Below are 208871 nucleotides of genomic sequence, written 5' to 3' on the forward strand. Positions count from 1 at the left end.
TTGCACCACAAACCTTCTCTTCTAGTAGCCGTGAAGCATTTTTATAATGGCAGCAGGCATGTACCCTAAAGCAATTGGGGAAGGAAGTACAGCAACTTCTCTGAAATCATGGGTGCCATAGAACAGCTTTCCCCCTCCAAATACTGAAATAGAGCTCCGCTCGTCTGCAGTTAGGCTTGCTGTGGGAGCTCTAGTCGAAAGACGCTGAAGAGACTATGATTTCTCACCTCTGCCTTGAAATAACCACTTCATAGAATGAACTCTGGAGGAAAAAAAATTGAATGAGATTCTAAACAGATAATAATAACAATAGACTTTACTCCCTACCCCTGACGCACAAAGTGCCAGGAAGCAATCCAGAGATGCACAATCTTTGAGTATTTAATTCTGCAGTTATTTATTATTTTGAGTTTAACTTTGTTTCTTTAATACTGTAATCTGCCTTGGATCCTTTAGGAGAAAGGGGCATATAAATATTTTAAATACATACATACATACATACATACATACATACATACATACATACATACATACATACATACATACATACATACATACATACATACATACATACATACATACATACATACATACATACATACATACATACATACATACATACATACATACATAGTATTTCAGGCCTGTATCAATTTCGCACCCATTACATCTGTCAGTTTTGGAGGGCAGAGGAAAATTTCCTCAGTGGGCATTAGAGTTAAATAGGAAAGGACTCAGTCAATGGCAAAGTGTGGATGCCCACATATTCTAGGCACTTTCCTCTTCTCAAGAACACCTGTTGAGAAAGGTAGCCCAAGAAGTGAGATCCTTATTCTGAGAGGGCAGCATGAATCAGGTGTGTAGACCCTGAGCTGTCAAGTTACCTTCCACCTTTGTGAACAGAAATAAACCAGAATATATAACTGAACGCTGGCCTGTGAAGGCTAAATTGTCCTTGTAAGATGGAGAGAGGCAATTTATAGGCCCCCTAGGTGTTGGTGTTCATCTCCCACCATTCCTGCCTAGAGCTGATAAAGGTCAGGAGGGGAACAGCATCTGGGGGTCCATGAGATGCCCCTATTGTATACGAGAAAAGACCCCCTTGTTCTGTCCCTTTGTTCTGCTCTCTGTATCCTGCCATTGCTTTCACAAACAGGACATCATTATTTGTACTGAGCAGTTCTTCACGAAGGAAACAAGTCACCCCCACCGGTGACTGAATTTTATTGCTTTGGGTCAGTGGCCTTTGAATAGAAAAAGCAGGCATTAAAAATGTACCAGAAATTTAAAATACGGAGAATCAAACATTGACCAATTTAAATAAGGTTATGTAGGATAAACCAAGTACCAATCTACAATTGTCCTGTGAACAGCCAGAAGTGATCTCACCCCATATCTTTTTTTTCCATCTTGACAGCAGAAACAAAGAGAGCTGAACCCCGAGTCACACATGTGTCCATGTCTACCAGCAAGTAGGACACTGCATCTGACAGAACCTGGGCACAAATCTTTGGGAGCAGATGCCGGGAGCAGAACAGTTGTGTGCCCTGGGCTTTACTTTAGAATAGCCTTTTCCAGCTGGGTGCCCTCCAGATATCTTAAACTACAACTCCATGGATACCTGACTATTGCATTAGCTGCATGAGTCTTGAAATCCCAACCCTGTGGCAGACCCAGTTTGGGGAAGGTTACTCTGGAAAAAATAAAAGGCATGCAATGGAACTAGCAGAAAACTAACTTGGAATAGCAATTGCCATCAAATAGTTGGAAAAGCAAATAAACTGGAGAGCCAGATTCTTTGTCTGAAAGAAGGGGAAGCTCCTGTTCCTAATCACTTCCAAACTGACTCATCTTAAGAAAATGATGCACAGTTTATATTTTATAATAGCAGAGGAGTATGCCAGCCAATAGGAATGCTCTCTATCAATTATAACTTGTACTACTTAACCAAATTCTGGGAAGGAGTCGATTCCTGCCCCCCCAGTTCCACACTGGCAAAAGTTTTAAGCATGCTGCTGATAGCCAAATCCTATAGCCATTGACCTGAACATAAGGGTGTGTGAATGCCGTCTGATCCAATCTGTATCCAAATAGATGTCATATGAAACATGACCAACCTGCCCTAAAATGATTTGGAGGTGGTCTAAACTGGTTTGTTCTCTCAGGCTTCTACAGATAGTGATATGTATTTGAATGTTTTCAAATCTGGAGGGGGGAAAAGAATCCTAAGACAATGGAAAACAAAGGGTAGTGATGTGGGACGTGGGGGAGGGGTGGCTTTATGCAGTACTATCAACTTTGGGAATGTGGTGGACCTTCAGTTTGTAGGCAAAAGTCCCACCAGCTCCTTTCCTTCCTTCCACCTCCTGGGAGACGTGCTCAGGAAAAATGTTTTGGGAGTGTGAAGGATGTTGCTTTACTGCCCCAGTCAGTAACCTGGCTTGGCCAAGTGTGTTACCTTGAACCTATCTAATTAAGTCAGTCTGTCATCCCCCACATCAGTGGTTCCCAACTTTGAATCCCCAGATGTTCTTGGACTAAAACTCCCAGAAGCCTTCACCACTAGCTGTGCTGGCCATGGTTTCTGGGAGTCATAGTCCAAGAACATCTGGGGACCTAAAGCTGGGAACCATTGTCCTATATTCATTGCACACACTCAATCCCAACTGTAATTGGGTCTCAGTGGGATGACCTAAAAGGAAAAGGAAACAAATTCTGAATCTAGACCATAGATAGTCCGAGAAGTGATTAGCTGCCTGCTCCTTGGCACGCCTGGATGCAAAACAGCTGCTCAGTTAGGTGGCTGGGGATTAAGGAAGAGTCCAGTGAGATTGATCGGAGCCCGTCCCGGTCCTCAACGATTGAAGTTCACAGGAGAGTTCTGGGGTTTTATTTGGGGTTTCAACTGTCAGTCTGGCACTTCCTTCATTTGCTGCAGCAAAAGGTACTGTGTATTTTTGTTGAAATTGCAGCATTTCTAAGTCCAAAAATGCCGGAGCAAACATTGGTGATTTCATGACCAGGGGCTTCTTGAGCTGCCTTTTATCAGTTCTGTACAATTATTACTGCTTAATCTCATCTGGATGCTTCCCCCAAAGCAGTGTATACCTGTTCTTGAAGGTAAAGACCAACCTAAATTTTACATTGCCCTGTTTTTGCTGCTACCAAAGTAGTTTTCTTTTTTTTAGAAGGAGTAACCATTAACACATCAATTTGAATCAGAAACATGGTGTTGGAATGGTAAGCTATGCTCCTTCCCAAGCCACAATCCACACACATGGAGCTGCAGAAATTCAGACAACTGAAACAAATCTTCCTTTTCATGGTTCATAGCAATTTCGGGGGAAGAGAAGGTTTATAAACTCCCCTCCTATAGTTCTCCCCTTAATTTGCTTTCACAGGGAAAACATTTGTGTTGGGAACTCCAAATGTGAAGCCCCCAATAGCTTGAAGTCCCCATTTAATACAGCATGAGGCGGCATGTCTTTGGTGCTTTAAAGAAAGCAGAAGTGCCGTGTGTGCTTGTGGTTACATGCAGGAGGACTCAACACTTCATTGTATCCCCTCCTTAACAGATTGGCCTTATCGTCTAAGCTTGTCCAATTCTCTTGCTTAACTGGGCAAAAGGTAACACTGTTAACATCCATCCCAAATGAATTACTTGGGCCTTGCAATTTTTCCAGGATGTAATTCAAACTGAAAGAATAGCTCGACTAAGGATGTGCTTTCTCCAGTTTTCAATGATGGAAGTGCGTGTACGTGCCATCAAATTTGAACTGACTGCCATCAACTCTAATGGGGCTTTTACAGTAAGTGAGATATTTAAAGGCTAGGAGTGGTTTCATCAGTGCAACATCCCCTCTGTGAAGTCCCATGACTGAGCGGGATTTGAACGCAGGTCTCCTGAATCCTAGTTCATTGCTTTATCAACTACACCATGGAATTTTAACACATTCCAGATATCAGATGATTCATAGCCTTCTGTTGAAGATGAACAGAAATGGGTCCTACTGAACCGCACAGAATAACAGATCCACAAGAAGAGATCAGGTGTGTTTGCATAGCATGTCTAGACACAGCCCTCTCTCCTCAATCCCAGGTTCCAGCTCTTACTAGCAGCTTCACAGTAGGAAATGAGAGAGCATAGAAGAAAAGGCCACCTGTACACGCATGATAGACTTCCTGCTGTCAGTGATATCCTTTGGAAATAGTCTGTATTCTCACCTAGGGACATTGCCACTGCACATGTAGCTCCAGGCTAGAAATGCAGGCAAGAAGCATGGTTCTGTATATATACACTGTAAAGTAACATCTATTGAGAGATTATTTCTTAACAGAGGAAGGGAACAGAGTCTTACATCAAACGTTACCATCTGCAGAAATCAACCCTGGTTAAATCAGGATTACCTTCACTATAGTGTAATTGCTAAGTAGCTCTAATTTGCTTTGTGTTTCATTCCAAATATCTTTATATAGGAGCTAATTTCAAATGTAGATTCTTTATATAGCCAAGCCAACAACTATCCACACACAACAGGTAGGTATCAGAAGGCTTGGGAAAAACTCAGCACTGCCAAAATATACAAGAGTATTTTTGATGAGTGCATGACTAGTTGGCCGGAACACTAAACAGAGGCACTCTACACTAGAACATTTTATCCAGTTGTATCTATTGTTCAATAACATGATTATTTTCACTCACTCTAGGTTTCTTATTTTGTGACACTGGCAGAGCTATGCCATCCTAGATTCCTAAATATCCGTTTTGATTTGATGTATAGGCATGGCTATCATATGGTAGCTGTATGTTCTAAATGGGACTTGTTCACTGGAACAAAGTAATTCTTCAGTTCATATATAAGTTAAATGGCCAGAACTGGTTGGGTACATTCTGAGGCTGATCTCTGGCAGCTTTTCTTGTTTTGTTTTAAGCTCTTTGGAACACTCTGCACGTTACAGCATGCCATGGCTCTGCCTTATCACTGCTCTACTTTTAGGATGTATAATCTTCCTGGGTGACAAGAGAGGTGTGGGAGAGGAAAGTCATTTGAACAAAGAAGGAAAACACCAATTTGCAGCTCCATTTATATATTTATATGTATACCCATATTCTAGCCTCCCGGTCCATTTATGGAGATTTCATTTCTGTTATGGATGTTCAATCGGACTAAAATTTAAATATTAATTGAAGTCACCAGTTGTTGCATGTACAGTATATTTGAAGTGGGGGCTGATTACCATGGCATCCTTTCTTATGTTCCTCCATAAATGAATCCTGCAAACAATTTCCAGTGAAAATGCAAAATAATACCCAAAGTCTATTTTGATTTCATTGAAGTGCTTTTCTCAGTTTTAGAACTGAGCGCTCTTACTGATTTCAATCCATTTACGGGTTGATTCTGCTCCACTTCTGGCATTCAGAGCAGAGTAGGTTTATTTGTAGATTACTGCCCAGAGGAAGAGGACCAGTGGGATTTGCATAAATAAAAGGCAAGCAGTGTGATGCCCTCCAGATGTTTTAGACTGTAACTTCCATTAGTCCCAGCTGGCACAGCTGGGACTGATGGGCACTATAGTGAAAAATATCTGAAAAGCACCAAGTTGCCTACTCCGGCTTAAATCAATCACTACTCTTCAGTCACGGTTTTCCAATTGTTACATATGGAAGAAATGCCGAATCTAAGTGTTTGTTGAAATCAAACTCACATCTGGAAGTATTTCCATTACTTGCATTGCTTAGTGTGAAATGCCTCCAGAGAGACACACATTAGAGGGGCTTCACTAGTGAGCAGTTTCTCTGTTTTGGTAACCTCCTTCCAGATACAGCAAGAGAAAAAGATGAGTGAATAGGAGCCAACGAATCTTTTCAACAAAGAGTTCAGATTCTGCAATATATTGCAATAATATCCAATAAATTAACATGACCACCTGCTTTTACCCCAACTTAGTTTCCAGATCACTGTTTATCTCGTGAACATGGATCCAAAATCTTCATTTTTAATATGGATTTTTAAAAAATCAGATCCAGATCCAGATTTCAGAGATGGTGAAGTGGGTAGAGGAAACTTCAGGGCAACATAAAGAGGGAAAGGGTTCAGCACTCCCTCCCCCTACTTCACAGAATCCAGAGGTTCACTTTGGGAGATGCTCTGCCATAGGAAAGCAGTCAGACTAATGTAGCTACAGCTGGTATGTAATGTGTAGTTTGGTCTTAAAATGAGAATGTAACTTTTGTGTTGTTGGCTCTGAAACAATCAAGAAATTATCCACACCTGAATAAACAGGAGGCACTTAATTTCCTTTCTCTAAAGAGAAAGCCTTAGAACATTCCTGGAATCCTAGGTGTATTGCTAAATCTTAGCAGATGTTGCTCATAGAATCATAGAATAGTGAAGTTGGAAGGTACCTATAAAGCCATCAAGTCCAACCTCCTGCTCTATGTAGAAATACAAATCAAAGGATATCTGCCAGGTGGTTGTCTAGGTTTCTCTTGAATACCTCCATTGTTTGAGCACTCACTATCTCTCAAGGTAATTGTTTCCACTGTCATACTGCTCAAGCAGTTAGGACGTTTTTCCTGATATTCACCCAAAATCTGGCTTCCTGTAACTTGAGCTCATTGTTGCATTTCCTGCACTCTGAGATGATTGAGAACAGATCCTGCCCCTCCTCTGTATGACAGCCTTTCAGGTATTTGAAAAATATTATCATATCACTCCTTTGTCTTTTTTCCACCCAAGGCAAACCATGCCCAATTCTTTCATCTTTCCTCATAGGGCTTAGTTTCCAGCCCCCTGATCATCCTTGTTGCCCTCCTCTGAACTTGTTTCAAATTGTCAGCATCCTTCTTGATGTGTGGTTTCCAGAACTGGATACAATACTCAAGGCGAATCCTAACCAGCGCTGAATGGAGGTGAACTAGCACATTGTAGGGTTGGGAAACTATATTTCTGTTAATGAAGTCAAAAATAGCATTCGCCCTTTTTGGAGCCACATCACATTGTTGGCTCATATTCCGCTTGTGATCTATGACAATTCCAAGATCCTTCTTGCTTGTAGTATTGGTGAGCCAGGTATCCCCCATCTTGTAACTGCAATTGGTTTCTTTTTCCAAAGTGAAGTACTTTGCACTTATCCCTGTTGAATTTCATTCTGTTGTTTTCAGCTCAGTGCTCCAGCTTATCAAGATCATTTTGAATTTTGTTTCTGTCTTCCAGGGTATTAGCTATTCCACCCAGTTTTCTAGGTGCCTGCATAGTGACTGTTTCATACTTTGCCACATCAACAGCTTTAATAGGGCAAGATTAAAGCTACATAGAGCAGGATCCAGCCATTTTAATTTCCATCAGTTAAACAGAAATGTAAAATATCTAGATGCCATGCTCTGAATGGTACTGAGAGCCCATGTAAAGCAGCACATGGATAGAATATATGGGACAGCCTCAAGTGAGCAATTTGCTCCCACTCCGGGGATCCATTGAGGCCTTTTAAATCTCATGATGAATATTGCTCCTGCCATCTTCCTGACGCCCTGCAGATGTGTTGGGCTGCAAGCCAGTCTATTTATTTAGTACATAGTTTGCAGAGCTATACAAGAAGGAAGACAGTTGATGTGGAAGTTTATCCTAAGATCTTGATTGAATAGGGAAACTAGTTTGCGGATAGATGCAGGGTTACGAATCAGATTTTCACCACTATGGTCTATATCCCAACCCCCACCACAGATTGGTGGTATCCCACTGGAATGAGGCAAAGGGAGAAATAACGGCATATAAGGGCATTCCTTGCCCCTTCTTGATTGATCAGCTCCAACTGACCTTTCCTTTTTCACTCTCTAACTGCTGCCATATCCTCAGAACTGGACTCTGCTGAAAGTCCAGTTCTATCAGCCCCTCTCCCAAACTGTTTTCATTCCACATAATCATAATGGGAAAAATTGGTGTTTGTTTTTCTTTTCCCTCCTCATCCCTTTTTTGTCTAGTGTTACGTCTTTTAAACTATAAGCCTGAGGACAGGGCCTCGCTTCCTTTAATGGGACATAGGGTTGCGAGTCTTTTTGTCTAAAGAGCAAGGGTATACATTATTTAAATAAGTAGTAATGAAACCAATATGTTAATTAAGGTGGAAATCTGGTATATATTGCGAGTCGGCTGTACTGAATTCACCAGGACTTTTGAGTAAACTTAGGTAAGGATTGTAACATACGCAAATGACAAAACAGTATGAAAAAGCACAGATGTTGAATCCATTGAAAATTCTCTAATTGCTTTGACAGACTTGCTTGTCATCATTAAGAAAGTTACCATCAGATTGTTTTTATGGTATAAATGGCTACTCAACAAGTTTAGAATAGGTGTGCTTTGGCCCTTTCTTCAATATTTATTTTCAGTTAAGGTTTCAGCTCTTGGAACAAAGTAATTCTTCAGTTCATATATAAGTTAAATAGGGTATAGTGCTGGTATGCTGCTTAGAGTGCTGGACTAGGGAAAGCCTGGTCCAAACCTCTGCTTAGTCAGAAAACCCACTGGATGACCGTAGGCTAATATTACTTCTCAGTTTAGCCTACCTCACAGGGTCAGTGTGAGAATAACATAAGGAAGAGCAGAGTTATACTAGTTACTTGGGAGTTCTTTGGAGAAAAAGCAGGCGAATAAAATTTAAAAAGTGTTCTCCCTTGACTTCCTTAAACATACTTTGTATGGGAAATGATTGACATTGTGCCATATATCTAGTACTGTATCCATTTTGTTTTATAACATTTGTGGATAAGAGTGATGTCATTGTGAAGGAGGGCATATACACACCAGAAACCTCAGGAAGAAACAGATTACATGCTTGCTGGGTTCACGGAACAAGTTTGAAATGGATGTACAGCTCAAGTTCACCTTTAACTAATGAACAGGTTCTCACATTAAGCCTGTCACAAGTGAAATAAATTGAGAGTCACTTGGAATGCTACTCTTTTGGTAAAACGCACAGCAAGACAGTGTGATGGGTGCTTCCTTTAATATAATACCTTTCATTAAATGTCAAAGGACGCTTACCACATTAGAATAAATCAATGACAGAAAAGCAAGAGCAAAGTCTGAGAGACAGATTTACATTTCTCATTGCTGCTAATCTTAAAAGGCATAAATGGGTCCCATAAAGGAGCGACACCAGCCTGGGAAAAACTATTCCCTGTGGGATTAATCAGGAAAGAATAGCCTGGATGTTTCAGAAAGTCATGAAACAGAGTTCTCTGCATAATTGTGTTGGATGCGAAGTCAAAATGAGGCAAGAATCTGCCCTAAAAGAAATGACTTCAGTTCTGATGCTATGTTTCAAACGTAGGCATTAATCATATATAAAGAAACCAGAAGTGGCAGATTGGCACATAACATATGTCTGTAAAAACCAGAACAAATCAGCATCCCAATCTATCTACTTTGAGAACTACAGCTATTTCTCAGTTTAATCAGTAGATCAATGCTTACCCAGTTTCCTCGAAAATAAGACCTAACCTGAAAATAGTATGGTTTTTCAGGATGCTCGTAATATAAGCTCCATCCCAAAAATAAGCCCTATTTAAGTGAAACCCCGCCCTCCACCATTGTGCAGCAACCAGAAGATGACATGACTGTATTTGAATAAATTTAGATTGTACATGAAAAAAAATAAATTTAGATTGTACATGAAAAAAAAAATAAAACATCCCCTGAAAATAAGCCCTACTGCATTTTTTGAGCAAAAATTAATATAAGACCCTGTCTTATTTTCGGGGAAACACGGTAGCAACACGTAGCTGTCCAGATATTATCCCATCATCCCTCTCCATTGCTTTTGCTGGGTAGGGAATGATAGAAACTGCAGAAAAACAACATTGGGAAAATCACAAGTTGCCACTGCAGAAGTAGAGAAATTACTAAAAAAAAAAATTCCACATCTGATCAATGGGGTTGAAAGACACAGATCTTGGTTTTTAGGCCATTTTATATCCAATATGTTACTGCAAAGGAGAGTGAAGCAAAAATGTTATATATAGTCTTTCCTTCTAAAAAGGTCAAGGCAACCCCAACTAAGGATCCTAAGTCTTACCAGGCTCCTATTGGCAGGGCAGGCAAGAAGAACGAACCTGTCTCCATGGCTCTCCATTACTTTGCTGGTGTTTTTAATTTTGTTGCTGTTGTTAATATTATGCTTTTTAAAACTATCTCCATTCTGCTGTGAGACCAAAATAAATTAGATCAACCACCAGTGAGGTATATTGGAGAGCTGGGAAGGTTCTGGATACTGTTCATCCATGATTTCCCCTGTTCTATCCCCCAGTTCCACCTATGTTTTCCCTCTCTCAGGATTTGAGTTGAAACACACAGAAAGGCCAACAGGATGGAATGCAAAGAGGGATCTAAGACTGGATCTCCTACTCCAAGGTCAGAATTCTGTCTCCAGCTTTGAAAGATTTTCAGTCTCTCCTATAGCCCCCGGAACACTTTCTGAGAGATCATATGATTGTAGTCTGAATATGACTACACACTGTCTAGTTGTACATTAGCTTACATGTCCATCCATTCTGTAAACATATCCCTGTCAGGGTTTAAGCAAGTATCATAGTGGCCAAAATCCTGTAGCTTAGTATGGTAATTGCATTAGAGAAGCTCCACTGAATCAATGGGGATTTGGTGAATTAACTCTTCCATAAGTCCCATTCATTCAAATGGGCTTACTCTATCTGAGACTTATTTTAGTATATTTAGAACACACCCATTTGAATCAATGGGCCTTACAAAAGAGTTGACTCACCAAATCCCTGTTGATTCAATAGGCCTGTTTTAGTGTGATTTACTTTGCTAAGCAACAGCATTTTGGTCATCATATTTAAATTTAAATTATCAGTTAAAGCAAATTGCTAACTAGAAATAACTTAACCAATTGGCAAATGTAGTTAATATAAATTAATTGGTTACATCTTGTTGTTCTAATATTGCTATCGCCAGTTAAAACAAATCTCTATTAGGATCAGTTGAGTCCTCAAACTTACTTACACTTATGCAGGGTTTTCTTCCTTTGAAGCCCAATCAATAGTGTTCAGCACACCAAAACCCCAGCAAGCTACTAGTCACAAACCCTGAGCAGAAAACTGCACATTCTTCTTGAGCATAATTTCTAAGGCAGTTGACAGCAAGGGAGAAATGGTTCTACCCCACCGCATACTATCCTCCCCATCTAATATCTCCATCTTTTGTAGCAAAAAAGCCCCTCCACCCATTTTATTCCATAGTGGGAAATGGTCATTTTTGTGGAGGTGGCAGCAGCCTTTTGTCCTGGTTTTGAAACAGAAAAGGCACAAACAGAAAAGGAAAAGCAATTGGGTGAGAGGAAGGAAAAAGTAAACTAAGGGGGGAAATCCACTTTCATTCTCCTTGCTCTGATTTTTTTTTCAAATTGTGTTCCTATTGGTTTCCACAAGTGGGAAATCACTGCAGCTGTCTGTCTAGATAAACAATGATTGTTTCACTGGAGACAGCAGGGGCAGAGGCAGAAAGCTGTGGATGTGTTTGATATCTCCTACCTTTCCCTCATTTTGACCAAACTCTGGGAGGCGGTGGAAGACAGGAGGGCCTGGCGTGCTCTGGTCCATGGGGTCATGAAGAGTTGGACACAACTTAATGACTAAACAACAACAACCTTTCCCTCGTGACTGCTCTGCCACTCCTAAGAGCCTTTCTAAAGGAGATACTCCTGGAGTGGACTCTGTTAGAAATGAGGCATTTTCTATGTTCAGAAAAAAATAAAATAAAAATCTAGCCATTCTACTGTTTATCTATTTTTTGCACAGAGTTCCAACAGCAGAAGCTGCTTCTGATGTGACAAGGTACTGACTGGCAGTTTCCACAAGAACCACGTCTTTTCTTTGCCTCTTTTAAGATATATTTTTTTAAATTTCCAGAGTGACTTAGTACTAAACTGCTGCAGTGCTGACTTTGGAAAGCATTAAAAAATAGCTTGAAGGCAAAAGGTGCTTGGTTGTGAGGAACTGACACCCCAACGAGTTCCATTTTGTATCATATTGGGCAATCATTTATAGCAGAAAGCAGAGAAAAGCAAAGCCAGCCAGTAAGAGACAAAATAAACTACACCTCCCTGATGACAATTTCCCCTGGAGAGAGATAAGGCTTCCCTGTGCTTAGCTTTGTGTTGTGTAGCCACCAGTTTTTACTTTGATTTCATCTGTGCCAAATCAGACACACAATGGGCTAAATGGCCAGTGTAGTTCTCCCCTTAGGCAGTGTTTCTAACTTTAAAAATTCTTCTAGCACTTAGTTAGAAACAGTCCATTTTTACATTGTGTGCAAGTATCAAAAAGAACAGTGACCAGTCTCTAAGTCAAAATAAACTACGAGAGAAAGTTGATGTGATGCTTTGCTGGCAGATTTCTGCCTCCAGCCTCCCTACGTGCTTAATGCATTTTAAGAGAAAGAAACCAAGAGAAGGCAAGCGAGGGGCATCTTTTTGATTTGTAACTGAAAATGCATCTAAGACCAGCACAAAGGTCAGAGTCAGGAGCTCTAGGTACATAGAACCAGTGTGGTGTAGTTGTCAGAGTCCTGGACGAGGATTTGGATGAACCAGGTTCAAATCCCTACTGAGCCATGACACTCACTAGGTGACTTTGGGCCAGCCTCTTTGTCTCAGCCCGACCCCACCTCCCAAGGTTCCTTAGAGGAAGGGAGGAGGAGGAGGACAGCTGTGTGCACTGCTCTGAGAAAAGCCAGCATATAAGCATAAATGATAAAAATAACAAAACAATAGTCTGTCGTGGCAGTAGTTGTCATTCACCCTCATTATCCACCCAATTTACCTTGAAAACACTGCCATGGACCTTTATCACAAAAACAGCACTTCTCTCGCACATGGTAATATTCGAAGACAGCCACGCATGGCGATGTTTCTAAGCAAGAGAAGACAGGACAGCAACCAAAATCACAAATTCCACAGAATGCTTATTTATCCTGGAACGCAGTCTTTTTAAAAAGATTTTTCTCTCAAGTTGGCTTATAATATAAACTCATCAGCCACCAAATAATTAGGGGAAATCAGAAAATCAGAGCACGGACCACTTTGCAAAAAAAATGTAACACTTTTATTTAAATATAGTTATGCCAGTGACTCACGTCTGCCATGCAAGAAGTATATGCCCCAGCTCAAAGACTTTTTTTTTCCAGCTACAGTATTTTTAACTTGGTTTGTTCCAAAGTGTGAAGTGCTTGTTGACACTTCTGTGAAGGGTGTGAAATAAATGTAAGTACTCATTGAACTATTTGAATGGAACTACCCAAGAGTAAAATATTTGAGACCTTTGAGACAAAAGAATTTGACTAAGAGATACTGTAACACATATACTATATTAAAGGTGCTTAGAGATTGGATTAAGTGAAAACGAGGATAGTAGAAGTGACAGTGGGTTATTATTATAACACTGCTAGTGCAAAGGTAATTAAGCAATGAGGCAACTGAAAATATCCTTTCCATACATTCAGGCCATTGTTCCAGGCCTAATATTGTTTCCTTCCCAACCTTAATATGTGATGGCAAAATGTCATGTTCTGTTCCTTGAAACCAGTCATGCAAGTTCTTCAGTCCCACACCGAGTGTACATTACACATTCCAATGAAAGCAAGCTGAAGACATTTGGCTGCCTGAGGCAGAACAGCCAATGCCCCAGCCCCACAAGTCAAAGCCCTGGCACAGAATTGGCTTTAAAGGAAACATTTCAAGCCAGCAGACAGAGCAAACAAAACACTCCTCATGGCGCTTCCTGTCTGACCTTCCCAGAGGGCCAAAGAGATGGGCAACCTAATTCAAAGAACCAAGGGAAGGGGCAGGATAAATATTTGCTATAAAGTACAGTACATCTGATGATATGGGATGCGTGAGATTATGATTATTCCCTATTCCTTTCGTCTAATTTTTAGTATGTTCATCTGGACTGTTCGGCCCGATCCTAATTATCAGAGGTCGAGCCTGCAGAATGGTTGGCTGTGGGCACTGCTGTTAGTATTACAGCCACCTCCTGTATTCACTACCTGAGACAACTCTTCGACTTTACCTGACAGTCGGGCCAGTCCTAACTCTCACGAGCATACGTATTTATTAAAGGTAAAGGTAAAGGTTCCCCTTGACAATCCTTTGTCCAGTCGTGTTTGACTCTAGGGGGCGGTACTCATCCCCGTTTCCAAGCCATAGAGCCAGCATTTTTGTCCGAAGACAATTTTCCGTAGTCACATGGCCAGTATGACTTAGACACGGAATGCTGTAACCTTCCCACCAAGGTGATCCTTATTTATCTACTTGCATTTTGCATGCTTTCGAACCGCTAGGTTGGCAGGAGCTGGGACAAGCGACGGGAGCTCACTCTGTCGCATGGATTCGATCTTACGACTGCTGGTCTTCTAACCCGGCAGCACAGGCTTCTGCAGTTTAGCCCACAGTGCCACCACGTCCCTATTACGTATTTATTAATCAACATTTATTTGCCTTATGGATCTGGAGTTAGAAGAGCAGCATTCCTTACTCGCCTTCCCTCCAGACACTGACCAAAGAGCTCCTGAATTGCAACACGCTTGCTGTGCTATGTGCCTTCGGACAAAATGCCCTGGATCTGGACAGGGAATTAAATAAACTGGCCAAGTGTGTCATCCTAAATAATTTGGGAATGGGGAGCAAAGTCTGTTATTGATACCTGTGGATTATTGACCTGTCTATTGTTTTTACATTATGGGCAACACAGTCCACCCACTACCTACTATGACTAGTGCTGAACATGAGCAATTAAAGAAATACCAAGCTTAGGATGGGGAGGGGCAAGGACTGGATCTTATGATAGATCTTGTCTGCTAACCTTTTTAAAGGGCTCCTTTCAATGGTGAGAGAGGGAATGGTCCAGTGTCTCAACTTCACACACTGCGGCAGGGGCGGTCAATCTTCAGAAGTCAAGGAGCAACACATGTCCATTCCTGACATTGGAGATCCACATCTGCTCCCATGATCCCCCACCTAATTTTATTTTCTTTAAAACAAAAAGAGCTTTTTTTCCTGAAACAATCTCTTTTTTGCCCTCTAGTGGCCAAAATGGGTTTTTTTCTTTTCTTTTTTTTACAGTTCCAGCTGATGGGGCAAGCAGGAGTGCCCAATACATGGCAAAATTGACTCTAGACAACCTAAATGATATAAGGGGGCTTTTTGAGGCTGTTTGTTTTTTAAAAGTTAAACATTTTCTGGGGGTGCTGGGGGGCCCTACATTTTAAGGCACCAAATGACCAGTTACAAAACAAAAGCTAGCTAATTTCCACAGGCAGTTGGAGGCAGTCTTGTGTTAAAGCAAGCAAACAATCTTTCCTCTCCAGGATGCGTTTCTTCCAGATAGAAAACTATTGTCTCACCTAGTGGGCCCTCAAGGATAGCAACCAGAGACCAAAGGGAGGCTGGCTCATCTTTGGCCCGGAGGCTTCCAGTTGCTGGACCACATGACATACAACAGAGCTTGTAAATTTCACATGTTACAGCTCTCAGAATTCTCCCATTCAGCATGATCAGTGGCTATGCTACTGTAGCTGGTGGAGCCTGAAAGTGGTACTCTTCCCCCATCCTCCATCCCACCCCACCCCAATTGCTGAAACATATCAATAAGAGTCAATCGTTGGGAGACATTTTTTTTCAAAATTTGCATAAGAACCCCTACAGTCTCTCAGATAAGATTTTCATCCATACTGTTGACACTTGTTAATTTTTAAAGAGAGAGATTCGAGGGCTGGCCACAGGAATGGGGGAATCCGCATGATCCTCCAAACGGGACTATCAAAACTCAGGCTATACTCTTTAATCATGGAAGGCCCCACCCAGCTTGTTCATGGCTTTAAGCAGATTTTTGTCTCTGCTTCCAGGAGTATTTCTACTAAGTCATAAATTACTGAAATCAGTGGACTATAAGGTGCTTGCCAATTCTACAAATGGTATGGATTTGTCACTGGCAGGGAGGGTCCTGGGCAACTAGCTGTATCATCTCCGCTGAACCATTCTTAATGCATTTTGTTCCTACCTAAAGTTGCATGCATACAAGGTTAAAAGTTCTGTGCTGCTGATTAATACCTTATGTTGAATATTTATTTTCCTAGAAAATCTGTGTGAGTTCATCATCCTGAGGATCATGACTTCCTTCTCTAATAGGCTGATGATTAAATCTAAAGGAGTATCACAGAGAAGGCATAGTATCAGCTTTCGTTGTTATTGGGAGAGGCTGTTGGGAATCATAACACAACTACATATAATATGTATTGTATTATTATTACCTATTACAGTGCCTGATGTTAGGTTGTTTCTTTTATGTGTTATTCCATTTGATTCATTTTTATTTTTATTCATTATAAATTGACATCTTATACAAAAATGCCTTGGAGAACTTTAATTTTCATTTGTTCTCCACATTAGCAAAGGGAACATAAAACATATAGGAACATAGTCGTGGATATAACACATTTTAATATACTTTTTTGTTAAAATGGTTCATGAGGAAAGCAAGAGGCAACATGAACCAGGGCAGTAATATTTAGGTGGGCTTACTAGGAAATAATAATTGTGTGTCATCAAGTCCTACTTATGGCAACCCTCCCCAGGGCTTTCCACATGCAGAGAGAATACTCAGAAATGGTTTACCATTCATGTCTTCTGGGGGCGCTCCGGAACTGTTCAGCTTCCTTTTTTAAATTATCCTTTCTATTTTAAACTAGGAATAGAGTAAAGGGTACAAGGGGTAAAAAGGGATAAAAGGGGGGGGGGGAGAGAAGAACATAACGTATACTGTCATCAAATCTTGTTGTTTGCATTACAATGTCTAGTCAACTTTTTGCCTTTTTATAGTTTGATTGACCTTCTAGATTTCTACTTACAGTTACATCTTAGTTTAGTTCTATGTTCATCCAGTTCTATCTACTGATTCAAACCATTTGTATAATAAATCCCATCATTTTGTTGCCTTTTGTATTGGACAGTCTCTCAAGACTTCCAATAAAATGTCCATCTCTGCTACTTCCCTAATCTTCTCCAAGAGCAACTCTTGCTTTGGTATCACCAGTTTCTTCCATTTCTTAGCATAGAGAATTCTGGGTGCTGTGACTATGTGTACAACCAGGTAACTCTTTGTCTTATCCATGTTATCAGGTATAATGTTCAATAAAAACAATTCTGGGTTTAACAGAGTATTACACAGCATGATTTTTTCTAACAAAGTATATACTGCTATCCAGTACTGCTTCTCCTCTCAACAAGTCTATCACATGTGGTAAAATCTTCCCTCTTGTGCTTTACGCTTCCAACAAACATTTGACACTTCTGCATAGATCTTTGATAGGGTTTTTTTGTTTCTTTTTTGGAGTCATATACTGTATCACCTATAGAACATCTTATATATGTTTTCCCTAAAATTTACCAGTTTTGTGAGCTTTATATTATTTTTCCATATTTGCGATCAATGTCAATATCATGTCCTATATTTTGTGCCCACCTAATCATACATCCTTTTACAATCTCCTACTGCATTTTAGTTTCAAGCAGATAATCATACATTTTCATAATTACTTTCTCATTTGAGCCCAACAAAAGTTTATCGGATATCATTGGTTCTGTGCTCTAGACTACCAGTCTAAATATATATTTTGCACCTCTAATTATTTTAGACCTTAATTCAAAATCCTTTTTAAATAAATCTTGATATTTTAATAATTTAGATTCTATCATAGGATTAGGTTGTGTAAAGGCCTATATAGGTTGGTATTTTTTGGTATATCTGCTGTGTATTACTTTTCCAAGTCCATAATAGGGTTCTTCTTATCATGTAAGTATTGAAACTTCTATGTTCTCTATCTTTTTATATCATTAAAAAGCATGCCATCCAAACTGCAGATCATGTCCTTTTAAGTTAAGTAGCCTATCATTATGTAGGGTTATCCATTCCTTTATCCCAACTAATACACAGGGTCTATAATGTAGCATCCAATCTGGGAGACCAAGACTGTGCAGCTTCCTTCAGGGCTACATAGGTGGGCTCTTCTCTCAGGAGACACAGTGGGGAATCAAGCTCCCAACCTTTGGCTCTGCGGCCAGAGAGCTAAACCACTGAGCTATCCAGCCAGCCCTTACTACAGAAAACAATCTGTCAAGTGCTATGGGGTTTACTTCTGAGTAGGCATGTTTGAGAGCCAGAGTGGTGTGGGTGATGGAGTAGGTGAGTTGGGCTCAGTCATGGACCTGCGCTGAAGAGTGGCACTAATAAAAACCACTCTTTAATATCTCACAGACATTGAAAACAAAATTCTAAATAAAAATGTTTCAAATTGCACTTGGAAAGGGTCTTGTCTGTGAGGATTTTATGGCGCTTTAGTTCTCTTCTGTTATTTGTATAAACTTTTCTTCAGTACCACCCTCATAAAAGAAAAGCTTCCCACCGGTGGCCAGCTTGTGATTAGTGGTATCCAACTTTCCCTCTAATTTCCATCCACACTGCTTGGAAGCCTTGCCCATCTGTGTGCAGGGTTTCATCCAAAACCTGGAAGTAGACCAGCATCAACACTGACTGTTGCTGAGTGCCGCTGAGGGAGCTCTGCACACATTCATGGGCAGACATCTCAGAGAGAACATTGGTGGTGTCCCTTCCCTTCCCTGATGTAGGCCACCAGTTTGGGACTGTCTGTGTCTTACACTCTTAGCATTTGCTGTGTAGTTCCTTTTAAACAATGAGATATTTTTGGCACTGAATTCCACCCTCTCTTACTTGACGAATTTGTTTTTCCATACAAGATTCAAGCTACTGCTGCTATGCCTGATTTTCTGGTAGTAACTAGGTATAGCTATTTTTCTATTATCATTTCTCTATTGGCTATTCTATAATAAGAGTTCAGTTCGCCCATTTTTCTTCAAGTAGTTTGTTTCTATGGGTGCAGCCAGTTCAGAAGCATCTCTTATTCCAAAATATTCCGGATATTCATTAATCTTCCACTTTCAACTGAAGAGATAGCTTCCATTTCAAGGTAACAGACAATATCTTCTAGTTTTTGTCACTTCAAATTCTTTAGTTAGACAGCATAAGACTTCCTCACAATCAGAGTCATCTTCATCAAGCAGGACCAAATCATCAGCATGTGTCAATATGTAGGTCTATATGTCTTCTCCATATCATACGTAAAAATATTTATTGCCTTTGCTTTGCATGAAGCCTTGTTTGATTATCTGTTTCTGTTTCTCAATGTCTGCTCTTGCCACTTGCTTCAGGCAAGAGATACACGTGGCTTGTCTCCTGATTTTTCAAACGAAGAAGGCTGCTGCATGTAGATATCTTTCTTGATTTCTCTCTATATAAGGCTATATTGACATTTAAAGGTTGACATTTAGTCAGTCAGTCAGTGAGTGAGTATAATTTGTAGGCTGCCTTTTTCCCAGCAAGGGGGGGGCCAAGGCAGCTCACAACATTAAAATAGGTAAAACATAAACCACAATACAATACAGATTAAAAAGCAATTAAACCACACTACTAACTAAAAATTCATTAAATAATTTAAAAACATTCCAAACTACACAAACAAATTTTAAAAAGCAAAAGACTAGCATCCATTGACTCAGTCATAGTTATTAAAAGTTATTAAAAGCTTGCCTGAAAAGGTTGGTCTGCAATTGTTGGTGGAAGTCCAGTTGCCATGACTCAACTCCAGAAAACCTCACCTGGATAACTGGAGAATTTTCACAGGTATGTTGGTGGAAGGATAGAATGGAGGGGACTAACCTATATATATACAGGATGGACACAAAAGCATCAAAGTATTCAGCCAGTGAGGCTGTGAGAAATCCCATTTTCTGTCCATCAGTCATTTAGACTTAAATTATCAAACACTGTTAGTAGAGCAGAAATGTGCTTTTCACAATCTTCCTATTAAGACAGAACCTTACAAACTGTCTAATAAAGATTGCTTCTGATTTAGAGCTAGAAAAACCATAAGATATCTCAAGTGCTGTTTCTGTTTTTTGTCTTTTTAAGCAATCATGCATTTTCAAAGCTCTGAGGTTAAATTGCAGCCTGTTTCCACTGACAGCAAGGACCTGTCTACATTTCTCGAAAAACTCCACAGTGTGCAGTGTTTTAATTTTAGTTGACTTAAATCACATGATTTTAGTAGTTTCCTGCATTCCTATTCAGTAATTGAAATTCATTTCTTCTTCTGTCAGTGTTCCAATTTCAGAGGCTACATACTTTCAGCTTGTGCTTTTAAATTGGGTATGCATGGAGAGACTCCCTTTTAAAATTAGCTGTAAGGTTCATAATGGATTTAAGTTGATGAAGAAAACAGAGTGCTAAAATAAATGGTCCTCTAGTGGCCATTTATTTTAACTCACTTCCTAAGAAAATAAAATGAGTCAGGGGAAAAATACACACTTTGGAATTCATTGTGTGAATATGAAACTCAGCCCAATTTTTGACACAGGGCAAATCCCAAGTGTTTAGGCTGTATGACCAGACTCTAATTCAGAGAAATTAATTCTGGCATATTTCCCCAGAAAGCCTTGCTGTGATCTAGGGCCATTTTTTTTACTTTCACTCTTCCTGAGCAACTTTGGTCAGAAATCTCAGGAAAGGAACAACTCTTTCTTTTCTGCCAGTTATGAGGTGTTTTTGGTTAAAATGATGGAGCAGCAGGAGGAGAGAAATAAAAATTACAAGCACTTTAAAAACAACAAAGCCTAAAAAAAATACTTGGTAGCTATCTGGCTAGTTCTGTGGTCACTGGACACTAGTTATTGATCACTGTTCGTAGTTGAGGCTTTTGGAGGCTGCTGGGCCCATAACCTCTTGATAGAGTGTGAAAGTTTGGCCAGAAAAAGGTTTAACTGCACAACAGAAAACAGTAATCTACAGAGTAGAATTAGATTCAAGTGTCCCCAGAACAGACCACCCTTTTTGGTTCTCACCAACTGGAACTTAACAGTCTCACTCTGAGACATTGGTAAGAGAATAAAATGTTCCATTTAATCAGTTTTGAACAGATCAAAAACAGTATATTATAGTGCGGAGAAATGACTGGTTACATCAGGCTTGTCCAGCCTGTGGCCCGGGTCAGCTCATAATGCAGCCCAGTGCAATTTTTTATTTTTAAAGAAATTCCAAAGTTTCAAGTTACACTGCTGGCACTTGCGGCCGGAATGCGGCTGGGGCACGTCACAACGGTAGAGGGGGAGAGAGGGAAGGAGGGAAGGAAGGAAGGAGTGGGAGGGGAGGGGACAGGGGGACTGCGTGACTGCATTGCACCATCCCCATCAATAGGTGGACCCCCTCTCGGCCCCATAAAGCTGCTGGAGTTGAACCTGGCAGCCTCTGCTGTCTGAGATCGCAGCTGACGGTAAGCGCGCTTGGAGCGGGGCTGTAGAGGATGGCTAGGGCTGTCCCCTCCATGCGGCCCAAACCAAATGTATGTGCGGCCCAAACCAAATTTTCATCTTCTAATGTGGCCCAGGGAAGGTGAAAGGTTGGACACCCCTGGGTTACATGAACAGGCCTTAACTGACTCATAGCTACATTAGTAACTCTAACTGAATACTGACTGAAAAAAGAGCGGGGGAAAAGACTTTAAGCAGAGAAGTGTGGCTGTCTTTACAATCAGAGGTAGAGAAAGAACAATTGGTCACTGCTGGATTGAGAGTCACCCCAGCCAAACCTCTTGAAGGCAACATATGAAGGTTGCCAAAACTCCAACAAAAGCTTCCCTAAAGAGAGCCATTCAGACTCAGTTCTATCCAACCTGAACTAAATCAACTGCTATCAAAAGCTGGACAGGATGGAAGAAATAAAAGATTGTGCTGAGATAGTTTTCCAGGACAATATCTTTGTCAGGTTATTATGGAAGCATTCCCCAATTGGCTGTCCTCTAGATGTGTTAGAACACAACTGCCATCACTCCTTGCTGAGTAGGGATATGAGCTGTAGTCCAGTATAGAGGAGACTAGGCTGAAGAAGGCTGCATTTATAGCATAAACAATATTCCCTAGACTTTATTTCTCTATTCTTCTTTTTTTCCTTTCCCTTTCCTTCCCTTTCCCTTCCCTTCCCAATTGGATTTGTACTGTTGTTTGTCAAAACTTTAATTCTGCAAAAGGCACCCTGGCCTTTGAAGTCCCTCACTAGGCAGCAATTTCACTTCAGTTGGCACACTTCAACAAAGGGAGATCACCCTCTGGTGTGAAAGCAACAATAGCCCAGTGGCAGCCCACTGGAACTAAGAGAACTGTCTGGGATGCCCAAAAGTCCAGAATCAAAATAATTTTAAAACCATTGTTAACTGGCAGCAAAGAGAAGTGGACATGTGTGCCAATATTTCAGATCCCCTGCACTAGCAAAATCATCTGTTGTCTAAAATAGAGTTATCATTATAGTTATCTCCCAAGATCCAAAAAACAGTTGGGTGCCATTATGATTTCAAAGATTTTTTGTATTACGTACCCATTCTCAGAAGTAACTCAATTAGTTCCTTTTAATTATTTTTTAACATTGGAATGTTACATATTGCTGGCTTGTGATAAAAAGGACACCCTTCGACCTTGTTGTCACCTCAACACCAACAGTAGAGAAAAATAAGTAAATGAGACAATTTTTGAACCTTTCCTATTTTTCCACCACTGTTTAGGGATACCTTCCTTTATAATTTTAAAGGTCACTAAAAACACACTACAAAAGAAATGGAGTTATCCCTTATAAAATTGTGATGCAAGGTGGTTACACATTCATTATTGGGAAAAGGAGCTAATTGCATTAGCTACTTGTAACTATTTTGTTCCGAGCTCTGTCCTTATTTTCTGTCGTCCATCTTTAATTATTAAGTGCATTACACACGTTCCAGAACTCATACCTCCAGATCCTGTTGGCCCAGAAAGTGGGAAACAAGCCATTCCCTACCCAAAGCATGGCTTACCTTTGTGCCCTCTACCTCAGTGCTGCTTTCCTCCAAATGGGGTTACAATATAGGAAGGAAGGTATTGCTGGGGTGGGGTAAGTTCCAGGGAAGTCCATGGAGAGCTCACCACCTTCTCCCTTTGCACTTCCTTTTGCTCTAAAATTAGATACATTCACTGGCCATGCTGCCATTTTATAGGTGAACTGGGCAGAATCTATGTTGAACTAAATAGGCATGGTGTCTCCCCTGGGAATTCAGATAATACTAATCATTACGACTGAAATCCAGATATACTTTTGCACATTTGTTTCATCTTCATCAGTTCCAGAACCACACACTCAGCTGTCTCATTAAAGTTTCTATGCTCTGTTTCCAGTTTTTGGAAGCATGGGTTGGTTATACTTTCCAAACCAATGCTTTGTGTTCCAAAATCAAATCTTTACATTGGATGTGCCAAAATATAGGATTGCCGTTTAGAAAAGCCCCCCTGACCGTATATGTTTCTTAAGGAGGCGGAAAGAGGGAAATCATTCTTCGCTTATCCTTCTTTTTCCATTTGTAGCTGCACATGTGGTGAACATCTGTATAAGTTGTAAACTTTTGTTTTTGTATCTCTCGTTGACTGGGGTATATGGAAGCACGATTTTGCAATAAGGAGACTTGATGTAAAAAAATTATTTACATATACATATACTGTAAATATCAGTATTGACCAAATAAAACCATTGGAGCTTAGGTTCTACTGCCATTTCACTTCATCAGTACACTTCTTTAGCAGGCCCCTTTGCAACAAGGTATAAAATCATAAATCCTAGCAGTACATGTTAAAAATACATTTTTGTCTAGTATCTGACATCTCATCTGATTCCACTAGAAAAGTGGGCCAGCTCTCAAGAAGAGACTGGACGCTTTGGAGCCTTCCTCACTCCCCTTTTATTTTTTGGCACAGAGTATCTTAACTAAATATGAGTTAATAAGGTACCTTGGCATATTATGCTTACGATCATTTCAATCCAGTGGAAGTAGTTTAGGCACATTTTTGAATGAGGACCAGAGCAAGAGAGGATCTGGCCAATTTCTCTCCTTTAAGAATAGGAAATTTTGTTTCAAACCGTTCGCTCTATTTTAAAGAACCAGTAATCTCACATACAGATTTCAGCCTTAGATATAAGAACTGACTAGATCCAGGTAAGTGCGTATAGGAACTCCATTCTTTCAAAGGCAAAATAATAAATCTAGCTTAATTATACACACATGCACATAGACACAAATGGCTTTGATTCCCCAAAATCAATTCTATTGGATTTGTATAAGCAACTCACAGGTTTCCAGTCATGTCGTGTGTGTGTTTAGTCGTTTAGTCGTGTCCGACTCTTCGTGACCCCATGGACCAGAGCACGCCAGGCCCTCCTGTCTTCTACTGCCTCCTGGAGTTGTGTCAGGTTCATGTTGGTTGCTTCGCAGACACTGTCCAGTCATGTCAATGCATGTTTATTGTATATTTTTACCCCATCCCATTGGGGTTTATGACCATACTTGATACAATGTTCAGCCAGTCCAGGTTTTCCAGGCTGTTGTAATATAACGTACAGTATTGCAAATGTTCAGATATTCTGTCTGTTACAGATCTTCCAGTCTGGCCGATGTAAGCTTGATCACAGCAACCTGGTACTCGATAAATGCTCGGGGCTCTGAGTCCTCGAGGATCTTTAACTGGACAGACCATTTGTTTGATTTTGTTAATAGGACGGAAAACAGGTTTGAAATGAAGCTTATGAGCCAAGGGCAAAGCTCAGTCACTGATCACATGCTCTGCATCAAAAGGTCCCAAATTTAATTTCCATTAATCCTAGGTTTGACTGCAAATAGTCCCCATCTGAAACTCTGGGCAGCCACTGGTAGTCAAGGTAATAGACCTTGCTGGGCTGGATGGGCCAATGTTCTGAGTCAGGATACGGAGATAACGACTTGTAAAATCCTCTTGAAAATTATAGACAATTTTAATTAGTTGCTACTTTGTTTACTGTCATATTAATCAGGAATTCTTATAAGGAGATCCTACTTGTTTTTACCTTTATTAAGCTTTGTTCTCTGATGTTGGCTATTGAAGACAAACCATGGGGGAAAATGTGGCTCTTTAAAAGCAAAGAAACCTGTGTTTGCTCCACAACACACCCATGCATTCAGCAGTTAATAGCTCTCCTGAAATGTAGCCGTGTTCCACTAATGCAGTCCTTGTCATTTATTTAATCCACTGTTGATGGATTGTAGAAATATCATATTTCTCCTGACTAAGGATTATTCTCTTCACTGGCATTCCTTTTATCAGAGCCAGGTCCTGCAAAAAAGGATCAGCTTTCCTTCCAACAATCCTGATCCACAGACACTTTGGTGCAGGTGGGATAGAAGATGTCTTTGCTGAGACTGCAGAACTGCTGAAATGACTTATAAGAGCCATATTCTTCACTTGCTCTATTTGTCCAAATATGGTAGAGTTAGACAGACTGTTGTATGACTGTATACACTGGGGATGGGCCTTTTGTCTTTTGAGAATGGCCCAAAACATGAAAGATGCTCTCTTTTTTGTGTTTCATGCTCTTTTGTCAATTGCCAAAAGAGAGCCTCTTAAAGATGAATGATTTCTGCTTACATAAGAGCCGTTCATGAAAGTTTTGTTTCTTTTGTGTACCCTTTTTTGTGTAACCTTTCTTTCACCCCTTATCTGTTAAATGGCCTGAGAAATAATTAATCCAATAGTGTCACGAGGACTGCTATCAGCAACCAGTCATTGCATCAGAGGAGTGGGGATTTTGAATCTGTAAACGTGCCTGGACTGATTTACTTGCCAGGCAAACACCTGAATTGTGCTCTCCTGGAGAAAAGGTGGGCACTTCAGGCTGCCTCCTTGTCTAACAGGAAACTAGACATATGCTTTTGGATCATATGCCTAACCTTCTTGCCTAACCTTCTTCCAGGTGAGCATAATGTAGCATCTGTCCATTAGATGAAATTTTCAGGATTCTGGGATTTGGAGTAAAACAACAAAATGAATGCACATATCAAGTTGAAACCCAGTGAAGAGTGGTTTCTGCTTCAGTTGTTCATTATAGGACTGGGAAGCATCTGATGCCCTCCATCTTTGATTTTGTTGCCTGCTTTCTGTGCCTTCATTTTGGATCCTACTTTCCTTTAATTTTGTGGGGGGGCATTTGAGGAGGGAGAGAGATTCATTTCTTTAGATAATTTTTGCTGCCACTAGGCAGCCTACCTGTGCCAATGTGTCTCCTTGGAATTATTTTTTAAATCCTCCCTCCATTTCCTGGAGTACAGTTTTCCCTCTTCCTATTCTCTTGGTTCCTCCTTGGTTCCTGATTATACTGGCAAAAGAACTGGAATTTGCATTGCACTTAGCTGCAGTTGTAGCAATGTTTAAAAAGTTGATCACAGTGGATCTCGGGTCTCCTCCATTCCCCCCAGACTCATGTTATTCTCTTTGGAAGCATGTCATTTAACCTCCTCCTCCTGGTGGGGTTGCTTATTTTAGTTCAGGACTTGAGTCACAGTGTAATGCCTCAGATTGCCCTATGTGCCCTCCTCTCATGCCATAAATTGCTCCATGCCTGATGACCCTCCACCACCCTGATCGTTTTTCCCCCTATCCCCTTGCTCGCCCTCCCAGCCTGATCCTCCCCTGCCAGCACACTCACTTGGCTCCCAAGAGGATAGTGTTTGGGGACAGAGCCAGGCACCCTTCATTTCTGTGATGTTTTTCAATGGGTACAAATGGAAGCAGCCAAACTTTCTAAAGCTTTGCCCTCTCCCTCTCTCCCTCAGGTCGCCACAGCAGTTGGGGTGAGTGGCCATCCAGTGTGAGGGCAGCGTGGGCAAACCTCAAATGAAATGAGGTTTTAAAAGCTAGTGTACCCCCCCCCTCAACCAAGCTGCAAGACAGCTTTTACAAATATTAAAAGTCTTGCCTAGAGAGGACACACATTCAGCGGTGTAAAAATGCAACACCTTAACTACTATCTCAAGGAGACCCAGACAATGATTCATACACCATATGGCATGTCACATGACTTTCAAATTGCAGCAAAAAACCTCTATGCATAGGGATGGGTTAATCAGTAATGTGGATACGTCCTTGGACTATTTTTGCTGCTGCCTGCGGACTCGGAGAAGAGGAGAGAAGGCATCAAGTGACAAGGGAAGACAATCATCCTCGTATTTCTTGTAGTTTTGGTAATGGAGAGAGGATGTGACTGTATTTTTTTGCCTTGAATTGCCTGCTTTTCTTTCTTTCTTTCTTGAAAGGCAGCTGTGTTTTTATTTTAAATGTTGCTATTTTTTCCATGTTTGTGCGTGTATGAGTGGGTCTTCTCTTTCCCCCCCTGATTTTCTAAAAAATTGTCATTTAGTTAATTTATTGTGCCTTTATTCTTTAATCAGAGTTGCACTCATAGGCTCTTTCCTCACACACACCCCAAACATTCACAGGTACTATGCCTTGCATTGTAAACCCAAACATACCTAGGTGTCCTGCATATGCCATTCAGCTGGATCAAGGCCTTGCAAGACAGGGACTGGTAGAATTAAGGAAGAGGACCGCTCCATCATGAAGCAGCTGCCTCGTGCAATTGATGTGGGACATCACAAAAGAGCAGCCAGAGTCATTTTCACTAACAGGGAGTTCTCTGCTTGAGAGGCTAGAATAATGCAGCCAGGTTTGAATATTACACACCCTGTCTTGGAGAATTGGAATATGGCACCATCCTCAAACAACAAAATATATTCTGTCAGACCTCTTAGAGAAGACTGGAAAGAACATGGGAGTTTGCCAATATGGTCAGACTATTTGTCCACCAAGCCCATCGAGTGTGCCACTGACCTTTCTTACTGAAATGAGCTCTCCAGGGTCTCAGATGAGAGCACTTTCCCAGCACATAATGTACTGGTTGATGTTTTTAACATGTGATGGCAGGTATTAACATAGTGACATAGGGAGCACAGGGAAATATATCACATATTCGACATTTGTGGAGCAGTCTGGCATGATCTATTCCCCCGGCGATCACATGATGCATGGGGAATTGACCTCCATCCTGAACCAGATCTGTGCCCAGGCTGGACCTTCTTGGTCCAGTAGCAGAACTATTGTTTTTTAGGGTCAAGCTGGGGTGATTCCTCAGCAGACAGAAGGGTTGCTTAAAGGCAGATCGCTCCTTGCAAAGCGATCCTTTCCAGTGCAATGAGCTGTTTGCCTTTCTGATCATCTGGTCGCACCTTATTTCATCCTTCCATTGCCCAAGGTGCTCTTAGACCACACATATAATAAAGTCTTAAATGTGTTTGAGAGCATTGGTATAACTTGTGTAATACCTTAAAGGTGGGGCCAAACATGCATTTATGATCCCTCCCCCACCCCATGAATATATAAAAAAGGACTATCATTAACTAGATCTAGTTACCGTACTTTTCAACATTAACTCTAGTGTGACTCATTTTTAGTATTAACAAAACCAAGATTCATATGTCAGATGATCTCATCTGGAATCCATTAACAGTAAAAGTTTAAAGCTCTTTTTTTTGAAACTGTACTATTCTGAGTGTGCCATGCCTGTCCCTCTCTTACATTTGTTTTAAAACAGAGTGCTTGCATTGTTTGAAAAAGTAATATTTCTTTTATGGGTAAACAAAAGCCATTCTCTTAGAAAAAGGAGAATGAGTAAGTGGATGGACCATTGAGAATAATTTATATTGCTAAACTGGAACATCTAGCAACCACTTCAGAAAAAGGTCAGATGCTTTCCCAAGTTTTCCTGGAAATTCCTGGCACCACTGAGCAGATGACTGAGCCTGAGGACATAACTAGAAGAGTCACTATTGGAGTCATCCATATTTTTGAGTCAAAATACCTGGAGTGGTGATGTCATAATTTAATATAGCAGGTTTTCTTTTCTTAATCTAAAAATCACATAGGCAAATCCTTTCAAAGAAGGAAAAAGATTAGAGAATCCTATTTTGGAGTTTTTGCAGCCTCACCTGCTGCCTTTAGTAGATTTGGCTGGGAGAGCCCTTTCTGGGCTGAAGCGGCTGTCAATCGATCTAGCACTAACCAATTGTTCCTTCCTGCCTCTGATTTCAAAAAGAGCCCCGCCTCTCTGCCGAGAGCTTTTTCCCTCTCCTGTTGGAAGCAATGAGTCTGTTCACCTGTAAGTAAAGCAAACGGTTTCCATTCTTTCTACCGTTAATGTCTCAGAGTGAATTATTGAGACTGTTAAGTGCCAGTTAATGAGAAAGAGGGGTGGAGTGCTCTGGAGAACTGGTAGATATTCTGCATTTTGAAATACTGCACTTTGGCTGCACAGCTAGAGGAATTTAATCAAAGTTTAAAACTCTGCAACATCCCAGACTGTCAAATCAAAAGGATACAGAACATTTTGAGTTAGCTGGTTAACATTGCTAATGTTTTGGAACAATTTCTCAGTTGCAGCAAGGGTGGATTTTCAAGAGTACACATTATAAGAATGGGATGTGTTCCAGAATGTTAATACATAATAAGTGCAGCACCAAATGCAGAACTAGGTTTTAACACTCCATAGGAATAGTTTGAGCTCATATTGGTATTGTTGTTGACCTTGGGGGTCATGACTGGTGCTAGCTGGATTAAGGCCTTTCAGGGTCCTGAACAAGAGTATCACTAGGTTAGTTGTGAGGCTAATTTAGGTTAATTAGGTCACAGGTGTCAAAAGCAAGGCCCGCGGGCCAAATCCGGTCCCCCAGACCTCGACTGATGGCCCGTGGAGCTGCCGCCAGCCTTGCAGCCTCCCCCCCTTTTCTTTTCAATGAATTTACTCCGTGCCTGCACGGAGTAAATTCATTGAAAAAATGGCTCAAGTTAACAAGGCTACGTCCTCCTTCCGATTGGCTGTGGCGCTGTCACTCCTTTCCTCTCCCTCCGCCCCCCCGCTCCCCCTCCCTCCCTCCCTCCCGTGCCTGTTCCTCGCTCGCTCTCGGCCTGAGGCGAGAGCCGTTCCCAAGGCCGTGCGAGGAGGGGGCTCCGCGCCGCCTCTGTCACCCCGAGGGGAAGGGAAGGGAAGGGGAGCGGTGGGAGTTCCTGGCCGGGCTCCGAGGCGGAGGGAGGAGATGCTGGGGGGACGCAGGAGGCAGCGGCCAGCGCGGCCCTGAGGAGAGGGAGAGAAGAGGGAACGCAGAGCGATGCGCCAGCCCGGTTGGGTAACGTTGGAGGCGGCCGTTCAACCCAGCCGCGGAGAGAAGGGAGGGAGGGCGGGAGGGCTGGCTGGTTGCTCGCTTCCCTTCCCTTCCCTTCCCTGACGTTCCGTTCTCTCTCTTGCTCGATTGGAATGCCTGAGGATTTGAAAGGACCGAAGAAGGCTTTTTTTTGCGAGATCCAAGCAGAGTTGCATATACTAAATAACTCTCTCTCTCTCTCTCTCTCTCTCTCTCACACACACACACACACACACACACACACAGACAGACCCCGGCACTTTCCCTTCCTTCACACACACATACGCATTCTCTTCCTTCCTGTAACTCTCTCTGTCTCTCTCTCTCTCTTTCTCTCTCACACACACAGAACCCGGCATTTTCTCTTCCTTCACACACACACACACACACACACACACACTTTCTCTTCCTTCCTTTTCCCACCAAGCCGGATGGGGTCCTTGCAAGGCCATCAGTACAGATACAACCGGCCCTTTGATGGGGACCAAACTGCTGATGCGGCCCCCGATGAATTTGAGTTTGACACCCCTGAATTAGGTGAATTGTGTGGAAGCAGGAAGAGGTGATTTCCATCAAGACCACAGTAACTGCAAATCCTTATAACCCTGAAGCTGGGAGGGCAATAAAACCGTTTCCCCTGCAATTAGCTATAGAAAGAATTATCCTTTTCTAGTGCTTATTGAAAGGATGGCGATTTCCACCTGGGGAACACTGACAATGGACATTTATTTAAATATGGTTACATATCTGCCAGAGATTTCCCTGTCAAACATGGGGAGGTTGTGGAGTAGGCAGGAAAGCTGTTGCATGTGTTCCCTAGCTTTCTTTACAGATTCTTTAAGAGCCTCGTGGCACAGTGGTTAAACCGCTGTATTGCAGCTAAAACTGTGCTCACGACCTGGGGTTCAAATCCCAGGTAGCCGGCTCAAGGTTGACTCAGCCTTCTATCCTTCCGAGGTCGGTAAAATGAGTACCCAGCTCGTTGGGAGGGGGCAATGTGTAGCCTGTATAATTAAATTATAAACCGCCCAGAGAGTGCTTGAAGCGCTATGGGGCGGTATATAAGCAGCACGCTTTTTATGCTTTGCTTTATATGAACAAAGTATGCCTTCATGGGGCTTACATCTCTTTCTTATGTAGGAACCCATGGTGCCCGTTCTTCTTAGATAACTATGGCCTGAAGAAGATAATAGTACCTGCAGAGCCAGAATTACTTGGTAAGTTCATAATGCCATGATTGCCTAACTAAACAAGCACGCCAGTTTTAAATGGAAAAGCATCTGGGTTATCAGCTACACTAATGGTCTCTACATACAGCATGATGAATGTCCAGGACTGTGGCCAGAAGACAGAAGTGGAGAAGTGTCATCAGTATAAAAGACACAGGCAGAAGTTGCTTTGAAACCATAATTGTTCCAGAAAAGAAATAAAGTAGATTTCAAAGGACAAGGAAGAAATGATTTTGCTTATTGCCATTAGGTAAGAGGATTACTATACGTATCTATTCATGAATGCAGCTATTCATTTTGCTAATATGATAGCAGTAGAATGCATCAGGTTGATACCTACATAGTCAGTTTGTTTGTGTTCATTATAATCCAAATTCATGATCACAAAATGGTGCCTTTCTCTAAGCAGTCTCAGGTATTAAGTTTCAAATGTTCTCTGAAAGAAACCAGCATATGAGCTCCATAAACAACATATGGTATTTCATTACTTTAATATAGCAACATACAGTAAATGCAGTCCAGCTTAAGTTAATTTCATTCTAATGAACAGGAAACGTAATAGTTCGGTCTCTTGTGGCTTGATTCTGCATGGGTAAATCAGACCATACGGCCCTGCAGATATACCACTCAACCTACTTAACCAGGCAGAAGTGGTCCATAGTACAGATGACTATTCCCGTCCCCCTCCAAAAGGGCCCTCAAGAAATCATAGATCAGGAAAGTATTTGTCAATTGGCCTGTCACTGAACTATTCATGAATGTAATGTGCAATATCATGTCTGTCAATCTCCTCCTCATCAGTAGTTGTCCAAGATAAGATAAAAGTATGTCCAAGAGAATACTTGGGGATACCATACAGGTCTGTGGTCCTTATAGCTGAAACAGAGTAAAACAAAACAAACTGATGTTCGTAGATACAAATATGTCGTTTTCATGGATTTCATGGGAAAAGGAGGAAATCAAGTGGCAACGTTTAGCGCAACTGTATACATTGCACACAATGTAGAATGAGGCACTCTAGTCTACTGAGAAACAGCCCAATGGAATCAATGGCATTTGGAAGAAAACAATCCACACTTTTTAAAGGAAGGAAGACATTCTGGTAGTAATAATGCACACACACCCCCGTGTATATACATGCATGTGTTTCTGTTTGTGGGTAGATGCGCCATACATGCAGAAGCAAGAGGTCATGAAGAATTATAACATGTGCAGAAACATGTTGTGTTGTGATGTTGTTTTATAAAAGGCTTTTTTTAAATAAAGAAATACCCAAAGAAGAAAAAGAATTTGGTTTAGTGGATAATAGCTGTAGAAACTGATCCACCACACTGTTTTGTGTTGTCTGCAAGTTAAGCAATTGCAATAGGGATGAAGCATGTTGACGGCTAAAATCTATTGGTTAATTATGCCATCATAAGTACAATTACATAAACTGCAGCAATGAATTGCTGCTAGTTGGTAAGTCACTGGTAAGTCAGTACAAGAGATACAGGCAGCAACTAATTAATTAGCAGCAATTTACTGCAAAAAATTATGTCATAGCACTTACTAGCATAACTAACCAATAAGATTCTGGCCATTGATAAGCTTCATCAATACTACAATCACTTAACATGAGAAAGATCCATAGCTTTATTAAACCCTGTCCTGCAGAATACAGTGGTGCCTCGCATAGCGACGTTAATCCGTTCCAGATTAATCGTCACTATGTGAAAACATAGCTAAACGGAACAGAAAAAGCCATAGGAACGCATTAAACTTTGTTTAATGCATTCCTATGGAGGATAAACTCACCGTTCAGCGATGTTCCTCCATAGGGGCGGCCATTTTCGGTGCCTCTAAAGTGAGACAGCACAGCGGGTCGCCATTTTGGAACCGCCGACCAGCTGACCGAAAATGGGGCCTTTGGCATTTTCCCCCAGCTGAGTGGCGGGAGCTTCAAAGCCCCGCCGCTCAGCTGGGGGAAAATGTCGGCAGTCGGCGGTGGCTTTTGATGGACCCCAAAGCCACCGCCGACCGCCGACATTTGCCTTCCAAGCTCTCAAAGGGCTTCCCCCACACACATTGGAGAAAGCCCTTTGAGATCTCGGAAGGCTCTCGGCGGCGGCGGGGACAGGGTAGGGGGTGTCCGGATGGCTTCCAGGCGAAGCACTGGAAGCCATTCGGAACCCCCCTGCCCCCGCCACCGCCGCTTGGAGCCGCCCCGCGCCTGGCCAGCGCGTCCGAGAGGCGGTGGAGAAGCCTTCCCCCGAGGCCTCTCGGATGCGCTGGCCGCGAAAATGCTGGCCAGCGTGACCGAGCGGTGGCGGCGGAGCCTTCCCCCTCCTCCCGCCTCTGCCCGATCCACCCCTCACCCTCATCTCCGCCGCCGCCGCTGGGTTTCGGAAGCCGCTTCCAAAGCCCAGCAGCGGCGGCGGAGAAGGGGGTGAAGGGTAGGGAGGAGGGCAGCCGGGATCCGCCCCCCGGCCAGCTTCCCCTTCCATGGTCGGACTCTCAGGAGTCCGGCCATGGCTGGGGTAACCGGCCGGGGGGCGGATCCAAGCCCCTACCGCCGCCACCGCTGCTTGGAACCGCCCCCTGGCCAGTTCCCCTTGCATGGTCGGATCCGACCATGCAAGGGGAACCGGCCGGGGAGGCGGATCCTAGCCCCGGATGCCTGAAAGGCATCCGGACCCCTGCCGCCGCTGCCGCCGCTTGGATCCGCATCGTGGCCAGCTACCCCATTCATGGTCGGACTCCTGAGAGTCCGACCATGGCGGGGGTAGCCGGCCGTGGGGCGGATCCAAGCGGCAGCAGCGGCGGCAGGGGTCCGGATGCCTTTCAGGCATCTGAAGGGGAATCCCGGCGGTGGCCTCGGAAGGACCCTTCGGAAGGGTCCTTCCGAGGCTACCGCCGGCATTTTCCCCCAGCTGAGCGGCAGGGCTCCCACTCAGCTTGGGGAAAATGCCCCCTCCAAAGGGGAATCCCGGCGGTGGCCTTGGAACGACCTTTCGGAAGGGTCCTTCCGAGGCTACCACCGGCATTTTCCCCCAGCTGAGCAGCGGGGCTCCCGCTCAGCTAGGGGAAAATGCCCCCTCCGAAGGGGAATCCCGGCGGTGGCCTTGGAACGACCCTTCAGAAGGGTCCTTCCGAGGCTACTGCCATCATTTCCCCCCAGCTAAGCAGCAGGAGCGGTCCTTTGGAGGCTCCTGCCGCACAGCTGGGGAAAAATGGGGCCTATGGGGAAAACATCGCAAAGCAATTTTTCCCCATAGGCAACATCGCAAAGCGATGGCAAAAGCAATTGCTTTTTTGCCATCGCTATGCGGATTCATCGTTAACCGGGGCACTCATTAAACGAGGCACCACTGTACAGCTGTACAGCCACTGGACCAAGATCTACCGTTTATAGAACTTGGAGATTGAATCTCTACATTTACTCTACATTTAGTAGAGTAACCCCATTGCAATCAATGGGAGAAGTTATGCTAGTCACAGCTAACTGAACTCCAATTCATTTCAAAGGGTCTGTTCCAAGAGTGACTGCATCTGGAATAGGACCATTGACTTGCGGCTGCTTTGGACATCAGAGGCCAAATTCGGAAGAAGATTCTCAAAAGACATGACTGATTTGGGCATACAAAAAGACATGAAACATACCAATACCCAAAGAATGCTGAACATATGTACATATTAGTAACGTATGAGATTATAATATCAACTTGATAACATGACAATAGGCACATGGATTATTGGAATTATATAAAATATGCTTAGCTCTAGGTGACTAAGTATGCTCCATCCACTTTGAATTAGTATTATCTTACCTGCTTAGTAAGATACTCAATTAATATCTTAGCACGTTTTTCCATCTATATTTCAATGATCCAGGCTCTAGATGAATAGCATAGTATATTCATACTTGGAAGGCATTCACCTGTGAAAAGGTGTAGGAAGCAAACACAAAATGAATGGTACACCTTTTGTTACTCATTGAGAAAGAAAAGCTGTCTAGAACAATTTGTCCTTTAATGGCTGTTTTAGCTCAAAAGAGACCCTGAAGTGAAGAATAAACAAACTGTCAGAGGAACAGCGAGAAAGTCTCTTAAGATCAAGGTTAAGGTTCATTGGTACAACTGCTCTGAGGCAAAACATTACCACATCTTGGAATCATCTTGGCATATTGATGAATGCAAAGGTACAGATGTAGTGGCTTTTCTTGTTGATAGTTCTGCATGCCTTAAACATATCACTATGTTTTTAAAATATCTATATGATTACGATTCCAAGAGAAAAGGTAATATTTTATAGAAATGAAGGCTGAGTCTCTGCAGGAGAATTCAACCAAGGTTGAAAAACTGGAACAAAAAAACTATCAAAAGTACTGGTACTGCTTTAATGTGGTTTTTCTCACAAATGTGTACTCACATCTCTTATATGGTTTAACTCAAATTATTGCCATTCAGTATTTGAAAGCTAGCATACTGAAATATCACAGATCTCAAAACGTCTTTTCTTTTTAACCTGTTGTCTAATGAGAGATTCTCCTTTACATACAGTCATTCTCCACTACTGGATCCTTTCATGAAAAAAGCCACTCTGAAATGTTAGGTGGAACATCTTAACCTTAGCTTGTATAGGAAAATATAGTTGTGGTTAAAAAAGAATGACCATCTTTTTGCACAAAGAGTGTATCTGATTTCATTTATTAATGTTTAGCTTGATACTTAGTGTGGTGTAGTGGCTACAGTGAGGAACTAAGACTCAGTGTGAAGGACAAAAGGCTAGTGTGCCGTCCTCGGCAGAGGATAGACAAGAGGAGACATTCAGATGTATAGAGGGGGAGCTCATAAAGATAGAGGAAGATGAAGGGAAGGGGGAAAGGCGATAGAGATATGCTTAGCGGAAGACAAGGAGGGAGACAAAGGGGAGGAGCAAGATCTGATATTATGGGAGGAGGTTATAAAGGAGGGAGGAGATGCATGAGAATTTAGAGTGGAAACGGACACAAAAGAGAGAAACAGGAGAGATGGTGCAAATAGATGGTGTGGACAAACCAGCTAGCAAGGTCTGAGATCTGTTGAGAGAATTTCCAAATCTCAAAACGGGAGGAGGATTGCTACCAGACCTTGCCTCTCCCAGAGGTGATGGGAGGGTGGTGAAGCCAGTAGAATGGATGGTCGTGGTTTACCCCGCAATCAAAGTGGAGGGAGGAAGGTGATCCGTCCCAGTCCCTCCTGCAACAACCCACCCCAAGAGGGGGATTGGGTGAGGCACCCGTGCTGTGGGACGGTGTGTGCTGTGAGGAGTACCCCAATGAGACCAATGACCGACCGCAAGCGCTTTGGTCCAGCCCCAATGTGAGGAGTGAAATATTTGCACCAGAGTCAAAGATACTGAGTTATAAAATGATTCCGGAATTAAGCTGTTTTGATCTGTTTAATCTTGTTAACCCAGAAGCTGATGAGAATAAAGTTGTTGAACAGTTCAAACCGCTTCCGTCTCTCATTCCCGCCAAAATGAAGGAACCGTCACCAATTTTAGAAGAACCCAATCACACTCAGCAAACTAGTGTTCAGTTCCCCTGCTCTGCTATGGAAACTCACGTGTGTGTGTGTGTGTGTGTGTGTGTGTGTGTGTGTGTGTGTGTGTGTGTGTGTGTGTGTGTGTAAGTGGTAAAACCACTCTTTAAATACCTCATTTACCTTGAAAACCCTATTAGAGTCTGTATAAGTCAGTTCTGATTTGTCAGCACATAACAACAGGCCCTGTTTTAGCGTGTTTGCACTGTAAACTTTCATGTCAACTTCACGCAGAAGAATATCCATGCCAACGTTTTGGTGTATCGATCATTTAATTTAACTTAATTTCAAACCTCACATTTTACAATTCTACTTCCCCCCCCAAAAAATCCTATTTACTTACTCTTTTGTTTATTTAAAATATTTTAACCCTACCTTTCTCCTTGAAAAGGACCCAAGGCAGCTGACATCATTAACAAGACAATATTTAAAAGCTAGCAACAATAGAGATACAAATATTTTAAAAGACTTAAACAAATATGGTTTGAAAAGTGGTACATAAAATCAATGCTAAAACACATTTAGAAGCAACAAGACACAACAATTAATTTTAAAAAGCCCTCTCCAACAGTAGCCAATAAGCCTACCTGAAAAGAAAGGTCTTTGTCTGCCTGCAGAAAGAGATCAAATATGGGGCCAGCCTGGCCTCCCATGGGAGGGAGCTACAGAGTCTGGAAGCAGCAACAGAGAAAATCCTCTCCCTTGTCTCAATGAAACACACTTGTGAGGACAGTGGAATTGGAAGAAGGGCCTCCCTTGATGATCTTATATGTCTTATATGTCTAGAACAGTAGTTCCCAAACTTGGGTCCCTAGATGTTCCTGGACTACAACTCCCAGAAATCCAGGCCAGCACAGACAGTGATGAAGGCTTCTGGGAGTTTTAGTCCAAGAACATCTGTTGACCCAATGTTGGGAACCACTGGTCTAGAACATGGAACTCTCATGAAATACCTAAAACAATGGCACAATTCAGATACAGTTTGGTGTCACTTGAATGAACAGCAGCAAGCCTTGAGCTTGTACGCATCAAGTCTCTTCTTTGGCACAGCCATAAGAAAGAGGTTGGAAGCTTTGAATTAATCAGAATTTCTGTTATATAGTGCCTCAGACTACTGACTAAAGTATAGTTTGTTGAAACAAGATAAAATCAGAAAACATAGTTTCATCCTGGCTTGTTTCGAGAAATCCTAGTTTATTCTTTTTCTGTAAGCATAGCTAGTTGGGTCCTAGCTGTACTCCCTCTGGAAGAATAATTAGCCTTGGGCAAGTTACAGAGTTCCATAGTGCTCCAGAGAAGGGAGTGGTAAACCTTTTCTGAGTAGAGAGGCACATAAACACCAGTTTAGTGCAGTTCATTTAGTGGCTACACAGCTGATCCACAGTTTGGCACCCCACCCAGCCCCCTCCAGTGGGCACCCACTTGGAAGCAGTACCCCAGCTTCCCTGCCCTGCCTCCTCTGTGTGCTGCCCCTGAGGGGGCGCCTGCTGGAGGGGGCAGGGCACCAAACCAAGGATCAGCTTTGCAGCCAATTAACGAATCACACAAAACTACTAAACCGGTGGTTCGTGCCCATCTTTATTTCTGAGTACTCTGTGCACAGAAAACCTTGAAAGGGGTTGCGATACATTGTAATCCACTGGATCATGTGTTGTTGTTAATAGTTTAGCATAGATAGGTAGGGACAGGAGATGGATATTTCTAGTTTCTTCCTTGTGATGTGCACCATGAGGAGGAGAGACAAACGGGGAGTATTTGGCCCCAGCTCTAACTCATGCAGTGTTAAGTCATAGTATACAGTATAGTGCTGAACTACAACTTAGCACAGAAATAGGCAATGCCTGGGGCTGAATCTAATATATCAGGGTTCACAGCAGATCCTGCTACTTTTTTAAAGCAAAGTACATGCTTCTATTCCTGTAGCATTCTTTTAGACGCAGAATTGTTCTTCTGCTTCTAAATAACATGCATATGACATCATCTCAAAATGGATGGGCCCAAGAGCATTTTGGCTCTCTCACGGGCCTTGGCACACTGCTCCCACACAACTGAACATTTCTAATCAAAAATGATAACGTATACTCTGAAGCCAGTTATATACTTACAATTCCGGTTACAGTTATTTAGGAAATACCTTTTATCGGTCTAAAACAAGACGTGGGGGGCTATATTTAAATGGCAAAGCCTCCTCCAAACCTTCTGAGCGCATGGTTTACTATTTGGGGATCAATATGGGGGCGTGGTGGCGCTGCGGGTTAAACCGCAGAAGCCTCTGTGCTGCAAGGTCAGAAGACCAGCAGTCGTAAGATCGAATCCACGTGACGGAGTGAATTCCAATTGCTTGTCCCAGCTCCTGCCAACCTAGCAGTTCGAAAGCACGCAAATGCAAGTAGATAAATAGGCACCACCATGGTGGGAAGGTAATGGCATTCCATGTCTAGTTGCACTGGCCACATGACCACGGAAACTGTCTACAGACAAAACGCTGGCTCTACAGCTTGGAAACGGGGATGAGCGCCGCGCCCTAGAGTTGGACAGGACTGGACTAAATGTCAAGGGGAACATTTACCTTTACCTATGGGGGCACTTATGATGTCTGCACTGGAGAGTACACTTGGGAGGACGCCAGGGTGCATTTTGGCCGCCATTTTAGAAGGAACAGAGCTTTTAATCAACATTGACGTGGAAACAAATTTGATGTTGGTGGCATCAGGTTCTAGAAGAGGGCACAAAAATAGTGGGAAGTGATTGTGTCATCAAGGCTGGATACTGCACACCCCTGGTTTAGCATTATGTTTGAACAGAGTCAGTTAGATCTAAAGATATTTAATTTCCACTGTGATCGCCTCCATGCATTTAGCTCTGTCCAAACCTGTAAAGCATACTAGAAACAGAATTTTTAGAAAGGCAACAGCTGTGCTGATTTATCTTAAAACCCAATGGGCAGAACTTTTGGATAACCTTATGGATGCTGGCAGGGATCTATCAAATTATTTCAGTGGAGCAGAAAGGATTTGGGTAATGTTTACAATGGCTTAGCCTGTTGTCTGTGTAGCATCTCCGCTGCACTTAGGCACAGCTCTCCTGCTCAGAAGGGCCACTCCAGGTGCTCATCCTTTGTTTGTCTGGAATTGCCTGCTTCCATCACAGCACAGGGGGAAAGCTGCACAGACAGGGGCTAATAGAGGGCGCACAGATCACAGACAGGTGGGACCGCTGACAATTTGGTCGAAGTGAGATGCATTTGCAGTGGAGAGATTTCTGTTATCAAACTCAACTATATATATTTAAAAAACCTTCCTGTTTGCTCACAAAGCTATGGTAGTACCCTGTCACCGATAAGGAACCCTTTGAGCTCATGCTCTCTCAAGGCTTGGTTATCACAGACAGATTTATTCCCGGAACAGGGAAAAGAAAGTTTGTTTGAAGCAGTAAGTTATGCTGAAACTATATCTCTCCTTCAAATTAAGAAAATTCACACTATTATCTCAACTTCTCTCAAAACATTCTTATTTATTTCTCAATAGCATTTCTATGTTGCCCTTCTCCCGTAAAGGAACTCGAGAGAATAATAATGTTACTTTCAGGAGCTAATGAAAATAAACTGGCACATCTCTTTCTTTGCAAAATCAGTTTCCAGAACCAGAAGCTGGGACTGAGTTTAGGAAAACGATATTGAGCTGTGTGATAATAAAGAAGACACTGCCTCAGCCCGCCTGCTGAATGGAGATATTGAATTATCCTTATTGAAAAGGAATTAAAGTTAAAACCATAATAAATCATTCAATTAAAAGTAATTAGAATGATATAGAAATAATAATCTGGGGGGAGGATTAAAAACCTGTAAAAACACACTCGGCCTGCGAAAGGTTAGTGGCAGAACATCTGTTTGATCTTCAAGGGGCAGCAGTGAGTTCAGTGCTTGGCATCTTCAGTTTAAATGACCAGGTATGTATGTAACAACCCAGAGTTCTGCCCCATTGATCTTTGCCAGTCCTTCATTTAAAATCTCTTATGGTGTAAGACTAACAAAGAGGGCTTAACATGCTTTCATTCATTCAGGATCGCCATTCTGCATGTGGACTGGGGAAGTGTCCTCCTTATTATCCCATACCTAGATATCTTTTTTTTTTCATAATCAACTCCTGGTTCCAGAAATTGAATTTGGAAAGGAAATGATGTACTAGTTTATTTTAATTAGCTTCTGAGAGGAAGATCGTTATCCCCTTGTTAGGAAAGTAACAAATTGCAGATTCGCTGAACTCTTTGTGTGAGTAGAGCCTTTAGTTTGGTCATTGTTAAGCTGTTTTAATAATCTCCAGGCTTTTTAAACTTTTTGTTGACCTCTTTATTTCTTCTATGAGCTTTAGCTCCCTGATAATCAGTGATTATTAAGAGTATTGTATGTATTTGGCTTCAAGTTGTTTAGAACTTCAAACGCAGGCATCCAGTCCCTTGACCTGGACTCAGAAGCACACAGTGTGAATGCAAGTCCATGTATATATGACATCATACTCTACTAACAATACCTGGGCGTCATTCTGTTTTCCTGCCACTTGAAATTTATTGTTTGTTTGTTTGTTGGATTTCTATCCTGCCCATCTAGACCAAAGGTCTACTCTGGGTGGTTATGGGTGGATACTTTGGTGCTTTGTATCAGAAGACAAAACTACTTACTCTACAATCATATCTTAACTACCAACATGAACATGCAGCATTCTGAAAAGCGGTTTTATAATGACTTAACCAAGACAATTTGCCTTTTTTAATTCTTCAACTTAGTTCTCATTTGAAAGTCAAAGTGCATGAAATCTAGTCATATGCTGACCTCTGCTGGAAGAAAAGCGGAATTTGCAAGATAGGCATAATTAGCCCATTTACTTGTAGGACAAACCTCTGTAAAGTCTGAATAATTAAATGACCTGGACTATAACTAATGGGCAATAAATGTCAAAATAGAAAATAACATACAGGCAACAAGCAACCATTCAAGAACAGAAGGACAAAACAATGGATGACTTTTTTAAGGAAAGTACTCTAGAGAAAAGCATTAATTAAGAAAACTATTGATACAATATGAATTAGAACACTCCTCAAGACAGCAATACATAAATAGTAATTAAACACCCAGAGTAGCAGTATTTATTATATAGTTGCACTATATACCTGAAAATTAACATTAATGTATGTTATTCTCTGTTTGAAAACCTAAACCAACACATGCTCATGCAAGACTTAAGTATTTGCAGAACAGCTAATCTTGTACAAAACTATTTTATATAGTTATTTCAGGTGTCCTGCTTATTTAAGTAGAATTCTAGAGGTGAGATTTTAATATTCCACTTTGCTTAACATTCTCTGTCATTAAAGCATCCTTCATTTCTCATTCTTTGTAGGAAATAATTAAGAAATAAATAATTTGCAACATTGATTAGGATAATTACTGGAAAATGTGTATCATGGAAGATTATGAATCAAAATCCAGAAACATTAAGATCAGCTTTCAACTATGTTAGCCAGAATCCCATTACATATTTATGCTGACATAACTGCATCAGCATGAATTTCACTGGTCAATTGCCACAATTAAGAAATCAATGTTAATTTTTCTGGTCACACTACAAATCATATGACTGTTTTGTAAGGAGAATTACCTGCACTGACTTCTTAGCTAATGGCAATTCACCTCTGAAATTTATGCTATTGGTGTTACATCGGCACATGTAACTAACAGAATTCTCACCACTGCCCAGTTTACCAATTTTTCACAGTTCAGCTTTGAAACAATTTTGCAATGCAACATTCATTTATAAGAAGGCTGCCATCTTCACAGAACTGGTGAGTGATATCCACTAGTTGTAGCAAACTACATATCCTCTGTAGCAGAACATAAGAACTCATTAAAGTCATCAGCTGCCTCAGCCTCTTGGCAAGTGCTGTACTGATGCTAATTATTACAATCACCTGGACTTTCAGGCAAAAATCTAACACTATTTCAGAGGCACGGTTACAATATTTTGCTTTATGTATTTAAAGGGCCTTTACAGAGACCTTGGGAAAGATAAGGTAAGATGGATTTATTGCTTGAAATGGTTGATATTATGCAACATGCAGTAAGAACTGGTGTATGCTTTTTATGATGGAAAACATTACAGAGATTTATTTTTCAGTTGAGGAAGCTTGATTTATGTGTAGAAACTTCATCATAAAATAAATGGAAGCTATGAGTCTCTTGGCTAGGGGACTATCCGTGTTATGCAATACAGCACAATAATTAAACAAATGTTTTCAACTACAGTAGTTTTTAGGTTTGTCACCCCCATTCTTGTCTGAGGAAGTAGACTTGTCCATGAAAGCTCACATTAAAATGTAACAGTTAATCTTTAAGGTGCTACAATGTTTTTGTCTTCTTTATATGTATAATATTTGTTTTTGCCTGTTATGCTAGCAGCCTAACACAGCTACCTCTTCTAAAACTTTATTGCTGATTATGCTACTGTGACTTTGCTTATATGCATAAATTGCATATAAGCATAAATTATATGCATAAATTATATGCATAAATTGCTGATTATGCTACTGTGACTTTGTTATATGCATAAGTTCCACAAAGATAGTTCCCTCAGCTTTGAAGTGTAACCAAAAAAGTGAAACTTTCATTTTCTAATTTTTCTGGTTATTGTACCTCAGCATTTGTAAGGCGTAGCACTTATGATGCCTTAAACCCAAGCCTAATATACTTTGAAAATTTGTGCCGAGTAAACTAACTACCTAGGTTATCAACATTTCAGGAGATCTTTGTAATTTAACATTATGTTTCCTGAGTGTTTTCCCCCTGCTCACCTTGACTTTGTGACGACAAATCTCATTTGAGGATTCACCCCACACTAGAGATCTATAGGAACTGTATTTCTTTGGTGCCTGACTGTTAATCTGGTCGTGTTAGGAAGCCGCCTTAATAAATCATATTTTCTGTCCCATGAAACACACTCGTTCTTGTCTCTGAGTAGGAGTAACTCTCACATGTCTCTGACAGACATGCCCACTTACTTGAGAATAATTCAATCTAGTTGAATTAATCTCAACGTTGTAAGTATGTGCATAAATGACAACTGCACAACCTGTTAATAGCATAGATATGACCCAACAGCTTGTTAATTCCCAACCAGTTGTTCATCAGAGCTTTACAACTCCCACATGTTCACTATTCTTACGGTAGTGAATTCTTTGGGATTCTAAGAATCTGTGCTTGCCACTTTGTGGAAGAAAGCTGTTATCTCCATGTCTTCATCTGTGCATTTCCTGAAAAGGTATTTTGCTCAATCACTTTCTGAAACGAAGTGTGTGTCCAGTTTTATTGCAATTTGTGTGTGTTTTTTTAAATAAATCTATTAGATAGATGGAAGAAACTATTACATATCTAGGGAAAAGTGGAATATATTTGGCATCTGCTTGATGTTATTGTTCTCTAACCTCCATCTCGAAGTTCAGCATCCAAAGAAGGAAAGCTTTTCTACTCTACCTTTTCCAAAACCCTCAAGATATTCAGCAATATCTACTACTGGTATAATAGGAAGTGAAGACTTGGACTCAACCTATATCTAACTAGAAATGAGCGGAGACATAATCATTTTATTATTTTGAAAGAGGGAGGGACTACTTTGAAATAGCGGGGAAGTAAGTGTGGGCAGGTGTTGCAATTGTGAAATTATACATTGCTCATATGATTAAAGCTCACAAAAATGGGGTGAAATTTCTGGTGTGTTCTGCTGCCGAATTTTGCCTGTCCTGTACAGATAAATTACTGTTGCAGGAATACTCAGCTCCATTTCACAATTTTCTCTTTCTCTATCACTTGCTTTAGAAGAAGGGAGCAAATGGTTTGTACTTCAACAGTTGCAAAAAGCTGTTTGGTTAAAGTTTAGATTATCGCACAAAGTTAACTTTTTCTCCCTTTTCATGAGTTGAGGAGGCTGCTATGATGTACCAGACTAGGGTGTTCATGGTGCCTACTTGCTTAGTGACATAGAAATCGTGTTGTGTCTTGTTTTAGAAAATCTGTGACAACTGTTGTTAGTAAAAACAACCATTTCCCGAACAAAGAATAATTTGAGTAATATCACAAATAGTAAGAGTAATCAATTGTTTCTGTAGAAAAAAAATAAAAGGAGGGATAGGATTGTTTATACAAGAATGAGCAGCACTGAAGTCAATGGAATTTATTTATGAGTAGGTAAGATGGGTAAATTGATTTCCAGGTTATCCATTCACTCTGTTTTATGCCTTTGGGCTCTGAACTGGAGAAAGACACTCTGGTGACTTCAGTCTATGAAGCTGTTCAGCTTGCATGAGATAACTCTAGGCTGTATTACAAGTGCTCAAGCGAACTGCCTCTGTCTACTTTTGAGATACTTCCATCATGTTCTATAATTCAATTGTTGTTGTTTAGTCATGTCCGACTCTTTGTGACCCCATGGACAAGAGCAGGCCAGGCCCTCCTGTCTTCCACTGCCTCCCAGAGTTGGGTCAAATTCATATTTGATGAATTTGCTTCGATGACACTGTCCAACCATCTCAACCTCTGCCGTCCCCTTCTCCTCTTGCCCTCACACTTTCCCAACATCAGGGGCTTTTCCAGGGAGTCTTCTCTTCTCATGAGATGGCCAAAGTATTGGAGCCTCAGCTTCAGGATCTGTGCTTCCAGTGAGCACTCAGGGTTGAGAACTCCAAGGCCAACTTACCTGTTGTTCCTTTTATCTCTTGATTCCCTACTTTAGCATTCCAGTCCCCGATAATGAGAAGAACATTTTTCTTTGGTGTCAGTTCTAGAAGGTGTTGGAAGTCTTCATAGAATTGATCAATTTCAACCTCTTCAGCATCGGTGGTTGGTGCATAAACTTGGATTACTGTGATGTTGAAAGGTCTGCTTTGGATTCGTATTGAAATTATTCTATCATTTTTGAGATTGTATCCCAATACAGCTTTTCCCACTCTTTTGTGGGCTGCTCCATTTCTTCTACGGGATTCTTGCCCACGATAGTAGATATAGTAATCATCTGCATTGAATTTGCCCATTCCTGTCCATTTTAGTTCAGTGACACCCAGGATGTCAATGTTTATTCTTGCCATCTCCTGTTTGACCACATCCAGCTTCCCAAGGTTCATAGATCTTACATTCCAGGTTCCTACGTAGTATTTTTCTTCGCAGCATTCAACTTTCCTTTCACTTCCAAGCACATCCACAGCTGAGTGTCCTTTCGGCTTTGGCCCAACCACTTCATCAGCTCTGGAGCTACTTGTACTTGTCCTCCGCTCTTCCTCAGTAGCATGTTGGACGCCTTCTGACCTGAGGGGCCCATCTTCCAGCGTCATATCTTTGAGCCTTTTGTTTCTGATCATGGGGCGTTCTTGGCAAAGATACTGGAGTGGCATTGCCATTTCCTACTCCAGGTGGATTGCATTTAGTCGGAACTCTCCACTATGTCCTGTCCATCTTGGGTGTCCCTGCACGGCATAGCCCATAGCTTCTCTGAATTACTCAAGCCCCTTTGCCACGACAAGGCAGCAATCTGTGAAGGGGGTATAATTTGATTACTGAATATCAAAATAGGCTCATTATTTCTGCTACACGTACAGATTTCCAAGAATTAGACCACTGAACTACAGAATGTAGCAGCTTTATGTTCTTCTGAACTACAGAAACACCATAATTCTATGTCATAACCTTTTAAAAGCAGAGCAAAACTTTTGAAGCCTGTGCTGAGTTTGATAGTTGGGCTAGCTTGGAGGTTTAGGGAAAAAGAAATTATGTGCTGACATAAAGATGTATTTTCTTAGCAAGAGACTTAACGGTTGTTCAAATGGTCTTTACTTTTTGACTGAATACAAGCAGATTACTGTATCTGGACATTTCTAGAGATGATGGACATCTAGCAAGTATTCTGCAGTACCTGGAGTAACAAACATTGTTCCCTTTTAATCAAATGATATGAAGGTCTCAGGACCTTCTTTGTGTACAGTATTAAGTGTGTCATACCTCCTTATTGCAATTGCTGTTAAAGACTGTTTTAGCCTATATTTCCTCCAGTGCTTTAGTACCTTAATTAACAGTTGCTTTGAATTAAATTCTGTTAAGTTCCTTAGAACCTCTTAATCCTCATTTAATTACCAGCTCAATTTTTCCTCATGCTACTTTGTTTCCTTACTGTACCTACTAAGTGATTGGCTCAGGGTAGGCTTTAAATCCATATCCAAATGAGTGATAGTGTTAATTTACTGACAAAAAACTCAGTTTTGTGAAGAGCCAAAGCTGCTTTCAACTGGAATGTCCTGTAGTCTTTATATCCAATAAAACAATGAAAATCAAGTTTTTTCCCCAATGCTTTAGGCATTTGTTAAAGACAATACAAAGCTTAAAGAGAAGATGCAGATTCCAAAATATTGATTATGTGCTGTGAAGATCTGCTTTAACTATCTACTGGTCTGTGGCAAATGTGTATCTGAACACAATATGAAAAAATATAGGCGAAATCAGGATTGTATAAGTTGAAAAACAAACATTATAAGGTGGTATGTGAAGATTTGTTTGCAGTGTGTGGCCCCCTTCAAATGTGCCAGGGCCCCTCAGGGGTCATATAAGTCACAATTGAGAATGGCTCTTCTAAATTTGCAAAAGCCCTATGAAGAGGCCTAGGAAGAAACAATTTTATAATTTTCAATGCAGAGCAACATTGAGAATAACTGTTGATCACCCATGCTCTTAAATCCAAAAGCACTTTCATTTTCTTTTCACATCCAAAATACCTTTTCATACCTTTATGCTTTAAAACACTTGCATGCAGACTCACTAAATCTGAGGAAGATGTCTTCATTTGTATAACTATCCCTAGCACATGGAATAGTGGCTCTAATAGAATACAGTATTTAGAAAATACAGAGCTGAAGATCTTGTGCTAAATGAGGGGTAAAATTAGCAGTATGATGGGGTGGGTTAGAAAGCTATATAACCAGTGGAACTGCTGGTGCAATTGTAAGCCATGAAGACAGAAATTAATAGATTCTGGAAGGAACGGGAATGGCTCTGAGGAGGAAGGACAAGAGGGTTATCCAAAGGATTTTAGTTCCTAGTTGTTTAGCGAAACTTGAAAGAATTCTGTGAATAGTGAAAATTACCCTTGGATTTTTGGCTTTGGTCCCAAATCCATTTTGTTCCTAAGAATGTGCCAGCAAATATGGAATACAAAACAAAAGCTCAGATATTGGAGAACTCCATACAGTATACATTCTAATCCCTAAAAAAGGAGATGCCAGGGAGTGCAGTAACTGTTGGACCATTGCTTTAATTTCTCATGCAAGCAAAGGGATGCTCTATGTGTTGCAACAAACACTTTCACCTTATATAGAGCAAGAAATGCCTGATGTTCAAGCTGGATTCTGGAAAAGAAGAGGCACTTGAAATCATATTGCAAATATCCAGTGGCTACTGGAGAGTGTCAAAGATTTCAGAAGAAGATCCATGTATGCTTTATAGGCAAAGCCCTTGATTGTGTAGTTCATGAGAAACTATGGGTTGTTCTGACAGAAATGGTTGTGTCTCAACAATGGCTGTGCCTCAGCATTTGATTGTCCTGATGCATAACTTGTATTGTGGACAAGAAGCTACCATTAGGAGAGAATATGGAGAGACAGAATGGATTCCTATAGGCAAAGATGCATTTTATCCCTTTAAGTGTTCAATCTGTACACAGAATATCATAGAGAAAGCCAGACTAGATTCAGACAAAAGAGGCATAAAGCTGATATAAGAAACATCAATAATTTAAGATATGCAGATGAGCACCATCTTACTGGCACAAAGCAGCAATGATTTGAAACTACTTTTAGTGGGGGTGAAAAGTGCCAAAGCAGGACTACAGTTGAATGCTAAGAAGATGAAAACCATGACTACAAAAGAACTACTCAAGTTTAACACTGACAATGAAGAAATTGAAGTAGAGATTTTGTATACCTTAGTTGAATCATCAGTCCAGATGGAGACTGCAGCCAAGAAATCAGAAGACTGAGACTGAAGGCAGCAGGAAAAGAGGAAGGCCAAATATAAGATCGACTGACTCTCTAAAGAAAGCCACAGGGTAGAGGACAGGACATTTTGGAGATTGCTCATTCATAGGGTCACCATTAGAGATGGGATTATTCATATATGAATACCCCTGCACAGGTGGAGATAATGAGGATCCGGCCCCCTGGGGCCAGACCGTCCAACTCACTGTTCTGCTGCCGCCACAGGCTCTGTGCTCCCTTCCTATCACTCCAGAGCTCATGGTGCATTAGCCACTCTTCAACCTGGCAGAGAGGCTCGTCATCCCGCCTCCTGCCAGGAGTGGCTAATCCACCATGAGATCTGGAGTGATAGGAAGGGAGCACAGAGCCTGTGGCAGCAGCAGAACAGTGAGTTGGACGGTCTGGCCCCACCTGAGGGGGTAGGCTATTCGTATACGAACACGAATGCCTCCATCTCTAGTTTACCACAGGTCGGAGGTGACTTGATGGCACATAACAATTCTCAAGTTGCTTTAGGTATTTTTGAGATTTAGGTTAAGCAGAAGTTGCAAAATAAATGGATGGAAATTCAAATAAATGAGTCTGAGCCATCTATTTTTCATAGTGATTATGAAGAGACTGAACAGAGGCTACGCTGTTGTTCGGATTCTGGAATCACCCATATTTCTTCTCAAAAACATTGAGACGGACAGCTTTGTCTCTCATGCTTCTGCTGAGAGTGCCCAACAGAATTCATAGGCTTTGTGCTCATTCAGGATTGTTGGTTAACTGCTTGCTCAATACCTCCAGTTCCCTTGGAGTCAGACTTGACAGCTCACAACGGTGCCTGTTTCTGTGCATGTAGGTATGGGTCAGGGACAAAGTGAGAAAGTGAGACTGGTCTCACAAGACAAACTATGCTTCAGCTTATGTGGAACCCAGAAGACAGACTCAAAAAGCACTTTAACCATGGTTAGCAGAACATTTTCTAAACTAGATGAGATGCTCAGCTTTCACTTAGAAACAGAACTGCCTTAGTGGTAAAATATACTCTTTTTTTATCCTAAAGTGTGTTTCTCCCACATTTGTATCTTGCAAATTAACAAGCTTTGTTTTGTGATCATCACTGAGAAATAAACACAGACTTAATTTACAAGTCTGATTTCTAAGTCATGCAATGCTAAGGGAATTCCATCACTGAAGGGAAAACATGATACTGTACCAGTTTCTAAATGCAAGCTGACGGTCTCGTTTAACTTGACTCTAGGTATGAACTTTTTCTCTGGCTAACAATACAAGAAAGGAGAAGGGGAATCTGGGCCAGGAAAAGTGGACTTCAAACCAGAACAGAGAATTGCTCCAGCCAATAGTCGTGAGTATTGATGACAAAAGCCAGTCAAACACTGAGTTAAATTACAAAGCATGATGGATGCTCATACAACACCAGTACGAAGGATGCCCAAGCAGAAGGAATGAACACTGACTGTTTGGGTTCCTAAGTGATTATAATATATCAGTTACAGTACACACAATTCTGCAGCTCAGGAACTGGTCCCAGGAATGGAACACAATAAAGAAAGCAAAAGTTTCATGTAGCTGGTATGTAGGGATATCCTGTATGCAATACCGGAGGCAATATATATAGCCAGTTCATTAATAGGCATTGGCAATTGTGATCAGGTTCATTTGAAACTCTGTGCAGCGTGCTTCATTTTTGGCGGGAAATAAAGTCGGAGACATATTAACTGAACTCATATTCTTGTCTTTATTTTTTTCACATCTTTCAACTGTAGTTCCAATCGGGTCAAAACAAAATAACTCTGGCAACAAGGCGTAACTAGGGGACGTAAACACGCATCCAAAGTCCAATGTATTTATTGGGGTGCTCTGCCAAACCATTCCTGATCAGTGGGCTTCCAAAGGGACCCGGCTCCTCACCGCACAAATTGTTCCACAGCATGGGTGCCTCACCCAGTCTCCCTCCTTCAGGGGTGTATTGTATCTGGAGTCTGGTCTAATCACTTTCCTTCCTCTCCCTTGCCCGTGCAGAAACACAATGACAGTCCACTCTTGGGTTTCTATCATTGACTCTCCCTCAACTTTAGTTTCAGGGTCCGGTAGCAGTCCACCCACTCTCAGATTTGGGAAATCTCTCAACAAGTCATGCGCTTTTTAATATTCAGCCTCTCTCTTTCTCTCTTCCTCTTTCTTTCTTTATCTCCTTTCCCAGATCTGCCAACCATCATTCTCCTTGTACATTTATACCTTCCTCCCAGACTGACAGCTCTTGCTCCTCCCCTTTTTCCTTTCCACCCTCCTCCACCAGACAAATTTCAACCTTCCCTCTTTTCTCTTCTAGCACAATCTCTTTTTCCTCAGATGCATTCACATCATGGCTCTCCTTCTCCTCTATCACAGCTTCTATTATTAAGGACGGCTCACTTTCACTCACACCTCCTTCACAGTAATTTTATCTTCTTTTGGTCTCATTCTCTGCTAAAGATATTCCAGTTCGCAGCCATCACTACCTTTTGTAACAGCATTGTTTAATTCTGCATGGTGTATACTGGTACAGTGGTGCCTCGCAAGACGAATTTAATCCATTCCGCGGTTAATGTCGTTTTGCAAAAAATTTGTCTTGTGAAACGCGTTTTCTCATAGGAATGCATTGAAATCTAATGAATGTGTTCCTATGGGCAAAAAAAAGTCAGAACAAAGTCACATTTGGTTTACAAAGGGTTTGTTAAGTGCTCTTTAAAGCCATACATATTGTGCAGATGATTTCAAAAATTTCAGTAAAAAACATGAGGCTGGAACAAAAAATGGAAAACATTTGTCTTGCGAAGCACAGCCATAGGAAAATTCATCTTGCAAGTCATCAACCTCATGGCCAAAACCATTCGTCTTGCAAGTTTTTCATCCCACAAGGCATTCGTCTTGCAAGGCACCACTGTAGTTCATTTTGTTTGTCTTGACTCTTTTACCGTTCAGCTTCATGGGATGTTCACCTCAGGTTGTAGTGTTACAAGAAAAAGAGACTTCTCCATGAAAATTATAAACTTGCTCTATGTTTGTAATTTTATACAGTACGTCCCATCCTACCTTGCTCACAATTTCCCTAAGCTAAAAGGTACTTAACAGGGAGATTATTCCCAACTTTTGATCATTTTGGTTGCCCTTTCCTGTACCTCCGTTGTCTTCATAATATCTTTCAAGGCAAGTTACCAGAACTGTATACTATGTTCCATGTGTGATTAAATCACAGATTCATATAAAGGGATTATTATACGAGTAGTTTGATCTCCTTTCCTAATGATCCCAATATAGAACTTGATTTTTTCCACAGCTGCTACCTAGTGGACTATCCATCAAAATCCAAAGATCTTTTTTTCTGAACACATACCACTAACCTAGACTACATCATGTGAAAGTAAGAGTTGGCGTGTGTGTGTGTGTTTTCCCAATTTGCCTCACTGTATACTTGCTTACTTTGAACTGTGTGTTCCATTTCAATGGCTCTTTTGCCCAGTTTGGCCGGATCTTTTTGGAACCCTTCATAAGCCCCATTCTCCGTTTAAAGAGAAATATAAGAAACAGTATTTCTTGTGAGGAATAAATGTCTCTGAGAAGAGTAAATTCGTGAAGTTCTTGCCTCAACTGGGCTTATTAAACCAGCCTGGAATAAAAGATTCTATGACAGTTGGAAAGACAGTTAAGAGATCTGGAAGAATAGTGTGAAATCTGCTACTTGAAATGAAATCTGCTAAAGGTGTGTGTGTGTTTTTGTGTGTGTGTGAAATGCTTATATATTGCTTGCCTGTTAGAGGGGTTGCTTCTCCTGATATGTACCTTTATTCTAATTTTGCCTTTTACATTTGGAAAACAGTTGATTTCACTGGCAAAAAAATCCTAATACATAGTTACACCTATGGAAGGCAAGTATCATAATTTACCGCAGCTTCGTGATGGTAATTAACAATTTCCTGCTTGGGTTTTTCAGTGTAAGCTAACCCATCAGATTGGCACATGCCCAAAAATCCAAGCAGGGACTTTTTAGCTGCCAGCAATAAGCTACTGTGAATTACATAGTTTCACTGCCACAGGCACAAGTACACAATAGGATTTTGGTCACTTTTAAATTATTGTTTGGCTAGGGACAGCCATAGATTTTTAAAAGAATGTTATGCTGTGTAGCATGGTAAATTGTATCTTTTTCTACTGCTTTCTACCTTCTTCAAGCTATTCCTTCTCTGGAGTACAGGATAAACCATGAATCAAAAGGCCTTTTGCAATTTTTTTTTCTTTACAGATCCTCTGAAGACATTGACCTCCAAAGCATTGGAAATGTACTAGGGGGAAAGATGACTGCCCCAAGTCAACAGCATATGACAATCGTCAATCCGCCCCCTCCGAAGTACATAAATACCCAAGGAACTGGCTGCTTAACAAATCAGCTTCAGTATTTGCAAAAGGTGGTCATGAAAGCCATGTGGAGGCATAACTTTTCCTGGCCATTTCATCAGCCTGTAGATGCTGCAGGTTTAAAGCTTCCAGTAAGAGCTAACTTGTTTTCCTTGTACATAAATCTTTAACAAAAGAAGTAGAAAAGCAAAAATGTATTAGAATTTGAAATTCATCTTTGAGAAGGAAACACTGTACTATTATTTTCTTCAGACCCGCAGTTGGTAAAGACAATAGTACTTGAGTACAAAAACTGTCAAATCATACAGATATAAATCAAACAAGCATGCAGCCAAAACAACCTTGGGGCATTCCATTAGAGTACAGTCAACTCTGGTAATTCAAGTATATTGGCCTCATCAATAGGAATTTTTCATACCCTATAATTTGTTCCTTATTTATGAAGTATTCCTTTTAAATCAGATGTGCACAACCTATTCACCATGTTGCTGCAGAGTCAGCTGGTATACAGGAAAGATCAGCGTTATTAACCAAGGTTGGAGAGGAACTTTCCTTACTGCAGAGGTGGGAAACAAAGTATTATTTCCAATTTATTTTCAGATAGTGCTCTAAAGACATTTAATTTTTAAATATTGTGCTCCTTAAATGTTTTTAAAGGTAAATAGTGGGGTGTTTATACTGGAGAACTTGGAAATTACAGTTCTTGTTTAGTTGTTAAGTCGTGTCCAACTCTTCGTGATCCCATGGACCAGAGCATGCCAGGCCCTCCCGTCTTCCACTGCCTCCCGGAGTTTGGTCAAATTCATGTTGGTAGCTTCAGTAACACTGTCCAACCATCTCGTCCTCTGTCGTCCCCTTCTCCTCTTGGCTTCACACTTTCCCAACATCAGGGTCTTTTCCAAGGATTCTTCTCTTCTCATGAGATGGCCAAAGTATTGGAGCTTCAGCTTCTGGATCTGTCCTTCCAATGAGCACTCAGGGTTGATTTCCTTCAGGATGGATAAGTTTGTTCTCTTTGCACTCCAGGGGACTCTCAAGAGTCTCCTCCAATACCACAATTCAAAAGCATCACTTCTTCGGCAGTCAGCCTTCTTTATGGTCCAGCTCTCATGTCCGTACATCGCTACTGGAAAAACCATAGCTTTGACTATGCGGACCTTTGTCCGCAAGGTGATGTCTCTGCTTTTTAAGATGCTGTCTAGGTTTGTCATCGCTTTCCTCCCAAGAAGCAGGGGTCTTTTAATTTCATGGCTCCTGTCACCATCTGCAGTGATCATGGAGCCCAAGAAAGTAAAATCTGTCACTGCCTACATATCTTCCCCTTCTATTTGCCAGGAGGTGATGGGACCAGTGGTCATCTTAGTTTTTTGATGTTGAGCTTCAGACCATTCTTTTTTTTACGCTCCCCTCTTTCACCCTCATTATGAGGTTCTTTAATTCCTCCTCACTTTCTGCCATCAGAGTGGTATCATCTGCATAACTGAGGTTGTTGATACTTCTTCCAGCAATCTTAATTCCGGTTTGGGATTCATCCATTCCTGCCTTTCGCATGATGTATTCTGCATATAAGTTAAATAAGCAGGGATACAATATACAGTCTTGTTGTACTCCTTTCCCAATTTTGAACCAATCAGTTGTTCCATATCCAGTTCTGACTGTTGCTTCCTGTCCCACTGATAGATTTCTTAGGAGATAGATAAGGTGGTCAGGCACTCCCATTTCTTTAGGGATTTGTCATAGTTTTCTGTGGTCCACACAGTCAACGTCTTTTGCGTAGTCAATGAACCAGAAGTAGATATTTTTCTGGAAGTCTCTGGCTTTCTCCATAATCCAGCGCATGTTAGCAATTTGTTTTCTAGTTCCTCTGCCCCTTCAAAATCCAGCTTGTAATTTTGGGAATTCTCGGTCCACATACTGCTGAAGCCCACCTTGTAGGATTTTGAGCATAACCTTGCTAGCGTATGAAATGAGTGCAATTATGCGGTAGTTGGAGCATTCTTTGGCACTGCCCTTCTTTGGGATTGGGATGTAGACTGATCTTTTGCAATCCTCTGTCAACTGCTGAGTTTTCCAAACTTGCTGGCATATTGAGTTTAGCACCTTAACAGCCTCATCTTTTAAGATTTTAAATAGTTCAACTGAAATGCCATCACTTCCACTGGCCTTGTTGTAAGGCCCACTTGACTTCACTCTCCAGGATGTCTGGCTCAAGGTCAGCAACCTCACTATCTGGGTTGTCCGGGACATCCAGATATTTCTGGCATAATTCCTCTGTGTATTCTTGCTACCTTGATGTCTTCTGCTTCTGTTATGTCCCTAACATTTTTGTCTTTTATCATGTCGATCTTTGCGCAAAATGTTCCTTTAATATTTCCAATTTTTTTGAACAGATCTCTGGTTTTTCCCTTTCTATTATTTTTCTCTATTTCTTTGCACTGTTCATTTAAGAAGGCCCTCTTGTCTCTCCTTGCTATTCTTTGGAGGTCTGCATTCCATTTTCTGTAACTTTCCCTATCTCCCTTGCAGTTTGTTTCTCTTCTCTCCTATTAGTAAGGCCTCATTGGACAGCCACTTTGCTTTCTTGCATTTCCTTTTCTTTGGGATGGTTTTTGTTCCTGCCTCCTGTACAATGCTACGAGCCTCCACACATAGTTCTTCAGGCACTCTATCCACCAAATCGAGTTCCTTAAATCTGTTCTTCACTTCCACTGTGTATTCCTAAATGATTTGGCTTAGATTATACTTCAGTAGCCCAGTGGTTTTCCTACTTTCTTCAGTTTAAGCTTGAATTTTGCTATAAGAAGCTGATGATCAGAGCCACAGTCGGCTCCAGATCTTGTTTTTGCTGACTGTATAGAGCATCTTTGGCTGCAGAGAATCTAATTAATCTGATTTCGGTATTACCCATCTGGTGATGTCCATGTGTAGAGTCGCCTCTTTTGTTGTTGGAAAAGAGTGTGATGACCAGCTTGTTCTCTTGACAAAACTCTATTAGCCTATTCCCTGCTTTGTTTTGAACTCTAAGGCCAAATTTACCTGTTGTTCCTTTTATCTACTTTAGCATTCCAATCCCCTAGAATGAGAAGAACATCTTTCTTTGGTGTCAGTTCTAGAAGGTGTTGTAAGTCTTCATAAAATTTGTCAGTTTCAGTCTCCTCAGCATTGGTGGTTGGTGCATAAACCTGGATTACTGTGATGTTGAAAGGTCTGCCTTGGATTCTTATTGAAATCATTCAATCATTTTTGAGATTATATCCCATTACAACTTTTCCCACTCTTTTGTTGACTATGAGGGCTACTCCATTCCTTCTACAGGATTCTTGCCCATAATAATAGATATGATAATCATCTGAATTGAATTCACCCATTCCTGTCCATTTTAGTTTACTGACACCCAGGATATCAATGTTTATTCTTGCCATCTCCTGTTTGACCACATCCAGCTTCTCAGGGTTCATAGATGTTACATTCTAGGTTCCTATGTAGTATTTTTCTTCGCAGCATTGGACTTTCCTTTCACTTCCATGCATGTCCGCAGCTGAGCATCCCTTCGACTTTAACCCAGCCACTTCATTAGCTCTGGAGCTACTTGTCCTTGTCCTCCACTCTTCCTCAGTAGCATGTTGCATGCCTTCCGAACTGAGGGGATCATCTTCCAGCATCATGTCTTTTAGCCTTTTGTTTCTGTCCATGGAGTGTTTTTGGCAAAGATACTGGAGTGGTTTGCCAGTTCCTGCTCCAGGTGGATTGCGTTTAGTCAGAACTCTCCACTATTATAAATTACAGTAGATCAATGGATATCTGGTTTTTAAAGCTGTACTTCGCTCACCAGTCTTTGCACAGGTGCTGACTTCTGAGTAGGTGTGCCTAGAATTGGGTAAAGTTTTGTATGTTTATAGAGAAAATGCTATGTGTGCATGTATGCAAACATGTAATAGTCCACTGAGTGACAACCCAAGTTGTAGAAGATCCTTTAAGATGAAAAGAACCAACAGGAGTTCGTCAGGCACCTGTATTCACCCAACACAGTTATTAATAATACTGTTATCTTTAACTTCTAGTAGTACCAATTTAAATTGTTAAAACTGATAAAATATTAAAAATGTGTCCCTCACAATTAATTAAGTTGTGGTTGAAAGAGCTTCCAACATAGTGAAAGACTGCTGTCTGTTAGTAATTGGCATTAGCACTAATTCAGGCCATCTTCTCCTGACTCTTCCTGAGCTATAATATGCATGCTTAGTCTGCAGGGCTTTCTCCTCAAAAAGCATTCTAGGGCTTTGCTCTCTTCTGTGAAGGCTAAGCCCCTCAGACATATTTCTATTTTTCTTGACAAACTCAAATGGTCAGTTTGTCTAAAAGTGCTTTCAAAGTGACTGTCGCCTTGCATTTCTGGTGTTGAATTTCAAGAGAAACTGTCACTTGAGGTTAATATTAGAGGTCATTCACTCAGTGTACTTTTAAAAATGGGAGCCACCCTTGGGCCAGTTCTGCCTCTTCACATTTCTGAGGCAGACACTTAAAATGTATTTCACTCTCATGTAATAATATTGTACTATCAATCTTGGCTTGTCAATTATGGCCAACTTTCGTGCATGTATGTTTATATGACAGCTACGCAAAAGTCACACAACCCCGAGAGGAAGTTGTTCCCTCCATGCACCTTTCCATTTCCAGCCCACATTCTGTACGAATAGCTTAGATAAACATCTGCTTCTAGAAAAACACATAGAGAAGAGCTTATCTTCAGAGGGTGATTATACCCAACCGCAAGTGAGTTGATCTAGCTCCTGCACTTGCTCTTCTACAAATGCATTGTGAATTGTGATTTACAAGAACATACGATAATTGCAGTATGATATGTAAAATGTGTGCCAAAAAAATCAAATGCTATTTAAAAATAATCTTTTATTGCATTAAAATGCTATCGTACTGGATGGTTTATTATGATGGAAAGTAATGTAAGACTTTCCTGGAGCTCTCATGTTCCTTTCCCCTCTTCTGCGCAGATTTTGCTTCCATTTTAGATTAATGATAGCTCGTTATTAATATGAACATGGTAAAATAGTGGTTAACCACAGCCAGAGAGGAAATATGTTTATTTTCTCCATTGCCCATGTTGGCTGGCATATTCTGGGAGCACATGACTCACTCAGAGACACTCAGAGAACTTCTTGGTTGAATGGGGATTGAACGGAAGTCTCCTTAGTCCTAAATTGGCATTCTAGGCATTACTCCATTGGCTTATCTGAGAGCTTGTTGGATCCTAAATTTCAGACAATCCCTTATTTTTTGGCCACTATGCTGCACTTCTTCCTCTACTTTCTCCTGCACAAAGCTGCCAGTATCGTAAATGAAGTAGAGATCAGTAACACCTTGGTTAGTTTATTCTTTATGTTGAAGATTTCATTCAATGCAATGCCATTTTTAATATGAAAAAATCTTCCCTCTCTTCCTAAAATAAAATATGAGGTATCGAAGACCTAGGCTTGCAAATTATGCTCTTTGAGTTCACAGTACTCTCATTGTTGGTTCTCTCTCTTTCCTATCTTTCTTTCTTTAAAAAAAACAGGATTATTATAATATTATTAAAAAGCCCATGGACTTGACCACAATTCAGAAACGCCTGGAACACAACTATTACACATGTGCAGCTGAATGTATCGAAAATTTTCAAACAATGTTTGCGAATTGCTATTTGTATAATAAGGTACGTATGATAGTCAAATTTACAATCATTTAAACATATTTACAATTATTTGTTTAAGTTACTTGGGGCTCTTTAACATCATTAAAGCATTAGTCATCACGACAGAACAGAAAGAGTGGGTACTGGTCTGAATGTATTTCTTCTTGCTGAAATCCTTGAATTCAGCTAAATAGACATGAAGAGCTCTCCTGATAATTCTGCTTTCTGGTTATTGTTCCGCACCACCTCATTCATTATTAAATTATTTCATTTTCCAGTTGTAACAGACGGTATCACTGCACCTGTATAACCATTCACCAAGACAATCTGAGCATTTTTAATAGGAAAAAAAATGAAACAGATCATTTCAATGCCTGGTCTCATGTAGGTAGGAGTGAATTGCATACGGGTGAGTGAGAGTATCCTGTCATGGATTTAGGGGTGCTCTAAAGTGTCTTAGTGAACCTTTACAGCCCAAGACCTCTGTTTATAAAGACTTCCCCAGATTTTAGCTGGGAAGTCTCCCCCCCCCCCCATGTTCCCCTAAGGAATATGATTTTGGCTTGATTTTTTCGAGGTATATCCTGAGAATTATCCAAATGAAAGACTATATCTCTTCCCCTTGGCAAGCCAAGGGGAGGGGACTACTCTTATCTTTCTAACTTGGCAGTGCTGGACAACAGTGGCCCTTCCAGGTGAGGCTTATTCTTTTTTATCTTCCTGAAATTATCCTGCCTCAAATAAAGATTTCTATGGTGGTAGGTATGCTCAGATGCCATCCATTGGCACCCATGCTGTATTTTCCCATTGCCCTTTTAGTCCCTTGTTCTCTGACAACATAAAGTTACATTAAAGAAGGAAAGGCAGAATAATTACACCATCTTGTGATGGCCCTTGTATCTGAAAGTGCCCTAACTCTAAAACACGGAGGACAAACTTGCCCTCTTTTTTTTTGCAACAAATCTTATGATCGGCTTCTAAACAACAACATGCTCCCCCTAGACCTCTACTGGTAATTTTGTTCCCCTAGCCTGCTTTGGAACTTAAAAGAAACCCCTAATAGGTGGGGGTGGGAAAGATTTGTTTTTAAAATGCATTGCAAACCGTATCACTGATGCCTCTAGAGAGCACAATTTGTGGTTTTGGAACATTCTTCTGGTATATTGAGGGCGGGTTGTTGGGGAGGATCCACCATTCCAAGGTCTGAAAGAAGGGGGAATTGCCCCTGGATCTTTGCATGTTAGCTCTCCCCAAGGTTGCTATGTGTGTATCTAAATGAACCTTCAGTTACTGAAACAACACTAGTCTCTGTTGAATGAATGCTAAGGAACCGCCAAACGCCATGTTGTAGCCACAGGCCTTGGCAAAAATACAAGCACATTCAAAAGTGCACAATACAAGGGTCATGTTTCAAATACAATTGACAGAAATTCTTTTGTCTGAAAAAAAAAAGCTGAAAATAAGAGCTAAGGTCAAAGGAAGGAAAAGGCAAGAAATGAAGAACAAATGAAAATAGTAAAATAATCAAATCAGGAAATTACTATAACAATGAAAAAGAATCTCTTGTCTGAATCCTCAAAGCAGCCAGAGAGGGGAGAGAGATTTCTAAAGAAACTAATTCTAGGTAAAATGCTAATAATAGTATTAGTAATGATAATGATGATGATCTGCATCGCTGGAGTCCACAGCCAGTGAGATCAAAGGTGCAGAGGGGTATAATAATAACAGAGGAAATAAATTGGTGTGTAGTTGACATGAAATATTTAGTGTATGCACAAACAAACCTTTAAGGGTTGGGCAATGATAAATGACAGTGAAATTATTTCTTGTAAATCACCTAGAAATAGAGTTGGTGCTTTACAGCTAAAAGGAACATTTTCCTTTGCGCACAGGCTTGTTGCCAAATCTCGCACTGCAGACAGTTTAGTAACATGTTGCTCTGATGCAGAAAGTGATTGCCATGTTTTTCTTGCAGCCTGGTGACGACGTTGTTTTCATGGCTCAGGAGCTAGAAAAAGTCTTTATGCAGAAACTTGCACAGATGCCCCCAGAAGAGAAAATAATTGTTACCTCTCAAAGAGAAAGAAAATGGAAAAATTCAGACGGTAAGAAAATACTTGACCAACAATACCTGAGTAGAATGTAGCACATTCCATAAAATGCTGCATGGAGAATCTTTCCAATGCTAAATGCCTAAAACAGAATATATAGATTTCAACTGTTCACACTTTACTATTGATTTCAAGATTTATTTGTTTTTACAGAAATGTTGAAGGACAAAATTATATTATAGTTTTCAAGTCAGAACACTTGCATTAGATCAATAAAGAAATCATACACTTGAGATTATGTAGATGCTCTGTTTGCTTCTCTAGGTGATGAAGTTTCTCATAATGATTTTTGTAATATCTAAAATAGATTTAGTCTACTACTAAGAAATTATGCTCTCCTGAGCAATCCAAATTTGCAATGTGACAAAAAGATGGAATTCTTCAAATTTTTGAAAACAGATTGTGCACCTATAGAAGAATAGTCAATATTAAATGAAAAATACCACTAAATCTATCCGCTGCTTAGGATATAAGAGACAATATAATTGTCTATGAGCTTGTGTACACAGGGCAATTGGACCAGGTTGGATTTCACTAAACAGGATCACCAGAAGGTCCAATATATCATTTTGTGTGATTCTCATGACCTCAAGTGACCCTATTTGGTCCCCAACAGTCTGCTGTCTATATGCCAATATCATAAAGTGGCTTAAGGGGAAAAACATTTAAGTGTGTATTAGAGCAGCAAATACACACCATATCACTTTAAAAACAGCATTAGGTATGTGTACTACAAGTTAGGTATGTTCCTCAGGTATGTGTATTAAATATAGCTACCTAATAGACCTACCTGATTTGTAATGCACATACCTAATCCTGTTTTTAAAGAAATGCAGCACATAATCCCTTCATGGATTGCTGCCTTGTCGTGGTAAAGGGGCTTGAGTAACTCAGATAAGATATCGGCTATGCTGTGCAGGGACACCCAAGACGGACAGATCATAGTGGAGAGTTCTGACTAAACGCGATCAACCTGGAGTAGGACTTGGCAAGCAACTCCAGTATCTTTGCCAAGAATACCCCATGAACAGAAACAAAAGGCTAAAAGATATAACGCTGGAAGATGGGCCCCTCAGGTTGGAAGGTGTCAAACATGCTACTGAGGAAGAGCGGAGGACAAGGACAAGTAGCTCCAGAGCTGATGAAGTGGTTAGGCCAAGGCGGAAAGGACGCTCAGCTGTGGACGTGCCTGGAAGTGAAAGGAAAGTCCAATGCTGCGAAGAAAAATACTGCATAGGAACCTGGAATGTAAGATCTATGAACCTTGGGAAGCTGGATGTGGTCAAACAGGAGATGACAAGAATAAACATTGACATCCTGGGCATCAGTGAACTAAAATGGACAGGAATGGGCGAATTCAATTCAGATGATTATCATATCTACTATTGTGGGCAAGAATCCTGTAGAATGAATGCAGTGGCCCTCATAGTCAAAAAAAGAGTGGGAAAAGCTGTAATGGGATATAATCTCAAAAATGATAGAATGATTTCTGTCTATACAATCAGCAAAAACAAGACCTGGAGCTGATTATGGCTCTGATCATCAGCTTCTCATAGCAAAATTCAAGCTTAAACTGAAGAGAGTAGGAAAAACCACTGGGCTAGTCAGTATAATCTAAACCAAATCCCTTAGGAATACACAGTGGATGTGAAGAACAGATTTCAGGAACTCGATTTGGTGGACAGAATGCCTGAAGAACGTTGTATAGATGCTCATAACATTGTACAGGAGGCAGCAACAAAAACCATCCCAAAGAAAAGGAAATGCAAGAAAGCAAAGTGGCTGTCCAACGAGGCCTTACAAATAGCAGAGAAGAGAAGGAAACAAACTGCAAGGGAGATAGGAGAAATTAAAGAAAATGGAATGCAGACTTCCAAAGAATAGCAAGGAGAGACAAGAGGGCCTTCTTAAATGAACAATGCAAAGAAATAGAGGAAAATAATCGAAAAGGAAAAACCAGAGACCTGTTCAAGAAAATTGGAGATATTGAAGCAGCGATCAGGGAACAGGGGTAAATTACCCCAAATGGGGTAAAAATGAAAATCCTAGGGTAATGAGCAGAGCACTACCCCCCCACCCCCTGCAGCCGAACTTCAAACTGTAAGCCACCTATCCCTGCTACCTTCCTTGGTTGCAGCACTTGTAAACCGGTTCTTTTAGAGATCAGAAATAAGGCAGCTTCATTGTTTATGGCTGTAGAACAGCCCCGGGCAGTCAATCCAGCTTGTGAATGACTACTTCCACCAGAGATGGAAAGCTCCAATTAAGGCGGGAAGGAAGGTGTGTGTGTGTGTGAGAGAGAGACAGGTGCCTTCATCAGCTTGTTTAAACGTATGTAGAAAATTGAAGGAGGGAGGGTGTGTGTGTGCATGTATGAGAGAGAGAGAGAGAGAGAGAGACTGACTCAAAACTGAAAAAAGGAACTGATGCAAGGAGGAGGGAAAGCTTTAATTGAGGCTGGAAGGACTGGTGGCTTCATCAAGCTTGTTTAAATGTAATGAGAGGAAATGGACATACTGAACTGAATCAACTAATTGTTGAAAATTGAGGGAGGAAGGATTTGTGTGTGTGTGTGTGTGTGTGTGTGTGTGTGTGAGAGAGAGAGAGAGAGAGAGAGAGAGAGAGAGAGAGAGAGAAACACAGACAAACTTGACTCTTTCATAAACCATGAAAAAAGGAACCTTCCAGGGAGGAGCTTCGTCGTGGTGAAGCCAGCAGCAGCTGGGAATAGCTCCCAGGGAAGCTGGAACTGATTCGGCCTAGATTCCCCTAGAAATGGGGGAGATTGAAGGGGAGGTCAGGAGAGACCTTTCTGTAGCAGTTGGTGAGCCACAGAAGGTAGAAGATTGGGCAGCAACTCGATTTTTCTCCCTTCTGGAAATTCACAGTAAACTATGGCAAGTCCTTAAAGAAATGGGAATGCCTGACTACCTTATCTATCTCCTAAGAAAACCTATACACGGGACAGGAAGCAACAGTTAGAACTGGATATGGAATAACTGATTGGTTCAAAATTGGGAAAGGAGTACGACAAGGCTGGATATTGTCTCCCTGCTTATTTAACTTGTATGCAGAATACATCATGCGAAAGGCCAGACTGGATGAATCCCAAGCCAGAATGTGGATTGCTTGAAGAAGTATCAACAACCTCCGATATGCAGATGATACCACTCTGATGGCAGAAAGTGAGGGGGAATTAAAGAACTTCTTGATGAGGGTGAAAGAGGAGAGTGCAAAAAATGGTCTGAAGCTCAACATCAAAAACAAAAACAAAAACTAAGATCATGGCCCCATCACCTTCTGACAAATAGAAGGGGAAGATACTGAGGCAGTGAGCAATTTTACCTTCTTGGGCTCCATGATCACTGTAGATGGTGACAGCAGCCATGAAATTAAAAGATGCCTGCTTCTTGGGAGGAAAGCGATGACAAACCTAGAAGGCATATTAAAAAGCAGGGACACCATCTTGCTGACAAAGGTCTGCATAGTCAAAGCTATGGTTTTTCTAGTACCGATGTATGGAAGTGAGAGCTGGACCATAAAGAAGGCTGACTGCCGAAGAATTGATGCTTTTGAATTGTGGTGCAGGAAGGAGACTCTTGAGAGTCCCCTGGACTGCAAGGAGATCAAACCTATCCATTCTGAAGGAAGTTAACCCTGAATGCTCACTGAGGAACAAATCCTGAAGCTGAGTCTCCAATACTTTGGCCACCTCATGAGAAGAGAAGACTCCCTGGAAAAGGCCCTGATGTTGGGAAAGTGTGAAGCCAAGAGGAGAAGGGGACGACAGAGGACGAGATGGATGGACAGTGTCATTGAAGCTACCAACATGAATTTGACCAAACTCTGGGAGGCTGTAGAAGCTTTGGCGTGCTCTTGTCCATCGGGTCACAAAGAGTCGGACACAACTAAACGACTAAACATCTAAACATCAAATAGCACATATTCACTGCTCTAATACACAACATTTTTTCACTTCCTCAGTCACTTTACAGAGCTGGAGAAGTGGTTAATATGCCAATAGTGTGAAGTGGCTCTCTTCATGGTATTGCCAAATTAAAAGAGGAAGACTTGCTTTGGTTCATTTCCAGCAATCACATGCACTGGAAATGGAATAAAACAGAGCAATCCTAGCAGTACCAAAAAAAGTAGAAGACCCTGACAGAGGCCAGAAAGGTGTAGGCAGGAATACTCTGGAGGTGGGCTGGTTTTCTCCAGCAAAGACATTGTCTGATTGCCATGTTTAGAAGCAAACCAGCCCATCCCTGCAGCAGACCAAACAGCAGGTTAAACCCCTATGTATTCTGCCTTTGTGAATGCTGCTTATTATGTAGCCAGAACAGGGTGTGAACACAAGTGCACCCGTGGGGGCGTCAACAATCTCAGGAAACCCAAGATTTGCAGAAGTATTGAGAGAGAGATTCAGAAATGGAATTCTGCCTGAAAAATTGGTCCCTGACTAAAATAGTTCAGAACAGATTAAGTATGTTCCATGGCCATTGAATTATATCAGTCTATTGACAAGGAAAACTGGGTGGGAAGTGAAAACAGAAGAGAGTTACCTGGGTGAGATCATGGATAGTTGGCTAGAATCCTTGACCAAGAGCATTCCACACTACAGGACTTTGTTGTCTCTGTTCCTTTTACCAAGGATATCAACCCTTCGGAATGTCGTCTTTGGAAAAACCATTGTCCCTAGTTCTCTTTTGGGCGCAGTGAAGAAGTGTTTCAACCTTTGTCACTATGCTCACACATGTACTAATGTTCTTTATAGTTCAGCCCCTTTTGAAGATCTCTAGTACTGCTCTGTTTTGGGCTGGAGGCTTCATGTAACCTCCACAGATATAGAGCATGTTCAAGTAAACTCTTGTTCACATATTCCATCCCTTTAGGACTTGGATAGTAACTTTCTATTACAGGCAAAACTAGATTCACTATGGGATTAAAATTTCAAAACATGATAACTGCTGTGATAGTTTATGTGCCATATGTAAGAAGTCAGTAAAGGATAAGCTGTTGCTAAATAAATTGATATACCTTGGAGCAGATGGAGACTAGCCTTCCTTAATAAGGTTCCTCAGTCAGAGATGTTAAATGTAAATGGATATGTCATTATCGGAGACTACAGAAACAAGTCTTGTGCTAGGTTGAGGAGTTGTAGACTGTGATAGCTATATATGTCTTTCATGTTACAACAGTTGTGATTCACTAGTTAGTCCTAGTACTGATCGTTAGATTAGAAACAAGATACAGCCAGTGATAAAGACAATCAGACTACAGCAGTAGACATGCTGGCAAAGAAACTGAAAGTACAAGGGGAACAACCAGCACTTAGGTTTTTGGAACACAATTAGAAGATGTTCACTAATCCATTTTAATTCATTTCTCAAGTCACTGAGCAAGCTGATACCGGAAGCAAGCTGGTTAAGCGACGCCAGCGATCAAAACCAACTAGGAAAGTTAGGCAGTTACAGATGAGGACAATTCGACATCAGCATGACCCAGAGCCTTCGCCTGTGACTCAAGCATCAAACATAACTCCAGCAACTGAAACAATAACAAAAGTAAGTAGCATCTGAATGGAGCAGCTCCTAAACAGGTGGACATTAGTTTTGGCAATGACTTTTATGCTATTAGACAACTCACAATATAAGACAATTAGCACATAAGGCTAAATTGTGGTTGACCATTATGACAGTGAGATGGAATAAGACTTCAGCTTATGCACATGCCCTTCTCGCCTGCTGCTTTTTCTTCCAGCACAGTTGAAAGAAATAGATTGGAAGTGTCTGTTTCTGTTGTACATTAACCATCGTTAATCTGTCATCTGATCCCAATGAACTGTAATTAATTGTACTTGCCAGAGCAATGAGGGTACTGATTAAGACGAAGAATACTTCCAACTTGTTGTTTGCTGGAAAATTTCTTGAAATAATGTTTGTTGTGGGTTTTTTGGGCTCTTTGGCCGTGTTCTGAAGGTTGTTCTTCCTAACGTTTTGCCAGTCTCTGTGGCCGGCATCTTCAGAGGATAGCACTCTGTGCTCTGGTGTAATTGGCTTTGGGAGTGCAGTATTTATGGCTGTAGGATAGGCTTTTGTCTTTTTCTGTAGATGGGTGATTAGTGTGTATTGTTGTGCTAAGGAGAAGAGATTATCTGTTCCTGTGGTTGATGGATGTCATTAGCTGGTCTTTTGTGTGTAGTGATCCCCTGTCCTTGTGGCTGGGTAGAGTTCGTTGACCTTTTGCACACTATTTTTGAGAGCTGGGAGCCAAGTTTTGTTGAGTTTCACACTTTCCTCTTTTTTGTTGAAGTTTTGCTGGTGCTTGTGGATTTCAATGGCTTCCCTGTGCAGTCTGACGTAATGACTGCTGGCATTGTCCAGTATTTCAGTATTTTGGAATAGAGTTTCACGTCCAGTTTGTGTCAGGGCATGTTCAGCTACTGCAGATTTTTCTGGTTGTTTTAGTCTGCAATGTCTCCCATGTTCTTTGATTCTGGTGTGGATGCTTCGTTTTGTGCTTCCAATATATACCTGGCCACAACTGCAAGGTATCCGGTATACTCCTGCAGTGGTGAGGGGGTCCCTTCTGTCCTTTGCTGACCGTAACATTTGTTGTATTTTTGTGGTGGGCTTGAATACTATTTGTAGGCTGTGTTTTTTCAAAAGTTTCCCCATGCGGTCCGTGACCCCTTTGATATATGGCAGAAATACTTTATTTGTGGGTGGCTGTTTTTCTTCTTCAGTTCGGTGTTGTTTTCTTGGTTTGATGGCTCTTGTGATTTCATTTTTGGAGTAGCCATTTGCCTATAGGGCCCAATTCAGATGGTTGAGTTCAGTGCTAAGAAACTGAGCTTCACAGTTTGGATTTGCACGGTCTACCAGTGTTTTGATTATGCCTCTTTCTTACTGTGAGTGGTGGGTGTTCTTCCTAACGTTTCGCCATAAGGTTATTATCTTCAGTGCAATCTATTTTATCTTTCACTTGAGCAATCCTATTTATTCTGTGAGAAGGGCCCACACAAGTCTTTAGATCATCAGTTTATTTAAGATTGTTTACCCATGAGTAAGGAGGCGACAGCAGCAGGCTCAAGGCAGTGGTACCGGCATGAGGGGAAAATATTGGTTAGGAAGAGAGACGGGCAATAACCTCCCTTTTTCTTGTGTTTCTTCTCGGGATTCTGCTGGGGCTGCATTGCCTTGTGGGGGCAGAGCTCATGGGGTCAACATAGCCCCCTTCCCCACCTTTTCTTGCAGCCTTCATTCAGTGAAGTGCAGTGACTATCCTTTTGTTGTTGTTGTTAAATCAAGTAAGAGGCATATCTGAAGAGCAGTGCATCAACCGAGCATGGTATTAGAATTGTGCTGCATCAGTTAGGGAAATATTTTCAAAAATAAGATGAAAACAGAGGAAAGGGTTTCTTCCATCCTCCCTTTTAGTGTAACAACTTATCTATTACATCAAAGGATTGTCGCCTCTGATAATACCCACCTACAGCTCCATTTGGGGGCAAACAGGCTACACAACAGAATAATTAGGAGCACTTAGAATCATGCCCCCCCCAAAAAAACAGAAGCCCCTGGCCCTGTACCAGAAAGGAGAGGGGTGGCTCTTAAAGGGGCAAGATGGGTCTGTCTAAGTAAAAATATGTGCCAATCAAGCATTTTGGTTCAAATCAAACTGCATCAACAGCAGTCCAGATACTGATATATGTACCTGTCTGGAGGGGTCCTAAGTGGGTATAGGACACAAATGGGCTTTGAAAGATTGCAGGCCAGTGTCTAAAAATCTCAGAAAGTATCTCATTCTGTGGAATGTGAAAAGTACTGGTTCCATAAAGATACCTCAGGTCCATCTGAACCATAGTTAGATTAAAGGTTGCTGTTTTGTTCCAAAGGTTTCTAAAACAAATGTTGCAATTCCCTACTTTATTGAAACCTGTGCTTCTCTGTTGGAAAAGGGTGTGAAAAGGAAGGCCGACACTACGACTGCAAACATCCCAGCAAGCAGTGAATCCTCTCCAGCACCCAATGAACCCAAAATTGCAAAGACCTCCTCCAGAGAAGAGTGTGAAGAATCCCTGTTGAAAAGAGGCCCACCAGGCTCCTGGCAATCACTGGAACCCATAAAAAACGTAAAGCTAACAGAACCACTAAAATACTGTAACGAGATCCTTACAGAAATGTTTTCAAAACAGCATGCTTCATATGCTTGGCCTTTTTATGAAGCAGTAGATGTTACAACCTTGGGACTTGAAGATTATCATGATATTATTAAATGTCCTATGGATCTTGGAACTATTAAAGTAAGTGGCTTGGGCATAGAAAATATAGTTCATCTCCTATCAAACCCTCTGATACACCTGTCCCCGCTCACATTTCTCTATTCTCCCAGTCTTGTACATTGATTGTACCTTCTCTGTAGGACCCATCATGAGATTTCTTTGTTCTGCTACTAGTCTGATGAACTGTGCAATTATTATAACACAGTACAGAACAGTAAACAAATCCACCATGCAAGTAGGTAGACAGGGTGTTAAAGTGATTCTCTGAACCACCCAGATTGGAGACTACATCTTAAAAAGTGGGCTATATTATAAGACCTCAGAATGTAAAACAACAACAAAAGCTACTAAAAACACACCAGCTCATTGATTATAGATGTATTAAGGCATGGTTTGCCTTGCTGAAAATTCTCTTACTTATTGTCAGTTTCAGCAAAGTCAAGAAATGAAGTTTTTTCCATGACCCTCACATTTAAGGCTCTTAGGTGCGCTGCACGTTTTTCTTATTTCCTGTTCTGTGCAAAAGCCAACAGATCCTTGCACACAGGAAAGTAAATGTCAGTAAGAAGTCTGGATTACTCCTTCTTCCCAAAATGCTAGCAATTTACCTGCAGGTTCTTTATTTGTTTGCATTCAAACAAATAACATCCCATAGCTTAGGAAAGTCACCTTTTGGACTATAACCTCCAGAAAACCCCAGCATATGTGGGTTCCTTTTTTGCCCCCCCCCCAAAAAAAAAATAAATTCTCTGAACTCTACCAGGAATTGAGATATTGTGGTATTGTAGATGAGAGGGTATGGGTGAATCATAATGGGTTTTGATAGCCGATGCCTGTTGGAGAAACAAGTAGATTTTGTAGGTCTTTTCAAAGAAGATATGTGCTAGTTACACACAATTAGGCAAGATACAGATCTGTAATGGATAAATAAGATGTACTTCATGAAACAAGTATTGTTGTGGAAAAGCATTAGAACTTAAAATACAGGCAGGTTTATGGGCCAATAATAAGTTAAACCTCTGATCTTAGAATAATTACATGCATAGTATTTAAATGGTTGGTCTTGGTTGCACCGCATCAAATGTGAATCCCAGAATTCTTATTTCCTTCTCTGATTCACAGAAGAAAATGGAAAACTATGAATATAAAGACACGCAAGAGTTTGCTGCTGATGTTAGGCTAATGTTTATGAACTGCTATAGATACAACTCTCCAGACCAGGAGGTCGTGACAATGGCAAGGAAACTTCAGGTAAATGGGTAGTTGACAGTAAAATATGCATTTAAAAACATAATAGTAGTTCTACTGAGTCTGACCAAAGGCCTACCTAATCCAGCATTCTGGTCAGTCATGAATGTAATAGCATCCTCATCCTCCCTGAAATCCTAGTAAGGGTACAGTGACTTGATGCAGCATATGGTCTTGTGTCCATGTTCTACAGCTGCTAAGTATGGCTGAAAGAACCGATGGCCCTTCAGATGCTGCTGGCCTGCAACTCCCATCAGCTCTCGTCACCACAATTAATGGGAAGGGCAGATGACAGGAGTCACGGGCTAACAAAATCTAGCAGGCCACACATTTCCCATCCCTGTTCTAAAGTAAACTCACCTTTTAAACATGGATAATTTTTAAAAGCCACCTCACTTTCTTCTCTTAAGGATGTATTTGAGATGCAGTTTGCCAAAATTCCAGATGAGCCAGCTTCACATAGGCCTCTGCTGCCCTCGACTACAAGGACCACGGTGTCTACTTCCAGCGAAAGCAGCAGTGAGGCTTCCTCTGAGGACTCAGAAGAAGAAAGGGCAAGACGTCTCGCAGAGCTCCAGGATCAAGTAAGTGGCAGTGTTCATGTTCTTACCAAACTCTTGAGTGCTGTTGTTGTGGTAGGAGTCAAGTGGTGTGTGAGAGAGAAGTGCTACTGCCCCCTCCCTGAATGTTTTAAAGGGGAGCTAATGGTGCTTCTCTTTCTTTCTTAGCTGCAAAGATGCTATTAAGCACACAGAGAGATTTCCACCATCCATTATTCTAGATAGTTTATCACAAACAAAGATTAAACAATTAATATTAGATAAAAAGACCAATGAAACCACAAGTACAGGCTATGTATGCATACTAGAATTCTTTCCTTCTCTTTTCTGCTTAACCAATGTAATGTCTTAGATCTACCCAATGAGTAAGGAAATAGTGTGTTCTCTACAATCTTTGTTAGCTGATGCTGATGGAAAAGCAAGTCTTCTGTAGCTAGCTAGCTTGCTTGTCAATTAGAGCAGTTGCTTTATTTTATTGGCTACAATCCATAACTTGGTGTTGGAAACTGGCTTATGACTGCACACCGTGATGAATTAACTGTCAAGAGTGTGAATGGAGGCAGGTCTACCACAGTTAACCACAAAGAGAAGTTCTGTTGCTTTGATTTCAAATTAGGCACCTGCATGGATAGAACTGAGATGGAAATGCTTCAGTATTTTAAACATTATGTTACTCACAAATAAGGTGCTATCAAGTTGCTTACCTTCCTAAAATAAATAAATCAATAGATGTAGAAAAAGATCTGCATCACTCTCCCTTTTAGACAAAAATGCTAGTTTTTTTTTCATATTTTATTTTAGTTAAATCTTTGGTAGAGTCATAGAACTCAACTTAAAAAATGCATGCAAATATTTTGTATTGACCAGTAGATTTCCTTGTTTGTTTGTTTGTTTGTTTGTTTGTAATAGCTTAAAGCTGTTCATCAGCAATTGCAAGCTTTGGCTAAAACAGCCTTACCCAGACTGAAAAAGAAGAAGAAAGGGAGATCTAAGAAGGAGAAAAGGAGTAGCAAAGTCAAAAACAAGTCTGGGAATCAAAAGAAGAGAAGGATGAAGCAAATGAAGAAGCTGACGAAGAAAATGTCTTTGAACATGTAAGATTGCTTGTGTGTGTGAAATGGTGCTCAAAGCTCTTGGCACTGTGATTAACTCATTTTTAGTTTTTCTTTTGCAGTCGTTCAAAGAAAATCAAGCAGCAAGAGGAGGCAGCATACCAGTCTGAAAATGATGATAATGCCAAGCCTATGAGTTATGATGAAAAGAGGCAGTTAAGTCTGGACATAAATAAGCTCCCTGGAGAAAAACTTGGCAGAGTGGTCTGTATTATTCAGTCAAGGGAACCTTCACTGAGACACTCAAATCCCGATGAAATAGAAATAGACTTTGAAACTCTAAAAGCATCAACTTTAAGGGAACTGGAGAAATATGTAATGACTTGTTTGAGAAAAAGGCCCAAGAAATATTATGGTGTGTATGTATGTAATGTACACAAAAACGCATTGATCTTTTTCTAAAGGATTTCTTGGGTTATCCGGCTCCTCATATTTTATTTTTCATTCCTCTCCCATGTGCAGTGAAAAAATCAACAGAAGAACTTAATTTTGAGAAGAAACAAGAATTAGAAAGGAGACTGGTAGATGTCAATGGACAGCTCAACTCTCAAAAGCAAAGTGCTACATGTACGTGAATGCTATATGTTGAAATACAGACTGCAAACTAATTGCATGGAGTTCTTATAAAGAGAATAGATGCTGCAATCATATTTGTAAACTTCTCCAGTAACAGGATTGACTGAAAAGAAAATAGGGACAAGAGTTTCACATTTGCAGGACTTTCAGTCTCAGAAGTCACCTAAAATCTTCCAGGCAGACTTTTGAGGCAGGAAGAGAAGAAAGAAGGCAAAAGAAAGGTCTTTTTATTGCCATGATCTGTTTCACTACATGTGTTTTTGTTGGCACACAGAAGGGAACACCACCTGAGTCACACACTGCTGGTGGGAGGTCACTTCACTGTTTCACGGGAAAGGTAATTTCTCTACTTATTAGATTTAATAGGGTGGTTAAAGGTTCCCCATGACAATTTTTGTCCAGTCGTGTTCGACTCTAGGGGGCGGTGCTCATCCCCATTTCCAAGCCATAGAGCCAGCGTTTGTCCAAAGACAATCTTCTGTGGTCACATGGCCAGTGCGACTTAGACACGAAACGCTGTTACCTTCCCACCGAAGTGGTCCCTATTTATCTACTTGCATTTGCATGCTTTCGAACCGCTAGGTTGGCGGGAGCTGGGACAAGCGACGGGCGCTCACTCCGTCGCGTGGATTCGATCTTACGACTGCTTGGTCTTCTGACCCTGCAGCACAGGCTTCTGTGGTTTAGCCCACAGCGCCACCACGTCCCTATATTTAATAGGGTGAGCCTCTCAATAAATTCCCATGAGCAGCGAGGTGACTCCTAGCAAGCAGTACAACTGAGAGGCATTCCCTCCTCCTTCCCAGCCAGAACACTTGTAGTGAATCAGACAATGTCAGCAGGAAGACCTTCTTTGACTTCTTCTTAGAATGATTTTTTTAAAAAAAAATCATCCTCAACAAGGAACATGGAAATAGGAGAAATGTACTTTCTGGCAACTCAAACAAAAGGGCCAGTTATGGCACTGCTTGTTTTCTCTTCCCCACTCCTAAGACAAATGTTTATTCAGTTTTCCTCCATGTCCTACAGCTGAAAGTTATCCGATACCAAAAACGATTGGAGGGCCAAGCCGGCTAAGTGAAAGCAGTAGTAGTACCAGCAGTAGCACTTCTTCTGATTCTGAGAGTATCAGCAATGATTCCAGCTCCTCTGACAGCAGCGACTCTGAATCAGGTTTGGGTGGCCCTCCTCCTCTCCTCCCTGTCTCCTTTTTCCATTTGTTAATAACCGTCTTCAGTGAACAGAGCTGGCAAACCTGTTACACTGAGACTTCTTCCAGGTCTGTCTGTCTGTCTGTCTCTCTCTCTCTCTCTTGTTATTTTGCTTGGAGAGCTAAGCCAATGCTAATGATTTCTAGGTGAACTTCATTTCCATTTCCCACCTCTGGTTTTTGCTACCAGCAATAAATTAATTGCTGCCAAAAAAACACATGAAATGCGGGTGAGGTGGCATCTTTTGCAGCAAAAGTAATCTTAAGCATCTTTATTGCAGCAAAAGTAAACACATACACATATAGCAAGAGGACTAAAAAAGTACATTGCATGAAAGATACCAAATCTGGTTGTGCAGCAGTGGCCTTGAAGAGAGAACTACAGAGTACTGGGAGCTGAGCATTTAATCACTTACAGTGCTACCAGTTTCATACACTTGACTTTTTTCTACTCTGTGCAACATCTTAAACTATCCCCGGACTTGTTAATATGAAATCTGCCCAGTGAATGCCTGACCTCCATTTGACAAGGCACCATAAGCTTCAAACAGGAAAATCTAAAGGCCAACCCCTTACAGAAAAGGGAAAGGACAGCCCAAAATTCATAGCTGAACTTCATGTTTGCAATAGTGGAGGATGTTGTTACTACACAGCAAAGAAAATGTGAATTAACTTTCATTCTGTTGCTGTGAAGTCACACCCAGACGTTCTGTTCTCTTTGATATAAGTGGCCACACAGGCAAAGAAGCAAGAGCCCTCTAATTACAGTTCTGCTCCGGTTCCATTGAAGCTACTATAGGTGGTGTGGTTCAAAGGAACTGCCTCTGAGAAGGCTTTTCCTTCCCCAATTACCAATTTTCTTATCTTGCCAACTGGGGAGCTACTTAAACTATAAAACAAATAAATAAATAGCTCTGCTGACTCAGGAGAAGCTGTAAAAAAAGAAAGAAAAGACGTGTCTTAGGAGAGAGGCTTTGCAGAGAAAGCTCCTAGCTCATGAGGTAAGAGAGAAGGTTCTTTGCCAAAGCAACACTCTCTTTGTGTGTGTTTGTGTGTTCGATTGGTCTTTCCTGTCTACACTGGTCCTGTCTACCATCTATATTAATGTATGGGCTAATCTTTTTAAAGAGATAGGTGTATGAATTATGGGCCATAACCTTAATGGCAGAGATGACAAGTACCAGTCATGTGTTTCTGACTGTGTTGTTTCTTGAGGTCAGAAAGGGCTTTAAACAGAAGAATAGAAAAGATGTATGAAGGACTAACTGCAGATACCACAAACAGTGCATTCGTTTGGAGAGCAGCATTTATGTCCATGATATAAACATCTCAGTTTCTCCATCTTTCCACAGAGATATGCTTAAAACAAAATGGAAATAGGAAAAAGGATTTAGTTTGGAGACAGCAACTCAAGGTAATTTCTCCTCATTCGAAGCGGTAATTTCACAATTTTGCTCCCATTTTGCTTTTTCTATATTGTCCCCTACCTAATTTCATCTTAGGGCAGGGTGATGGAGGGGCAAGGAGCAACCACCCAAAAAATGGTGGAGAACTTTTGGAAATTATCTGGCAAAGTGGTCTTCTATTTCTAAGCAAATCAGGGAAGGAAACCAGAATGTGTTGTAGGTAATTTGAGAACTTTTGGTCCATGTCTTGTTGCCATTCTTGAGGGTCCAGCATCTTTCCCGGGCCTTTCCAATGCAACATTTTCATACACTTATTGGTGATACATTTTATCTCTACTGCAGTTGCTTATATTGCAGCTGCTCCCCTGTAAGTCCTACAGTAGGCATGAGGGCGGGCAGCTGTGTGTGGGGGGGTAAAATTAATGTCGTTTAGTAACTTGCAGTCAATTTCTCCATGAAAGAGACTTCAACTTCTCATTTGAGGGCCTTTAGAATGTCATTTGGTTATATTTCTGAACTTTCCATACCATTGCAAGATAGCCAACGGTGCTGCATTTCCTCATTCTGTAGCCTTCTTGGCTGCCCACACATCTTGATCTAAAAACAAACAAACAAAAAATAGCTTTGTGGGAGGAACTACCATATGACACCTTCCCCTGAGGCCCTGGGCCTTAATTGCAGTACAGGAAGCAGGGAAGGATGCTGGCTGTCACAGAGATGATTGTTCAATTATAGAGAACCACTCATGTTCCTCTGCTACCTTATGAAAGCGTGAGTATTCTGAATCTTGCCCATGAACATTCCTCCAAAATTATGCATCCTTTAAAATTTAGTTTCTATCAGATTGAAGGGGTAGGTTTGAAATACAGACTTTAATATGATGAATTGAAAAATGTGTCTAGAAAATGTCAATGGCCTTTTAAATTTATTTTCCCATCAGCTGCCATTGCTTCGCCCCAGGATGTCTTGCACGATTGTTCCCCGAATTCGGGCCCTTTCACCTGCGAATGTGCCGTCTCAAACATCGCCAGAAACAAGGTTCCAACAGCAGACACTGCAACATCCCCAACATTTGCAGCAGAGCCTTCTTAAACACCAAGAGCAAAGCATCCTCTCTCCTGCAGGTAAACTTTGCGCAGAAAATGGAGTGGCTCATTAGTAGGATTCTCTCAGTTGGCCCAACTACATTGTTAAAGATGCGCTGTAATACCAATAAAGAAAAATGAGTGGGAAGGTGGAAATAATATATAATGACTAAATCCTTTTACTCACATGCTCCAACGTAAGTCAAATGGTGTACAGTATATCTCAGTGGTGAATTGATGCTAGTTACACAGTCACCATTTTTATTTTTTATTATGCACTCTAAGGGTTCAACTACACAATATGGGAAATGCTAATTCACTTGCATTCACTTGCTGTGAAGTTGCAGCAGGAAATTCAGGTCTGTATGATTCAGGTGGCCACTAGAGATGGGGGCTTTATATTCATATATGAATACAAAGCCTGTGGGCATAGGTGGTCAGCTTGATAAACACCCATCCCCAGGACCTGCAGGACCACTCACCGCATAGTGTGTGTGGCCAGCATCATCTTTTGCATCCCAATTGTGGGAGTAGCTCAGCTGCTGCCCCCCTGCCTCCCTGCTCACCAAGCTGAACAGAAAGACTTGTCCTCTCACTCCTTTGCTGAAGTGGCTGGGCAAGCAGGGAGGCAGAGCTGTGGCGATTGGGGTGCAGAAAATGGTGTTCATCAAACCGACCATCTGTGCCAGCAGGCTTTGTATTCATATATGAATATGAAGCCCCTATCTCTTGTGGCCACACACACAAGCCTCTTTTTTCTTATTTGCTTGCAGTTTGCCATATAGCCCTGTAGGTGGCACTGTTAGAAAAAAACTGCCTTACAAGCAATAAAAAGGCTTCCTACTTCAGTTTCCTCATATAGATTTCTTTCAAAAAACATTTTATTAGTTTTTCAGTCTATCTACATTCAATTCGTGCTTGTTAAACATCATATTACACGGGCTACTTATAATTATTTGTTTTTTTGCATCTTGGTGTCTTAGTTGTCTTTTCAAAATCTATACATTTTTAAACACCATTAAGATGGCGGTTCTACCTGTCATTCCGAAGGTCTATAAACAACCCTTAATGATCAAAGCGACCATCACCATATTGGATCTTCTGCATTTCCTTTGCATTTCATTTCTCCACCCCACCCCATTCCCTTATCTTATTCACAGAGGCTGTATCTGGACTAAAGTCCACAAAATGGACGTCAAATAAAACTTTATTTTTTTAGGTGCTGCAAAACACCTTTGTTTTTTGCCATAACAAACAGGTACATTAATTTGCCACTGGACCATGTGCATAATCCTAAGAAATGCATTTTCAAAATTCTAAGCAAGATTCCAGCCAGAATTATTTCAGAGGAAGTGTATTTTTCCCTCCTTTGACTGTTTGTTCAGCTGACATTTTTTTGTATACTAACTGTTATTTGGGTGATATATAAAGAGGCAGTGGCATTCTTCTGTGTTCCCCACCCTTTGCAGATATAGTGGCTATTGTGTCTCCTCTGCATTGCACTCCAGTTCAAGAAGCAACTCCAGGTGGCTTAGTGACAGCCCACTCTTCTATTATCCTGTCTCCTCATACACTTTCAGAGGTGAATATCATCAATTACATTCTGTGATGGGGCAACTGTTTCACTTATCAACTGGTTTTATCACACAATTTAAAACTTGTTAACTTCAGTGGTTTGCATTCATGGAAGACTATTGGTTAATGTATTTTATATTCCCTGTTTCCATGGCTGAAAATTACTTCAGTCCAAAGGTTCCCTTCTTCCAACATGAGGGACTTCCTCTGAAGAAAAAAGGAACTCTTTGGATCCAGCCTATTGTCTCTCCACTCCGTTTGGTATTAATAACTACGGTAATCAAGTTTGACATAATTAAGAAAAAGCATTAAATTCTTACAGGTTCCACTTATCTGGAAGTTGAGTCATGGCAACTGGACTTCTTTCTTATTAGCTTGAAACATTTTGCTACTCATCCAAGTAGCTTCTTCAGTCTGAAGAGAGTTGGTTGACTGAAGAAGCTTCTTGGCTGAGTAGCGAAACATTTCAACCTAATAAGAAAGAAATCCAGTTGCCATGACTCAACTTCCAGATAACTGGGCAGTTTACAATTTAATTATGCAAGGTACACATTGCCTCCCCAGAAAGCTAGGCACTCAATTTATTGACCTTGGAAGGATGGAAGGCTGAATTAACCTCTAGTTGGCTACTTGGAATTAAACCCGGGTTATGAGCAGATTTTGGGCAGCAGTACTACAGTTTAACCACTGTGCTGTGAGAGAATGTTAACTCTCCAAAATCTCCCAGGATTTTTGGGAGAACAAGGTAAAAGCAGAGCTTATTTTGAAGAGGCTACATATCCTAGAGTATTTGAGCCAAAATGGCCATTGAGATTTGTAATAAAATGAAGCAGTTTTTCTGAACTCTGGAAGAAAACCACTTAATATCTTAAAACTCAATTTTGCAGAAACTGATGTAACAAACAGCTTTACGCAGTGTTAAAGATGTTTCAGACTTCATCTTTTTTCCGTGACAAAGTTGGTAGTTTGTTTTTTCTGTATAGTGGGTAAAACATATAATAAGAAATGGACTAAAGTACAAAGTAGTAGACAGTTCTGGCTGGCAAAACCACCATGGGGCAAGTAGCTGTGCAAGGCTCTTGAATTCTTTTTTCCTTAAAACTTCAAATTGTTCTACAGGTGTCATGTTCCTCCTCCTCAAATATCCCACTGAGTGATACCAAATAAACTGGGAAAACATTATTACATCAGGCACAACCACCTCCTCTCTGTACTAAAACTTCTTCGGGAACTACTGAAGCAAAACCTATTAATCAAGAGCAAAGTACACATTCTGGTAATAATAATATTCATGGAACTGGTGTACATACCTAATGTTTGTGAACATTCTAGCCCACATAAAAGGATACAAAAGGTACTCTGTTTCTGCTGGTTTATCCAAGTAAAATTTCACACAATCTGTAGGGTAAGCAATTTATTGTGGGAAGCAGAACTGTCATTTTTCATTTAAATTGCTGTTTAACAGGGGGGAAAGGGTCATGGTAGCATTGCAAGTTAAACCGCAGAAGCCTCTGTGCTGCAACGTCGGAAGGCCAGCAGTCATAAGATCGAATCTATGTGATGGAGTGAGCTCCTGTCGTTTGTCCCAGCTCCTGCCAACCTAGCAGTTCAAAGGCATGTAAAAATGCAAGTAGGTAAATAGGTACCACCATGGAGGGAAGGTCATGGCGTTGCGTGTCTAGTTGTGTTGGCCACGTGACCACAGAAACTGTCTATGGACAAACGGTGGCTTTATGGCTTGGAAACGGGGAAGAGCACCGCACCCTAGAGTCGGACATGACCGGACTAAATGTCAAGAGGAACCTTTACCTTTACCCTTAACAGGGAAAACAAGTTGTAATCCAAAATTGATTTAAATGAATTATAGGTTTGCTATTGAATTCATGGAATGTGGATTACTCAAAGAAACCAACCCCAACCGTATGAAAATATATAGTGAAAACAAATTGTTATCCTTTAGATTTAATCTGAATCTTCATTGATTTTAACCTAAAGATTCAGTTTCCAGAGTGCTATATGAATCCTTGTATGGATTAATTGTACCTGGCTTTGAGACAGTAGCAAGGCAATGAAACACACAGATTCCAAATAATTGTCTACAAAATTAGGCAGAGGCGTCTTTCCTCCCTAGCTAGCTTTATAGAAAGTTGTTTGGAATCAGTGTTATTTCATTGAAAAAATAGGACCTACTATATATTTTTGGTTTCACCAAGATATACTTTATTCACAAGCTGTCAAAAACATCCAACTCACCTGAATGGTGACATACACTACAGAATCCATATGCATGATATATTTAAAAGTAGGCAGCTAGGCCTATATATACAGTATATAGTACGTACCTAATGCCAGGCATTTGCAGGAGTGTGAGAAAGCTGAAGATGAATAGGGTGTTGTTAATCCTCAGCACCTGCAACTGCAGCCTGGAACATCCCTACATTCAGTGCCTCCTTAGCTGAAGTGTGAAGAAGAGTTTTAAGTAGTTTTGGCTGAAGTGAGCCAGAACTTCCCAGTTATTCACTTAATTCTGTTTCTGGCAAAGTTTCAGTTGTTTTCCTAACCCTGTACTGTGTTTAGCCCTGTAAACACTGGAGAGGAAGCAACAAAAAGCTCCCTTTGTGCACGAGAATTCTGCATTATCCAATACAGTACATACAACATATGCTTTCCCAGAAAGGTTTTGAGAAGCAGTGTTTTCTTGGAGCTTCTCAAAGTGTGCCAAACCTAAATCTGTCTCTGGCTACAAATTCGGACCAATGGCTTGCCTTGGGAAAGTGACCACAAGCAAGTTTTTTTTAAGCAGCCATGATGCATATAAGGGTGAGGAAAGGCTACCTTAGATATAGTGTTTAATTATTTAGCTCTAACAGCTCTACAAACAACCACTGGTGTTAACTACTGAAACAAATTGTTGATCCAAAAATGTATCTGATGAATAGAATTTTTTGAAAAGAATTGTGAAGGAGGAGCATGCAGCTTCTTTTTTTAAAGATTTTTTTTTATTTTGGCAGCATAGAAGGCTTTGCCATGCTTACAACAGAAGTAATTCATGATTTAAAACATTCCAGAAATTATGGTATCTGAATAATTTTTTTTTAAAAAAATGATATAACTGCTCAGGGCGTATAACCTGTAACTATCCTGGACCTACGACCTGGTGGAACTGAAGTGGGAAGATATGTCATGAATTGGATTAACTGGGGGCTGACATATTTATTCAGAGAAGGTGGAAGCAGACATTGTGGAAAACTTTACCCCAAATGCAAAGTTATTTAGTAACAGGCTCCTCTCCCTCCTCTAAGGAACTTGGGAAAGAGCATCAGAGGAGAAAAAATGGGCCCTATTAAAATGGGAGGAGGGAGCAGGAAATGAGTAATGGAAAATGTGTATCTCCTACACTCAAGCAGGCTTCTGAAAATAGAAAACTGTATCCACATGGGGAGTTTTTTCCCTTCTGCTCACTTGAAAATTGTGAAAAGTAAACAAGGGACAAATAAAACCTTCCTAAGATTGAAAAGTAGAAACAATCCAGGCTAATAAGAGGGGCTGTGTTTAAAAAAAAATCAGGTACAATGTTTTATCTTTAAAAAAAAATTATTTAACAAAAATGTTTACTACTCTGCACTCCCCCCCAAACATACACACACAACCCACTACCTTGTTGTTGGTTCTATTTACATTCCAGAACTAGAGAGTAGCTTTCCAGATGGCCCGGGTGAGCAACATATGACAGATTCTGCACATGCCAGTGTTCCAGCAAGCTGTTCTGGTAACTGTGAGAGGGGGAAAAAAAGAGCTATGAAACCTCAGATTCCTTTAGCAAAGGTAATAACGTGATGCCTTCCAGGATGGTTTTTCTATGACATGTTGCTGTCTAAAAGCAGAGAACCTTTTGTAGTCAGATTTGCAAAAGCTATATGAGTTTCTCTAACAAATGGCAGTATGTGTAGATGGCTAAGATGAATAAAGATAGCTGTTTTCATTGACATGCTTTGAATTAGTCCATAGTTACTGTCTGTAAAATGCATGTTCCACCTATCAACAGTAATGTGCATGAAAAGTGACATAGCCGTCAATCATTCAAGCAATGTGAGTATGTGATTATCGCAGTGGAATGACTCATTGTTACATACTCAAAATTGCCAAACTAATTAATCTAACTTTTGTGATATAAAAAGAGATATCCAGCAAACATCCCTTAGGACAAACTAACAATTATTTCAACACAAACCATTGACTAAACGTTTAGCAAGAAATGGGAAGGTAATAGAATGCTATAATGCAAAGGGTTCGTATGGGTGATGGATTTCACAGCCACAAAGGTTGGGATACACTATAATCAAATCCATTTGATCATAGTGTTTGTGCTTAAATTGGAAAGAAATATATAAATACTGTGTTTCCCCGAAAATAAGACAGGGTCTTACATTAATTTTTGCTCCAAAAAACACATTAGGACTTATTTTCAGGGGATGTTTTATTTTACAGTCATGTCATCTTCTGGTTGCTGCACAATGCTGCACAATAGTGGAGGGCAGGGTTTCACTTAACTAGGGCTTATTTGGGTGCTAGGGCTTATATTATGAGCATCCTGAAAAACCATTCTAGGGCTTATTTTCAGGTTAGGGGTTATTTTAGGGGAAACAGGGTATGTACATGAACTAATTGCTCTGAATTAGACAATAGTCTTGTAGCCCATCATGAACAGTTTAGAATGATACAGTCCATGGAGTTTATTTGTATGAATAGAATCACCAGAGGAAGAGGCTATGTGTGGTAGACACCTGTTTTCTGAGAATGGACTGTCCCTGTTCAGTTTATCCAACATAAAATGTAGAGTGATATAGCTTCCTTTGTTTATTATTTATTTGTTTCATACGTATCATGCCTTTCCTTAAGTGAGCTCAAGGCCACCTACCTGGTTCTCCTCCTCTCCAATTTATCCTCACAGCAACCCTGTGAGGTAGGTCAGGCTGACAGAGTGCCACTGGCCCAAGCTCACCTAATGAGTTTCATCTCTGAGTGTGGATTTGAACCCAGGTGTCCAGTACCGTAACCACTGTACCATACTTGCATTATATGTCCATTCTTATGCAAAGAGGAGGCAAGAAGAGATGTCTTGAAGACAGGCAACATCTGCAAAGAGCCTCTGTTTCAGGGGGTACACCCTAATTGTATACTTTTTAAAAAAATCATGGGGTGGAGGATGGGAGATGACCTCATTGTGTCCCAGTTTGTAGAGAATGGCAGGATATAAATCAAATAAATTAATTAATGTACGTGAACTATGATGGCTAAGAGCTGTCACTACCTCAGTGACAGAGCTTAAAAGTAACCCATTACTTTGGAAACATTACTTTTCGAATATGAAGTAGAATAATCTTTTTTGGGGCCATGGCTATAATTTATGACTTTTTCAATGGGATGAAAATGTGTATTTCTCTGTTGCTCATTACTTCTCTGAGTAGCTCCCTGCATCCTTCTGTCTGCAGCTGAGGCTGTTCTCAAAACAAGCTCTTAACCATGGATGGTAGTGCTAGGCCAATACTGTATGGGTCCTTCCCACTGAAGCTGTTCCTTTCTCTCCTGAGCCAGCTGGATGAGCCACTAGTGCCGTCACTGATGTCTCTAGTGCCTAATCTGAGCTAGCATGGGCCTCCAATGGCAAAGCTCCACAAGATGGTTTGGATGCACTTGTGAGGGTCCTGGCAAGTGGAATATGGGTGTTCCCCCACCATAGCTCCTCTCTGGAGCAAAGCTGACCCATTCCCCTTTCCAGGGGTCTTGAAAGAGTTTAAGGGCTTGTTGTTCCCAAAGGTGCAAAAGACTGTGTCTGGCTCCTCCTACACTTCTGGCCACCCTTCTGATCCCTGGCGAGATGGCATCATGATAACAACTTTAAAAAATATATATTCTACCTACTCTTTGGTATTGTAAAAATTCATTTTCATCTGCTTCTGTTTAGAACCAAACAGTGTCTTTGTTTTAAAATTGCAGGACATAAAAGTAAAGCATGCAGATTCCTGGACAAGTTTAGGTAAAATGATACGTGCTCCAGTCATTATCAAATCCTCCAGTGAAAGCTTCAGGCAGTTTCAAAAAGCAGCACTGGAAAAAGAAGAAAGTAAATGGACAAAGGAACGAAAAAGGGAATTGGAACAAGCTGAGAAGAAACTGAAAAACCTCCCTCAGGAAAAAGAGGGGTTTGTATTAAATTGAAAGAGTGCATTTTACATGTCTGTTTCACTAAAAGCATATTGAGAGATTTCTAACAGATGTTTTCTGATTGTGTGATGCTGATTCTTACTTGAGGAGAAATAATGAATGCCAACAGCAAGTCATCCTATTGGTAAAATAACAACAGTTGTTGAATATCCTTTTCAAGATTATCCTTTTTTTTCCTTTCATGTATCTGTATTTCTACTACACCAGTGCAATGGGACTGATTAGGAACAAACATGCCATTTTATAGTAAGGCTGCAACTGTCTCTTTGCTAATGAAATATAAAATAATACAAAATATTATACTTTCCAAACTGCCCATAGATATAGCCATGTGATATCATTTCTGGAAAAAATAACTAAATCCCCAGAATTTGGGGAACCCAAATGTTTTAATCCAGTAATGTTTTAATCTCTGCTTATAAAATTTAAGGCACAGTTTGTTCTACACTTAAAGACATGTGTGTGTTAGGACAAATAGGCCCAACCTGTGATTTTTACATTACCAGCTTCACAAGTGAACAGAGATGATGTGCAAGGACATTAGTAATAATCATTAGCAGTAAGTTACACTTGCTTTCCACCCAGGGGAAAACAACACGTGTAAACATTGAGGAAGAAGCTAAGGACCTAAGCACATGTCACATTAATCATACTTTCTTTTAAAAGGATGCTTATCACTAACACTTTTGAAGAACACCCACAGGGCTTCTAATCCATTTCCACACCAGACGGTGCCCTGCACTGCTTCTCTCCATCTCATCTTCAGTAGCATTATGGTGTGAACTACGTATGTTCCATTTAGAGATCTGAGATCAGTTGAGCAATAATATACTGAATTGGTTAGGAGAACAATGAGGAAGCCCCTCCTTGCAAAGTAAAATAGCCCATTCATTGATTTGTTTAAATGATTTAGGTATAAATATTATCCAGCACCTCACCCCAGTGGTATTTTGTATTGCTTTACAGAGTCCTCAATTGGTCGTATATCAGGGTTGGATCACAGTGAAAGCAATTCTAAGATTTTTGCATTTATTTAAGCTGTCCTGAGAGGTACTTCAAGGTATCCTTTCAGAATTACTGCCTATGTGTGGGTGGTAGTAGATGGGTGAAGGAATTGATGCTTCATGTCACCCTTCTGTTCCGAAGGCATAGAATGATAGATGCAATCAGTATTCTCGTTCTTTAAAGACACATTTCATTTCATTGTGGCACATTTGTGAATCACAGTTTAGCGATCACATTTATTCATTCAAATAAGAAATCTGCCTATTTGAACCCAGAAAGATATGAGACCTACTGCGTTTTTTTTAAAGAAACAATAACAAAATACATTTGAGATGCATCGCAGTAAAAACTAACTGTTCACCTGCAAAAGGAGAGACACCAAATGTTGTTGCGGACCGTACCCTGGCAAGAAAAATGGAGCAAGAACGCCGGAGGAGGGAAGCAGTAAGTAACTAAAACTTAAAACAGTTTTAGTCACCAAACACAATGCAACAGCTGAGGATCTGTTCCAGTAGCTTATTTGTATTATGAATTAAGTAAATGGGCTTAAATTATCTAAAGAGACTAAGGTGAATAAAAATGAGCATGAAAAATATATGTCACATTAGTGACATACTATAAGTATGCCAAGTGTGAGGAAATGCACATTATAATGATTTGGTCATAGGACACATTTAATTAGAAATTTCTGATGGGGAAGTTAAACATTTCGTAACTGTAGTTTCATCCATAGTCATAATGATTCTCTTCAGCATATACAATTAGAAGATGAACTGCCATCTTAACTCAGAACCAACCAACCAGACGTTAAGGGAAATATTCCCCTACTTATCAGCCTGTTTCTCCTTTGGTAATAAATTGTCAGATATGTGTGCTTTAGCAATCGGATTTTCAAATTAAACAGGTGTTCACCTTTCAGTGAACATCCACAATACAAAGCATACCTAATATATTATATGTATGGATGAAGTCATATGCTATGAGAGGCATTTTTCACCATCTGGGGGAGTACCTCTCTTAAAAGAAATCTGCCATCTAGCTTGGTCTTGGAAGTAACTGTCTACAGGATTGCAACTAACATGTCTGTCTCCAATTCTGATGTTTTTTAATACAGCAGGCAGGCATCATTGATATTAATTTTCAAAGTGACATTATGGCAACTTTTGAAGACACCCTACAGTGAGAGGAATAGTAGAGGGTGACGCTTGATTGAAGTTCTTTAAACAGTGACAATGGATTGCAGAAACTACTGCCAGACTCCTGACGCTACTTGGAACACTTTTGTTCAAATGGAATATCACTGTAATACTTTGAAGCATCACTGACTACTACTACTACAATACGTTCCCTTTTATAAAATGTGTTTATGAAATTAAAACTGGTAAAAGCATGTGTAAACATTTTGATGTAAAAACATAACTGGTCAGTTGCTAATCCTGTATGAAGTTTTTTTTCTGAGCAAAATCACAGTGGGCTGCAATACCTGTTCAACATTCATACAGGGGGAATTCCCAACTGTGGAAGCCACTGTCGTGATCTGTCCAAGGTGCAGGTGATGTGGGATTTTTGCACGTATGTATATAGATATTGAATCCAATAGGGACCACAGTAAATAACATCAATAACTACCAAACCCCTTAACTTTCTGTTGGAAAGAATGCCTTGTTTTGTTATACATCACAAAATAAGCAAAAGTACAAGTATTGCTTTGGGAAATTAAAATGTGGTATTTAAATATATTTGAGACATACATAAGGACAGGGGATTTTTTTCTGTTATTCAAACTACTGAAAATAACTGACATCTTGAGTCTATGCATATGTAGGTGCACTGTCATTATATCACATATATGCGTGCAATAATTTTAACAAACAGGTTTGTCTGTTACAATTTGTTCTTATTTGCTTTCTGACTAATGTATTTAAGTAGCAGTAGCTACCTAAAATGCTTTTTAGTTCTCTTGGCACTGGTAATTTGAAAAGAAAAATTTTGGTACCTCATAGTTTTTCTGCTAGTAAAAAAAAACCCCAATTAATATGTATTAATTTCTTATTTTAGTGTGTTTTATTTTTATACAGAAATATTTTTGAACATACTGTATATTTCTGATGCCAATCTGTCTTTATATTTTGCAGCTCTTGTGTAATAAAAGGAGTTGTCATTTAGGAGCATAATGATTTTGAAGTTTCAACAACATTTTGCTGCTATCAAGAAAAATGTATATCCAGCCACATATTTGTTTAAATATGTCTATAATGTTTTAATAGTATAGTTTAGATTAGAGATGATGAATCTGTTCTCCTTTGGATGTTGGACTGTAACTCTCTTCAGTCGTAGCAGCACAGGCAGTGGAGAAGGTTGATAGAAATTGCAGCTCACTCAAAATCTGGAGGACTGCGCGCATACATGCATGCACACATGCACATACGTACGCACAAGTTTATATTCTTCATTCGTCTGTAAACCACTTGCAGGACACAGTATTCATACATGACCAAATACACTTTCATGGGGGCTTCTCAAGTCTTCAGCTTCCAGTGGCAGTACCTTCCATCCATGAACAATCTCAAAGAGTAGGAAATCATTTAGGATATCTATCCTCAACATTCAGAACTGGTGCTGCCAAAGGAGACGTTTCTCATCTCCTTCATTTTCATAACAACCTTCAAAGACAGGGGACATGTTTTATCTGAAGGACAAACAAGATGCATCTGGTCAACATGTGAATAATTTGTTCTGAAGTAACACAGAAAGTTGTCTTTTAATAAAGAAAACTAAACATATGAAGGAATGCCTCAATCTCCCCTTTCTTTCACTGAACTCTGCTGGGCTGGGGAGCAAGCCCAGTTCACTATCAGAATTAGGCTGACAGGAAATGGAGAGTGCTAAACTACCTGTTTAGGCGTGCTGTTGGACCATCCCTACCATTAGGCAGAGTGAAACAGTCATCTCAGGCAGCTAATTATGGGTGCCATGAAAAGGCAGCAAATTCTTAGTTATGTACGTACAATTATGTTTGTTTACATACTTTGTTATTATTGAGCAGAGGTGGAAAGTGGTGCTCTAGGGATTTTACTGAGACACATGAGACCATTAATCTTTCAGTGCAGTTTGACTGGATGCGTAGCAGCATTTCCCAATTCGCACTCTGCCTCAGGCAAGAGTAACCTAAAATTTAAGGCAAAGACTGTGGTGGAAAAATGATATGGATTTCACGCTGCCAACAAGAGTCCCGGCTATAGTTACTTTCCCTTTTCTAAAGCTGGCTTCTCCTTAGGTGCAAAGAGGCACATATGTGTTTCTCCAGGCAGCTCTTTCTTTGTAATCTTGGAATGGTCTACTAATTTCTTCTTCCTGACAGGAACTTATATCAGATAAATATTTGCTACCTTCTCTTCTACCACAAAGATAAAAACCAAAATGCTCAAATTTTAAACAGGTGGTCTGTTCTGAGGGAGGGAGAAAATGAGTGTGGCTGTTGCTAGGCAACCACTGACATTGCACTAGTGCAGCCAAATTTTGAGGCAAGGCGAGGGATGCTGGCGGTTGCCCAGGGACACCTGTGTCTCTTCCTACACCCACCCACCCACCTGGTGGCCCATCATTATCAATGTGTGCCTTTCTTTTTTAGCTTTCAGACATAGAAAGGTTATCTGCCCAAATCCAGGATCTTGAACACATGTGGTAGAGGGGTTAAAATAGGACTAAGGAGACCTGGGTTTCCTACCCTTCTGAGGAATTAAACTCAGTCGGTGAACTTGAACCAGTCACAATCTCTCAAATTGACCTACCTGACAGGTTTGTTAATTAGGCTAATGTGGGAGAAAGAACTGGAAGGTAGACTGCCTTGATCTCACTGGAGGAAATGTGGGATATAAATGTTAAATAAACAAACAAACAAACAAACAAACAAACAAACAAACAAACAAATAAATAAATAAATAAAGCAGCCCACTTGCTTCCAACCCATAGCCACAGTGTGGAATATCCGCTGTATTTATGCTCTGTCTTTCTCTCGATACAGAGACCTGAGGTAACTTGTGATTTTTTAAAGGAAATATTATAAATACAGTTTAAAAAATTATAAATTCCAATGTTTTAAAATATTTTTAAACTTAAATATGTTACAGAATAATTAAACATGGCACAGCTTTTCTAAAATAAAAGCAATTTAAAACAACATAAAAGCACATTTTAGAAGACAAAATATGTTACATTACCTATTAGAAGCCAATTCCTTTGTGTAACAATCTACTTTCTTAAGGTCTACCTCACTGTTTCTTAACCTTGGGTTATTCAGGAGTTTTGGACTGCAACTCCCAGAAGCCTTCACCACCAGCTGTGCTGACTGGGGTTTCTGGGAGTTGCAGTTCAAAAGCATCCAAGTAACAAAGGTTAAGAACCACTGGTCTACCTTAACAGTCATGCAGCTGTTGCTGAACTACAATTTGCACTGATCTTTGCCATGGTCTATACAGTATGTGAGTTAGGTCTAACTGGGACAGCCAAGTAACATCTGGAAGACCTTGCGTTCCCTCATTTAAAAGAAAGCCAGTATTGTGGGGGAAGTGCCACCCTATTTCCTCCCATTCTCCCCCACCCATCCACCCAAAAGATAACTGTAGTTGCAATATTTCTCCCTCCTCAAATTCTTAGATTTTTCTACCTAAGCAGTTAGTAACATCTTGAAGACAGAAGAGTTTTAGAGGTCTGAGGCTTGTGAAAGATTTCTGTGTATATGCAGAAAATATGTGATCTGTTTTTGGTTATGGAGTAGATGGCAGTTTTTACAGGTACAAGGGTGAGGCCTCACTAAATGGTGAGTGTGGAATAGCACATGGTTTAAGCATTGCTTGCAGTCTGTGCTGAAATAAGAACAAAATGGATGAGAAAATAGTGTTTTACCAAGAGGTCAGCAACTTTGTAACATTCACATGCATGTTTTTTTTAAAAAAAGAACTAAAAATGTAGTCATTTCTGAGAAACAAAAAAGAAAGGTGTTGCTTTTTTAAATATTGCAAGCAACTATAACAAGTAAGTGTGGCACAGCTGAATTGTGGGAATGCTGAACTGTAGTTATAACTGATTGCTTTTTTAAAGCGACATTCAAAACTACTACTATCAAACACAGAACAGATTTCCAATGCACACTTGGGCTGTAAATGTCTGACTCTCAGGTGTAAAATGGCGGAAGACTACAGCATTGCCCATTTTGTAACCCCTAAATTCCAGTCCAGAATTGCCATTTGCCATTCATGCTCTACATACTTTTATTTTAGTTCATCTATACTCAGGGTGGAGCAGTGGCTAGAATGATGGACTAGGACTCAAGAGATCCAGGTTTGAATGCTCACTCAGACATGGGGGACTGGAAATGGTAAAAACACTTCTCAAATATCTTACTTACCTTGAAAATCCTATTAATTGAATTGAGGTACAGAACAGCAATATACCCCTTTAGTAATCATTTTTAAAACCAGATTATAGAATACTCCGGTTTTAGAACTACAGAATGGCTGAAATACTACTGCATGTTACTCCTGTGGAATGGTAATGACATCACTAGCTCGAGGCAATTTTTAGTAATTAAAAACGTCTTACTTTGTCCCATGGCTTTTCTGACCTTTGTGTAATCCCTTTCATCCTACAAAAGCCATGGGACCTGCAGGACAGAACGAAGGAGTCTTTAATCTCCTGTAGTAATGCCATCCAGTGGCAATTTTTGGCAATTAAAAACTTCCCCTTTATATCCTATGGCTTCCACACAATGAATGTAATTACACAGGAAGTGGAAAAGCTACAGGACAGAAGTAGGAAGTTTCTAATTACAAGAAATTGCTCCCTGCTATTGATGTCATCACCCATCCATGAGTGTAAGTTATGCTATAGTATTTCAGACAAATTGTGGAGTTTAACAGCACTCTACAGCAGTGGTGTCGAACTGTGGCCCTCCAGATGTTCTTGGACTTCAACTCCCAGAAGCCTTCACCACCAACCTCTGCTGGCCAGGATTTCTGGGAGTTGAAGGCCAAGAACATCTGGAGGGCCACAGTTCGACACCACTGCTCTACAGTATCATTCACTAACCCACAAAGTACATTTGATAGGGTCTTTTTAAAACTAAAACAGGTATAATTTAATCACTTCTTTAAGATCTTTTAGCTTGAGATGGGCATTCTCCAGAGCTCTGGGAGTGTCACATGCCTATCCCTTGGAGAACCTCACCCATGACTTTCTCCCAAAAATATTCTTATAGGAATAGGAAGATGTTACTGAAAAATGGGAGGGGGATTCAAAAGCCTCAGTGCACCTTCCAGTATTCAAACACATAAAAAATGAAAATGAGTTGTGTAGAGGGAGCTTGGGGTGCTGTTGGCCTCCTCCAACATGGCAAAAATGTCCCTTTCTCCCCTAAGACTCAGGGAGTCTTTTAAAATAACTGAAATAAATAAACAAAGCAAGACAAGGAAAGTAGTACCAGGGCGGGGGAGAGAACATGGTTTAGGAGAATTGGAAAAACTGCATTTTGGCCACAGAAGCTACACAGAGAACATACTGTATTTTTATTAAATAAAGGTTTTTACTGGAGCTTTAAAATCATAAAACTAATTAAAATTGAGCAGTCATAGGAATAATAAATAAAACTGAAGGCACTAAAACAGTACAAAACAGACATTAAACAACAAAATAATAATTAAAATGGAAACAGAAAACTAAATTTGAAATCTTGGGAGTGTGTGTGTGTGGGGGGGGGGTGACAGGTTCTTCTTTGTTGATAAAAACAGATACCAAAATTTAATCCAGCTAACGGTTCCTGGGCATCAGTGAACTAAAATGGATGGGAATGGGAGAAATCAATTCAGATTATTTTTATGTAGGCATCCTTCAGTCTCGAGAGACTATGGCAACGTGCTCTGTATGGAGGTCTTGGAACAGTGTCTAGTGTGGCTGAGAAGGCCAATTCGAGAGTGACAATCTCTTCCACATTGAAGACAAATGCAATCTGTCCCCTTTCCAGCTGCCTGGTTTTGCTTGTTTCGGGACTGCCTCTTTGCCTCAGCCTGCTGTAAAAGTGTCTCTTCAAATTGGAAGAGGCCATGATGCACCGCCTGCCTCCAGGCTGGATGCTCAGACGTCAAGGCTTCCCATCTGTTGAGCTACATTCCTAAGGCCTTCAGATCCTGCTTGCAGATGTCTTGTATCGCAGCTGTGGTCTCCCTCTGGGGCGGCTTCCCTGCACTAATTCTCCATACAGGAGATCTTTTGGAATCCGACCATCAGCCATTCTCACAACGTGCCCAAGCCAACATAGACGGCGCTGTTTCAATAATGTATACATGCTGAAAATTCCAGCTCGTTCTACTATTGTGGGTAAGAATCCTGTAGAAGAAATGGAGTAGCCCTCATAGTCAACAAAAGAGTGGGAAAAGCTGTACTGGGATACAATCTCAAAAATGATAGAAGGATTTCAATACGAATCCAAGGCAGACCTTTCAAAATCACATTCATTCAAGTTTATGCTCCAACCACCGATGCTGAAGAGGCTGAAACTAACCCGTTCTATAAAGACTTACAACACCTTCTAAAACTGACACCAAAGAAAGTTGTTCTTCTCATTCTAGGGGATTGGAATGCTAAAGTAGATAAAAGGAATTCTTTTCCAACAACACAAGAGGCGACTCTACACATGAACATCACCAGATGGGCAATACTGAAATCAGATTGATTATATTCTCTGCAGCCAAAGATGGAGAAGCTCTATAAAAAAAGAAGACCTGGAGCTGATTGTGGCTCTGATCATCAGCTTCTTATAGCAAAATTCAAGCTTAAAATGAAGAAAGTAGGAAAAACCACTAGGCTAGTCAGGTATAATCTAAACCAAATCCCTTAGGAATACACAGTGGAAATGAAGAACAGATTTACGGAACTAGATTTGGTGGACAGAGTGCCTGAAGAACGTTGTATAGAGGCTTGTAACATTATACAGGAGGCAGCAACGAAAACCATCCCAAAAAAAAGAAAATGCAAGAAAGCAAAGTGGCTGTCCAACCAGGTCTTACAAATAGCAGAGAAGAGAAGGGAAACAAAATGAAGGGGAGATAGGGAAAGTTACAGAAAATGGAATGCAGAGTTCCAAAGAATAGCAAGGACAGACACGAGGGCCTTCTTAAATGAACAATGCAAAGAAATAGAGGAAAATAATAGAAAGGGAAAAACCAGAGATCTGTTCAAGAAAATTGGAGATATTAAAGGAACATTTTGTGCAAAGATGGACATGATAAAGGACAAAAATGGAAGGACCTCATAGAAGCAGAAGACATCAAGAAGAGGTGGCAAGAATACACAGAGGAATTCTAGTAGAAAGATCTGAATGTCCCGGACAACCCAGATAGTGTGATTGCTGACCTTGAGCCAGACATCCTGGAGAGTGAAGTCAAGTGGGCCTTAGAAAGCCTGGCTAACAACAAGGCCAGTGGAAGTAATGGCATTCCAGTTGAAGTATTTAAAATCTTAAAAGATGACACTGTTAAGGTCCTACACTCAATATGCCAGCAAGTTTGGAAAACTCAGCAGTGGACAGAGGATTGGAAAAGATCAGTCTACATCCCAATCCCAAAGAAGGGCAGTGCCAAAGAATGCTCCAACTACCGTACAACTGCATTCATTTCACACGCTAGCAAGGTTATGCTCAAAATCCGACAAGGTAGGCTTCAGCAGTATGTGGACCGAGAATTCCCAAAATTACAAGCTGGATTTTGAAGGGGCAGAGGAACTAGAGACCATATTGCTAACATGCGCTGGATTATGGAGAAAGCCAGAGAGTTCCAGAAAAACATCTACTTCTGCTTCATTGACTACGCAAAAGCCTTTGACTGTGTGGACAACAACAAACTATGGCAAGTCCTTAAAGAAATGGGAGTGCCTGACCACCTTATCTACCTCCTGAGAAATCTATCCGTGGGACAGGAAGCAACAGTTAGAACTGGATATGGAATAACTGATTAATTCAAAATTGAGAAAGGAGTATGACAAGGCTGTATATTGTCCCCCTGCTTATTTAATTTATACGCAGAATACATCATGTGAAAGGCAGGACTGGATGAATCCCAAACTGGAATTAAGATTGCCTGGAAGAAATATAAATAACCTCAGTGTGGCGTTCACCCTCGTGCCCCTTGCTTGACCATCCTGACTCAGAGAACACGAAGGCAAACAATCCCCTCTTTTACACTGCTGCCACCAGGTGATCACTAAATACACTCCTAACTTTAATCAGACCTCAGAGTTCCACAAAATCCATACTCTAACAACTCTCTGACTGACCCTCCTGACTCTCAGGCTCCGCCACTTATAAGATCTCTCTCGGCTCCACCTCTCAGTAACATGAATATGCATGAAAAATTAACATACTAAAACATGAATTATTGACAAAATAAAGGGGAACACTACAGCTACACGCAGATATGCAGATTATACCACTTTGATGGCAGAAAGTGAGGAGGAATTAATGAACCTCCTTATGAAGGTGAAAGAGGAGAGTGCAAAAAATGGTCTGAAGCTCAACATAAAAAAACTAAGATCATGGCCACTGGTCCCATCTCCTCCTGGCAAATAGAAGGGGAAGATATGGGGCCAGTGACAGATTTTACCTTCTTGGGCTCCATGATCACTCCAGATGGTGACAGCAGTCATGAAATTAAAAGATCCCTGCTTCTTGGGAGGAAAGCGATGACAAACCTAGACAGCATCTTAAAAAGCAGAGACATCACCTTGCCGACAAAGGTCCGCATAGTCAAAGCTATTGTTTTTCCAGTAGTGATGACAGCTGGACCATAAAGAAGGCTGACTGCCGAAGAACTGAAGCTTTTGAATTGTGGTGTTGGAGGAGACTCTTGAGAGTCCCCTGGACTGCAAAGAGAACAAACGTATCCATCCTGAAGGAAATCAACCCTGAGTGCTCACTGGAAGGACAGATCCAGAAGCTGAGTCTCCAATACTTTGGCCATCTCATGAGAAGAGAAGAATCCTTGGAAAAGACCCTGATGTTGGGAAAGTGTGAAGGCAAGAGAAGGGGACAACAGAGGACGAGATGGATGGACAGTGTCATTGAAGCAACCAACATGAATTTGACCCAACTCCAGGAGGCAGTGGAAGACAGGAAGGACCGGCGTGCTCTAGTCCATGGGGCCACGAAGAGTCGGACATGACTTAATGACTAAACAACAACAAAAACGATTCCTGGAATGGTCATTCTGCATCTGAGCCTATTGTGAGAGTTCGTTGTGGTGAGCTGTTTTCTCCTCAATAAACGGACGAGGCATTGAAGGTATATCAAACGGTGTCGTATTTATTTCAACATTAACATCCTGGGTTGCCCCCCACGAAGGGGTTTAGGGAGGTTTGCAGAACATGGCTTGGTTTCAAGGGTGTCCATAAACTATGTACAAAAGGGTTCGTAGTCTCTGGATTCCAGGGACCTGTTGTGGGTGGCACAGGTCCCAGTCCAGGGTCCAAATCTTCTTCCAAGGAGATCAAGGGTAAGGTCTCCTCATCCCCACTCCAGCCGTCCCAGGAGGACCCCTCTCCTCCATCTGCGCCCCAAGGGCCGGGTAACCCCCCAGCTTCCTCAACTCGGCGATGTGCCATTGTTTCTTCCTCTCCAGTTCTCTGGCAACCGCCTCTCTCTCTTCTCGTAACTTTCTCCTCCACTCTTTTGCTTTGGTCTCTCCCCAGTATGACGGGCGGGGCTTCAATCCCAGTTGCCGGCGCTTCTCTGCCTCCTCATGGGGGACCCGGACCTGCTCCCACTTGTGGGTCCAGGGGTCCTCCATCCACACCCATTCCCAACCGCCCGGAATGTCCCTTCCTCTCTCCCTTATATCACCCACTCCCGCCTCAATCTCCTCCCCCCTCTTTCCCGCCTGAACTCGTCCCGGTTCCCAGGTGATTTTTAACCCCTTCATAACCTCTTCTAGGTCATGGGTATCCACCCCCTTGCTTAGGGTAAGGGATCCGACGCACTCCTTCCCCCAATCGGGGGTCTCCACTCCTTTCTCTTCCCGTCGCGGTGGGGATGGCGGGGGGGATGTCTGGGTCTGGTTGTTACTCTTCGGGAGCAGCGGCACTCCTACCATGGCTTCCATTTTGGGAGCCTCACACCTATGTGTTGAACCAGTAGAGGCTGGTTCATTAAAGCAAAGGAGGCCCTGCCTCACCTCAGAGTACCCCCAGGTATCCCACTCCTATCAGCCAAACTCCCAGAAGGCAAGGGTCAGGGTTCCACCAGTAACACTGTTCAACTAGTGATAATCTCTTGCTTCTCCCAGAAACAGACAGAAACAACAGCAGACTTGACCATTTTCTAATTTGGGGAGTGGGGGCAGGTGGGAGATCTATTCTCATGTTCCTCAAATGTGCTGTTAAGCAAAGAAATAACACAGAGGTGATGCAGCCGCCAAGTTAATGCCTGCCTGTATGTATGCATAAACCATGGTAGATGGGGTTACAGTTCAATGTCTTTTAGGCAACAAACAAAGCAGGTGCTCCCTGTGACAATCTTCATAGCCACAAACCCAACCCCAACCAGAGATTTGGAAAATGCAGGCAATTGGTTGGGTACATATGAATACCGTAAATCATCAGCACATCTTTTGTACAGCTAACAGCCCTTAATTATTCATTCAAGATCAAATTGCCCTCAAACTTTGCAATACCACAGGGATAGCTTGCCACAATATACTATTCTCAGAAAAATCGATTTCCCTTTCCAGCCACTGTGACGACTACAGTTAAGCTCTGAGGAAACTCTCAAGGGGCTGGAAAATAATGTTATAGTTCCTGATAATCAGGAAGCCCCAGGACCTCATCCTTAGAAGCCCTGGCTGCACTACACCACCGTACACTATGCTGTTTGCCGTCTATTCAGGCACCGGCTGCCTTGACCTCTGCACTGAGGTGCTCTTTCACACGTGCCCGACTGCGCGAGAGGCTGCAAGCCCAAGGCGCGAGTGCACGTGCGAACGAGGCCTCTGCATCCCTTCGGCAGCCATCCCAGAGCCGCTCGTGCACCCTGTGCGGAATGGCCCTTCGGCTTTTTATTCGCTCTGGGCTGTTACTCTACGCTCTGTTCTCGTCTCTAGCTATCTGCTTATGGAAAAGAACGGGCCAGGGAAGTGCGCGCCCGGCTGGGGTTTTTCCCGCGTTCAAGGTGTCCATTTCGGATGAGAAGCGGCGTGCTCGCGAGGACTCCGTGTGACCGCGTCCGGCCTCTCCTCCCCGCCGCCCGGCCTCTTGGCTTGGCCAGGGCGCTCCCGCGTTGGCCTTCGGTGGAGCGGGGGCGCGGATCCGTCCCTCGCCCGCCGCCTCCTTCCCCCCCCGCCCGTCCGCAGCTCCAGCTGGCGCGGGCTGCGCGCCTCTCCACGCGGCCGCCGCCGCCGCGCTGCTGCTGATGTTGTTGATGATTCCGACGTCCTCCACGCTGCCCTCCCGCTGGCAGAGCCCATCTTGTTGTCCCTGAAGGGGGGGGAGGAAGGAGGAGAAAGCGAAGGTTTCACGGCCGCCCTTCCTCTCGAAGGACCCCGCAGCGAATCTGCGCGCAAGGAAGGACGAAAGCGAGCGAGCGAGCGACCAACTCCCGGCTTCTCTCTTTTTTTTTCTCCCCCTGGCGGTGCATCCCCGACAGGCTGATGGTGACAGTCAGGTCCCTGCTCTTCTGGGCTCTGGTGTACACCTACTGCGGTCTCTGCGCCTGCATCGAGCTGCTGAAACTTTTGTGGAGCCTCGGCACGAAGCCGGGCAAGACCTTCCAGTGGCTGATCCGGGAGAACCCACCAGGCTGCCTCAATGACCCCTCCTTGGGCACGCACTGCTATGTCAGGATCAAGGTAAAATCAATGGCCAAACAACCCCCCCCGCCGCCACCACTCACGCACGCGCGCACACGCACACACGTGTCGCTGTTTTCGGCGGAGTCCTCTTTCCTAAACGTCGAGAACGGTGCCCGAGGAGGGAGAGCTGGCTTCCTCTGTAAAGGCAAACTGGACTTTGCCTTTCATCCCCTGCTTCAGCGATGCAAAGACGGGCAAGGGGAGGTGAGCGGTGCTGGTGTGGTTTTCTCTCTTGTTCCTTCCTTTCCCTGCTTCGTAGCTCCGTTGCTGCTGCTGGGGAAAGAAGGAAAACAGACGAATCAACCAACGAAAGGAGAACCCTCCTGTTTTTCTCCACTTTGTTGTGGATGAGCTGTGTGTGTTTACAGTCTCTCTCTCTCTCTCTCTCTCTCTGCCAGCTTGTGTTTGTGCACAACTGTATCCTGGTTTGTATCCCACTGAAATATGGGGTACAGAGGTGTCTAGGAAAGGATGGGTTGTGGGGCTAGGAACAGCACTCGATTTCACAATCCAAACCCAAATGTAAACATTCCCAAGTGTGTGGGGCCTTTGGTCTCTCCTGGCTTTTATTTACTGTGTGTCTTAAGCACTGTTTGATTTGGAAATGTGCCGAACCCAAGAGTCTTTCTGCAGGTTATCAGGGTGACCCCCTGCAATCTTAGGAGAGCTGCTGCCAGGCTATCATATCAGTGGCCTGACATTCCAGCCTTCATCAATTGAAAATGTTGGCCTTGAAAGAACATAGGTACAGTATTCCTTTAAACCACTAGATGTACACAAGGAGAGGCCATGTATTTCAGGGAACAAAGGTGTTTGAGCTTTACCACAGAACTAATTCCAAGTTTGGTCAACTGCAATAATCTTTATAGGATGGTTTTGGAAGTAGAGTACAGCTGATAAATAATCAATGGGGAAGGGTGAGATGCTATGCAGTTCCTCCCACACATACCTGATGATTAGCTCTCCTAGCTTTTGTCCAGACGTGGGGGGCGGGGGGGGGGGAGAATGTGGAGTTGCGACATTGGTCTGTTGCAGCAAAACCAACACACAGTATAAGATGACTTCATTTTCCAAACATGTGATGAAGTGGGCTGCATCTGATAAAAGCTTAGGCCCAAAAATGTGCTAGTTTTTAAGATAGTATATCTTAAAAACTAGCACATTTTTGGGCCTAAGCTTTTATCAGATGCAGCCCACTTCATCACATGTTTGGAAAATGAAGTCATCTAATCTCAAGGCACCTTGTCCCGCATGAATCAGTTGCCACCCTTGGGGTGTGGGCACCATATTATTTATTATTACATTTACTACCCCTTCAGTGTCCAGTGAGTTCAGAGCAGTATGCAGTTACTCATTCCTCCTCCTTTATCTTCAAAACAGCTTTGTGTAGTAACTCGGGCTGAGAAAGTGTGACTGGCCCAAGGGTGCCCAATAAATTCTTTACCTGGCTAATCCTGGTCCAACATCCTAACCACTACAGCTTATAGGTTCTTACTTTGTTATGAGATCCCACAGTGCTCCAGTACATAGTCGTATCTCCCAATTGTATTTAAACCACCAATGTTATCATCATTAAGAAAAGATAAACAGGGGTGGTTTAAAGCTGATTTGGCTTCCCACTCCATAATTAATAAAAGGAGCATCAGCAGCCTATACATGTTTGCAAAGTTCTTTTTGTTAGTACTAATTTTATAGCTCTAAGAGTTTCCTTTTGGTTGTGCTGAAAATGAAGGTGACGTGATCTTGTTTAACAGAGACAGTAGGACAGTCTATGTCAAAGTGACACACATGTTGTTGAACTAGAGTGGTAGAATATACTAGATGTGCGGGACATAATCAATCAATCAATCAAACAAACAAACAAACAAACAAACAAACAAATAAATAAATAAATAAATAAATAAATAAATGGAGAACAGGTAGAATTCTACTTTCTGTCTGATTTTCAGGTTGGAATGAAGATGGCATAAATCATAGTCTCCTCATTTTGGGTGTTTCTCCTCTGCCCCATAACCTTGACAAATTACTATTATTATGTTAACATTATGTGTTGCTCCTGCCCCGGCACCAGAATCCAGTATTGTAGAATAGCGAAGAGTCAATACACAGAGTGATAACATCACAACATAGGATAAATGATCTTATATGATATGGGATGGTCTCAAGAGAAGGGAGTGGAGAGAACTTGATAGGCCACATCCTGAGTGTGGCCTGACAAGCAGTTCTGTCTTAAATGTTAGAGGAATCAAGTCCTCCCATGCCTTGGCCTGTCTCAAGTGGACAGAAAATATTAAAAAGATACAGTACTGTAAGGTCATAAGAAATTATGAAGGGGCCTTCTTGATCAGAGCAAAGTTCTGTTCCCTCCATGCTGACCACCAGATATACCTGGGGAGATCACAAACAGACCATTTAAGAAACTTTGTTTCATTTCTTTAAAAAAAACCATTAGAAAACGACTACATCCAAAATATTACTTTTGTTATGAAGCAGAATATAAGAAGCCCTCGGGCTTGATTTGCAGTTTTGGTTTGAACTCCCCTCAAGCAGACCTGATATGCCATGTATTTTGGGGGGTTTGTTTTTAATTTTTCTGCACTGTCCATAAATATTGGTGCATAAGCTTGAAGATGTGAGATCCTATCTATTAAAGCTTGTTCATTCTCCAATTTTTAGGGGTCTAATAAAAGTATCACTTACTCTTGCAGTTTATTAATCTTGAGCACCACATGGCCTTTTCCTAATTTTTTTTAAATGTCTCAGTTTTGCTCTTAACCCTTGGATCTTACTTTTAAAAAAAGCAGAATAGAGTTCCTCAGATGGATTTTATTTGGAATACAACCACACAGACATGCCTTAATGAAAATCAGGGTTAGACAAATTATTCTTACTCTCAGAAACAGATTTATAGAAGCCTACTCAGTTTGAGGCTGTTGTACTTTTAGACATATTCTGGTTAACCACACAGCTGTTGTCCTAGGGGTGTTTTCTTTATATGAAATGGGATGTATTTTCACACACTGGACACAAGGTTTATTTGAACAGGACACAGTGAATCATACACCTGCCATTTTGGTTCCACTAGCAGAGGAAAAAAACAGGAATGCTTTCCTATCCTTGTTCCCTAGCAAAAATGCTGAGTAAATTTTAAAAATTAGTGCATTTTCTTCTGGTTTCTCTTACACCTTGAATACATAGATATTTTCTATAATGACCACTTGTTAAGAACTTCACACACTTATTATTAAATCCTGGAATAAAAAATGCCCTAAGAGTTAACACTTCAGATGTACTTAATCTCTTCTGTGGCGATTTTAGACATTTCCCTGAAAAAATTAATTAGTATATATAACAAAATAGTATAAGGTGATTATAAATATAAAGCACTGTTAATATGCTTAACTGAATTATCAATCCAGCTGGTGAATTCAGAATGAAATGTCCTGAACTACAATGAATCAAATTATATAGACTTTCCAGTTGTTAACCAGAAAATCCTCATAAAGAATAGATATCTATACTAAGCCTGTAACATCTGTAAAACCATAAGGAGCTAATCTAAATTTCAGAGTAAGGCTATTTCAATGTACATCTAAAATTCAGAAAGGGTGGGGGTTTGCTTTATTTACAAAAGCAATAGCACCTTATAAGGATCAGCCTAAATTTCAGACTCTTCCACACTCAGAAGCTGTGAGCACTCCTCCTGCCTCTAAGAGGCTGCTCTGTTAGAGCATATCCAGACAACTGCTTGCATCTAGACTGAGCCATGCATACAGTAAATTGGTTGAAAATAATTGGATGTATACTAACCATGATGGAATGATGTGTTCTCCATTTCAGTGGAACTGCTCTAAGCATAATGAAGTCTGGATACAACCCATACCTTTTGAAGGAACATGCAGTTATTTGTTCTGCTGTGACCTACACACCTGTACAGTGTTGTGTTTCGTGCCCCAGGCCTCACGATGTCTTTCAGCAAACATGCTGGGTCCCCATCACCCATGCAGGCGTTCTAAATAATGGACAATGGTAGTGTCCAGCAAACTGGCTCATTAGCAGCTGTTATATGTTTATCAGCTGGCTGAATGTTAATTAGGTCATCTTTCATCTATTTTAACTATGCCCTTCCCTGTCCTTCTAACACAAGCTCTGTACTTTTAAATATTCAGATGATACTCAGTTTTAAATTTATTTGAATGTGTCTGTGGCACTTTTGTTTTGCTTTGTTTTAGCAAAAGGAAAATCAATGTTAAAAGAACAAAGAATCTTGTACTTTAAAATTTACCTTCTGTTAACATAGCTTTATGGACTACAACTTACTTCTTGGGAGGTCCTGGGGATGCAATCCTTGAAAGCTTATATCAAATAAAACTTTTTCACCTTTAAGCCTTTTTTAAAAAAACACATGAGTTTGCAAGAACTAAGCAGCAGTCTTGATGATAGGACCTTTTAGAGGTCACTAATAGCATCCTCATGCCAAAAGCAACTTGACAGTACGTACATAACAACAGTCCTAAAGGTGTTGCTACTTTCTGTTGTTTTGCTGTATTAAAATCCCTTTTTAAAAGAGCTACAAATCCACCTCTGGAGATGGAATGAAGTCGATGTGACATCACATACATCAGCCAATCAGCCCTGTACATAGTCATATTTAAGGACTTTTTCCCCCTCCCTGAGGTTGATCCTTCAGAGAAAATTGCTTAACTGCACTTAAGGTAGGGAGTGTTTTTCTCTCCCCCCCCCCCCGCAACTATAATTGCCAGTCACATGATTTCTGGCTATGTGTAGTTTTTATGATAGCAGCTGTACCTTATGTATATGATTATTTATATAGTGTATCATTCTGTGAAAGAATCAGAAACATTTTAGCAAAGCAGCAATGTGGAAAAACCTGGACACCTATGCTGATGTTGACTACAAAAGCAAATGTTAGTTTCAGAGTAATTGCAGTAATTACACAATGCAATTCATTTTACTAGTTTTAAAATAATGAAGTAGCAGATATCAAACACATAATCTTCTTTTAGTTACTAAGAGAAAAATCTTGTGGCATATAGGCTTGAACTGCAGCTGAGTCACAGCTATCTGATGTCAAGCGTGAAATGAACAGAGGTTCTCAAGATAGTTACTAATAGGGAAAGATTCCCATCAACCTGGGTGATGTCCTTATTAGCAATCTCAGCAGAGAGCTTGCTTATCTGCAATAGTATGACAAATAAGCTAGCCAATGGAGGCAGCACTTTGCTGAATACCACTATTGCCTGTTAGGGCTACCGACCGTGTACGATAGCTACTGGTTCCATAGCATCCAATGTCTGATATGTACACACTGCTTTAACTTCATACCACCTGTTGCTCTTGATAGAGTGATTAAAAAACCCCACAAAATATGGTGCTCCAGTTCCGTTCCCCTCTCTTTTCCAGGCATTGCCTTGCAATCTGTCGTTCCTGCCTGAACCAGAAGAACATGTGGTTCCTTTAGGCTGCAGTCTTGTAGCCATTAACCTGGATGAAGCTCCACAGGATGTGATACGATTTACTTTAGAGCTGATGTGTAGGATTGTACTGTTGATTGAGTGACTTGATTTATGTAGAATCCCAATTAAGTGGACAGCCCTTACATTCCTGCAACACTTTAGAAATATCCAGATGCACTTCCATGAAAGCATCTTTGCAGAAATAGCACAGGAGTTCATAAAATAAATGTACATGTGAAATATCCATTGGCTGCTCATGGTTCAAGTGAGGCAAAGCTGCTTTAACCTACCCCTCCATTTCAAGATATAGTACCCCCTGCTCAGACTGTAGACCATTTCCAAGGAATATCTTTCCAAGGATCAGATAAACAACAACTTTGGAGAAATTGGGGAAAGTATGCTGAAGAGTAGGTTTACCCCTTTTTGCATGGGGAAATGGACTGTCTGCCATGTAGATCTGACCTACTTGAGGTGTGGAAATATACATTTATATATGGGGGAAAAATCACACTTCATGCAGAAAGATGTAATTCAACTTTTTAAAAAAGAATATTATTTGATTTTGAATGATGAGCATATGTGCCACAAGAGACAACCCATTTTGAGAACATGTCTGCCCCATCACCATGACTTTTATTAAAAATACTGTAATTAACATTTGAAAATCAAACCTTTGTTACCCTGTTAATCAGTGGCACTTTTACATTGATCAGACAGTTTCTAAGTGGTTAAATAGTGCAGCTCTAGTAAACAGTCATCATTTCGTATCCAATGAGAATGCTGACAGAAGGAGGTAATGTAACCCAACCTGTCTGTCCAACAGAGCAGAAACAATGGGAGACAAGGACAAATGCAACCGGATAGTCCCACCAGTGGGGACAAGGCTTGTATTTTTTTGATCAATCTGTGTGAGACATGATGAGCCCTCAATTGATTCTATCAACTGAACTTTCACCCAGAAATATAAACATGCAGTCAGCAATGTCTTTCACTTCTAGGATTCTGGTCTGAGATTCCACTATGTGGCTGCTGGAGAGAGGGGTAAACCGCTTATGCTGCTGCTTCATGGCTTTCCAGAATTCTGGTAATACTTCTTGCTTTGTTTTTTAAATGTTAGTTTACATTGTGTTTGCTAACAACCAATTGTTGCAGTTGTTCTTTATTTGTATTCCACACTGTCTAAGAATTCTGAAATTAATAACTGTTTTCTACAATGCTATGCAAGATGCAAGCCCAGGAAAGATTTTTTTCCTGCCCAGTAAGTAACCAGTACCTAAGGAGTCTCTTAGTCACCATGGACTAAATTCAGCTAGAGTACATCCATATGATTCATGAAACACATTAAGCTGACATTTACATAAGTCCCATTGATTCAGTGGATCTGCTTTAGTTGGGTTAATAATAATAATAGCATGCCACCAAGCTGATTCCAACTTACAGTGGCCCTTTCCACAGTTTTCTAGGAAGAGAATACACAGAAGTGGTTTACCATTCCTTTCTTCTGGGGATATCCTGGACTATATGCAGCTTGCCCCAAGGCCCTACTGGCTGGCTGTTCTCTGTGGAGGCACAGAGGGGAATCAAACTCCCACCTCTGCAGCCAAATACCTAACCTTTCAGATTGTAGATCATTGGATTTAGCCTCCTCCTCCTGCACATATTTTGGAGTCCCAGCTCTTGTATGTACAGTACATGGCAGCTTTTGCTTGAAGTTAGCCCCAAAGACCATTTCAGGAAAAAGGAAAGGTGTTATTATGGCAACTCTTATCTGGAGATGGAGATGTAAAATTGGGATGCACTCTTTTACCAATACACCTAGGAAAAAAAGATTGGTCTGAGACGAGTCATCCTAAGAATGTCAGCTTAGATAGGAAAGACAGGCTAAAGACAACACTTCTAATCAGAAGACAGATTGGAGGGGAAAACAAACAAGGAATATCTCATATACTCTAGGTATTTGTTTGAACCATTATTGCACCTCTTGGCATGCAGCCCATGATGCAAGGGTGATTGTGCTCTGCTTCCACACTATAACCTTGGTAAAATTAGACAGGGGTCTTAGGAGAGGAAAATGCTCCATAAATTCTTTGTGCGTATTTTGCATCGCTTTCTTTGTTTTGCATTTTCGTGGAAATGTAGCTATTTCAGAATTGCAGTGACAGTTAGGATCAGCCCCAGATCTTTTGTGTCACCTTGTTCTGAAGCTGTAAGCTGCAAAATATCCGGTCTTGCTGCTGAAGCTGGAGTAACAAGGTTCAACTGTGAGATCAGTTTGCTTCTGGTAATTAAATCTTATTTCAATATTGGTCACAGGACAGGGTCCTCCAGAGATTCAAAGGTGACAAGCGAGGTAACAGGTAACACAGACCGCCCTGTCCTCATACAGAGGGAATAACCAGGGGCTATTGGGATGAATAGAGGGCAGCTATGGTTGCCTTGCCCTGCCCCCCAGCATGTGCCATCTGAAACAGTTGCCTCAATCTACTGAATAGTAGGCCAACCCTGGAAAGATTTTCTGTATTCTCAAAGGAAACTTTATTTCTCAATGAGGAACAAAGAGGGATGGCACCATACACAGCACAAGAATAAGGAAGAGATGTATTCTCAAGAAACACTGAATGTTATTGGAGACCATTCTTCAGACAATGCTCAAGGGACTTGGAGTTACATTTTGTCACACAAACACACTGAGAGGGGGCGTCACTATAAAATAGGAGTAATCTTATAGTAGGAGCTCTGGCAGCCAATATCTACATATTACATATGAAATGAAAAATGAAAGTTTCATGGAAATCTATTTCCTAGACTTAGAAACCATTGTTATGAGTATATGTGTGAAATTTCACCACACCTTGATTAAAACCTGATATGCCCAGATAGATTTGTCTCAGGTGATGTGACCCATTTGGCAACTGTGCTGTACTTAATGGCTTGCACTCTTTCTGACTTGTTCAAGGACATGTACACTTAACCAATAGTTATATAAGCCAACATCAATATACATATACATCATGGTTTATACCTGATGCTGTTAAAAATACTAAAATAATTTATGAAGTTTAAAATATATGTGGTTGACTGTAGGAAATGTAAAACGTAAAATATTCAAGTTAAAAATGCCATAGTTGTTGCACTACCCAATATGTGCAGATTTTGTTTATGAATCTGAAGTCTGTCATTGAAATCAAAGGATGAAATAATTGCCTCTTAAGGGCATTTTGGAATGCTGGAAGAAACTTCCACACTTTTGAATGAAAGTAAGCTACATAGGAGCAACTATTGTCTTCCATCCAGTTGTTCAGAGTCCAATCACCCAAGGGTAAATTTATAACTTTGAAATATTATAATTTATCAGTTGCTTATAGGGGCTATTGCCTGGAAGTATTTTGTACGTAATAAGGAGAGGAATAACATGGATCCTAAGTTTCATTCACTGGTAGCAGGGACTGTTTAGTTACTACATTATGCATTCTGGGTAGTCTGTTTCGATCTTTAGCTGAGGCTCTTCTCCAGGCCCCTCCTTTGTCAAGCTGTTACAAGGGGGAGGGCATTTTCAGCAGTGATATGCCAGTCATGAAGGCCTACCTAGAGAGTGTCTCTCCCAGCATCTATGTTACAAGCCTTTTGGAGGTAATTCAGCTAGACTTTCTTTAAAAGTTGTCCTTTTTTAATATCACTTTTAAATGTTGTGCTTGTTGCTGTATTGTTCTATTTCAATGCAAAATCTTTGATTGTATATAATTCCACAATCTGGAATAAATAGTAGTGGAATAAATAGTAGTGAAGAGAAGGAAAGCTCAGTTTGTTCCTCCTATTGACCTGTTCTGAATCGGTGCTATTAATCTGAATTGTTAGCCACTCACCTATGCCTCTGAGTTGGGTTGAGTGTGACCTGACTGAGGGAGCAAACAGCCTCATTTTTTAAAAGAAATATTTGCTTGTTCTGTTAAAACAGTACCAGTGCAAAAAAGAAATGTTTCAGTCTGGCTTCTGAGCAGCAGATATGCTACTAGAATAACTTATGAATTGAAGTTTGCAGAGAGAATAGTGCAGGGATTTGACACTTTGAGATATACAGTGCTATTGCAATAGCAATATGAGAGATGCCAATATTTGGCACAAGCTCCCTTCAAGAAGTAATATTACTGGAGAGTCCCAAAATTGCTGCAATAATTTATCCTTGAGAAAGCAAATGCGTTTTCTGAAGGCATTCAGATCTAGATGATTCTTCTATTTACCATGGCAACCAATAGAGCAATCCTTTTCTCAGTGTATAATCTAACTTCCCTCAAGTTTCCAGCTGAATCTGCAGAGAAGATGCACACAGTCATGGGAAGAGCAAAGGAGGCATCCAGGTACAAAGAGAAACCTACTGTGGCTGGAAAGACACTCTAAATGGGGAAATTCCACAGACCATTCACATTCTGCCTTGTTGGCCTTAGGATCTCTGATCTCTGCCCCTTCCCTGATTCTTTTCCTATGGCTTGATTGAGGAACTGGCAAACCAGGATTTGAGAGTCTTTGCCACAAGAAGGTGAAAGGTGTGGTTGCACAGATATTGCAATGCCCATCAGTCCTGGTCACATAGCCAATGGTGAGAGAATATAGGAGCTGCAGTTTCACATGTGGAGTGCAGTGCATTTCACATCTGTGTTCTAGGGCAGTGGTTCCCAACCTTGGATAACCCAGGTGTTCTTGGACTGCAACTCCCAGAAACCACAGCTAGCACAGCCGGTAGTGAGGTTTTCTGGGGATTGCAGTCCAAGAACACCTGGGTTACCCAAGTTTGAGAATCACTTCTCTAGGGCAGTGGTCCCCAACCTTGGGCCTCCAGATGTTCTTGGACTACAACTCCTAGAAGCCTTCACCACCACCTCTTATGGCCAGGATTTCCGGGAGTCTGAGGGCCCAAGGTTGGGGATGACTGCTATAGGGGATTGGCTGAAGTATCTGTATTGCTAAAGCTAAACAGCCTGGTCAGTGCATGGATAGGAGACCAAGAAATTCTGAGCTTTGTGATGCAAGATGTATAATAAACTCTATCTAAGTGATTTGCCACAAAGGCCTTTTCATGAAATACCACATACATCATGAAAATAACATAGACACACGTGCTTGGAACTATCCAATAATTTTTCAGTGTTTCAAATACTACAAACAGAACAATAAAGATAATATATACTATTTACATAGAGATAAAGAGGACACGAATGCAGGACCTTCCATACGCTAATTTTTAGAAAGCTGAAGCCCTTTAAAACTTTAAATTATTCAGAATGATTTCCCCTCTGCTTGTCATTGTAGATCATTGACAATGGAATTTGATGGGCACTTATAGTGCTCTTTGTCCAGCTCATTTGATAATGAATCATGCACCAGACGGGACTGCACTTTTTGAATGTTTTGCCTATGAGTGTGCAGTGTGCTGGAGAAGGTTCCCTTTTACCTTCTTCATGGAGAGGAGGCCTTTATGACTACTCCATATCTTGTGTGGCTACAGCAAAATGTTACATCATGATGTGCATTTCTCCATGTTTAAATGTAAGCCAGCTGCATGCAATCATTCATTAGGCATCCTTCAGTCTCGAAAGACTATGGTAGCGTGCTCTGTATGGAGGGCTTGGAACAGCGCCTAGTGTGGCTGAGAAGGCCAATTCGAGAGTGACAGTCCCTTCCACACTGAAGACAAATCCAGTCTGTCCCCTGTCCGGCTCCCTGGTTTTGCTGCTTTTGTGACTTCCTCTTTGCCTCGGCCTGCTGGGCAAGGGTCTCTTCAAATTGGGAGAGGCCGTGATGCACCGCCTGCCTCCAGGCTGAACGCTCAGATGTCAGGTTTTCCCATCTGTTGAGGTCTATTCCTAAGGCCTTCAGATCTCACTTGCAGATGTCCTTGTATCGCAGTTGTGGTCTCCCTCTGGGGCGCTTTCCCTGCACTAATTCTCCATAGAGGAGATCCTTTGGAATCCGACCATCAGCCATTCTCACGACGTGCCCGAGCCAACGTAGACGTCGCTGTTTCAGTAATGTGTTCATGCTGAAAATTCCAGCTCGTTCTAGGACTGCTCTGTTTGGAACTTTGTCCTGCCAGGTGATGCCAAAAATCCATCGGAGGCAACGCATATGGAAGGTGTTCAGCTTCCTCTCCTGCCGTGCACAAAGAGTCCATGACTCACTGCAGTACAGGAGTGTGCTTAGAATACAGGCTCTATAAACCTGGATCTTCGTATGTGTCGTCAGCTTCTTATTGAGCCATACTCTCTTTGTGAGTCTAGAGAACATGGTGGCTGCTTTGCCAATGCGTTTATCCAGCTCGACATCTAGAGAGAGGGTGTCAGAGATGGTTGAGCCGAGGTACACAAAGTCATGAACAACCTCCAATTCTTGTGTAAGCCAGCTGCATGCAAATGCTTTGTCTAAATTGATTGGGTGCTCTGCATGCAGAAGGACTCAGATTCAATGTCTGGCCAACCCCATATTGGAAAAGCTGCTGCTTTGACGTAGGGCATAACCACATCCAGCTAGTGTAAACAGCACTGGGTTAGATCAAGTGTGGGCAATGTGCAGCCATGGGGCTGCAAGCACACCGCCCTGTAAGGCTGTGATTGCAGCCCTTAGCCTCTCCTGGCCCTCTCTTTTCCAGCAAAAATAAAATTAGTTGCTGCTTCTGGAAGCATCCAAGAATAGTAACTCACCTCTTAACTAGGTTACGGCTTCCACCTTCTCTCTGAATCATTTAATGCTCCAAAATACCTGTTTTTTAGAACGGGAAGTGAATTTCTAGTCACCTCTGGTTTCATTGTTTTCTGATGTATTTTGGCAATTTGTGCCACGAGGAAGGGACCTGTGACATCCTGCTGCATCACAATCTTTAGAGGTGCATTATAGCATTATACATTTGCAAGAATCTGAAACATAAAGTCTTGGTTCTGATTAGACAGCTGTAGATTTTGATATATTTTTCCTCCTCATGAACTACTTTTTGTTTGCTAAATGAGCTTACTTATTTTCCTCTAATGGACTTAAGGCAGTGGGTATGGAGCTCTTTACCTGAGCTCAGTGGCTTAGGTATCTAGCTGTATAGCCAGAGGTTGGGAGTTCAATTTCTCACTGTGTCTCCTGCAAGCGCAGCCAGCCTGTATGGCCTGGGGCAAGCTGTACAGTCTCAAGGTACCCCCCAGAAGAAAGGAAAGGTAAACAACCTCTGAGTAGTCTCTACTTGGAAAACCTTGAAAAAAGGTCACCATAAGTCAGAATTGACTTTTCTGGCCCAGACATCATCATCATTATCAAGCAATACATAAATGCTTTAAATAAATAGAGAAAATTGATAACTAAGCAAATAAAATGAATAATATTCTAACTTAAATTATTTTTGCTCCTTAAAGCCCCCACTCTATGATATAATACATTTGTAATCATTCTACCTCTGCATATCTTGTTGAAAATTATATAGGGGTATAAAATCACTGTCAGGGATTCATCTCCGACATTACAAGAGATTGGCTGAATAAGGGTATATTCATCTGTATGGTATGGATATGAAATAACAAAACTGTCAGTTTTGAAGATAATTTGCGATTTTATATGCTCCTTTGATTGCAGCATGAAGAATTTTTCCCTCCTGAAAAAGAACTAAACTTATTTAACTGATTGTACCTGAGGCCTCATTTTTCTGGCCCAGTCAATTCTTTCTTTGTTGTGGGTTTTAAAAGAAGAAAGGTGAGAAAGAAAACCTTATTTTATATTGCTGCTGTCAGTTTGGCACCTCAGTTAAAAAGACCCACTGCTACCATAAGCCATCAAGAGAGATACTTTAGTAGCATTTACTCACATTTCCTGTGTTTACTCACAAAGATTTCATGGGAATAGTTTGGGATGAAGAGGCAATGGTCCAGAAATCTCGCTTAAAAAGAATAGTTCTAGATGAATAGATTCCCAATGTTATTGCAGAAAGACTCAACAGGACTGAAATAAATCCTTAGCAAAGTAAAAAACGAATAGCAGTACCCCATTGTTGAGTCTCCAGCCACAGCTAATAGTACAAAAATGAAGTACTGTACTGACTGTTGGATGATGACACTATATAAAGTCTTCCTGTATCTCTATAATATCTGTTCTGTTTCCAAATATAAAACCAGAACACGTTGGAAGGAAATCAGCAGTCCTGCGGCTGACACTAAAATTGGCTAACCCTGCTTCATAGTCCCAGAGAAACTTAGAAGTGCTTCATGTTGAGTCAACACATAGCTCTCATCTATACATTCAGATTTGCCAAATAGGCTCCTGTCTGTTCCTCTAAATCCTCTGGAATGGGGTGGGTGAGTGGGTTGTCACTTTCGCAAATTCCAGTTAAGAGCAATTACATACAACAAAAGTAGCTAGAGAAAAGTTTTCAGATGTCAGAATACTTGCTTTCATTCCCTTGCTCTGATGAAACATACTTCAGCCACGTAATGAGAAACAGTACTTGCAGATTGTTACAACCGATCATTGATGTCAAAATAAAGGGGGTGCAGGAGTACCTATAGGAAGAAGAACTTTAGAACCTTAGGGATTGATTTGGATACAGCTTTGTTGTTGGGAGAGCCACAATGTTGTCCAATGTCCAGTGAAGGAGAAGGAGGTGAAGTCAAAGAGGAAGGCGTATGAATAGTAAAAAGAATGTAAGTTAGCATTGATTATAATCATCTTGGACTACCAGCAACCCATCACATTAATAAAGGATGGTCTTTCAGCATCTGTAAGAAAAGTAGATAGCAGAAAAATGATTCCTTTTCTTATTGCCATGATAAATACACCAGTCTTTTTCAGTGCTTTTGGTCTCACACACCAGGCTATTCTTTTAAGTGTATGATGTCAGTCATTAGGCAGATGTACCAAGAAGATTATATTCAGACAGGTGGTAAAGGTTTGATTTTGTTTACTAAGCAGTAATTTGATTTGTTATATCTGATTCATGCTTTTCGACTTTATTTATTTATTTTATTTATTTATTCAATTTTTACCCCGCCCCTCTAGACAACATCTACTGGGGGCGGCTTACATCAACTGTACATTATATACTGTATATTAGATATGTACTATATACTAGAACTTATAATTCTGCTTTCTTTAGTTTTGTGATCTCATTTTGTGTTTCCTCTGTGAACTGTTCTACCTCTCGATTTACAGGAACACAGCATATAAGCCTTAACTTTTGTGAAGTTAAACACCTTTCCTATTTGTTAGGTACTCTTGGCGTCATCAAATGCGGGAATTCAAGAGTGAATACCGAGTTGTGGCCCTGGATTTGAGAGGTTACGGAGAAAGCGATGCGCCTGCCCACCGAGAGAATTACAAACTAGACTGCTTGATTACCGACGTAAAGGATATCTTGGAGTCTCTTGGTGTGTTAATAACCGCGATGCTGCCCAGTTTTTAATAATTGTGGAAAAATGAATAGCTAGATGATAACTTTTTTTTTTGCTTTTAACAAAGCCCTTTTCATGTGTGCTTATAGACAGCATATGCTACTTTCTCATTTTAAATGTAATTCAAGCAAATTTGCTTGGTTTATGATTCTTGAACTATTTAACAAATCTTTGCTCAGAAAGAAAATATCACCACATGTTGTGTTTAAATGATAGAAGAACATGAGAAGGTCATATACTGGAGATCCTGTTGCCCTGATCCTGGTTACTGTTGATTTTAATTAATTATTGCTTTAATTTAATGAAACTATGGAAAAATTGATGTAATATCAAAAAATCATTACACAGATAACAAAGTATTTGATTTCATGAATGAGGCAGGGAAGCTGGACAGCAAGGGATTTATTTGCAAGTACCCAGGAACCCTCTTTCCCTGCCAATCTCCATTCGTCATACAGTCCCTGCCACCTATCAATATGAACATCTGCCTCCAAAGGCAGTGCCATCCCAGATGTGCTCCAGTATTGTAGAATGACCTCCATCTAAAATATAGGTTTCTAAATATAAAACCTCCCGTTTCCTTCACGGCCTTTGAAATTTCTTCTCATAGTTGTGGGGAGAGGGGTAAGTACAGCCTTCTATCTGGCAGGTGGCCTCCCAAGACTGTTTTGCAGATTTTAGATTCACCAGAATCCACTTTTAAAAAAGAATGTTTTTCCAGCAAAAGAAGGTTCCTGGGAGCTTCCAGAAGTAGTAATTCAAATTTTAAATATGTCTTAGCTTTCAACACCCAAAAATACTAATTTTTCAAAACATTTAGTGGTCTGTGCAGCCCTTGGAGAAAAAAATTGGTCCCTAGACCCATCAGAGTTGTCCACCCCTGCTGTGTTGTGACTATCCTGATGGGCTGATGCTATTTTAAAAATTATTTAAAGAATTCTGCTCTTAGTTGCCTTTTCTGTTATAGAAATATATAATAAAGTATCTTTTCCCCTCCTTTTCATTTTAAGCAGCTTTAAACACATGCTGGTGAGGTAGGATTATAAATACACTGACTTCAGCTCTGGAATAAAAAGGAGAAACTTTTGGGGCCTTTCAAAAATTCTTAGTTCAGATATCCTCCTTTGCCATTCCTTGTGTTGTCAACTCTAATTCTTTGAAAGGTTTATTAATAGAAATGCAACACCTAACAGTGGTGGTGTAAATCATTTGCCAAGAGGAAAAAAGTGGTGTTGAGATATTGCTAGCAAATATACTGCAAAGTCTACTGTCATTTCCTTTGATGTGATAATTTATCTGGATGCAACTGTTGGTAAACAACTGTCAAAATCTATTTTTAAATAACAGGATACAGCAAGTGTGTGCTGATTGGTCACGACTGGGGTGGAATGATTGCTTGGCTAGCTGCTATTTGTTACCCAGAAATGGTAACGAAGCTGATTGTTATTAATTTCCCACATCCTTCTGTTTTCACAGGTGAGCTTGGGGGATGGGATTGATCACTGTTTATATCTATAGTATTTTCACGTTTACCAGAAGAGACGCCAATTTACAAAAAAAAAACAACAACTATTTACCAAAATACTTATGTGAATATTAAAAACATGTTGTTGTTGTGTGTTCTGTGCCATGAAGTTGGAATCGACTTATAATGACCATAATAGGGTTTTCAAGGTAAGTGAAATGTTTAAGGAGTGGTTTTACCAGTTTCCATGCCTGAGCAAGGATTGAACCCTGTATCTCCAGAGTCCTAGTCTGTCACTCTGTCTACTACACCACACTGGGTATAAAAACATATTAGGCCTACCTTTAGATCCTGCCTTTTCTCCAAGGAATACATCATGGTATTATGTGGTTTATTCTTTCCACCCTCACAACAGCCCTGAAAGGCAGTTAAGGCTTATATAAAGTGATTCGTTCAGTGTCTGCCAGGCCAAGTGGGGATTTGAACTTGGATGTCTTCAGAGTGAGTCCAGCACTGGAATCTCCATCATCCTTTGTATCATTAGCTCTGCTGGCTCCAGGTGGTCAGATTCGCCATTCAACAGTATCTGGAGGGCCACAGTTGCCTGTTGCTATATTTCACCACACTGATGTCAACCCAGAAGAGAGAGAAAATGATAAAACAAATTAGTGTACACACGCACATACACTTATGATGAGTGGTTCAAGCGTGCTATAACCTTAGCTGCGAGGAAACATTATTTCTTTAGACCTCATACAAATGTAATGCAGTCTCAGCCTCTATTATGGGATACAGAAACAGTCGTTCCTATTTGCAAAAGATTATTAGAGTTGATTATAAGATCAGGCCATTTGCTTTCCATTTTAATTCATGGGTGTGCTTTTCTTTTCAAGAATACATTCTACAACATCCATCACAAATGATTAAATCTGCCTACTACTACTACTTCCAAATGCCATGGTTTCCTGAACTTACGTTTACAATAAATGATTTTAAGGTGAGTATGTCTAGAGGGATAACTTGTTGCCTATATTCCTGGTGGAAAAATGACAGAGTGATGCTGGAATTACAGGTATTCAACATTTACTACATTATTTGAATTCATAATATATATTTAATGTATAAGTGTGATGTGGGGTTTTGTTTTGTGTCAAATGTGTATCAGTTCCACATATGCAGCCAAATTATGTGGACCATTAATTGAAAGTAACTTATTCTGAATGTGGTGGCACATACGTTTGAATAAATATGCACAGCACCAGGCAGTCTGTTAAACCAGCAGTCCCCAACCTTTTAGGGACCGATGACCGGTTGGGGGGTGCGGGCTCCGTGCATGGGGCGGGGCAACCTCGCGCTCGTGGGTGGGCGTGTTGCACTTGCGGAGGGGTGTGTCACGCTTGCAGAGGGGCGCATCACGCACACGATGCGCCCACCGTGTAGGGGGGCGGAGATCCGGGTTCACGGCCCAGTTCAAGGAAGCCCACGGACCGGGGGTTGGGCGCAATTGCGCGGCACGCCCCCACGAGAGTGTGACACGCCCACATGTGCATGTGGGGGTGGTGGAGATCCGTACCTGTGGCCCAGTTCTGGCAAGCCCACAGACCAACCCCAGCCCGCAGACAGGGGGTTGATGACCCCTGTTCTACTGGATTGTGTTTCTGTTACCATAGCTGCATGAGGGTACGAAAGGAGCTAAACTGTTTCGTTAGCCACAGCTTCAACATTGTAAGGACGTTTATACAGTATATACCGTTCTAGCTCTGTACTTTCACTGTTCAGCCTTGAAGCCTTATAGCTACACCCCTACAGTAGAACTGATGTGTTGTTTTGATCTTTAGGCTAAGTACTCTGTCCACATTATATGCTATGTTTATTGAAGAGACATTAACTGTAGGTGAACCACTTCCACCAGTTCGCTTTATTTGTCTCCTCTCCAAGCTGTGGGCTGAGGAATCTGTCAGGCTAGGCACCCAGACAAAAAATATTTTGTGAGGCAGGGAAGGGAGGGCTTTCTCCACCACCCCTGTAAGGGAGAGGAAGAACCTGACAGGGTGGGGCATCCAGAATGTTTTTTAATTCAGAAGATTGTATCAGATCCTGCTCTTTCGGATCAAGAAGCATAGAGGGCAAGCCGGACAGTGTTTTTTTTCTTGTGGTTAAGCAGTAGAGGGAGCTGTGCTTAACCATGGGGGAGGGAAGGAGGAAGCAGAAGTGGGGTGCAAGTAAATCCCTTCCTTTTCCTTCTCTAGGAAGTAGGATTGGGAAGCAACTGCCCTCTTTAAAGAAATAGCCCCCAGAGCCATGTTTTGCATCTAAGTACAGTACAGACACTTGAAAAGAAATGGAATGTGTCCCTCCCTCAAGCATGATACCAGAACAATTGGGAACTTGTTGTGTGCATTTCTATAAAAGTCATGCTGTGTGGTTTTTTAGCCGTTTGGATGTTTGCTGTTTTCAGTGATACACTTCTGCACTGCTGATGCTGTCATTTGCCAATGCCTTCCTCTTGTTTGCTTGTATCGTGTCATTCTGCATTTCATTAGTAGCAGCACCCACGGGTAAAGATGAATGAATGAAGGTGATAAATAAATAATAATTACATGCTGTCAAGTCCATTCTGACTTATAGTGACCCTTTCCAAGGTGTTCTAAATAAGTAATGGAATAATAACAAAAGAAGCTATTAAAGAAAATAAACAACTTCCACATATTAAAAAGGTGCAAGCCATACATAAGAGTAATATTTTAAAACATTTCTGCGGTTAAGCAATACTCAGAGAAGCTTCCTTGCAATATTGGAAGCATTTAAAAATATTTCTGTTTGCTCAGTGCTCATGCTATGAATTCCGGGCATTAAAATATTCAGCAATGACTCTGAAGAGCATTCTGGGAATGATCTGATGATTACCCAACCATTCTCTAGACCTGTTGTAAAATTGCAGTTTCAAAGAACTCATTTTGACCTCAGCGTTGTTGCAGGCCAGCATGCTTCCCTGATCTGGAATTCAAAGAAAACTGAATACTTGAAGGGCAATTAAGGGCTGGCACTCAAGCTGCCAGAGGAGGGAGGTAAATCCATATTTTGGAATACGAAGAAAGCTGAAACAAGGTGTCATCAAGGAAAATGACAGTGCCTATGCCTGAGAGCTGCCTCATTTTTCCTTTATCTGCTTAATTTCTCAATGCAGGCTTTGAAAAACCTCTTTACCAGTCAATCCAGTGGAACTGGGAAAAAAGGCTGTCGATTAACAGTGGAAGATATTGAAGCTTACCTGTACGTATTTTCCCAACCAGGAGCACTAAGTGGTCCCATAAATCATTACAGAAACCTTTTCAGGTCAGTATTATGTTCTTGGGTCAAGTTGATAATTTTAATTTCTGCTGACAAGCACATAACTAAACCCAGGGAGTATAGTTCTTGGAGGTGGATAAATGGAGAATAAATGCTACTGCAATACTATAGATGTCTATCCAGAAGTAAGTTCCTTTAGAGTCTTTATATGGAATTTCTATAGATCTTTGTTGTTGTTTAGTCGTTAAGTCGTGTCCAACTCTTCATGATCCCATGGACCAGAGCATGCCAGGCCCTCCTGTCTTCCACTGCCTCCTAGAGTTTCGTCAAATTCATGTTGGTAGCTTCGGTGACACTGTCCAGCCATCTCGTCCTCTGTCATCCCTTTCTCCTCTTGCCTTCACACTTTCCCAACATCAGGGTCTTTTCCAGGGAGTCTTCTCATGAGATAGCCAAAGTATTGGAGCCTCAGCTTCAGGATCTGTCCTTTCAGTGAGCACTCGGGGTTGATTTCCTTCAGAACAGATAGGTTTGATCTCCTTGCAGTCCAGGGGACTCTCAAGAGTCTCCCCCAGCACCACAATTCAAAAGCATCAATTCTTCGGCAGTCAGCCTTCTTTATGGTCCAGTTCTCACTTCCATACATTGCTACTGGAAAAACCATAGCTTTGACTATGCGGACCTTTGCCAGCAAGGTGATGTGTCTGCTTTTTTAGATGTTGTCTTAATTTGTCATTGCTTTCCTTCCAAGAAGCAGGCATCTTTTAATTTTGTGGCTGCTGTCACCATCTGCAGTGATCATGGAGCCCAAGAAAGTAAAACCAGTCACTGCCTCCATATCTTCCCCTTCTATTTGCCAGGAGGTGATGGGACCAGTGGCCATGATCTTAGTGGGGTTTTTTTTTATGTTGAGCTTCAGACCTACATATCTATAGATCTTACCCAAGGTTAAATCTGATTGAATTCACTGGAACTTCATTCTGAGTAATGCCAGATAGTCTGAATCAGAAGTGAAATTACAACACAACTATTTGCATGTTGACACAGATGTATTCATGAAGCTTGCTTCTAGGGATATTTACATTGAACTGGGGCCTTAAAGAAGTTTGCAGAAGCTTCCTGTCCCTAACTTTACAACCTCCGAATGCCTGAGAAAGTATCTATGGAAGACTGGGGGTAGCCTTTGAACAGTGTGGTGTATAGGGCTCTGTGGAGGGTTGAAAGTACTACCTAAAATCATGTTTGGATTAAATGTAAGAGGTTCATGGATGGATCCCCTTGTCCCAGAATATATCATTCAGGAGGAGAGCTCCTCTGAAGACACTTTCTGGAGGTTGTTGGAGACAGTAAGTTAATTCCTGTGTATGCAAAGTGACAAATCAAATGGGCAGAACCTCCTGTATCTATGTGGCTTTTCATATGAATTAATAATAGTTATGTGTCATCAGGTAGATTCCAACCTATGGAGACCCCTGCCAGGAAGTATAGTATTTAGAAGTGGTTTACCATTCCCTTCTTCTTGGGAGTGCCCTGGGACCATGCAGCTTGCCCAAGTCTACATAGGCTGGCTGTTCTCCCAGGAGACACAAAAAACAATCAAACTCCTCAGCAAGTTATCAGTTCAGTGAGCTATCCAGCCAGTCTCTGCACATGAATTAGAGTTCTGTAAAATCAGGTTTCTAATTCATATGAAGATTTTCCAATTCAGACTCATCTTCTTCCACTTGTAAGAGGGTGACAGCAGTACTGAAGAGGAGACAGATCCAAGGTACTTCCCCTCCTTACATATTGATTCAGTGTACCTTTTAATGGCTGGATGGGATTTCTGTCTTCAGTGAAAGATAGATCGTTAGTTCAAATGAATCATTCTGAGTATGTACTATAAAGTAGATCCTGATGTGCACCAGCATCCTTATTGGCTACATATGGGAACATGCTTCTGTGCTGGGTCCTCTGTGCTAAGTTGGGATGCCAGGCTGGGAAGTGTATCTAAACCAACTACTGTAATTTGTCATGGTTATTTGAAATAATGAAAGCAATGTTTTTTTTTTCCAAGTTGTCTGCCTCTGCAGCACCATGAGGTCACCATGCCTACTCTGTTGCTATGGGGAGAAAGAGATCCTTTTATGGATGTTGAGATGGCTGAAATAACAAGGATCTATGTCAAAAATCATTTTAGACTTACTATTCTGTCCGAAGCCAGCCACTGGCTCCAGCAGGACCAGCCTGACATTGTGAACAAGTTGATATGGACTTTTCTAAAAGAAGAGTCAAGAAAAAAAGAGTGACTTTTTTCTCCAGCACAATCTAAGTGTTAAAAGCTCAAAGTTAATTGTGATCAGGGCCATATTTGCAGCAAATCTTTGACTGAGCTCTGCTAGAGAAAATGTTTTCAATGTACTGTATGTATTGATTCCAATGTTATTATGAGATGGTGGTGTACGAATATGTAACTTTAATGTTGGTTTTACGTGTATTCTGTATTTTGCACATGAAACACTTGCCTTAAAATATTTGTGCTTGTACAATAAGGAACTCATAGAAAGTTGCTTAGTTTTGATTACTCACTTGCTTTAAGATTCTAATGTGTTGTGCCTTTTACAAATTTATAACGATGAATCAGTGCAGAGGTACCAGAAGTAAAAGAAGTTATATTAGTATAAAGATCAATTTTCATTCTACTGGTTGGAATTTTTTTTACTATATTTTTACCATTAAAATGTTAACAGATTTATTGGGCTACATATTACTGTAGAAATCTAAAGAAAACAACACTTTTGTCGGGGCACATTTGAAATCATAAAGTAGCAAATCAAAGATAACTGTAGTTAAGTTGATAACTGCTTGTGCGATGGTGTAAACTGGAACAAATGTGTTATGATTTATTCACATATTTCAAAAACTAAAATTGAAATGAAGTATGGTCATGACATATGTATCCTAGTATTGCCTTGTTCTAATAAACTGCAACTAATGTTGTGTCCTGGACCCAGTGTTCTATAGCAACATTTCTGAGTACATGACTTTAGGTTAACAGTTAACCCCTTCGTGATACTTCTCTATCACAGCTGGCAAGAAATGCCATGGTAGCTGCATTTAGCTTTCCAAACTGATAGCCATCATGTTATTTGCATTCTTATGGATAGAGATTATTGAATGAGCAACTTATACAGAAGTGAAACACTTTTTTTAAAAAAGCAAAGAGCTCCCACTGAAGCTGGTTGGATAGATTTCATGTCCACTTATTTAGAACTGATCTAAAAATTGTGCATATAATTAAAAATTTAAAGATGTTTCTGTAAACTGACATAAAATCAATTTGGCAAAAGAGTAAAACAACATACTGTATTCCAAATTAAGTTTCAAACTTATTTCAAGCTCACTGCTAAAATTATGTCTACGTCTTGAGATGCAACTTCTGAATAAACAGATTTCCCCCACCCTAGCTACTTCCATCTCCAAAATACAAATAACCAACAAGCAGCAGGTACAGAATACATCAGTTAAGGCAGGATCTGTACACCAGGAAATATAAATCAAGTGGAAGTTACATTCAGAGTTTTTAAATGTTTCCGTATAGTTTATCATATACTGTATTAATACAGAGCTCCTTTACATAGAATGTTTAATTACTGGGAAACACTAGTTTTTAATGTTACCCTAACCATGATTGACACAGCAAAATTAAAATCTCAGATTGCTATGTCCACCATTAGTCAATTAAAAAATCTCCTAATGCCACTGAATGTATTGAGACATATTAACTTTGAAATAATGATGAGAATCCTATTATTTATACCTGTGTACATGCAGTGGAGTAAATGGCTGTGGCAAACTACAGCTTATGATGAATCATTGCTAGGGTCCCTCATGGTACACGAGCTCAAATGACTGCTGCAGTATTAAGAGATAACAAGTAATGCCTTAATTAGCAGAAATTCACTGCTACACTTCATGTCATTGCATTTACACAAGAAGGAATAGCCAACAGAATCCTGGCCAGTGTTGTTTGACTTTGTGAGTTCATACTGTATGCCACCTTATGATTTCATGCAGGAAGTATGTTTTTGCCTTGGGAGGTCTCCCAGAAGGTGGCCAATAAACATTTAAAGGTCATAAATCAAGGACTATGTTGTTGCCATTTTCATTTATTGCATCACTTTCTTTTAAGACTGTACAAGACTAAAAATGCCAATGCCTTTTTTGATGAAATATCCAAAAAACAAGGAAAGAGGCTTTCAAGAGTTTCTGGTACCCAATGAAACAGGTATGTTGATTTTTCAGTTTTCGGAGTTGTAGCCCTGTTAAGTCTGTGCAAGCATTTCAGTAAGAAAAAAGAAAAAAAGTTGTAGCACTTTAAAGACTAAAGACATTTTAATGTCAGTGTTTTTTTTTTGTGTGGAATTTCATCCATTTCTTCAGACATGCGTAAGAATACAGAGATCACACAGTAAGACATTCATGCTTAATATGGAATTAAGTTGTGAAGTCTGGTTCTGTAAACATTCCAACAAGAGACGCAAAACAAGACAAAACCAATGTCTTGGTTCCTTTCTCTTTCTCAAACCCATAATACCAACTGGTCACACATATTCAGAAATGTCATTCTTCGTTCCATTTTATTATTGCACGATTTCACAACTGAAATACGAGTCTGTAAAAAGCATGGGGTAGAGTATCATTGTCCTATCATGCGCACTACACAGCTCTGCATATTTGACATCTAAATCAAATAATTAAAATTAGCAAAATGTACACAACTTGTCCGCTGTATACGATTACATAATTCATTTTTTTCTAGCATGCATTAGTGCGCATGCTAGCAACGCTGTCGTTTGCAAGCAGAAACCCCATTCCATTAAGCACCGTCATCCTGACAGCATTGCTGCTGCTGACGGGTTATCCGCAGCCTCTGCACTCATGGCATTTTCCCTTGTGCATCCCTCCCCGCATGCGACAAACGCCTGGGCTGTTCAGCCATTCTCTCAACAAGCCTTAGTCAAGCAGCAACCAAGCACCACCATGTGCGAGCAAGCAAGGATGGTAAACAAAGCGCGAGGCGGGACTCAGCTACTCTAACCACAAGGAGGAAAGGGATTGGCTTAAGAGCGATTTTCTGTCCAATGAAAAGAAGCGGGGAGGAGCTTTTCTTTCTCATTACCCAAACAGAAAAGGCTTCCGGCACGGTTGTAGTCCCTTTAAAATGCGTAATTTTGAGAGATCCCCTTGATGGAGCGAAGGGCCAATAGCGTAGAATACTGTACAGGCGTTCGCTTTTTCAGGAAGAGGGAACGTGCCGGCGGGAGATCTGCGTCGTGCATTCTAGGAGGGCCGCTCGAACGGCGTAGCTAAGGGACCGTCTGCTAATCGTAATCCTCTTTACAGACGGTCGTTGTTGCAGAACGTGACACCCCAAGGCCCAGCCCGGGTGGTTTGGGGCTTTATGGCGTCTGGTGGGGGGAACACTGTCTCAAGGGGTCCCGGGGGGAGCCGGGAAGAAGGGGGGCGCAAAGGCGGCGAGAGGGGTGCCTCGGAGAGGCGGAGGCTGAAAAACATGGTAGCTGATCAACTGAGTCGGGACATGAAGAGGTAAGAGTAGGTGGCGGGAGCCAAAGGCTGTGCCCTGGGTCAGAGACTAGGACCAGGGGCAGGGAGAGCACCTTCCGCCCCATTCACACGCGACGCGTTTCCTTGCACGGGCAAACAATTCCATGGTGAAACGGGCTGGACCTGCCTGTCTCTTAGGTGTGTATCATGTATTGGGGGGTATCCTCCCAAGGAGGCAATATCATTATACATGCACTCAACCAAATACGTATGTGGCTCACAGACGTGACATCTTGCACGGGCTGCTGGGTTTGAATTATGTAACCCATCCTTTTTGCACGTGGAAGCATCCACAGGGGCCATAAAGAAACAGATCCAGCAAGCAAACACTCTCCTGCAATAAAGGTGCGATAGAGAAGACGTTTTGGAAAAGCAAGACGATAAACGCTGTAGGCACAGAGAGTGTGTCGTCACTGTTGCAGGAGCCCTTTCTTTCGTCAGGGGGGATTGCTGTTATTGATGCCCCAGTGGGAACTCACTGCTAGGAGAGACTCCTCAGAGAGTCAGGGAACAGCTTTGAGTGTTCCTCAGTAATGCGGGATTTCCTTTAGTCTAGTGGACCATTCTGTAGTGTTTCCGCAGTTTCTTACTGCACCTTACAACCAGGTTGGCGTCCTATAACTCACTGGGTGTGTGCTGGAGATAAGTCAGTACACCCTAAGAATTTTTTAAAATTATATTCTTAACATTTCCCCTGCATACCGGAACACCAGAAAGAGCAAGTGGGAAAGAATTGTGTACGATAAAAATTAACTTTGTGGAAATGTAAATTAGGATTTTGACGAAGATTCCAGAGGAGCATTTCATCTAATTAGATATGTGAGGTTCTCTTCCCTGAAGCCGGATGTCCTTTCCCCCCCTCTCCTGAGGGTTTCATATCACTATCAATCTGACCAAACAAAAGTACTGTACTGTATGTTCTCCTCTGGTCACTAAAATCTCTCTGTGGTTTGTTTCCTCTTGCAATGGAGAATTCTCTAGTACAGTACTTGGTGAAGTGCTGATATGCTATAACTTGCAATATTTATTTATTTATTTATTTATTTATTGGACTTATATACCGCCCCATAGCGCTACAAGCACTCTCCGGGCGGTTTACAATTTTAATTATAAAGGCTACACATTGCCCCCCCAGCAAGCTGGGTACTCATTTTACCGACCTCGGAAGGATGGAAGGCTGAGTCAACCTTGAGCCGGCTACCTGGGATTTGAACCCCAGGTCGTGAGCACAGTTTTAGCTGCAGTACAGCGTTTTAACCACTGCGCCACGAGGCTCTTAATAGATTCATTGCTAGCCTCCCTTATGGTTTGGTAGTGAAGCTACCTCTGCTTTGTTGCAGGCTTCTTCTAGAGGAGATCCAAACAGACATCACATTCTGTGTTGGCAGCACTCTTCTTAGAGCTCACAAGGCAGTGCTTGTAGCAAGAGTTCCCGATTTTTTCTTCCGTGTCTGTGGGAGAAGGTTAAATACTCTAACCGAAGGTGAATGTATAAATCTGGAGAATCTGGATCCCTCTGAATTTAAATCGTTTCTGCAGTAAGTTTCCATGAAGTTTGCTCGTCCAAAATTTAATTTCAAACTGTTGTTGTCATAAGTGTTAGTTAAAGCCTGTGCTGCCTCTGATAGCAGACTATCAGTAGCCCCTTGTTTTGTGGTTTAAGAGTCATATGCTTCCTGAACCATATAAGAAGCTGGATCAGTGCTTTGTTGCCCTTGCTGGGTAAGAGCTGCTTCTACTAACAGATTGTTTCACAGAGGTTAAACGATGGCCACCAAAAGCATGTGGTGTATCTGGAACAGCATATTACCCATTCTCTTTGAATGCAAGAATGAGCACCATATTGCTTAATTAATTGTGAGTTTCAGGCCTGCAGGGAAGAGGTTATGTTAATTCAGACTACTTTATAAAACACGAATGTCTTTTCCTAAAGATCCCCTGGGAATGAGTTTTTGATTACTGGAGATTTTTAAACCCACTTTAGACTAGTCAGAAACATACTCATCTATAGCAATTATATTAGATTAATAGGGATAGAGGTAAGAGGAATTGGATGATTGTAATTAATTATATAAAGTCAGTGCAAGGCACTTTCATTTGAATTAGCTTAGTGTAAACTGTCCCTGTTTGTCTATTTTTAAATCATTTTCCACTTCCTCCCTTTTTCCTTGTAACCTTGACAGTGTTTTGATGGTTAGCAGGATCTGTACACATTCAGTAATGAATTTCTTTTGCCATACCAGAAAAGAAAAAATACTGTTCTCTCTGTGGCCATAGCTTCAAAAGCAAAGGTTGTTGTCAATTCTAATTAGCAGCTGCATAATCGAATTAATTGGAGACATGCAGGAGGCTTCAGGAAATGAGCACAATGGTATTTTCACATTTCAAAGAGGATACTGGAGTCAAACATTTGCAGTACACCTATAGCTGTATGTGTAGACTATTTATTCCTGTATTCTGAAATGCAAGTATCTGAAATTTCAGTATCATAGAGAACTTGCATAAGAAAAGCCAATAAATCTGCAAAAATAACATCAAAGTCCAATATGCAACAAATAAGCCTACTCATCATTTAAAGGAGTTGCTTGTAGATTTGCTTCCGTCCAGCTGAAACAGATTATCTAGATCCATTTCAATCTGGCTTCAAGCCTGGTTATGGGATGGAGCCTGCTTTGGTGGATGATTTACGCTGGGAACTAGCAGGGGGACTGTGACCCAGTTGGTTCTGTAGGACCTGTCAGCGCTTTCAGTGCCATTGTATGTGGTATCCTTCTGGGTTGTCTCTTTGGGATGGCATTTCTAGTGTTCTGTAATGGCTCCAGTCCTTTCTAGAAGGGAGAACTTAAAAGGTGGTGCTGGAAGACTCCTGTTTGATGCCCTGACTATTGCCTTGTGGTGTTACTCAGGATTCTGTTTTGCCTCCAGTGCTAATGAGTGGAATGAAGGGAATTTGTGGTGGTCTAGAAGTCAGGGAGTTGCATCTCTCATCTTCAAAATTGCTGTATTGGCTATGGTTGATGGGAGTTGCAGTCCAGCAACATCTGTAGGGGCATGTGATCCTCTGCACTGTCCTAAAGGGTCTGGCCTGTCTTTGGGGAGTGCTCTTAAATCCAACATTGTTACTGAAGGCACAAGTAGCTTCCATGTGCAAAAGTGCTTTTTGTTAACCTGAAATAATACAACAGCTGTAACCAGTGTGGTTCATTTATCAGCTGCACAGCTGATCTGTGGCCATTTGGAGGCAGTGCCTGGAGGAGTTAGGGTAGGGAATCTGGACTGCTGCCTTACAGTGGCCACAGGTCAACTGGGCAGCTGATAAACCCCCACTAAAGTAGCAATTTCTGCCCATTTCTAGCTGTAACCTTATTTGGACAGAGATGGCCTGCCAAAATTATCCATGCACTGAAACCTTTTGATCAGATTATAGCTATGCATGTTTTTGTAGTGAGCTCCGTTTGAATGCAGATTTGAAATTTTCAGCTACTCTACATAACGTAGCTAACTGAGGTTAGACGGCATGATCACAGTGTGCCAGTGCTTTGTGACCTGCACTGATTTCCTTCCTTCGTCTGGGCCTGATTCAAAGTGCTCATATTAACCTTTAGTTCCCTAAGTGGCCTGGGGCTACTTTCCTGAAAGAGAATTTGCTGTGCCGTATATTAACCCAGACGCAGAAGACATCTTCTGAGGCCTCCTTCCTAAATATGATGAATCAGGTGACAATTTGGGATTGGTGGCTTGCCTGGCACCTACATTGTGGTCTTTTGAGTACCAACTATTCCAATCTATTCAGTAATTCAGTTTTTTATAAATCATAGAATCACAGAGTTGGAAGAGACCACAGGAGCCATCGAGTCCAACCCCTTGCCATGCAGGAACTCCATCAAAGCACTCGCGACAGATGGCCATCCAGCCTCTGCTTAAAAACCTCCAAAGAAGGAGATTCCATCACACTCCGAGGCAGCCTGTTTCACTGCCGACCAGCTCTGACTGTTAAGAAATTCTTCCTAAGATTCAGGTGGAATTTCTTTTCCTGTGGTTTGAAACCACTGCTCCTTGTCCTAGTGTCTGGAGCCATGGAAAACAAACCTGTCCCTTCCTCGACATGACATCATTTCAGATATTTAAACATGGCTATCATGTCCCCTCTTAACCTTCTTTTTGTAAGGCTAAGCATTCCCAGCTCCCTAAGCTGCTCTTCATAGGACATGGCTTCCAGGCCTTTCACCATTTTGGTCGCCCTCCTCTGGACACATTCCAGGTTGTCAACATCCTTCTTGAATTGAGGTGTCCAGAACTGGACACAATACTCCAGGTGAGGTCTGAACAAAGCAGAATAGAGTGATACTATCACTTCCCTTGATCTAGATATAGTCCTATTGATGCAACCAAGAATTGCATTGGCTTTCTTGGCAGCCGCATCACACTGCTGACTCCTGTTCAGTTTGTGGTCTACCAAGAGTCCTAGATCCCTTTCACAGGTACAGTTGTCTAGCCAGGTGTCTTCCATCCTATATCTGTGCAGTTCATTTTTTTCTGCCTAGGTGTAGGACCTTACATTTCTTCCTGTTGAAATTTATTTGGTTAGTTTTGGCCCAGGACTCTAATCTGTCAAGGTCATTTTGAATTTTAATCCTGTTCTCAGGGGAATTAGCAACGCCAATTTGGTATTACAGTGGACCCTCGACTTACAGACGGCTCGACTTACAGACTTTTCGAGTTACAGACTTCTCTGGCTGCAAAATTTAGATTCGACTTGCAGCCAGAGAATCGACTTACAGACCAGAAAAAAATCAAAATGGAATAAAAATAGAATAAAAACCACTGGTTATGGGATTAATCGGTTTTTAGTGCATTGTAGGTCAATGGAGATTTGACTTACAGACTTTTCGACTTGCAGCCACCATTCTAATACGGATTAATTCCTTAAGTAGAGGGTCCACTGTATCTGCAAATTTAATCAGCATACTCTCTATTCCTTCACCCAAATCATTGATAAAGGTGTTGAATAGCACAGGGCCCAGAACAGAACCCTGAGGCACCCCACTAGTTACCTCTTTCCAGGATGAAGAGACGCCATTGGTGAGCACCCTCTGGGTTTGGTCAGTCAACCAATTACAAATCCACCAAACAGTAGCACTGTCTAGCCCCCATTTTACTCATGTAAATGTACTCCACATTTTAAATGTACTCTTTTTTTGAATCTTTGAATTGCTACTGTCCTCTGCTGTTAATGTTGCTCTGGCTTAATTTTGTGGCTGTTTTAGATTTATATTATTTATATTTTTTTGGATTTTGACCTTTATTTTGTAAGTTGCTCAAAGAGCTTTGGCTATGGGCAGTACAGATGGTCTGTTAATACATAACTTATATAAATGCATTAACACAAATGTTTACTGTCGGTAATGCTGTGAGATATAAATGTATGCTTGATTACCCAGCTTTTCCTAGAAATTTTTTATTCTGTTGTATTGTGTACTTCTTTGACTTTGAACATTTACAATGCAATAATTGAATGTTCTTATCTCTGTCTGTAGCCTGTGGAATGAAGCAAAAATTTATATGAGTAGGAAAGATTTTTATCAATTCCAGCAGCAGGTGGTGTTTCTATTCCTATTTTTAATTTTATTTTTCGTAGTCTCCTTATCTCATCTCTGCCCTCCATTTAAAAATTTGCATTTGAAGCTTTGTTTTTAAGATGTCTTATATATTTCCTTTCGAAAGCAGTTGTTCTGTTTTGTTCTGTTTTTTCTTTTTTTCTTTTAATGTTAAATGTAATTCCAGATCTAACATTTTAGTGGAAAGATGTTCCCCAAACATCATTTTATCTCATTTATTCTTTCATAGGCTTATTAAAGCACTGTTGCAAGCTTACTGTAAATACAATTCCTGTTTGTCAGAACCTCCATTAACTAAAATAATTCTGAATATTACCTCAAGATATTCAAATTAAATGAAATTTACCTCTATTTGCATGGTGTTGATCTGAGCCATTTACTGTTTCTGCCTATGGAGCTCACGTCTCCTGCCTATAAGACCCCAGGGGCCCCATTTCCCTTCAGGTGGTACTTGTTGGTGGCATTGTCTTCTTCCTCCTTTCCACACTACCTCACTTGCCACAAGATGCTCAGAACTTTAGGAGCCAGGTGGAATCTACTTGACCCCTTGTGTTACCTGAGCCTTGCAAACTGTAGCTGTGAACGGCAACTATTATTAACAATATTTATTTACAGTAGGACCCCTTATCCACAGGATCAATACCTGTTCATCAACTTATCCACAATCTGAAAATATTAAAAGAACCCCCCCATATATATTTTTAACAATGAAGTTACCAGAACTGGTCACTAGAGGAGACAGAGACCAAGCTATACATTTTTTGTTGTTGGTTAGTCGTTAAGTCGGGTCTGACTCTTCGTGACCCCATGGACCAGAGCACACCAGGCCCTCCTGTCTTCCACTACCTCCCGGAGTTTGGTCAAATTCATGTTGGTAACTTCAATGACACTGTCCAGCCATTTCGTCCTCTGTCGTCCCCTTCTCCTCTTGCCTTCACACTTTCCCAACATCAGGGGCTTTTCCAGCCATTCTTCTCTTCTCATGAGATGGCCAAAGTACTGGAGCCTCAGCTTCAGGATCTGTCCTTCCAGGGAGCACTCAGGTTGATTTCCAAGCCATGTACAATGGTGCCTCGCATAGCGACGTTAATCCGTTCCGGATTAATTGTCGCTATGCGAAAACATCGCTGAACGGAACGGAAAAAGCCATAGGAACACATTAAACTTTGTTTAATGTGTTCCTATGGAGGATAAACTCACCGTTCAGCGATGTTCCTCCATAGGGGCGGCCATTTTCGGTGCCTCTAAAGCGAGGCAGCACAGCCGGTCGGCCATTTTGGAACCGCCGACCAGCTGACCGAAAATGGGGCCTTTAGCCTTTTTCCCCCAGCTGAGTGGTGGGAGCTTCAAAGCCCTGCCGCTCAGCTGGGGGAAAATGTCGGCAGTCGGCGGTGGCTTTGGATGGACCCCAAAGCCACCGCCGACCGCCAACATTTGCCTTCCGAGCTCTCAAAGGGCTTCCCCCGCACACATTGGAGAAAGCCCTTTGAGAGCTCGGAAGGCTCTCAGCGGCGGCAGGGACAGGGTAGGGGGTGTCCGAATGGCTTCCAGGCGAAGCACTGGAAGCCATTCGGAACCCCCCTGCCCCCGCCGCTTGGAGCCGCCCCGCGCCCGGCTTTCCCTTCCATGGTCGGACTCTCAGGAGTCCAGCCATGGATGGGGTAACCGGCCGGGGGGCGGATCCAAGCCCCTACCGCTGCCGCCGCCGCTTGGATCCATCCCCCGGCCGGTTCCCCTTGCATGGTCTGATCCGACCATGCAAGGGGAACTGGCCGGGGGGCGAATCCAAGCAGCGGCGGCGGCGGTAGGGGCTTGGATCCGCCCCCCGGCCGGTTCCCCTTGCATGGTCTGATCCGACCATGCAAGGGGAACCGGCCGGGGGCCGGATCCAAGCGGCAGCGGCGGCGGCGGTAGGAGCTTGGATTCGCCCCCTGGCCGGCTTTCCCTTCCATGGTCGGATCAGACCATGCAAGGGGAACCGGCCGGGGGGCGGTTCCAAGCGGCGGCGGTGGCGGTAGGAGCTTTGATCCGCCTCCCGGCCGGTTACCCCATTCATGGCCGGACTCCTGAGAGTCCGACCACGGAAGGGGAACCAGCCGGGGGGCGGATCCTAGCCCCGGATGCCTGAAAGGCATCCGGACCCCTGCCACCGCCGCCACCGCTTGGATCCGCGTCGCGGCCGGCTACCCCATCCATGGTCGGACTCCTGAGAGTCCGACCATGGAAGGGGAACCGGCCGGGGGGCGGATCCTAGCCCCGGATGCCTGAAAGGCATCCGGACCCTTGCCGCCGCCGCCGCTTGGATCCGCGTCGCGGCCGGCTACCCCATCCATGGTCAGACTCCTGAGAGTCCGACCATGGCGGGGGTAGCTGGCTGCGGGGTGGATCCAAGCGGCGGCGGCGGCGGCAGGGGTCCGGATGCCTTTCAGGCATCCAAAGGGGAATCCTGGCGGTGGCTTCGGAAGGACCCTTCGGAAGGGTCCTTCCAAGGCTACCGTCGGCATTTTCCCCCAGCTGAGCAGCGGGGCTCCCGCTCAGCTCGGGGAAAATGCCCCCTCCGAAGGGGAATCCCGGCGGTGGCCTCGGAACGACCCTTCGGAAGGGTCCTTCCGAGGCTACCGCCGGCATTTTCCCCCAGCTGAGCAGCGGGGCTCCCGCTCAGCTAGGGGAAAATTCCCCCTCCGAAGGGGAATCCCGGCGGTGGCCTGGGAACGACCCTTCGGAAGGGTCCTTCCGAGGCTACCGCCGGCATTTTCCCCCAGCTGAGCAGCGGGGCTCCCGCTCAGCTAGGGGAAAATTCCCCCTCCGAAGGGGAATCCCGGCGGTGGCCTTGGAACGACCCTTCGGAAGGGTCCTTCCGAGGCTACCACCGGCATTTTCCCCCAGCTGAGCAGCGGGAGCGGTCCTTTGGAGGCTCCCGCCACTCAGCTGGGGGAAAATGGGGCCCATGGGGAAAACATCGCAAAGCGATTTTTCCCCATAGGCAACATCGCAAAGCGATGGCAAAAGAGTTTGCTTTTTTGCCATCGCTATGCGGATTCATCGTTAACCGGGGCACTCGTTAAACGAGGCACCACTGTATAGTGTTCACTAGAGAAATATATTTCCGGTATGTTATTACCAGAACTAGCCATGAGAGGGAGCCGGAGACCGTGCTATAGCTAGCATTTACTATTATAATAGTTTTTGCTATAATCTGCGTTTTTCAGGATCCATCGGGGAGGGGCTTGGATTTGACCTCCCCCCCAGATATACCTACTATATTTCAATTATATTCTAACTTTCCTTCAGTCAGCCTGGAGTGAATACATGGCCCTTCCCTTCCCTACTCCATCCCTTTGAGATGAGAGTGTTACTTTCCCAGACCACTAAGTGAATTTCATGTCTCAATGGGGACTAGAACTTGGATCTAAGAACTGATAGAGTTTCTTCTCTGTTGTCTGAGGATATAGTCAGGACTTTTGGAGATACCTGTAGAAAATTTCAATTTTTTTCCCAATTTTGAATGTTTTTATTTGTGATTTTAATATCAGTAAATATTTAATTTATTTTTAGTATAGATTTTTTTTAGTAGCGTTTTAAAAACTGTGCCTTGAGGTCCCCTATGGGGAAGTAAGGCAGCATATAAATAACCTTAATTAATTAATTAATTCCTAAGCCCTATTAAACATTAAATTCACCACACCACACTGGCTCTCAATAGGCACCTTTTGGAAAAGAAGCATTTCACAACCATAACTACTCAATAAAATCCAGTCTCTGATTTTGACTGATTAAACCTCCAGGTGATACCCAGTTGCCGGGTAGGATGTAAACCCTCTGTTCCCTTGTCCTTGCAGACAGGGATGAGGAATTGAAATGTTCTTCTTCCCAGTGGAAATGTCAAGGAATTTCCTGGCAACTCTTCTGTTGTCTTTTTGGTGCAGCACTTTTGCTTTTACAGAAATTAATTTTGCGCAAAAGTACAATGTGGCAGGAACACAAATTGCAAGAATTAATCCGAAGTAGGCTGACCACTGCTTCAGATTTTGAAGGTATAGGTGGATTTTTGCATGTTTCCTAACAGTCTTGCAACACTACTGTGTGTGTCTGTGTATGTTTGGAAGGGAGGTACAGTTAAAGGGAATAGACATTATGGGCATTATATACGAATTATGGAGACCTCATGGGTTGGGGAAAGCTGTGTCTGGAACTGAGAAATCTCACAAGGTTTAAAATCCTTTGTTACAGTATCTTATTGCATCCAGACAGCCTAAATCAAATCAAGGAGAAGGAGAAATTTAGTGAGTGTTCATTTGGTCCCTAATTGCATGTGTGGTTGTAAATATTTTTGAAAAACAGCCTTGGGCAGGTTTTCTTCATTATTTGCTGCTCTCAGGGATTGGTTTGATCTAAGAGTGCAGATGACATAAGGTCGTTTCCACAACAACACTGCACCTAGCTCGGGATGTGCTTGATGTTGTGAGATTAGCTGCCACTGCGTGCCATGACTAGGTCACTACAACAGGGAATACTTCAGGATTCGTGGACAGAATGGAGAACTGCTTAAATATCAAATATTTATTAAGTCAGTCAATTACAATAAATTAAACCATACAAAGAGGAGACTCTGGTTTACAAGATGCTGAAGGCCAGAGCTGCATGCAAATACAACCTAAAGATGGAATATGAGTAGACAGGCTGCCTTCTTTGTCCCCCCCCCCTCTTTTAATTCTGTTGTATTTCTTCTTTCTTACCGTCCTACTTTTTCTGTAGGCATGTCAGCTTTCTGTAATAAACAGTTTCAGAATGAGGAAGTGATCTGCTAGCTTACTACTGTGACAATCTTAAATGTACTGTAATGTATATAATGCAGTATAATACAGCTCAGTGGATTTGGAGTCCCTGGATGCAGAGCCAAAGGATGAGAGTTCAAATCCCCTAATGGCATTACATGACCTGCCACTGATGTGGCCTTGGTGACAGGAGATATAATCATATCTACAGTATGACCCCCATATCCATGAGATCAATATCCACAGTTTACCACAGCCCTATATACAACATTTAAGCGGATAGGCCTTGTCACCATGCAAGCGGATGGGCCTTACGGCTTTTGTCCCACCTCCTTGTATGTAGTATGTACAGTCAACCCTCGACTTATGAACGTACCTACATATGAACTTTTTGATTTCCGAACAGCTCCGTTCGCAAAAATTGGCATCGACTTGCAAACAGAGCCTCACACTACGAATTAGATCGAGGCTCCATTCGCAAGTCAATGCCATTTTTTGCGAACGGAGCCATTCGTCGTCTTTGGAGGTCTCAAAGGGCTTTCCACCCAACATCGGAGGAAGCCCTTTGAGAGCTCTGAAGGCAAAAAGGTAGGGAGAAAGGGCTGGAATTCGAATTTCCCTCTCTTTCTCTCTGCCTTTTTGCCTTTGGAGCTCTCAAAGGGCTTCCTCCAATGTCGGGGAGAAAGCCCTTTGAGACCTCCAAAGATAATTTTTTGAAATGCTGGAACGGATGAATTCCGTTCGCATGCATTTCAATGGAAAATGGTACTTCGACTTACGGACTTTTTGACGTACGCTGTTCCAAAATGGATTAAGTTTGTAAGTCAAGGTACCACTGTAGTAGGGTTTGCTACTACAGTATCTGCAGTTTCAGGCATTCACAGTAGATCATAGAATGGATTTCCCATGGATGTGGGGGTCCTTTGCTTCCAGAATGCCACCAAAAGATAAATCACTTTATATCTAGGAAACCCTGTGAAGCTCTCTATAACTTGAAGCCAACTTAATGGTGCTTCATCTAAACATGCTGTGTAATGTTGAACAAACAGCTAACCAAAATCTGGAAATTCCTGTACTTTTCCTTTGTTGCTAAGGTTACATGGAAGCCATATGTGTTCCATTATTGTTCATAGTTAAACCAGAAAGGATGTATCCAGTCTGAGAGAGAGAGAAAGAGACCAGTAGTATAACTTGCTCACTTGTGTATTCAAAAGAAAAAAACACGGGAATGATCCATTCAAAACCCGTACGTGTCCTCCAAGACCAAATACACTTGCAGAGAGGAGCTAAGGAAGAACTAGTCTTGCCTTCTCAGCTAGAAGCAGTCAGCTTTGTTATGGGGAGGAACAGATTTGGGGGAGAGGGTGACAGATATCGGAAATGTATCCTTCATTTTGCCCCCATACACAGCACCTTTCTATTAAATAATGTACAGCTGTTATTAACTGAAGGGGATATTAAGGAGATAAGCAATTTATCTACAGATAATTCAAGATACATATATTACAAAACATGCTGTGTGTTCATAATCAGATGCGTTTTTTGGGTTCACAAATACGTAGTCAGTTCATTAGCATATAAAATCAAGAACGTTTATCAGATACGAAACTTACAGATGGGTGTGCTTAAAAGGAGGCGACAGCTTGTAAATCACTGGGAAGTCTTGAAGAGAAAACATATTTTCCTTAGCAAATGACTCTGTCATTCATCCTGTTTAGGGATCCATGCTTTCTTCGCATGAGAGTGACAGTGAAGCCTTGTGGCTCTGTGGGGCCACAACTGGATGGCTGACCAGAGCACCATCCATGTGTGCAGAGGCAGCCAGAATTTCTAAAAGCCGCTCCGGCAACTGGTGGTGGGAAAGTTGGCAAAGATGAGAGAAACCTTACGGAATGGCCCCTTGGAGAAGCAAGGAGGCCTGTAGCTACCTCCCCTCCTGCCGGCGGATGCTCTCCCAGCAGTCTGTATAAGAGCCGGCCCAGCCCAAGAGACCTCTGAAGCTTGCAACCAAGGGAGGCATAGGACTCTTCGAGCCATCAGTTTTATGTGGTTAAGATTCTCCCCACCCCACCCTCAATAGGGTCAATCCACCGGCATTCTCTTGTACTGGCACTGCCCCTCTTAGCAACACCTTTCCCATACTTCCCTGTGCAGAAACGTGGGCCCATAGGAGGCCAAAAGGCCCTTGCACAGTTTCCCAGAGATCCTCATTCCCCCCATGTGCCACACTAGCCAGAACCCTCGGGATCTCAAGAATCCCAATCATCAAAAATCTCAAAATCTGGCTTTTTGCCAGCAAGACCAGTAATTTCCAACTTATTTGGGAGCTTTTAATTTTTCAACACTGACCTTATCCTGTATTTACTCAACTGGCAACAAGATCTGATTCTGTAGCCATTTGTGACACAAGGTATTTACCACCTGAGAAGGCAGCTGTCAATAGTTGCCATAAGCAAGGTGACTGTGACCTTACCTGAACTGTAGCATTAATGGAGGAAGGGTTGTTAAGTGTTCTGGAAACCTTGAAAAACTAGAGGCTTTCTTCAAATAGTTAACATATATATACTCATGAACATGGGCACAAAAAAGCTTACTGTATACCGTATGACAGGATTGACAGGTGGTAAAACCTCTAAAAGTCGCAGTTAGAATATGCCCAATCGGATCAATAAAGTCATGGAGTTGATTTCCTAAATCAGTTATTTCAATGGGCCTACTTTAGTGCAATTTACTGCACTAACCAATAGGATTTTAACCATTATTAGTGTTATTTGTTGTCTTTTTCTAAGCATTTTCATGTGTAAATTTTTGATACACATTTCTCATTTTGTCGGTAAAGTAACTAAGTATTGGAGTACAAAAATGCTATTATTTAGGTCTTATGTTTAAGGAATTAATCTATACATATTGACACCATTGAGCTGTTGGATAGATCTAGAACCGGTCTTTGGTGATGTTGGCTCAAAAAAAAAAAATCAAACATCCTCCTAGCTTCAAAGCCTAGCTATCACTTTCTTGGCTGTGCTAAACTGTGATGGAATATTCAGAACTGGCTTTTGTATGTGGAACTGGCTGCCTGATTCTCCTTCCCATGTAGGCCAAAGTCATTACTTGTTTGTTGGGGTGTTCAGGAATCTGTCAACCCTACAAGCGATTATCAAGATTTTAGCAGTCCCGTCAGCCTACTTTCCCATAGGGAAGAAGAATTTTGCATCTTTAATTTAGATGACTTGTCTGATAACAGAGTGTTGTAGCTTCCAGGCAGGAACTTCACCCAGAACACTATCTTGCATTTTTCTCAATTTTTTTATGAATTGACTAATAAAGACAGACAAGTTTCATCTGATTGCAGAGCACAGTTTAGAATGTCTGTCTGGAGGTCGTTTTCAAAACAGATTTGGACAAGAGTGTTTATGCCTCAAAGGAAAACACATACTTTTTGTAACACTCCATAAATTCATACATAGTACTAAGCAAGTCTTTCTAGGAAATAGTTTCTGGAAATATTTCCAAATTAAAATAGTATTGAGGTTTCAAAGGAAAAAAAAACTCCTTTTTCTTCATTACTTTATTAACTACCCAAGGTTGTATGCCACGTTTTGTCTTTCATATTGCTCTTGTGAATTGCTTATTCATATTAGGGAAATCTTTTAGCATATACACAGCTTCAGTTTTCCAAATGGATAATATGGGGGAAAGAAAATGCTCATGCCCTAGTATATTGTGACATTAGAAAACCTGAATAGCAAAGCAGAGATTTACTGTATTTTGTTTTTATTAAGGCCAGCAGATCTCCTCTACAGAGAGTGCAGATCTTCCTTTGCTCATGTAAAGCACTTTGAATTTTCCAATGCATCAGCTTTGTTTTACAGCCGGGCCCTATGTGTATATAGTTGGAAGTATGTCCCACTGAGACCAATCAGGCTTACTTTCAAATAAGCAGGACTGCAGCCTCATTCTCTTTTCCAGGATTGTATATTCTTCTGATGGAAACATTAAAGAGGCCAAGCAAGAGATTTTTGAGAAAGGAGTATCAAAGCTCAGATTTACAAAGGAAGATGAAAGTCTTCAAGTCAGCCATCTAGAGAGTGGTCAGATGCCAGCCGAACTGTGCCTGGAAAATCATGAAAGGACACTTGGGCATCAGTATGCCTTGAACAGTGCTGTAGAAGCAGAATCTGCTGCTTTCCCTTTTATTGCAAATGAAATTCCTGAAGAAGCTGTAGATGCTGAAGGCAATAGAACGATGTCAGGTGAGGTTAAATTGGCAGTGTTTGGATTTTCTTTCATTACAACTAAATGCCAGTGTGTGTTTGTTCACTGTCTCCAACAAAGTTTGCAGTCATTCCACTAGCAGTGTCACAACAGATAATTCTCTCCTGCAGCTTGGCTTCTGAGGAAATGAGGCTTGCGCCAGTCAGATGGGGGCGGTAGGCACATATAGAGATAGTGGCTACCCTTACAACTGCCTCTTGAGTATGAGCTGCTCTGTGGACTGAGAAGAGAGACATTCTAGTTCACTACTTTGTGACTTTCCTCTTTAAACAATCTAGTGGGGTAGGAGAGATGAGCAGCCGTGGGGGTTTTTCTAGAGTTGCAGGGTTCCTTTTCTTATTTATTTAAAGTATTTTTATCTAATTCTTCAGCTGGAGAGGTGAGATAGGTAAGATAGATAGTAACCAAAACAAATAAGATGGGCCCTGTCTGCAGGCTTATAGTTTGAAAAGCACGACACAAAGAAAGAAGAGGGTCATGTGCGATAGAACATGTTGTTTCTTCATGAATTGAACATTCCAACTTCCTGCTGTCTTACTGGTTACTCACATGACACTCTTGCTTCCTTGAATTGTATACTCACCCCGTCAGTACTTGAAAAGTATAGTAATGTCGAAGACTCAGCCAACAAAACACTTAGAGTTCTACTATAGGCATTAACGTACGAAGTGAACCAAAGAACACACACACCCCATAGACATCAGAATCTAACCACTGAAATTGGCAGGAATTGAACCTGTATTTTATTTATGCACAGTGCACTTTATACCACTTAATTTTCCTTTTAAGTATAAAAGGTTTGTATACATACAAAACCTATGTCTACAATGTAACAATTTAAAATAATATTTTTGGTCTATGAATATCTGAATTACAGAACATGACTGTGTGGAATATAAATAGTTATTTTCTTTCTCCAGTTAATTCTGCATCTGATTTAGGAAAAGACCTACTGATGCTCTACAAGAAATCTTGGTTTTCAGATATTAATATTTGGATCGATGGAAAACAATTCCAAGTGCACAGGTATTTTGAAACTATGCCATTGCTTGAAATGAGTTTAGTAAGCTTTTATCCAGGGACCAAAATGGAAAAAAAAAAGTATTAATGCTATATTATTCGCTTCTTAGCTACTTTTCAAAATTACAAGCCTTCCAAGGCAGCGCCTAATATAAAACTAGAGTTTGCAAAACTTACTTTTTCACACTACAGCTCCCAGAATCATTTGGCATCATGGCCAGTCAACTTGGATTCTGCAAGGTTTAATCCAAACAAAGTAACTTCCCTAAGGTCTGCATATAATGTGGAATGCCAATACTGTATATAATTTCTCAGTCCTATAGTCACATACTTTATAACAGCGGTCCCCAACTTTTTTAGCCCCGCGGACCGGCTGGAGAAGGCAGGGCACCCCCCTGCACATGTGCAAAGGAGCATGTGTGCTGTGGCGCAAGTGTGCTCGTGCGCATACGCAAAAGAGTGTGGGCACTTGTATGGGCATGGGCATGCTTGTGCGCATGTGCAAAGGGCAGCGTAGTGCTCATGCGGGCTCATGCTGAGGCGCAAATGGGCTGTGCGAGGGGGGAGTGTGTGTGGGGGTGGGGCGGAGGTATGTCTCTGCTACCCGGTCCGGTTCAAGCCATGAACCAGCACCGGGCCATGGACTGGGGGTTGGGGACCTCTGCTTTATAGAACTCAAGACTCACTTTGAACAAGACAGAGATTGGAATGCACCAGTGTTTAGTTATGCTACCATCTTACTCCATTTTGAGTCCATGCAAAGCTGAGTATTTTTTCCGCTTGATGTTGTGACCTGATTATCACATTATTAATGAGGAACATTATATGTTATGCTGCAGTGTGTAAATCCATGTTAAGAATGTTGTCAGTGAATTTCCCTTAAGATGGACATCTTTATTTCAAATTCATTATATTAAAACATTCAACCAATGTTGATACGTCATAATTAAAGATCTAGGGTCATTTTAAAATGGGAATTTTATTTTCTATATTCTGAATGCCATACAGTTACATGAACCTTTTATATCATGAAAATTTAAATATGCTTTCTATAAAAGAGAACAGAAACAAATACAAAAATATTCCAAATGCAAACATCTATTTATAGAAGTTTCTGAGAATAAATATCACTTGAAAATCTAGGAAAAGGGTAACCAATATGTAGCACTCTGATCAACCCCAGCTAGCGTGGCCAACAGCGAGAGAAACTGAATGAAAAAAATTTTTAGGACGCAGGTCCTCACAACAGTTTAGATAAAGTATCATGCAAATAATGCAATGACCAAACTTTGTTCAGAAATACAAGTGGTCTTGCTGTCTTGATTTAAGGAAGAGCAAATCCAACATTAGGTGAAAACTGATTCTCATTAACAAATGAAGTTCATCATGTTTTAAACCTTTAAAAGTTCACCCTGCCCCAGCCTTAAAGAAATCTTCACAACAGGGATGGCAGCGAACAATATATGGGTCTTCTAAGAAAGCTCTTTCAAGTAAATCCAGTTATTAGTCCCATGTAGAGCAACCCGATTGAACCAATTAAATTCATATGTCTTAATTTAACAAAGTCTTATTGATCCAGTGGGTTGACTCTAGTTGGGACTAACAATTGGAATTAGGCCAAGGTGGGCAATTTCAAGTGTTACAGTCATCGCCAAAAATATTGACTCCCTTGCAATTCTGTCAGAAAATGCAATCCTTCTCTCAGAAAATTGTTGCAGTTGCAAATGTTTTGGTACTCATATGTTCATTTATTTGGTTTGCATTGGAACAACACAAAAACATGGAGAAGTCAAATCTGATACAATCCCACACAGAAATCCAAAAAACCACTGGACAAAATTATTGGCACCCTGTCTAAATTGTAAGAAATCATTGCTTTTCAAGCATGTGATGCTCCTTTCATTTGTACTTAGACATACCTGTCACAAGTAAGAAGGGTGGGCAATATCGTAATCACACTTGCAACTAGTTAAGATGAAGAAAAGTTGGCTCAACCTTTGTGTTGTGTGTGACACTGAGCATGGAGAAAAGAATGAAGTGTAAATAGTCTGTGGATTTGAGAGAAAAATTGTGGAAATACTCAACAATCTCAAGGCTACAAGTCCATCTCCAGAGATCTTAATGTTCCTGTTTCCACTGTGCACAATATCATTAAGAGGTTTACAGCCCATGGCACTGTAACTACTCTCCCTGGACGTGAGAAGAGCAAAATTACTGAAAAAAGGGTTGTTTGAATGGTAGATACAGAACCCAGATTAACTTCAAAACGAATTCAAGTTGATTTGCAGACACAGGGTACAACAGTGTCAGCTTGCACTATCTGTCACCATCTGAATGAAAAGGGACGCTATGTCAGGAGACCCAGGAGGACACCACTCCTGAAACAAAGGCATAAAAAAGCAAGACCGGAGTATGCCAAAACTCATGTTACAAAACCACAATCCTTCTGGGAGAACATACTGTGGACAGATGAGACAAAAGTAGAGCTTTTTGGTAAAGGATATCATGGCACTGTTTACAGAAAAAGAAATGAAGCATTCAAAGAAAAGAACACAGTCCCTACAGTCAAACATGGTGGAGGTTCAAAGATGTTTTGGGACTGCTTTGCTGCTTCTGGCACTGGATGTCTTGACTGTGTGAACGGTATCATGAAATCTGATGATTACCAAAGAGGGTGCAACGTAGTGGCCAGTGTCAGAAAGCTGCATCTCCCCCAGAGGTCATGGGTCTTCCAGCAGGACCATGACCCGAAACACACTTCAAAAAGCACTCAGAAATTGTTACAAACAAAGCACTGGAGAGTTTTAAGTTCAGTTAAGGATGCCAATAATTTTGGCCAGTTCATTTTTTGGGTTTCTGTGCGGGATTGTATCAGATTTTACTTTTCTTCTCTGTTTTTTTTTTTTTTTTGTTCCAAAGCAAACCAAAGTAATGAACATGTGAGTACCAAAACATTTGCAACTGCAACAATTTTCTGAGAGAAGGGTTGCATTTTCTGAGAGAATTGCAAGGGTGCCAATATTTTTGGCCTTGACTGTATGAGGATGGCACATGGGCATCACTGGACCTGCAGGGCTGCTCTCATGCCACCACCACCACCCCGATCTTTCTTAAACAATTCTAAAATTGAAAAAGACCCCTCACACTCTCATTAAAAAAAATTGGGGCCAGATGCTTGGGGGCAGTTTCAAACCATAGCAAAATTGCCCTTTATCCCTAGTAGAGGAAACAAAGGGACTCTTTTAGCCAAAATTTTAAGAGTGTTTGAAGGTGCTAAGGGCCCCCCAGGACTTCCGGGAGCAACATTTGGTCCCATGAGGGAGTAGTACAGTGGTGCCTCACTTAACGATGATAATCCGTTCCAGGAAAATCGCCGTTAAGTGAAAATATCGTAAAGTGAAAATAAAAACCCCATTGAAACTCATTGAAACCCGTTCAATGCGTTTCAGTGGGGTAAAAACTCACCGTCCAGCGAAGATTCTCAATACAGTGGTCATTTTCGTTGCCTGTATAGTGAGGAATCCGTCCCTAAACACAGCGGGGAGCCATTTTAATCACCCGGCGGCCAGTTTGAAACCACCGATCAGCTGTTCAAAAAACGTCGTTTTTACGAAGAATCGGTTCCCGAAGCAGGGAATTGATCATCATAAAGCGAAATTCCCCCATTCAGACCATCGTTTTGCGATCACAAAAAGATTGTTATTAAGCAGATTCGTCGTAATGCAGGGCAATCGTAAAGCGAGGCACCACTGTATAGCTGAAGGGCCACAACTTGCCCAACACTGGCTTCATCCTTTCACTTTCAAAAGTATTACCTTACGCAAATGAAGCATGTCAGAACGTCTGGAGTAAATGAATGCAAATTAATAACTAAATGACAAAATAAGTTAACAGCTCAGCCCTCAACAAGACTTCTTATCTGCTTGTATGTTTAAAGTGGGTGCCTCGAAATTTGAGAGATTTCTTTCCCAGCCCTAGTTATGTGGATAACGAAAATGCATTGTAGATTAGACATTAACTGGAAGCATTTCAGTACAGTAGCAGTTTTCCTCAAATCTGTGACAAATTGGATTAACTTATCCAATATACTGGGAGGAGAAAGTATGCAGTGCACAGACATATTAGTATGAAAAAGAGCAAAGAATTCCAACCTTTTGTAACAGCTTTTCTAAAATAAATATTTGTATCTAGTGGAATAATGTTTACTTGTGTTCTTATCCCCTTTCTTTTCCTCTCCCAGGGCCATACTGTGTGCCAGATCTAGTTACTTTGCTGCTATGTTGAATGGGAGCTGGGCCGAAAGCTCTCAAGAGCACATCAGTCTTCAAGGGTAAGCAGAGTTGTTTGCAAGTCATATGGGAGCAAAGGTAGGCAATTTAAAATCACTGCAAACACAGAGCAGCCATGCTGCATACAAAGCAATTCAAATTAATCTGCCCTGACATAGTATTTGGTTTAATGTATTTGAGTAGGAATTTTGATGTTTAGCTAGTGGGAGATCTCTCTGAATTCATCTCCATCTATTCTGCAAAAACACCCTCAGGAAAAGTTAAAACGGGAGTATTTTGTATTGGAGGGCAATTTGCACTTGAGTTAATTCACTCTGGCTTCTTCTGCATTTATCATTCTGTCTGCTTTTCAAATGACTTTTTGGGCAGGGGGAGAAACGACCTGTGTTTAAGAAACGAGAAGACAACCTTGGCGCTGCCTTCTTTCTTGTCCTCTTTCTGGAGCAAATGCGTTACCTTTAATTGTGTTTAAGAGGTGTGTCAACAAGTAATGATAATTATAGTTAAGTCTAATACAGTTTTCCTATGAATCACTCCCTAGAGTCCATTCGAAAGTGTTCTATGTCTTTTCTTAAAGAAAGCTAAAGAGCTAAACACTAAAACAGTAGTTTAGCTTTTCTTGAGAGCTATACATTGTGGTTCCAGTCCAGAATATTTGCTTCTTCAATTTATACAGCTGAAAGATAGTTATAACTAAATAGTTGATAATGCCAAACTTGTCGTGGACCAGGAGGAAGAACAGGTGAAAAAACCAACCTTCTAATTGTTTGTGCTCAGTGTTGATACATTGCCTTTTCAAGTAAAGGAGGCAAATACAAAATGTCAGTCCATATATAAATGGAAACCAGTTATAGTACATTATCATGCGCCATTGCTGAAGCACTGTGTATTTGGCTGACGCTGATATGGTGAACTTCAAGTTCTTTAGGTTGGTTCTAGAGATTCTGTTGATTGTACTGCCATGTTACAATAGTTCATGTGGATTTTCATAGTTGCAGCAATAAGAGTGAGAAGTTGTGGCACTTAACTACGAAGATCAGCTGCTCTGTTCATGCATCACGGAGTTCAACGCCAATATTAAAAGAATATTCAGTGGAAGCAATGGCTAAGGAGCGTCTTTGAGTTGCCTACGCTTCAGAGAAGGATCATAGATTGGGAGCTAAAGGTTGCCTAAACTATAAGAAGGTCAGATGTCAGACTTTGGCTATTCAGTGCTAAGGGAAATCCGGAATGCAGATTGAAAATTGTGCAGCACCAGACAAGAGATGCATTTGGATGTGAACTTAAGTGGCTCGTTATTGGAGTAGGGGACGCCTCCCCTGAAATTTGGTGGTGAGGACCCCCCCCCCCCAAACTTTGTTCATGAGCAGTGTTCCCTCTAAGGTGCACACTTACAGAGCTCCCTTGGCAATCGGGGTCAATGTCTGTTTACTTCTGGGTTTTGGATGAAACCCTGTCCTCACATGCAGGTGGTTGAGGCTTCCGTGCAGCAGGGATGAAAACTGGAGGGAGCATTGTTCATGAGCAATAAGTACATATAACTGTAGCCGTGATTTAGTGTTAAGGGAGTGAACCACAGTAAGCCTCCCAAGTCTATTCTTCATGATATGGCTGTGAGGATAAGGTGGGAGGTGCTTTTCCTAGTTTAGATGAACTACAGTTAGATCTTCAGCTGTGGTGAACTTTGGTTTGCTTAAACACATCAGCTACATAACTCATATTTTGTAGTTGACTTGTTTCAAACACCCCATTTTTAAAATTAACCACAGATGTCACATGCAAGCTGTGGTTGATTAAATAATGGAAGTGAAAGCTTTTAAACACTTTTTTGTGGTTGCATCAGAGGAGCCAAAGTAGGAATGGAGAAGGGGAGGCTAAGCTTCTTCTCATCATGCTAAATTATGGCTTAGCAGCCAAGCATTATCTAGGAATCAAACCCAAAATGTCAGAGTTGTAGAGCTAAGCTTGAGCCAAGAATTCAAGCCAGGATTTTAATGAAGTCACAGAACCAGCATACAGGAGTCTGTAGTTAAACCACAGGCCTGCTTATCACGCACAGTAGATATGGGACAAATATGTTTCTCATGTATAAAGCTTCAGATTGGAGATTGGGGTTCAGATAACTGAATGCTTGTCCATTTTTAAAGAAAATCCCTCTGTGTAGATAATACACACTTCAGCACTTTCCTAGGAGTAAACCCCATTCAGTTACAGTGAGACTTAATTGAGAATGGACTCAAACAGAATTGCTATGCATACATGTGATAATATAGATATGCTGTTGCATATAATAGAGAAGGTAGTACAGTGTACTTAACCTCACTTACAGCCTCACTTAACCATTGCCCCACATTACGACGAAATTGCTGTATGATGATCTTTTTGTGATCGCAAAACGATGGTCTAAATAAGGCTTTTTCGCTTTGCGATGATCGGTTCCCTGCTTTGGGAACCGATTCTTCGCAAAACAATGTTTTTTTAAACAGCTGATTGGCAGTTTCAAAATGGCCACCGGGTGATTAAAATGGCTCCCCACTGTGTTTAGGGATGGATTCCTCGCAAAATGGCCGCCGTATGGCGGATCTTCACTGGACGGTGAGTTTTTACCCTATTGGAATGCATCGAACAGGTTTCAGTGTGTTTCAGTTGGGTTTTGAATTTCGTTTTATGATGTTTTCGCTTAACGGCGATTTTCCTGGAACGGATTATCGTCATTAGCGAGGCACCACTGTAGTACAGTGGTGCCTTGCATAGCAATCGCTCTGTATAGCGATGAAATTGCTTTGCAATGGACTTTTTGCCATCGCTTTGCGATGGTCCCTATGGGGAAATTTCGCTTTGCGATGATCGCAGGGAAGCGATCATCGCAAAGCCCCCATTTTCGGCCAGCTGATCGGCAGTTTCAAAATGGCCACCAGGTAAACAAAATGACCGCCCACTGTGTTTCCTCGCTTAAGAGGCACCGAAAATGGCCGCCCCTATGGAGGATCTTTGCTTAAAGGTGAGTTTTTAGCCCATAGGAACGTTTTAATGCGTTTCTATGGGCTTTTTATTTTCGCTTAGCAATGTTATCACTTAGCAGCGATTTTTTTCTGCACGGATTAACATCGCTAAGCGAGGCACCACTGTACTCTTTTTTTGGATATACTATGGTCTGTACATCATCTGATGTGATAGTGAGTCCTTTGTTTTTCACAACTGAAGGAACTTGTGCCACTTTTTTTTTTAGATAAGTAAGTACATCCTGCCTTCATCATAGTGATTGCTTTTCCCATTATATTGGCTGCAAGCAAGGTAATACTTTAGGTCTTGACAAGGTGCAACATTCCACACATTTCATAGCAAGTCATATGTCATCCAGTGCTGTTCAAAGTCCTGATAGTTCCTCTATGATATGGGACTCATTGGGAGTACAGTGGTGCCCCGCATAGCGACGATAATCCGTTCCGAAAAAATCGTCGCTATACGGATTCGTCACTATGCGGAACAAAAAAGCCCATAGGAATGCATTAAAACACGCTTAATGCATTCCTATGGGCAAAAAACTCACTGTTATGCGGAAATCTTCCATACGGCCGCCATTTTCGCTGCCCAGTAAGGGAGGAAAGGATGCGAAAACACTGCGGGCGGCCATTTTTTTCTGGTGGCCATTTTGGAACCGCCAATCAGCTGTTAGAAAAAACATCGCTATGCAAAAATCGGTAAGCGAAACAGCTTACCGATCATCGCAAAGCGATGTTTTACCATTTAAAACATTGCAATGCAATCGCTTTTGTGATCACAAAAAATATCGCTATGCAGATTTGTCATTAAATGAATCACTCGTTAAGCGAGGTACCACTGCAATCCTTTTTTGGAGGGGGTATATACATCCCCAAATCCCCCAGCCACCACAGTCAAGCTGGTTGGAGAATTCTTGGAATTGTATCCCCCCCTCCAAAAGGAATTTTTCCATGCCTATTTTGCAAGATCTGTTCATTGCTAGGTCATGATTGGGCTCTCTGAGAACAAGCCTTGAAGGAACCTTCCACTCATGTGCTCAGATTTGGGAGGCTTCCATTGCATCCAGAACAATAAGATGGAAAACGCTTGCTGTGCAGGCCAGGATCAAACTCTGGTTTGAACTGAGCTGCGCATACAATGAAAACATCCACTTTCTCTCAGTCCTGCTCACTTCAAGATTTTTGTGTCATTTTTACAAACACAGGAAAGTATAGCACATATGGCTTACCCTGAAATAATGAAAAAGCTATTTAAGAGACCAGCTGTCAAGGCAGCAGGGCTGCTTGTTCATGCTGTTTTTATGGCTACCTCATGTGTTCACATATCGTCAGTCAGTTGTGTTTGATTTTCCCAGTTATCCAAAATGAAAGAATTTTGCAATCATCAAATGCCCCTTGAACGTTTGAAGAGGTCACATGCCAAAGGTAGCATCATCATGATGGAAGCTGTACTTTGAAATATAGGAAGAGGAACACAACTGATTTTTATTGAATTGTCCTTTTTTTCCATGAGAAGAACCGTAATTCAGTGCAAGCTCCTGCCAGAGGAAGAAGACACAGGTGATTTTTGCAGTTCCTCACAGCACCTACCACTCTATTCTAAAGGGTCTCCCAGTCTTCCAGAGGGGGCTGTAGTTTGGTGGAGTTGAGCATTGCCACCTACCCCCAAGAGGAGCATCCTCTGAGTGAAGTTCTGCTCATGGAAAAACTCACAATCCCAGCTGTTTACATGTGCTTTGTTTTTACTAAGATCAACCCGGGCCCTTATCCCACTGTGGTAGAATGTACGTTCCAGCTCTTCTGCTTGATAGAAGTCATGTGATTCTATGTCTAGGGAAATGTTTTTGTATGTTCATGCCTGGCTTATTCTCTTAGTGACAGAGTCCCTACCTAACATGATGAAAGCCAAAGTTAGATAGGCAAAGCAAAGGTGTGTGGGGAGAATCAGGTTTGAGAAATGATCCCTGTGTGTATAACTATGAAATAGCAGTATTAGACGTTTTAGTGGTCTATAGGAAAAGACTGTACTGCATAAAATAGGCTGGATTTGAGGAAGGAATTGAAGGAAGAAAGGATTGAAGATGAGACTGCATTAGGAAAGGCACAGTAGAAGGCACAGAGATAATAGCGGATTAAATAAAAACACTTGGAAAAGAGGCAGAGAGATCACATAGCTGTGGCAACAAGAACATGAAATGTAAGGGCCAGTAGTTCCATTCTAATGCAGCTGAGCCAGTATAGCATGCTAAGAAATAAGGGTGTGTTTATTGTGAATGGAGTGAGATAAGTTAAGTCATTTTGCTTTTAATTGGAGATATGGAAAGAGGGGTGTTTGACAAAAGAGGAAGAAGTTTACAATGATGTATTGAGATCATTCAGCAGTGCTCTGGTTACTCCTGTCCTCTGAAGATGCCGGCTACAGAGACTGGCGAAACGTTAGGAAGAACAACCTTCAGAACACGGCCAAAGAGCCCAAAAAACCCATAACAACCATTAGATCCCGGCCGTGAAAGCCTTCACAAATACATTTTTTTGTTCGGACACCCTGGCCATCGGCCTGTAGTGTCCCTCAGAATTCTGTTTTGCCCACTATACTACAGTGGTGCCTCACTTAACGATGTTAATTGGTTCCATTAAAAAAATCGTTATGTGAAAACATCGTTAAGTGAAACACCATTTCCCATAGGAATGCATTTAAAACCGGTTAATCTGTTCCAATTGGAATGGATTGCTGTCCTTAAGTGAAAATTGCCATAGGAAACATCGTTGAGTGAAACGCGGTTCCCCAATTGAAATGCATTGAAGCCGACTCAATGCATCTGAATGGGTTTGTGAAGTCCCTTTTCGCTCCTGTAAAAGTGTCTTAAACTGTTTGAAGCCTGTTTTAAATTGTTGCAATCGTTAGCCCACCTCCTGAAACCTACGCGAACTTAATTTGGTGTTGTTCTGAGTCTTCGTTAATTTTTGGTGAATTTTTTTATTCTCCATTGAAAGCCATTGAACTCCAATGGCTTTCAATGGAGAATAAAAAAATTCACCAAAAATTAACGAAGACTCAGAACAACACCAAATTAAGTTCGCGTAGGTTTCAGGAGGTGGGCTAACGATTGCAAGCATTTAAAGCAGGTTTCAAACAGTTTAAGACACTTTTACAGGAGCGAAAACAGACATCGTTGAGTGAAAATCCCCCATAGAGAACATCGTTAAACGATGGGGGAAATTCCTCAAAGAAACCCATCGGTAAGCGAATTCTTCGTTAAGTGAGGCAATCGTTAAGCGAGGTACCACTGTATCTACATGAAACCCCTGGGAGAGGTTGTTCATAGTTTTGGGGTTTGGTATCACCAGAACACGGCCAAAGAGCCCGAAAAACCCACAACAATCATTAGAACAAAAAAAAAAACTTTTGTTCAGGGTTTTTTTGTTGTTCAAAATATGTTTTATACTGAACATATTCTTTATCTCTTCTGTATGTTGTAGCAGAAGCAGCTTTTTTTAAAAAAAGAAAATTTCTCTGGTTGTCTTTAAAAAGGAAAGGGGAAAATATCTACACTGAGTTTGTTCAGCCACAGTACCAAACCATAGTCTGGTTTTATAAGAATGAGTATTCAGCGTGCACCCTGCTCCTGTCTGTGAAGGAATTCCCTCCATCTTTTCTTGATTTGAAGCAACAATTTGTTCTTTTGGCTGAACCAGCAAAATGGGTGTTGTGTTTACTTGCTGTGAAAACAAGGATCAAATCATAGTTTGCAATCCTTACTTGCCTGTCCAGCAGAAACTATATGTTGGCAACTTGCAAAAAAATGGTAGCAAATTGTGATTTGCTTTAGATCAAGAATGCATCGATGGATAGTCACCACATTGAGAAGGGATAAGGAATGCATAAGCCCAAAACTCCTTGACTGCTTTTCATATGGTTGGGTGTGATGGATATACTGTACAGTGGGGTCTTGACTTACAAACTTAATCCATATTGGAAGGCAGTTCTCAGGTCGAAAAGTTCTTAAGTCGAATCTGCATTTCCCATAGGAATGCATTGAAAACCATTTAATCCGTATCTGCTCTTTTCGTCCATAGAAACTAATGGGAAGCTGCTATTCCGCCTTCTGCCACTAGAGGGGGATATTTTTTCTTTTTTTCTTTTAACCTAAGATGACTTAGCTTTTTAAAAAAGGGAAAAAAAGAATTCGTAACTCGAATCTAAGTTCGTAAGTCGAGTCCATATATTCCTATGAGAGCAGTTCGTAAGTCGAAACGTTCGTATGTCAAGCAGTTCGTAAGTCGAGACCCCATTGTACTAGCATGTTGTATCTGTCCTTAAGCTTCTCTGGAAAGACCTACCGTGTTCATCTCTTAAGGAAGACATCAAAATTTAATGATCTAAATTCCATATTTTTTTTCTATATTAGGAGAAGCCCCCTTGCTCTGTAGACAAAGAGCTTCATAAAAATAGTTTAACTTCTGCATGATACAATCCTGAGAGTGCTTCCTCCTAAATAGTTATGTCAGACTCAGCTGGGAGGTTTTAGGGTTGTGGCCAAGTTAAATCACTGAAGTGTTTGAAATGCTGATCTTGTGGGGATTAGTGATTTTCAATAGGAAAGTTACTTAGTTGTAGTTAACCATTTAGAATTTATAAAATGTGAATAATCTATTTTGTTCTGCAAATGCTGGTATCTATAATAATTTTTCTTCTTCTGTTTTATAGCATAAATCATGTAGAAATGACTGTCATTCTGCATTTTATCTATGGAGCAATTTTGGATTTCCCAGATAAAGTAGATGCTGGGTATGTGTCATGTTAAATTACTTCTAATCTCATACCATGCCTGTCATGATTGATCTACAGTCAGAATAATAGTACATCACAGTTTCTATAAATGAAATGGCTAATGCACCAGAAAAAACACAATTACACTATGACTATATTCGACTCACTGAAGGATAAAGGAGTAGGGGCAATATCTTGTTTTATTTTGTGGCTGAACTGATGAAATAGTAGTAACAAAGAGATTTCTGTGTAGGAAGAAGACAAAATGTGGTTCCTGAATGCCTGTATTTGTCATTATACAGAAACAAACTCGCTGTTTCATTGAAATTTATATAATCGCATCTGTGACCTTTGTGCTTCATAAATCTTCTGCTAGCTATTCTTTAAGATTTTCCCAACCCCAAATGGCTATCTTCAGATTGCTGTTGCTTGTTTATTTAGAAGAGTGAAGCCTGCAAAAAACTGGATCAGGCTAGCATTTGGATGGGAGGTTGTTTATGTCTTGCATGCGTTGCAGAAGTAAGGATTCTAACTGCTTATTGTTGGTTAGGAGAACAGGATGCGAGATTACACAGTTCCTCCCTTCATTTTTTCCTCATTTTTCAGGAGTACCCCTCCCCCCTCCACCTGTATATACACATCTACATTTCAGGAATATGTCAGTGCTGAAAGGAGCAGCCAGTTAGCTGCCATCCCTCTAATTCAGAGTTTGTTAACTGTCTTCAAACTCTAGTGTCCAGTTTGGATGAAGGAGATTTTTTTTCAGTTTCATATAAAGATTAAGATTAGCCCCTTATTATGTTACCCATAGTTAATTTAAATTATTCATAGTTAAGGATACCTAAGGGAAGCAGGTACTTTCTGTAGAGAGGAAGGTCATCTGTGCGAAGATGGAGGGAATGTGGCTTATTTCTAGTCTAATACTTAAGACAGCAGGAAGGTGACGTACGAACTAGGACAAAGGGGGTGGTTGTTTGAGATTTTAACTGAACATATGGAAGAAGATAATCTCTTAAGGTTTTTTTAGATAAGACCCACACATGTACCACTGTTTAGTAGATTGCCTCAAGTGTAAGTACAGTGTGAAATATTATTTTGTTTACATATAGAAAAGGAGCTTCCAAAAACTAATCTGGAGACAAGAATGATCTCTTGGCAATTTCTCATGCCTCTGAATATCAGTTGTGGGGGAATAACAGCAAGAAAAGCTACTGGTTTCATATCTTGCTTATGGAATTCATATCAGCAACTGTTTGGCCACTGTAGGAAACAGAAACCTGGACTAAATAGGCTGAACATCTAATTCACAAGGCTCTTCTTCTGTTCTGCTTCCAGTAGCATAGGCAGCTGCTGTTAAATGGCACATCTACTGTTAAAATCTGACTTGCCACAGTCTGTGAGTACAGATTCAACAACTAGAGTGGTCGCAAGACCAGATAGGCGGGATATAAATAGAATAAATAAATAATCTCCCAACTTCAGACTTCTTATTATGTTGCACTTCTGCTGGTGCTGTTGTATTTCTGTATTATTCCTTGTTTCTTCATCTGTCTTCTATGGGGAAAAATTCCTTTTAGGTGTCTGGCTGTGGAGCCAGAATTGGGAGTTCAGTTCCTCACTGTGCCTCCTTGACAGGGGCTGGACGCGATGATCCATAGGGCCCCTTGTAGCTCTGCAGTTATAAAATCATCATCATCACCTGCCTTTCTGATTTATTCTCTGAGACTTTTTTTATTCGAATAGGTTGCAGTCCTGTAGTTACATATCTGGGAGGAAACCCTAAGTTGCCAAGAATTTTGCTTATCCCATTACAGTAGGTCTTCCCTCAGTCAGTTCTGCAGTGAAAAGTGTGACTACACAGCTGATCTTACCAGAGTTTCCGTGGTGGCCCAGCCTAAAATATAGTGGAGCCCTGATCATGTCAGGCAAATGGGCCACTGCCCCTCCTCAAGCTGAGACTGTCCCTAGTCAACCTACTCTATGGGCACAAATCATGTTTTGAATTCACCTTAAAGGCAAAATGTAATTGCTTATGTTTGTGTTTAAATATAATTTATTTTTTATGCCTGCATATAGTTCCCAGTCAATATTATGCATGCCTATTTTTGAACATAGAAGTTTTAATTTCCAGTAGGTTGAAACAGTGGCCCCAGTAAAAAAGATAGAAAAATTGTCCATCTTCCCCAGTGTTGGCAGTGATGATCACCTCCTGTCTCTGGGTCAATGATAATGAAAGGCAGTACACATTAATCTGTTTTTTTAAACAAAATAAAAACAAATAATTGAGACATGTAGAGACAGGAATTTCCCATTTCCTATACTGTATGCCTTTTGTGAGACCATGAAAATGGGGAAAAAAAGCACGAGACCTCCTTGCCATTCTTCTGCAAGGTGATAATGCTAAAAGGAGCTGTATTTTAGAAGTTTACTCTGGACTTCTGGGTACCCCGTTGTGTGATTAGATCTGCATAAAATTGATTTATTACTGTGTTGCTTTGTCAGCTAGATAAGCCGGATATGTGAGGGTTCTTCCGTGAAAGCCACAATAACATTGGCACAATGGAAGGGGGCAATCAATTTCTATGCTTAGGAGAATTTAACAGAATAAGAGACTGAGTGGATTATTTTCCGTCTCTCTCCCACACCACATCAGATTCTGTATTCATTTTGAACGTATTTTTAGACCACAGTGTTTGTTCCTTTACTGTATTTCTTTGTATATATAACCTGTCTATAATTCAGTTTTCCTCTAATTAAATACCTTTTTAAAAAAATCTTAAAGTGTTTAACATGAATAATTCAGAGATACGAAAAGGGTGGAGTGTGAAGTGGTCATAAGAAGGTTCACACTTTGTATTGATGCATCATCAAGAAAGAAAACAGCTCAACTTGATACACACCAAGGGTATTTTGAGGTGAAGAGGAGAGGGGGAGGGAGAAACTGATCCAGACCTTCTCTGACAACTTTGATTACTGTAATCTGCATAGAATTATGGCAACGTATCTGCTGTGTCACAAAGGTGTCAAAGACTTCCCAAGCCACTTCTCTTCTGGGAGTTGTCAGAGAACAAGTGAAGAGAAGGAGGTCATGAGGAGTTGGAGACATGTTTCTAGTGAGGTCAGTGGAGGATCAGATGTAAGGAGCACTGTTCATATAGTGCACGTATATGAATAGTCATCATCTCATTTAAAGGTAGAGCAGTGACTTCTAGTGAAAATTTGCTCTTACTGAGGTCAGAAATAAGAGCAGCCTTCTTCTCCCTCCTGCACCATAGTTAAAAGTGTTAATTAATGTTGTCCAAAAGCTAATTCCCTTCCTAGACTACTCTACCTCCTCATCTGATGAGCATTACTGAGACCTGGGTGGGAGAGGAGGGTGGTGTTCCCCTCTCCCAGCTGTGCCCACCTGGGTACTCGGTCCAGCACCAATGTCGCTCAGAGGGTCGGGGAGGGGGGAGTTGCTATAGTCTATAGGAGTTCTAGCTATTTGACCAGGCTTCCTATCCCTTTGAGAGGAGGTCTTGAGGGCCTGTATTGTGTGTTGGGCTTGCAAGACAGATTAGGGATTCTGTTGGTGTACCGCCCACCCTGCTGTGTACCAACAGTCTCTCTGCCTGAGCTGATGGAGATAGTCTCGGACCTGGTGTTGAGGACTCCCAGGCTCTTGGTGCTGGGGGATCTCGGCATCCATGCCGAGGCTCCCTTGACTGGAGCGGCTCAGGACTTCATGGCCACCATGACAACCATGGGGCTGTCTCAATGTGTCATCGGCCCAACACATGAGAAAACCTTGGACCTGGTTTACTCAATGGGACTGGAAGATGGTGGTTTGGATGTAGAGGGGCTGGTTGTGACCATTTCCTGGTCAAGTTTAGTCTATTAGCTTCTTCTACAAAGGTGGGGGATCTATTAAGATGATCCACCCTCGGAGACTAATGGATCCGGATGGTTTCCTGAATGCTCTGGGGGATTATCCATCTGATATGGTCGGCGCTCCTGTTGAAGCTCAGGTCACCCTATGGAATAGGGAGATGACCCAGGCAGTTGACACGATTGCGCCTAAGCACCCTCTCCCTGCACACAGAGCCCAGACATCTCCTTGGTATACTTCTGAGCTGCGGGCGATGAAGGGAGAGGGGACATGGCTGGAGCACAGGTGGAGGAAATCCTGCTGTGAGTCCGATCAAACAAGACTTAGAGACCATTATCAGGCCTATTTTGTGGCAATACGGCTGGCGAAACGGCAGTATTTCTCCAGCCATATTGCTTCCTCAGAAAGTCGTTCAGCAGAGCTGTTTTGGGTGGTCCGGGATCTTCTTCAACTGGGAAATCTGGTAGAGGTCCTGGACTGCTCGTCAGCTCGCTGTGATGAATTTGCCATTCATTTTGAGGGGGAAATTGCTCAGATTCGCAATGGGTTGGACTCTGTTACTGCAGAATCAGAGGATGTGTCCAGTGTGCCGTGCTTAGGTCAAGTATAAAGGGATGAGTTTTAATTGTTGAGATCTGAGGATGTGGTCAGGGTGCTTGGATCTGTCCGCTCTACCACCACACTGCTCGACCCTTGCCCATCTTGGCTAATTGGAAGATCTGCCAGGGGGGTTTGCACCTGGGTCCAGGAGGCCGTGAATGCCTCTTTGAGAGAGGGAGTGGGCCCTAGCACCTTGAAAGAGGTGGTAATTCAACCATTCCTAAAAATCCTAACCTGGATCCAAGTCTGGTGGTTAACTACCGACCAGTGGCGCACCTCCCTGATTTGGGCAAAGTATTGGGGTGGGTTGTGGCCAGGCAATTCCAGCCTCCTGGTTGAAATGGATTTTCTGGATCCATTTCAATCGGGTTTCAGGCCGAGTTTTGGTACAGAGACTGCCTTGGTCACCCTGTACAATGACCTTTGCCAGGAGAGAGAGAGACAGGGGGAGTGTGATCCTGTTGATACTCCTGGACCTCTCAGCTGCTTTCGACACCATCGACTATGGTGTTCTTCTGGATAGGCTGGCTGGGTTGGGAGTTGGGGACACCACTTTTACGGAGGTTCCGCGTCTTCCTGGTTGACCACATCCAGAGGGTGGTGCTGGGGGACAGTTGCTCTGCCCCATGGCGTGTATGTCATGGAGTTCCTCAGGGCTCAATACTGTCCCCCATGTTGTTTAACATCTACATGAAACCGCTGGGAGAGGTCATCAGGAGGTTTGGGCTGAGGAGTCAGCAATATGCTGACGACACTCAGCTCTACCTCTCGTTTTCCACCAATCCAAGTGAGGCAGTTTTTGTGCTGAACTTGTGTCTGGATCTGATAATGGACTGGATGAAGGTTAATAAATTTAAACTCAATCCAGACAAGATGGAAGTGCTGTTAGTGGGTTCTTCACCGGACAGGCTGGAGGCCATTTCCCTGCTCTAAATTTATTTATTTATTTATTTATTTACAATATTTTTTAGCCGCACCATTGCCAGTGGCTTTAAATGAGGTTACACTCCCCCTAAGGGACAGGGTCCACAGCCTGGGAGTGCTCCTGGACCCCAAACTAGCTCTGAAAGCCCAGGTGGACTCGGTGGCCAGGGGCGCCTTCCTTCAGCCCCACCAAACTACAATGGCCACCAACCACCACAGCTAAAATGTGAAGTTTGAACTCTACAACATATTTAAATGGAATATCCTTTAATCCAGGCTTGTCCAACCTGCGGCCCGAGGGCCGCACGCGGCCCAGGTCAGCTCGTAATGCGGCCCAGTGCAATTTTTTATTTTTAAAGAAATTCCAAAGTTTCAAGTTACACTGCCGGTGCTTGCGGCCAGAATGTGGCCGGGGCATGTCACAACAGTAGAGGGGGAGAGAGGGAAGGAAGGAAGGAGTGGGGGGAGGGGACAGGAGGGCTGCGTGACTGCATTGCACCATCCCTGTCAATAGGTGGACCCCCTCCCGGCCCCATAAAGCCACCGGAGTCAAAGCTGGCAGCCTCTGCTGCCTGAGATCGCAGCTGCCGGTAAGCACGCTTGGAGCGGGGCTGCGGAGGATGGTTAGGGCTGCCCCCTATGCAGCCCAAACCAAATTTATGTGCAGCCCAGACGAACATTTCATCTTCTAATGTGGCCCAGGGAAGGTGAAAGGTTGGACACCCCTGCTTTAATCAGATTGAAAGAATGCTGTATTTGTTAAATGATGTAAATGGTAAAACTGTGTCTTGCATAGTTTTTATTTGTTTGTTTGTTTGTTTGTTTGTTTGTTTGTTTGTTTTATTTATATCCCCCTCATCTGGTATATTCTACCACTCTGGGCGGCTTACAGAATATCAAAAACAATTTAAAAAACATAAAAACATTACCATACAACAATAACAAATAGTGCAGGAATAAATAAATAATAAATAGCAAAGCAAAGAAATCAGTAGTTGACAGGAGGGAAGGCCTGGATGTACATCCATGTTTTCAGTTGGCATTTGAAAGTACCCAGCGTTGGGGCCTTGCGAATTTCCAAAGGAAGGTTGTTCCAAAGGCGAGGAGCCACCGCCGAGAAGGCCCGGCTTTGTGTCTTTTCCCTCTGGGCGTCCCTCGGCGTCAGGCTCCTCAGCCTCACCTCCTGACTCATGTGGGTGATCCGAGTAGATCTTGGTGGGAGCAGGCGCTCCGCCAAGTATCGAGGTCCTAAACCGTTTAGGGCCTTATAGGTAAGCATTAGAACTTTGAAGTCAGTGCGGAAACAGATGGGCAGCCAGTGCAGTTTGGCCAGAACAGGAGAAATATGTTGGTTTTTTCTCACTCCAGTAAGGAGTCTGGCCGCTGCATTCTGCACCACCTGAAGTTTCCGCATCAGCCTCAGAGGTAGCCCCAGGTAGAGCGCGTTACAGTGGTCTAGTCGTGAGATTATGAGCGCATGTACCAAGGTAGTGAGCGCCCCCATGTCAAGGTAGGGTTGCAGCCAGGCAATCTGCCAAAGGTGGAAAAAGGCGGTACGAACTACCGACACCACTTGGGTTTCCATGGTTTTTGTATTTCTTGGAGATATTCCCAACTTTGAACTGAACTTTTAATTTGCTCATGTATGAAATTGGTCTGAAAGTCTTATGGGAAAGAAAGTGGATTTGTAAGACTGGCCATAATTCTACTGATATTTGAATAAGGTTTAAGTGACTTGCCACAGCTAAATGTTGCTAATCAATTAGATGCCAGGGTGCATATCTGGTCATGTGTCAGATTCTGCAACCAGGATTTTTCCTGGCATCTTGTCTATTAACTACACTTTGTCACAACAATTATAAAATAGAATAGAATTTACTTTATTGTCACTGTACTTCTGTACAACGAAATTAAATGCCATCTCCAATACACATAATAAAAACACAAGAACATAGCATCCATAACATAAAAACATAGCAGATTACACATGAAACACATCCCTTTCATTCACATCCACATCCTTCACATTCAATTTCTCATCACACAATACATTAATATTGCACTATATAGTGGAATTCAGTATAGCTGCAGCTCTGGGATAGAAACTGTTTTTCAACCTAGTTGTCTTTGTTTTAATTATCCTATACTGCCTACCAGATGGTAACAACTGAAAGAGGGAATGGCCTGGGTGTGATGGATATTTGAGAATATTTTGGGCTTTCTTAAGACAGCAGGAATTATAGAGATCTTCCAAAGAGGGTAGTCATTAATCCTCTGGGCCATTGTAATAATTCTCTGTAGTATTTTCCTATCTGCCATTGTACAGTTAGCAAACCATATACCAGAGCAATAGGTTAAATACACGAATGCACATCTTACATGAATACCAGTAGGATTTTTGCCCGTTTCTTAGTGTTATTTGTTTAAGTTAGAATATATAATTTTAATATTGATATTTATTTTTAAATGGTGTTCATAATTTTAGTCATTAAAAAAATACATTACCTCTAAACACCAGACATGACATGCAGCAATGCTGTCTGGGTAATTCAAACTGGCTCATGCATAAATGCAGCCAACCTGAAATGTTGTAACAATGTGGCATATGTTACCACATTTGCATCTTTGGGTTCATGGGACAAAACAATGCTTAATGACATTAACATATGTAACCAAGCAGAACTTTCTCTGTATATATATTTGGGGCATCAAAGTATATGACTTCTGTAGATAGCATGAACTGCCAACCTAAAGTAATAAGGATACAAAACATAGTTACTGTAGTTTTTTTTTAACTAGAGTACTGTACTAGATCCCACCAGATGTCAGTTGATATAACTTGAATAGATTAGTATTGTCCTGGCTCAAAGAAAATATGTGAATAGTTTAGGATGTAAAATCTGCTGCTACATCTTTTTGAGTTATGATTGTTTTACAACCATTTTATGCCTAACGTCCATCATTGCTTTTACTTTAGTTGTATACTGAGCATTGCAGATATGTATGGACTAGAGGGTCTGAAAGAAGTAGCTATATATGTTCTGAAAAGAGACTACTGCAACTTTTTTCAAAAGGTATGTTCTAATTATTCATTTAATTTTCCTGTGATAAGAACCAAACGGCCCAAACTTCTTGGGATCCATTATTGAATTCTGGTATTGCAAATTAGAAAGCTGAGTTGAAAAGCTCTTATGATGTAGTCCGTAACTGTATTGAATAAGCTAAGATTGCCAATAGGAGTATTAATATACAGTAGCATATTTCAATTTATTAGAATTGAGAAGGGTTTTTGTTTTGCAGGCAACAGGATAAAAATGTTTTGAACGAACAGGCTTTGTAAGGAATTTTAACACAGCTAAAAGGAATTGTATTTTCTTTGGAAATAAATAGGGTAGTTTTGTAGAATGTTAATTCTGAGAATGCTTTTTGATCAGCTGCCTTCGAACTATCTGCATTGGAGTTTAACAGGAATTCCTCAGTAAAAAGATCAGTAACAATGAGCAGGTAGCTTTGATAAAAGAGAAGACACCTTGCCCATTGCTACTGATCTTTTCCCATACACTGTAAATCCATAGAAAAGTGGCTGCAGCAGTGTTCCAGGATACCCTTTTGCTTTGTTGAAAGAGGTTGACTGTTTGATTCAGGTGAGTGGGTTGTTATATTACATTGACTGCACAGATGCCATGCATATATATCAGTCAAAATCCAAATAAGCAAGATGAAATGGAACGAAAAGAAAAAAACATTGTGGCACCTTAAAGATTACAGTGGTGCCTCCACTTACGACCATGATCCGTTCCAGAATATGGACATAACTCAAAATGGTTGCAAGCTAAAGCACCATTTCCCATAGGAATGCATTGAAATGCAATTAATCAGTTCCAGCCAAAGGAAAAAAAATCATTAAAAAAATCACTGCAAGACTCATTGGAAATGCAACTAATCCATTCCGGCCAAAGGGGGGGGGGGAAGAAAAGCAATCAAGTGTGCAAGACCCATTGGAAATGCACAGAAAACAAATGGAGCAGATTGGAAATGCACAGAGAACAAAGGGGGCAGGTCGGAAAGGCAAAAAAAGGAAAAAGCAAGGGAAGCATACAGGACCCCTGAGAAATAGGGGAAAACTCCCCAAAGAGCAACCAAACCCCCCAAGACTTATCAGAAATGGGGGGAACCAAAAAACAAGCAAACCCCCCAAGATCCATCAGAAATGTGGGTGGACAAAAACACAAACCCCCGAAGACCCATCAGAAACGGGAAAAAACACCAAAAAGCAACCAAGCCCCCTAAGACCCATCCAAAATTTGCGGGGGGGGGGACAAAAAAAACAACCCCCAAGACCTATCACAGCACAGAAACATAACCCCCCAGCTCAAAGGTAAGCTAAGGTAAGGTTCCCCTTGACAATTTTTGTCCAGTCGTGTTCGACTCTAGGAGGCGGTGCTCATCCCCATTTCCAAGCCATAGAGCCAGCGTTTGTCCGAAGACAATCTTCCGTGGTCACATGGCCAGTGCGACTTAGACACGGAACGCTGTTACCTTCCCACCGAAGTGGTCCCTATTTATCTACTTGCATTTGCATGCTTTCGAACCGCTAGGTTGGCGGGAGCCCAGCTCAAAACCATGCCGCAAAAACACCCAGAACAGTTTTAAAAAAGCAGAAAACAGCACCTTACCTTACAAAGCAGCCCAAAGCCTCCCTGAAAACACACACACACTCTCTCTCAGAATCAGAAGGAGGCAGTCCCAAGCCTCCAACGATGACACACTAACTACTGGGGCGAAAGAGCTACAAAGAAGCAGCCTTGTCACCACCTACAGTTAGAAATTTGAATTTCCCGTCTTTTTCCCTGCCTTTTTTTCTGTTCATAAGTGGAAGCTCCAGTCGCAAGTAGAAGCAAAATTTTGCAGCCAGAGCTAGTCGTACAGTGGACCCTTGACTTACAGACGGCTTGAGTTACAGACTTCTCTGGCCGCAAAATTTAGGTTTGACTTGCAGCCTGAGAATTGACTTACAGACCAGAAAAAAACCAAAATGGAACAAAAACGGCCTGTTACGGGATTAATTGGTTTTCAATGCACTGTAGGTCAATGGAGACTTGACCTACAGACTTTTTGACCTGCAGCCACCGTTCCAATACGGATTAATTCTGTAAGTCAAGGGTCCACTGTAACTTGAAATGGTTTTAAGTAGGGACGTTCATACGTCGAGGCACCACTGTATTGTATTTTAATGTAAGATTTTGTGAACATGTCCACTTTGTCAGACATATCCATATGACGATAAAGTGGATGTGTCCACGAAAGCTTGCATTAAAATATAATGGTTAGTCTTTAAGGTGATACATGTTTTCATGTTTTTGTTTTGTTTTGTTTCTTTGGATTTTGCCTGATATGCTTGTGCAGACTAACATGGCTACCTCTTCTGAAACTATAATACTGTAGATGCCATGCAACGCTCTTTCCTAATTCTCTGCAATTCACAAAGGTTCCTTGCCAGATACAGTAGGGCAGTGGGTCTCAACCATTCACCAACCAGACGCTTCTGAATGCCAGCTACCCTAGCCAGCAGAGCCAGTAGTCAGGGATGCTCAGAATTGCAATTTGAAATGCCTGGACTGCCAAGAACTGAGAACCACTGTTAGAAATGTATAGTTAGACATAGGCTGATGATTTTGAAAGGGTTCTGGAGAAGAAAAAAGTCTGACAATTTTGCTAGATGTAGCACTCGTCAGCAGGAATGTGCCATTTATTTTTGTTCAGCTAGTTTGTTTTACTCTAAATTCGAAACTTTTCCAAACAGAATTTTGTGAGTTCTAGCGCACAGACGCACACCTACAGGCACTTTCATTTACCTGGAGAAAGGCTGGAGTTTCTTCTAGGCCTTATTCCCTATTTTCAACCATGTGTGTGTGGATGTGGTTGATCAGGAGCTGCTTTCATAAAACATAAAGAGCAACAGGATTGCCATTCCTAGGAAGCATTGCAGTAGTTCTTCTTCATGGTCTCTGTGAATGCACACTAATGGGTTTAATCTGCGCCTGCGCAAAGATCTCTGGAATATTCTAGAGCTTTATGCTACATTTGTCAAGGACCACCCCCCTAGCCCACACGGTTCGCCCATCCTGGCAATCACCTCAGTTCCTTTTTGCTGCTGCTGAGGTCTCTCCTCTGTCAAGCTGCTGTTCGTCCATTGAGATATCTGAAAGGAATAATAACATCTATCAATCTTCTTCTCAATTATGATCTTCTTCTAGCTAAAGAATTGTAAGAGACTCTGTTTTTCCTTGACCAGTCCCCCCTCCCCTTCCTGCCATTTATGGCACCACTTCCCCCCTTCAAAAAGTGCATGTCATGCTCGAACAAAATCCCTCTAACTGACATCCATAACATCTGCCTTTTCTGTCTGGGAGAATCACACTGAATGTCCTTGTGTCAGTTCTGTAAAAATTTCACCAAGCCAGCGCTCAAACTGAGACAGCAACGCCTTAGATCTTTTCTTTGGGAAAAAGCACTTCAGACTTCCCAAACTATGGATTCTCCCCACAATCCACAACCTCCAAGACAATCCTCAACTCCAACTACTGTCTCTCCGTCTACTAGATCAACCTCCAAGAGTTCCCAAAAGTCTAAATCTAAACCAACCAGTTTCACCAAATCAACTCCCATACCGAATATAAGACCATTCTAAATCAAAGAAGCGAAAGAAATCTGCTACCGACTCCCATCTGCACAGATCTGTACCAGATCAACTATCACTCTAGGATCAACCCACTGTACGTGTCAACTCCTCGGAAGAGACCTTTTTGCCTCCTTCTAGCAAACCTGAGTCTCCTGTAGTCCTGGCTCGGTCTGCACATATTTCAGATGATGTCAGGATGAGAATTGAGGACTTACCTTTCAATGGTTTCGGTCTTTTCAATAAAAAAAAATGAGATCCTGGAGAACCTGCAAAATTTGAAAAAGACAGCGCGCTCATACAATACCCAGCCATATTACAATGGTGTCACCGTACCCGTACCAGCAACCTAAATCATACTTTGACAGGAATAAATACTCATCCCAATCAACTACTTCATTCCAACCCAGGCATGTGGTGCAGCGTCAGCGCCCCAAACAACCTTCCCACTGCCCTGAGAAAAAACAGAAACAGGGCCTTTGACTTTTTTCATTCCCCAGATCCGCGAAACTCACCTTCCTTCAACTGCAACCACTCGTCTATCAGCCCATCTTCCATCCTGGGCCTCTATCACAACCGATTCTTGGGTACTCACCATCATTGCTACGGGCTATGCCATAGAAATTTGCTTACCCACCTCCATCAAGAATCGTTCTAACATCACCATCTGCTGTTCTCAAACAGGAAATTCAATCTCTCATCTCAAAGGATGCCATATCCCCCATCACTACCCCAGAAGACTACCCAGGCTTCTTCTCCCGGTACTTTACCGTTCCAAAATGGGATGGCAGACTTAAGCCCTATCCTTGACCTTCGAGAACTCAATTACTATATCATCCAAAGACGATTATGTATGGTCACAAAGATTGTCACAAAGAACAATTGGTTTGCTGTCATAGATCTAAGTGGCACATACTTGCATATCACAATCCGTCACGACCACTGCAAATTTCTCAGGTTCGCCGTAGGAGATCACACCTACAAATTCAAAGCCCTCCCCTTCGGCCTCTCTACAGAACCAAGAGTATTTACAAAATGTATGGCATCTGTAGTAGCTCAACTACGCACCCTAGGAATTTCGGTCTTTCCATATGTCGCGACTGCCACCTCCTCCTACGTCACCACAAGAGATGACAGGCCACGATCCTTCTCACACACACACACACAGTACTTCGCTGCCACCAACCACACATAAACCTGACACTTCAGACTTATTGTGGATTTAAAAATAAAAATGATGTTTTATTGTATACAAAAATGAAATGGTAATCACTGGGTAAAAGAATCACTTATTAAACTATATTTCTCAGACCTTAACCCTGCACAGTTCTTGGTTACATAACACACAGTTACTTAATCACCTAACCTATATCTAACCCTGTCACTCTCCCACTCTCTAATTCCCCAACAACAACCTCCTCTTTGCACACACCCCTTATATACACAAACTCCACCCCTTTAAGACCCACCTCCTGCCCTGCTATAGGCCAGGAAACTCCAGCCTTAGCCAAGACAGGCAGGTGACGTCATGGCACACGTCACATACCTTCCCCCTTTAATAAGTTGTTTTGTGGAGGAAAGCTAAGGTGCTTTTTCCCCAAAACAACTGCAACAAACATAAAGCATTACATTTATTACACAGTATAACACAACTACAAATATACTTACACTTCCTCCATACAGGTAAATAAAAACATGCAATGCAAAACATTTATCATAACATAATACATAACTTTCCAAACACTTTACATTGCCATATACCATACACAGAGTCCATAAGTCCTTTAGATGTCGTCTTCCGGTCTTCTGGATAAGGCGTCAGCCACACAGTTTATAGTCCCTCTGACCACCTTAACCTCGTAATCATAGTCCTGCAAAAGAAGCGCCCACCTCATCAGTTTACTGTTCTGTGATTTCATAGACCGCAACCACGATAGAGGTGAGTGATCAGTGCACAAGGTAAAATGTCGACCCCAGACGTAAGCCTTCAGCTTCCGGATCGCGAAGATGATCGCCAAACACTCTTTCTCGGTGGTAGAAAGATTCTTCTCCCTGGGAAGCAACTTCTTGCTCAGGTACGCCACTGGATGTTGGTCTCCGCTGTCATCCTGTTGGCACAGTACCGCTCCCACACCGGCATTAGACGCATCTGTGTAGATGATGAACTCTCTGTTGAAGTCAGGAGCATGCAGCACTGGATGGTTGGTTAGAGCATCTTTCAGCCGTCCAAACGCCATCTCGCACTCTTCCGACCAGGAAACGCTGTTGCTGCTCTGCTTCTTTGTCAGGTCTGATAAAGGTGCAGCAATCTCACTGAAACCGGGTATAAACCTTCTGTAATACCCTGCCAGACCTAGAAAGGACCTCACTTTCTTTTTAGTGGTAGGTCTGGGCCAATTCAGGATTGCTTCTACCTTGGCCTCTAAAGGGTTGATTAGGCCTCCTCCCACTATGTGACCTAGGTACTTCATCTCTGAGTTACCTAGCTGACACTTACTAGCTTTAACGGTTAAGCCAGCATCTTTCAATCTTTGTAGCACTAACTCTAGATGATGTAGGTGATCTTGCCAGGTGTTGCTAAAGACCCCTATGTCATCGATATAAGCTACTGTGAAGTCACTAAGCCCTTTCAGAGTATGGTCCATGAGCCTTTGAAATGTTGCTGGTGAGTTTCTCAGGCCAAAGCTGAGGACCCGGAACTCAAACAGGCCAAATGGACTGCAAAATAAGCTTTCCTCTTGGGCCCGAGGATCACTTCTTCCTTGCCAACACTCCTTGGTTAGACCTAAAAAGGATATGACTCTGCAACCTCCAATCATCTCACTTAGGTCATCAAGCCTAGGCCTAGGATAAGCATCAGGTTTGGTTACTGAATATAGCTTGCTGTAGTACACACAGAACCTGACACTGCCATCCGGCTTGTCTATTAAAACTACAGGGGCTAACCAAGCGCTAGATGAGTGTACAAAAATTTGATCGTTCAGCATTTCGTCTAGCTCTTTGCGAATATTGTCAAAGTAATAACCTGTTACTCTATATGGTGTTACAGACTGAGAAGCATTCCCTGTGTCAGTCCTGGGTAGCACTCCCTTGTCAACACCAGGTTTGTTTGAGAACACTTCTTGAGGTTTTGTAACCAGCGCTCTACAACTATTCTGCTGTTCTCTGGATAGAGCAGGGCTGATCTGCACTTCTTGTGGATTGAACTTTTGTGGGCCCCTCCCTTCCCCGAAGGGCAACCCATGTTCCTCCTTATCAGCCGCTTTTATTGCCAACTGCACAAGGTTGGTCTCTCTGTAATAAGGCTTCAGGGCATTTATGTGAATGACCCCCCTGCCTAACCTTTTCATAAGTTTGGATGTATGAGAGGTTCCTAAGTCTGTGATTATCTCAGAAGGAAAACCCATCCTACTCATGTAATTCACTAAGGCTTCTGCTACAGTCTGGGTCTCTATAGTTAAAATAAATCTGTTCCCCCGCTTAGTGGCGTTGGGCAATGGACCTATGATATCCACCCCTAGACGTGTAAAAGGAGTTGAAATCACTGGTAATGGGCATAGCTTTGCTCTAGTTTTATCACAGTTAGAGCCCTGTCTCTGACAAATATGGCATCTTTGACAGAAACTCTTAATATGTTTACCTATATCAGGCCAGAAAAAGTTTTGGGCTATTCTTTGTTTGGTCTTGTTGATCCCCATATGAGCTGAGAAAATGTCTGCATGTCCCTTTTCCAGAATCATAGGGCGATATTTCTCAGGCACCACCAGCTGTCTCTTAACTTCAGGCCCCCCTTTTGAAATATTATTCAGTTTTTCCCTATAAAGTAAACCACCTTTAATAATAAAACGTTCAGGGCACTCAGGTGATAAATCTTTATCAGTCACCTTTGCAAAACAGTCTTTTAAGGTGGGGTCTGCTGTTTGTTCCTTGACAAAGAGGCTTTTCTGAGGTATTTCAACTGAGAATGCCTCAGGTTGTGGTACAAATTTCTCTGGCTCTTGAGAGTCAGTCTCATTACTGGCTTCACTTTGTACCGATTGTGAACGTGTTACCACCAGGGCACTCTTGACATGCTTTGTTAAGTCATTACCAATAAGAAAAGGGGTAGGAATCTCAGAAGACACCCCTACTCTCCACAGTCCCTTCCAACCTTGATATTCAATTTTCAAATCAGCTACAGGTAGAGAAACTAGTTCTGACCCAATTCCTTTCACAGATAGAGTCTGGTCAGCAATCATACAACTTTGTGGTACTATGTCTGAGTGGCATATAGAAATTTGAGAACAGGTGTCTCTCAAAGATGAATAGTCCTTTTCAAAAACTTTTATCCTGTCCCCAGCAGATTCCAATAAAGCACCATTGGTCTCTATGTAATAACAGTGGACAACTTCAGCGAGAGGCAGCTCCTTCAATGTATCCAATTCAGAGCTCCTAACTGCCTCTGCCTGGATTTCCATGGCAACAGAACTTTCATTAGAAGAAGCTTGAGGTTTACTCTGAACACAAAATACAGCCTTTGCTTCTTTTACATTAACTTTCTGAGGTGGAATTTCTTTATTTTGCCTTGTATTAAAACATTGTGCAGCAATATGGCCTTTCTTTTTGCAAATGAAGCAGATTCTCTCCCCCCATGAGCTTTTCCCATCAAATCTTTCCAGTTTCTCTTTTCCCTCCAAAACTTGTTTACTGTGCTGGCCCTGTTCTGAGGGCTTTTCACTAAAATGGCCGCCTACTTTAGTCTGTCTCTGTGCTTGTTCCTTAGAGAACTTTGGGTCCCATGTTTTCCTCACACCTCTCCCCTCATAACAACTAGGACCCCTTATTTGAGAAATAAAATCAGCTATTTGTGCAGCATTTCTAACGTCAGTTGGTTTCCGTTCTTGAACTAAATATTTAAGTTCCCCATGGGGTAAGGAATAAAACTGCTCCAGGCCCACAACATTTTTCAATTCCTGAAAGGTTTTTACATTCTCCTGTTCAAGCCACCGGTCTAAACACTTTTCTAAGTTAAAACCAAGTTGGGTATAAGATTCATCTGATCTTTTAGTAAGTTTTCTGAACTTCAGCCTAAGATGTTCTGAATTAATGCCAAATCGATTGTAAACCATTTTTTTGAACTCTGAATAATCTTTACTGAGCTCAACTGGCATATCAGCATACACATCAGCCATTTTTCCACTCAGGAGAGACCTCAAAATTATCATTTTCTCTGTCTCCCTCACAGAAAAATCAGCACAACTTCGTTCAAAGATTTTAAGGAAGTTTTCAGGACAATCCCCCTGTTTATATGTAGGAAATTTCTTCAAATCTGATTTTGATAACTGGCTAGGTTCAGAACCAGAATCTCTGTTGTTGTTGTTGTTTTGGTTCAGTATTTCCAATTTCCTAAGTTCAAAAGCCATACGCTCCTTCTCCAGTTCAAATTGTCTTTGTCTCTCTCTTTCTCTTTCCTCTTTTTCTAATTCTAACTGTTTCATTTGAAATTCATGTGCCTGGGCTAATTGAATTCTCCTCAGTTCTGATAACTGTTCACCATTAGCTTCTTCCTGCACTGAGGCAACTCTTCCCTCACCATTTGACTCATCCCCAGACCAGTCTGACATTGCTTGGTCTCTTTGTTCGCTCACTTCTGCCATTTGTCTGCGCGTGAGAGGCATTTTAATCACACAGAAGGCTCTTTTCTATTTTCAAGCCTCTGTTTAAAACATCACTTTTTCCTTTCCTGTGCTAAGGTCTGACACTCTCTAACAGGGTATACCCACAGATATGGCTAGGCTTGTTACTGTAGTCTCTAATGGCTTCTGCCCCTTCACTGGGCCTCTTGCCAGATTTAGAGCTACTTTAATATATTTGCCCTTGGCTCTACTTCAAAATCCACCACAGCTTCACCCTCTCTCAGGTTCTGTAGTTCACCAGAGAGATCCCAAATCTTCGCTGCCCTTGGTCTGTCTGTCCCTTCCGAGTTCTCCCAACTCTGGACTCTCAGACCAAGTCACAACAGCCTCCTACTTTGGGTCAATCTCCCTCACAAAATGGACCTTCTAGAGCTCATAAGTCAGTTCCCTCACTCTGAAGTTTAGGTGCCTCTCTACTAGATCTGCTCCCCCCTGGAGACAAATCCTAGAGAGTTACCCACACCCCACTTCAGTTCAGGTGCACCTAACTGAAATCCTTTTGCTCTGGTCACACTAGCCAAGGCTTTTCTGGGCAACTGGACAACTCGTATCCCACACGCTGGCACCAGTTTTGTCGCGACTGCCACCTCCTCCTACGTCACCACAAGAGATGACAGGCCACGATCCTTCTCACACACACACACACAGTACTTCGCTGCCACCAACCACACATAAACCTGACACTTCAGACTTATTGTGGATTTAAAAATAAAAATGATGTTTTATTGTATACAAAAATGAAATGGTAATCACTGGGTAAAAGAATCACTTATTAAACTATATTTCTCAGACCTTAACCCTGCACAGTTCTTGGTTACATAACACACAGTTACTTAATCACCTAACCTATATCTAACCCTGTCACTCTCCCACTCTCTAATTCCCCAACAACAACCTCCTCTTTGCACACACCCCTTATATACACAAACTCCACCCCTTTAAGACCCACCTCCTGCCCTGCTATAGGCCAGAAAACTCCAGCCTTAGCCAAGACAGGCAGGTGACGTCATGGCACACGTCACACCATACATAGATGACTGGCTCATAGTCTCTCTTTCTCGCCCTCAAGCTCTGAAAGATATCCAAGCTGGTGAGACTCTCTCTCCTTTCGGATCTGGGCCTAAAAATCAACAGTGAAAAATCAGTCCTCACTCCCACTCAGGCGCTCCTCAACTCTACCAAAGTAAGGGTTTTTCTTCCTCGAGAGAGGGCTGTCAAACTTCAGTCTCTCATCACTCATTTCCATCCCAACTCCCGTGTCACAGCACATTCTGTTCAGCATCTCTTAGGCCTTATGACCTCTACAACCTCAACTATTCTACACGCCAGGCTGAAAATGCATTTCCTCCAGTCCTGGTATCTCAACCTCTTCAATTCCATGACAGAACCACCATCAAAACTACTCAAAGTCACTCCCGAGCTCTCCTGATCTCCACATACATGCTACCTGGTTCCACAAGGAATGCGACCTTCATATAAGCAACCTTGAGCTTCTAGCCATCTTCAAGGCATTCAGAGCCTTTGAGCCTATCATATGCGGCAACATCGTCCAAGTAACAACGGACAACATCACCGTGTTATTTTATGTCAACAAGCAAGGAGGCACACATTCTCTCCCACTTCTGTATCTTACAGTACAGTTTTGGGAATGGTGCCTTGAATGCCACATCTTTCCCATTGCAGTTCATATTGCCACACAGGACGATCTACTGGCAGACAAACTCAGGAGGCTGCATACCCAGGTGGACGAATGGTCTCTAGACCAGTCAGTGTTTCTTCACCTTTGCAAACTCTGGGGTCGGCCACAAATCGACATGTTTGCCACACCTCATAATACCAAATGCGACCTTTTCTACTCAAGAGCGGGCATCGGACGCGGGTCGCTAGAAGACGTACTTATGGCGGATTGGACTACACACCTCATACACCTCTTCCCTCCCATTCCTCTGCTTCTCAGAACAACATCCAAAATCAAACGTGATCATACCAACACAATTCTCATTGCCCCATGGTGGCCAAGACAGCCATAGTTCACCATGCTCTGTTCCATCACCAACAATTACCTCCGCCTACCCCTCATTCCACACCTCCTCTCGCAACATCGGGGCAAGACCCACCACCCAGATCTCCACACCCTCCATCTCACAGCGTGGAGAATTCTTCCTCAGTGAATGCTATCCTCGCCAATGCCCGTAAACCTTCCACAATCAAACTCTATTCCTAGAAATGGTCTGTCTTCACCAAATGTGCTCTCCAACATAATCTTCCCACTAATCCAACACATTTACAAGCTGTCCTTCAGTTCCTCTCCTATCTATTTGATAAACAATTATCACTCTCAACTCTCAAGGTCTGCTTATCCGCCATCATAGCCTATCAGCCTCAAGATTCGGAAGCTGCCATGATTTTTCAACACCCCACTCTCAAACATTTTATATGAGGTGTTTCCAATATGTGCCCTTCGGCTCCTCTACAATGGTCTCTATCCCTTGTTCTCCACTGGCTCTCCCATTTTCCGTTTGAACCACTTGTCACCATTTTGGAATACCTCCTCTCTCTCAAGACGCTCTTCCTAGTCACCATCACCTCTGCTCGCAGAGCATCTGAACTTGCAGCCTTGAGAACTGACCGTTTCTCCAATTTCATCCCAACAAGGTCACCCTTTTTCCGGATGTCTCCTTCCTGCCAAAGGTGATGTCCCACTTCCACCTCTCCCAACCAATAATTCTATCTACGTTTTTCCCATCACCTACAACTGATTTGGAAAGATCTTTACACGCATTGGATGCTAGAAGAGCTCTTGCCTTTTATATCTCTAGAACCTCCTCTTTCCGTAAATCAAAAAGACTATTCGTATCACCGCATTCCCCCTCGTAAAGGCTCTCATGTTTCTTCTCAAACGATTTCCTGCTGGATCATTTCCACCATAAAATTGGCATATCAACTTGCCAGCCAGCCTCTACCTATAGGTATTAAGGCTCATTCCACTAGAGCGACAGCTACTTCTGCAACATTCCTTTGTGGAGTTCCACAAAGGAACATTTGCAAAGCTGCAACATGGGCAACACCTTCCACGTTTGCCACTCACTACAGACTGGATTTAAAAGCCAAAAAGGATGCATCGTTTGGGAGAGATGTGCTGTCTTCAATCGTTCCGGGATGTCCCTCCACCTATAAGGTAAGCTTGTTAGTCACCCATTAGTGTGCATTCACAGAGACCATGAAGAAGAAAGAGAGGTTACTTACCTGTAACTCTGGTTCTTCGAGTGGTCATCTGTGAATTCACACTTCCTGCCTGTCCTCCCCTCTGTCCGTCACTCCTGTATCTTTTGATGCAGCGGCAGGATGTTCTTAGCAACTGAGGTGATTGCCAGGACGGACAGACCTTATGGGCTGGGGGGGGGCGGTCCTTGACAAACGTAGCATAAAGCTCTAGAATATTCTGGAGATCTCTGCACAGGCGCAGATTAAACCCATTTGTGTGAATTCACAGATGACCGCTCGAAGAACTAAAGTGACAGGTAAGTAACCTCTCTTTTTTTGTAGGAAGCATAGGGGCAGGAAGAAAGGACTAGGCCTCAGCCTTTCTCCAGGTATGTGAAATGAAGGTGTTTGCAAGTGTGTCTTTGTGGACTGGAACTCCCAAACAAACATTGAATACCATATTCGTAGTTGTCAAATTGGATAGAGTAAATTCTGGAGTATTAATTTAACTAAAACCTGGATCAGTTATAATTGATAGATACATGCAAAAGTCCTGTTCACTGAAATAAATTACTAAAAATTGTAAATTCTCTTTATATTCTAACTAATATAGCCAGTGCCTGGAAAACATCAGCCCATTTTAGAATGTCTAGCTATTGCCTATTCAACAGGAGAAGAAAGCCTTTATGAAGCTTGCATGAAGTAAGTAAATAGCAAGTATTTGATTGTTTCTGTCGATTTTACATTTTAAGAATAAACTTTTTAAAGCTCATACAATTTTTTGATGAATTCTTTGACCTGTGTTGCAAAAACAGATGTACCAATGGGGACTTCATGTGACATTCATTTTGATGGAAGGATTGACTTATTTATACAAGGTGTTTTCTTTAACAGGTGGCTAGTACAGAATTTTGTAAGATGTTGGTCAGATAAGAGGTTTGCCACTTTACCTGCTGAGCTTCAGAACAATTGTCTTAAAATGTTGGTGCATTCATTGGTAAGTTTGTGTGGTATTTTTTAAAATACAGAAATATGGACATAATGACAGTTTTAATGTGTATACTAAGCTGCTTTGATACAAATCACTGGCATCAATAATTGATCAGAGCCCATTATCTAAATCTGCCCCATTATCTAAATCTGTCCCATAATCTAAATCTGGCCCATCTATCTAAACAATGACAGCCCTCCCATTAGCCCTGATGAGGTGATCAGTTAATGAGGCAAAACATTGAGTGTAGTAGTGGAGCCACCACTGCCACCCATTGCACGTTGCCAGAACCATCGACCACCAGAGCTTGAAGGCCACGTCTCAGCTAAGACGAAGAAGAGGGAACGTAGGCATTTGATAGCAGCTCAGAAGAAAATTAGGGACGTGGTGGTCGATGCGGGCTAAACTGCAAAAGCCTGTGCTGCAGGGTCAGAAGACCAGCAGTTGTAAGATCAAATCCATGCGACGGAGTGAGCTCCCATCGCTTTGTCCCAGCTCCTCGCCAACCTAGTAGTTCGAAAGCATGCAAAATGCAAGTAGATAAATAAGTACCACCACGGTGGGAAGGTAAAACGGCGTTCCCTAGTCACGCTGGCCACGTGACAACGGAAACTGTCTTCGGACAAGCGCTGGCTCTACAGCTTGAAAACGGGATGAGCACCGCCCCCTAGAGTCGGACACAACTGGACTAAAAATGTCAAGGGGAACCTTTACCTTTACCTTTTACCAGAAGAAAATTAAAACAGTAGTAGCACTTACTGGGCTTTGCTGACAAAGAGACAGAGCAGCCATTGCCCCTGGAGGGTCCTTGTTGCTCCACAGTCCCTCTCTGGCAGAAGAGTTAGCACTCCTCTGCGAATGTAACTACACGGTCAGAAACTACAGGATTTGCTCTGTTTATAAAACAGCGAATTTGAAGTATTTTTTACGGACTGCATGACACAAAGGCTGATTCAAGTTGGTCCAGCTCTTTTTTGCTCCCAAAGCGGCTTTTCTTCTCTGCCTCTGTAGGGCTTCTACTTTTCCAAGCTGGAATAATCCAAACAGACTTACTCCCATATGGTTGGCAGTGATACATTCTTGTAGACATGGGGCATGTCTGTAGCTCAGGGGTGTCAAACATGCGGCCCGGGGGCCATTTGCGGCCCCCCAGATGATAGTTTGTGGCCCTCGCCTTGCCTGCCGCCCCAAAGTGGCCACACATCCTCTGCTGTCAAGAGTTTAAAAAAAGCCTTGCCTCGCTCGCCGGCTCTCTCCCAAGACAGCACCTCTTGCACCCTGCCAGCCAGCACACCTGTCTGTTGGCTAAGGAAACTCCTGGGCGGCTTCCTCTGCCTCTTACTCCGCTTGGCGGAAAATCTGTTGCGGCCCAGCCTCACCCAGACTCTGTCTCTAGCGGCCCCCAGGTAAATTGAGTTTAAAACCCCTGCTGTAGCTGATGTTTCAGTTCTGTGTGTAAGTGGGGCATGATGTTCAATCCCAGGGGTGGAGGGAAATGCAAAAGCAAAGCACCATGATTATAATGTGGAGTATTGGGTGCTAGTGCTGAATCCTGTCAAACAGTAAGCTTCAGATCATGTGGGAAGGTCCTTTTGTTGTGAAGATCCAGGGGCCATTCTTACTGTCTTCGGGATACACAGAGAGGCCCCCATTACTCTGAAAAATAACAGCAGTGGCAGGAAAGGAAGCATTTAAAGTAAACATCTTCTCAAATTGATTATTAGCACCTTAGAGATAATTAGGTGGTTCATGAGTAAGCATTATGTCTGCCCTTTGAGTGTTTATATTGCCACATATCTTTTAGACTGTGGGGCTCAATACGGGGGTGGGGTGGGGGTGACCATCAAAAGTTTGTGATCTGGGGCACAAGTTCTCTGCAGTTAAAGTTTGCTTTATTTCAGTTCAGGGATTACGGTGTTGAAGAATGGTACAGGAACAATATACCTGGTGTTGATTAGAACATGCATGTATTCTTTTGTTTTTAGAGCCCACAGAATGCAGCCCATCTTCTGATGGAAACAAACCAGCTGATCAACAGTCTTCCACAAGTAAAATGGACTGAAACTGCTCTTGCCTTGGCATCCAGGCTGCAAGAAGAGTGTGTAGAGTTCATGGTGACAAATTTTCCAGAAATAATACAAAGTGAAAGTTTTTTTATCCTGTTACAGGTAAAATATACTGTATTTGAATTATACCAACACCAATTATACCAATAAAATGCTATAGGGTATATTTATCTATTTCTAGGATCTTGGCTCTCAAAGAAGAATGGAAGGTGAAACAGGGCTAATCTTCCTAAGAAGCCAGGCCCATTCAGTGTTTACTCTCCCCTGTTGGTCATCCAGCAGCCCAGTGGTTTTATAAATTCCTTAGATTATATTATTTCATTTACTGTTGTGTTTTCAGTTTATTTGTTTTTATAGTTAAAGTTTTTCTTTTTAGACAATCATTTATTATTTACTGCTTTGGGCACCACTTTTTTGGTGGAAAGCTTGGGTATAATTTAAATAAATAAATGCTTTTGCAGATGAAGAAATTCTGGCTCTTTGGATGCTCTTAGGAAAAGCTTTAAGATTTTGTTTGTAATTTACAATTGTATGGTTTTCTTCTGTCCAAAGACATCCATAATTTAGACAGTAATTTTGTCAAGCTTGTGACCTTTTTTGGTTGTATAAACTGTTGAGTTTCTATTGCCAGTAGTCAGAAGTGTTGAATGGTTTAATTTTCATTAAGTCACTCTGAGTATAAATGTTCTAAACAAACAGATATGACTGCACTTCATCTTGCGTAGAATAACAATTGGATTATTTTTTGTTTTTGTCTTTCTCTGTTCTAATACAGAAGCAGTGTTTTCAGTTATGCTTTAATTACTGCAAATCAATTGTGCCCATAAGGCATGAACAATTAGATGGATGTTCTTAGGATTATGAAGAATGAACATCTCGCTGCTTTGAAATAAATCTCTGTTTCAGTGTTACATAATACTATTTCTCTCCAGAACAGTGCATAGATAGGTCACTGAGAATCAAGGTCAACAGTCTGAATGTAGGGTGAAAAGATGAAGATATGCAGTAGTACCTGTCACTTAGGTTGGCCTGCTCATTGACACCTGGGCTGCTGAAGAAAGCAGGAAATAGATTTCTCATCTTCACATGAGTCACATGCTATCTATGGGACCCAGCTGCTACTGCCTGCTATGGATTATCTTTCCCATCCTTCACAGTTCCTAGTTCTACTCTGACTTCCTTTTTTAGCCCACTTCCCTGAAAATAGGGCTTTTCAGAGCATCCCTACAGTGCAAGAGTCTAAGACAGTGGTTCTTAACCTGGGCGATAATGCCCCCCCAGGAGGCGATTTCATTTTTCAGGGGGGTGGTAGAACGAAAAGGGGCGGCGTGGGGGCGCTGGAGCAGAAGGGGGCGGTAGGGGGGCGCTGGAGCAAGCCAAACCTGTGAAGATGGCTGCAGCCTTTTTAGAGTGTGCATGAATATATATTTACCTCCAATCTTAATTTAGTTTCGGAATTTTCGTCTTGAAATTTTTAGTTCCTGTATTGTGGTTTGTTTTTATGCCCTTTTTATATTTCTTTTTGCGTCTTAAAATTCGTTTGCAACTAAATCATTAAATGTTACTTTTTGGGGCCTTTCATTTTCTTGGAATTGAATTTTGTTTTCAGGGGTCATTGGATTTAAGTGTAATAAATAAATAAATAAATAAATAAATAAATAAATAAATAAATAAATACATACATACATACATACATACATACATACATACATACATACATACATACATACATACATACATACATACATACATAAAAAAATAAATAAATAAATAAGAAAGATATCATCACCGCGGGGAGGGGGGCAATGATAACTTCCTCAATGGCTCAAGGGGGCATTTCTTTCAAAAAGGTTAAGAACCACTGGTCTAAGATACCTAGTGGAACAAGATCGCAGCAAAATCCTAGGCATATTTGCTCATTCATTGGAGCTTGCTCTTGGGAAAATGTTTATTGGAATGCAGTCTGTGAGGTTCTGGTTACGTTGAGGGTTTTCTATGATCCAAACAGTGTTGGAAGGAGAAGGAGAGGAAAGGTATCTAATGAGGCCTGAGGGTGTGTGGTAAAACTGTTTTAAATATGGCAAGTACTTGCACAAAGAAGTAACATAGATAACACCCTCATGACTAAAATCACTTGATCATAAATATCACTGTGTCTTACTGCTGTGTTTGTTTTGGATACCTAGCTTATTGCTGCTTGAGAAAGTTTGCTGAACTTGATGGAAGAAAGTAACAGGAATAGTGCCTGTGTTGGGGGGAAAGGGTAAGCTTCGTTACTAAAAATGCATTTTTAAATTTGGATTTTAACTGACCACTTCTATTATGGTATCTTCTAGGCCCAGGCCATGAGCAGCAAACCTGACCTCCTTGATCAAGTTTTTGAAGCAGTTCAGAAAGGCATCAGCACTGAAAATGGCTGCAGTCTTCTTATAGCTATGGACACCTTACTGAGTTCCACAAATGTGAAGGAAATGGTAGGTCTTGTAAAATGCAAGGGAGAAAATAATCCCCAGTTGAAAAGGTTTCATTGTCGTTGTTGTTTACTGAGCTTCACGGAGGAACTCAGTTCGGAGAAAGGCACAGTGGGGCATATATTTCTACTCTTGCAACTAAGTAATCAACTGGACAATTGCAACAAAATGTAAGCGTTTTCTTGTTCAAAGTGGAAGTGATGTATTCCACCCCTTTCCCAGTTCATTATTATTATTTTTTCAACATACAGCATTGTTTGAGCGCTTGACTCTCTGAATACTTACAAGGCTGTTTTGAGGATATCTCCAACAGACACTTCTTTTCCAAAAACGTAACTCTATAAAAACTTGTGGTGCTCCTGAGGGGCGGAGCAATGGGCAGCGAGAACAGGGAGATTCCAGGGCTCTGGGAACCCCTGGGTTTTTACTCCAAGTCAGCTGACCCCTCGGGGAGGGCAAGTTTCTCACAGGTGAGTGGACTTGCAGCAAGTGAGGGCTTGAAAACACCGAATTTCAGATAGCAGTCTGTCTTTCGGAATGAGTTTCCTTTCCCACATGCAACTGTCTCGTGAAGGTTGCCATGATGACAGTGAGTAGCTGCCCGGAGAAAGGGGAGGTATGAAGATTTACGATCTGACTGCATGAACAGAGATTAATGAACTGCTACTAAGCTACAGCAAGTAATAGATCAGACTTTTTTCTTGGAGGCTGTTATTAAGGAGAAAGATCTCAAAGCAGAACCCTGGAAATTTTTTACTGCGTCACAGCTAACTGGAATGGAAAATGAAACTAACTGACTTTTCTTTCTCTCTACCCCAATGAGAGGGAAAACCAGCTTTTTATAAATTAGAGGCTTGAGAACTTTAAATAACTCTGAACAAATTAACCCTAAGTGACTCTGCATTGATCTGCAAAGGTAAATTATAGATCAAACAACATCTTTATTACGGCTGGATTTACGATTAGCGTGGTCTTTGCAGGACTCAAGTTTGGGCTGGCCAATATATCATGAGAGGAATCTGAGTAATTAGCTTGGTTTGACTTTTATAGCTATGGACTGGGAAAGGAGGAGATAGAGACTGAGATTTACTCACAATGGAAGATTATTTCAAGGTCTGTATTCAGGAATTTCAATTGAACATTATTAATCAAATCAAGGCCCAGATCTCAGAAGTTCAGGCAGATATTAAGGCAACAATTCTTGGATCGTATGTTAAGAGGGAGGCGGAAGACAAATTGACTGGAACTATTGAAGAACACATCACGGAAACACCAGAGAGAGAGACTGTTCTTCTTAGAAAGCAGGATGAAATGAAAAAGGAGGAAAGGGATGGGTGGGGGTCTGAGTGGGGAAAGTACATTAAGATTACAGTGGTGCCCCACTTGACGACGATAATGCATTCCAGCAAAATCACTGTTAAGCGAAATCTTCGTCAAGCGGGAAAAAAACCCATTGAAATGCATTGAAAACCGGTCAATGCGTTCCAATGGGCAAAATACCTGATTGTGCAGTGAAGATCCTTCACGGGGCAGCCATTTTCCGCTCCCTGTTTTGTGAAATGAGGTCAGCAAAACAGCGGGGAGCCATTTGGAGAGGCGCCGATCAGCTGTTTTTAAATTGTTGTTAAGTGAAAAATCGGTTCCCGAAGCAGGGAACCAATCATCATGAAGTGAAAAAACCCCATACAAACATGGTTTTGAAATACTCATCATCATGCTATTTCGTCGTCTATCAGGGTAAGCGTCAAGCGGGGCACCACTGTACTTTGATGAGAAAGAACGTAAAGGGGAAGGAATGGGCAGAGCTGGGGGCACGAAATTATGACCACAGATCATACAGATATACATTGCTTTGAAAACAAGACATTAAAACTGGTAAAAAGGAGGCAAGAGGCTAATTTTGGATTTATGGTACCGGAGCTGATAAGCACAAATAAAAAGGGAGAAAGTGACTTGCTGAGCATAACAATACAAATCATTGGTTTGAGAGATACATGTTTATATATAAATTAATATGGGTAACATATCTATAAGCAATTCTGCCCATGCTTGGATAGTAATGGTAGACAAGCACAATTAATTATGAAAGAAATGTTTATGATGAATATAATATTAGATGCTATTGTTTTTAAGGCAATTATATAGAAATATTAAATATGTGTGAACTATAATAGTGACTATGTAGATAAGATTAGATATATATCTTCATGTCTTTAGAAATTGTGATTTTGATGATTGTGTTGTCCATGTTTGGATTTTATTGGTGGATAAGTAATCTTAACAATCAAATTAGAAATGCTTATGATGACAATTTGGGTAGAGGGGAATGCAGGTGAAAGAATTTGTAAACATTCTTATAAATTTAGGATGTTAGATATTGAATTAAATATTTGAAATAGGGATATGAAATATAATATGTGTAGATATATACGGATATACAGTGGTGCCTCGCATAGCGAGGTTAATCCGTTCCAGATTAACCTTCGCTATGTGAAAACTTCGTTAAACGGAAAGCAAAAAGCCATTGGAACGCATTAAACTTAGTTTAATGCGTTCCAATGGCTTCCGTACTCACCGTTCAGCGAAGTTCCTCCATACCACCACCATTTTCGCGCCCTCGGTAAGCGGGGCGTGAAACTGGCGACCATTTTGGAACCGCCGATCAGCTGGGAGGCGGGCTCTTGCAAGGAGGGAGCCACCTCCCTCCTCTGCAAGAGCCCGCTGCCCAGCTGAAACGCCAGCCGGCTCTTGCGAAGGAGGGAGGTGGAGGTCCCTGCTCTCCTTCACAAGAGCCTTTCTACCCAGCTGGGAGGCGGGCTCTTGCAAGGAGGGAGCCACCTCCCTCCTCTGCAAGAGCCCGCTGCCCAGCTGAAACGCCGGCCGGCTCTTGCTAAGGAGGGAGGTGGAGGTCCCTGCTGTCCTTCACAAGAGCCTTTCTACCCAGCTGGGAGGCGGGTAGAAAGGCTCCGGACCCCCCTACCCTGCCCCAGCCGCCGGGAGCCAACCCGCGCCGCCTATCCCAGTCATGCTAGCATGACTTGAGATAGGCAGCGCGGGGCGACTTCAAGCGGCGGCGGCGGCAGGGTGTGTGTGTGATCCGGACGGCTTCCAGTGCTTTGCCTTGAAGCCTTCCGGATCCACCCTACCCTGCCCCCGCCGCCGCTGAGAGCCTCCTGAGCTCTCAAAGGGGTTCTCTCCAATGTCGGAGGGGGGCCCTTTGAGAGCTGGGAAGGCAAAAATGTCGGCAGTCGGGCGGTGGCTTCGGGGTCCTTCCGAGGCCGCCGCCCACTGCCGACATTTTTCCCCAGCTGAGCGGCGGGAGCGGTCCTTCAGAGGCTCCCGCCGGTCAGATGGGGGAAAATGGTTGCCTATGGGGAAAAATCGCAAAGCGATTAATCGTTAAACAGTGCACTTGTTAAGCGAGGCACCACTGTAGTATGATTTAGTATGGGAGTAGGGCATCAGATCTGTTGTAGTCAGAATTCTATAATGGATAAGTTTGAATGGGAAATACCTCCCTGTATATATGTTTTGTTTGTCTTATATGTTTTTGATTGTCTTACTTGTTTTGTTTTGGTTTGTTTTGTATGTATGTATGTGTCATAAAAATAAATTTTAATTAAACTTAAAAAAGTGCTCCTGAGCTTGCTATCTGTCCCTTGGATGTGGATAGGGTAGCAATACTTTGAGTACATAAGGATTAGCACTTTGAGAGTGAGTTCCCTGTTAGTAAATAGTTTGATAGTTCTGCATAATGGGTTTGTTTGTTGGTTTGTTTTGACTCAGACTATTAACGTGCTGTCCTAAGTATATTCTTAGAAGTTGCATTAGAAGTGGAAGCACTTATACAGTACTCTGATTTTAAGTAGGTCTGTCTTCCTCCTCTTGTCATCTGCAAAATGGGTTTAAATTCCTGAAAGTCTGGTGATTTCCACCCTCTACCTCTCTGATGCATTTTCCAGAAATTCTCATTTAGACCCTGACCTTCAGCTTTTGAGTTGAACAGGTATTGAGGTAATGGAAACAGCTATATGATTCATATAGAACATATATTAGAAGCAGATAATAATACCAAAATTTAAAACTCAAAAGAAATCTTCTTCAAGAGTGATAGCTAACATTCTGTCTTAGGAAGTGAAAATTACATATCAGAATCTCTCAAAAAGAGACTGGTAAGATGCCTAAGTAGCAAGTGTCTTCTTACTAATAATAAGACAAATAGTATGCTCATTGCCAATATTCATGATAATTGTGAGATAATAAAAAAGTTTTTACAAACTAATTTATTTTATTTTATTTATTTAACTTACATGCCGCCCACACTACCCAAAGGTCTCTGGGCGGCTTACAACAATTAAAATACAGTAAAAAAGATGAAACAATTAAAATACAGTTACAATATATACTCTAAAAATTGCCATCAGGACTCACCGTTGATATTATTTCAATTAAATTCCTTCTGGAACAGGAAGGTTTTGACCTGGCGCCGAAATGTCATCAGTGTTGGCGCCAGATGAATTTCAATTGGGATGGTGTTCCATAATCTGGGGGCAGCTGCCAAAAAGGCCCTTTGTCTACAAGCCATCCCTCTTAACTCCTTGAGGGACAACTCTTTCAAAAGGGCCCCCTGGCTAAATCTTAACTGCTGGGTAAGTTCATATGGAAGGAGGTGGTCCTTCAGGTATCCAGGGCCCAAGCTGTTTAGGGCTTTATATGTCAAAACAAGCACTTTGAATTGGGCCCGGGCAGCAACTGGTAACCAATGTAACTGAAACAGAATTGGCTTGATGTGTCCCCTAGCAGCCCCACCATTCACCAGCCGCGCAGCTCGATTTTGGACCAGTTACAGTCGCCGGACTGTCTTCAAAGGCAGCCCCACGTAGAGCACATTGTAGTAATCTATACGAGATGTTACCAGCGCATGTGTAACTTTAGAAGTAAACTTAAGACATGGCTATTTAGGCAGGCTTTCCCTCCTGCTGTATCTTAATATTTACATTTTTACATCTTGGATTCTTGCATGTTTATTGGTTTGATTGCTTTTTAAATTTTGAAATACTGCCCAGAGTAGACCATTGGTCTAGATGGGCGGGTTATAAATCTAATAAATAAATAAATAAATGTCATAAGACTCTGCTCATCCAGGTAGGGCCATAGTTGGTATAATTTCCGCAGCTGAAGGAAGGCGACCCTGGCCACTGAGTCCACCTAGACTTCCAAAGTTAGACTGGGGTCCAGGAGCACTCCCAGTTTGCGGACCCTGTCCCTTAGGGGGAGTGTAACCCCATTCAGGGCAGGGAAATGGCTCTCCAGCCTGTCCGGCGAAGCACCCACTAACAGCACTTCCATCTTGTCTAGATTGAGTTTCAGTGTATTAATCCTCATCCATTCAGGCCCAGACACAAGATCAACACAGAAACCGCCTCACTTGGATTGGTGGAAAACGAGAGGTAGAACTGAGTGTCGTCAGCATATTGCTGACTCCTCAGCCCAAACCTCCTGATGACCTCTCCCAGCGGTTCCATGTAGATGTTAAACAACATGGGGGGCAGTATTGAGCCCTGAGGAACTACATGACATACACGCCATGGGGCAGAGCAACTGTCCCCCAGCACCACCCTCTGGACACGGCCAGCCAGGAAGGAGTGGAACCACTTTAAAGTGGTGCCCCCAACTCACAACCCAGTCTGCCTATCCAGAAGGACACCATGGTTGATGGTGTTGAAAGCCACTGAGAGGTCCAGGAGTATCAACAGGATCACACTCCCCCTGTCTCTCTCCTGGCAAAGGTCATCCTACAGGGTGATCAAGGCAGTCTCCATACCAAAACCCGGTTTGAAACCTGATTGAAATGGATCCAGAAAATCCGTTTCATCCAGCAGCACCTGAATTTGCCTGGCCACAAGCCGCTCCAACACTTTGCCCAAATAAGGGAGTTTTGCCAGTGGTCAGTAGTTAACCACCAGTCTTGGGTCCAGGTTAGGCCTTTTTAGGAGCTTTAGTTAATATTTTAATACTTGTTTAATAATGTTTTAGTTAATATTTTAATACTTCCCCCCATCACATTCTTCAGTCTATAGTAAATACTGTATACTGGGGTGGTTTCCAGTTCTTTCTTTACATGAAAAAAACCACTTCTGACAGTGCAGGAAATTCCACTTCAGACTTCACTTACCTGTACTGCTAACGATTTTACTGATCCACCATATCCACTAGATCCCAATCAGTGTCTGAGAGCTTGAAGGATCACATTGGCCTGTCTTCTAATGTTTAGCACTGCTAATACCATCAGATCATTTTGGACTGTAACTTCTAGAAATCCTGGCCAGCACAGATAGTGGTGAATGAAGACTTCTGAGAGTTTTAGTCAAAGAACATCTAGGGGGCCAAGATTGGAAACCACTGGCCTAGGCCATTGGGAGCTTGGTATAGAAGACTTCCACTGCCCTCCTCTTGCATGGGAACAGAAAGGGGGGGACAGAATAGGAGAGAAGCACAAGCTAAACTAACCCAGAGGATGGGATTTGATATCCATAGCCAGCCCAATTCCATTAGAGGAGATTCAATGGGCCATTGGTCTGCATTTATATCAGATAACTTCCTGTATTAAAGTATGCCTGTGGAACAACAGCCTTCCTTGCCACTGTGGGTTATTAATAACAGAAAATAATGAAACTAGTTACTGGCTATGAATTTATTTGCCATTGTATACTTTGGGCTGAGTAAAAGCTTTTAACATTTGTGTAATGTTCATTTGTGCAAGTAAAGGTAAAGTAACATTAGCAGGTTTCTTTAAGGGATTTTTTTAAAATTCACCATTGATGAAAGTACTGCATGTTTTATATTTCTGCACTCTTAATTAGTGATGATTATTTTCTGAAAATCATATGAACAGTGTCATGGACAGTAGTCATTAGGCAGGTGGCATGTTTTAAATTTTGATGTAACAATCGTTTTACAGATAAAAATTATACAAATTATTGTTTCTCCATTACTGTAACCCTCACCTGTTGTTGACTTACCCAGCAAGAGTGATGAAAATTTAATTAGATGCATTATTGGCCCCTAGAGGATTTGACCTTGTAGTGACATAGCCAATAGTAAAAAGCTATAGAGGATGATTTGGTTTTTTTTTTTTTTTTTTAAAAAGATATGACAGGGAGGGGAATGCTTGATGTTTTATGAGCTATGGCTTCTGTGGGAGTGGTTTGGTTTCAAGCTGTGTAAAATTATGGTGCAGGACAATTGGTCTTTGCAAACCTCATCCACTCAGCAATCATAAAATGTAAGTGATGACTTCACTGATCTAGCTTAAAGAGTAAGTAGATTCAGTAAGGAATAATGACTGGTTGCTATGACGATGTGGCTCTTTCCAGCTGCTGATTTTCTTATTTGAACACAGGGGTTTACGTGCAAGATCCAGGCTCTGCGTGATAAGCTGTGGATCTTCCTGGTTCAGTCATTTTATGCTGTTCGTCACACAGGGAGCTGGAAGCTGCTGAAGCCAGACCATCAACAGCAAATACAAGCAGGTAGGCAAGCCATCGGCAGTATAACGCTAGCTGTGCCCTTATTAAATGTGTTAACAGGAATGGGTAGTTAAATGATAGCGGGAAGGATGTCGTTATGAACCTTCTGCTCTCAAATGTTGTGTAAGATTTATAAATTCCAAAAATAACCTGCTTGGAAGCTTCAAGCATGGGAGCTCAGCTACTGCACAACTCCCTCTTGTGAACGATGCTTCTTACATGTGATTAACTGCAAAATGTGTGCAAACTGTATAAATAGATACTGTACATTGTCTTCCCCCCCTTACGATGATTAAAAATATATTGGAAGTGCCCATGCCCCCAAAGCATATGGGCACTATAGAAAGGATTATGTAGAGACGGATTCAATGTACGTAGCTGGAGGATTTTAGTTTGTGTTCTATATTATGGGAAGCATTCACCGTGCCTGATAACAAATTTTACTTAATATTAAATAAAGAGATTCTGAGAGTTTCATGGTGGATATGTTTCTGTGGTGCTGTATGTGCTGCAGAAGAATCATCATAGTTGTTTCTAAAATATAAGCAGAATTTCTGGCTAAACAAAAGGAATCTTGCTCTGGCTTCCCTTTTCTCCCCTTCCCCTTTGTTTTTGAATGTATGGAATGAAGTCTTGCAGATGAGGTACCTAAAAATGGCTTCAGGGCAATGCTTGAATATTAGTGCTGTAGTCATGCAGTTCCTCCAGTCAGTGACATAGATGCTACATATTCAGGATTATTACATTCCGCAAGCATGTGGCTAGTGCTAAATAACTGCCTTTGTAATACAAACAAGGTGGTTTTTTAAAAAAAAATTCCTCAAAAGCATTTTGAATAAACTATATTGTGAGGTGTTGTTTAATTGTAGCTGCTTTTAACTCTGTCTTTCTTTCTTTCTTGCCTTCCTAAATATCCTCTCAGTCATGTCCTAAATGGAATTGGTTTAGGAGTCTTAATTTTAAATAGTGCTCCATAGTGTAAAAGTACTTGTGTCCATAGATGTAATATAGTAACTTGCCCTGTGTTCATGAAGTCAGGTATTTTCTTCAGCTAGTAGGTGTGGGTTTCTGTTCTGAAAACATCCATAGGATTAATTTTTGCATTATAATTACAGTGCCCAAAGAAGTAGAAATATTTCAATGGTGTGGGATTGCATATTGTTGCTGTACCGATTAGCGTGGACGTCATCTTCTGAAAACGATGTGTATATTCATCTGAACATTTTGTTTTATGAAGTTCTCATTTAGGGATTGGATGAGATTCTAGATTTTCAAAAGGAAACACCCGCCCCCCCCCCCAACAACAATAAACTGAAAAATGAGCAAAGTTAAGCTTGGATGATTGAAAACATGCCCCCAACCCTAACATAGAATATTCTATCAGCTCACAACAGAGCTTTTTTTAAAAAAATTATATGGGAAAAGCAAATAATCTCTTAAACATCCATAATGTCATTTTCATGGCTTCCATTACAAGACAGAGGAATCCAGTCAAACAAGTGTTCTTTTTCAGGGGAGAAAGTATAATTGACTCTTGCATGGTATCTACTCGTAAAATATGCAAGTCACAAATACAATTAATCATAGAATAGATGGTGTTAAATGCTTTTTTACTTTTCTCTGGGTCAGATGTACACTAGCCAAGGATGTTATGTACAAAACACATTCCTCTGGTTATATCCATGGAGTGTAGGTTACATAAGCTGTAACACTGCAGAAGTCTCGTTATTGTGCCACATCTGGGAGCTTCATTTATGCTTGCAGTGTCAGGAAACTTTTGTATATGATGAGCAGTCTTGGCTCAAGACACTTGCATGGTTTGACCTTCATGAAACCAAGCTGCAATTGGTTTCTCTTGCAAGAGGTACTTCACTTTCAGTGATATGTGCAGGAGCAAATTTACAGTCCTTGATTAAAATCACTGAGATGAAAGAAATGAATGTTGTCTGTATCCAGTAAATACCAAATGGCTATGTGTAACCAGGTTTGCTATATAGTTGTTAAACTAATTTTCTTATATTCGAATGAATGGAAGTTCAAATAATCCCACCCCATACAGTGAAACTACGGAGGGGATCTTTCTTAGGATCTAGATTGTTTTATTTTTATGTTGTTCAGGCTCAACACTGTCCATACCTTGGTAACATATGTTCTTAAGTCCAGCTTCTTCCCAAGTGCTACCCTATCTCTTCTACAGAAAGGTTCTCTACCTGAGGCTGTTCTTCTCTCCAGCCCTTCTCTCTCATATTTCCTAAAGGAAGGTATGCTTTTCTTATACAGCTGCTTTTGACAAAGGCGATGATAGAAGACCAACCAAAAAGCCCGTTTTCACTAGTTCTCAGGTAAAATAATGACAAAACCCACAATCTTATTTCCAAGTCATTTACATTTCTGCAAGCAGCCTTTTGTCTCATGATACAGTAGTCAAAATATTGTTTGATTGAGTTGTGACTTGAGGCTAGAGGCTAACATTTTGACAGATGTTCTTTTAATTTTGGCTGAGCTAATGTCCATCTCTGAACTTCTTGGCACTGTATCTTAGAATTCCTTGCTTCAAAGAGTAAATTCGTCCTTTGTGGGAAGGTGTTAGTTTAGCAAGAGTTAATGCTCAGCCCTAACATATTTAGAACTGCAGTAATTTGCATTCTCTATCTCCTTGCATATGTCTCTGACATGGTGTTTCATAAAAGCGCATTTTCCAAGTTGTAAAGCAAATGATGCGCAAAGCAAAGCAAATGGTGTGCTACATAGATGGAATGGAGCTGTCCTGTTCAGTCATGCTGTTATTTACACATCCTTTTGCCCTCCATCTTTTGAAGGACATTCATGCAAGAGAATATAGCTCAAAATCCAAAGAAACTGCCATTTTAGTCTATTTCACACATTGCCAAAATTAATGAAGAGGGGAAAAGAGTTGGGAGGCAAAATATTTGTGGCACTTCAAAGACTAACAGAATGATTTCAGTATGACGTTTATTTGGAGCAAAATCTACTTCCTCAGACACAAGAGGTGCATGTACTTGATAGAGAGCATAGCTGAAAATGATAGTTTCATGGGTGGGAGTACACACATAGGCACCTGAGCACATACATATATGACCTGATGTACAATAAAACACCAAATTGTTTTTAGGCTAGAATAATAAATTCTTAGAAGTGAGGGTGACCTGAAGCTGAGTATAATCTCCATACTAGACTTTTGAAAGACTTATCAAGAAAGAAAAAAAGCAGAATGTTTAGCTTTAATTCCTAGCACAATGCCCATCAGTTAAGGATGTGTATGTGTGGAGCATTGATTTGTATGTTGCAAGGACTACTAGAATGGTGCACTGAGAGAGTGCTTTACACATGAAGAGGCAGAACAACCCCCGCAGGATTGTTGCCTACAGGGTCTGGATCATCCAGTGTCGGCAGAGGGAGGCTGATGTATTCTTCATTGCAACATTTCTAAGTGCAGATCCCTACTTTTCTTTGTAGGGGTGAACAGTAACCATTCACTAATACAGGGAAAGGTGGATGATATAATTAGGCAAGGCAGGCCAAACCACTGTTTTGCCCCTTAAGACCTCTGCTACTGAAAATCAAATCTGTTCTATCTGAAAACTTATCTTCCACATAATGCTATGTTCTGTTCTGCTTCTTGAGCATGCTGGAGGGTGACAGCTTTTATGCATTTACAGTGCAATCAGATGTATATTTATTCAGAAGTCAGTCCAATTATTTCCAATAGAGCTTTTTCCCTAGTAGAGATGTTTAAGATTGCAGTCTGAAATACTCAAAACAGCAGTCTGTTGCTTTTAAACTTCAGAATACAGAAGGCAACTACTTTTAATTTCAATATGGTACTTGGAGATCAAAGTTTATGCTGAATTGAGTTTGCAGCATGAATAACAGTGACCTTTACAATGTTTTTGATAAATGATCTTTTCTTCTCCAGTTAAACAGATGCATTACTGATGCTTTTGGTATAAACCCTACTGCTTGGAAAGCAGACAGACAGAAAAGCAGTTGGGGTGGTTCCTCCACTAATCGGGATAAAATGAAATCCGATGGATTAGGAGCATCTGGACACACATCGGCTACCAACAGGAACAGCACTAATAAGGCTTTGAAACATGACGATTTAAAGGGGAAAGACAGTAAAAAAGCAGTTTGTAAGATGACAAAAGAATCCAAAATGGTAGAGAAAACACCTTCACCCAAGGCTAGAGCTGTAATAAAATCCAAAACAGAAAATAATGGAACTGCTAAGACAGAAGGCTTGCTGACTAGACAGGATTCTGACCGATCATTGTCTGCTGGCATCCACAAAAATGTAGGAAGTGCCAAAGGTTTGAAAAACCAAGAAGGTAAAACTGCTGGTGCCCGACCAAAAGTACTTCCTGGGAGCTCAAGCATACAGATTAAAGCAAAACCACTGAAGAAGACCACTGGCAAGGAGTCTCCCTCTCTTTTGGGCACTGAAACACTGAGCAAATCAAAAAACTCAAGCACAGATTTACGGATGTCCATTGAGCAACTAGATGAATTCAAGGAGGAAAAAATAGATGAAGGCAAACAACACTCAGGTAGTAATTGGAGATACCCTTCAGACTTGTTACGGAGATCATACACTGTGAACTATGAGAAATGTTTTTTTTAAAAGGCAGTGTGAAGTGATGGGTTGTAATTGGCCTGATTCTTTCGTTTTCTGTCTGTAATTATATTTATATGCAAAGGAAAGGTTGGTGATGGACAGACAAACTCTTAAGCCCTTGGACAAATCTTACAAATATTTTAATAGCTGTTTCAAAGATATTGATTAAGGGCAGCCAAAATAAAATACATCTCCCTTCCTTTCTGCTTGTATATCATTTCATTTAGATGAATGGTTTGGGAATATTTTTTAAAACCAGCTAGTCATTACTTCAACTTTGATGAATTCGAGTATTGAACAGCTTTTGGATATTTGTGGACAGAAAGAAATGCAGGGGAAGAAGAAGGAGGACATCTAATTATCTGAAATATCTCATTGGTGTTTAACTGTCTAATACTATTTTTCTTTCATTGTACAGCTTTGAAAACAAAGTCTACTTCGAAGATGACTAATGGAGCCCATAAAAAACATGTTAATGATCTTGAGGCTAATAGTCCAGTGAACAGGTCTGTTGAAAATCAACCAAGTAGTTTTTTGAGTAATAATTGTGTGCCATCGTGTTGACTCCAACTTATTGTCACCCTCCAGTGGTTTTCTACATGTAACTAGCAATGGTTTACCAGTCCCTCCTTATGGTAACACCTTGGACTGTGCAGGCTGCCTAAGTCTGCACAGATGTCAGGAGCCTGTAATCCCATCAACCATGTGTGCTCCATGTGATTTCAACTGGTCCCTTATCTGAGAGACAGAGTGGTGATTCGAAGTGGGAAGCTTTATAGAGGGATTTCATTTCTATATTTAAAATGCAGTTCACCAACCCAGTGTGGTTGTATCTTAGTTCCAAATTATCCATCCCAGTTCATGATTACAATGAAAACAGTCTGTAACAGAGTTTTGACGCTGTCAGGGCTCCATAAGACTAATGACCAGGGGCAGCTCTTTCTGTCCCCATTACCATGTTTGCCACAAACCCCATCTTCCCTTCCTGAGTTCTTAAAGGATTGAAGAGAAAGGATCTTCTCTTACTTGCAGAGATAAGAAACAGCATGTCTTTCCTGCTGATTCTTCAAACCTCCTTACCCTGACAAACGCAGAAAAGAACCCACATTTCACTTGTTCTCTACATATACCCAAGATGAAGTGGAAGAGATCTGTGGCAACGATAAATATAGTTGTAAATATAGTTATGCAGTATAAATACAGTGATTAGCTAATGCATCAGCCCACAGTTGTGGACACATAGGTCAGCTTGTTGGACTATAGCTCTGACCATGCTAAGCTAGTGTAACCAGTGGAAAGGAATTATGGGAGTTGTAGTCCAGCAACATCAGGAGTGCTGTGCATTCCCCACCTCTGCTGCTTTTAATGCTGCTTTATGATTTAGCCCTTCTTGCAGATCACATCCATTTTACATCTGTTAAAAATATATAAGGATGCTATCCTTTCTCTCAGTAATGTATCAGTGTGGAGCTACATGACAATCAGTGGGGAAAGGGAGTGCTTGTCCCTCCCACCATGCTGTGGACTGTTTGAGGTGCTTTTCCTGCAAGAAGCATTTTGTTGCCATGCTTTTCAAATGGAACACACATAGGGCATGTCTTGTAGATCTTTTAAGTTTTCAAATAATTTGAGTTCCTTGTTTCTGTTTTAGTTCTGTAAAGAAATGCACTGGAAAGGGAAATAATGAACATTTACCGCAAGGAGTTTTGAAGAAAAAAGGAAATGAAGCTGGCAGTTCTTCACATCAGCAGAAGTTGAAGAATGTAGCTAATGCTTCAAAAGGCCAAGGTAAGTTCAGGATGATTGTGTATTGGTTGACCTCCATACGTAATTCTAACTCTATGCAGATAATGGTTTCTGCTAATCAGATCCTGCAATGCCTCATAGACTTGCCTATGGGAAGCCCACTAGCAGGATATGAGGTAATTAGCACACACCTTGTCATGTCCAGCAGCAACTTGTTTTTCTTTCTCTCTTGCTCTTTTTTTTGTGAATATCTAAATTGCCACCATTTTTATAAACGTATGAAATACTGTGGTCTAAATGCCATGCTTAATACCAAGTAGAGTAAACCCATCGAATCATTGGAACTTACTTAACTGTTGACTTACCAAGTTTCATTGATTCAGTGGATTTACTGTATTGGAGACTAACAATGGCATTTCGTTCTGAAATTTGTGATGTATGCGTCTCCTTAAAATATACTTTGCTATTAAGACCCCATGTGGTGTAGTAATAGTGTGTTAGACTCAAGAGATCATTGTTCAAATTGCCACTTAGCCATCAACACTGGGGGTATGGCAGTGCTAAACTACTTGTTGAACACTTCACACATCTAAAAAACCCAATTAGAGAAGCTGCAGGTTAAGGTAATTCAGTAGCAAATAACAATAACAACATCTGGATTGTACCATAACCTAATGATTTTGTCATCTTAGGTCTGCCAGGAGATTTGCCAAGTCAACTGATGCCTGGGCATTCTCCAAAACAAAATGAAGAAAAAAATATGACACAACACTTGACACAATTGGAGAAGCAAGCTTCATCAAAGAAAAAGTCCAAATCTTCTCAAAGTGCTTCAGTTAAAGCTACTGCAAAAATAATAGTAACAGCCAAAAACCAAACCCATTCAAAGAAGAGTGAAGCAGGGAATAGTAAAGAGCACAAACAGAAAACGGTTACAGGGCAACCTGTTTTAAAGTTTGCATCTTCAAGCCAGAAGCATTCCAGAAGTGAATCACCAGTTCCAAAGACCACACATGGAGAAGGACAAAAACATTCAAACCCTAAGCATGAAAATTCTGCATCAGGAACTGAGCTCCATGGAAGTAACAAAGCTGCTCCAGGGAAGAAAAATAATAATGGTGCATCTTTGCTTGAAATAGATAAAAGACACATACCTAATTCAGAAAAGACTGCTCCCCTTGGCGAGAAACTACCCAAAAGAGATTTAGAATACCCTTATACTACAGATCTAGGGACGTCCATTCAAACTGAGAAGACTGCAAACCAGGTTAAGAATGAAAAGAATGATAAATCTCCTTCATACGCAAAGACTGAAGAATGTAATGCAACTGAATTTCATCGTGTTAAGGCGCTAAAGGGCACTGCATATGAAAATGTTGACCAGAATCTAATTATTTTGGCTTCAAATGAAGAAATGTTAAAATCCAAGACACTTTCTGATTCTATTGCTTGCCCGAATAAGGACTCTTTGGTACAAGCAACATCAGTAGACACGTTCACATCTGAAAAGGACATTAACTACAGTGACGAGCCACCGCATAGGTTTTCTGAAGCAATGAATGATAGCTGTAACTCAGAACAAGAGGAACAGAAGTCGTCGAAGCCCTGCATGGTAGTGTCTGAAAGTATTGATGAGTTCTCTGATAAGTCAGTCTTGACCGAGTCTCAGTCTGCTACAGTGGAATCGGATGCTGCTTCAAGATCTTTCATAGGACAAGTGACTGAAAAATGCTCCTCTAAAGACACTGATACCACAGAAACACCTGAGAGCCATGAAAACTCAGAGGCCCCATATACAGAACATTGGAATTTGAGCTCCAGTGCACTTGATCCAAAAGAAAGCCCTGAATCAGACACTGGCAGTGCAACAACATCATCTGATGATATAAAGCCAAGGTCAGAAGATTATGATGCTGGAGGCTCTCAGGATGATGAGGGGTCAAATGAAAGAGGGATTTCAAAATGTAGCACTATGTTATGCCATGATTTCCTTGGCAGAAGCAGCAGTGATACAAGTACACCTGAGGAGCTTAAAATTTATGATACCAGTCTACGAATAGAAGTAAAAATGAAAAAGGAGAATTCTGACCTCTTCCGGATGATTTCAACAAGCGATGATGAGATTCCTAGAAAAAGGCCTGAAACATGGTTGCATCAGGGTGGTGAGAGAAGGTGTGGATCCCGAGGGAATAATGCCAGTTTCGCCACTGTACAATTTCCTCAGGAAGCTGATCAGGTCTCCTCTTCAGCAGATGAAACTGAAGATGAAAAGTCTGAAAATGAAAACGTTGTAGAAAATTTGCCTCCATCACAAGTTCCTGTTCAGCAGTTCCATGGAATAGTGAATCTAGCTTTTGAAGATGCAGCAGAAAATGAGGCAGAAAATCAAGAATTCTCTACTACTAAAAACTTCAAGAGGTCTGTGCTACTTTCAGTCGACGAATGTGAAGAATTAGGATCAGATGATGGTGGAGAGGCCCACACACCCCTCCAATGTCCTCTGGATGCTGCAACTCCTTCTGATGTGTTTGATGGTACTTCCCATGAGCATCCTGGCAAAACATTTTATTCAAGATACTCCTTAGAGATTGAGGATGGATTTCTGGAGTGTAAAGATAATGATAACGACAAAAACACAAGGCTGGACAAAACTGAGGACTGTTCTGCAGATTCTTGTGGAAGTGAACAAAAAGGAAATGATAATTTGGGTACTTTAGTTACAGAACAAAAGGCTACAGAGAAAACTGTGACAGTAGCACACAACGAGTCTTCCACAGAAGATAAGGAGAATGCCAGAAGTGAAGAAAATAATGAATTTCAGTGCAATAAAGTTCCAGACAGTGACCCAAAGTCTCAAGGAAGACCATGTCATTTGGATCTTCATCAAAGAGATAATAATGAGCTACAAAAGAACGGCTCTACAAAACCTGTAGATCTGTGTAGGAGTCACTTATTGACTCAGGAACTTCACCTGAAAGAAAGTGAGCCAGCATCTACTGAATATCCTAGCACTGCTTTATCTGCAGGTAACGTACAGAAATAAAAATGTTAAGTCCCTCAAATTAGTTAAACAAATATTAGCTTTATAGGGGGATTGAGTTTTTTTAATTTTGGAGTGTTGATCCAAATGGATATATAATTAAATGCTCATGTTTGAAACAAAAATTAAGTTACCAGCTCTCCGTGGTAAAGAATATGATATAACTTCCTGTCTAGTGAGCATTTGGGAGTATTTGCCTTGGGCACTGCTGAAGCCAGGATGCAATTCTTGCCTCTGAGCCTTTTTTTTTCCTTGTCCCAGTAGGCCATTGACATTATCTTTTAAGGAAAGTTTCGATATCATTTTGTTTGGCATCCTATATAACTTGTTCTTGTTCTATTTATCTTTATCTATATCTATATATAGATATATATACATATATATATATATACATACCTATTTATCAATGTGGGATGTGCAATAAGTACATTGCTATTTGGAACTAAAAGTGATCTGCAGTATTTACCTTAAGAGCTATATTCCGGATTGTTGCAGTTTGTTTCTGTTTTGCACGGGAGCCGGGGACTAATCTTTCTACTGTCAGATTCAATGGGACTGCTACTGTTGCCATTAGTGGGAACTGGTCTGCATCCTGATACCCCTTTAGAATGGCAGCTGTTCTGAATTTTGCCAATGGGGATTTTTTTTTTTAGATAAAGAGATCACACTTTTAAAGCCAATTAATATATTTAAACTTATGCTTGCTTCACATGGTTAGGTAGCTTGTTGTCTAGTTGTTTTGTGTGTCTTTGTTAAAACCGAAATTCAACTCAGTACCCCAAGTACTACATAAGAGTACTTGGATCTATCCTTTTAAGAACATCTGTGTATTCATGAGTTACAAAATAATTTGTGTTCAGAAGAACCATACAAGCCAATAAGCTTTCAAGTTGTAACTTTTTTTAATTTGCTTATTTCTGCTTGCAGCTGCCCTTTGCATGTGCAATATCTTAAATATTGTGAATAAACCATTTGTTTTTTTCTTTCCCTTTGAAGCTGATTTGGCTTAAGTCGCTAGTCTAGTGATCATGTGCTCCTTTTAATTTTTTCCCTTCCCCCAACTCCTAATCTGCTGCTTTAAAGTCATATGTTTAATGATTTTAGATATCCATGTGCATTCAGTGTTGGTTTACATGACTTGTCATTTTCTGTATCAGAATTTTTTTCTAATTATGGAGGTTGATTGTCAGATGCCAGTGGTGATTGCTGCTTTAACTTTATAAGCTGTACTTTATTTTTTAAATATCTAACAAAACAAAAGACTGGCTCAGCTTTTATGAACATTGTACACAGATACATTTTTTCCTTACCTTTTATCTGGTTGGATTGGTCTTGTTGCACTGAATTAAGTATGATGTACAAAAGCCCTGCAGAGGGGAAAAAGCGTGCAATTTTTACAATGTATAGTATTATGAATTATTTCAGGAGACATAGATGATTGTGACAGATTGACACAAACCTGCATGTATGAGCATCGGCCTCCAAAAACCCTTTCTCCAATATACGAGATGGATGTTGGGGAAGCTTTTGAGCAGAGGATGGAAACAGAAGTGGACATTCTGGATGTGGATTTTGAAGATCAGGAATTTGCAGAACAGGACTGGACACTTCTCAGGCAATTGTTATCAGACCAAGAGTCAAACATGGACATCAAAAATTCTGTTCCTGAAGACCTTAACTTGGCACAGTATCTCATCAATCAGACACTATTTCTAGCACGAGACAGTTCACAACCTCAGGGTAAAGCACAGATTGACACTTTCAGCAGGTGGACTGAACTAATATCTCCACTGGATGATTCTTCAGCAAGCATCACAGTGGCAAGTTTTTCCTCTGAAGATTGTTCTTCCCCACAAGGGGAATGGACAATTCTTGAACTTGAAACTCATCATTGATCAGATGTTTGACATAAGACTTCTTTCCTTCTTTCCTGTACCTCTGCAAGTAAATATTTGGTGCAGTATTTCCATACTGTAATAAATAGAGCATCAGTTCTTGATACTGAAACAGTCCTGCCATTCTAACTAAGATTTCATTGCAAATAAACTTAAGAGAATTTTAATGATTGTTTTTAAAAAGCTATTTTTCAGCATGATTTTTTCCCTCTTCTATGAGTCTTAGGAAGAATTAGGTGACCTGTATGAAAAAGTCATGGCTTACTGTCCTACTCTGTATTCATTCACCACTTAATTATATATGTCTGGAGGCCCAATTAATTAAATGTGAATGCAAAATAAGTAGTGCTACCCATTTTCTTCTATCATTCTCCATATAGTAACTTATTCAAGGATAAGAAATTCACAGCAATTATGTCAAAAAGATGTGTGCCAACATTACTTTAAATACTAGAAATGTCTGTTTGAATGTACAGGAAAAGTTTTGATGCACCTGTTTCTGAATTTATTTATAAAGAGCAGCATGTATGTTTTGTTCTCTCCAGATTGATTTTGTACCTTTTTTTGTTTTGAAACTTTTCAATAAATTTCTAAATTGTTTAAATCCAAGACTGCAAAGGTATTACTGAATGTATACATAATGGTCCTTTTCTAGGAAGAAATAAATTGTGAGCATTGATTTTGAAAATTACCTTACAGTCAATTGATAAAGCTAATGCAGTGTGTGACAGGTACATTTAAAAAAGATTGATGATTGACAGCTTTAGATGAATGCATTCTTCACTTTGTTCTACTTCCATTCCTTTCCTTGATTGAGAAGAACGGGAATGTGTTGGCGTTGGAATCCCTTGGGGGCACCAACCTGTCTGGAATCCATGCATATATGCACATTTTGTCCAAAAAATGGTGTTTCTTAGTAGAATGTCCTGGAGAATAGAACTGTATGTGTGATGTCCAGCCCCTCTTAAATCTACTGTTCTGTCACCACTGTTGAAGATTCAGTCACCAGACTAGTTACCTCTAGGAGATGGAATTTAAGAATGAGATGTGACCTTCTGTGTGTGGTCTCTCGGGCTGGCTTTGTCTATAAGACTTGCAGTCTTATGGAATGGTGGGACCTTGCTACCTTTCTCCTAAATGTGTTGGCACAATAGAAATCATGAAATAAAAATCAGAAATACATTTAACAACTGTATCAACTTTAAGTAGTTATTCTGGTTTAAATTTCACACTGTTAGAGATTTAGGCAAGGTCTGAGCAGATTTCAGAGTTGTGGAAATGTCTTTGTGTTGTACAACAAACAGATCTACAAGCTAGAGATTTGTTCAAAGGACATTTACACTTAGAGAATTTGTAGCCCAAAATGCATATAAAGTACCAAGACATTGGAGCTTACAGTGCTTCCACACCAAGAGTGAAGAAACATCATCCTCCATGTGATTTGGCTGGCAGTTATTAATCAGCTCCACCCAGCTGGCAAATGCAAAGATAGTGTGGGAATTGTAGTTTAAAACACCTTGTAGGAAAATACGCACCTCATGTGACCTTTATTTCAGCAATAAAATTTAAAGCTGTGTTTCTTCAAAAAAAAGGGGGGAAGCCTTTTAGATCCATTGGCTTGCAGTTTCGAACAGCAGACAGTCATGGCCTATAGCCCACTTGTTCTGTACAGATGCACCAGTTTTATATGTTGATACCGTTTTCAATTGAATCAAGTATACATAAAAATGTTTACTGGATTTTTGTTAAACATGAAACAGACTTTGATATATGCAGCTTGTAAAACATATTAAAGCAGGTTCAAATCTGCAGAGTTATCCTAGCTTGTAATCAACAGGTTCTGGAACCTCTAGCAAACATATATTACTTTAGTACACTTTAAATGGCTGCAGAGAATTGGAAACGGTTGTTTGTTTTTAAAATAATGGCAGTTAAATTAAATTTGACCCCTTTGGTATGCAAGTATTGAATAGCAGGGGGAAGGGGTGAAATGGACATTGCAGGTTGAAAACATTGAGTAGTAACATCATCAGATCGGTGACATTATGACTCTTAACTCTGGGAGCATTTCTCGTTCCCATTTGGTGAAGAGTATCAAGAAGTGACTGTTTATATCTGTAAGTACTTCACCATCAGACAAACGTTCCTGATCATATTCACCATTAAATCCATCCAGCCACTGCACACAAGAGGCACAGTGGGGAATCAAACTCCCACCCACTGACTCTGCAAACAGATATCTAAACCACTGAGCTATCTAGCGGTTCTGTTTTAAACACTGTTAAAGAAAAGAAAGCTAAAGGTGAACACACAAATGTAAATGTGAAATGATGGGCTTTGCTGTGCAACTAAAAACAACTTCCTGAGCTAAGCATATGCTAGAGGCACCATGTTTCATCATTCTGTGTGAAAGTGTATCCAACACTGGTCACTACTGTGAATTTAATCCAGTTGGTGGACTTCACAGCCCTCTAAAATAATATTCTGCAAGCCAGAGGTCTTTTATTTCTGCGGAGTTCATTTGGGTATCCTTAAGGAAATCATACTATCTTCCATGGCCTAGCTCCCAAGGTCCCAAACTTACATCTGTACTATGCCACTTCAAACTGTAGGTGGAGATTGAAACATGACATATTTTGTCCAAAAGAATGGTAGATAGACTGCAACAGCACTGCCAACCACCATGCAAGTGTGGTACTGTTGTTTACAAATGCATATTTGGCCTGAAAGTTTAATTTCAGGTCTGAAAAGCATGAATACTTCAGTATTCTTTTTTTAGTTCAAGGTAAGATAAAATTCTGAAGGAATCTGCAAAGAGAGGAAATTCAGCAAAGACACAGCAGCTACTTGGAGCTCATTCATTCAAAAAAAAAAACACTAGTGTGCTTGTTCAAGTAATGGGGTATTCAGTTAAGCTACAATGAGTATGGAGAAATTTTAAAGTAAAGTAGATGTTTACCTAGGTCAAAAGCAGCAGCTGCATTTGCGACTATTTTTTTCCAAATATTTAGTTGAGAAACAGTCCAGTGGCCATGGCTGTTCTCATATGTTGGCTTATACTCTTTTCCCCTCATTCTCAAGGATTGTGTAACCTGTAGAATACCATACATAACCATTCCAGCAGAATAAATGCCTAAAGAAAGAGGGTTTTCTTGTCTCTTGAAAAGGAACTTTGAATTTTTCTGCCACTAACAACACAAAATGGCTTTCACTTTCTTAAAAAAATAATAATAATTTATCACCCTAAATTATTGACGTTGTGGCAAAAATGGATCTTCTACAAATGTTTGCCATTCTCATTCAATTTGACAAAGAACAAATTCTTCATCGTGGTCTTCTGTGAATGCACACAAAGGGTTAATACCAGCGCCAGCGTTGGGCCTCTCGGAACATTTTCTAGCTGCAAGAGAAAAGTAACAATGTTTAGGACTACCCCTACTGCGCACGCCCAGCCTAACCGTCCCTCAGTTCCATTTTTCCGCCTAGCGGTTTGGAGCCTCTCGTCTTAGCTGCGTTATTGCGATCTATCTGATTTTTTGGCTTTTGACCTAAGCTTCGCTCACGGACTACCCTAGCGCTTTTTCCCTTCAACTTGACGACTCGGTGTATTTTCTCGGCTTTACTCGGACTGATTTCGGACTGCTCTGCCTTACCCTTGGACTTGTCGTCTCGGTTTGCTTACTGCCCTATGTCCCCTTCCGGGCCGTTCAGCAGGTGTGTGCTGTGCGACCGCAAGATTCCCCACCAGGACGGCCACGATACTTGCCTGTATTGTTTGGGGGAATCGCACAATCCCAAAACTTGCCCACACTGCAAAGCCTTCACTAAGGCCGCCCTTAAGGCTCGCCAACAGCGCCTTAAACTCCATCTGTGGGAGTCAACGTTGTCTTCCACGGCGCCCTCGGAGGGGGAAATGGCTTCCACTTCTCGAGCAGCTCCTGTTCAGTCGGTCGTCTCTAAAGTTTCCAAAATGTCGAAGAAATCCGCGTCGTCGAAATCGGCCGCTCCTGCGTCGAATCCCGAGCCTCCGGCTGCGAAAACTAAGCCGTCGAAGTCATCCAAAGCGAAGGCGGCCGCCCAGCTTAAAATGACATCCATTCGGCTTTCTCCGAGCTCGGGTTCCATTCCATCACCGATTCTCGAGGAGTTGTCGAGACGCTTCGAGGCCTCGTCCGAGGCACCCGCTCCTCCTCCGGTTCGACGTACTGAGGTCGTGCCGCCATCGGGAATGTCTTCCCCGACGCCGAGCCAGTTAGTTGGTGTCACTACTGGTCTCGCTTCCGCCCCACATAGCCCTTTTCCTGCGGGCCAGGGGTCGCCTCCCGTGTCGATCTCGTCCGTGCACTCGGACTCGAGATCTCCTCGAGAGAAGGTACCTCGATCTCCTGTGCGTTCCAGGTCGAAATCTCCTCGAGGCAAGCGTGCTCGCACGGAGAAGCATCGTTCCCCGAGTCGGTCCCCTTCCTCCGGCCGCTCGAGGTCGAAGTCTCCTCGACGGAAACGGTCGAAGAAGAGACATCGAGCTTCCACTCAGTCCGACTCTTCCCATCGTTCGGACTCGAAATCCTCTAAGCGCAAACGCTCTAAGAAGAAGCGCCGCTCCCATCGACGTCGTAGCAAGCACCGACGTCGCTCCTCTTCTTCTTGCTCGGCGGATTCAGACCACGCTAAGCGTCGTAAACGCCATCGACGTCGACGCGACCGTTCGAGGTCTCTTTCTTCGTCTTCGACGTCCGCATCTCGAGACCGGTACCGCAAAAAGATCCGGTACATCTACTTGTCCTCTTCCTCGGAGTCGAACCGACCTCGACGTCGACGCCGAGCTATTCGAGCCGCAGAACGACCCCCCACGATACCCGTTGCCCCTCCACCGCAACCGGTTCCTTCCACCTCGGCACCGACTGTGGTCCCAATTCGACCCCCGGCAGCGCCGGTCGGCATCGAGAAACCCCCTCCAAAAAAGAAGAGGGATGTCTTCTCCTCTGATCCGGATGAGGTGTCCACGGAGCAGTCTTCTGACTCCGATCAGGAACAACCCCCACCCATGCCACCGCACGATTTACCCCCGGGTGATCTGGTGCTTTCAGATACAGGTGATCCTCACGCCCCTTCTCCATCTGAGGATTTCTCTTCCTATTCTCAGATGATGTCCAGACTTGCCAAGACTCTAAAACTGGACCTGAATCTCCCTTCGCCTCCGGGTGAGGACTTGTTCTTCGGGGACATCAAGAAGGACAGTACCGCTCCCCCCAGTATAGCCTTTGTGCCTGTGGTTATGGAGGCTGTTAAAGAATTCTGGGCTCAGCCTGCGACTACACCTAATGTTCCTCGTCGCACAGAGCATTTTTACAAGATTCATGGGGCTGATACTCACTTTTTACTCAAGCACCCCATTCCAAACTCACTCATTGTGGAAACAAGCTGTTCACGGCCGTCGGCCAAGGCCCACGTTACTCCGGTTGACAAGGAGGGTAAGAAGCTGGAAATCATTGGCAGAAAAATCTACTCCCTTGTCACCTTGCTACTTCGGATCATAAACTATCAGACTGTTCTAGGGGCTTATCACAAACAACTATGGCTCAAGCTTTTGCCAGGGCTAAAAATGATACCTGAAGACACCCGGCAAGCTTTCCTTAACTCATATGAGGAAGCTCAGACGGTATCCAAGTATGAACGTCTTTCCATCAGACATGCAGCAGAGGTCTCTGCCAGAGTTCTCATGTCTGCCATCTCTATCCGGCGCCACGCTTGGCTCCGTTCTGCAGACATAATGGAGGACGTCAAGTCAAAGGTTGAGAGCCTCGCTTTCGACGCTACCGGGCTGTTCAACGAAAAGACTGACTCCCATTTGGAGGACCTTCACAAAGCTAAGAGGACTGCCAAGTCCTATTCTGTTCAGACTCAATCTAGACAGCGACGCCCTCAATGGCGTAAATCTTATGGACAGTATCAATCTTCTCAACAATACCATCCTTACAAACACCTACCTCAGCAACGCTCTGGCCAGTCCTCTTCTTCTGTCCAGGGCTATCAGGGATACCGGCCTCGTCCACCCCATCGTCGCCAACCCTTTAAGCCACCCGGCAGGAAACAAAAACAGTATCTTTGACTTTCGGCCCCCCATTTTCAACCATTCTCCACCTACCACCCGTCTTCAACCGTTTCTTCACAACTGGTCTATCATCACTACCGACACTTGGGCTCTAAAAATCATTCAGCACGGTTACCAGCTGGAGTTTATAAGATCTCCTCCGCTAGGTTTCATAAATCATTCTCCCTTCGACTCCTCGCTAGAGGAAGAAATATCATCTCTCTTGGAAAAAGATGCCATCTCTACAGTACCACCCAGCGACATACAATGCGGGTTTTACTCCCGCTACTTCGCTGTCTCAAAAAGCGGAGGAGGCATAAGGCCCATCCTCGATCTAAGACTCCTAAACACTTACCTGCGACCCAGACGTTTTCGGATGCTCACCTTAGAGTCCATCATGCACCTGCTAAAAAAGAACAACTGGTTCGTCCTCATAGATCTAAAGGACGCATACTTTCACGTCACTATCTACCCCGACCACCGCAAGTTCCTTCGGTTCATCTTTCAGGACACAATCTACGAATTCCAGGCCCTGCCATTCGGTCTGTCCACAGCTCCCCGGACCTTCACCAAGGTCATGGCGCCAGTGGCGGCTTACCTTCGTCTCAGGGGCATTCACGTTTACCCTTACCTGGACGATTGGCTCGTAGTCTCCACCTCACGACGGCAATCCCTGAAAGACACAAAATTCATCCTGTATCTCCTCTCCAATCTCGGTCTCACTGTCAACAAACAGAAGTCTCACCTCATTCCCTCCAAGACAGTTCAATACATAGGGGTCTGTTTGGACGCTGTAAAAGGTCGAGTCTTTCTCCCCCCAGAGAGGATACACAAGATTCAACGAGCCATCAGGAAATTTCTTCCCAGTGCTCGAGTGACAGCCCATCACGCCCAACACCTCCTCGGCCTGATGTCTTCTACAACACCGGCGCTAGCTCACGCTCGCCTCAAACTCCGGTCGCTCCAATCATGGTTCCTCACCCTTTTCGACCCTATGATGGACAGCCAAAGGAAGCGCCTTCGTGTCACCCCGGAGCTCACCAGACAGCTCCAGTGGTGGATGTACACACCCCATCTCACGGTTGGCCGGCCCTTTCGTCCACTCCGTCTCACCGTTCAAGTCACAACGGACGCCAGTCCGTCCGGCTGGGGGGCGCACTGCGGGCGTCACACCATTCACGCCCTCTGGACACCGCAGGAAGCCATGTTCCACATCAATCACCTGGAACTGCTTGCAGTTATCAAGGCCTTCAGGTCCTTCCTTCCTCTGCTGCGCGGCCGCGGAGTTCAGCTGGTGACGGACAACACTACCACAATGCACTATGTCAACAAGCAGGGAGGAACCCGCTCTCATTCACTCCTGTATCTCTCCATCCTCCTTTGGGAATGGTGTTACCGTCATCATATCTACCCAGTGGCCATCCATGTAGCCACAGAGGACAACACGGTTGCGGACTCTCTGAGCAGGCTTCAACATCAGACACACGAATGGGAGTTGAACCCTCTAGTCTTCCAGGACCTTTGCCGCCAATGGGGGACCCCAGTGCTGGACTTGTTCGCGTCCCCTCACAACGCGAAATGCTCCCGGTATGCGTCCCGAGCAGGTCTCGGTCGCCACTCGCTCGGCGACGCATTCATGATCCCATGGAACCAGGGTCTCTTGTACATATTACCACCGATTCCGTTGATACAGAGGTCCCTGATCAAACTCCAACGTTCAATGACTCCGGCCATTTTCATTGCACCTTTTTGGCCTCGCCAAATGTGGTTCCCCACTCTAGTCAGCATGGCTGTGGACTCGGTAACCCTTCCGTTGTGGCCGGACCTACTGACCCAGGAAGCAGGCAAAGTCCTTCACCCCGACCTCGACACGCTCCATCTGACGGCGTGGAGGATCGTCCAGAAATTCAGGAGGTCTTGACCAATGCCATCAAGCCCTCCACGTCTCGCTTGTATGCCTACAAGTGGAAAAGCTTTCTGAAATTTACCCAGCAGAGAGATCTCGCCTCCTCCCCTGTGTCTCTTTCTACGCTTCTGCAGTATCTCCGTTACCTGTTCGATTTCCACCTGTCTATCTCTACTATCAAGGTGTACCTGGCTGCGGTTGTCTTCTTCCAGCCCAGAGCTTCTCCCTCTTCCCGCTTTTTCTCCCATCCCACTGTCAGGATGTTTTTGAGGGGTCTCTCCAACCTTCGACCTCCCGTTCGTCCTCCACTCCCTCAGTGGTCCTTACACTTGGTTCTGCATGCCCTATCCAGACCCCCATTTGAACCCATGGCTACCTGTGACCTCAAGATGCTTTCTTTAAAAACGCTATTCCTAGTGGCTATCACCTCTGCCCGTCGAGCTAGCGAGTTGGCAGCTCTCCGTCATGACCAACCCTTTCTCCAATTCTTTAAGGACAAGGTTATGCTTTACCTGGACGTCTCTTTTCTTCCGAAGGTGGTCTCCGACTTCCACGTCAATCAGCCACTTATTCTGCCAACTTTGTTTCCGTCTCCGACTACTGACGTTGAACGCATGCTCCACATGCTTGATGTTCGACGGTCCTTAGCTTTTTATGTGTCCAGGACCAAGGACTTTCGCCTGGCCAACAGACTCTTTCTTTGTTACTTTGGCCCAAAGAAGGGCTGCCCGGCCTCGCCGTCCACGCTCTCTCGGTGGCTCGTATCTACCATCGCCCTCGCCTACGAGCTCAACCACAGAGATCCTCCACAAGGACTTAAAGCCCATTCCACCCGGGCTGTTGCCTCATCGACTGCCTTACTCCGTGGCGTTGACCTGCCCGACATCTGCCGGTCCGCTACATGGTCCAATGCCTCTACCTTCATAACCCACTACAGATTGGACGTGAGGGCAAAGGAGGAGACCAGATTCGGGAGGGCAGTGCTAGCATCGGCTCTTCAGTGACAGCCCACCATCCGGTTAGTAAGCGTGCTAATCACCCTTTGTGTGCATTCACAGAAGACCACGATGAAGAAAGAAAGGTTACTTACCTGTAACGATGGTTCTTCAAGTGGTCATTCTGTGAATTCACACAATCCCGCCCGGCCTCCCCTCTGTCTGTCTGTCACTGGCATCTCTATGACTCGAGGGCCTATGTCGGACAAATGGAACTGAGGGACGGTTAGGCTGGGCGTGCGCAGTAGGGGTAGTCCTAAACATTGTTACTTTTCTCTTGCAGCTAGAAAATGTTGCGAGAGGCCCAACGCTGGCGCTGGTATTAACCCTTTGTGTGAATTCACAGAATGACCACTTGAAGAACCATCGTTACAGGTAAGTAACCTTTCTTTCCTTTTGAAAAGACTTTCAAAAGAGGAAAAACTACAGAAATTCTGATGGGTAAGGTTCTGGATTCTTGTGCTGAGCTCACTCATGAGCTAACTCAAGCAGTGTGTGTATGACTTGTCTTTCACTACGGTCACCTCTGTGGCAACTGACAATACTCCCAGCCTCAAGAAAAGCCACAAGAAAGATGTCATAAGGTAACTCCTCCCAGGTTACCTTTTCAGGTCAGGAATTGTAGACAACCATGGAAACTGCACAGCAGTGAACTGAGACATGTGATATATTTTTTGAAATACAGCATTCTCAACCATCTTGTAATGTTATGGTAATCAAAAATACAAAACCAAAAGAAACTCTAAAGAAGAATGAGGCTGGAAAAGAGCAAATCACAGCTCAGCATAGGTGCACCTTTTCACCTAGCGGGACAAAGCACTCCCCTCTTTCAGTTATCAGTTACAGGAATAAGAGGGCAGGAGATCAATTGTAAGCACATAGGGCCTGATGACACCTGCCAAATGAACCCCAGTTCTGTCAATTCTTTCTATATATACTGGCGGTAACGTCCCCATTGGTTTTAATGTTACCGGTTCATTTCTTCCTATTTGAAACTTTATTGTTGCAACATCATGGAATTGGTTTATTTTCTCTGATGCTTCCTGGAGCACTGCTCCCCCTTCCTTTTGTTTGTTTGTTTGTTTGTTTGTTTAATCCATAACTGATACATCAATATGGTGGAAAGGGATTCCAGTTTGGGAACATTTGATCTGTGGTGCCTGCAACTCTAGAAGTAATGCATTGATCACTATGGTTCCTGCCCCTGCCTGTATGGCTGTGCCACTTGGTAGACAGTAGGCTGAGGCATCAAGCAGTAAACAAGACAAAGAAGTCAATCTGCGTTGGGATCCCCCCTGTCAAACGACAGAAAAATATTTTAAAAAATTAATTGCAGGGGAGCCACAGAGCTATGACAGCCACCTTCTCCGGGGAATGATGGGAAAAAATCAGTAAGGACATGCACATGGGCTACACTGAGAAGGAATGATGCAACACAACAAGAGGTAAATAAACCAGAAATAAACTGCTGGTTGGGATAATGAGTTGATCATGGCCATCTGTTGAGTGGCTGGAAATTTATTAAATCATCTAACTGGGGTTCTTTGGGCAGGTGTGATTTGGCCCTTAAAAGACAAAATGTATATACAGTGGCACCACATCTGTAGAGGTTGCTTGTCCCTACCTTTTAACCACAGCATCTGGCCTAATGAGTGCACTTTTCAATTTCTTCCACAGCTTTTTATGCCACCTAGTCTACTGAAGAGTTCTTGGGAACATAACTTACACATCCTTGGTCCTAGTAAAGGTATTGCTCAACTGTAGAATTTAGATTTTTAAGAAAACATAAAGGCTAATGCAGCTATTTTTAATTTTCATAGGCTAAATCCTAGTCCAGCTAGAACAGACTGATTGGAAAAAGGGATTTAAATTGGTATTAACTAAAACATCCCATTCATTTCAGCAAGTCTATTTGGGATTCAAGCCTAAAGGGAGTATTTGGTGTTCTGATTTAGCCAAGAAGGATATTCTTAAGAGCATTCTTATGGATTACAAGGATTTTGCAATGAAACGTGAGAAGAGAGGTCATCTTCTCTTATCCTGACGAACTCTGAAAAATTGCAGTGACTGCTTCTATTCTAAATTTGAGGCTAGAGGGCAATCTTTTGTTTAACCATACATACACAGTATGTTTCACTGGTTGTACTCTGTCAGCTCTTTATATGGCACACGTATAGAAGCAACAGAGATTTATGTCTGAAGTGACTTCAGTTTAAAAGGGTATAATTGTGTTTGTGTGAATATTTCATGACTATATGATCATACTGATCCATAATACAGCACTAAGCAGGAGCTACATCAGGTAAGGAACACAGAAACTGTTCAGTAATTGCATTGTTGATGATTCTAGAGGACTGAAAAATGGAAAACCATTCTATGCAATTGTGGCATCTGCCCAGGTCATGAATATTAATGTGATATCTGCATAGACCAATGGGAGTGCTGGAGGGGCAGAGTCATGAGATATAAGAGCAGGAGGAGGGTTGAGAGTTGAGGAGTTTGAGAAAGATTGAGGAGTTTGGTGTGGTTTTGGAGACTGGGCAGGAGAGTGGTGGTTGAAAGTGGATAAAGGAGAATGTTTAAGAGTTAGCAACATTGCTTGTTCTGTCAAGATCTGGAACAATAAACAATTTCTATTTGGTTCTTTTAAAAATGACACATTGCCTGGACCTCTGTTATTAATAATAAACAATGCTGATGTAATCAACTGATGGCAGCTGAAAGACACGTAGTGTGAGCTCTTAGTTTTGTGAAACAATCAGGGGCCATGTGGGAATGTGACAGCAACTTCCAAAATCTATGTTGTGGTGATGTGATACCTTTTGTTAGGCCAACTAAAGAGTCACAAAAGTCTATGTGCAAGCTTTTAATATGAAAAACTCTTTGTCAGGCATGATGTTACAAAGGGGAGGGTTTGATGCTGGAGGAACATGTTCTGCATCCTTTCTTAGGTTTCAAACAGGAATAAGCAGCATACGGTGGTGCCTCGCATAACGAGCGCACCGTTTAATGATGAATCCACATAGCGATCTACTTTTTGCGATCGCTAATGCGATCGCATTGCGATGTTTAGATACAGCAAACATCGCATTGCGATGATCAGTAAG

The 208871-nt window shown here is 41.7% G+C and overlaps 4 protein-coding genes and 2 long non-coding RNA genes across 6 annotated transcripts; 4 read left to right on the top strand and 2 right to left on the bottom strand.

Annotated features, from left to right (window-relative positions):
• Window positions 1-31416: 31416 nt before the first annotated feature.
• LOC110086314 (uncharacterized) lies at window positions 31417-42856 on the bottom strand. The gene is made up of 3 exons (XR_012086498.2): window positions 42770-42856; window positions 35257-35366; window positions 31417-32323 (listed from the first exon to the last, which is right to left on the bottom strand). It is a non-coding gene; the product is annotated as an uncharacterized LOC110086314 (long non-coding RNA).
• A 951-nt stretch (window positions 42857-43807) lies between these two features.
• On the top strand, window positions 43808-82149 carry BRDT (bromodomain testis associated). Its single transcript, XM_072997936.2, has 17 exons — window positions 43808-44321; window positions 53360-53603; window positions 59045-59182; window positions 61137-61266; window positions 66664-66836; window positions 69233-69577; window positions 70679-70807; window positions 71215-71388; window positions 72274-72458; window positions 72539-72831; window positions 72939-73043; window positions 74082-74225; window positions 75615-75676; window positions 76609-76792; window positions 78223-78335; window positions 79448-79604; window positions 82014-82149. Exons 1-16 carry the CDS (start codon window positions 44293-44295, stop codon window positions 79493-79495), a joined length of 2496 nt encoding a protein of 831 aa, XP_072854037.2. The 5' UTR covers window positions 43808-44292; the 3' UTR covers window positions 79496-79604; window positions 82014-82149.
• Window positions 81085-88345, top strand: LOC144589103 (bromodomain testis-specific protein-like). Its single transcript, XM_078393067.1, has 5 exons — window positions 81085-81148; window positions 82014-82153; window positions 84326-84531; window positions 85867-86002; window positions 86673-88345. Exons 1-5 carry the CDS (start codon window positions 81085-81087, stop codon window positions 86739-86741), a joined length of 615 nt encoding a protein of 204 aa, XP_078249193.1. The 3' UTR covers window positions 86742-88345.
• Window positions 88346-93387: 5042 nt separating this feature from the next.
• On the bottom strand, window positions 93388-97416 carry LOC144588632 (uncharacterized). The gene is made up of 2 exons (XR_013544263.1): window positions 96719-97416; window positions 93388-95823 (listed from the first exon to the last, which is right to left on the bottom strand). It is a non-coding gene; the product is annotated as an uncharacterized LOC144588632 (long non-coding RNA).
• Window positions 97417-98039: 623 nt separating this feature from the next.
• On the top strand, window positions 98040-121076 carry EPHX4 (epoxide hydrolase 4). The gene is made up of 7 exons (XM_020807126.3): window positions 98040-98442; window positions 104921-105006; window positions 113151-113308; window positions 114680-114808; window positions 115691-115794; window positions 117985-118133; window positions 120145-121076. Exons 1-7 carry the CDS (start codon window positions 98245-98247, stop codon window positions 120374-120376), a joined length of 1056 nt encoding a protein of 351 aa, XP_020662785.2. The 5' UTR covers window positions 98040-98244; the 3' UTR covers window positions 120377-121076.
• Window positions 121077-123437: 2361 nt separating this feature from the next.
• BTBD8 (BTB domain containing 8) lies at window positions 123438-197381 on the top strand. The gene is made up of 18 exons (XM_020807153.3): window positions 123438-123677; window positions 125036-125233; window positions 138058-138341; window positions 139284-139389; window positions 143624-143713; window positions 151383-151463; window positions 159818-159914; window positions 173012-173100; window positions 173293-173395; window positions 175375-175557; window positions 177792-177929; window positions 185329-185458; window positions 187736-187797; window positions 189393-190023; window positions 190510-190597; window positions 191743-191879; window positions 192530-194863; window positions 196303-197381. Exons 1-18 carry the CDS (start codon window positions 123532-123534, stop codon window positions 196770-196772), a joined length of 5367 nt encoding a protein of 1788 aa, XP_020662812.3. The 5' UTR covers window positions 123438-123531; the 3' UTR covers window positions 196773-197381.
• Window positions 197382-208871: the final 11490 nt, after the last annotated feature.

Source organism: Pogona vitticeps, chromosome 4 (assembly GCF_051106095.1).
Source record: "Pogona vitticeps strain Pit_001003342236 chromosome 4, PviZW2.1, whole genome shotgun sequence".
In the NCBI taxonomy this organism is placed as follows: Eukaryota; Metazoa; Chordata; class Lepidosauria; order Squamata; family Agamidae; genus Pogona; species Pogona vitticeps.

Coding starts and splice junctions, on each gene's coding strand:
- BTBD8 (XM_020807153.3), top strand. CDS start 123,532: ATGGCGTCTGGTGGGGGGAACACTGTCTCAAGGGGTCCCGGGGGGAGC. Junction 138,342..139,283: donor AGGCAATAGAACGATGTCAG/GTGAGGTTAAAT, acceptor TTCTTTCTCCAG/TTAATTCTGCATCTGATTTA. Junction 187,798..189,392: donor CCGTTTTCACTAGTTCTCAG/GTAAAATAATGA, acceptor TTTCTTCTCCAG/TTAAACAGATGCATTACTGA.
- BRDT (XM_072997936.2), top strand. CDS start 44,293: ATGTCTTCATCTGTGCATTTCCTGAAAAG. Junction 53,604..59,044: donor CTGCAGGTTTAAAGCTTCCA/GTAAGAGCTAAC, acceptor TAAAAAAAACAG/GATTATTATAATATTATTAA. Junction 59,183..61,136: donor ATTGCTATTTGTATAATAAG/GTACGTATGATA, acceptor TTTTTCTTGCAG/CCTGGTGACGACGTTGTTTT.
- LOC144589103 (XM_078393067.1), top strand. CDS start 81,085: ATGGCTTGCCTTGGGAAAGTGACCACAAGCAAGTTTTTTTTAAGCAGC. Junction 81,149..82,013: donor CAGCCATGATGCATATAAGG/GTGAGGAAAGGC, acceptor TTTACATTCCAG/AACTAGAGAGTAGCTTTCCA. Junction 84,532..85,866: donor CTCCCTCAGGAAAAAGAGGG/GTTTGTATTAAA, acceptor TTTTTTTTAAAG/AAACAATAACAAAATACATT.
- EPHX4 (XM_020807126.3), top strand. CDS start 98,245: ATGGTGACAGTCAGGTCCCTGCTCTTCTGGGCTCTGGTGTACACCTAC. Junction 113,309..114,679: donor GGATATCTTGGAGTCTCTTG/GTGTGTTAATAA, acceptor TTTAAATAACAG/GATACAGCAAGTGTGTGCTG. Junction 118,134..120,144: donor CATTACAGAAACCTTTTCAG/GTCAGTATTATG, acceptor TTTTTTTCCAAG/TTGTCTGCCTCTGCAGCACC.